Source organism: Medicago sativa, chromosome 4, assembly GCF_051527215.1.
Source record: "Medicago sativa cultivar Bolivia chromosome 4, Bolivia_mono, whole genome shotgun sequence".
Taxonomy (NCBI): Eukaryota; Viridiplantae; Streptophyta; class Magnoliopsida; order Fabales; family Fabaceae; genus Medicago; species Medicago sativa.
In genome coordinates this window covers 87,283,443-87,529,610 of record NC_140752.1, presented here as the reverse complement: position 1 = coordinate 87,529,610, position 246,168 = coordinate 87,283,443, and the positions used below count along the sequence as shown (strand labels likewise).

The window sequence follows — 246,168 nt, the reverse complement described above, 5'->3', positions numbered from 1 at the left end:
AGGACAACCTATTAATTAAGGAAGTTTTCTCAATGTGAAAATGGAGTATTAAACCACTTGGGTCAAAATGCTCCAACGAGTCACTATGCTCACACTATGCTCACCAATCAAGGTTGGCAACCAGTCCCATCTGACCTGTAGGACAACCTGTTAATCAAGGAAGTTATCTCAATGTGAATTTGATTGAATATATTTCACTATTATGTTACATCAATTTGGTACATATCACTATTTGTTTCTCGATAGTCTCTTTGTTTCTCGATAATCACTATTTACATTTACTTTCGTTTTCTTTTCTGAATCTAAGACTCTGTTTGGTAAAAATAGCGGATAGCTGATAAGCTAGCTGATATCTTTTAGCTGATAAGCTAACTGATAGCTTTTAGCTGATAAGCTAGCTGATGACTGATGACTGATAAGCTAGTTGAAGTGTTTGGTAAAATTAGCGGTTCAACTAGCTTATAAACGTAAAATGACATAAAAGGGTATTTTTAATGCATTATAAAATTTGTATCAATTGATATTTAAAATTTCATAGTTTAAACATATTAATCTAATGTCTTTCATATGTTATTTTTAAATTCATAAATTGGCTAGTGTTTATTTAAAATTGATTTTATTTCAGTTTTTAGACTTTATAAAAAAAATTAAACAAAACCTTTAAAAAAAAATAATTGTTACCCTCTAAAACAAAATTAATCGTATTGACCCAAAATCAAACAAAATTTTGTTTTCAAACTTAAAAACAAAATTAAACATAACGTAATATGATTTATTTAGGTAAACGTAACATATATTTTTTTTAAGGAAAAATGTAGTTTTTATTTTTGTAAACATGAGCATATATTTTGTAAAAAAAATAAAAGCGTGAGCATATATATTTAGTTAAAGTGAAATATGGGATTAAAAGTGTCATGTTTTTCTTCAACGTAGTTATTTATTAAAAAGGGTAAATATGGATTTTGTTAAATTGATAAGGGTAAAAATGAGACAAAAAATGAGAAGCTATAAGCTATAAGCTCAAACGCTACTTAGAATAGCTTCTGAAAAATAGCTTATAAGCTCGTGAAATAAGCTATAAGCTCATGGTCAAAAAATGTTTCCAAACAGAGTTTTTTTTGTCAAATGAGCTTATAAGCTATAAGCTAAGAGCTAAAAGCTCTTTTTTGTGGTTTACCAAACATACTCTAAGTTACAAAGGTTGTACATGGAGTTATTCTGTTTCAACCATTTGTTCATACTTGTTTGTTTCAACCATTTGTTCATACTTGTTATACGTGGTACGACAAAAATGATAAATAAAAACGGTGATACAATACAAGGAACAACCATCTGTTTCAAGCCAACAAAATTGATTTTGACCTTTATGTTTTTTTACCTTCAATATGTTGCTCTATCTCGTGGAGAGTAAACAAAATACTTTATTGAAGAGTTCTTATTATCGAAATTTAAACCATCATGAGAATTTATTTGCAAAGCACGTTTTACACCACATGACGTTTTTGTTATAGATTAAAATGAAAGTGATTTTGCATTTCTCTCTTCTATTAAAACTAATTTTCTTCAAATTCAAAAGTTAATCAAAATAGATTTTATTAATTTTTTTTTGATGGAAGATTTTATTAATTTTTAAAAGGTCTTTTGTAGATTTTATTTTAAACTTAGAATATATGGGTTGGCCTGCCTCCAAACATATTTAGATTGAATTTTTTAGTGATTCATAAATTTCTCAACATGCGCAGCAGCATTAGGTATACATTAATATCGCATATATTGTACTACTAATAGTAGAGTATCAAACTAAACATTTAACTTTGTAGGGTTCTTATTTCAAAAATAAAATAAAATTGTAAGGTTATGTATCTTTCCTTCATTTATACATACAAATGATTGATGAACTACATTGAATTTATTTGTAATTCATAAATGTCGCAGTACCCACCGGCACTTATATATAGTGTAAATTAGTAATAAACTCAGAGAATAAGTACTCTGTTAAATAAGCATCGAGGGAAAGAAAGAGGGAAGAAACTTTGAAAATAAGTTAATATCTTCTTCTTCTTTTTTATCTAACATTCATCTGCACGAAACTGTAGAAACTATTTCATCAAGTCAGGCATGATTACAATAGTGACAAAACTCTTTTTTAATAGATTTTTATTTTTGAAGAATTATCAATAGATTTAAGCGAAACGCTTGTCTTTACAAAAATTGGTTGCAAGAAAGACACGAAAAAAATCTTATCCGTTGATTTTAAATTTTCAACCACACATGACCATGTATTTGCCAAACATTTAAACTTTGTGAAAATTAATTGCTAGTTAACACTCTGTTAATAAGCACTAGTATATGTCATCGTGAGTTTAACTCAGTTAGTAAGAACAATGCATAATATATGCAAGGTCCGGGGTTCAAACCCTGACCACAAAAAAAAAAGCACTTCTATATAGGGTAAATTAATATACTTCGAAAATAAGTTACTCCCTCCGGTCCTAAATATAAGCAAATTTAACTTTTTAGATTCATTCAATTAATGATGTATGTGGTCCATATTATGAACCACATACATCATTAATTGAATGAACCTAAAAAGTCAAATTTGCTTGTACACCCTCCGGTCACTATTATAAGCAAAACTTTACATTTTAGATACATTCAATTAATGATGTATATAGTCTTTATTATAGACCACATACATCATTTAATGAATGAATGTAAAATGCAAAGTTTTGCTTATAATAGTGATCGGAAGGTGTAGTTTTCTTAATAAGTGTGATTTTTTTTTTATAATATGGGACGGAGGGAATACTTTTTAATAAAAACTTGTTTTATTTGGTGTTTAATCAATGCCTCGGGGAATTGGTTAACATTCTCCTTATTTATTTTATGGAGTTTGATACTATTTAGTAGTAGTACGATCTAACTGATAGTAATATAATACGATAGTAATTCCCTCAAAAAAAATATAATATGATAGTAATGTACAAATTACAATAACTTTTTTTTAATTAAGGTACAAATTAAAATATAACATAGTAGTTTGTAATATAGTTTTTTGTGTTATCTTTGAAATAAGTTTTATAGGAAGATGTAAAAACAATTTTGATTGGTAGTTGATTATAGAGAAAATGAAAAAGAGAGCAAATTGAATGCACTTTGCATTTAATTTTTCTTTGGAAAAGATAATTTTTTGAAAAAACATAATTAAATATGATAAAAGTTGATCTTTTTTGCTTATAATTTGGGACAAAGAAAATGAGTTTTTTTTTGCTTATAATTTAGGACGGAGGGAGTAATGTAATTATTACTTATAAAAGGTGACAGTTTATATTTTTAAGACAGAAAATTCTATTTATAGATTACTTAACTAGTGCCCTGGGGGCACCGGTTAACAAGACCCAATAAATAAATATTAGTACCAAACTATTTCTAAAAAGAAAAGTAACAGTATCAAACTGAACATTTAACTTTGTAGGGTTATGTATCCTTCCTTCGTTTGTACGTAACAATGAATGATGAACCATATTGAGTTTATTTGTACTCTTTCTGTGTCTTAAATATTAGTTAGATTAATATTTTTTTCTTTAAATCTTTACTTATATAGTTATATATGAGACGAGGGAGTACATTGTGATAAAGCTTAATGAATTGTGATCTCTCCGCCGTTCAAAAAAAAATTGTGATCTCTCCATTTTTCAAATGAAATAGAAGGATAACAATAAAAATGAGATACACGGAATCCAAATTTAAAATTATTTTTTATAATAAATCCTACCAATATCATATTTGTGTCTATCTCTTTTATAAATGAAGTTGTTGTGAATTCGAACCCTTATGCAAAATCAACAAGACAATATTTTTGGAACAAATAACAATGACAACCAACAATCAGACAACCTACGAACCTATGTGCATATTAAAACAATTAGGAATAAAATAATTAGGAACAAAGATAAAGAAAGTAGTAGAGCAAACATACCAAGATAATGTCTATCCAATTCGGTCTAAATTTACCTACGCTTGAAGGAGAGAGTAACTCTTCAATATACTATCAATAAATCATTACAAGAGATTTTAAAAAGTTACACAATATTGATTTCAAAAGTTCTCCATGAACATACCTCAATTTCTACCCTTTTATAACTCCGTTGGTGTTGAGAGATTGAGAAAAATACAATTTATATCTCCTTTTTCAAATACGTTATTCTCCTCGTTGTGGTATCACATGCCATAATCGTCGAAAGAAAGTGCTAACGATTAGCGGCAAAAATGAAAAATGAAACATTTGATTCACTCACTAGCAAACTTAGAATTTCCACCAAACATATAAGGGGTCCGTTTGACAAAAATTAAAATATTCGATAAAATTAGTCGTTGAAGTGACTTATATAAATATAAAATGACATAAAATACATGTATATATATTCTTTGTATACATTATATTTATAAACATTTTAATTTATTTTAAAGTACATTTTCACCGTTACAATGATATGTGATATATGAATTCAATTGATATTTTTTTGTTTAATAAAGCTTTTTAGGCTTCATTTTCATATATTTTAAACTTTTTTCTTTTAAGAAGTTAGACTAGTCTATCGAAATTGAAATAAAAGAGAATCAAACCAAAAATCTTGAGAAAAGCACACTCGCACAGTCCAAAGACCCGAGTCAACACCACAAGATCAACCCAAATGGTCTTGTTAAACTTAATAAATGCGATATATTAGTTCAATATAAAGAACAACATGCTTTATATCAATATGTAAAAAAAATGCTTTATATAATGTGTGTGTTTGTGTATAGGTGAACCCAACCCCCTAAAAAATAATGACCTATACCATAGAAATATAAATGGGGATAATATTGGTATGTAAAATGTAAATTTTGTATTAAAAAGAGCATTCTTAACATTTTTAAGAGGTTACTTAAATCCTTAAAAAAAAGGAACTGCCTATATTTTTCATTTCTCTATTATCTACACTTCATTTACACTTCTCAAACCCTAGCCGTCACCCCTTTCTTCTTCTTCTTTTTCTTGTCAGAGGGGTGATTTAGGGTCAATTTTGACCCAAAAATCACCCCTCCGAATTGTTTTTCCTTCTATCTTAATTGAATAAGTGATTTCACATATTTTCTGTTTTCCTTCGTTTGTTTTTGTGATTTCTTCGTCTTTGAACGACTCTGTTTGTTTTGATTTCCCGTCTTTGTGCAATGTTTTTTATTTCTCGTCTTAGTGCGGTGTTTATCTGATTCAGGTTGAAAGATTAGCTTTGAGCAAGTGCAGATCCGATCAATGACAATGACTTTGGCGTCGTCAACGTTGCAGATCCGGAGACAAGAGTATTCCGGAGTCTTGAATATAGTCATATTAGTCATATTTGTAGGCATAAATACTTTGCCGTTTTATGCTATTAACATGGATGCTGTGAGTTTGTTCAAAGATTCATCATTTTTGTTTTTAGCGAATTTGGATTTGTATTGTATCGATGTACTCTATCAATTTGAATGAATGAATATCGTTTATTTTTGTCCAAAAAAAAAATCCTTAAAAAAAAGTTTGCTTAAACAAAGTTTAAGACAATTTTACTATTTGGTTCCTTAATCAATAATGTTCCAGGGTACTTATTAACATTTTGCTTGAAAAATTGGGCATAAAACTTGGTAAATGGTTTAGATGTGAACATTGAGAAATCCTGAGAGAGAGAATGAAAAGGATCAATTTCTTTAAAAAAAAGATAGTCAAAATCTCTTGAATAACTGTCGTATAAAAGGAAACGGGGTCACTCTAGTTTGCTTATGTACTGTGGTGAAGTTGCCACTCAAGGTGAAAAATGAAAAAGATTCCTAAGTCCTGACCATCACAGTATCATATTCTCTTGTTTTGTTTGTATGAATTTGCTACACCAAGACTTTTTATGACAGTATATACACTTATATAAAAAGGATGTAAGTTTTGATGTATTTTTTTTTTCTTCTCCTAATTTTACAGCCTTTATTTGAATTTTTTATTGTTGACTTGACTTCTTTCGAAAAAAAAAATATATTCTTGTTTACCCAATCATATTTGTTCTAATCCAAATTTGAATCGTAAATGAATCATAATCCAAAATGATAGATTTTCATGTATATTTTAAAGTTTAACTTATCATGATAAAGACCAACTTCTTAAAAAAAAGATAAAGACCAACTATAATCTTCATCAAAGAGAAACAAACACGTCAATACTAATTTTAATAATTTTATCAAAATCTGATGCTACCAAATTTGATGTCTTTATCAATCCAACCAATCAGGTAGGTATATAACTACGTATAAAAATAGAGAGGTCCTATTTATCATCACGAAAATATTTATTTATAGCATACGACCTTGATTTCTAACTACGGGACCCTTTTATGGATCAATTAGTTGGAAAAATCAATAACACAGACAAGGAAAGGAAGGATGGACCCTAATTAAAGGAAACAGACAATATTACATCATTATCTTCTATAAAGTTCTAAAACTTGTAGAAAAAATAAAATAAAATTCACCGATATATAGCAATAATATATCCTCTTATTAAATGTTGACATTTTCTTAATCATAATTCAAACTACGAAGAAGTAGGAAACTAAAACAAATGGTAAAATGCCACAAAGCACCTCTACCAAGAGCCACCTCTTTCCACAACCGCCACCGTTCTTGTCTTGAGCAATTGTGCTTGTTTCATTTCCAGTGGTACCACTAGCTGCAATTAATGAATTTCTAGTTCCAATCACTTTTATCCAAAAATAAACAAGCAAGATCACATTGAGCAAAAAAAAAAAACCTAGAATGAAATCAAATGAGATTCTTAATAGAGATTAGAGTGAAGGTTCTCTTAACAAAACATGAAGACCTAAGGCTATTTAGAGTCGTTGACAAATAAAAAGTATCATTGGGGTCCCTCAATTTGTTTTTCGAGTCTTAGCACTCAAGTTTTTAATTGTTTCAATTAAGCCTCTACATCAATTTCTTTTTTTAAAGTTAGGGAAAGAAAAATCTTTCATCGACACCTTGAAGTTTCAATGCTAAGCTCTTCATCTATTTTCTATTTGTTTATAAAACCCACACATTTTCATAATCTATTTTAAAAATTTCACAATTTGTATTGATGAAATGACTTTTAACATTATTTCACTTAAAATTTACAAATTAAATATCAAATTTAACAGGAAAAAAAATCCTAATTTTTATTCTCTTCAAACCTAATATGAAATTATACAAAATTGATCAAATATTTTACTTTTTATTTATATCTCAAATTCATCATGAACCCTAAATATTTTAATAAAATATGATACTTTAAATGATTTAAGTGAAATACACTTGATAGTAGACCATACTTCATTTAATTTTTAAACAAGATCGACTAAATCACTCAAAAAAACTAGAGATCAAAGTCACACATTGCTCAAACTATAGAGACAAACAATGTAATTAAACATTTAAAATTTAAAATGTAGATAGAAATAGTTTATTTTTATTTATTTTTTTATAAATAAATCACTATTTTTATTGACATTTGGGATAATATAGTCTTAAGTTAATAATTTTATGTATTAATTATTAAAGATCATATAGTGTGGTCCAGTAAGTGCAGCTCGATTAACAATTTTTTATATATACATTATTATGTAATGGTTGAGATTCAAACATCAAATTCTCTACTTCTTTATATTTATTTTGCGTAAATTTAGCCACTTTATTATGTGATAGAAAAAAAAGTATCATATAGTGTATATTTATTGTGCGTAAATTTAGCCACTTTATTATGTGATAGAAAAAAAAGTATCATATAGTGTGTTCTTTCACATCAAAGACCCGTTGATATATACAAGCCTAGGTGTGGATGGAAATTCCACCCTTCTTGACTTCCTTGTATTTTACTGATTTGGGTCATGTGGGCCTTAGTCTTTTGTTTCTATATTATTTTATTTAAGATTAAAAAATAGTAAATAAAATTTACCTGGAGGAACTGCGGTGGAAGTATTTTTCTCCAAGGATTTTTGGAAGTCCTCAAATACCTTAGCCTCATGTGATTTAGGTTTCAAATGCAAAATATCTGAAACAAATATCAAACTTTTGGCTTGAAACACAAAAGCATAAACATAAGACTAATTAGAGTCATATATTGAAGATAAGATATTTACTTACCAATACATTGAGTTATATTGGTAGGTGAGTTACAATCCTTTGGTAACTTAAGGGCAAGGGTAACATTTATAGTTAAACCAAGGTTTGGGTCATCATGATCTTTGATAAGGATACATAAACATCTCTTACTCTTATCAACAACCTCTTTGACACCAGTGCAACAATCTATGGTTGGAGATTTGGCTTGATTAGTCACAAAGGGAAGACAACCAGCCAAAGTAAGGAGTTTGTCGGTGCATTCTGCTTTGTCTTGGTTAATATCTGAGGTTACAAGACCAAACATAAGGACTAGGAAAATCAAGGTAGAGAAGAGTGATAGATTTGTTGTGCTTTTGCAACCCATTTTGAAGATGATGAAATAGTGACACCAACACCTCTTGTTTTCTTTTTATTTATGTTATAAGGCTTAGCTTGATTTGTGAGTCACAACTTGTGACTTTATATTGCGTCAAAATATACTTGTGACTTTATTAAATTGAATGTTACCCATATTTATTTATTTCTACTACTGCATAAGGGATGGGGCAATGATATAAAACTTGCCCGGACCGGTTCTTTATTTCTTTACATTATTAGTATTTTTTTTAAAGGAACTTTAGTAGTATTGTGCAATAAATGAACAATAATTGTTCCCTTTTTCTTTTTTATTAAGGGAAATGCTAACCGGTGCCCCCGAGCCACTGATTAAGGATATAAAAAGGAAATTTTATAGTAGTTAATGTATTAAAATTGTGTAATTAATTTATAATAAAGTCAAAAGCAGTTTCCTTTTATGGTAATAATTCTCTTTTATGGTATGCTTAACCGGTGCCCCTGAGGCACCGGTTAGTAGGACCCTTTTATTAATTATCATTTTTTTAATTTAGTAAGAAGAGAGAGACTGCATGAAGGTAATAACTTATACTATACTCATAATCTTCTCCCTTATCCCTCAAAAAAAAAAAATCTTCTCCCTTATGTAGAATTCAAACCATATACATACCTAGAGTATAGTATAAGTAAACAAACATTTATGGAGCTAATCCTTCAATTTATGAGATCTCAAATGTTTTGTTATATGGCAGGTGGTTCAACCATACTCTTTATCTTGAAGTCTTTAAAAACACAAAAAATATCGTTTTAGAGTTATCTTCCAAATGGTTTACGCATTTGGGAGACCAAAAAACAACGCACAACGCTTATTATATGATAAAAAAGAGTAAATGAACAAAATAGGTTAAACCCTGTCCATACACATCCGCTAACAACAAAAATCAAGAAAACAAACTGAACTCAAAACAATGTTTTTTTTTATTAATTTGTGATTTTAATTGCAACTGAAAATTTCTAATTGTTAATTTGTAATTCTTCAAAATACCCTTAACTTTTTTTATTAGAGGTTCATTTCTAATATTATAGGAAAACTTCCAATTTGATCTGAACGGTCTTGTACCTAGAGGTTAAGGTCATTGATTTTTGAAATCCCACTATAAATTGAGCTACAAGAACAGAGTTTTTAAAAGCGTGTTTCGAATAAATTCTTTGAAATAGAAAGTATAAAAAGAAATTTTACGTGCATAACTTGAGAATTTTCACGATACAAAGGACTAAAGATAGCATAATTCTTTACTAGGACATCTTTGATAATAAAATTCACCATACACGATTACATCTAATCTTCAAGTAATTTTAAGCCAATACCATTAATCTAATCAAGTTTACAAATAAGACTCGACCAAACTACAAACGTGACTGTGATCTGGAACGCTAAAAATACTACGATATTGGATGACTGATGAACAACCAAAATACTATTCAATTTTCCCTTATTTCTTGCTAACGGTAAACATCACCTCAAGTCTCAAACATAGTGGTTAGTGGGTTATAAACCTCAATTAACATTAGATCGGTGTTTATAAAACCTTGTTTGGTTTCATTATAAAAACTTGGGTTAATTATGTTTTAGGTCCCTATAAATAGGCGCGTTTCCAACATTAGTCCCTACTTAAATTTTATTAAATTTTTGGTCCCCAACGTTTTTTTCCGTTAGCAAAATAGGTCTTCACTGTTAATTGTTGCTGATTGAGCAAACGGTGAAGCACACGTGGATGCCACATCTGACTTTTTTTTGTTGGGTTAAATATGTTTTTAGTCCCTGTAAAATCGAGGCATTTTAAGTTTAGTCCTTACTTAATTTTAATAGTTGTTTTAGTCCTTACAAAAATACTATGCATTCAATATTAGTCCATGCTCAATTCAAATTTGTTTAATTTATGCTTAAACTCTTAAGTTTTTTAACAATTTTTTGTAGACGTGGTAAGAACATTACTAAAAGTTCATCCGCAAAAAATTATCGCAAAATTTGATTTATATATCCAGATTTTATTACTTTTATCTTTAACTTTAATCGTTTTCAAAAATTCATATTTAATTCGTTTCATGTTAAAAAATTCTAAATTTTAGTAATTGAACCTTTCATAGTGTTCTAAACTTGTCTCAAAAAAATCGTTCAAAAATTTAAGAGTTTAAGGATAATTAAACAAACTTTGTTTTAGCAGGGACTAAAATTAGAATTTTTTTTTTTGTAGGGACTAAAAAACCTATTAAACAAAAAAAGTCTTTAAAATACAAATACAATATTTGTTATTATTGTTTTTCACCCTAAAAACTTTGCTTAAGATCTTTCATTTCTATATATACTCATACAAATTACAAAGTTGAGAAAAAATATATATTCATTCAAATAGAAATATTGCTTTTAGTCTACAAATCTTATTTCATCCAATAAAAATGTCAAAATTGTTAGTGCAGAAGCCGTGATAGGGTTAGATTAACGACAATTTCATTTGTATGTGTAAGTTTCTAATGAAAATTTGTCTATCTACCAAAAAAAAAGAAAGAAATGTTGCATTTAAACAAACGAGGTTTGGTCTAGCAAGCTAGATTTCTACAAGATGACGAAGTAAAGTGCGAATAATGTCTAAAAAATTACAGAAGAAAAAAATGGTACTTTTAATTAATGACCATAATCTTAATTAATATCTTTCATAGAAATCACCCTACAGAGTCGGTGAAAGTTTTCTGTACTTGAAGAAGTTCGTTTCCGATCATAAATAGAGTAAGCTACATCTATCGCTGAGTGGGGGATGGGGGAAGTTGCTATATGAGGTGTTAGTTCACTTTCACTTCAATAGTTTGGTTGCACTCTCCCCTCTCAATTTAATAGTCACATTTAGATTGTGAACTATTTTTAAAGAAATTACCAATTTTATATTATTTATCAGATAATCCTTATCAATTTTAGTTAATGAAATAATTAATATAAGGGGTAGAAAAGTCTTTTAAACAATGACTATACTTTCAAAGTTGTGACATTTTCTTACAAATAGGACTAACTTTATTTTTGAAAATTTTCTTATATTATAGATCAAAGTAATGAAAAACAATAATAACAAATATTGTAATTGTATTTTAAAGTGCCAATTATTTTAAGAGACAAAAAATACAAGTGTACAACTTACAATTAATGTGAGTTAGAGCGCATAGACTCTCAGGGAAGATCTTCAGCAATTTTTGCTTTGTTGGTTCATCCACACCAATAAAAATTGCAGAAGCTCTGCCAAGAGAGGAAGAATAGTCTGTTAAACATATCTTGCATACAATTAAGGGTTAAATATGTTTCTAGTTCCTATAAAATTGGAAACTTCTAAGTTTAGTCCTTACTTAATTTTAATAGGTTTTTTAGTCCCTACAAAAAAAACTACTTTTAATTTTAGTCCCTGTTACAACAAAGTTTATTTAATTATCCTTAAACTCTTAAATTTTTGAACGATTTTTTTGAGACAAGTTTAAAACACTATGAAAGGTTCATTTACTAAAATTTAGAATTTTTTTAACATGAAACGAATTAAATATGAATTTTTTAAAACGGCAAAAGTTAAAGATAAAATTAACAAAATCTAGACGTAAAAATCAAATTTTGCGACAATTTTTTGCAAAGGAACTTTTAGTAATGTTCTTAACACGTCTGCAGAAAATTGTTCAAGTTTAAGAATAAATTAAACAAATTTGAATTGAGGAGGGACCAATACTGAGTGCAGAAAAAAAATTAGGGACTAAAAGAACTATTAAAATTAAGTAAGCACTAAACTTAAAAGGTCTCAATTTTATAGGGACCAAAACATATTTAACCCTACAATTAATTCAAAAGAAAGATCAGTGCAAATATAGATGTATACAAAAAAGACCTTACCTTACCCACAGCTTCTTTTACCTTGGTACCAATTGTGACCTAAGCAGTACTAGGTGGACCAATTCATCAAGGGTGATGCAATATCCATCTTACACAAATAATTGATGATCATGAAAATAAAATAGAGATCCTTCCTTACTCGTACTTTTCAAATCAAAATTTTGTAGGAATTAATGCTATGCTAGACAAACAATTTCGTTGTTGTAAATAATATTCATTATAATTAACTGCAGAGAATATAGAAACATCATAATAAAATTTCCTGTTTCAATTCATTAAAACAAAATAAAAGCACACAGAGGGAATGGATCATTAGCTAGCGAACCTGAATGTACATAAATCTAAATGAACATAATGATGTAAAACGGAGTGAACTTAGGTTTTGTTTGGGAGTTTGGAGGGGAAGGGAAATATACTCTTTCAAAAATTCCAGAAGATTTTTCAATTTTCTCTTATATTTCATCATTATGAAGATTACTAATGGGAAAACCTATGTGACTGCAGAAGATTTTCTAGATGACATACATTCATCATGTTTAAAATATTCAGTTGGGGAACCAGATCAGTTTAGTGATATTAATATTCACCGCATGAGAATTAATGTTAGGATCTTAGCAAAACATGCATGGTGTCAATAAAGAGCATGGTACCATAAAAAAAACGAGAGCAAATTGAATAGTTTGTAAGTACTAGCTCAACATAAAAATGTTAGATATTGATAGGTTAAACAGCTTCACCCCTGGATTTGAACTCGAGACCTTCCTGTTGTGTTTGTGAGTTTAAGATGGTGATTACCATTTACCACTTCGTCCACGGACGCATAAAGAAAAAATAGCAAATTGAATAAACATTTTGGTTTTGTAGAAGTAGAGATGCTAACTTCATTTCACAGGCATATGAATTTCTTAACAGCAGTGCCTGAATCAACCGTTTGATGAATATTAACATCTCTAAACTTGATTCACTAGTTCACTTTGGTGGACAAGTGGGTACAAATTGATCTGGTTCCCCAACTGAATATTTTAATCAGATGAATGTACCTCATCTAAAAGTATAGTCATAGGTGAGAGTTAACGTTAGTGGTGGAAAAGAAATCGTTTTCAATGATAAGATGAGTTAGTAGAGTAGTGTAGAGATTTATTGACTAACATAGTAACATTTCATTACAGGATAACATATAAGATGCTTGGAAATGGAATTCTGATGACGTTTATTCCATCAAAGAAGCTTATTTCCAGATTACTAATGTTAATTCTGTTGGAAATTTGAGTTAAAAAAATAACATGAAAAAATAACAAGAACAAGAACTTTTCCATCCATATATATATGATATAGATGCACGCATATAACTTATTTTTAGTACAAATACACTTTTTTATACCTGATGCCAAGCTAAAGACCAATGCATAATTTTGCCCTAAAAAAGTTAATGCTCTATTTATTTTTAATCAACAAGAAAGTGCGATTGCAGAAAAATACAAACAAAAAAGAGCCAAAGAATAACTAGAATCAATGGCTCTCACCACAATACAGACGAAGCAGAAAACACGACACAGTCCTGCCACACCTTACAACAATAAACCCACAAAAACAAACACCATCAGAGACCCGATACACCTGAAACAATGAACAAGGGACTGCAATTAATGCATGCATATATTGTCCCTTCTCTACTCACATTATCTCTTGTCGACACAATGGACAAGAATACGGAGTCGAACGATTGATGCATCCATAGATCAACTGGGCAATACACTCAGTATGAAAAACATGAGAGCATTTTGTAAGAAAGAGTTTTGACTGCGATTCGTTGTGCAACTCCTCCAAACAAATTGAACATTCATCAGTGGAGTTTGAAATGGTTTCATCATCCGATTTCGATGACAAACCCACATTTTGTTGACAAATAGAACTTTGAGAGTATTGATCTAATCCATCTTCTTCTACCATGAGTGTAGTAACTCTACGGAGCAGCACATTCATCTCCAACGTTCCAGATTCTTCGATGTTGAGTGCAACCATATTTCTAGCACAACCTTTAATGTCGGACAGAAGTTTGTCTAGTATGCCTTCAGGCACATCACGAAAGGTGCTGAACATGAAGAGAGTGTTTAGAACAATAACATCCATGTGTGCATTATAATTGCATACGATATCAGAAGGAATCGAGAAGTAGTGGTAGACAAGTGTTCTAAAATTGAAGATAAGGTTTTTTGGGTCATTGGATGTGGATGAAATAGTTAAGTGGTTGTAATGAAAAAGAAAGGAGAAAAAACCATTCAAAGAAGGATCTTCTGTTGACAGGGGTTGGATTGGTTTGAGGATGGGAGTCACACTTACGTCAAAGGAGGAGGACTCCATGAATGAGTGATCAAGCTTTGTAGCAAGTATGAGGTAGAAGTAGAGAAGTAATTTGCCTTTTGTTCACGATTTTTTTTGGTTACATAAAGTTTAGGTGGATTCGGCTCCGGTCACCACCAGGGTCAGGGCAGGCCTCCGGTCCCAAAGGGCACTTACAGATTACCCACCAACACCGTCCTCACATCGGCAGCGGGAATCGAAATTATAGGCAAAATTTTGGAAGAGTTTAAGTAGGTTTATAACCCTTTGATTAAAAAAAAAAGTAGGTTTATAAATTATAACCCTAATAATGTTTTGTCCAAATTTATTTTTATCTGATGAGATTACATCCGGTCATCACACCTCTTCAATATTTTTAGATTTCCCTCTATCAGGAAAGTATTAATTTTTGAAATATATACACACATTTATAACCCTAATAATGTTTTGTCCAAATATATTTTTATTAGATGAGATTACACCCGGTCATCACACCTTTTCAATATTTTGAGATTTCCTTCTATCAGGAAAGCATTAATTTTTTAAATATATATACACGGAAAGATTGGAGAAAAATAATAATGAGACAGATACCAAAATTATACTTATACCTTTTTCTACAAATATCCTTGATGGAAGATTATTCTAGCTCTATAATTCGGCGCAAGATCTTGATAAAATGTATGGAAAAATTGAGGAAAATTAAAACTATTTCAAGATAGATCTATTTTGTTTCGAGGTTTCTCCACACAAAATTACCAATAAAAAATTATTTGTTTAAAAATAAATCAATTGTGACCCATTGTGTGTGTTTTTTCAGACAAAATAATTAGACAATTTCACCTCTCTTCATGGAATGTCAATGGTCAAAATAGCTTTGTTTTGGTTCTTATTTAAGTGTCGTTTTTAATTCACATGATTTTCGATACATATAATTTTAGAAGTGGTTGGAAAGAACTATTATTGATGTATGATCAGAAAATTTTATAGTCAACGTGTTGACCCTGTTTTATGAAATATGACGTGCTAAAAATAAAAAATGTTTTGAAAGGATTGATGTTGACGTCGCTACCATTGTTCAAAGACACAAAGGCATGTTGTTAATTTTAAGAGTGATGGGTGCGGTGTTGTTGGAGATACTAAGTAGAGGTTCAAATTTACCTATATCTGATATTCGTTGGACACCCCTTCTCATGGGTTGCTATATATAAGCTTAATATCGGCACGACAAGTCCACTAGGGGGGTAAGTGGAATATTGTCGTTGCCGTGAGATGTTGATGGTGTAGTAGTTGCTGGCAAGTGCTTTCATTATCATATTTAAAGGTAGCTAAAACTTGGCTAAGCAAAAGAGTTTGGAATTTACAAAAGATAAGGGGTTTCTTGGATCTTGGCACTGGATGCTCGTCAACAATTATCTTTCGATATATGTTGGTTGTATTTTTTGGGATTGTATTAGTTTCAATGTTCATTATCATAATTTAAATTTTTAACATGTTAGACGTGAAACCAATCAAGCTACCCATTATTTAGACTTTAGAGACTCCATCTTGTATTTATTTAGTCTTGACTTTTGATTTATTGTCGAACTTTAGTTAATGAAATTATCTTTGACTTAAATAGAGATTATTTTAACTAAATAATATAAGTTATTAACTAATACAATAATGTTGCTTATTTTATTCATAATTTATAATAAGTTATGCTGATATACTTTAGAATTATTTTTCTAAGGGTTAAATATGTTTGTATTTTAGAGTCAAATAATAGTGTGTTAATTTTTTTTGAAAGAAAATTATTGTATGTTAATTGTTATGTTAGTATTTTTCTTCTTGTGAAATTTCCTTGTGAAAACTCAAATTATGGACTTTAATTATTCAACTCCTTGAATCCTTTAGCCCTAAATAGTTGAGCTACTCGACCTCTCAGGGTTAAATATGATTCAAACCCGTCTAAATATATGAACTTTAATTTTTATTGTCTCTAAAAATTTCTTTCAATTTTTGGTACTCTCAATTTTCTGTTTTCAATTCTAGTCTTTTTATTTTATTTTACAAAAGTTAACTTTTCATGTTCCAAACAACTGTATTTTATTAAATATTATTGACAAGACCATAAAATATCATTAGTTAAATAATTTAACTATTCAATCTTAAATTTAATAATTTAATTTTTACTTTGAAGTTATAAATAAATTAATAAAGATTATAGTTAAATAGTTAAAATATCAAACTAATGATATTTTAAGGTCTTACTAAGTATATATCATAAAAAAAGTTGTTTGAAACATGAAATGTAAAATTTTGTAAAAAAGTAGGGACTAAACTTGAAAACTGTTAATTTATAGAACCAAAAATAGAACAAACTTTTTAGAGGGACTAAAACTGAAAGTTGATATATTTAGAGGTATTAAAAACATATTTAACACTTTTTGTGACAAAAGTTTAGGTGAGGGGCTCCTAGACTCACTAGAATTAGGGCACGCTCCAATGCTCAAAAGATACTTACAGATCACCTATTAAAGAGATCCCAACGTTGATAATAAGAGTTGAGCTCAAGTTTTTGGGGGATATGTGCACAACTTCCTATCAATTGAACCCGATCGTCATGAACAAAAAAACTTTTTATGTGAGCTTTAAAAATTCTCAAGGAATGAATATTTGAATCAATTTGAAGAAATATATATTTTTTAATATTTCTTTGTTCGTTTAAAATTTGCTAGTAATAAATGAAAATATCCTTAGTTGTGTAGGTTTACTTTTTGGAGCTTGTAATTCGCTCCTTTTTCTTTTATTTTTCCATGAGCTTTCATAGTGAGCTTGGACCAATTTGCCTTGACTTTTGAAAACTGTTGTTTTGGTATTTAAGGTTTGCTCTTGAGTAACTTGAATTAACGAAAATACTTCTAACGACAATTAACTACTGTTGAGAGAAATTTTTAAGTCAATTTAACCGATTTACAAAGTAATTTGATTGATTTAAAAAGTGTCGTATGATAATTAACTATCGTCTTATGACCAACGACACTTAACTGCCGCGTTTAGTCAACAGTAGTTGCAAAATTGAGCAATCTTATAAGAGCAACCTTCTTGAATTTTTGTCCTTCTTGGTTGAAGCCTATATATATATTTTTGTCTGTAATAAACTTTGATAGTTTTGCATAAATTTGGAAATCCAATCTTTGATTGAAGCGAAAGCTAGTGCTGTTTATCAAGATCCTGCTATAAACCACTTTTAGATCATTATCAATAATATTTCTTTTGTGTGTTTATGAGTTTGTTTTAATTTGTTTGATATACGATGTATGACAAAAGTTTGGGAGAGTTTAAGTATGTTTTTTTGTTGTTGTACTGTAGAGTTTAAGTAGGTTTATAACCCTAATAAAATTTACTTCAAAATAAAATCTAATGAGATGAGATTACACTCAATCATCACATCTCTTAAATCTTTTAAGATTTCTCCCAATCAAAAAACTATATATTCTTTTTCATACAGATATATCCATGAGAAAGATATTTTTCTCGGAAGAGTTTTTGCACTACATTCACAAATTAAAGGATTTTGGTATATTTGTTTACTAAATCAATAAATTAACAATAATCTTTATGAACAAAAGAGTTATTGGTACATTATACTAATTGTTTACATTTCATAAAAAAATTCAATGTTAAGTATTATAAGCAATACAAATTCAGGAAAAAATTAAATTTTATTTTGCTAATACTTTTAGTAAACAATATTTTGTTTTTTTGTCATCAATACTTCGTTTTAAATGATAGAAAATAGTTGTAATAAAAAAAAACTAAATTAGCTATTAATTTAAAGACCAAATGTGTCGAAACGTGCTTTGCAAGACTGATTTTTAGGATGCAGTAAATACTATTCGGGACATGGTTCACTATAGATTCCATTCATACACATATATGCTTCATCAAATCGCAAAATTGGTAGATCGAGATTGGACAATTTCTTTGTCTCATGTCATCCGCGAGGCTAATAAGTGTGCTGACTATACTTGGCCAAAAAAAGGGTTTGCATAAGATAGATTAATTTTGTCGTTGGTCCTCTCCTCCTTCGGGACTAGGATACTTTCTTCTTTCGGTTTCTCTAGGAGCTCCAACTTGAGTTTTTTTTATTTTTTTTCCTTTATTTTTGTTCTTTGATGGTATATGTAACCTGGTCGACGGGTGGTAATTACATCTGTTAGCCTTGTTGACATCGGTGAACAAGCTTTGCAATTTAGTGAAACTCATTTGTTTGGAAAGGAGATTCGCTCTTGTCAATAGGTAATTTGGATGACCTCTATTTGGATCTTGTGGAAAGAGCGTAATGTCAAAAGAAAAAAATCGTAGTAAAGTTATTTCGTAAGAGAAGTTATTTGAGCGTATAAAGCTTTATTCCTGACGGCTGAAAACACACAGTCCAATTAATTTTGTCAATTTTCACGCATGGTGGTTGAATCCCTTGCAATGTTTTGGTTTAGTAACTTGTTTTTAGCTTTTTGCTTTTTTCTTTGATTTCTTTTAATTTAACACTCTTTTGTCCCTTCTTGACACTTCTTGTGTGTTCAAAGGAGGTTTTTGAAATATATCTCAATTTTTCCATGTATTTCCCACCCTCCAAAACTCTTCCTTCCCCTACCCTCCAAACTCCCAAACAAAAAGCAGAATAATCTCTATGAGAATATCTTGATTAAACAGTAAATCATTAATCAAACATCAAATTAATCATATTTAGAGATTCTATGAATACCCATTGAAGCAGGCATAAAACAGAAAGTGAAGCTAGCCATTCCATGAAAGAACTGAATACAGCCATTATGAATACGTAAAACTTCGCGCCGCCACTGCTTGCAATCATGGCTTAGGGATTTTGTATATCCTTGCATTGTTGGCGCTGACAAGACTGAATATTTGATTCGGGAAGCACATACGGTGGCTTTATCCTCTGCAGTCTTCTCTTCTCTCGTTCTGAAATTCATCAAGGAGACATGTTCGTACTTTTATTAGTAGATTGGCATTCATCGAGTGTGATATTTTGATCATCATGGAAGCATTGCATGGAAAATTTTGCTAGTTTGATAGCTGAGGTGTATTTCTCTACATATTCTTTGGCTAATAACAATGATGATAAGTTTATGGTGTAAATTGCAAGTAACAAGGACCTTTTATTTTATAACCAAATGAATTTTATTCATAATTCATAATAAAGAGAGTACAGTAGATACTCTAACCCTTACAACCTAAGAGGCCCAGAAAAAAAAAGAAAAAACAACCAACAGAACAACCTTACACATATGTTTGCTTACCCCAAAAAATGGCTATCAAATTATAGAAAATACTCCGTTGACATTTAGTTTTACTGACATTGGTGACGTAATTGCTAAATGAATGTTTAAATTAAATTATTTTGATGAGAGAAAATAATTGGTTAGGAGAGAAATAGAGACAAAGTCACGATCACCTAATTGGAATTCGCAAGAAAACACAGAATGGGATTGCAGGCAGGATACCAGACTGCTTCAACAATTGAACCACCTCCATGACAGAATTTTTATGTGACAGAACAGCAGCAAACGAATTATGTGCAGAATCTTTTTAACCCTCCTTCCTCTAAGTGAAGATCCGAACTGCAGTAAGTTCTGCGCGAATTCTGCAAGTAATAAGGACTTACAGCAAATAACCAAATCTAAAAGCAGTGGAGAGGTCTAACTCAAATGGTTAAGTTATAGGACACTACATGAAGGAGTTTGAGAAAAAGGGAGAAAAGGGACTTATAAGTTCAAATTTTAACTAACAATCAACATTTGCTTATAAAAAAACAGTGGACCTGCAAAAACTATACAAAAAACTTTATTTTCACCAAAAATTAATATGCCTCTGGAATAAATTACATCGATATTCTGGTAAAAGAACTAGTAACAAGATTAAAACCTCCTTTTTTTTATTCCAAACTGGCAAATCCATATGCAACATGTTTCAGCTCAAAAGTTTTTAATATGAAAGTTTTTACAAACAAATCTTGGTTATCTCTACAGAAAGAAAAAAAAAAAGTAACATCAGTCAACTGTTTTAATAACATGGAAATATATTTTGTCTCGTAAATACAATAGTAAGAACTTTTCCATCCATAGACCTGCGCATATAATTTTCTTTTAGCACCAATACAATTTTCATATGTGATGTACTGATACAATAATGTACTGATACTATAATTAAAAAAAATCATATATTGTCCATTCTCTATTCATATTATCTCCCGTCGACACAATGGGTAAGAACAAGAAGACGAGCAATCGATGCATCGATCAATCCACTTGCTAATACACTTTTTATGAAAAACATGAGAGCATTTTGTACGAAAGAGCTCTTTCTCCGATCCACTGCAAAACTCCTTCAAACAAATTGAACATTGATGTATAGAATATGAAGAAATTGAATCATCTTCTAACTCCTCTAGCAAATCATCATTTTGTTGATCATTATAATTATGAGGATATTGCTCAAAATTACCTTCTTCCAATTCCTCTAGCAAATCATCATCTTCCAATTCCGCTACCGAATCCATATTTTGTTGATAATTATAATTATGAGGAGACAATCCAAAATGATATTCTTCCAATTCCCGTAGAAAATCATCATCTTCCATTAGATCATTGTGTTGATCATTATAATTATGCTCAAAATGATCTTCTTCCAATTCCTCTAGCAAATCATCATCTTCCAATTGATCTGGCAAATCCACACTTTGTTGATCATTATAATTAGGCTAAACTGCAACTTTGGCCCCTTATCTTTCAAAAAGTTGCGATTTTGGCCCCTTAAGTTTGAAAACTACAATTTTGGTCCCCTATATTTTAGCCCCTTTGCATATTTGGTCCTTTTTTTCAATTTTGACTTGTCAAAGCCCATGTGGCATGCCACATGGGTAATTATTAAATTAAAAATAAATAAAAAATCATTTTTTAATTAAATAAATGAAAAATATAATTAAAATCATTTGAAAAATCAGGAAAATTAAAAAATTAATAAAAAAATTGAAAAAAATTCTGAAAATATTAAAAAAATCTGGAAAAATGAAAAATTAATTAAAAAATTGAAAAAAATATAAAAAATTCTGGAAAATTGAAAAATTAATAAAAATGAAAAAATACGGGAAAAATTTAAAAATTCTGGAAAAATTAATAAAAAAAATGATTAAAAAAATAAAATAATATAATAAAATGAAAAATAATGAAAAATTCTAAAAAAATAAAAAAGATTAAAAAATTCTGAAAAATAAAAATTATGAAAAAATAAAATTTTGAAATTTTAATTAAAATTTTCGAAAAATTCTAATTAAAATTTTAATGAAAAAATAAAAATTCTGGAAAATATTTAAAAAAAATTGAAATTTTCATTAGTATTTTTCGAAATTTTCATTAGTACATATGTCGACCTTAGGTTTTTTCAGTGTATAAATATACAAAAATTCCCGGTTTATAAATACACAAAAGTTCCCGGAAAAAATACTAATGAAAATTTCGAAATTTCGAAAAATAAACCAAAAACCTAAGCTCGGTTTATAAATACACATATTTTTTCCCTTATTCTCAGTTTATAAATACACAAAAATACACTGAAATTTTTTTGGAAATAAATACACAAAAAACCTAAGCTCGGTTTATAAATACACATATTTTTTCCCTTATTCTCGGTTTATAAATACACAAAAATACACTGAAATTTTTTTGGAAATAAATACACTGAAAAAACCTAAGCTCGGTTTACAAATACACATGATTAATCTTTTTAATTTTTTCAAAAATTTTGAAATTTTTTAATATTTTTTTCAATTTTTTATTAATTTTTCATTTTTCCAGAATTTTTTAATCTTTTTTATTTTTTTAAGAATTTTTCATTATTTTTCATTTTATTAGATTATTTTATTTTTTAATCATTTTTTATTTTTATTAATTTTTCGAGAATTTTTAAATTTTTTCAGATTTTTTTTATTTTTCTAGAATTTTTAAATTTTTTCCGTATTTTTTCATTTTTATTAATTTTTCAATTTTTCAGAATTTTTTAATATTTTTTTTCAATTTTTTAATTAATTTTTCCAGATTTTTTTAATATTTTCAGAATTTTTTTCAATTTTTTTATTAATTTTTCAATTTTCCTAATTTTTTAAATGATTTTAATTATATTTTTCATTTATTTAATTAAAAAATGATTTTTTATTTATTTTTAATTTAATAATTACCCATGTGGCATGCCACATGGGCGTTGACCAGTCAAAATTGAAAAAAAGGACCAAATATGCAAAGGGGCTAAAACATAGGGGACCAAAATTGTAGTTTTCAAACTTAAGGGGCCAAAATCGCAACTTTTTGAAAAATAGGGGGCCAAAGTTGCAGTTTAGCCTTATAATTATGAAGATACTGCTCAAATCGTTCTTCTTCCGATTCCTGTAGCAAATCATCTTCTTCCAATTCTTCTAGCAAATCATCATCTTCCAATTGATCTAGCAAATCCACACTTTGTTGATCATTATAATTATGAGGGTACTGCTCAAAATGATCTTCTTCCAATTCCAGTTGCAAATCATCTTCTTCCAATTCCTGTAGCAACTCATCATCTTCCAATTCCTCTAGCAAATCTTCATTTTGTTGATCATTAAAATTGCGATGACGTTGCTCAAAAGGATATTCTTCTACAATGTCTGAGTTAACATGAAGCGACACTTTCATCTCCAATATGTCACGTCCTTCAACGTTGGAAGCAACCATTTCTTTAGCACAATCTCTCATGCGATATAAAACAGTGTCCAAATGCGAGTCGGCACATTACGGAAAATGTCGTACAAGTTGAAATAGGGATCCATGGTTGCGTGTGCATTAAAATTGCATAAGATAGCAGATGGAAACATGAAGTAGTTATCAATGATAGGGTTTCGGTTGATGTTGAAGAAAAAGTTGAGTTAGTGTAAATGAAACGAATGGATATGATATCTTTAAAATGTGGAATGTTTGATGAAATAGGTCCGGTTGATTCTATAGGAGTCACAATTAGGTTGAAGGAGGAATCCATGCCTGGGCCGTAAATCTAGACAGTTGCGGCTGCGATGATTTTTTCAAAAAACCTAAATATTACGACAAATAATTCCGCAAATTGGAACACAAACACGAGAAATCAAACAACGCCAAACTATAAAGTCCTGAAATACCACCGAACTGAAAAGCACAAATTATAAGAACGGTGATTATACGAAAAGTATAAGGGTAGAAGTAGGTTTAGTGTTTGAGAGATTGGATTTTATTTTGTTGGGAATATAAGGCTTTTATAGGCAAAAAAACTTGGAAGAGTTAGGTAGCTTTATATATAGTTCTAACAAGATCTCGTCCAAAAAAACCTAATAAGATCTCAACCGAGATTATTATAATATATATTTTTTTAAAGAATCTTTTTTCTTAGGTGTGAGATAATAATCTTTTAAGATTTTCCAAAATCTGAAAAAATTTAGTTCAGAAATATATGTAACCGATTTTCCAAAATCTTAAAAAATTTAGTTCAGAAATATATGTAACCGTAATTAAGTCAAAAAATACAAATTCTTGTAACATAATTAGTCAAAAAAAAAATTCTTATATCATAAATTTTTTGTAGATGGAAATTAAGTCAAAAAAATTGTAACTTAGGTCAAAAAATAGAAATTGTAATTATTTTTTACTTTGATAACATTTTTTTTAATTATTTACTTTTATAACATGATTAGTAGAAAATTATTATTATTGTTATTATTATTATTATTATTGATAACTCACACACACAATAGAAACTCCATATTTGAACCAAAATAAACGCAGAAAATATTCGGCCTAACAATTTTGACGATGCTATCACTTGAGTTATGTATTAATGTTAAAACTCATTAAATAGATAATTATGATTTTTTTATGAATATCGATATTATGTTTCATTTTTATGAAACTCTAATGTTAGTAGTTACATTGCATAATATATGCAAGGATTTAGGTTCGAACCTCGCACACCCCCCACGTATTCACCTTAAAGGTGAATTTATAGCCACAAGACTGCTTAGCAAAAAAAAGCCACTAAACAATTATGCAATCAATTTTTGCAAACGATGAATTGTTTAGGAGAACTTGAGTTTGTTTCCAAAGTAGAACAATTATTGTTCAGACTTTACTTACCTTTTGGACAAACTTCGGATTACCAGGGCTCATAGCCCCCTTCCTGGGAAGTCGTAGGGTTAACAAAAAAAAACACCAAACAATTATTGTACTATACTAAAATAAAAATTATATAATCAAGTGAATGAACTCAAGTGGTTAATGAGATTGGACGAATCATTCGAAAGAACCTGAATTTGATTTATGGTGCCGACATTTCTACCAAATTATTTTTTTAATTATTTTTTTTTTACAAATTCTACCAAATGATTATGATTAGCTTCATTTACATATTATTAATCAAGTTGTAGAACATTTTTTTTATCAAAACTAAATTCTCATTATTTTCAATTGTAATTGCTTTTTATACACTAAAATTGCATTTATTCACACCTCTCAATATTTTGAGATTTCCTTCGATCAGAAAAGTATTAATTTTTGAAATATATATACACGGAAAGATTTTAGAAAAATAATAATTAGAAAGATACGAAAATTATACTTATACCTTTTTCTACAAATATCCTTGATGGAAGATTATTTTTGCTCTATTATTCAGCGCAAGATCTTGATAAAAAACGTGTGGAAAATGAAAAGTATTCCAAGACACATTTATATTGCTTGGAGGATTTGCATGCAAAATTACCAATATAGTCCACGTGCTGGTTTTATAGGTTTTGCAGAAGCAAAGTTTGATAACCACATGGCGGATAAGTGGGAGTGTAAAGTCTTGAATGTAGAAAGCCAAATTTAGTACCGGTTAGGGACTAACATTGGATATTTCTGCAAAATTTTCTTTAAACCATGATTTAAATATAGTGCTGCTTTAAGGTTTACTGCAGGCATCAAGTGTGATATTTTGATCATCATGGAAGCAATGCATGGAATTTTGCTAGTTTTGCAACTGCGTATTTTCTCTTCATATTCTTTGGCACAATAACAAAGTGGACCAGGACAATCTTAAACCACAATAACAAAGTGGCACAGGAAAAAATTGCACAGGACTTGCATTTACACAATAACAAACACTTACCACTAATTTACCCTTAAAACTAACAATTCAAAACAATAATATACAATATTAAGATTCAAAAGTAACAGCGAAAAATCAAGGTCTAGCTCAAATGGGTGAATTATTGGACACTACATGAAGGAATTTGAGGAAAAGAGAAATTTTAACTACATACTAACAATCAACATTTGCTTATAAAATACCAATGGACCCGCAAAACCATACATACTAATTTTTTACCACAAATTAGTATGACTCTAGAATATATCACATTAATATTCTGGTAAACAAACTAGTAACAAGATTAAAACCTCCTTTTTTAAATTCCAAACTGGAAAATCTATATATAACATGTTTCAGCTCAAAAATTTGAATATGAAAGTTTTTACAAACAAATCTTGGTTATATTGGTTATCTCTATAGGAAGGAAAAAAATAACATAAGTCAACAATTTTAATAACATGAAAATATATTGTTTAGTAAATACAATAGTAAGAACTTTTCCATCCATAAACCTACGCATATAATTTTTTTTTTAGCACAAATACAATTTTCATATGTGATGTCTAGCTAAAGGCCATTGAACAATAATGTACTGATACTATAATAAAAAAAAATCATATATTGTTCATTCTCTATTCATTTTATCTCCCGTCGACACAATGGGCAAGAATAAGAAGATGAGCAATCAATCCACTTGCTAATACACTTTTTATGAAAAACATGAGAGCATTTTGTATGAAAGAGCTCTTTCTCTGATCCATACTTCTTCAAACAAATTGAACATCGATCTATAGAATCTGAAGAAATAGAATCATCTTCCAATTCCTCCAGCAAATCATCATCTGACCATTCCTCTAGCAAATCATCATTTTGTTGATCATTATCATCATGGAGATATTGCTCAAAATGATCTTCCAATTCCTCTAGCAAATCATCATCTTCCAATTGATCTAGCAAATCCATATTTTGTAGATCAATATAATTATAAGGATACTCTCCAAAATGATAACCTTCCAATTCCTGTAGAAAATCATCATCTTCCATTTGATCTAGCAAATCCACATTTTGTTGATCATTATAATTATGCTCAAAATGATCTTCTTCCAATTCCTGGAGTGAGTCATCTTCTTCCAATTCCTCTAGCAAATCATCATCTTCCAATTGATCTAGCAAATCCACATTTTGTTGATCATTAGAAATATGAGGATACTGCTCATGTAGAAAATCATCATCTTCCAATTCCTCTAGCAAATCCACACTTTGTTGATCATTATAATTACGAAGATACTGCTCAAATCGATCTTCTTCTTCCAATTCCTCTAACAAATCATTATTATCTTCCAATTGATCTGGCAAATCCAAACTTTGTTGATCATTATAATTATGAGGATTCTGCTCAAAATGATCTTCCTGCAATTCCAGTAGCAATTCATTTTCTTCCAATTCATGTAGCAAATCATCATCTTCCAATTCATCTAGCAAATCCTCATTTTGTTGATCATGAAAATTACGATGAGATTGCTCAAAAGGATAATCTTCTTCAATGTCTGAGTTAACATGAAGTGACACTTTCATCTCCAATATGTCACGTCCTTCAACGTTCAAAGCAACCATTTCTTTAGCACAATCTCTTATGCGATATAGAACTGTGTCTAGTATGTGAGTCGGTATGCGAGTCGACACCCTTTGGAAAATGTCATACAAGTTGAAATAGGGATCCATGGTTGCGTGTGCATTATAATTGCATAAGATCTCGGATGGAAACATGAAGTAGTCATCGATGATAGGGTTTGGGTTGATATTGGATGTAGAACAAAAAGTTGATTTAGTGTAAATGAAACGAATGGAGATGATATCTTTAAAACAAGGAATGTTTGATGAGATAGGTCCGGTTGATTCTATAGGAGTCACACTTAGGCTGAAGGTGGAATCCATGAATGAGTGATGATAGGGAAAGTATAAGGGTGGAAGTAGGTTTAGCGTTTGAGAGATTGGTTTTATTTGTTGGGTATAAAACGCTTTTATAGGCAAAAACTTCGAAGAGTTAAGTAGGTTTATAACCTTAATAAGATTTCGTCCAAAACAAAACCAAATAAGATCTCAACCGAGATTATAATCTTTTAAGATTTTTCAAAATCTAAACAAAATTTAGTTTTGAAATATATGTTTGGACCCTTTATGCCTTAGATGTCAAGGAGAGGTTGAGATTATTAACCATGTGTTTAGAGATTTTCCAAGTGTGGTTTAGATCCAGCTTGGGGTGCGTTTTTCTCAGGATAACCTGGATGATTTTGTGGATTGGTTATGCAGGGTAATTAAGGACATGCAAGAAGAGACTTTTATTCAAATTGCATCCCTTAGATCTATGGGATTTGGCATGCTCGGGATCGAATTGTTTTTTAGAATAAATTCATACCTGAATCGAGAATCATCAGTGTAGCTGCTCAAAGTATTATGGATTTCCAGATTGCATCTTCTTGGTTGGAGAATCACCAAGTCACGTGCCCAGAGGTCCTACTCACTGGTGGGTGACAGGGGTTGGTCCTGGCCAGATCTGAATTGGATTAAGGTTAATTGTGATGCTAATCTCGAAGAGGTGGATTTTAGGGCTTGGGGGCTTTTTTCTAGAGATGTTGATGGAAAACTTGTCGCAATTGATATGTGGAAGATGGAAGGGTTTAATAATCCAATGGTGGTTGAGGTCATGGAGATCTACAAAGCTATGGAAGTGGATGTAGGCTGAGGGCGATTATTGAAAGTGATTGCAATGTTTTGATTGAGTATTGTAAAGATGCTAGTTTTTCACCTAGGAACTATTCGGGAGATCTGATTGTTGGGATTAGGTCACTTTATGGTAGATTTTGGGACTATCGTTTCGATTACATCAGGAGCGAGGGTAATGTGAAGACCCATAAGATGGCCAGCTGTCACTTATGGGACCAAATTGGGTTTGGTTAGAAAAGTGTCCAGATTTTAAGTTGTTTAGCAATATATGAGGTTTATTATAAAAAAAAATGTAGGATAGAAGAAGAAAAGTCATAAGAAAGATATCAAAACTATTTTTTTTTCTTTTGATAAATTTCCTTGGTGATAAATTGTTTTACCCAAATAATATCAATTAATAACAGTATAAAAAAATATATCAATTAATAACTAAATTAGAAAAATAAAATAAAATAAAGGGCAATGTATTTTTTTATAAAGTGTGAAAACATTATTATCAAAACCAAATTTCCAATTTTTAAATTAAGTCTAAAAATTTATGTTTAGTCAAAAACTAAAAACTGTAATTGTATTTATTTTAACTTTTATAACATAATTAGTCAAAAATAACTCTTACCACATATTTATACTTTAATTATCAATTTGACTTCATTTTCCTCTAGATGGAAATTAAGTCAAAAAAATTGTAACTTCGGTCAAAAAACAATAATTGTATTTATTTTTTTACTTTTATATCATAATTTGTCAAAAAAAATTATAAAATTATTATTATTATTATTATTATTATTATTATTATTATTATTATTATTATTATTATTATTATTATTATTATTATTATTATTGATAACTCACACAAAAAGGAAATTTCATATTCAGACCAAGATAAGTGTGGAAATATTCATTCTGATAATTTTGACGATATTGTCATTTGAATTATGTATTTATTAACCCAATTTGAAAACTCATTAAATAGATAAATATGATTTTTTTTTTTATGAATATGATCAAGTTTCATTTGTTATATTTGGTTTGCTTTGAATTTGCTGCAAAAAATATATAAATAAAAGACAAACAAAAACCGGTGGCGGAGCCAAAAAAACTCAGCAGGCCACCAAAATAAACTATAATTTATAAACACAAAATTAAAGTTTAAAAAAAATTAAATTACATATTTTACTACTGCCATAAATTATGAAATTGTATTTTATAGTACAACTGTTAATTGGAGGAATTTTAACTCGACATGACAATATAAGGGAGGTTTGAAACCCCCTTGCAAATTAGAAGAACAGTAAACCTCCGCTAACAGGCCAAGTATAAACATCGCAAAAATCACGTATGTCACTCTTGAAATTGCCGAAAACTAAAATCGTTAAAAAATTATTTAATATCTCTCAAAAATAGAACTATAATTATTAATTTTTTAATTTTTTTGAGTGGGCCATGAAGCGCTTCGCCATTAACTAAAACCAGTCTATTTCTGGAAAACAATATGGTTAAATATATTATTCGTCTCTAGAAAATTACCAAAGTTTTGGTTTACGTACCCATAAAAATGGCTCTTCCTAGAACATTGTCATCCTTGTTGAAACCTATCGAATTATATAATGTTTAATTTTATTCTTTAACTTTTAAATTTTAGAATGATTTTATGCTGTCCTGTTTAGAACATTTGAAATACTTCCTCTAGAAAAATTTAGAATTTTTTAATGTTTTAAATTTGTCTTAAAGAAATACGTAGTTCAAAAAATCGATTACTATATATAAAGGAAATACATGACTTTAATATTGTTTTTTTTTTTAACCTAAACGCTCCAAATCTAACCCACCGCGTTTAGACTTTACAACTTTCGTTCTTCTCCTCCAAAATCCAAACCAAGCTTGTCACAATTTAGACTCTTTGTTGTTGGTGGTGGTTCGTGCGTGGTTTTGACGGCAGCGCCACCCCAAACTCCTTTTGGGGTATTTAGGATTTTGGTGCCACCGTCCTCGTAATTTGGTGGCTGCTATGGTTTCATGTATATACGATTCGAGTTTTTCTCGTTAGCAGTCTGCTTATCACTTGCTGATCAGAGACCACCGTGAAGCTTGATCTGGGTTTTGTGGTGGTCGTCTGGGTCGTTAATCACCAGTAACACCTCCTTGTTGTTCCCGTGTTTGTGGTTTTCTCTAAAACCCATGAGGGTATGTCTGTTTTCTTGAACAGACTCACTGATTTGTAGGTGGGTTCGTTGGGTATTGTTTGTTCTATGGTTCTGCTGCAAAACCTTGTTGTCGTCCTGTTGGTGTTGTTTTCTCATACCTGGTTTGCTTCGCGTGTGGTTCGAAGGGCTTGAAAGGGTTGTTAATGCCTGTATGATTTGTTGTAGGGGCTTGGTTCGTGAATCTATTCGTGTTGACGGTTGGTTTATACATCATACATCAAAAGATAGTTTGATTTTACTCAGGCATGTCTTGTCTTTTAGGGATAGTCTAATATTTGTTTCAATCCTCCTCGATTGAATTCAGACTTATTGGTTGCTGGTACAAATGTCCAAGTTCCCGTGTGTTGACTCGGTTTGGGGTCTCGACGCTGCGTTCAAATGGATGGTTTTGGCCCGAGATGGCGTTGAAGGCTTGGTATTTTTGACTGGGAGCAGATGGATCTTGGATCGCCTCTATGTTGGAAGATGATTCATACGCCAGGAGAAACCCTCATCAGTCTATTTGATGTTGGACTGTTTAGCTTGAAAGAGACGATATGCTTGTTATTGTTGCAAGGAGTTGTTGGTTCTTGGATTCGTTCCATGTTGACGGTTAGTCCATACGCCACACTTTAGACATCCACTGGTGTTGTTTTCATTTTTTAAATCACCTGATTGGGTAGACTTGCACTTTGTGTGGACTATTGGGTTAGGTTTATGTCCCCCTAGGTTTTTTGTATTTCTTTTTCCTTTTTTTAATAATATATATGAGCACCTGGCAATGACTAGAATCTGCAAGACATCCCAACTTCGTTTGACTATCTTCCATTCATTTTTTATGTCATTGTGCTTTTGCCTTATAAAAAAAATATGGTTTTCTACTACTTCAAAAAAAATTAAACTAGTATATCCTTCTTGTAATATTATATTAAATTCTTAATTAATAATATAGTTAATTCAATTAAAATAAGAACAATCCCACTATAATAGAAATATTATTGAACACTATAAATAGAGTTTATTTTAATTTTATTTGCAAAAAATATTCGATCATAGTATATTTTAATCTTCTTTGGTTGTCTTTCTGCTAATATAATAAAATAGATTTTAAGAAGAAATCAATCTTTCACATAATATTCTCTTAAATACAGTTTATCATTTACCAATGCATTATATTTTTTTTGGTGGCCGGGGTTTGAACCCCGACATTACATATATTATCAATTATTCATGCTAACTGAGCTAAGCTCGCTCACGAGGACACCAATGCATTATATTAATTACGTGGGTTGTTTCCCCATATTTCTCTCTTATTTATAAATTACCGTTTAGTAACACCTTTAATTTCTAACTGTTGGAAGTGTCCAACCATAAACCCTAGCTTTACATCTAATTTTCCGGTCCTTTGCATTTGTTTGGCAAATCAAAATCTAACTATATCTTGTTTTCCTATACAGTTTATCATGAATTATTTAGGAAATTCATAAGTATGATAATTAATTCATCTCTCGTTTAAAAACCTAAAATTTTATGGCGGTGGTTCGTATGATGTTATAAGCCAGCTATCAAAATTATAGAACAAAATTTGACCCATCAGTGTATGCTTGCTCGGAACAAAATTCAAATTTTGCATGTTTAGTTCAAAAAAAAAATAAAATCAATGAAACTATGCATATCATTTCTATATATTTTTATAGATGTCTTGCAAAAACAAAAACAAAAAAACAACTCACAATTAATTTTTAAGTCGATGTTTCCGTTGTTTTGTATTTTGAGTTTTTTACGCTTTAAAAAATAATTATTAAATTGTCACTTTTCAAAAAAATTAATTAATTCTATGTGGAAAACCATATTTTAACGTCATAAACATGTTTAAAAAAAAATGAGAAAATTCAACCTTTAGGTTGTTTTTCTGAACTTTATGTCTACATGGAAGAATTATGAAGAATTTCAAATTACAAGTTAGAATCCGTGGTTTTTTTTTTCTTCACAAGATCATTTTTCAAACTTCATATGTACTACACGGTCAATTTGAATAATTAAATCTTTCTTTTATTAGACTTACATTTACACAATATACAACACTTACCCCAATTTTCCATTCAAATTAAAGAATTTAAAACTATAAGACGTAATTAAAATTCAAAAACTACAGGAAATAACAGAACTAAAAACACTTGCTCAAAAAAATAAAAAAATAAATAACAGAACTAAAAACACCGGAGTCGTGTAGCTCAAGTGGTTGAGTTAGTGTACTTGAAAGAGTTTGAGAACAAGGTTCAGAGTTCAAATTTGTACTACAAAACATAATAAAATTAAAATTAAAATTAATAACCAACATTTGTCCATAATAAAAAGTGGAGCCTGAAGAACTATTCAGCAAGAATAAAACCGCCTTTTATGTATTCCAAACAAGAGAATGGCAAGTCCATAACATGTTCCAGTTCAAGGGATTTGGATATGAGTGTGTTTACAACCAAATCCCGGTTAAAACATTGATTATCTCTACCAAAACCTCTGCACACAACTAGGGATGTATTACAGGTCCAAGGAACTGCAACAGTAAAAGCAATGCCAGAACCTCTTTTCTCTTCAGAAGAGCTTCTAGTTCCTAAAAGTACGTCCTTGTATGCTCTGCAAACTTGAGACACATACTTTCCCATTGGCAAAACTTGCTCAAATTCAGATGGAACCGATCCATCATGGTTCAATACATCAGAGTCAGAATGCAGGTTCACCACAACAGTGCCATGTTTGGGATGAAGCCGAGTTTTAAGAGATTTTAGGAATGGCGAATCTGGGTTCCATAACTTGTGTGGAAATACATCATCACCATCATAAGCATCAACAAATATCATATCATAGAGATTGGTATTGTTAGTTATAAATTCCTCAGCATCTGCTTCGTGAAGGCAAATCCTCTCGTGGGTGCCTTTCCACATAACTTCATTAATGATATCAGGTTTCGCAACCTCCCTGTGACCTGATTTTGTCATGAGTGAAAAAGCCGGGAACCCCATAGCACGAATCGAGGCTGAGATAACAAGGGGATCAATTTCAACTATGTGGACGATGGCACCTTGAATTTTACTTGCCAAAAACAATGGTAAGCTTCCCCCGCCGTGTCCTATGCATAAAATGCGCATATTTTTCTTTCCTTGCAATGCACTAATAATATCAAAATTAGATGAGGCAATAGCACTCAACCCAGCAGATACCATACTTTTCACATATGGAACAGCCAAGCAATGTGGTTGCTGCATAAGATAGACAAGTTCTGGCTTGTTTTCATGGTATGTAAGCATTACTTTTGCCGTGCTCTGGCGAGTAACATCGTTGAAACGCAGCCCCCGCCATTGATATCCAAGCACCCTCAGATTCCCTTCATCCCCATATCCAGGATGCACCTCCTCACACCTCTGCTGCAACCATCTTTCCATTTTTGACCAATGCATTCTGTTGGGTTTGGAGGAGGGATGTGCAATGACTGAAACAATGCCATTTCCCTTGCCGGAAGTCGACCGGAGAACAATTTGGCCATCGTCAGAGCCAGAACCCCACCACTCTGAGGCGTAGAACCAATCACCTTCATCTTCCGAGCACCGTCGCACTGCCGTTGAAAATCGGCGGAGACGGCTGAAACCTTCTCTACCTCTGCGCCACATCCAGATTAAACCTTGTAACATTTAGCATAATTTAGGTTAGTTTATACAGAATTTAACTATTCCTCAAAAAACTCTAAACATTTAGCCAAGTTTTTACCCGTTCATTCCCATAGATTTACAACTCGTCAACATTGAAACTCTAAATTTCCATAATCAACAAACAGCAAGAATTTCAAAAAATACAGCAGCACCTACAAAGAATTCATCCCATTCACTACATCAAATCATCACCTTATATCTTAACTTTCTAAAGGGATAAATATTTTATTAAATGGATACGTATCTTGAATGAGTGAATGTTGTCCATACTGAAAATATGCAGGATAAACTTTGACATGGCATATTTCCTAATTTCAACTAAACTTTGACATAACCTCCCACATTTTAACACAACAAGCACATAAGTTCATTGTCTGCTGTGCTAAGAATTTTAATAACTCATGAAAGCACAGTTTACAATGACATTAGGTTGAACACTTTGTAAGCACAACAAAGAAATGGACACTTGATTGTTCTTACTAATTAGATTAGTAACAGAGACATTACGTCGAACAGTTTGTAAGCAATATTTGAAACATAAAATGATATATAGTTACACAACGTAGTCGCTCTCCTTGAACATGGGTCACTGCTCCAACATACAGAAAAAAGAAAAAACACAAACCTTATCTGAGATGATATTAACTTGCTGTGAGAATAGAAGGACGATGAAGATCACTGCTACTCCCTTCTCGTACAGGTAGTGCTCGATCGAGAGAGAGAGAGAGAGAGAGAGAGAGAGTCTAATGTTTAGTTAGGTTATGCGCAACTAGGTAACAAAAGTAGGAACTGGAATTCATATTATTTATTCTGGGATAAAAGTCGTGTTGGTAATAATCTGTCTATATCAAATTTTAAAATAATTTTACCGTGGATAGGGATGAGAATATGCTAGGCCGACATACAGGCGTTTACGGCCTAGCTTACTATAGATCAGGTCAGACTACATTTTTTTTCTTAAATAGAGAAGGCCTATGCTTTTTTTAAAGCCTATTTAGTTTAAAAGGCCAGACTACAGGCCTCTCAAAAAGTCTCTTAAGCCTATTAGGCCGACCTATTTAAGTAATATGAATATTATTATTATTATATTATATTTTGTACTTTGAATTAAAATATAAATACAGTTAAAACTCTATAAATTAATAATGTCAGGACCGGAGAAATTTATTAATTTAGAGAGTTATTAATTTATCGATAAATTAATAATTATTAATTTAAAGAGTTTTTAAGTAATTATACTGTACATACCAAACAAAAAGGCAAATTAGTCTATGCATCTTAGAATTACGTTGCAGCGAACCTTAGGACTCAACGTAAATTAGTAACTACTGTGTTCAAATGCATTGGAAATCAATAATGACTTTTGAAGTGCAATAAATGTAAACAAGAGGAACAAATGTGTTCAATGTATTCTTAATATATTTTTTTTTCAGTTTCTATGAATTATTAATTTATGATTTTCTTGGGACCGAAAATTATAAAGGGATCTCCCAAAAAATTATTATCTTATTATTTTATCGAGTTTTTCAATTTTTTACATTGGCCCAAGTCGGGACCAGACAAATTTATTATTTTAGAGAGTTTATTAATTTACCGAGTATTAATTCAAAGAGTTTCTACTGTATGTAAACTTTTTCAATAATTTAAGCTTTATTAGTATACATTAATTTTTTTCATATATAAATATATTATTATAAATTAGAATAGAAATATGATACAATATATAGTCGAATTCCCTAAAACCTCGTGTTGATTATTAAAAGAGAGTTTAATCTAATTGAACTATTTGTTCGCTAGTCCATTTAAACTTAGATCACATTGCTTATTTAAAGATGTTGATAAGATATATTCTTTTAAACAGACTAGCAGGTCGTATCAGACTTTCAGAAGGCCATGCTCAGGTATAAAAAGTAGGCTTATGACAGGCCGCAGGCCAGACTTAGGCTTTAAAAAAATATGGCAGGCCAGACTTAAGTCTTGCAAAACCTAACTCGACCTAGAATATTCCCATCCCTAACTGTGCACTTCGTTATTTAAAATATTTTGACATTAAAATAATTTGTTAATATTGTTTTATTGGTCTTTCAATATACTTATTTATCATCATATCGGTCCTTATATGTAGTTACTTATTGTCATTTCAGCCTCTATATTGAAAAAGTTATTGTGAGTATTGAGAGATTATTTTAGCTTCAAAGACTATTTTGACCAACAAAGCGCACAATCAATGACTATTTTAGAATTTTGATACATTGAAAGACTATTGAGACTACTCCTTACACATTCAAGGGCCAAAATGACTATTACCCCACTAATTTTGTATTCACCCATTTGTCTAATCCAATGATCTAACGGTCTAAAATTAGATATTTAAATTTTATAATTCAAAATACTAAACTTAAGTATAGATCATCGATCTTCATCAAATATATCAATGGCTCAAATGTGTGAATGCACACAATGTTGACCGTAAAAACACTTGTCTTTGTACAAGATGTGAACTCGTCAATAAGCTCGAACCAATATTGACTTTAATTAGGTGTGGATTCAAGTTTGGATTTTCAATGATACTTAGTCGGATAGGTAGAGATAAGAGATCTTGATACCCACCATAAGCTAGTCTGACTTATTAATAAATGAAAATGCTGAGAAGTGTTACAATAGTTTTACATTTTGTAAAATGTCACTGATTTTTTCCCATTCTTAATGTTTAATGAGTTTACTAAAAAAATTATATTCAAACTTATATAATTTTGTCATTCTATATATTGATAGAAAAACAAACACAAAATAAAAAACATATTATGCATAAGAAACAAATTATGTTTTAGTTACTATTACACCGTAGCATGTTGCATTACATCAAAATATTAATGCATGTCATATAATTGTTAGTTTTACCATTAACATGTTGCATTACATCAAAATAAAAAACCTATCATGCATAAATAAGAAACATATGATATTATGTTGCGGTTAAGTTTAGTTTGATTTAATTGTTAAAATAAAAATTGCAAATCAAACCAAACCGCACGGTTGGATAAAAAATTGGTCTGAATTCATCACAATCAAACGCGTTGTTTTGCAAGTTTGGGTTAGTATAGTTATGCGGTTTTCTATTGAACACCCTTGTCAGGTATTCCACCCTTCTTGAGGTCCCTCGTGTTTAATCGTGTGTACAAGAACTCTTACTATCAATTGGCAGGGTGCTGCTTTTTACCATTTCTCTTCTGTTAGAAGGCTTCGAAGTGGTGATCCAATTTCTCCTTATTTATTTATTTATTTATTTATTGTTTTGAATGGTTTGAACATAGTATTCAGGATGTGGTGGCGATGGGGAATTGGAATTTGGAACCCTTTAAAGTGGAAAGATGGACATGTCCTTTTATTTCTCACATGTGCTTTGTTATTGATGATCTTATTTTAGTTGTTGAGGCCTCTACGGTTTTAACCCGTCCAATGTTAAAAGAATTTTGTGATGTTTCATGACAAAAACCGAATCTTCAGAAATCAAGTCTTCTCCTCTAACAATGTCTTAGAGGATATTGCTAGTAATCAACTTGGGCATCCATGGTTGACATTGTTATTTTTTTATTTTTTGAAAGAGTGGTTGACATTGTTATTATTTCTTTGATAAAGATGGCTAACATTATTCATTGTCTTTTTACATCAAAAGTTGCATAGATAACTTGTGATAAAGCTAGAAAAATTGCAACAAATTCAATAGCTTGATCAAGAGTACACTAATATTTCGTGAAACAAAAAATGAAGTAACTTCAATTAGAGGTACTTTGGATTCGCTTCATTAGTTTTCCGTACTTTAGTTTTTTGAATACCAAAAAACATTGTTAATAATAATGAATCAAGCTGAACAAAGGAGATACAACGAGCACAAGCAATACTCGAGTCCAAACCAGAGGAGTAAACACGAAAAAAAACGAAAGAGGCAACCCCTCACGGCTCACAAATGAGCCGCTTGGGAGCAAAAACATCATGAATTAGGGGCACTTTGGTTTTCCTTCCTTAGTTGTCCAATTGTTATAGCACGGACATTCTTGTTTGTTGCCATAAGTTCCAGATGGAACACACAAACATTTTGCACAACACTTATTGCAGAAGAACAAACACGGCTTCTTGTGAGAAGTCTTTGAACATCGATGATCACATGCATGACCACATTCTGCAAAATGTAATTAAATCCAATATTAACAACTACGTTTCCTTTAATTATAAGATGCAAAGAGTTTCGAATTTTATAAAAATATAAAATAATAATAGTAGTAATACTTTAACTATTACCGTTTGGACGAAGTGATCCCTCACCACCAGCCTGTGTATTTTTATTTCAACAATAAAATAATCATAAAACAGAATTAATTCAAGCATCAAAAGAAATCAAAACTCAAAAGGGTGACCGTATGTAAATGCAATCTAGTATCAATAGTTTTAGGTATTAGAAGTTTTTTTTTTTTTTTTAACTGATTTCTTATCTCTAATCAGGCCCGAGGCCTAATGCAAATGAGGCAATAGCTTTAGTCCTAAGAACAATTACTTAATATTAGAGTTTATATTCGTTTTGAAAAAGCAATTTTTAACATGTTTGTAAAGTGATTCAGCCTACAGCTCTTTTATTAGTTAAAAAACCTCAAAATCATTTTTATAATTGTTTTTTAAGTGATCTTTATCACTGTAGCAAACAAAAAAACAAAATCTAACTGAAAATTCTACTTCAAAAAAAAAAAAAATTGAAACAAAGAAAAAACTCACAGAAACAAGATCGATCACAAAAGCCAAAGCGAGGACAAAAATAATGGTATCCTTGAGATATAAAATTTTAGCCATTGAAGATATATCCTTCAGCCTTTACAAATGAAGATGAAGATGACTAGTATTCTATGATACAACATTTGTGAGCAAGATCGATATTTATAACGTACAAAGAAAGACATTAAAAAGCATTTATAATCACATCCACGCCAATTTTAGTATAAATGCTTTGAGAAAAAAGAATAATGCTAATAGTTTTCCAACAAAAAAAAATATGCTAATAATTTTAGTATAAAATCGTCAATTTGTTAGAAATGTACAATCGTCAAATCTGCCAAATTGCATCCTATTGCATGCTTTGAGAAAAAATAATAATGGTAATAGTATTCCAAAAAAAAAACTAATAAAACTCTTATTAGTAAATTATAAGGAAAATAAAATCAAATTTGATTCCTTCAAAAAATATCAAATTTGATTATAATGCTAATAGTTTTCCAACAAAAAAAAATATGCTAATAATTTTAGTATAAAATCGTCAATTTGTTAGAAATGTACAATCGTCAAATCTGCCAAATTGCATCCTATTGCATGCTTTGAGAAAAAATAATAATGGTAATAGTATTCCAAAAAAAAAACTAATAAAACTCTTATTAGTAAATTATAAGGAAAATAAAATCAAATTTGATTCCTTCAAAAAATATCAAATTTGATTTTATACGCATCAATATTTGTTAATACTTTCTATCAAAAGTATTAATTCCTCTAAAAAACAAACGTATTAATTATATTCAACCCCAATTCTGATATAAATCGTTAATTTACTCAAAATGTAACCGTCCTATCCTATCAACCAAGATGCATAATGCAAACTGCAAAGCATGCAAGAGTACGTAGTAATTCTTATTGAGGAAAATGCAACCGTTCTATGTGATTTTATAACACATCAATGTGCATCCACAGATATTAATAATTATTAAATGAAATTCCATGAACATAATATCTAATTTAATACGGGCACTTTTTTGAAGGATCATTGTAGAGGGATGTATTTCCCTTGTGGTGTTCCTTAGTTTTTCGTTGTATTTTTCCTTTATTTGGAGCAGCTTCAAGAGGGTATTGTGTACATTATATTTTATTTGATATTGTTGAAAGAAAATCAAACATGCCCTTAGTATTAAATGACTTTAAGTTGTGGTTGCAATGAAGGTTACTTTAGAAATCGCAAGACAATTAGGATTGATGGGGATGTAATGTAAAACCATGGTTAACACGTACACATGCTGACCTAAACAAAGATTTTTCATTATTATTCCTAATTAGTGAGAATATAAAGCTTCTCCGATGAATGTTGGACCTGTTCAACCCACAATGTAACTTTGTCATCTCTGCATCACTACCTTGTCATGTAGTAAATGAATAAAATGTTACCATTTTTGCTTTGAACTAACAAACACCAGCAGCAGCTAGCAACTAACGGAAATAACTAATCCATAACATATTAATCATCGAGGATAGTGTAGTGAGACGATGCATGCCATGACTTGGAAGACTCAACACTTGAGGACAGCCAATAATATAGAGCCTCTTAAAGAGACATTGTTGTTTGACACTCTGAAAACATCTTAGGATTGGGGAAATTATTAATTTCCAAGGTCACTAAAGTGGCTGAAGCACCTACAATCCATTCAGGCAATGCCAGAAGCCCTGGGAAAATCCCCATTATATATGCAGATGTTTCATCCTTAATCTTCAGATTGGACTTTCGTGTTTCAAATTATTAGTCTATTTAGGGAAAATATAAAGAGGTAAGAAAAGGTTCAAATTGTCACAATAATGAAAACCCAATTTTCGAAGATGCATGCTTCAAGTTTGTAAGTTTATTCAGCGACAGAACTGATTGTTTTGTGGTTATACATATTTCTCGAATGCTGATCAGCTTGCCTAACCCTTTAGGCAGTGTTTCAAGCTCCATGTATCCATATTGAGTAACAAAACTTGCACATAAAGTATTCTAATTTAGCAGTTGAAGTATATATGTAGAGTCTCGAATAGTGAATTTCTTAAATCTAAAACTCGCATGCATTTAAAAGAGTTTCACTATCAAGATTCACTCCTTTAACGGGGAAACAATATAGTTCTCACACTCCTTGACTTGGGGAACAAAGAATGGCAAATTGAAATTTTTTCAACAATTGATAAATGCTGATTTACTTGCTCAAGTAATCTAAGAAAATGGGACTTAACCGCTACAAACTCCTCTTTCACAACATAGAGAGCAAGATCATGCACCAAATCATGTACTTTGAACTTTCAAAAGTATACTAATTAATATTCTCACCTGCACTTTTTTTCACAATTTCTTTTCCGCCCTATCTCAACTAGATTTGGAGGTTAATTTGTCCTCTTCGCCTTCCTTGAATGCCCATTTCACAAACAGAGATAAACCATTTTCTATCGAAAGGCCTTTTAAAACATATTAGGAGGGAACAGTGCCCATCAATTCATCAATGCAATTGAATTGCTGCGTTTTGTTGCCATGATCATGCTTAAAATCTTCGTAATAGGAGTTGTTGAAGATGAAACATGGGACAAGGAGGGTTGATGACAACATCAGGGGATATGCTACCCTCTCTACTCGAGGTTCTCAAAATCAAGACTATTAAACTTTTGAAGAATACGACACTTTTAGAAATCATAAAAACGTGAGGAAAAAAACCCAGGTTATAAGTTGCCCCTTGAAGAATTATTGTTCGTTCACAATTACCTTGCCTTGGGATAACAATATTCCTAAATGATCACTAACAAGACCTCTAAAGAATTGGTGTATAACCAAATCTATAAATTTAATTCCAACGGGTGGGATAAACATTTTGTTTGCAATAAATTTACTTAAGGAAATCGAAAACTATGTATTTGCATAATAAATTTTAAATTCAACTTAGGAAATAATAAAATTGGCCAAAATATTCAAATTCATTGAAGAAAGCTCATACATCAAAGTAATTAATTAGGGCACGAATAAGATATACATGTGACATAGAATCTCGCAATTCTTAAGCGTGCACAATTTTCAGACACGTTTTTTAAGTGAAAAGTCCTTTATTTTGTACAAAATAAAACTGACTCAAGTGTAAAGGAAGTCAATTAATTTCTAAACTAAATGAGAGAAATGTACTTTCAAAGATATAACTTATTAAAATTCAACATTTACAAAACAAGGTCACAAAATTACTTATCAACCAAACATATCTAGAATAACTCTCGCACTCGTAAGGAACTAATTGAGGATTTACTACCTTTGTTGGGTTGGTTGGACCATGGACGTGTATTAGTCTCATGTCATTTTGGTTTATTTACTGGATTTCCATTCATTTAGAGTGTGTTTAGATGGGGAATATTTTGATGTAATGTAATGTTTTGAGGAAATTCAAATACGAATTCCATTGTTTGGATAATAATTTGAAATTTTTTCAAAATGATGGAAATTTATGAAGTATTTTGTTCAAGTTAAATTTAAAGAATTTCAAATGAAACTTAAAAGTTAAGAATTTCAAATGGGGCCTTAGCACAGAAGAAAGAAAACTTAACGCTTAATTAAATGAGATGTTGCAACACCAACATAATCAGCTAAAAAACATAATCTCATCTGAACAGGACATTGTTCATAAATAATCAAAGAAGAGACACCATCACACGTCAAGTTAATTAGCTAGAGCATCTGCACAAGAATTAGCTTCTCTAAATGTATGGCAAATACGAACCTCCCAATTTAATTCCAACAAGCTTCTAATATTTGTTAATAAACTCAACCCCGTAGCTGATCCACCTTTACCATTGAGTATTAATTAAACTCTAGATTATTGAATCAGATTAATAATATATAAACTTTAGAATTTGAAAATTTTGAGCTAAATTCATTCATTTTTATTAATAAATTTTAAATTAGTTGATAATTTTTTCAAAAATAGTGTTTTTCAACAAAAAAATTAAACGGAAATATTGATAATGGGCCGGCCCGAAGCCTAATGGGCCAGCCTGGCCCAACCCCCTTTTTTATAAGGGCCAGATAGGCTTGGGCCAAAAAAAAACCAAGTGCATTTTGGGCTAACTTTTTTAGACACGTCCCGGCCTAAAATATGCGATAATGGACCGGCCCATTAACCCAACCCATTTTTAATAGCTCTAGGTGAGGTCCATATCCCTCAGCTTTGTACTTTCTTTATTTAATATATTTTCCTTTGTTTAGTAAAAAATCAACACATCTTTTTTAAGTTAGAAGAAAATAAAAAATTGTCAAACAATTTTAACTTTATTTTTAAAGATCTTATATATTACTTTAATTATAAATTAGCTTTAAACCAAAAGAAAAATGTTGGGTCAACTATTCCTAAAGAAAATTAGTCTTATATATGACTATCATTAATAGAAAGAATCTAGAAAAACAAAAAAGTTAATATTTAAAATCCCAATAAAAAGACAATATTCAAAACTATATACTTTTCCACCATACAATTTGACTCTCTTCAAAACTATGTACTTTATTGGCATTTCCCACCAGAAAATTTGACTCCCATCAATGCTAAGGATCGATCTAAATGATATAAAAATATTTTTCATTCAATAAAAAGTAATATCAGTGTGAAAATATTAAACTATATTAATGATTTTATTTTTTAATATATTGTTTTGGATTTTATAATTTAATACCAAATCCAAGTGCTCACCCAGGTTCTATTTATACATATGTATGAGAAAGAGTGCAAAACAGAATTCAAATAGAGATAGCAAAATTACCTCATAATAATTTAACAAACCTTTGATTTCTTCAATGGCCTCACCAAAGTTGCATTCTGTTATGATAATGTTAACTATTTTCACAGCCATGGTTTTGATGATTGTAGAATCAAAAACATGGTGCCAGGTTAGGAGTAGTGCTACTGGCCCAGCACTGCAAAATGCTTTAAATTATGCATGTTCAAATGGAGCTGATTGCGGACCTATTCAGCCTGGTGGAAGCTGCTTTAATCCAAACACACTTCAAAGTCATGCTTCATATGCTTTTGATAGCTTCTATCAAAACAAAGGCCAAAACCCTAGTGCCTGTAATTTTGGTGGCCTTGCAACCATTGCCGTAACTGATCCCAGTATGAACAAATGCCCTATTTAATTTTTATTTTTTTTTATCTTTTTACCGAAGATTAACTTTTTATTTCCTATAAAATCATAAAATATTGTTTTGGTCTGATAATTTTCCTATAAAATCATAGAATATAGTAGACATTGTATTGTTGATTAATTATATTATGGATCAATAATTGATTTCACCTTCTCTTTTTTATGTGCGTATAGGTTATGGAAGCTGCAGATACCCTTGAAGGTACAACCTTAAATTGTTTTCACTATTTGATTGATTTGCTTTCTAATACAAACATTTTATAAAGTTAACTTCTTTTTTTTTTTTTTTTTTGACAAGATAAAGTTAACTTATTTGGTAACACTTTTTTTATTTTTGCTTATGTTTAATCATTAGGGCTGCAAAGGGAGCATATCACCGATCGCAAAGCCTCGACGAACAAGTTTCATACAATACACCACCAAATCACAACATAAATAAATATTAGTAGAGGCTCTTCATTCCTCTGCAATTATATATTTTCAAATTATGTAATATTAATTATGAGAATTATATAATAAAACATGTTATGAACAATTCATAAACATGCATGACATTTTTTGTGGTGGATGTTATATATTATGATATTTTAAACTTGCTAGAAAAATTAGGGAGTAAAATTTTACCCATGAGTATATGCCCACAGCGAAGCAAAGTTGAAATTATGTACGTTTTAGTAGAAAATTTAAAATAAATTAAGTCATCGTTAAAAAATGGTACGGGACTTTGCAGATTATCTCTGTACTTTTGTAGAAGTCTCTGCAAAAGCCAAAAACCAAACTTAAAATTTAATTTGTAGGTCGAAATTTCCTGTGTTTTATTTTTTGATTTTCTTGGACATTAATAATTCATAATTAATCTGTCGCTTATCGAAATATTATAATTTTATGTTAAAAGTCATATTTTAACGTTCTAAACATGCATTCAAAAAATCATGAAAAAATTCAATTTCTAGATCACTTTTCTGGACTCTATATCTACAAAAAAAATAAAAAAATAGAAGGTCAAAAATATGAATAATCTCAAATTACAAAGCTAGAATCTGTAGAGTTGTCAAAACGGACTACCCGGGCCATTTAGGGCCGGCCCTAGCGTAATATAATATTTTTTAATAGATCTAAATAATGCCTCGCACAAAAAAAATGTAAACATTTTAGTGCAAACATCGCAAACTAAAACGGTGAGGAAAACAATTTTAAATAAATTATGTATGATATGTTTATAAACATTTATATGTTCGATATTTAAAATTAAAAGTAACGAAACGAGTAAATATAATTTTTTATTACTTTTATATTTTTGTGTTGATGCATTGAATTTTCACTTTTATTTTTTACTCAATAAACAACTAAGTAACGTTGTTGACCTGTCAAAAACACATGTAACATGCATAACACCATGCAGACTTGCTGACCAAGCCATCGTCCAGATTTTGGATTGATTCAAGTTAAATAATCTGAAACCATTCTAAATTATTTCGAATTATATAAATTGAATCAATCAAATACAAGATTTTTCTATGGTCCACACTACACTAACAGTTTAAGTTCACGACGTGCATAAACTTTTATAAATTGGTGTCTTTGGTTCAATTGTAAACCAAACCATAGAACCCTGAACACTTATCTTGTAGATGTATACACCAAACTTGTTGTAATGTACTACAACGGGGGAAAACCTAATATGTTTAGGATTCATGTTGACGTCACAATGTCTGATTTAAAGGACCAGCTAGACCAAGTTAATGGTCGTCCCAACCACTGAGACACAAGAAGGGTGGACAATGTTGAGTATCTTTGTCCATCGATGGAATATGATGGGAGTGTTTGGTTCAACCAAATAATGCTCCAAAATGATGACAACGTGAGAACCATGTTCTCTATATTTGATCAACATAGTTTGAAGGAACCATCAAGTTAAACACTTCCTTTGTCAGTTCTTTCCAAGATATTCGAGAAAGGTTGATTCACCCCAGGACCAACGAAAAAATTCGGGCTTACATGGATAGAACATGTGAAGATTTAAAGTTTGGTTGATCCATAATCTTTTGTGTGTTTTATTATGGAGTAGTGTTGACAACACTCTCTTTTGAACACTCTCTCTAATACTCACTCTCTTATTGGTTTAAATCATTGTGAGTCTACACATTGTAAATAAAATCCGCAAAAAGTGGTGGGACATACATTGAGTTCATCCAACAAAAGGAAGTATCTTCGTCCATCGATGGAATATGATGGGAGTGTTTGGTTCAACCAAATAAAGCTCCAAAATGATGACAACGTGAGAACCATGTTCTCTATATTTGGTCAACATAGTTTGAAGGAACCATCAAGTTAGACACTTCCTCGGTCAGTTCTTTCCAAGATATTCGAGAAAGGTTGATTCGCCCAGGACCAACGAAAAAATTCGGGCTTACATGGATAGAACATGTGATGATTTAATTTTGGTTGATCCATAATCTTTTGTGTGTTTTATTATGGAGTATTGCTGACAACACTCTCTTTTGAACACTCTCTGATACTCACTCTCTTATTTGTTTAAATCATTGTGAGTCTACACATTGTAAATAAAAGCCACACAAATGGTGGGATATACATTAATTTCATCTAATAAAAAAGTGAGTGCTAGAGAGGGTATTCAAAAATGAGCGTTATGAGCATTTTTTTTTTATTATGTTGTTTTCGGTTGTTGAATTTATAGCACCCACACTGGATATAGTAATTTCCGCACCCCACCCCCCATTGAGTTAGAAGATGTGGAGCTTACTTTGTCCTTACCCAGCCCACAAGATTCAAAAATTGAATCCTTTAATTCTGGACTGCCCCCTCGAGGCTTTGACCAAGCTTCCCATTAGAAAATTGCTTTTCTGACATCAAATACTTCCTAATGACACATGTAAATGACCTTTTTGCCCCCAACGGCAATTAACTACCGCTGGTTTTGTCCTGCGGTAGTTAACTACCGTTCACATGTTAAGCTTAAAAAAAACAAAAATAAAGCTCCAGCGGTAGTTAACTACCGTGGAGCATAAAAACTGACTTGTTTTTACTTTTGTTGCATCAGGCTCCAATGGGTAAGGGATGAAAAAGAGGGAAGTATTGAAAATGCTATGAAATTTTGAAAGTGAGACAAATTATGATTGGTTGATGAAAATGGGTCAAGAGTAATCATGACTAGTCATGTGAAATGAAATGAAATCTCACTGCAACACGTTTTCTGAGATTCTATCTTTACCTTTTTTTAGTAATACCATATCTCCTTGCTTATTTTTGGTGCTATAAAAAATTGCAAGATTATCATGAAATCTATTGTTGTTGCCACAACACAAAAAATGCATTGTAGCCATGTGCACTAATATTCAGTATTCATGTTTCACTTCAAACACAACAAATACCCAAGGACATAAGTAACCATTGGAGTCTGATGCAATAAAAGTAAAAACAAGTCAGTTTTTATGCTCGACAGTAGTTAACTACCGCAGGAGCTTTATTTTTGTTTTTTTTAAGCTTAACATGTGAACGGTAGTTAACTACCGCCGGACAAAACCAGCGGTAGTTAACTACCGTTGGGGGCAAAAACGTCATTTACATGTGTGGTTATGAAGTATTTGATGTCAGAAAAGCAACTTTCTTCCCATTATGCCTCCTTAATTCACCATAAATTTTGGTTAAATCATTTCCTTTTCCGCAGGAGCCTCTTCAATCTTCACCGTCAAAACTGGTCTGATTCATTTCCTTATTATCCGCATGATCATCCTCAATTCTTCAAATATTTTTATTCAATAAAAAGTATATAAATTGGATCAAAAAAGTTAAATTATATTAATAATATTATTCTTTAATATATTTTTTGTTTTTTATAATTTAATACCAAGTCCAAGTGCTCATCAGCCCATTCTATTTATACCTATGCATGAGGAAGAGAGCAAAATAGAATTAAAATAGAGAAAGCAAAATCACCTCATATATAATAATTTAACAAACCGTTGATTTCTTCAATGGCCTCACCAAAGTTGCATTCTGTTATGATAATGTTAACTATTTTCACAGCCATGATTTTGATGAATGTGATGATTGTAGAATCAAAAACATGGTGCATGGTTAGGAGTAGTGCTGCTGGCCCTCGACTGCAGAATGCTCTAAATTATGCATGTTCAAATGGAGCTAATTGCGGACCTATTCAGCCTGGTGGAAGCTGCTTTAATCCAAACACACTTCAAAGTCATGCTTCATATGCTTTTGATAGCTTCTATAGAAACAAGGGCCAAAACCCTAGTGCCTGTAATTTTGGTGACCTTGCAACCATTGCCGTAACTGACCCAAGTATGATCAAATGCTCTATCAAATTATTATTTTAATTAATTTACTTTTATCTTTTTACCAAAGATTAATTTTATTTTCTATAAAATCGTAAAATCGTAAAGTGGTAGGGACAAAAGGAGGATGAAAAATCTGAATTGTTTTTATGAGGACCGTAGTTCAAAATTTACTTTTTTATAGAGGAAAAAAAAAACGTGTTTGAGTTTAATTTTTTTGTACCCACTTTATACATTTGCGAGACATTTTTTTTTATGTATTTTGCGTTGTTGATTAATTAAATTGTGGATCAATAATTGATATCATCTTCTCTATTTTTACGTGGGTATAGGTTATGGACAATGCAGATACCCTTGAAGGGGCAAAAGTTATTATGCATAAGGATTTCCTTATGCATGGTGCATAAGCAAATCAGAACCGTTAGATCAAGGACAGGTGTTATAATCTGGTGCTTCAGCTCAAACATATCACAACCGTCCGATATTGCACACGTGTTCTAATCTTGAGCTTCAGATGCCACAGTGTTTCGTCCCTAACAAGATCGCTTTTCTCACCGTTTCCGTCGCCGGCGCCGGTTCACGATCACGATTCTCACCGTTTCTTGCCGTTCCGACGTGATTCTTAGCCTTGCTCGCTTCTCCGACGTTATTTTCAGCCTTCTCTCCGACGTGATTCACCCTTGATTCGTGCGATTCAGAAATTCATCTTGATTCATCTTGATTCGTGTGATTCAGAAATTCATCGCCGGCACCTCGATTCTCACCGTTTCTCGCTGCTGCAACTTGATTCTTCTCCGACGTGATTCTCACATTTCTCTCCGACGTGTTTCTCACCTTCCTTCGACGTTATTCACTCCGACGTATTTCTCCGGCGAGTTATTCATTTATATGATTCAGTCTGTTAATTCGATGCAATCTGTGATATGAATCGTTGAAAATTATTGTTGATTATATAAAATTACTGTTGAATCATTGAATTGAAAATTGATGCTTTAAAATTGAAGTTAAGGATCATTGAATTGAAAACTGATGATATAAAAGTGATGCTATAAAACTGAAGTAAACTGAATCATTGCAAATTATTGTTGTAGTAAGAATTTTACTTGATTGAATCATTGCAATGATTGAATCATTGCAATATGTGATATTTTAGTTCAGTTGATTACATCAGTTGATTACATCAGTTAATTTGATTCAATCTGTGATGTTTTTAACTCAATGTGAATATTCAACTGTGATTTTTTAACTCAATGCTATAAAACTGATGATTGAATCATTTAAAATAACTGTTGGAGTATGAGTGTTAGGGATAATTTGATAGCAATTTAGCTTATTACTCACCAAAACCATTTCCACAGGCCAATGGTTTTGGATTACAACTCACCAAAACCATATCCACAGGCCAATGGTTTTAGCATAGTTTTTTAGAGTTTTTCAGTAGTTTCAATTTATCATATCTAATGGTTTTTTTGTTCTTAATAGTGTTTGTTGCTGTTTTCAATGGATTTGATATTAACTTCATCTGAGAGTGGACAATTGACGGTTGAAAATTCAGTTATTGATGCGGATAGTTCTCAATGTTACTCATTTAGTGATAAAGAATCATGGAAGTCTTTGGTCTTTAAATCTATAAAAGAGATTGAAGATTTTTATTTTAATTATGCATATAACACTGGATTCTCTGTTAGGAGTATGTTGAAGTCCAAGAACAATTCACAAAATAAGAAATCGGATAAGGTACATTATGTGCGTTATGTTTGTAACAAAGAAGGTTTCAAGAAGGGAAGTCTGCTTAATCCTAAAAACAGGCCAACATGTGACAGTCCAGTTCTTGTTGAGTATGAGAAAGCTAAAGAAAAACCAGAGGAAAGGGTTGGTTGTAAAGCTGGAATATATTTGAAGTTGGATGAAGCGTTGAATGTCTATAAGATATATAAGTGGGAAGTTGATCACTGTCATCCATTACATAAACCAGAGCATTTGTGCTACTTGAGATCATTTCGAGAAGTAAATGAAGTTCAAGGACAACTTGCTTTAATAAATTCTAAAGCTGGAATGTCGATGAGAACATCTTATGAAGTGATGGGTCAAGGAGTTGGAGGCACGGAGAATCTTCCTTTTCGATTTTCGGACTTAAAGAACTATCTAATGACAACTCGTCAAAAGGAGATGGTGGCTGGTGAAGCAACTGTTATTCAAGAATTCTTTAGAAATGAAGCTCTCTCGAAACCAGGTTTTTACTATGATATCCAAGTTGATGCTGCAGAAGACATAGCCAGTATTTTTTGGGCAGATGGAATTATGCAACAAGATTATGCTCTATTTGGTGATGTTGTCAGTTTTGATACAACTTACCGAACAAACAATAAATATCGGCCATTAGGTTAGTATTTTGTACTTCTCACAGTTTTTAATTCTTATATTCTTGAAATTTGAATGAATGTTCTGGTTTAGAATTGAAGGTTCTGGTATATGTGTGTTAATTTGGCTCTTGTGTGTGTTTAGAATTGAATGTTTATATTGATTGAAGGTTTAGAATTTAATGTTCTGGTTTATGGGTGATCCTATCTTGCCTTGGAATTTATGCTCTGTACAGCCATGGAAAGATCATATGTGTTTTTTTATCGATGATAAATAGCTCTGTCTGTGTTTGCGAGTTTAGACATCTCGCTTGAGAAGTTGTGCTATGTCCAGCTATGCAAAGATCATAGGTGTTTTTTTACAGTTGTTAAATAAATAGCTTTTTCTATTTACACAGCACAATGGTTTTATATTTTTTAAATATGTTGTATTTTGTTCTGATTTGGTTCATTTCAGCTGCCTTTCTTGGTTTTGACAATCATCGTAAGAGTGTGTTATTTGGTGCTGCGCTACTGTATGATGAGACATCGGCTACTTTTGATTGGTTGTTTACAACTTTTTTGAAGTGTATGTCCAATAAGAAACCTCAAACCATATACACAGACCAGGCTGGTGCGTTGTTGAAGTCAATTCCGAATGTTTTTCAAGGTGTTTTTCATGGTCTTTGCTCATGGCACATGGGAGAGAATGCAAAGAAAAATCTCGGCTCTCGTGCAAACAGTGCATTTTTCGATGAGTTAACTAATTTGGTTTCAAATGTCGAAGATGAATCAGATTTCGACTACAATTGGGATCAGATGATGAAAAACTGTTTTAATGGAAGGCCTACTTCGGACTTTAAGTGGCTTGTTCAAACTCATTCAAATCGTATGCATTGGTCTTCAGTTTGGGTGAGGTCACATTTTACAGCTGGTTTGAAAACGACACAGTTAAGTGAGTCTTTCAATGCTTTTCTTCGTGGATTTTTGCAGCCAGACCATTCACTTGTTCGATTCTTTAGTCATTTCAACATTATGGTTCAGAGAATGAGGGATAATCATGCTGAGTTGGACTTTAAGGCTGCAAACACTAGAACAAAAAATAATTATCCCAACAGTCAGCTTATGCGGTCCGTAGTAAACAAGTATACACCATCTTGCTTTTCATTTATTCACAGTCAGTATGACCTTTCCTTCAAATACTATTATGAGGAGGACACAACAAAAGGGTCAGAATTGAACAAGTTCTTCAAAGTTTTCACAATTGAGAAGGTTGATTATAATTACGATGATGTTGATAATGATAATGAGAGGGTTTCGAATGTTGATGTTTTGGATGCAGAATTTGAAGAAAACCTTTCCCCAAGGTTTGAAGATCATAATCGACTTGATGAAAGGGTTGTCACAGTCGACATTGGGAGCAAAAGTTTTACTTGTTCATGTCGTATGTTTGAGAACCGGGGTTTCTTATGTCGACATGTTTTCAAGATTTTGGAGGTCTTAGGTGGTCATGTGCAATATCATTTTTTGAAGACTATACCTGCACAATATGTTTTAAAGCGGTGGACTAGAGATGTGCGTCCGTCTGTCGATAAGCTGAAATCCACCATGAATGTTGGCACTAAAGACACCACTGAAGCGCAACGATATCAACAAATTTGTGCTGTTACAGTTCAGCTTTCTACACGTGTTTGCGCAGATGCGGAGGCATCTGAAATATTTCTCAACGGTGTTCTTGAGGCAGGGAAAAAGGCAGAGGAGTTTCTTATTTCTAAAGGTATTCATACAGATCGATCATCCGTTACGCCTTCTAAGTCTTCAAAAGCAGTTGCTGTCTGTGAACCATCTGTTGGGACTGCACCAAAGTTCAAAGAAAGACCAAATCCAATTAGGTCAAAGAAGCGACTTAAAAGTGATTATGAAAAAGCTAGAGCAAGACAGAAATTCCTTATAGCTCGGAAGAAGCAAAAGAAAGATGATGAGGCTTTAACAAATTAAGCGGGCACTGATTGTTTTTTATGTTATAAGTTAGGAAAGATGATGATGCTTTAACTAAAAAAGCGGTCACTTATGTTATATGTGATAAGTTTGTACTAGATTTCATATCAAATTCTTGATTGTTATGCATTGGTTTGAATATTATCTTCTGGAAACTATACATTTTCACATTTTTTGGTTTTAACGCATTTATTACTATGTTTTGGTACAAAACCATTAGACTGTTAATTTGGTTTCATATAGTACACTTTCAAAACCATTAAACTATAATTATGGTTTAGTTAAGATTTTCAATTACTGAGTTAAGTGGATAAATTACTGAGTTTTGCAATTTGCTTCAATCTATTCAAGTGATAAAATTAATATTAAATGATGTCAATTCTGATGTAATGCGCGGTGACAATATTACTATGTTTTTGAAATTGAAACCACTCATTGAATTGAAAACTGATGCTATAAAACTGAAGTAAACTGAATCATTGCAAATTATTGTTGTAGTAAGAATTTTACTTGATTGAATCATTGCAATGATTGAATCATTGCAATATGTGATATTTTAGTTCAGTTGTTTACATCAGTTGATTACATCGGTTAATTTGATTCAATCTGTGATGTTTTTAACTCAATGTGAATATTCAACTGTGATTTTTTAACCTAATGATTGAATCATTTAAAATAACTGTTGGAGTATGAGTGTTAGGGATAATTTGATAGCAATTTAGCTTATTACTCACCAAAACCATTTCCACAGGCCAATGGTTTTGGAGTACAACTCACCAAAACCATATGCACAAGCCAATGGTTTTAGCATAGTTTTTCAGAGTTTTTCAGTAGTTTCAATTTATCATATCTAATGGTTTTTTTGTTCTTAATAGTGTTTGTTGCTGTTTTCAATGGATTTGATATCAAAGTCATAATAAAACAAGGCATTTTTAAACAATGTAGGCATTATTGGAAAAACATACTAATATTATAGTTCCAAACATTACAAACCATACTAACATTATAAATCCAAACATAACAAAATTAAAAATACTTATACAGAAATATTATGAAAACATAAATATGATTACTAATAAATACTAAGATTACTTTTTTCTTCATCCATAGAACGCCCTGATTTTTGTCCAGCAATCCAACACTTTCTCTCTCCATACCACAAGTTGATTGTACTTCTGCTCCCATTGCTCAACCGCATTCTGCAACGTTGTGTGTAATTCAGTTCCAGCCATAATCCTCCCTGCCAGCTGCGAGTGATGAACCCTTGATGCCTCAAATTCTGTCCCGATCAATATCCCTTTTTCTTTTTCTTCTGCAAGTGCCTTCTCCAATACTTCGATTCGAGTATCAGAGGCATGCTTTTGCAATGATAGTTCTGTCATTGCTTTTTCAGCAGCGACAAAATCATCATTGAGCACCTTCCATTGTCGTTCGAACACAGCAAGTTCCTGTCTTGCGATGTTTGCATTTAGGGTATCAGTTTCAATGATTGGTAAACCTGCAGCGAACATGTTTTGCAACTGAAGACATGAACAGACTAATCCTGAATGAACAGGATTGAGGAGGTGTCTTAGTGGACGGATTTGGCTTAAAAGTTGGGATAATTGGTTTCTAATATTGGCATCGGAATAGATTGCTTCAAATGTGTTGTTTACGATGATTTCTCTTACTTCATTTGCAAGATTTGTTGCCGTTGCGATGTCTCCGTTTACAGCAACTGGAGCGGAATTTGCAGTAGTGACGTCTGACATTTTTTGTTTTGGAAATGTAAGTGACACAAGACCTTATTATGGTACTAATTCTGAAACATTCTCTAAAGCAACCTCATTATATATAGTAATATGTTAATCCTTATGTTTCAACTTCCCATCCTAAGCAGTTTAATAACCATACTAGGCAGTTTCATTTAGTTTCAACTTCCCTACAAAACCATAGTTAACTCCTTTATTTAAATTAATTGCATTTTTCAACTGTCCATGACTCTGACTCTTCCATTCTAACCGTTATTATACCTTTTCCCGTATTTATCTTGGTGGGGCGTGGAAATTTATGTGTCTCTAATTAGGCAGTTACAAAACCATTAGGCAGATATATTGGTTTCACATAGAATACTTTCAAAACCATTAAACTGTACTATTGGTTTCAGTAAAGGTCATTATTTAAAATTGTTTGTCAATAATAATTTTTATTATTCTTTTATTTTATAAACCATTAAACCACAATTTTACTTAGACAAATGCAGAAATTTGTTTTACAACGGAAGAAACAAAAGAGAGATGATGAAGCTTAATAAATAAAAAAGTGGTTACTGATTGATTAATTCGTATTAAGTAATTCTTTTCTATGTTATAAGTTTGCACTATAACACCAAAAATAATTAAACCAAACTTATTGTTTCAGTAATAATTCCATCATTTAAAACCTTTTGACAATGATTTTGGTTTCACAATTAAAGCTATCAAAACCATTAAAACAGACATATGGTTTCAGTAATAGTCTCATCATTTAAAACTCCATAAACTTGACAGAAATATATAAATTCATCAACATCTGTGTACAAACTCCTTAAAAAACATTAAAACTCCAAAAAAAAACATTAAAACTAATTCATTATTTAATCGGAGATGCTAGCTTTTCAAGCACTTGTTTGTAGTTTGAAGTTGCTGCCTTCTCCACATGTTGTCTTTTGCTATTGCTGGAGTCAGTTAATATTGTTGAACAGATTTCAATTCTCATATCCATAATTCTTGTAACCTTTCCATTCTCCCCACGCTTTTTCAGTTTGGTCCAACCTTTGAAAGATTCCATTTCTGGATTGCCATCCTCCCATTCAGCAAGAAACTTCATGCAAAACACTCCACAACTGTCTTTATCAGTTTGAATAGGCACCTTTGGTGTTTCCCATTTAAATTTGCTAAACTGGAAAGGCATTGTGATGTTGCTTTTCTTATACAATTCTTTCACGAATGCTTCCACCTCCTTCAGCCATACATCAAACATTCTTTTGTACACAGTTGGGTCTCCATTCTTCATGTGCAGTGGATCTCCTGCCAAGCTGTTCAGGAATTGTAACTTTTGGCTCTTGAGATTCACTACGAAGGATACATAATGACTACCCGGATTTCCAATTATTGCTGGTGTCATTATCTATTTCATCAGTAAAAAAACAATCAACATCATATAATTCAAACAATTAATGTGTAGAAATCTTTCAAAAATAAAATGAACGTAGTCTCACATATTCTAGACATGAAGGGTCAATAGTTTTCCAATCCATGTATTTGAACTTTTTCAGCTTTTCGATGAATCGTTCAAATGCAACCTTTTCTGTTATATTCAGGGCATCAGGTCTTTCCAAGTCAACCTGTTTATATAAAATGAGTCAAAATCAATTTCAAAAAGAACTAAACATTATGTATTTAAAATTTTAACATTCATGAAATGTAATGCATACAAAATTCATGAATGGTGTGACCAGTCTTGTCATTTTGTCAGCTGGTTGTTGATTCCAGTTCAAGCAATTGACCCAGGCATTTATAACGAAGCAATTGACCCATTCATCTTTTTTAAGTGTGCACAAGTCTCTTCTTTGTAGAGCGTAAGCATGAGCGCCGTTTTCCGAGCAGTACAAAAACTCCTCCCTACATTATTATAAATCATTTAGCGTTTGTACTAATACGATATTATATGATATTAGAAACTCTAGTATAGCCAAATAAGCATTAACAGTTTGACTCATCATCATCATTATCACCTGGATGATCAAATAAAACCATTAAATACAGTCAATGGTTTTGGAGGACAACTAACCAAAACCATTTACACAGCACAATGGTTTTAGCATAGTTTTCAGAGTTTACCAAAGTGCTAACAAAGTACTAATTCATATAATATTCCAATAAATATTTAAAATGGTTTTCCTTACTCATCAAGTGAATTGCTCCATGCAAATGTTGATATGTCCTTTTGCATCTTATTGCATTTTGACTCGTAGACAGCTTCATCATAAGGGCTTTCAAGGTATTTCGATTTCTTTACAGCTCTTCTTTCACGCTCAGGGGCTTTTCCAGATATGTCATGCTTGGTCTTTCTTTTCCTTGCCTTCACACTTTTGTCATTGTCCAAGTCAATTACCTCATCTGCTAACACTGACCTTAACGGAGTTGCCCTGTCAAATAAATTACGTAATTGTTACTTTCCAGAATTTATATTTTGCAGAATTTAATGAAGCAATGTCACATTGGTCGATACTTACTTTACAATAATGTCATTACAAAATTCCAAATTCTTATCCTCCTCTGCATTCTCCTGCTTCGTGTCCTTCTCTGGGTTATCCTCCTCCATCACCCTTTCTTGATTCACATTGCTTGCTTCAGATTTTGTCTCAGATTTTGTCTTAACTGATTTACTATTGACAAACACATCATATATAGAAAAGCATTAGTTAGTTCATATAGTTGTACATATCACAAATTAAGAACCATTGAAACACATCATTTGTATTCATTTCTTACCCTGCATTTGAAGCTTCTCCCCCATCAAAAAACTCTGGAAACCTCAAGATTGTTTCCTGTGTAACGGAAATATTGCATGCGTTCCTCACTGAATCATCAAGGATTTTGGCATCAATCTCATTTTCTCCATCATCATCATCATCAATCTCATCTGATACATCTTTGTCATGATTTTCTTCACTGAATTATACATTTGCTTATATGTGTCAATCTTATGCAGATATCAAACATTAAATCGTCTTAAGACTTAAAATTAGATGCAGTACCTTTTTTCCCTTCCAGTGCTTCCATCCCCTCTATTTTCTTCACTATCAGGTGCTTCCATACTTTTTTCATGACTTGAACTGTTATTCTTGTCGTGTTCAGGTTGACCTTCAGTTGGACTGTCGTTGGTTGTATCTTTTGGAACATCATCATTTTCCCCAGAAGTTTCAACTTTTGCCTCAGCTATTCTTCTTTCCAAGGTTTCAGCAGTTTTAGTGTAGATTTGTATGCAAGACCTACAATGATTAAGATGCATCTGTGCCTGCAAAATTTTTATGTATATGTACTATTACTATTTTGAAAAACATATGTCTGTTTCAATGGTTCTGAGCTTTAATTGTGAAACCAAAATCATTTTCAAATGGTTTTAAATGATGGAATTATTACTGAAACAATAAGTTTGGTTTAATTATTTTTAGTTTTATATGTACTATTATTATTTTGAAAACCATAAAAACACAATATTATGCCATTCATGTAATACATCTTTTGACAGTTTTATCTCACCTTAGAGAGTGGGCAAGTATCTGCATCAAAACACAATACAAGGGGACCTTCAATTGTGTTGTGCAGTCTGGTTACGCCGGCTGTCAGTCCATGCTCGAGTCCCATAATGTCATAGACCTTCTGAAGTTCTTGGTTTGCCGCCATGACATCCCAATCACGAAGTGATGGCCGCTTGTATTGTCCTGTCAGAAAAGGACTTCTCTTCCCCATTTTGTCCATGTAATTAATCTGCACAATAAAATCATGCATATACATAATTTAAAAATCTAACACTTATTTGTTTAAAAAATACAAATATACAGAATATATAATATGATCACCATTAGGAAGTGGAAGTCCGCTAATGGATTTGCAACTTCCGGATTTTGCAGGCCTTCTTTCATATATTCAAGAACATGGGAGCACCAGTTATAAGAAGATACCCCAGCTGGATCTTCAAATATGTGTGCATATTGGAGAGATACAAAGCTACTATTAGTGGGGCACAAAATATTGTGAATGATATAACAGATTGCACCTTTCACCCACGCATTTGGTTTCTCGAGTGTCTTCAGTATTCTCTCCAATTCTGTCACCCTCACAGAAGCCGAATAAGTTCCAGTCAGACCTAATTCTTTCCTTAATTTCTTTATTGCTTCCTCAGAACATAGATCCACGTTAATCTTCTTCCCTGCCACTGGAAGCTCATACACCCTATGTACATCTTCCTCTTTCAATGGAAGTACCTCATTCTTGCCTAATACAATCCACATGTTATCTTTGTCAAAGTTTTTAACAACCCAATCCACAAAGAAAGTGTGGATTCTTTTCCAGTTGCAGATATGCAACATTCCACCAAAGCCAGACTTATTCAAAACCTCAATGATCTCTGTTTTGTTTCTCTTTCGATATATTGAATTCATAATTTCATATACCTTAGGTATACTCAGCTTGTGCCTCAGTCTGTGCTTTGCATTTTCCTCATTCAAACTTCCTTCATCAGAATCTTCACCATCATTTTGTTGTTTCCTTTTCTTATTCCTCTTTTCCTTACTTCTAGCATCTTCTTTCTGCTCCTTATGTTTATCACCACCAGATGATGAACCAGTGACCTTTTTCTTTGCCCTTAGCCTCTCTTGTTCATCCTCCAATTGTTCTTCATTCTCTTGTTTCCTTTTTTTACTCCTGGTTATGTGCTCCTTATTTTCTTTGCCCTTAGCCTCTCTTTTTTTATGCTCCTTAGCCTCTATTGGTTTATGCTTCTTCTTTTTGCCCTTAGCCTCTCTTTTTTTATGATCCTTATTTGTATCACCAGCAGATGACGAGTCATTGATATTCTTTTCATCCTCCTCCTCCATTTGTGTAAGTCCTAAACTGAATGATGGCAATGTACCTTGCTCTGTAGTTTTTTCCACCTGGATGATCAAATAAAACCATTAAATACAGCTAATGGTTTTGGAGTACAACTCACCAAAACCATTTGCTCAGCACAATGGTTTTAGCATATTTTTCAGAGTTTACCAAAACCATTTGCTCAGCACAAGTGCTTACAAAGTACAACAACAATACTATAATTGAACCAACTTATATCATGAACAAGATGTACATGATCAATTTACATCATGAACAAACAAACAACAACAACACTATAATTGAACCAACTTAACACTTTGAAACCATTTCCACAGCAAAATGGTTTCATAATGAAACTCGCAGAAACCATTTACACAGGCAAATGGTTTTGGCATAATTTTTAAACAAAACATTCTGTAATAAGCACATTTAATCACTCTGAAACCATTAATTTGACTTCATTTTCCCCAATTCAAAATTAGAATGTCAATTTAGGGTTACACAGATGCAGTTACTTTCCAACTAAACAAAAATGGTTACACAGATGCAGTTACATAATTGTAATTATTTCAAAGCACAAGATAAGTTCAAACCTGTTTAAACCTCATTTTTGATGAGTTTTGTTGAGTTTTGTTGAGTTTTAAAGTTCAGTTTCAAACAACCGTAATGATGAAGATGATGCTTGCGTGAAGTTGAGAATGCTTGCACGAAGGTGATGTTGACGATGATGAAATGCGGTGGTGATGATTATCGTGAAAGACGGTTACGGTGGCGGTTATGGTGAAGAAAGTTGGAAATGCGAACGATGATGACGAAATCGGCAGAAAACGACGACGGTGATGATTATTGTGAACTACGACGGTGATTTTGACGGTGGAAAAGGACGACGGTGATGAAGTTGGTGAACGCCAGTGCCGGAAACTGTTACAGGCGACGGCGAGGTTGTTACAGGCGAGAATGTTATAAACGTTTCCGTTGCAATTTGGTTTTGTTTTGCTCTTAGGTGAAGAAAGCAATTTCAGTGGTGTAGAAAGCAATTTTCGCTTGGGCTTGGTTTAGTGGGCCGGATCCGGTTTAGGCTTATGCATGGTGCATAAGTTTTGCTTATGCACCATAACCACTCCCCCTTGAAGGTACGACCTTAAATCGTTTTTAATATTTGATCGATTAGCTTTCTAATTAATGCAAACATTTTTATAAAGTCTTTTTTTTTTTAGGAAATTTTATAAAGTCAACTTATTAGTAACACTTTGTTATTTTTGTTTAAATGTTTAATTATTTGTGCAGCTAAAGTAGCATATACACCGATTGCAAAGCCTCAAAGGAACAAATTTCATACAGTACAGTACACCACCAAATTGCAGTATAAATAAATAAATGAATAAATAAATATTAGTAGAGGCTCTTCACTTCTTTGCAATTATATATTTTCATCATGTAATGCTAATTATCATAATTATAATATAAAACTTGATAACCAGTCTTGAGCTATTATGTTACAGCAATAATTTGTGAAAGTGGGCTGATATTTCCAACTCGTAAGGATTAAAAAGATACACTAAAAGCTTTGGGCATGTATTTTGGCATAGTTTTAATTATAAGATCAAGAGTGTTTTTTTTAATATAAAGAAAGCTCAAGAGTGTTGTTGTGTGCAAATGTGAGTTATATATGTCTCATATCGGATAGAAAATTGAGAAAACCGACAAACTCATTACTTGTAGGGTTGCTTTGGCCCATCAAGTGTAACATTCATAGTTTTTTTTTTCTTCCCTTTAAACATGTTTAATGACATATGCAAACCAAATACATCAACTTTTGTTAATCTATTTTCCTTATATTTTGGGATGAATGGAATAGTTTTGAAGAGATCTAACATCCTAAAGGTTGGTATCAAATCCCATAATTTATTAATAATTTAACTTATAATTTTCAAAGTCGAGATCTATTAAAAAGAGAAATGTTGAACAACACACGAAATCAAATTCACTAAGGCCATGTTTGGATGACCGAAGAAAGTATAAGGAAAGATAGTGAAAGGAAAGAATGGTAAATGATTGAAAGTGAGTAGAAAGTGAATGAAAAGTGAGTAGAAAGTGAATGAAAAGTAAGATGATTATTTAGTTGTTTGGAATGAATGAAAGTCATAGGAAAGTGAAAGGAAAGAAAGTTATAAATTTGACAAATGACATAAACACCCCATATTAAAATGAAATAATATATTTTAACTAAATAGTATTTTTTTTCTCAACATCAACTAAAATTGAAAAAATTAACAATAGCACAAAATAAAATTAATGAATATTTAAAATAGAAAGGTAAGCATGTAACAGTTAAAAAGTTGTAATATTAATATTATTATATTAATTAATTCATTAGTCCCTTGATACGTAAAAAAAAATAGCTGAACCCATCATTCAAAGCAAGGGTATAATGGACCTTTCACTGAATGATGCTCTTTCCATGCACTTTCTTCGCATATCAGCGTAGAAACAAATTTGGCTATGGACCCCACCAAAAACAATCTTTATTTCCTTCATCATTGGTGATCCAAACAATGGAAAGTGTTTCTTTCCTTAATGTAACACCCCGTTTTCCCAACGTAAAAATTTCATAAATAAATCAGAGTTTTTCAACACAAACGGAATGTCACATTTCTTAAAAATCGTAAATGGAATAAATAATAATTTATCCTTCAAAAATATAAGAACATAATCTTTTAAATCTCGCAGCGGAAATATTTCAACATCATAAATAGTCTTTGGCACGAATGCCTCATCATAAAAGTCTCATAAATAGTCTAAAACATAATAATTAGTTCAAATCCAACAACTTCATTATAAATCTCTTAAAACAAAACGTAAGGAATAGAAACAATGTCAAAACTCCCATCCCGTTACGTATCAGAGCACCTAAAGACACACTGTGAGGAGTCCACTCACGACCACGCCTAATCTTGATTACCTGCAAGTTACACATACGAAGAGCAACATTTTCAAGCAGAAGGGGTGAGATTTCTCAAACAATAATATTAAGCTCATAAATCATAAATTACATTTAACAATATAAACATCTTATAATTTAACAACTATAATCAAATACATAGACATCATCATTTCATCTTAGCAATATATCATCATATAAATATCATCACATATCTACAAAATATTAGTCATAAGCATCATCATATATCATCTTAATACTAATCATAAACATCTTCATATATCATCAATTATCAATTATGAACACCTTCATATATCACCGATTACTAGTCGCAAACAATCATCACATAACATCAAATATTAATCATAACATCGTCATTGCTCATCATAAATATACTCATAAACATCGTCATGTATCATCATAATAATTCATCATTAAATACTTCTTTTAACTTCATAACTTAACGACTTGACTTGACAATGCAACTCTTCATCTTAAACCATCTTGACTCGACTATGCAACTCTTAACGTCTTAAACCATCTTTGATCATCATGAAAATGCAAATGCATGTGGTACCATTTTAGGGCATAAGCCCTCATCGTCGTGGTTGAGCAAAAGCTCCATCGTCGTGGTTGAGCAAAAGCTCCATCGTCGTGGTTGAGCAAAAGCTCCAGGGCATGAGCCCTCATCTATAAATGAGTATGCATGGACTCAACATCTTACGTCTTAGAAACTTCATGAACATCTATGACATCTTAACACCTTGACAACATAACATCTTAACAACTTGATGACTTCATAACGACTCGACGACTTAACAAACTCTTTGACTTAGACAGACATTTACATCTTAAATAAGACTTAGCAGTATATGCAACATATAAATAATTCATCTCATATCAGCATCATAGTACAACATCATCAAATGATAATCAACAACATCTTAAACATCGCATCATCATAAACATCATAATTAACACATATAGTGCATAAATAACAATATCACATCTTTACATAACCCATCTTTAAATCACACATCTTCAAATAACACATCCTTAACATCTTCAAAAATCACATCTTTATATCAAGGCATCAATTACATCATTAAATAACACATCGATTACATCATTAAAGAACACATCAAAAGACATTGCCAAATATTTCATACTTTGCAAAGTTCTACTATTCTTATTTATTTTTCTTTCCAAGATAAAAACATGTTTTTCTAATTGAGAGAAACCTACGAGCAACATACGGCCTTTCTCTTAAATAATTTCTAGGCTATATGTCAATCTCTACTCCACAAATACCTTTTTAAAAGAAAAGTATTACTAGAAAACAAGCTATAGTGTTATACTCGGTTGGTGATATTTTTTTACAAGCATTATTTCCTTTTAAAATTAATATTCATAAGCATTATTTCATATGGTTTGAATAGCTCTAAAACTAGACACCCACTCTTAATCATCATAACTTTACAATAAGGACATGAGCACAGTACGATTACACACAACCTAACATACTCTAAACTAAAGAATAAGATCACCTCTAATAATAATAGCCTAACAAAAGTATTGCAGAAAGAGATTATGACTGAGAAACCTAGATAATCACAAGGCACTTTTATGGATAAATTTCATTAGAAAAGAACTCTGATTTGCACTCTTTCTGTTGCTGAAATCTAAGATCTATTTGGTCACATGAGATTCGGTCAACCAAATTGGAAATATGATCTATCTACTAAACTCAAAAAAACACAACAGCCTGTAATCAAATTTATAATTATAAGAACACTTGAGAACTTAATATAACAAAGATTTATTATAAGAATAAATAAAAATACTGAAAGTTAAGAACTCCTTGCTACCCACATGAGTACACAACCCTTAAAATTAAGAACCCTTAAATTAATACCTAATCAATTCAAAAGCTTATTATTTCAGACACGTTAAAATAATAATAAAAATAATTTGAGTATTACTATCATCTTTATAAACATCACAATGAAATTGCAGTGTATTATTTTAATTAATATAATTGCAATTCTTCATATAAACGGTGTAATAGTCAATTAGCATCATGCTACAAATATTTATCTTCATAGTCCAGGAGATATATACAAAATCGTTTAATAATCCATTGATTTTTAAATCATGAATCTCAGGATAGCTACTTGTAAATATGCAAGGTATATAACCCCTAATTAATAAAGGAACAGTGCATGGTCATCGATTAATATTAACTCATAGGATAGTAAAATCGGATTACTTATACACAGACACGAAGAACAGAAAAGGACACCTATATAATCATAGAGTCAAATAAGAAAACATTGAAAATTATAAACCCTTTACTACCCACAAGTCATACCACCGTTAGATGAACAGAAATTCCCCTTACAAACTCATCCTAAAGGTTAGATGCAATCTAATGATTCACAGACCTAATATTAGTGAAAGATAGTCTCACCCTTACCTTAGATTGTTTTTCTGAAATCAAAAGCAGCGTTCTTCATTCCTAGGGTTCTCTCTCTCTCTGAGTTCTCCTCTTTCTTCTCTTTCTCCAAAAAGCGGTCTAACGTAAAAACTCTTTCTAACCTAAGCTTCCTTATTTATAATACTAATCACTCTTCCTAAATCTATTTAGGCCCAATAACTTATTCTTCCTTCTATTCTAACCTCCAATTCTACTTACACTAATAATTCTCATATTCTAATAATTAATAGAATAATGCCACAAAATAAAATACTGACACCTCATATATATAAATAAATCACATAAATAGATTCTAACTTAATAAAAATAATTAAATAAAAGGAGGGCGTTACAACTCTCCCCAACTTAAAAGAATTTCGTCCTCGAAATTCAAAGCACAAGAGAAAATAAATTTAGTTATTGCTTCTTCAAACAAAACACAAAAAAAAAAAACCACATCAAGATAGTCAATTAAACATGATCACATAAAAACATAACTACTAACTAGAAAACACGACGACACGACACAACGACTCATCTACTTGGCCGGACGGACCGACCTGCTCTGATACCAATTGTAACACCCCGTTTTCCCAACGTAAAAATTTCATAAATAAATCAGAGTTTTTCAACACAAACGGAATGTCACATTTCTTAAAAATCGTAAATGGAATAAATAATAATTTATCCTTCAAAAGTATAAGAACATAATCTTTTAAATCTCGCAGCGGAAATATTTCAACATCATAAATAGTCTTTGGCACGAATGCCTCATCATAAAAGTCTCATAAATAGTCTAAAACATAATAATTAGTTCAAATCCAACAACTTCATTATAAATCTCTTAAAACAATACGTAAGGAATAGAAACAATGTCAAAACTCTCATCCCGTTACGTATCAGAGCACCTAAAGACACACTGTGAGGAGTCCACTCACGACCACGCCTAATCTTGATTACCTGCAAGTTACCCATACGAAGAGCAACATTTTCAAGCAGAAGGGGTGAGATTTCTCAAACAATAATATTAAGCTCATAAATCATAAATTACATTTAACAATATAAACATCTTATAATTTAACAACTATAATCAAATACATAGACATCATCATTTCATCTTAGCAATATATCATCATATAAATATCATCACATATCTACAAAATATTAGTCATAAGCATCATCATATATCATCTTAATACTAATCATAAACATCTTCATATATCATCAATTATCAATTATGAACACCTTCATATATCACCGATTACTAGTCACAAACAATCATCACATAACATCAAATATTAATCATAACATCGTCATTGCTCATCATAAATATACTCATAAACATCGTCATGTATCATCATAATAATTCATCATTAAATACTTCTTTTAACTTCATAACTTAACGACTTGACTTGACAATGCAACTCTTCATCTTAAACCATCTTGACTCAACTATGCAACTCTTAACGTCTTAAACCATCTTTGATCATCATGAAAATGCAAATGCATGTGGTACCATTTTGGGGCATAAGCCCTCATCGTCGTGGTTGAGCATAAGCTCTCATCGTCGTGGTTGAGCAAAAGCTCCATCGTCGTGGTTGAGCAAAAGCTCCACCGTCGTGGTTGAGCAAAAGCTCCAGGGCATGAGCCCTCATCTATAAATGAGTATGCATGGACTCAACATCTTACATCTTAGAAACTTCATGAACATCTATGACATCTTAACACCTTGACAACATAACATCTTAACAACTTGGTGACTTCATAACGACTCGACGACTTAACAAACTCTTTGACTTAGACAGACATTTACATCTTAAATAAGACTTAGCAGTATATGCAACATATAAATAATTCATCTCATATCAGCATCATAGTACAACATCATCAAATGATAATCAACAACATCTTAAACATCGCATCATCATAAACATCATAATTAACACATATAGTGCATAAATAACAATATCACATCTTTACATAACCCATCTTTAAATCACACATCTTCAAATAACACATCTTTAACATCTTCAAAAATCACATCTTTATATCAAGGCATCAATTACATCATTAAATAACACATCGATTACATCATTAAAGAACACATCAAAAGACATTGCCAAATATTTCATACTTTGCAAAGTTCTACTATTCTTATTTATTTTTCTTTCCAAGATAAAAACATGTTTTTCTAATTGAGAGAAACCTACGAGCAACATACGGCCTTTCTCTTAAATAATTTCTAGGCTATATGTCAATCTCTACTCCACAAATACCTTTTTAAAAGAAAAGTATTACTAGAAAACAAGCTATAGTGTTATACTCGGTTGGTGATATTTTTTTACAAGCATTATTTCCTTTTAAAATTAATATTCATAAGCATTATTTCATATGGTTTGAATAGCTCAAAAACTAGACACCCACTCTTAATCATCATAACTTTACAATAAGGACATGAGCACAGTACGATTACACACAACCTAACATACTCTAAACTAAAGAATAAGATCACCTCTAATAATAATAGCCTAACAAAAGTATTGCAGAAAGAGATTATGACTGAGAAACCTAGATAATCACAAGGCACTTTTATGGATAAATTTCATTAGAAAAGAACTCTGATTTGCACTCTTTCTGTTGCTGAAATCTAAGATCTATTTAGTCACATGAGATTCGGTCAACCAAATTGGAAATATGATCTATCTACTAAACTCAAAAAAACACAACAGCCTATAATCAAATTTATAATTATAAGAACACTTGAGAACTTAATATAACAAAGATTTATTATAAGAATAAATAAAAATACTGAAAGTTAAGAACTCCTTGCTACCCACATGAGTACACAACCCTTAAAATTAAGAACCCTTAAATTAATACCTAATCAATTCAAAAGCTTATTATTTCAGACACGTTAAAATAATAATAAAAATAATTTGAGTATTACTATCATCTTTATAAACATCACAATGAAATTGCAGTGTATTATTTTAATTAATATAATTGCAATTCTTCATATAAACCGTGTAATAGTCAATTAGCATCATGTTACAAATATTTATCTTCATAGTCCAGGAGATATATACAAAATCGTTTAATAATCCATTGATTTTTAAATCATGAATCTCAGGATAGCTACTTGTAAATATGCAAGGTATATAACCCCTAATTAATAAAGGAACAGTGCATGGTCATCGATTAATATTAACTCATAGGATAGTAAAATCGGATTACTTATACACAGACACGAAGAACAGAAAAGGACACCTATATAATCATAGAGTCAAATAAGAAAACATTGAAAATTATAAACCCTTTATTACCCACAAGTCATACCACCGTTAGATGAACAGAAATTCCCCTTACAAACTCATCCTAAAGGTTAGATGCAATCTAATGATTCACAGACCTAATATTAGTGAAAGATAGTCTCACCCTTACCTTAGATTGTTTTTCTGAAATCAAAAGCAGCGTTCTTCATTCCTAGGGTTCTCTCTCTCTGAGTTCTCCTCTTTCTCCTCTTTCTCCTCTTTCTCCAAAAAGCGGTCTAACGTAAAAACTCTTTCTAACCTAAGCTTCCTTATTTATAATACTAATCACTCTTCCTAAATCTATTTAGGCCCAATAACTTATTCTTCCTTCTATTCTAACCTCCAATTCTACTTACACTAATAATTCTCATATTCTAATAATTAATAGAATAATGCCACAAAATAAAATACTGACACCTCATATATAAATAAATCACATAAATAGATTCTAACTTAATAAAAATAATTAAATAAAAGGAGGGCGTTACAACTCTCCCCAACTTAAAAGAATTTCGTCCTCGAAATTCAAAGCACAAGAGAAAATAAATTTAGTTATTGCTTCTTCAAACAAAACACAAAAAAAAAAAAAAAAAACCACATCAAGATAGTCAATTAAACATGATCACATAAAAACATAACTACTAACTAGAAAACACGACGACACGACACAACGACTCATCTACTTGGCCGGACGGACCGACCTGCTCTGATACCAATTGTAACACCCCATTTTCCCTACGTAAAAATTTCATAAATAAATCAGAGTTTTTCAACACAAACGGAATGTCACATTTCTTAAAAATCGTAAATGGAATAAATAATAATTTATCCTTCAAAAATATAAGAACATAATCTTTTAAATCTCGCAGCGGAAATATTTCAACATCATAAATAGTCTTTGGCACGAATGCCTCATCATAAAAGTCTCATAAATAGTCTAAAACATTAATAATTAGTTCAAATCCAACAACTTCATTATAAATCTCTTAAAACAATACGTAAGGAATAGAAACAATGTCAAAACTCTCATCCCGTTACGTATCAGAGCACCTAAAGACACACTGTGAGGAGTCCACTCACGACCACGCCTAATCTTGATTACCTGCAAGTTACCCATACGAAGAGCAACATTTTCAAGCAGAAGGGGTGAGATTTCTCAAACAATAATATTAAGCTCATAAATCATAAATTACATTTAACAATATAAACATCTTATAATTTAACAACTATAATCAAATACATAGACATCATCATTTCATCTTAGCAATATATCATCATATAAATATCATCACATATCTACAAAATATTAGTCATAAGCATCATCATATATCATCTTAATACTAATCATAAACATCTTCATATATCATCAATTATCAATTATGAACACCTTCATATATCACCGATTACTAGTCGCAAACAATCATCACATAACATCAAATATTAATCATAACATCGTCATTGCTCATCATAAATATACTCATAAACATCGTCATGTATCATCATAATAATTCATCATTAAATACTTCTTTTAACTTCATAACTTAACAACTTGACTTGACAATGCAACTCTTCATCTTAAACCATCTTGACTCGACTATGCAACTCTTAACGTCTTAAACCATCTTTGATCATCATGAAAATGCAAATGCATGTGGTACCATTTTAGGGCATAAGCCCTCATCGTCGTGGTTGAGCATAAGCTCTCATCGTCGTGGTTGAGCAAAAGCTCCATCGTCGTGGTTGAGCAAAAGCTCCACCGTCGTGGTTGAGCAAAAGCTCCAGGGCATGAGCCCTCATCTATAAATGAGTATGCATGGACTCAACATCTTACGTCTTAGAAACTTCATGAACATCTATGACATCTTAACACCTTGACAACATAACATCTTAACAACTTGATGACTTCATAACGACTCGACGACTTAACAAACTCTTTGACTTAGACAGACATTTACATCTTAAATAAGACTCAGCAGTATATGCAACATATAAATAATTCATCTCATATCAGCATCATAGTACAACATCATCAAATGATAATCAACAACATCTTAAACATCGCATCATCAAAAACATCATAATTAACACATATAGTGCATAAATAACAATATCACATCTTTACATAACCCATCTTTAAATCACACATCTTCAAATAACACATCTTTAACATCTTCAAAAATCACATCTTTATATCAAGGCATCAATTACATCATTAAATAACACATCGATTACATCATTAAAGAACACATCAAAAGACATTGCCAAATATTTCATACTTTGCAAAGTTCTACTATTCTTATTTTTATTTTTATTTTTCTTTCCAAGATAAAAACATGTTTTTCTAATTGAGAGAAACCTACGAGCAACATACGGCCTTTCTCTTAAATAATTTCTAGGCTATATGTCAATCTCTACTCCACAAATACCTTTTTAAAAGAAAAGTATTACTAGAAAACAAGCTATAGTGTTATACTCGGTTGGTGATATTTTTTTTCCAAGCATTATTTCCTTTTAAAATTAATATTCATAAGCATTATTTCATATGGTTTGAATAGCTCTAAAACTAGACACCCACTCTTAATCATCATAACTTTACAATAAGGACATGAGCACAGTACGATTACACACAACCTAACATACTCTAAACTAAAGAATAAGATCACCTCTAATAATAATAGCCTAACAAAAGTATTGCAGAAAGAGATTATGACTGAGAAACCTAGATAATCACAAGGCACTTTTATGGATAAATTTCATTAGAAAAGAACTCTGATTTGCACTCTTTCTGTTGCTGAAATCTAAGATCTATTTAGTCACATGAGATTCGGTCAACCAAATTGGAAATATGATCTATCTACTAAACTCAAAAAAACACAACAGCCTATAATCAAATTTATAATTATAAGAACACTTGAGAACTTAATATAACAAAGATTTATTATAAGAATAAATAAAAATACTGAAAGTTAAGAACTCCTTGCTACCCACATGAGTACACAACCCTTAAAATTAAAAACCCTTAAATTAATACCTAATCAATTCAAAAGCTTATTATTTCAGACACGTTAAAATAATAATAAAAATAATTTGAGTATTACTATCATCTTTATAAACATCACAATGAAATTGCAGTGTATTATTTTAATTAATATAATTGCAATTCTTCATAGAAACCGTGTAATAGTCAATTAGCATCATGTTACAAATATTTATCTTCATAGTCCAGGAGATATATACAAAATCGTTTAATAATCCATTGATTTTTAAATCATGAATCTCAGGATAGCTACTTGTAAATATGCAAGGTATATAACCCCTAATTAATAAAGGAACAGTGCATGGTCATCGATTAATATTAACTCATAGGATAGTAAAATCGGATCACTTATACACAGACACGAAGAACAGAAAAGGACACCTATATAATCATAGAGTCAAATAAGAAAACATTGAAAATTATAAACCCTTTACTACCCACAAGTCATACCACCGTTAGATGAACAGAAATTCCCCTTACAAACTCATCCTAAAGGTTAGATGCAATCTAATGATTCACAGACCTAATATTAGTGAAAGATAGTCTCACCCTTACCTTAGATTGTTTTTCTGAAATCAAAAGCAGCGTTCTTCATTCCTAGGGTTCTCTCTCTCTCTCTGAGTTCTCCTCTTTCTCCTCTTTCTCCAAAAAGCGGTCTAACGTAAAAACTCTTTCTAACCTAAGCTTCCTTATTTATAATACTAATCACTCTTCCTAAATCTATTTAGGCCCAATAACTTATTCTTCCTTCTATTCTAACCTCCAATTCTACTTACACTAATAATTTTCATATTCTATTAATTAATAGAATAATGCCACAAAATAAAATACTGACACCTCATATATATAAATAAATCACATAAATAGATTCTAACTTAATAAAAATAATTAAATAAAAGGAGGGCGTTACACTTAACCTTTCTTTCCTCATCACTTTCTTTCCTTTGAACCAAACATATCATAAGGATTGCACCAAGAGTTGATAAAAAAAAAAACACTCATGTAAGTTACTAACCTTTCTCTCTGTTTTTTTTCATATTCACAATACGCTTTAGCATATTCACAGATTCATATTTTGGTTGAAGTTGATCAACCCACTTAACCCATTTGTGTTGGTAGCACCAGCCATTGAAACATATTTTGAAAGAACGTTCCTTTGAATCAAAAACAGAAAACAGAAGAAGTAGAAGAAGATATTGGTGGTGGTGGTGGGTTAAGAATAAAGCTTTCAATGGATTTGAGAAAATAAGCAGTTCTGATAGTTGATTGAGTACTGTGAGAAGAAGGTGAAACAATGAAATCTTGTTTCGCCTCTATAATGGTATCTTCTTCTTCCAATGTTGGTTTCTTCATCATATTCTTTGTCTTCACCATTGCTTTGAGATTGTGATGATTCAGATTCGATGGAAAATGAGAATTAGATAGCAAAATGGGTTTCTAAGTTGAAAACATAATGATGTTGTAGTAAACTTTACTTTACAAAAACCATTCTTCAACCAAAATATGAATCTGTGAATATGCTAAAGCATATTGTGAATATGAAAAAAATACCTACGTGAGTTAACTCACGTAAGTGTTAATTTCTGCGTGAGTTAACTCACGCAGCGTGACTTAAGTCACGCAAGTGTAAAATTTAAGTCCCCTTTTTTTACACTTGCGCTAGTTAACTAGCGCAGGGGTATTTTCGGAATGGCTGCAGGGCGCGAGTGAAAAGTGCTGGGCGGAGAGCAGAAATCGAGATTGTGTATATACATACATATACATCGTCCATTCCAAGGTTTACGTAACAACTGTTAACAATGGGCCTTTGGTTGTAATTGGACTAAACTACCCTTAGCCCAATTACAACCAAAGGCCCATTACATATTGTCTAACATCTCCCCTCAAACTCACAATGCATTAACATGGAACATTGAGAGTTTGACAAACAAGAAATGCAAACTTATTCAATAATACATAAAATAAAATTCTAACATAGTAACCAACATAAAGAGAAGCACCGCCTTAATAGATGAACCAACAAAGAGATGAGCCAAATCAAACCAAGCCAATTTAAACCAAACAATTTTGATCCAAACCAAATTGAAGAACCGACAGTGAAGCAACCAAAACAGAAGAAACCGACACACAAAGAGGCAATCAGACAAAAGAAACCAAATAGGGAGAAAGAAGCAATCAAACAATCCAATAGAGATAGACAATCAAAGAGAAGAAACAAATAGAGAGAGAGAGAGAAAGGAACAATCAAACAAAAGAAGCCAATGAGGGAGAATACCAATCAAACAAAGAAGAATCAAAAGGGGGAAGAAACCAATCAGAAGAATCAAAAGGGGGAAGAAACCAATTAGAAGAATCAAAAGGGAGAGGAGCAACCAAACAGAAGAACCAAAAGGGAGAAAAGCAACCAAATAGAAGAAGCAAAAGGGAGAGGAGCAACCAAACAGAAGAACCAAAAGGGAGAAAGACAATCAATCAAAGAAGCAATAAGGGGAAACAATTAATCATTAATCAGAAGAAGAAAGAAACAAAGAGAGGAAGACAATCAAAAAAGAGACAATTAAAGAGAAGAATCATTAAACCTCTTCCAATACATAAAGTCCTCAGGTCTACGGCATGTCCCAATCAGCCTCCTGAATTATGGATCCAAAGGAGGCAGACATAGCATGTGACTGAGTAGAGAGAAACTTTTGAAATTGCGCAACAAGATCAGCTGCTTGTGAAGTACCAACCATATAGGAGCAATAGGAGAAACAACATTGGATGATGGAGCCATAAAATTCGTTTTATTTGCCTTCAATAACTTTGGACATTGTGCTTTCCAATGACCTTTCTCCTTGCAAAATGCACATTCATCACTACCAATACCAGCCCTCCCCTGAGGTTTTCCTTTGTGAAAAGGAGCTGCAAAAACAGATGGAGGATTCGGGATAATTCCTTTTCCTTGATGCAAATCAGACTGAGACTTAAGCCTAGTTTCTTCTGCCAACAATTCACTAACCACTGAATCAACACTAGGAAGAGGATTACGATGCAAAATAGCTCCAAGGAGTCCCTCATAATCATCACGAAGAGCCATCAGAAGTTGTACCAGACGTTGTTCTTCTCTTTGGTCAGTGTACGCTTTGACACCTTTCAATTCAGATGATTCCATAAGAGCCAACCGATCCCACAAATTAGTCATGGTCGAATAGAATTCATGAACAGTCATATTATTCTGTTTAAGATCCCTAATATCACTCTCCAACTAATACCGTTTTGCAAAATTGGAATGCTCATACAAACGTTTCAAATGACCCCAAACCTCTTGAGCCGTATCAAATTTTGCCAGTTGTATACCAATTGACTGAGAAACAGAATTATTGATCCAAGTAATAATTTTTGAATTACTTTTATTCCATGTATTCAAAGCTTCTGCATACTTATCAACATCCTTTTTATCTGTAGGCTTAACATTAGTTCCATCAATATAATTCCACATATCTTTTCCTATCAGAAAATTTTTCATTACATAACTCCAATAAGAATAATTTTCACCATTGAGTTGGACACTAATAGATTGGAGAGAATCATCTTTATCACTAGCCATTGCAAACAAGGTTTGATAAAAACAAAATACTACTACTGAAGCACACTACAAAAGCACTTTGTAACTATGGCAAAAACAATTCCAATACGGCAACCTTAAATCGAACAAGATATTTTCTTCTCACCAATGCAATCCGAAAGCAAAAACAATAGAAGCAAACCTTAAAATACTAGAATAGAAGCAAACAAGATACTTTTCTTCTCACCTTAAAGACAAAACATTAACGTACCTTCACAATTCAAGATTTGATCCATAGAAACAAACCTTAAAGAAACAAACAGCATCTTTTGCGTTTCCCTATTTTTTTTCTTAACAACGGAAGCACAGCAACATCATTCAGAGGGAATCAACCATGCTCTTTGATACCATGTTAACAATGGAGAAATACGGCTAGGGTTTTCATAAGAATAGCAATTGATTCAATGAAGAAAGAGTAACAATAGAGTATAAAGACTAGACATTAAAAAAGGACTAAACTACCCTTAGCCCAATTACAACCAAAGGCCCATTACATATTGTCTAACAATACAATTCAAAATGAGCATAAGACTCTAACAAACTAAAATTTGTCGTTATCTAATATACAAGGGATGAGACTAAACTTAAGTACTCGTAAGTTGGAGAAAGCTTCAATGACTCAAATCTTGGACTTCACAAAATTGTTACGCACGAAAGAGATAGGCTTTTCATTAGATTGATTTTGGGTACTCTCTCTTTCTTACATTGAGATGCACTAATTTATGTAATAATTTAGGCATCATGGTGAGTGGTATATATCATGAATGATAAAACATTAGTTGCATCTCTATGTAAATTGCATCTGACAACCGTTGAAGGAAGAGAATGCATGGCTTATTGTTCCTACAACGTGGAAGTGTTAGTGGATCCTATTATCATTTTGTTTAAGTTGTTTATTTGTAGTAGAAAAGTATTATACGGTTTTTTCTTTTTTGTCTTGGATAGATTCTTTTTTAACAGCAAACAAGAAAATTTAACATGAAGTAGTGTTACCTCTCCGATGTTTATCTATTGACTATTCCCGTTTTAGGTTTAGGGTTAGTGGGATTGGGTGAAATCGCAAGGTAATGCAAACAAATCAAAAACAATGTATGATTAATGGTAGGTGTTTATGGGGATAGAGAGAGGGCAGAAGGAGGTGAAATCGATAGAAGGGGGAGGAGGAAGAGAAATATGGGTTTTATCCCGAAATTTTCTTATTTTCATTTTTTTTTATATATAAAATGTGAGATGGATTTGAAAAAATGAAAAAATAAATTAAGTTATAAAGCATGCCACAAGTTGCCTAGTCAGATGAGACCAGATTATTTTTTATGGAATCTTGGAATGACAAAGAGGAATTTAATAAAAACAAATTATGGGGTTTTTTCCGAAACTCGTCCAAATGACGGGAAAGCATTATTTAATCCATGTTTTTAAAACTAAGATGGACCGACCGAACATACTTGCAGAATCTTTAGTCAACAGAACCGGTAGAAAAATCGTGAAAACCGTTAAACCGGTCCTGGTTCTACCCGACCACCGGTCGGTCTACCTTGTTATTTTTTAACCACCAAAGTTACATTTTTTTCTTTTTTCTTTTTTTCTTTTTGGTCAAGATTATTTTTTTCTAGTTTGCAGCATTAAAATCTGTGACCCTCACATTAATTTTCTATTCAATGGCTATGATTCACGTTTACTTCATTTATGTATATGGATATAAACCGCAAATGTAATGTAATAATTCATAATAATTAATTGCTAAACTTGTGGATAGCTTACTATTTTAGTGCATACAACCATTGTTAATTTTCTCCTATTAACTATGGGATGTAATTTGCTATAAATTGAATCACCAAAAAGAAAATATTTGCTTTTAATTGAGACTACAACAGTTACGTTTAAATTGATCTGGTCAATGATGTTAAATACAGCTGAATTAATTTGGTCATTTATATCAATATTCCTATAATTATTAGACATGAATCATAATTTTTTTTCGCAAGCGGCATATTTGAGACGGAGCAAGGGTGGATGTAGACATTTGGTACATGTGATGCTAAAATTTTAAAGAAACAATAATGTAAACTATATTAAAATAAGAAATAACACTATTTGATACAATACATTACAATGAAAATCGTCTCCTATCCATTTGTTGAAAATGAGCTAAAATGACATCATTGCTAATTGTTAAAAGAACATCTCTTTCTATATAAGTTACAAGACGGTTATTTAACCACTGATCATCCATTTTGTCACATTCACAACTTTCATGGCTGAAAAAACACGTTCAACACTTGCAGTTGTTGCTGACAAGAGCAAAGCCAACTTCAAAAGTTTATAAATCATAGCATATGTGTTGCACTTATTTGTTTCCATAAGTTTTGCAAAAGGTTGTTGACTTGTTGTTCTTATTCTTAACATATTGTATTTTATTTATAAGCTGTAATAGTCATTTTGGTCCCTGAATATGTAAGGAGTGGCCAAAATAGTCCCTTAATGTGTCAAAATTTCAAAATAGTCCGTGATTGTGCACTTCGTTAGTCAAAATGGTCCCTGACATTAAAATACTTCGTTAATATTGTCATATTAGTACTTCAATATACTTACTTATTGTCACTTCATGGATTATTTTGACTAACAAATGCAAAATCAGATATTATTGTGACTACTCGTTACACATTTAGAGACCAAAATGATTATTACCCTTATTTATAATTAAAAAAAAAATAGGCAAGTTGGATGTGTGGCATTAGCCACACATAGCCTCTAAATAGATTCGTCCCTGAGACGGAGGGAGTATTATTTATTTAGTATCTAGTTCGAACGGTTCTACAACGGTTGGACGAGTTGAACCATGACCTGGATGTCACATCGGTTTAACCTTCGGTCCGATTTTAAAAACATTAGTTGTATATCTATATTTTTTTTTTTTTGGTGTTGTACATCTATATATACACACATACTTATGATATATAGAGCAAAATAGAAGAAGAAAAATAACCTCATCATAATTAAGAAGCAACATTCCATCACTCCCTTTGATATTCCTTCAATGGCCACATCAAAGCTGATTTCAGTTATGTTAATGTTAACCTTTGCTAACAACCATTGTTTTGATAAATGTGTTGATTGTAGGAGGGAAAAAAAACATGGTGTGTTGCTAGGAGTGGAGCAGGTACCCAACAACTGCTTGATGCTTTAAATTATGCATGTGGAGATGGAGGCGGCCTCTTGAAGTTTTGGATATGTCAAACTTTTTGGCAATGATGGTTTCCTCTTGAAGTTTGTTGGTCTATGTCAAGCTCTCAATAATGTTTTGGATAGCATGGGCAAGAAGGGCATTCCTGTTTCTGTTTGACTTGGATTATTGTCAAGTTTTGCATATGATATCCATTATTATATTTTTAATAGCAAAAATGCTATTTATCACGAGAAAGAAACTCAAGAATTTATCCCGACTGTGTATTTAACTCACCGCTTTATTTGTTGCTTTCCAAGTATGTTACAACCCTTCCTTGATTTGTGCCCATCCCTGATTTTTCATTGGTCAATTTATATTCTTGAACTGCTCGTGATAAAAAATGTCGCTATGTATAGCATAGCTGTTTTAATAGTTATGATGATTTGACATTATGTTTAATAACTCATGAATTGTAATAATTGTTCTTATTTGACTTGGATTATTGCCAAGTTTTGCATATGATATCCATTATTATATTTTTAATAGTTATGAAGATGGGAGCCCCTAATATGGACCTCTTTTATTAGGGTCCATCCATGGTCCTTACAAATTAACCTGCTATAGCAGGTAGTTTTTGTTCCTTCCCATTTTTAATTTTTTTTACGATCTCTTCCTTCTCACTTTACACAGTAAATTGAGAAAAAAAATGTAAAGGTTGTTGGGTTTGGTATTGTGTTGGAAACCACCGCCACTACCACTTAATTCCACAATTCACAACAACAAATTTACATGGCTGAATGTAAAATGAAAGAATAATCCAATTTCCAACAAATCTAACTCACTATTTTTTTCTACACCTTCAATTTCATCCTTCAAAGGCTGACGAAACACAACAACAACAACAAACAATGAATCACAGTTGACACAGCAACATCAACAAAAGTGTTCGTTGGATACTTCCAAAAGACGGTAACATCCTTGAAGCCGTTATCATTTTCGACAAGCTTATCAACAGATTCAAATGTCAAGACATCCTTGTTTGATCAATCATTACATTAACACCTAGTAAATTCATTCCCGATTCTTAATTTGATTTAATAGTGATAAGAAATGTAGCATTCAAGGAAGTATAGGCATGGAAGAAGACTTGCGAGGAACCAAGTGTGAACATCATTGGACACCAAAGCAGCCTTCTCTTCTGGGTGCTGGCCCACGAAGGTCTTCTACCATGGAAGAAGGATATGAAATGTGAAATGGAGTAAAGAAATAGAGGGGAAATGTAAAAGTGATTTGTGCAGCTTAAACCAGAAAGCAACAAAAGCTACCTATTATTGTAAGTAAGGACCAATGGGTGGACCATAATAAAAGAGGTCCATATTAGGGGCTCCCTATGAAGATTTGACATTATGTTTAATAACTCATGAAGAAGGGCATTCATCATTTACTATGTTTAGATTTATATGCTCCGGCTTCTAAATTGTAATTATGTTTACTTGGTGTGTGGACCAAAGATTTCAATGGGAAAAAAATCAAGTAAAAAAAACCGGTTCAGGCAAAAAAAAACCGGTTCGGGCAAAAAAACGGTTCATATGGAAAACCGGTTCAATCAAAAACGGTTCGGGTATCAAAAACCGGTTCATAACAAAATTCGGTTCAGGTACCATGAACCAGTACTGAACCGGACTGAATTGTATCAAACCATTTTTAAAAAAATCCAAATTGTTTGTGAAAGTAGATTTTTGATCCAAACTGTATCCATAAATCTAGTACGGATCAGTTTGGATTACCCATTTGCACACCCCTAGATGGAGCTGATTGCGGTCCTATTCAACCTGGTGGAAGTTGTTATAATCCAAACACACTTCAAAATCATGCTTCCTATGCTTTCAATAGCTTCCATCAAAAAGCCCGTGGCTCTTGTGATTTAGTTGGCAGTGCACATATTGTCTTCAATGATCCCAGTATGAATATCGATTCCCCATTTAATTATTTTTTTTGCTTACGTTGAATTATTGATTAAGGGTAATTTTAATTTGGACCACTTGAAGTATTGGTCCAACTTAGACCACTTTTATTTCACCATTAGATTTGTCTATGCACATAATACTATGATACATCCCCTGCACTTGATTTTTTCCTTTCTCTCTTCCAGTTTTCTCCACAGGAACCCATACACCAACCATGACCTCTCTCACTTCACAGTACAAGCAAGCGACTCTCACCGATAATATTTTGCAACTAAAATCACAAAGAGAACCCTATAGTAATACAACTAAAATCAATATTTATGCAAACAAATTTCGCTTAATTAACACAAACCTTCCACAAACAAAACACATAAATTGAAGGAACATTTTCTTAAAGAAATTATAACTGTGAGGTAAAATTGTAGCAATAAACTATCTTGGAAATCATGTTGATGATTGTTGTTAATTAAGTGAAGCAATATGATTTCTTTTTGACAGAAAGTGAAGCAATATGGTAAATATCGAGTATTGGGGATTTGGAAAGAGAAGGTGGATGAACCTAAGATCGAGTGGATAAAAATTATTTTACCAAAGATAAGTTAAATATAATATCAAAAAACATATGTTTTGATTTATATGGTTTAATATAGAAATGATGATTGACCCTTTATAAATTCACTCTTTTTCTTATTCTGTATCATCATTCATCAATTTCTCGCAAGCAACAGTGCGATGGTCGGAACTCGAAACACGACAGAGGAGGGTTGAGGGTCGCTAGCTTGTATTGCGTGAAGTGAGAGAGATGGTGGTTGGTGTATGGGTTCCTGGAGAAAACTGGAAGAGAAAAGGGGGGAAAATCAAGTGCAGGTGGTGGATCGTGCATAGATAAATCTAATGGTGGGAAATTGTGGTCCAAATTGGACCTATACTTCTATGGGTGCAAACTAAACGGACTCATTGATTAATTATGTTGTGGATCAATATTTGATCTCACCTTTCTCTTTTTTCAATTTTTGTATATATAGGCTATGGAAATTGTGTATACCCATCTTCTTGAAGGTATGGCCTTAAATCATCTTCAATATGTTGATAATTTTCTTGTCCTAGACATTTTATTAAGGTAACTATTTGGTAACGCTCTTTGATTTTTGTTTTGATGTTTAATCAGTATTGATGGAGGAGCATATACATAGGTCACAACTGCTTAAATAAATGAACAAGTCTTCCAACATGAATGATAGATCGAAGGCATGCATGACATAACCACAATAAAGAAAAATATGAGTTATTGATTTTCACTCTCTCACAATGTATACATTTGGTTATATGTATGTTAATCATCGGCATTATAAAATAAAAATTATAATTATTTGGCATGGCTAGTCGTGGGAAGAAGTGCATGTTAAAATGTGAAGGGTGTATATGCAATTACACAATTTAACGTACCAAATAAAAATAGTACTTTTTTTTTTATGAAAAATATAAAAAAAAAATATAAGAGGGAATAAATTGAATTAAATAAAATCTTGTATAAGCTAATGGTATTGCAACATTTATGAAACATAGTACATTTTGCAAAGGGGACAAATAAATTGAGCTATTTGAATTAAATTTGAGCCCTATAGATCAAGAATCTCATCATCATGATCATTAAAGGCCTTTGCTAATACCCTAGCTGTGCACTTACCTAGATAACCTTATCCACCAATGCTTAACTTGTTCATAACCTTACTCATACATTGGAGGGTATAAGAGTTATAAACAACAAAAAGCTCCCTTTAACTTGTGACAAAACTGCAATTAGTCTCCCTCAAGATCATACACATGCTAAGAGATAATGGAGAGAATGAGAAGAGAGGAAAAGTAAAGTAAAAACCATGTGGCTAGTTCCTTTGAAGGTGCTCTAGAATTGTCATTGAATGGAGAGCTCAATCCTGGAGATAAGCCACCAAAGATTGGTGCTGAAGTGGCAGGTGATGACATGTTTGTGTTGGTCATTGGAACTGATGTGGTTGGTGTATTTGGTCCTCCAGCACCACTAAAAACATTACAATAAATCAAATAGTTAGTTACCCTTGATCCTTTACTCCTTGCTATTTAAGGATCAATATAAAATGGTAAGGTAAAACTGAGAATGAAGAAAATGATGCTAGTAAAGTATTGAACTTTTATTGTAGTGCAATAACCATGTAGGTATGTGACCCCATGACACATGATTTTGCCAGGGCATAATATATCAAAGGCATCAAACACATTACAAGCAATGATTCAATCACAACCAAAATCTTTTATATGATCCCTTGTTGCGCTACAACAAGCATGCTTGTCTTATGGCTTTGTCTTTCAAAGGATGCAAGAATTCACATGTATTTTACATTCCAACATGAGACAATTAATGTTCTAAACTGAAAAGGCAACAAGATAGGACCTCTTTACAAAGATTTTATTTTTCATAAGCTTTTGAACACCTTCCACTAAGAAATGTTCATTATAGACCTGATAGCTAATGGACCCAAAATGTACATGGAGGGTGTGGGTGCGGAAACCTTTTCAAGCACATTAATCTAATCTAATTAAACATAAAAATCATATAAACATTAATTAAATTTTATATTGCTTTATAAAAAAATAAGAAAAATAAAAGTGAATGTTTGATTTCTCTTTTGAGGGGGGAAAAATTGATTCTAAAAACATAAATAAATTTTCAGTTTTTGCCACATTAATCTAATTTACGGTTTTTGCCTCTACAATTAGTTTATAAAATCAATTCTTGTCACCCCATAACCTAATAAACACTATGGTCGTTTATTTTTTTGGGTTATCAGCATCGCTCAATTTAGTACACTCTCTAGTCTCTACTTATCCGTCCAAAAAGTAAAGTTCCTTTGGGTAATGAGTAATAACTCTTCAAAACGAAGTTTGTATTTCTACAGTAAACAATTACCAAGATTGAAGCTTCCTGCAGTAGTAATTTTCTCTATTTATATACCAAAATAGTGAAAGATTTATAGACTAGCTGCTCTTGCTCATATACAAAAGTGTACGTAGGAAAGGATGGGTCAATGTTGAGAGAGATGACAACTGAACAAAAGGTTGGCATGACATTTTCACATAAATTATTACCCATTGCTCAGTCACTTTAGCACTGTAAAAGTAAATGTCGTACGATCAAGGTGAACCTAAGCCGTTAGATGGAGTGAGACTCATCCCAACGGTCTAATTACAAAGGTACAGGAAAGTAAGGCATGAGCCACAGGGTGTCAGTCAAATAGTACGACCAAATTGTGCAACCCAAGATTAATTTTGAAAATTTGAACAACAACGAGACATAAGGAATACTATGACCTAAACAAATAAGTGCACAAATAATGGTAATGGATTTTCTCCATTTAATTATTTTCTCTTAATTGTGACCTCAAATGCTTGACATGTCACGTTAATCGTATTTGGTAAGCCATTAAGATCAGACAGAGGAAAAGTCACCAAAGTGAAAAGGAAAACAAATAAATAAAAAAATTGAGTTGCTTCAGAGAATAAAATCCATTTACTTCAATATCAAGGAACGTAGTTTCACTTTCGCCCACTCAAATGAAATCTAATTGTGCTATAAAAAAAACATAAGAAACTACTTATAGTTTACACTATCCTATACTATACTATAATATAATATTTACATAATATATGTTAATTTAAGAAAAATTACATACCTTGTAGAAGAAGGGTACATGCAAGATCCATAACCTGCACACACCCACATAAAATGAGTAAGACCAATAGACAAATAAATAAATAAAATGCATAAGGAATGAAAGGAAAGAATGGTTGATTACTTGGATCGGATTGAGCAATGGTGGCAGTGCCAGAAAATTCACAAGAACCAGGGGCTCTAGCTCTTTTTTGATAGTAACTATTGAATGCATAAGAAGCATGTGCTTGAATGGTATTAGGAAGAAAACAAAGTCCATCTGGTTGAAGAGGAAGACAATCAGCACCTGCTCCACATGCATAATCCAATGCTGTTTGTAATGCATTAAAGCTTGCATCACTCCTCACCACACACCAACTTGCACTACCACCTTGACCATTCACATTCATCATTTTCATTGTAATGGTTAACAATGATAACAAGAGTACAGAAACTGGCTTTGATGATGATGCCATTGAAGAATGTTGTTATATTAAGGTATTGTTTTGCTTTGGTAAAGGAAGAGAGAGAGTGTGAAAGAAAGAAGAAGAGAAGTGTTCAGAAGAAAAGAGAGAAAATATTATATAGTCAGTGTGGTGTAGAGGTGAAAATGAAATGAGATGAGAATAGAAGCAGCTTTCGCTTTCTTTTTGGCTTCTCTTTTTCTTTTTCAGTATAAATAGCAAAAATGAATCTAAATAAATCAATCAAGAAGAAAATAGAGAGAGCCAAACCTAATAGCTCAAATTATAGCTGCTGATTGGGACTCAAATCAAAAAATACCGTGAATATATATCGAGATAACAAAAATTTGATACATGGATGTGTCAAATCCACATGTTAAATTTCCAATATGTAACCAACAAAATGAAATATAAAATTGAGGAAAATCAATTTCTTTTTTTTTTTTTTTTTTCATGTTTCCTCCACTTGTGTTGTATTACAAAATCAAGGGGTATTTTCATTTGAGGTTTAAGTTTGGTTTGTCATATTGTAAGAGTTTAATCTATTAGACTAGATCCATCAAATAAAATACACATTTATTGTGACACACACACACCCCACGCACAAAAGTTTGTATAGTGTATGGTTGAATTGAACGTAAATTTAACAAAATAACCTTAAACCAGGTGATTTTGGTGAAATACGGCTAGTGTGATTTCACATAAAATAAAGAGAACAAAGAGACGTATTGCCATTGCTTCAAGAGAACCACATTCACCAAACCAACATGTAAAACCCAAAACAGGTGGCTTGGCTACTCTTTTGGTGACTTACAAACAAATTACGTTACGCAGTATCCATCATGGATATGATACTTGCTTTTCTGCTTCTAGTTTAAGTTACTAATAAAATTAACGTTTAATAACTCTTACTATCATTATAAATAAGTTGAAACACGAATGTTAACAATTGATGTGCCCAAAAATTTATGGATTGTTACGAATGACGTGAAAAATTAGATTAGATTGGAAAATCAATCCTTGTTCTTTATTGACGGACGACCAAGACTTGTATTGATTCTCGTGTGTCAATGACAAACAGGTGGCTGACAAATGGGGAAAAAGATAGCCATCACAAATTCAGGTTCCTTTCTCCATGTTCAGCCGTTATTTTCTGAAAGATTTTTCCCACCAGAACAAAAAACAAGTTGGAAAAATATTAGAAATGAGGGAAGAGCTTCCCAAAGTACTCTTTGGTAATAATTTATTCCCTGAAATATTTTAGATATACACCTCTCAATATTTTGCTTAAACTGCTTCAAGTATCCAAAGCTTAAAAACAGCTTAAACCGCAAAAAGTAACGACACAAGGACAAATATCTCAGAATCCCTTCAAGCTATGAAAAATAACAGTTTCATGAACAAATAAAGCACTTGATCTTGAAACACCAAACTAAAATTGTCAAGCCTTTAAATTACAACTGAATCAACTAAAGAACTCCAAAAAAAGGATTCTTTATTGCAGAGTCTAGTTCAGATCCAGCTGAATTTAGGACTGCAATATCAACCTTCTCCCTAGGCAAAAACAAAACTTCACCGCCATCGATCTTCTCAAACCCGCAAATTTCAAGGAATTCAATGCCTCCTTTCAAAGCACCAACTCTTTCCTGTTAAACACATCATATGCACGAGCTTATTGACATGCTTTCTTTAAATGATTTAGATGCATGTAAATATGCAAACATACAATTAACATATTTCCCTGATGTAGCTTTAGACGAGAAATATTACACACAATTGAGCATTACAATGACAAGCTGTCAAACTATGTCAACAAAAATCCCTGAAACTGATACACCCGATGGTATAATATTTGGGTCTATGTGGTGGGTGTAGGATTCTACCTATGCTCCACAATAATTTAATGACTCAAAGGGGTCCCAAACTTGGTTATAATGCTCATCCCGAATTTCAGAGTTTTGATCGGACTGGGTATGTAGGGCGTGTATTGGACACATACATGAGTTTATAGAAGCAACTAAGTGGTAGCTTTCACGTTAGATGCAAAAAGATTTACAAAAGTGCCACTCTAGACGTGAGTTTGAGACGATAGACGTTGAACCAAACAGCCTATAGATCTCTTCTTCTTTTTATATGGTTGAATAAACTACTTTTTATCTTCCCTAGGTATTAGTAGCTACACTGAACTACCTGAAAATGCCAAAGTACAAAGCGCGCCATCTTAACGGATTTTCTTACCTGAAAAGCTGCGTTACTAAGACGGATTTTCCTGAATTTTTCTTCAGCAGGATTTCTGGCAACATTCCCCACATAAGTTAGAAGAGTTTGGAATGCTCTCTTCACTCTGGCATCATCTTCCTGCTCCAAGAATAAAGCAGACATGTAAATATGCAAAGGTGAAAAATATTTAGGCTGAAAGAGCTGTTTCACTACTAACATTATTTGAGAAGTTTCATTATTCAGTAAGAAATCAAATTCCTTAAGAACTGAAATTATGATTTATTTCAAGAAATAAGAAAAAGAAATTGCATTTTGGCAAATTGCATAATCTATTGATCTCATATTGGTCCTTCAAGCACCTATGTGACGTCAAATCATTCCATAAATGTCACATTCGCTGCCACCAAATCGGTACTTCAAATGTATTAAGTTCTCATATTGAGTCTAACTCATCCTCACAAAACCGGCTTGCAAAATGGAGGTGTCACTCTTTGTAAACTCATTTCAGGCATTATCTTTATTCTATGCAAGACTTGGGTTTTTTTCCAATACTCACGCCCAACTAATCTTTACAAAACCGGTTGGTAAAGTGAGGGTCTTATCTTCATTATATGTGGGACTTGGATTTTTCCCAATAAAATGACATCAAATTGGTTCGTAAATGAGGAAACTGATGACATGACTAATTATTGAAGGAATAATTTCATGTTCCTATCCAAATGGAGGACCGATATGGATGTTATTGTCATTTCGTGATCTCAAGTATCTGTGAAAATATAAAAAATAAAATAAAAAAATTACATTTCAACGCACTAGCTGTAAATTGGAAATTTGTTTATTTCAGCTTATAAAATGGATGAAACTGTAATATTTTTGTAACAATGTGTGATAACAAAACCACGACAATCCATAAATTAATTTCTTCAATCTTCCAACGCCAAGACCATCCACAATGGTGGGTGCTTCACCTATTTAGCACCACATTAAATAGGCACCCCCATTGTGGAGTATAATACATGGGTGGTTATGGAGAAGGGTGGCTATGGAAGCACACCCTCTCTCTCTTCATTTTTCATGGGTCCCATTTAATAAATCTTAATAAAATAAATAAATTTTGTTGAAATGTAATGATATAAAATTATTTGTGGGACCTATTTAATAATTTCTTTTAAGGTGCTGGGTTGGAGAAAATGGGTGCTTATTAAGTATTACGGTAAAATGAGTGATGTGGACATATGAATTCAATTTAAGCACCCAATTTAGGGTGCTCTGTTGTGGATGGTCTTAGCTAACTAGGAACATGATTACATGAAAATAATATTTTTAAATATACCCCCCTCAGTGACTCCATCTCCAGAAGAAAACCACATGCTTTGGATAGATAAATCAATCTATGGATTTTTATTCCTCTTTCGAGAAGAATAAAAGTAATACATGAAGTTGTGGAAATGTGAATTCATTAATCATATATTTATGAAGTGCCGTCGTTATTACTCAGGCCTATATCGCCGTCTCCCTCTTCTCATATTTCTAATGTTTCCCATAAAAATCTTAAAAAAACATGAAACGAAGTAAAAACAAGGTGACACTTTTAATATATTGGTAAAAATAATATAGAAACTATTCTCTAAACAAGACAGACCATTAATAGAAAGGTTTTTAGAAGCAGAGTCAGTTTAGATGTCAAGTTCACTAAATAACATAATTTGCAGGGGTAATGTATTCCTTTTTAGCATTATGTAATCAAGCTTCTATGGTACCTCCTACATTATTCACCGTTATAATTTGAGTTGATATTAATAAAACTTGTATCCAACAGTCACTTGCCTACACTGAACTAGGCAGATGAACCACAGAATCCCACCCAGTGAAAATGTAAATGTACCTTGTGGTTCTGCTTGAGAGAACGCAAGCACTCCCTCATCTGCTCGGTTTTGGTGGCAGGCCTAATTGGCAGGAAACTCTGCATGCAGAAATTTCAAAATTTCAAAAAAATAGGTATGGCATAAAAAACACCACCATTTCTGGACAAGATAATACCTTTTTCTCCTCTACAACAGCTGCAGGCTTGGCTGTTGAAGGCTCCTCTGGAGCCAATCCAAGTTTTCGTCTTCTTTCCGCCTGTCATAATTGAGAAATAAAGTCACTTAAGTCTGATCCCCCAATGACAGTCGTCAATTTGTTATGCCATCTTGTTAAAGAAATTGCTCAACATACTCAAGCATTCATAAAAAATTGGACCGAAGTCCTGTAAATTAACGATTAAAAGAAGTCTAAACCTTGTCTTCTTCCAACTTTTGCTTGATTCTCTCTCTAGCCCTTCGCTCTTCCTCTTTCTCTGCTTTCCTCAAAGCTAACAACCTGCAAAAGGAAGCATAATTCTATTGTAGCATGGTGCAGTCAAATTTAAAACATAGGATGTAAGAAAACAAGGGAGTCAGACCGTTTTCTCTCGTTGTCTTCTTCAATCCTCTTTGCTTCAAGCAACTCCTTACCGACTCGAATTCTCTCCTGAATAAGAAAACAATGATGAAGAGAATGACTTCTCAGATATTGAGGTAAAAACATGTATATGGAAAGCTTGAAATTCATATGATGATACTATGAACTTTACATATTTTTATAAAGCTATGATGGTCTTATATTCGGGGGAATCATGATGTGGGGAGATTTCTCTATGTAGGTGCAAAAAGATGTTAGATAGCATTTTGACACCAATTCATAGCTTCCATTTGAACTTATCCACCTGATTAATCTACCTATATCTTATTCATGAGAATCACGACGTGGGCGATATCGTTGTGTAGGTGCATAAAGATCAGTAAGCAAAAAGATGCTAGATAGCATTTTGACACCAATTTATAGCGCTTCCATTTGAACTTATCTACCTGACTACCTATTAAGCAATACTAAATCAAGTGTGCCCAAAGCCAATTTTCGTAAAAGTGTAAGCTATTGGGAGAAATCTGCGAGAGTATTGTTGAATAGGTATTGAGAGTATTTTTATCTGAATTCTGGTTTTGATTTTTTAATGGAGAGAGATTTTTGGTTTTCTCCATTTTTCATGATGGTGTTAATGATCAAAAAGGTTGGAACAAAAAAAAAGTGTGGAAATCAGTATAAAAAAATGAAGAAAAAACAAAAGTCAGTCTCCAATCAAAAAAATCAAAACCAGAATTCAGATAACAATTCTCAATACCTAGTAAGCGATACTCGCATATGCTTTATATCTTCAACACAACTTTTCAAACAAAGAATCGTGTGGGCTTTTCATACAAACAATACACAGCCTCAATATACCGTGCCAAAACTCAACTTCTTTTACTAGAAGAAGGAAGTAACAAGTACCAAGCTCTTAACTGGCTGAGCATAGAGTCTTAGGCTTTGTTTGCGAGTTCAAAGGGTAAGGGAAGGGAGGGTTTTGGGAAAAAGGAAGAAGCAAGTGGACGAAATAAAGGACATTGAAGGGGAGAACTTTGGGGAGGTTCATTTTTCTTCATGATACAAAATCTTCCTCATTTGGGGGAACTAAAAAATTGTATTAGAGCAAAAAAAAAAAAAAAAAATTGTATTAGAGGATAGTTTTGGAGGGTTTATATGAAATCTTCAAATTAAGTCTATGTTGGTATAATGTTCTTAAAATTAAAATATATTAATCATAAGCATTAATTTATTATTCTCTAAAAAATACTCTTTCAAAAAATGTGAAAGATTTCCATTTTCCCCTATATTTTTCACCCCCAAAGCCCTCACTTCCCCTCCCCTCCGAACTCTCAAACAAAGCCTTAAGATCAACTATCCCCAAAGCATAAACTCATAGACGCAGGTTTAATGTCTCTAACAAAGTGTACGCACATGCTGGCCCCCAATATTGTAAATATAAAATCGTAAGATGCTAGGCAATATCAGTACTGAAACTCAATGAGATGAGTGGGAAACAAAGGGTTGAGTTTACAAAATACCTTTTCTCTTTCTCTCTCCATTCTCTTCTCTTCTTCTTCTTTCTTCTTGCGAGCCTTCTCCCTTAAGATTATAGCTCAAAAAAATAAATGACCGCAAACTAGTAACAATAACTTGGCTTAAGAAATGTATATATACTATAGATCTAGACACAAAATACGCAAGCATGTGTTATTGTAGGAGAATAATACACAACATGTACTGCGAATGACTGAGGTTTTAAAAAAACTAAACATTAAAGAAAAAGAAATCCATTCTACCTACAACAAAATATATGGTCATAGATTTAGCCATCATTGATCCTGTTGTATATTAAGGGCATGTATATAACCCGCATGCAATGATAAAGAACACTGAAAATTGTAGACACATTACAAAGACCATCCATAAAACAAGGTGTGATACATATACATCGATATCAAGTGTTTACTGTGTTACCCTAAGCTACATTAGAAATAATTACCAGAATGCCTCAACAATAATTGCTTGTTTATGAGATTTTGTAAGGGACTACCATTAGCCATAATACATTACATCAACCAATAAATGGTTAAAATTATTCCCCAATCCTTTGCTACAACAAAATTCAATCAAACTTTGAAACAACTTGATAATTTGGCCCCACAACGTGAAACTTATTTTACATTCAGCTTCATACCTTAGTTCCTTTAGAATGGCATTTGTTTCTTCTGGGGTAAGGGAGGGTTTAGAAGCTTTAGCTTTACTGACGGCAGATACCTGAGTGAATGATAAGGTCAGAAGGTAGAGGTTGCAACTTAATTACAGTCTATGTATTCATAATGTGAACCACTCTTATATATACAACTTGTGAAACAGTGCATGCGTAATAAATAATAATAATAATAATAATAATAGTAATAATAATAAGCCGTATGAATAAACAGAATTGCTGTACCAAGGGCATTTCATCTATGTCAGGCGTATTCTCGTGGTTTTCTATCCAAGTTACAGCAGCCTCGAGGCTAGTGTTACCTATAAAAGAGAGAAGCCTAAGTTCAGTATCTAGAGAACATGTAATTATCAATATGCAGATATAGATAACATAAAAAATGCATTGAAATGCCTTGTGAATAAATAAACTGCTTAATACATGTATCCTAGATCCACATACTTTAACTTTAACATGAAAAATAGGATTTGCATCTAAAAATTTACTAAATTTTATTTATCATGTGCATATACTAACTATGTCTCCTTGATACTTTGTTCTTCGCAAACCCAACCCAAACCAATAGAATCCAACAATGTTATTTTTAAATTTTCCTTCAAGCGGTATAAACTGATGCCCGGTCACACGTTAATTATCAATAATCAAAAGTATATAATCTTAAATTTCATGGAAATATGACTGTATAATTTCATAAATGTGCTGTGGCGCAATAATGACCGGTAATGCAAACCCATAAAGAATACTTGTTTTGACTTAACCCTCAAAGCGAATCTAATAATCCGGAATTCGGTAGGGAGGTAAGTAAATTCTGCCCAAAGATAGTTTCAACTGGGATTCGAACTCATTACTAGTCTACTACCATACAAGTATTTTTTTTAAATTACATGTGCATGTCAACTTACCAGAAAAATGAAGTGCCCTTATTGCCCGGGCTGTTGAAAAGCCCATTGATTCAAGTTCCTCAAGCAGCTTTTTATCAACATCAGGAACAACCATTTCTGTATTTTATAAGATTAAAACCAATTGAATAATGAATGAATTAGATACACAGACTAAGGCCTGGTTTGGATAAACAACTTATTTTCACTTTATAGCATAAAATAAGCGCTTATATATAAGCTATTTCTATAGTGAAAGATAAAATAAAGTTAAATTGTCTTCATATAAGCTATAATCTGATTTAATAAGTTCAGCTTCACAAACTTATGTCAGTAGATAAGCTCAAATAACTCAATCCAAACAGGCCCTAAATAAGTATCACCACTAAGCTAATTGGAAGAAGAAAAAAAACATCACCTTCATTCTGATCACTAGTTCCACCCTCTTGGGATTCTGAATTCCCTTTAGGAGCCTCTAAACTTATTGGCTTTGCTGCTTCGGCAGTCTTATCAGCAAATTCAGTGTGTCCAGTTCTCTTGGTGTGTAAATCACTCTCCTGAATTCAGATTTTGAAACAAAATAATCAAATTAAACCCTAAAATTATCAATCGATTTGAAAATAAAGAAAAAACTTAATGAATGATTGGAAGGTTTAGGGTTTGGATAAAAAAAATTACGGTTTTGGATCGGCAAGGTTTGGAGCAAGTGGAGCAGACGAGGTTGAGAACGGGTTCAGTGGATTCAGAGAAATTGGAGTGTGAGGTGAGTTCAGCATGTTCTTGAGCTTCTTCAACCGATTTCAAGAGAGTACCGCAATCACCGCACTGGAGCGAAACCCCTGCCATATTCCGGTGATTCGTTTCGTCGGTGGATCCAATTGGTATATTGGTAAAATAGAAGAAATCTAAGTTTTTCTATGGCTTTATAGGTGTAGGTAAGGGTGAGAAGGGTACGACCAATCCCACGTAGATCCGGTTCTAATGCTGGTTTTTAAGGGTTAAGTAACTTTTTTTTTTGATTGCTTAAATATTTCAAATTTAGTTTCTAAAGAAATCTGTCGTGACTTTTGATTTTGTTTTTAAGTAAATTTATATTTATCTTCCATATTTTTTAATGAATCTATTACAAGGAAGCTTTATTTCTAAAAAAACAATATATTTTTTGTGGTGGCCGGAGTTTGAATCCCGGACCTTGCATATTTTATGCAAGGACTAAAAAAAAACAATATATAAAAGAAATACATTATTTTTTATTTTAAAAACAATATATAAAAGAAATATATTATTTGTTAATGCGTATACGTTACTCTATCTTGTTTTTTAGTTTCGATTAAAATCATTTTGATTTTGTTTAAAATTATAGCAGTAAATATTTTGCACTTTCATATGGTAATAAATTAAACTTTTTTTTTTTTAAGTAACAAATTATACTTATTTTTTTTCTAAATTACACTAACAATATAATGTAATTCAGAATCCCAAGAGGGTGGAGTGGTATTTTATTGGTGTTTTTCAGCCCTATAACATATGTGTGACCAGCAGTTTTCTTTTGTTATTAATTTAAAGTGGTAAATTTATTTTACTGCCGCAGATCCACTAAAAAAAACACATTAAAGCAAAGTATATGATGCGCGCGTTCAACGTGTACACTCCAATGTCATACGGTTTGTTTGTTTGTTCCATCCAACTGAATCTCCAGATAGACACATTTTCCCCTTTTTCTTTTCTCTTTTTTCCTTTTCCCTGAGAGAGAATCACCAACACAACACAAGAACAACAAGAATCAATCGATGATCTTCTTACCGTGATTCCACTCGAGGACGAAGACGATGATGAGGTCGACCCCTCATGGAACAAAATCTAAATCTCACATTGCTCACAACTTCCACTGATCCAGATGATGTTCGACTGATTGACTGGGAAGATTTTGACCATGATCTTGTTAGGTTATCGAGTCTCTCTTCTGCTCTTAACCAAGCCAAGGAGAAGAAACGAAACCTTCAGCACAAACTCGAGTCTCTCATCCAGGTAGGGTTTTAGCAATCAGAATTAGGTTTTTCATATAGGGTTAACTAAAATAAACTATTTAGGGTTTTTAGTTGGTTGTTAGTTATACCTGTCCCTAATTAATGAGCCCGCGTATTAGCGGGCGATGATTTTGTCTGTGAGCAGTTTAATGGTGAATCATTGGGTCGATTGAATGAACTTGAAGAGATGCGTCAAAAATTGGAATCAAAGAAATTGATCATGGAGAATATGTCTATACGTTCTAGGCTGGCTAAGGAGGATGCTGGTAAGCAGGAGGAGCAACTTAGTGGTGCTTTGCAGTCACTTTTGGTGGCGGGTGGTACTCTCTCTGTAACTAGCAGAAACCTTCAGGTCAGTTTATGGTATATAATAATTATGAATTTAATTAGTACACTCAACTTATAATTATTTTACATGCGTATCTAATGATGTTTGCCACACCAATTATGAAAACACATGAGTTGTCATGTTATTTTTGCTTACAAAATGTTTTTTTTTTCTTTCATCCCGGGTTTAGTGTCGTGTGATGTTTTATTTTTGGGAAATAATTAAATTTTTAAAAATCGGTGGGCTTTACCATTTTGTCTTTCCTTTCTTAGCAACGAGAGTTATGAATCTTGTCTTTTTTGTACCATTTTAGTTGACATTTTGAGTAGGATATATATACAAGCGTATAAGGAATTATAAACGGTTGTAGAGGTAAACGGGTTCCAAGATTATCTATGTTTATAGTTTGCAATTTCCTAAATCGGATGTCTACAAATTTAGTTTATCTTACGACGTATAAAGCTTTTCAAATTGTATATATCATTTGACATCGTTAAAAAAGTTTTGAAGTTGAAGACACTAGCAAGCAACAAGTCAGCCAACACAAATTCGGATGGTTATACGATCCTTTCTATTTCATTTGTATAGTTGGTACTTGGTTGACATTATGAATAATAGGCATTTAAACTGTTTAGGTGTTTCTTAAAGGTCCTTATGTTTAAAAATTACCCAGACTTTTCTATATTGATGGGAAAGACCTATAAATTTTGTAGCAAGGGGAGTAGATCAGATGGAGGACAGTCAAATCACCTAGAAAAACTACCAGAGAGACTATTAGGAAAGATTTGGAAATTAATGAGTTGGGCCGAAATATGGTGTATGATATAACATTATGGCGTAATTTGATCCATGTAGCTGACCCCACTTAGTGGGAAAAGGCTTGGTTGTTGTTGATGGAAAATTACTTTCTTTTTAGGAAGTCCTGTTGTTCTCTTTCTTGCATGTTTTGTCAGCTGTGACTTTTTGTTAGTTAAATCCATATTAGGTGGGCTATGAGATAATCGGATGTTTTTATTTAGACTGAATGGTAAAATTTGAATACTTTCAGTTCCTTTTCCAATAAATTTTTTCCATGTCTCCCCTCCTACACACACAAATCTTATGGAGTAAGCACTGCTATAATGTCTACCTTCTTTGAGAAATTTATTGCTCTGTTGCTTAATAGTGTTCATTCACTGCTGGTGTGAGAACTCAATAAGACCATCCATACTTTATAGTATGTGTGTTTTTGAGAACTTTCACAAGTTGTGCATCCATTTCACATCTGTGTTATTTGAGGTCAGAGGGGGTCATTGACATGTAACTAGGAAGTTTTAGGAGGTGTGCTAATGATGGCTCTCCAAATAAGATTTTGAGGTTGGGTAATGTACAATGACCTCAGCCTTTGTGAACGTGAGGCTTTGGGATAACTTCTTTTCTTGTTCCTGTCCTCCTTCCTTTTCATAAGGATGAAGCCATAATATTATCACAAGAAAACTAAATAGATGTTGCATATATTAATAGCTTGGATGTAACTATTATGTTCTTTGGTCGTATTCTACCTTGTAACCAATAAGTTCATATTTTTTATAACATTGAGTGAAGCCTTAAATCTCATACTATAACTACTCTCAATTCTCAGGGGAATTTATGTCAAAAAAAAAAAAAAAAACTCAAGGGAAGTCCATAATATTCACTGGTTTTATTGGGTCTAAGAGTTTTGTGAGTTACAAACTGTAAAAGGCAATGCTGCTTCCGTACAACTTTTTGTATTTGCAGTGGCGAGGTGATGCCTCCTTGACTACTGCAGACATGTTGCTATCTATTAAGTAGCATACTGATAGCACTTTTGGGGATTTTATTTTTAAAATTTTAAAATTAAAAATAGTAGTGTCATATGTTACTCCTATTATTGTAGTTTGAAAGCTGATGATGCTGTTATTATAGGAAACAAGTAGATTACTGTCTGAAGAAAATGGCTATGTTCGTCTGAGAAAATTGCAAAAGATGCTAAGGATGAGGCAACAATACATGGCATCTCAAATTTCAATGCTGTATCCTGTAAAGTTTTTGGTTGAACCAGCACAAGAGCAAGAGCTTGAAGCATATCCTTTAGGTAGTTCAGCAGGTAATGGTTAGTTCAATGATGATATTTATTCTGTGTGAATTTTACCCCTAAAGTAAGACATGACTGAGCTCGTATAAAAGAAGAAATTTGAGGTGCTAAGATGGTTCTGCCACTCTCTCTTGGTTTTCTATTCCTTAAATTGGGCTGTTGTGTTCTCTCGTTCTGCATCTCATGATTTAAATTATATCTTCTCAGAATCGTTATTAAAAATTGTGTTTATATCCTTGCCCAGGCACTCCTCCCGAACATAAACCAGTTAATCAGGGATCTTTGACGATTCAGGGTCTGCATTTAAGTATGCTATCATTTAGAAAGATGAGTTTTTTCACAGATAAAAAGGAAATTCAGAAATCTGCTACAGCCTTAGGATATGTTGCACATGTAAGTTTTAGTACCTCCCTTGCCTTCTTTACCTCAGATCTTATATGTTTATGCATTAATTTATGTCTTGTGTTTTTTATGATCCACACCAAAAATCATGTGATACGATTTCTAAATTGTCATATGCATATTGCATCACGTCTTATATACAGAAAACTTGATTGGTTGTCCTTTGTTCTCTTTTCAGATATTAAATTTTGTATTCTCAACTGTGGTAGTTTTTGTATGGCTCATGTGGGACTGTGGACCTAATAATTGTTGAAATATGCTTTTAATAGACTTTCTTCTTCTTCTCAGGCTGTTTCACTTATAGCCTCATACTTGCAAGTTCCTCTACGCTATCCCGTACGGTTGGGTGCCTCTCATTCATATATTATTGACAATGCACCCTCGATAGAGCTAACTTCTTCTGAGGCTTCAACAAGCACAAAACCTTTCACAAATGCCAAGCATATTGAATTCCCCCTATTTTTAGAAGGCCAAGACACAACAAGAGCAGCTTATGCCGTATTCTTACTAAGCAAGGTATATTATACCCACATATATATTAATATCTTCCTTGTAGCAATGCTGAAGCTTTGAATTTAATATGCAAAACATAACATGATAGTCTCCCTCTTGTTCATTGTTTCCTTCAGAGATCTTTTCACCGACAGTCGGCCCCCTTTATCATTTGCTTAATTTGTTTGTTTGGGTTGTGAACTTTTTTTAATCGCTTCTGACTTTTATTATATGATGATGATCTGTCTGTTTCTGTTGTTAAGCAGTTTTTTTCATATCTGTTTCACTGAAACAGCGCTTTAAAGAAGTTTGGATGCATTTTCTAGACTTTCCTAAAGCATCATATTGGATTGCTTTGGCTCTGCTCATATGTTTCTCTGCATTAATATACTGAATTAACAGACCTTCATGTTGACTGTAAGAAGAAAGCCTACCCTATCTTAGCTAAGGGTGTGTTTATTTCAAGGTTTGAAATTACATTCCCTGGAATCATATTCTTAGGAATAAGATCTCTGGGAATAAGATTCCCACTCATGTGTTAGGTAAAACTTTTGATTTCCTTGTAATGTTTTTAAAAGTTGTTTGATTTAAAAAATAAAAATAAATGTGAGCGACATTGGAATGTTGGATTCCAAATCTCACATTCCCTGGAATAACATTAGAATCCTTGAAACAAACACACCCTAACTGGTTCCTTCACCGTAATGAACTTATTGTGTTTTATTCTCCTAACCATTTGAAAAAGTCTGTTGAATTTGCATTGACTTTGTCTGGTAGATTGGCTGCATATGTGTACTCTCAAATTCAAATACGAGTCTTTGCAGTTTCCCACTCTTTGTTCGTTTAATTTTTCCTTGAAGTGCCACTGTCTTAGCGAGTGGGATATATCATTACACTGCTGTGTAAATGTCCATTCTGATTAATCTTGACTTATTGCTCATTTCACTCATTTTTTCTGATTGTAGGATTTAGAGCAGCTTTTGAATTTCATTGGTGCCAAGAGTTTGGGACCACGCCATGTATTGGCCAATTTGAGGGAACTTTTTAGAACTATCCAGTCTTCAGCTTTTATAGATAACTTAATTTAGTACTTCTATCTGAACTTTAACTTTCTTGTAAATTGATTTTTGTTAATTCTTACACGAGTGCAATTTTTTTTTGGTGCACCGTTCAATGTAGCATTGTTATCAAAATTGAGTCCAACTTTCTATAATGGATTTGATATTCTTTTCGAAAGTATACACAGCTGTTGATTAGTATATTGTTCTTCTGAGTGAAATATTTCAGATGAAATTTTTGCGGGGCTATCATGTTGTATATAAGACATTTTCTGGACAGATTCTTACGTTTCTGCGGAGGTTTTGTTGCTCCAGGAGGATCTCAACCCTTTCTTGATCAAAAAAGAAAAAATTAAACATCAATGAAATCAATAAATTGATGGATAAAATGAAGACTCTAAAAATATAGGGACCAGAACAAATATAAACCGAAAATGGGACTATACTTGATCCTTCTTTTTTTTTGAAGGAGAAACTATAATTACTTACTAGTATTTGGACCCGTGCGATGCACGGGAAGTTAATTATCTCATTGACTAATAAATGTGGTAGTTGATCATGAAATGAAATAATAGTTGTTGTTGAGCATGAGTTTATACTTCCAAAAGACGACGACAACAACAACCAAACATTATCCCACTAAATGGGGTTGACTACATGGATCGAAATATGTCATATTGTTTTATCATAAATCGTATTTAGATCCAACTCATTAATCTATAAACCTTTCCAAATAGTTTCTCTCAGGGGGCGTTTGTTTTGGGGAAACACAAATTATTCCCAAGAATAACATACCCGGGAATGAAAATATGAAAATTTGATTCCTAGGTATTTGTTAAAAAAAGTGTTTGCCAAATAACTTGACATTCCTGGAAAAATTGGAAGTTACAATTTTTTTTTCTTTCAAATTTATGCAGAATATCATGGGAATGCACATTCCCTTCTCTTTACATGGTAGTAAATTCATGGGAATAATGGAAGTTATGAGAAGTTACTACATTCCCAGGAACCTTTATACCCAGGAATATTTTTTTATCAACCTCATAACAAACATGGGTATAATCATTCCCTAACCATGTTTTCCAGGGAATATTATCTTTAGCCTTGAAACAAACACCCCCTTATGGTTCTTCTAGGTCTTCCTATTCCTCTTGTAATATGACTATCCTCTATTTCATCTACTCTTCTTACTATAGAATTTACATGTTTTCTCTCTACTTATCCAAACAACCTAAACCTATTTTCCACAATATTTATACTATAGGTGCTACCCCAACTATCTCTATAATGTTGCCATTTCTAATCTTATCTCATTTAGTCTTACAACACATCCAAGACAACATTCGCATCTCCGCACACTTGCTTTATTCTCATGCTGGTTCTTAACCGCCAATACTCTGTTCCATAAAACATCGTCGTTATAACAACTTTATGGTATTTTTGCACTTCAACTTAAACGACACATTTGTATCACAAAAAACACATGAGGCTCTTCTCCATTTCAACCACCCAACTTGAATGCAATAATTTACAGTTGCTTTTATTTCTCCGTCATTTCGTACTATGAACCCAATATTTTTTTGTTGAAAGAATGAACCCAAGATATTTAAACTGTGTAACTTGAATGATATGATCTCTAAATCTCACCTCTAAGGTCAGACTACTTCGTCTTTTGCTAAAATTACATTACATATATTATGTCTTGCTTCTACTCAAATGAAATTCTTACGCTTCTAAAGCTTGTCTCCAAGTCTCCAACATCCCATTCAATCCCTCCCTCGACTCTCCAATTAAGATTACATCATGTACAAAATCCATGCATCTTGGTGCTAGCTATTGAATATGTTTTGTAAGTACATCATAAACTAATGTAAAAAAATATAGGATTAGGGTTGACCCTTGATCCAATCCTTGTTATGACAAAATCATTCATATGGATTAGGGTTGACCCTTGGTCCAATCCATGTTATGAAAAAACCATTGACAATGCTTCCAAAAGACAAATAATTAATCCCCCGAAGTAATTTAGACTTCAACAACATTTTTTGCTACAAAAATTTGTCTAAGAGACTTAAAAGCTTTTACAAATAAGATATAAGATACGCGATCATTTTCTAAAAAATATAGAAATGGCAAAAAAATAGAAAGGAAATGTTCAACAACTTTTTTGCCTCCAAAAAGATATCTAAGAGCCTTAAGAACTTTTATAAATAAGATACGCTATCATTTTCTTATAAAAAAAAAAAAGAACAAACAATTAGGAAGGAAATTTGCAAAACGTTTTTTGGCTCTAAAAATTACGTAGGAGACTTAAGAACCTTTATAAATAACATAACATAGCGATCATTTTATAAAAAAAAATAAAGAAACAACACAAAATTAGGAAGGAAATGCGAAACAACTTTTTTGGCTCCAAAAAAGTTGTCTAATAGACTTAAGACCTTTTTATAAATAAGATAAGATAAGCGGTCATTTTCTAAACATATAGAAAAACAGAAAAAAAAAAAATAGGAAGGAAATGTGGAACAACTTTTTTGGCTACAAAAAAGTTGTCTATGAGACTTGAGAACTTTTAAAAAAGAAGATACGCTGTCATTTTCTAAAAATATAGAAAAACTGCAAAAAATTACGAAGGAAATGTAGAACAACTTTTTTTTCTCCCAAAAGTTGTCCAAGAGACTTAGGAACTTTTGTAAATTAGATACGCGATCATTTTCTAAGAAAATAGATAAACGGCAAAAAAATTAGAAAGGAAACATGGAACAACATTTTTTGCTCCAAAAAGTTGTCCAAAAGACTTAAGAACTTTTATAAATAAGATGTTGTCTAACTCAGGCGCAGATATGAAAATAATTGAACTCGGTGCTATTTTTCATGAAAAAGAGTTATTTTTCGCTTTCATTTTACAAGCTGTATAGAACTGAAAGACTCAAATATTTGAGGGGTTGAACCAGAGATAATGAGGTAGAATACTTGGTCGCTTTTACATTAATAACACCTTTACACATGATTTTTGGTAGATTCAAGGTATTGAATTATTTTATGTTATTAATAAGTTGTCAAATATAAGACTTATGTTTGATCAGCTACAAGGTAAGTAGTAGATAAAATGCTATAAGGAATATTTTAGTACTCTTCGTCCAATATCAAGTGATATTGTCACACATATCAATGCATATTCTTTATTTTTAATATCTTTAATTATTTATTAGAAAAAATTATAAAAATTTAATATTTTGAAAATATTCATCGAGAGACGAATACAACAACATTTTATATGATATTATTTATATTTGTATATTACTATAAAAATATGGTTAAAGTATGTCAGGTCAACCGTGCACATTGTCAATTAAGTCATCTATCATGGAACGGAATGAGTATTTTAGACAACTTGAATTTGGAACAAAAAGTTGTGATGTGATTTAACGAGGAACAATTTTTTTTTCTTCAGTTTTGGTCATTTCTTTTAACACATCGTTTGTTCTGTCTCTGAAATAGTTTTATAATCAAGCTTTACAACTGAAATTGTATGTCTTGTTGCTTAGTTTTTAGCCCTATCAAACATGCCCTAAAAATTTGTATTTCTTAATAATGGTGAGTTTGAAGACAAAATGTGATTAAAAATCATAGACAACAAACGTGGTGTAAAACAATTGAAACGTATGGATCAGGATTTGCTGCAATAAAAATATAACCGCTATTACCTTCAACCGTTTATCTGAGATCTAGCAATTCAAATTACTCAATAATAAGAGATTAGTTTAAAACAATCTAGAGTGTTATGTTGAGATCACACCATTTACTATTATTTCCCTTTAAAATTTTATATTTTATATATGTATGTCTAAATAAAATTTACTTGAGGCTGTGGTTATGCAAAAGTTCGTCATCTCTGTCAAATCCAAATCCAATTCACCAAACCAAACTTTTGAAATGTAACGAAAAAACTTGTGGCTGTCTGGATAAAGTAACGAAATAATAAGTGTACTAACACCTTAACTTTGGTGTTGCTCCATTCGGATCTGATCAGAGCTAAGGCCTAAGGCTATTATATTCAGTATGAACATAGGGTTATACTATTACAGGAAATTCAATTCTTTGTTCCTATAGCAGTGTCTTGTCACTTCAAGAAAATATAGTAAATTTTTCATTACTCCACAATGAAAATTCAGAGAATCTTGTTGCGTGTTATTTAAGCTTCTGATTGAATATATGTTATTGATGTCAACATGCTTAAAACTGAAAACTGAAATCAGCTAGTCATAAAAACTATAACCCTTACCTAATGGATAATACCGTAGTCATTTTAATATTTAAATGTGAAATAAATAGTCATAATAATATTGTAATGTATTAAAATTCTAAAATAATTTTTTATCGTGATTTTTTTAATTAAAATAATCTATCTTGTTGAAAAGTTTTGTTAATATTTTTATATAAGTCATTTAATATACATAGTTACCTTCTTTTCAATCCATATAAATATCTTTTCAATCCATATAAATATTTATTTATTGCTATATCAATCTTTATAGAAAAAAAACGAGTTATTCTTAACATTGAACTATTTTTTTTTGTAGTGGCCGGGGATTGAACCCTAGACCTTGCATATTTTATGCATTGTCCCAACCAACTGAGCTAAGTTCACAAGGACTAACATTGAACTATTTTTATTTTAATGTCAAAGAATATTTTGACTTACAAATCATATAATGAAAATGATTAATTTGAAATTTCATACATTCACTTTGTTTGGTATGCGAGAAATAAGGACGAGAGAGTGATCGAAGAGAGAAAGTGGGAAGAGAAGTCCAACTTCTCCCGTTTGGAAGATCGATGAAATAGAGAATAGATGCCAATTTCATGTGGGTCCCATGCTTTTCGTTTTCTTCGCAGAACTGAGGAGAAAGATGAGAGAAAGCTTTACTCTTTTGTTTTTTCCTTTTATACCCTTCTTTGCTTCGTAACCAGCCACCATGTTACACTATGAAAAGAAGGCAACAATGGCTAAAAAACAAATTCATTGGTTGAGGACTGTTTTGTGCCATGTATCACAGTATCAGTGAGTGAATTGAGGGAGGGTCGATGATATTGGGTGGGTTGATTTTATTGTGTTAACTGATATGGAGGCTCTCTTAAAAAAAACACTAATATGAAGGTTGAGTAAAAAAAAAGAAGCTGATATGGATATGGAGGTGGGGAGGTGATATCAGAATGGATAAAGAGGTAGTGTTTTGTGAATTTATCTAATTAATTATTTTAATACTACAAATTAAATTAAATAATTTCATTATAATATTAATTTTTTATAAGCATTCATTATAATATTAATTGTTGTTAGTTTTAATTTATAATTGTTAAAATTAATCTAATCATCCTGACAAAAAAAATAAAAATCTAATCATTAAACTACTAGAAATATGAATTAATTTTTTTTTGGTCCAAAAAATAATAAATTAATTCTTATTGAAGGATTTTTTACTTAAGGGTATTTTGGTACTTTTCAAAATAGTCAACACTCTCTCTTCTCTATTTCTTTTATCTCTCTCTTATACCAAACAACCTATCAAATCTACTCTATTTCTCATATATTTCTCTCTTCTTAAACTCTCTCTTACTTATTTCTCTCTTCACAACTTCTCTTCCCAACCAAACACACCCTAAGGGTATTGTGGTTAATGAAAATGATTATTCCCTCCGACTTATTAATTACTCCCTCCGTCCCGGTATAATTGACCTACTTTGGTTTTTCACACAGATTAAGAAAAGTGTATAAATGAAGGGGAAAGTGGAATATATTGTATTGGGAATGATAAAAGTAGTATTATTTAGTGTTATATTGTATTGAGAATGATGAAAGTTGTATTGAAAATTGAAATGGGTCAGTTATTTTAGGACACTTTTTTTTAGAAAATGGGTCAGTTATTCCGGGACGGAGGAGTAATGGTTTCTTTATACTTTTACACAAGTTACCTTCACTCTGACGAGACACTATAAAAACCTCAGTACTTTACTGTTGCTCTAATCTTCTCCAATTGTTCTTGTTTTCTTGTATGTACTCTATCTTTTTCTTCTTTTCTGCTTGAAGTCAATAATTTGTTTAACATAGTCTGTATATGTCTTTGTGGAGATTTTTGTTTCACTTTGTAACAACAAAAGAGTATTATAATATTTTCTTATATTTTTTATTTGTTTAATATTATGGTCAATCTCATTGTATAATAATAGTACTAGAAATAATAAATGAATAAGAGTTATTTTATGCTGCTTTCTTTGTAGTGAAAAAATTTGTTTTTGCTTTTGATTTGTGAAAAGGATCTTATTGCTGTCTCTTCTGGTGTTTGTGTGCACACATGTAGGTTAATAAGAGCATTATGGATTCCAATGGTATATTGGGTAATAAGAGAAAAGCTTCAGAAATAGATGAAGATGGTATTGTTCATATCGAATTTGGAATCAGGGGTCAGGTATCTATATAAGCATCACTCTTTTTCATTGCTTCTATTATTTCTAGCAAGAAAATATTCAACTATTCATGTTATAGAAAATATATTATTTTTTCTATAAATTTGTGTAATCATCAGTGTCCAAGTTCAGTAACATTAGTGAGTAACCAAGACATGTGTGCAAAATCCAAATCTATTCAAAGCAACTTAAATCAAAAAGAATTTTTTGCATGAACCAAGCACACAATAGGTAGATGTATAATATATATTGTCTAATTTTCTTTTCTTCATTCAAATATATATAGGATGGGAATGAGCTGCACTTCAAAGTAAACCAGGACAAGTTGTTGATAACAGCATTCCAACAGTACTGTAAAAAGTTGAAATTGCAATATGCGACCATCAACTTTCTGCTTGATGAGAAATCTATTCAAGGAAATCGTCAAACACCAAAGATGGTTAGTTTCTTCTGACTTTCTCACATTTTCTTTCATTTCGTTTCTATAAAAAAAAAAAACGAATGTTGGAAATAGCTAAAATGTTTATTTAGTCTCACAAATTGTAAGGATTAGTATTAGTCAAATAGTCTATCAAATTTTCTTTTTAAATTTAACCCCACAATTTTGAAGGTTTTATAAATAATTTCTTATAAATATTATAACAAAATAGATTAAATTTAAAGAATTCATATAAACCTCTTTCAATACAATTTTTGAGTTTTCCAAAATAAAAAGGATTTTATATTATATTATGAAGAAGAAATAAATCCTAACTTCTCCCATTTTCCTATGTTTCTTCCACTTGTTCGTTGATTTCTTTCAAAACCATCCCTTCCGTTTCCTTTCAAACTTACAAACAAAAGCTAAATGTTATTGCTTGTATAATCTAGAAGTAATTTTTATGTCGTAATTCTAAGTACTATTTACTTTAAGTTTCTTATCCTGATTCAGCTAACCTTTTTTCTGTTTTTCATATCAATGTATCTTCAGCTGAATTTGAAAAATGGTGACACGATTGATGCCATGATACACCAATCAGGAGGTGGTGTTGTAGCTATGTAAGTTGGAGGAAATTAAATGGCCTAGTAAATAAGTTTGTTAGTATGAATCGTTAATTTGTTTGTTTGACTATTGTATAATGTCTTTGAGGTGCATGATGATAACAAAAGTAGAAAATTCACATGTCCATGACTATAAGTTCGGGAACACCAGAAACAAGCATCGATATTGTGAGAATATGAACTCAAATCTTTTATGTTCTCACATTTATTGGCAGTCAAATTCGAACCTAAGTTTTGTAATTGTATTGATTATGATTTTTTTTTTTTGGTAGTTATTGTAGTATTGATTATGATTGATCAATTGTGTTAAAAACCTTTTCGATTTTTTTTTAGGGAACCTTTTCGAAAAAATATAATGATAAGAAAAAGTAATGGTTAATTTTATCATTATATTTTTTTTTTGCTAGTTACAAGACAATATACAATTATCATAGATATATTATAAAACACACTACCGAAATAAAAGGTATATTTTTTTAAAAAATTATCATAGATATTTCATATCAAATAACTATTACATGAAAAAATTTGATAGTAATTCGAGAAGACTTTTTTGACAAATGTTGGTACTTACTATCACTAATAATATTTTTTTCCATTCATAAGTGATATTTTGACATAAATTTGACAAAGAAAACTAACAAGAAATACCAATTGTAACTAACATCGATTGTTGAATCCTTTGGCATGTGATGTGTCTTAGGCTCATGTTTGAAATTTTACAATCTGTATAAATTCTATTATTTGTTGTTAATGGAGTTGGTGTTTCTCTTTGACTTTGCATGAGTGTGTGCTAATTGCACCTCCGATATTTAGACTAAAGACTTTAATTTTTTTCCTTTCAATTAGATGTTTTAAGTTTAACTTTTACAAAGTTGTCATTTTTATAGCTCGATTGTATTGCTGACGTTTGTGCTACAATGTCGAGGTGGCAAATCTTAATCAATAAATTGTATATTTATTAACGCATCATCTTTAAACTTAGAAAACCCATCTTCTTTCTAATCTTCAATATCAACTTTGTTTGATCAATGGTCATTAACAACAATAAAAGATAATTTGGTGATTTCAGTTTTAGAATCAATTTTGATTGAAAATTTTCAAACAACAACTTAACAATCACTTTTTTATGGAACGAAACTTAAGAATCAGTTATATGTCGGTATTTCCAAACCTAAACCAATTTTCATACAACTCACATTTAACTAAAATCAATTTTCTCAAAAGCAATTTACACTATTATATTTTTAAAATCCAATATCACTCAAAACATCCATATTAAAAGATAAATAATATGCGTACAACTCTTTCGTAATAATTTTTGGAACAACTCAGTCTCTTTCATAAATTTTTATTGTGATTTTCCTATCTCTTTCATCCTCTCTCTAGTTTATTTATTCCAAACCAAAAAATGAGAAAAATTTGTTTCAAAATTGTCATAAGATAAGATGATAATACAAATATTAGTACTCATTAAAATAAAATGGAACGAGTGATAAATAGATACATAGATAGGCGTAACTGATATATATTGCATGTTTGGATGGATGTGAACTAAAGCAACAATCACGTGAGGTCATACATACTACTACAGGGAAATGGATTCCCTAAACCTAACTCAGTACCTTGTCACTTTTCAGGAATATATTCCACAATCAGAAAATATAATTTCACATTTACGTCGCTTTACTTTGAAAAGTGTAGAGAACTGACCTGACCGGTCATAAAAACTCTCGTTCATACGGGAAGCACTTGGGTGACATAATGTCACCGTGACATTAAATCTGGGTCACACAACACATATTGCCACATAACATCTGGGCCACACAACACATACAACACATCTAGGCCACACAACACAACACCTTTGTGTAGCTCAAATTTAATGTCACGGTGACATTATGTCACCCAAGTATTTTCCCATTCATACCTTAACACACACTTGTGAAACTGACAACTTTTCACTACCAAATAATCATAATGCTTTCACCTAAAAAAATTACTCCTTATTAAAGATTTATCCATTTTTTGTACACATCTCTGCCTTTTTCACACTAGTTTACTTATTCTAGATCCAAAATCTTTGAGTATAGCTGCAATTGTAGCACCTTGTGACCAATGTCATGTATGTTGTTTTTCTTGCCTTTGAGTCCATATGCTGTTAATGAAAATCTGAAATTCTTTTCTTGTGTTTGTATGTACATGTAGATATGAGCAACATGGCTTCCAACGGTAAGAGAAAGGCCTCAGAAAGAGATGAAATCTCTAGTGATGATACTGTTCGTAGCAAATTTTCGATTAGGGCTCAGGTATGTACCACTCCTTTCCCTTCTATTTTCCTAGATCATTTTTTTATGTGGAGAAGTGGGGTGTCAGGGTTCGAACTCCGGGGTTCGAACCCCGGCCCCTGTATATAATATGCAATATCCCTACGAACTGAGTTAAGCTCACGGGGATATTTTACCTGCCAATGTTATATGTAAAATTATTAACCACAATTTACCATGAATCTAGTGAGTAAAATGTAATTTAATTTCTGTTCACGAAAGCTTAACTGCATAACTAAGTAAGTAGGGTTTTCTTTTCTTTCTTTCATTTTCAATTTTTTTTGAGATATTGCTCAAAGAAGAGTAGGACAAGATTAATATTCGATGTCATTAATTAATAATTATACAAAAATTTGTCAAAAACTCCAAATACAGAAGAGAGTTAATTTATTTATATATAATACACACCATATGTTATTTATAACTCTATCTTTTTCAATTCTTTTGTAAAAAAATTATAATTTCTCTTTCTCCTGCAAAATACAAAATTAACTATATTTTCTAGGCAAAAAGTACACTCGTGGTCCTATAACTTAATTTCAGATAACAATTTAGTCTTTTATCTTTTTTTCATTACTTTTTTTGTCGTTTTGGTTAATTTGCTATGGATTTTCAAGTTTCGAATTCATGAAATTTAATAATCCATATGCGAATGGACCAAAAGAGCAAAATTGCAATGAGAAGAAGACAAATGATTAGATTGTCATATGAAATTATGTTAATGGATTATAAGTGTAATTTTCTCTACTTTTAATTAGTATGTAATATACAAAAGTGACATGTTTTGGCACAGTGGCTCTTTTGATTCCTCGAAGTATGTCATAATATTTGTTAGCATTTTTCTTTGGCTAAATCACAACGTTGTCCATTATTTTTACTCTGCTCCTATTTTCTCTCCAAAGCTAGTTTTTCAGCCTTAGGTTCGAGCAATTTATGAGACCATGAATTTGTCTAGTAGTTATCCATGTGCTATCTTTTAATTTATGTCAAGTGTGTCTGTACAGCTCTAACCTTTTTCTTTTTGTTGTGTACCATTGTGGTTTTTCTCTTCATTCAAATAAAGGATGGGAGTAGGGTATTCTTCAAAGTGAACCCGGACAAATACTTGAAGATACCGTTCAAGAAATACTGTCAACAGACTAACTTAGAATATGAGACTGTCACCTTTTTGCTTAATGGCAAACGTATTAACGGGAATCGTCAGACACCAAGAACGGTTAGTCTCTTCCATATCTTCTGCTTTTCTACTTTTCTTTCATAGTTTCCTTCATTTCTATAAATAAAACAATGTTGTCCCTTAAACAATAAGCAATGTTGTAAATAACTATTAAATTAATTACTTCCCTATGTGTTGTTTCGTTCACTTCTATACTAGCATGGACACATGTGCTAAAGATGGAACAGAAATTTATATACAGAACATATACATTTAATTTCCTGAAATTGTAAGGATTTGTAAAATTAGTCTATCAAATTTGTGAAATATATTTAGTCCTTTAACCTCGACAATATCATTTGATTTAGTCCATTATTTAAATTTAACACCATAATTTAAAGGTTTTATGATGATATTGATGCATAAAGAAAAAAAGACTATTCGAGTCAATGTACAAGTCTTTCGTTGTTTTGATGGATGGACTAATAGTTCATATTATAGATTAAAACGAAAGTGATTTTGATGCACGTAAGTAATTTTGATATTAAGAAAAACATAAGTTAGTTGAAAAAGTATTCAATTTGAAAAACTATATATGTCAAAATAGTTTTTCTTAACACGGTTGAAAGATCATTTACACCATAAATTATGTTTATTTCTATTTTCCATTAAAAATGATTTTCTTTAAAAGATAAAAAAAAAACTTTATTTTTGAAACAAACATAATTAAAACATCAAAAATGATTTTTTTTTTTAAATCTTAAACAAACATGCCCTACTTGATTAATGCTATCTAATGTAAAGGGGCTAATTTTACTATTTCGTAGATTTGAGAGACTAATTCATACCCCTACAATATCGACGATGTAAATTCTCTTGTACGCAATAGTTTGTACTTAATAGTGATAATGATTACTAGAACTAGACCAATTAACCAGGCCCATTAAGGGTTTGTTTGGTTGGGGGAAGTGGAGGGGAGGAGATATTTAAATTAGATTTGTTTAGTTCAATCTCTAAGAACGGTAAAGCATCTTATACACCATTTTTTTGCTTCCTTCCAATTTGGGGTGATTCGTAGGGCAAGGGGGAAAAGATGCACTATTATAATTATAATTATAATTATGTTGACATGATCCCCCTTATTTATCTATAAATAAATCTTAATGCGGAAATACTACTTGTCCCGACAAACTTTTTCACAAGAACATCCCGACCAATACAAACATAATATCTTTCTCCATCACTTTTATTTCCAGCCACCCATTTATTGTTGTAATGAAGGTCATCCAACGGTTCCAAACCGTTCGTGATACATTCGGCATGTTTTTTTCGCTATCAATAGCACCACTCATCTTAATATTATCCCTTAATTTCTAATTTTGTCCTCCTCCCACATTTCCTTTATTTTATATATCTTCACCCTTTGTTGTTCATTGAATGTTTTTAGGTTTTGATTTTTGTAAATTTTTACCTTTACATGTTTATATACCCTTGCCTTTACGTTTTTTTAATTTTTTTTTTTTATAATCCTTTACGTCCTCCTCTCAAATGGTACTTGGGAGTTCCCTAGTTAGGGTTTATCTAATGATGGAGCTTTCTCTGCTAAATCCGCTTATGAGTTCCTTTCCAAAAATCATACTACCACTATGCACATTAACCCTCTCTTTGATCTGGTGTGGACTTGGCATGACCATTAGAGCCCACCTTTGGAAGTTATGTCATGCTCGTCTTCTTAATAATTTTGAAAGACGTAGGAGAAACATGACTAATGGTGTCTCTTGCATTCATTATAGAGATTAAGATGAAACAACCATGCATCTTCTTTGTGACTGAGACGATTAGGGAGTTCAAGGATTCTTTTATTGATCAAAAGTGTTCGGCAAAGTTCTTCAGTTTTGGTCTTTGATTGGCAATTGGAATCTTACTACCCTGGATATTGGTTGTACCAATCTGCATTGGCCAACCTTTTTTGTGATGAATGATGATGGTTTAGGCTCTTTGGAAAGACGGAAATCTGCCTACTTTTGATGGCAAATAAGATCTTGATACAAATCTTCGCAATATAGTGGACAGTTTTGTACATGTCATTGATACAACTCATACTATTAGCTCCAATTCTTACTTTGTTAACCTAAAGAAAGGATTACACATTGTTTGGCAGCGTCATAATAATTTTTTGAAACTTAATACTGACGGTTCCCATAGAGCCTATGACAGATCAACTGCTTGTGGTGGTATAATTAGAGACTCAGCATGCTGTTTCATTAAAGAATTCCATTGCAACCTAGGAACCTCTACTAGGGCGGATCCAAGACTTGTTTTTTGGTCCAATGAAATTTAAGACAGTGTACTATTTCATCCAAAATAACAGTTTTAAACTTTTAATAATAGTTTTATTTGGACCAGTTTTATTAACCAAATTTTATTTGTAACGCTAATTAGAACAAAATGGGATGTCAACTTCCTCTAACATTTCATTTTAATAGGCATCCTTTGTATGTAAATTTATTTTTGGGAAAAATCTAGTGTGGCTTTAGCCACTCCAAGGTTTATGAAATTATGGTAGATCACCCATGCCTCTAATGTCATCTATGCTGAGCTCTAGGGTCTCAACCTTTGCTTGAAACTCGCCAGAAGCTTACCTATACATTTCCTTCTTGTTGAAGTAGATTGTTCGTTTGTTGTTAGCCTAGTAAAAAAGGGTATCACTCACGCCCAATGAGATTTTGTCATATCTCTTTTGTTACTTTACATCCTTGTAAATGTTGCTGCATGTATAGAAGTAATTTTTATGTAATATTTCTCATTTTGATTCTCTGTTTTTCATGAACTTCAGCTCAAATTGAAAAATGGTGCAGAGATTGATGTCATGAAACAGCAAACAGGAGGTGGTGATGAAGCTCTGTAAGCGGGAGGAAATTAAATGGTTTAGCAGTGAGCTTAATATAAATTGTGAATTTGTTTGTTTGACTATTATTGTGGTACATGATCACAAAAGAAGGTACCTATAACTTACATGTCCGTGACTATAACCTTATCTTACAAGAACATCTAACGCAAACATTGGCTTGGTGCAAATTTAAAACTACTGCATTTATTGGGTTCAGTGGAAAGTAATGTTTATTTTTTCTGTGTGATGAACTACAATTAAACATTTTCACGAGAGAGATTGCTGCCAAAATGATTATCAGATGAGAGGAGCTACGCCAAAAATACAGTAAAGTTATATTATGTCTAACTCTAACGAAATGGTGTGGGTAATTGATATGGCTGCACTGCACAGGCATGTGTTGCACTCTGCATCTGATGGAATTAGTTTGTTCCGTACACTATTATCACCTTAGATCAATTTAAAAATACCATATCCTCTATTTCTTGCAGTATTGTTGTCTTTCTACTCTCACATGAAATATGTTTCTCAGTAGAAACTCACACTTATATGCAAATCATCAATTGCACTAATACAACCCTATAATGCCCAACCCATATAAAAAGAAATTAAACAAAAAAATATGGATAAGTAAACACGACTCCAATAACTTACTGTTATTACAAAAATTAAGAAAATGTTTTTACTCTATGTTATTAAGAAAATGTTTTTTTTCTTCATTTGAAGTAAACGAAAACAATTTGTTCCAAATCCATTTAAGGTTTAAATGTGTCATTGGTTCCTGCACTTTCATCAGATTTTGGCATTGGTCCCTGCACTTTTTTTTTGTTTGGCATTGGTCCCTGCACTTTGTAAAAATATTGGTATTGGTCCCTTTGTTAACTTTCTGTTAAAAAAAAACACAAAACTAACGGAGTGCCGCGTGGCCCAATCATTTCATGCCACGTGGCACCAATACCAATATTTTTACAAAGTGCAGAGATCAATACCAATATTTTTACAAAGTGCAGGGACCAATATCAATAGTTTTGTGTTTTTTTTTTTAACAGAAAATTAACAGAGGGACCAATACCAATATTTTTACAAAGTGCAGAGACCAATTCCAAACAAAAAAAAGTGCAAGGACCAATGCCAAAATCTGATGAAAGTGCATAGACTAAATGCATATTTAAGCCTCCATTTAATAATTAACACCAAATTCACTACTTAGAAGTTAGAACCTTAGCTTTGTTAATGTGTTTCTAATGATAGTCATAAATCACATTATCAAAGAGATCAACATAATTTTGCAACTAGACTCTGTTGGAACACTAGTTAATTCTAGTGAAGAAAATTGGAAAGAAAAACACTATGAAAAAAACTAGTGTGTGGGTGTGACTTAAAAAATGTCCCACATTGAAGGGTCACCCCAACTAGTAAGTGTTTATATATGGGAAAAGTGACCTCCAAGGGTGTGCCCTTGGGGTACCCAATTTTGTGAACGGATGAACGCTTAAAAAAAAAAATTGATATATATTTTTTTTTGTCACTTGAAAATGTTAAATTAATTAATTAATTAATTTAATCATTATCCGTAAGCGCTACGCGTAACAAATAAATTTGTTACGATCCGACCCGATCCAAAAGCATATCCAGAAACTTCCGGATATATCCAATTAAGAAACAAAACACGTTTGCTTAAGGATTAAGCAGACTTAGTCCCCAAGTCACTCGTTTTTTGTTACAAACTCTCCCTATAAAAGGAGAGCTCGCCCCATTTGATTCTTCACACCGAAAATTCACAGTCGATGCTTCCTGTGTTTTTTCCTCTCTTCTCCCTCCGACTTGTTTTTAACAAGTTTCTTCTGCTTCTACTCCTTTCTGTCCCTTCGGTATTAAGAGTGTTCTTAAGACCATAGTCCCTTGGTCTTAAGTTCATAGTCCCTTCGATAATATATGATTCTTCGGAATATAGAGTACTATTAAGATCATATTAAAGAATGATCTTAACAGTATATATATATTATTTTAAAGAGAAATGGTGGTATCACCATATTTGAGTGGTCGTAGTGCCATATTCATGTTTTGGAGAAGTTAGAATGGTGGTAACACCATATTTGAGTGATCTCAGCACCATAATAGAATGGTAATAATACCATATTAATTTGAACGGTTTCGAATAGAGCGGTTACGTACCGTATCGAGTGACTTCGATCAAACGATTGAGCCATATTTTGAGGGTGTAATTCTCGAACGATTTTTCTACTGTGCAGTAGTTAATCGAACAGTTGTAGCTGGGCTTGTTTTATCCTGGAGGCGGCGTGGTTGATAGTCTACCTTGCACAAATTTGGGTAGTGCCACGAAACGTCTTAAAGAGAGCGACCTGGTCGTGACTCAACCTAGTAACAACTTCGGTAGATGATAGAATTTGGAAATTCAAATTTAACAGTTTGAAAATCCAAAAACAACAATTTTAAGACGTTTCAATCTGCTATGTCTACCGAAGAAGTTACATATTGAGGTTAAGTTGTCCCTAAATATATTAAGGATAAATCAAGCTATTGAATTACATATTTCGACTGAAACGATGAAGTGCTTGTTGGTTCAAACTACAACCCTAAAATTCAAACAGAGAGCAATGTGTATCTTACTTAACATTAAAAGTCATGCTCGCTACATTCGACATGGCTTGTTTCCCTTTGATATTAAGTAAGAAAGTGACTTCACGTTGTCAAAGAACTTTTATGCAATTTGATAAAAGTATAAACCCAATGTTAGTTATAACTTCATTCTTGCTATAGAAAAATCAATATTTGATGCGAACCTTTTATAGGTTAGTATTAAAGATTTGTTGGTAATGTACTAATGATTTTTTGGGATCCAATTCGTTGGGATGGATTCAGTTTTTACCGTGGTGAATTGCTCTCCGAATAGTCATATGAAAAAATGCACAAATTCTAAAATTTGAGCACAGGCTATTCGGTTAAAGGAAATAGCATGATTTTAGTTCGATAGGGAGTGCTAAAATTGAGAAGTTATCTACCCTAAAAATTAAGAAAGAATCTGAATTTCAGATTTCTATTGAATAAGACTGAGTTGACTCAGACTTAAAGAGAGACTTGTGTACCATGCACTCTTGTGGAAAAAGATTGCACTTTGATGGTATGTTAAAAATTAAATTCTCCTTCTATGTTATTAGTTGTGTGATTTTAATATTTGACATATCAAAATTGATCACGAACAAGTGTTTAATTTTAAACTTGAGTAACTTGGACTTAATTCCAAAGTTATATAAATAAACAATTTTATTTATTGCAGTCAAGATATATGAATCAAAAGTTCATATAAATTAGAATTTAGAGGATATGAATCTCTAAACATAATGATATGTGTTAATTTGATGACACATAAATTAGAAATGATAAAATGATATTTTTATCATATTTATTGATGACTGTGAACTTTGGAAAAATAAAATTGATATGCTTGAATGTTCAATTTTTTATAACGAAAATTGAAATTTATAGAGTACCCAAGTCTAAGAACAAAAATTCTAATTAAGAAATTTTTGAAGAAAAGACAATCCAACTTGTCTTATTTTTCGAACTTGGGATTGTCTGGACTATATTAAGATCATGGACCCCAAGAGAGTTGAACTCACTAGTAGAGCCTATGAATGTGTATTCATCGGGTATGCGATAAATAACGAAACATATAGGTTTTATGACCTAAATGTTAAAGTGATCATAGAATTTAAAAGATGTCGAATTCTATGTAAATATTTACCCCTTTAACTAAAGAATAGTGGGGGCACTAGTGGGGGCTCTAATGGGAGCACGACATTAGTGGGGGCAAAATACATTTCCCTTTAAAAATTAAGAACTAGTGGGGGCACTATATCTAATCACATTCATGTAATTAGAAATAGTTATGAAAACATCATACAAGATGTTATAGAACCTCAAGGAGGTAAGAAAGCTAAAATTGCTAAAGAGTATGAACTTGGTTTATACATTGAAAGAAGATTCATTAAGCCTTAAAGAAGTTATATCCTCATTGGATGCTGAATTATGGCAAAAGCAATAAACGATGAAATGAATTTTCTAGAGTCTAACAAAACATGACACTTGGTTGACTTGTCTCATAGTTGCAAAACCAATTGGTTGTATTTGGATTTTTGAAAGAAAAAAAAAGAACTAAAACCTGATGGTACGGTTGATGAATACAAGGCTTTCCTTGTAGTCAAAGGTTTTAAACAAAGAGAAAAAAGAAATAGACTTCTTCGACATTCATTCACCAGTCACGAAAATCATATCCATAAGAGTACTAGTCCCTTTAGCCGCCATTTATAACTCGATAGTACTCCAAATGGATGTGAAAGTTGCCTTTTTATGGTGAACTAGAAGAACAAGTCTATATGGAACAACCTGAAAATTTTTGCAATTCATGGACAAGAAAACAAGGTCTGTAAGTTAGATAATTATTTGAATGGTCTAAAAAAAAACTCCTGAGGAATGGCATGAAAAATTTGACATTCTAATGTTATCGAATGAGTATAAAGTGAATGAAAGTGACAAATAATATTTGCACGATCATATGTCTCTATGAAGACGACTTGCTCATATTTGATTTAAAGATTCATGTTATGAATTATGTGAAATCATTGTTTATCAACAACATTGATAAGAAAGACCTAAACAAAAAAAAAAAAAATTGAAGTAATTCTTGGTTTCAAGATTACTAGATCAGAAAAGATAACTTTTTTGATAAATCTCACAAAGTTGAGAAGATCTTAAAGAAATGTAATTATTTCACCGTAAACTTGCAATCATATATTATGATCCAAGTGTAAGAACACTTGAGATGGAATTAGAAAAACAGAATATACGAGCATCATTGGCAGCACTTAGGTATGCCACTGAATGTATTAGATCCGACATTGTCGAAGTCGTGAAACTCTTGTGCAAGTTTACTAGTAGACGGATGGGAAGCATTGCCATGCTATAGAAAGAGTCATGAGGTGTCTTAAGAAGACTATGACTCTAAGATTACTTCACTAGGAGTAACATATTGTACTTAAATGGTACAAGATATAAATTGAACATCTTTCAGATGAATATTTAGCGACTAGTGTTTGCACATTGAGCATCACTAGAGGAGTTATTTGTTAAAACAAATGATATTGACTCAGTCCACTATGGAATGAATCTGAGATGAGAACACTAGATAAAACTAGTGAAGAAGCAAGTTGGCTAAGATCCTTGCTAGCTGAGATCCCTCTATGGGAAAAACCGTTACCAGCTGTGTTAATTCATTGCGATAGTACCGCGGCTATTGCAAAGATTAAGAATCGTTATTACAATGGTAAGAGACGACAGATAAGGCGAAAACATAGCACGATTAGAGGGTGTATCTCTAAATGGAGCGGTTAGAGTTGATTTTGTACGTACGAATGAAAACTTAGCTAATCCTTTGACGAAAGGACTTAATAGAGAGAAAGTCCAAGAAACATCCAGTAGGATGGGACTAATGCCTACAGCCCACAAGTGATGGTAACCCGACCTACATGACTGGAGATCCCAAGAAATAGGTTCAATGGGTAAAAACAAGTCATGAAGTGGTAGAACATGCTATGAGAGAAAGAATTTAGAAAGCATGATCCTGCAGCGAAAGAAGGATGAGGTAATAGTAACTCTTAATGAGATCTATACTCTATGTTGAGTGGGGTACACAGCTACAGGAGTACCCTTGATAGACTCACCTATACGAATGTGGAACTTAGGCCAGTCCTATGGAATTTCGAGGCAGAATTCCTAGAGCATTCGTTAAAACCGGGATACACGTGCAGGGCCTTAAAACGCACGGGCTTTTAGAATACACCTATGAAAAGGTTTGTGTGTGGATTCTATGTCTGAGATAGAGTTCAATGCTGTAAGCAACTCTTGTTAAATCAGAATATCTTCCACTATGCTAAGGTTCAAGTTGTTGGCGACACCTTTGTATATTAACAAATCTTATGGAAACGTTTTACGTTATTTCTCGAAACCATTTTGAAGTCAAGTGGGGGATTGTTGGAACACTAGTTAATTCTAGTGAAGAAAATTGGAAAGAAAAACACTATGAAAAAAACTAGTGTGTGGGTGTGACTTAAAAAATGTCCCACATTGAAGGGTCACCCCAACTAGTAAGTGTTTATATATGGGAAAAGTGACCTCCAAGGGTGTGCCCTTGGGGTACCCAATTTTGTGAACGGATGAACGCTTAAAAAAAAAAATTGATATATATTTTTTTTTGTCACTTGAAAATGTTAAATTAATTAATTAATTAATTTAATCATTATCCGTAAGCGCTACGCGTAACAAATAAATTTGTTACGATCCGACCCGATCCAAAAGCATATCCAGAAACTTCCGGATATATCCAATTAAGAAACAAAACACGTTTGCTTAAGGATTAAGCAGACTTAGTCCCCAAGTCACTCGTTTTTTGTTACAAACTCTCCCTATAAAAGGAGAGCTCGCCCCATTTGATTCTTCACACCGAAAATTCACAGTCGATGCTTCCTGTGTTTTTTCCTCTCTTCTCCCTCCGACTTGTTTTTAACAAGTTTCTTCTGCTTCTACTCCTTTCTGTCCCTTCGGTATTAAGAGTGTTCTTAAGACCATAGTCCCTTGGTCTTAAGTTCATAGTCCCTTCGATAATATATGATTCTTCGGAATATAGAGTACTATTAAGATCATATTAAAGAATGATCTTAACAGTATATATATATTATTTTAAAGAGAAATGGTGGTATCACCATATTTGAGTGGTCGTAGTGCCATATTCATGTTTTGGAGAAGTTAGAATGGTGGTAACACCATATTTGAGTGATCTCAGCACCATAATAGAATGGTAATAATACCATATTAATTTGAACGGTTTCGAATAGAGCGGTTACGTACCGTATCGAGTGACTTCGATCAAACGATTGAGCCATATTTTGAGGGTGTAATTCTCGAACGATTTTTCTACTGTGCAGTAGTTAATCGAACAGTTGTAGCTGGGCTTGTTTTATCCTGGAGGCGGCGTGGTTGATAGTCTACCTTGCACAAATTTGGGTAGTGCCACGAAACGTCTTAAAGAGAGCGACCTGGTCGTGACTCAACCTAGTAACAACTTCGGTAGATGATAGAATTTGGAAATTCAAATTTAACAGTTTGAAAATCCAAAAACAACAGACTCTGATACCCAGAAATATAAGAGGGGGGACATATGAAAATTCACCATCACTTCACTTGCATCATAAGTGGAATCGCCACTTATATCAATATCAATACTAGTTATAACATATACGATCTCATAACAAAACTTTAAAAACAAGATATTCAATGAAAGTGAACTAAAATGATTAATAACATCACTATAAACAACAAATAAAAACACATACAATTGTTCACCAAATAGATTAAAGAAGAATATAACCATAAATATCCACACACAAAAAGTGTCTCATCACTATGCCCACATGTAAAAGTAAAGTTTTATCCTTAAAAGTCTAAATAGCCACCCACGTCTTCTATCAGTAGACATGGCGATAAACATTTCCCTCCAATCAAGATCCGTAAACTTTTCCAAGGCTTTCCCGTAGATGTCATCTGAAATGTCTCCTATCTCTTCAAGAGCAACCACACACTTAGTAAGAGAGCAATTTGTTGTTACATGTGAAGAACTAGCCTCCACAATCTTACCCCATGCCTGAGCCCATGTTGCAATTGCATCTCCCATCTGACGTGATGTAGACTCTTTCTTGGATGTACGATCTTTTACTTGAATTTTTTGCTTCCCTCTGCATGTGATGCACTCCACTTCTTGTGTACCATTGTCTGAACTATCATTATCAACACATACATAATTTGCACTCCTGGTGTTCAAGTATTGATTATCATGCTCATTTTCTTTATTGATATTTGGTTGGTCTTGGGCAATTGAATAATGAAGTACTTCAGTTTCATTATATTTGTTGAATATGATTTCCAACAACTTATAATGGTCACACCCTTTATTTTGAAACTGAGATGCTTTATCATGTGTCTAAAATAATATAAGCATATTGTCAATACATTAAGAATATTGACAAATAAAATTAATTTAAATCTACAAACAAAAACTACAAAAACTAAACCATACCTTAAGGTAATTTTTCCAGACCTCTTCACTTGCAGTAACAGTGTTGGTTTCTGAATTCCACACAAATCCAACATTTTGCAAAAGTGAATAGAACTCATGAAACATGGCTCGAAGATGATGCATTTTTGCCTTTAATTGTTCCTCTTCATAGGAGAAATTAGTTATGGAATTCAACCTATTAGTCATCGAAGTCCATGTTCTAGTATGAAACACACCATTTGACATATTTCCTTTTGTAACTTCATCAACCATAATGTCAATGAAAGTTTTAGTTACTATGTCAGGCCAAAACGTTGAGTCACTATTGTCAACATTAGTTGTCACCTATCATAAAACACAGCATTACAGTAAGAGGAGTGCAACAGATGCAATGAGACACAATTTGGAGGCCGCCCTGATAATAGCAAAATCATATTTTATATCAATTTAGTTTTATTTCTCATTAAGACATCAACGGTGTAATGTTTATTATAACCACGTCAAGAGCAGATCATATCCTATATCAATTTAATTCACTTCAAAAATGTTGCTGTTAATGTATAACGATGTAATTATTATAACAACGATTAACAATAGATTCCTATCAATATCAGCAGTGTACCAGAATGGGCATACACTCACCTCGTTCCTCTGCAATATGTAGTATTTAACAACAATGTTTTTAGATAGTTACTTACACTATAATCAATTCAATGCTACGTATCTTAACTTCTAGCTAAGAAATTACAATAGAAAGTATTTGTACTTGTATCTACTATCAATAAATAAATCTTTGTTTGCTTATAAAAAAACATCGTTATACTATTAGAAAGCAAGTGGAAAAAAGGGGCACCATGCAGTTGAAGGACACATGAAGATTTTATTACAGATGCCTCTGTCATCATTCTTGGAACAATTTCTACTTGAGTGTAGACAAGGGTTCTTACAATAATCTAATATGCCATCTCATTCTCAAATATCACAAAATGGAAAGCCATCTCATTCTCAAATATCACAAAATGGAAATCTCCACATGACAACAATTGGCACCCAAAAGTAATGTAATAGAAACTCGAGGGATCCATCAAAATGCATGTGAGGAATGAATGATACCTTTTCAGCGGAACAGAGATGATGACGGGGTGATGGAGCAGAGGCAGGCACGGCGGCAGATGCAGGAGTGGCAGCAAGTGCAGCAGGGCCAGGGGAAGAGGCAGAACCAAGAGAATCGGCAGAAGCAGACTCAGCAGCAGAGGCAGGTGCAGCACGAGCAGGGGAGGATGAAGAAGCAAGAGCATCGGCAAAAGTAGACTTAGCAGCAGAAGCAGGTGAAGGCGCAACGGCAGAAGCAAACTCAGTGGCATTAGCAGGGGCAGGTGGGGCATATTGCGAACGATAGCCGGTGATCTTGGCCCCCTTTATGGATTTTTCAACCTGTTTAGTAACAAGCAATCACAAACTCTTATGGTTGTTTCAGTTGAAGTTATCTAAGCTCGTATTCTCAAAGAAATTACCACACTCAACTCCCTTATGGTTTTTAAATAACTACCTGCTTGATATTAAAACAACCCGCGTACTTTGTTGTGATGTTAACTTTCGCTGACGGTGAGTTTTGTCGCAAGAAGTCAACTATTCCGTCAGGTATGGGAGGTGGTCTCAAACCTGCTTTAAATGTCTTTCTTAACTTTGCAGCTTCATTACGTGACTTGGCAGCCGCTTTCTTTAACATGGCATTTTCCATTATACGGAGTAATGGTCCATAATCAAATGGTATCAGTTCTATTTCCAATGACTTCAAGTTACACAAAGAATGGAACTTAACCTCCAATAAATCAGGAACTAAGGAGAGAACCTAAGCGATTATAAATGAGAGTGAATTAGTATCATTTTTATGCAAGTCAATTTAATATTGAGAAAGTTTAAAAAAATAAATATAAAATACATCTTGAGAAGAAAGTAGAAAACAAAGATTGGAAACATGGCATGGTACCTGAAGAGTAATTGAAGTGGTTGTCAATGATTCTACATTGGTAAGGTCTCGCAGCCAATTTAATAGAACCAAAGCAAGCTTCTCGGTAGCTGAATAATCTGGCACATCAATATTTACTTGTTTAACAGAAGACAGACCGCTCCCACATATTTTCTGATCAAGACTTTTGGGAAAAGTAAATGTACAAAGCTTTGGAGTTGAAAGCTCGATTTTGGCAAAGTTAGATGAATAATAATCGAAAGCTAAATTGACAAGTGTCTCACTTGAGATGATGAGGGTTTGAGCATCCTTTAACACCTTACAATGACAAATGACCAAACTATTCAACTTGGTAAAGGGGGAAAAGGGTTTAACACGACTGTTATCATCACCACAAAAGGCAAAATGAGTTAGATCCAAGTGGGTTAACAAAGGTAAATTCAAAAAATTTGGAAATAATGTTTCATAACTACCCCGTCTATCGTTAACTGAAAGCTTAAGAGACGTAAGAGCCTGACATTTAGAAATGCTGTTCATAATGAGATAACTCCCACCAGTGACAGAGATTCCTAAATGGTGGATGTGGATGTTATAGGAAGAAACATAGGTTAGAACCTTATGAAGGAGCGAAGACTCGATAATGCCTGCACGGTCAAGATCTAGAGAATGCAGTGCAGCTGAGGTATCACGAAGAGTGAAAATGTTAGACACGAATATGGCAAATTTCTTTACAGTGGAAAATCTTGAAGAATGCAATATAAGTGTTGGAATACGTTTCCAAAGATGTTTCCATCTTTTGGACAAAACGCAAGTTTGAACAGCGTTTTTGGAATTTAATAATGACAAAATGTGAAGTAGAACGCAATCAGGTAAGTCGCTTATCCTGTCTTGATTCTCGTCATTATCATGCCTTGCAATCTTCTTGGGTGGAATCATTACCTTGTCTGCTGAATTAGACATTATTATTATTCAGATAACGAGTACCTGAGGAAGTATGCAAACAAAAACAATATGGAATTATATTCTGCAATATAACGGAACAAGAAGTGAAGTGAAATTCACAAAAACCTCACGATTTAGAAGAAAATAATTTATGAAAACGATTCAGCAAGTGTTATTGAATCTCATCTCATGCAGAATAAAGATTTAGGGGGAAAAATATAGAAGGAAATACCTGGAGCGGTGATTATTTGAAAATTGGAATGAAAATCTGTTTGCAAGAGAAGAGGTGGATTCGAAACGGATCGCAACACATCTAGGGTTCGTTTTGTCTGATTTGGTGCGAATGTGCGATGTATGGGGGGAAAACAAAAGGATTTAATTTTCATTTCCCGCATCTTTGAAAAATGGTTTTCATTTTTTATTTTCTTTTTGACAATTATTAGATACGAGTATTAAATTAGATTAGAACAAGATAAAAAAAAAAAGTTAAATATGTTTTTGGTCCCTATAAATTTACCAACTTATCGTTTTAGTCCCTCTAAAATTTTCCTTCGACTTTTAGTCCCTATAAAATTTTCAATAGCTACTTTTGGTCCCTATTTTTAAGTTAACTTTAGTATTTTTTAATGAAATTATGCATCAATGTGTAGAATATTATAAAAATATTTCCTAAAAAAAATTAGAGTTTTTTAACAAAACCTAAATTTAATATAAATTTTTAACTGCAAAAATTATAAAAATTCATATTAAATTCATGTTTTGTTAAAAAATTCTAATTTTTTTTGGGAGAGACTCTTATAATATTATGAATTTTTCTGCAAAATTTTATTCAAAAATATGTATTCTACATATGAGTTTACTTTAAAATAGGGACCAAAAATGAATGGAAAATTTTTGGGGACTAAAAGTCGAAGGAAAATTTTAGAGGGACTAAAACGAAAAGTTTGTATATTTATAGGGACCAAAAACATATTTAACCCAAAAAAAAAATTAGATCAAGTTATGATTATATATGCTTTAAAAAAAATACCCCTTCAAAAGAAATACTTTAGAAAATATGTTTAACATTTCATTCCTTCAAAAAAAATGTTTAACATTTCATAAAATAAAATGTCTAGCTCGTCTATTTTTTGAGTATTCCAAAATAGGATAAGTCATGTTCGGATACATATTCTATATTTTTTTAAGAATATATTATTGAATTCGATTAAGATATTTCATAGATTCATTTACGATGTTTTTAAAAAATTCTATATTTTTTGTTATAACCATGGTTATATTGTTTTTGAGTAGAAACCACGACTGTCTTTTGTAAATTGTGATTATATATCAATGATGAATTATGAGTGTCCATTTAAAAGTATATTATACATCCATATAATTTTTATTATATAATTTACTGACGTCGTATCTTAAATTTCAAACATTCTTTGTATCCACTTAATTGTATCACATCGTATTCGTATCCACTTAACTACGTATCTAAGCTTCATAGCTTATATGGAAATTTGATAGTTCAGTTTTGGAGGTTGACAATTTGCTTCGAATATGCGATTAAGTTGTTTGGCTTCTAACATGTTCAATTGAATCCTCTTGAGTTTTTTTTGTTCCTTTAGTTCACCTTCACTTTCATTTACTCAAACTAGTCGTCTAATTACTAATATTGTGGCCTAGACCTCCAAGTCCCTTGTTCATCCAAATAGGTTTCTCAATTTTCAAGATGAATCTTGTTGATTTTTTTTTTGACCCTGTGTAAAAATAACAATGTTTTTAATAGTTTTATTTTTAAAAAAAAAACAGTGCTTTTCACTAATGAAAAAGATTAACCATTAAGATTAAAAAAATAATTAATTTAGGAATTAAAATTGACACACATTCCAAAAAAACCAATGAGATGTGTGTACTGTGATGTGTTGTTCATCTCTTCTCTCTCGAGAAATGAAAATCCAGAAACCCTAAACGTAAAATTCATCGATTACCGTTCAAAATGATGAAGAAGAAAGTTCCCGATTGGCTTAACAGCTCTCTCTGGTCAGCACCCACTGTTCCTCACTCCCCCGCCGCGGCTACCACCACCACCACCACCACCACCGAAGAATCCTCTCCCGTCCACAGCCCAATTTCACCTCCCCAACCTCCGTCTCCTCCCATCGTAGTTCAAGATCCTCCGCCTAAGCAGATAATTGAAGATTCGCGATCCGACGATCACCATGACCACGATGTGCCTCCTTCCGCTTACGACGTCTCTCACCATGCTCAATTATTGACTGAGGTAGTTCCACTTTAACAACTGATTCAACGTATTTGTTTATTATGGTGTTTGTGAGTTTTGATTTTTGGAATGGTTTGTTTTTGTTTTGGTTCAGTTGTCGAAGAAGGTGATGGATATGCGGGAATTGAGGAGGATCTCATGTCAAGGTGTGCCTGATTCTGCTGGGATACGTTCTACATTGTGGAAGGTGTTATTGCTATTTCTCTTTCAAACTGTTTTCTCATTGATATTAGTTATGATTATTGATGTCTTGTTTTTCGCGGCAAAGAATGGAAATGCAGTGATGGAAGTGTATTGATGATTCCCAAATAGTGGATTTAGTTAGTATAGACTATATGTTCTTTTTTGTTATGGAAAGAAGCAAGTGAAATTATAGAAAAGTATTATCGCAACTTACGCTTATTGATGTTTGCAGCTTTTGCTTGGATATCTTCCACCGGATCGAGCGCTTTGGTCATCTGAATTAGCTAAGAAGAGGTCACAGTACAAACAGTTCAAAGAGGAGATTCTAATGAATCCTGTAAGTCAACTGCTTAGGAACAAAGTTGTGTAATGTTATCATCTCAGATTATGGGGTGAAGGGGTGTTTTGAATGATTCTTTAATCGTGAGTTGTTGGTAGGTTGAACTAAAATCTGTAGAATCAAATTACATTTCTTTGCACATCATCTCCAATCTCTATTGGTTCTTACATCAAACTACTGGCTAGGGGAAGAGAGATAATTCTAAGGAGTATATTATCAAATTAATTTTTAAATATGATCTGATTTTACTGTTTTTTCTGTTACATTGGTAGATTACATGTTTGTCCAAGTGCAATCTTTGTTGACTTGGTGATTTTTAATGCATGTTGTTCTATTTGCTTTATCTTTTTGGCTCTGAATGTTTCTGTCGCTAGCTAGTCAGAAATCACAAGGAGGATGTACAACTCCACTATTGGTGATGCTGATGATGCCGCCAAACGTGACAGGGCCTTGCTCTCTAGATCAGAAATTCCTCATGATGAGCATCCTTTGAGTCTTGGGAAGACCAGTGTATGGAATCAGTTCTTCCAGGTACTATGCAAATGAATCTGTTTTCGTTAGACATTTGAATATTTCTATATGAAGTCACTGATCATGCATGGACTATCAACTTTGTTGTATATATAATCGATGAACGACACATCAATGCATGATACTTATCACACGTTACTTAAATTGATCCATTAATCTCTAGACTTTTTAATGCTTACTATATCACAAGTATATTAATTTGATCCTAATGTACTACTCCCTCCGTTTCAAAATGAGTGTCGTTTTAGGTGTTTACACACATATTAAGAAATGCAATGATTAAAAGAAAGAGAATGGTTATTTTACCAAATTATCCTTATTAACTATTGGTTAGTTTTAAAAGTAATACTTTGGAAGTAGTGTGCAGAGTATTAATTGGAGGGTACAATTGAAAAGAAAAAATTATTATTGCATTGGAAACTGAAAGTGACATTCATTTTGAAACAATTTTTTTTGGCTAAAGCGACACTCATTTTGAAACGGAGGGAGTATAATGCTTTGGTATGCAAAGGCTGTTGTGATGTAAACGATCCTCATTGCATTCTGTAGGATACGGAAATCATAGATCAGATTGACCGAGATGTAAAGCGCACTCATCCTGATATGCATTTTTTCTCTGGTGATTCTAAATTTGCAAAATCTAACCAGGTTATTCCTTTATTTTTGTGGAAATGGGTATAGTCTCTCTATAATTCAAGTCTTTTCCAGCATGAACTTATTGGTTTTTTATTTTTGCTGACATTTTCAGGAGGCTTTAAAGAACATATTAATTATTTTTGCGAAGTTAAATCCAGGAGTAAAGTATGTCCAAGGGATGAATGAGTTATTGGCACCTCTATTCTATGTGTTCAAAAATGACCCAGACGAAGAAAATGCAGTGAGTATATTATATATTTTTGACTTGTAATCTCTTAGTTCTCAGTTTATAATCCATCATTGAGAAGAATATTACATATAACCCTGATGTTTTGTTAACCCCTTTTTGTAATGTCTTGTTAACCTCTTTTTGTAATCCATGCTTTGCTAAGTCCACCTGTAGTCTCCTTTACATTTAATTAATTATATTTTTGTTGTGTAAAATCTTATTAATTTATTATATTACATATTTTCCTAGGAACCTTTAACAATAATTTGTGTAACATTGATTTTGAAAATTCTGTTTAAAAAGTGCTTACCCGTGATAATCAGAAGCACCATATGCATACCTGTAATTCTTTACCTTTTCCACGCATAGAATTTCATGTTTTCTGTTTCCTCATTCCACTGGTTTATATTTCCAAGTGTATGCATAAATTAAAGGGGAAGCCATAATGGGGGTAGAGATGACAAATCAAAATTTAGGTGTGATCAGTATAAAGATATCATTAATTCCAATCTATAAGAACAAAGGGGATATACAACATTGCGCGAATTATAGGGGAATTAAGCTAATGAGTCATACCATGAAGTTATGGGAAAGGGTGATTGAGCGAAGACTAAGAAAAGAGACTCACGTTACGTACGGATAACCAATTTGGTTTTGTGCCTGGGAGGTCGACTATGGAAGCGATCTACTTACTTTGACGCGTGATGGAGCGACGGATAAAAAAGACTTACACTTAGTTTTCATTGATTTGGAGAAGGCGTATGATAGAGTACCTAGAGAGATTTTGTGGAAAGCCCTGGAGAGGAAAAGGGTGAGGATTGCCTATATTAGAGCTATCCAGGATAGGTATGAGGGAGCTTCGACTAGTGTGAGGACGCAAGATGGGGATACCGTAGATTTTCCCATAACAATAGGACTGCACCAAGGGTCAACCCTAAGTCCTTATCTTTTTACTTTAGTTTTGGATGTACTGACGGAACACATTCAAGAGTTAGCACAAAGATGTATGCTTTTTGCAGATGATGTAGTCTTGCTTGGTGAGTCGAGGGAGGAGTTAAATGGGAGGCTAGAGACCTGGAGGCAAGCCTTAGAAGCGTATGGCTTCTGCCTGAGTAGAAGCAAGACGGAGTATATGGAATGTAACTTCAGCAAAAGGAGAAGTGGGTCTACCTTGGAGGTGAAAGTTGGAGACCATATCATCCCCCAAGTTACACGGTTTAAATATCTTGGGTCCATAGTACAAAATGACGGAGAAATAGAAGCTGATGTACATCATCGTATTCAAACTGTGGTTGAAATGGAGAAGAGCCTCAGGTGTTTTGTGCGATAAGAAAGTACCACTTAAGCTGAAAGGAAAGTTCTATCAGACAACAACAGTCAGACCGGACGGAGTGTTGGGCGGTTAAGAGCCAACACGAGAGTAAAGTAAGTGTAGCGGAGATGAGGATGTTGTGATGGATGAGTGGTAAGACTAGACAGGATAGGATTAGGAATGACACCATTAGAGAGAGAGTGGGGTAGCACCTATAGTAGAAAAGTTGGTAGAAAATAGGCTTAGATGGTTTGGACATGTAGAGAGAAGACCCGTAGATGCCGTTGTAAGAAGAGTAGATCAAATGGAGGAGAGTCAGGTTAAAAGAGGTAGAGGAAGACCTAAAAAAACCATTCGAGAAACCATTAGAAAAGATTTAGAGGTCAATGAGTTGGATCCAAATATGGTTTTTGATAGAACACTATGGCGTCATTTGATCCATGTAGCCGACCCCACTTAGTGGGATAAGGCTTGGTTGTTGTTGTTGTTGTTGTTGTATCAGTATAAAGGTAGCATTGCTCACGGGAATTTAGACAAGATATCTTGCTGTGATGTATGATCACGGGAAGGGAATGTGAAGAAAAAATTATTGTTAGTAATAAGGAGTCATGTATGATTATGGTGCATTTTATGTTCTCTTTTATTATTGGTTTATTGTGCTTAACAGCTCCCTATTACAATATGCAGGCCTTTGCTGAAGCTGATGCGTTCTTTTGTTTTGTTGAGCTATTGAGTGGGTTGCGAGATAACTTTGTTCAACAACTAGACAATAGTGTTGTGGGAATCCGTTCAACTATTACAAAATTGTCACAGCTTTTAAGAAAACATGATGAAGAGTTGTGGCGTCATCTTGAGATCACTTCCAAAGTAAGTGTTTTTAATATATTGTTACAGTTTTGCTTTTAGTTTACATCACTTCCAAAGTAAGAGTTTTTAATATATTGTTACAGTTTCGCTTTTAGTTTACATTTGGACATATATTGAGTAGGCTGTGCATCTATTTTAAATTATTATATATAGTATTTGATATTACAGTTAGCTAATTATTTTTTTGTTCGCACATTGTGGTATATACTGTTATGCAATTGATTGTGGTGTTTGTGCACTACTGTGTTCTATTAAATTTGTTAAATAAACTAACATGGAATATACAAAAATGCAGGCTCTTTCCTGCTTCATTGCTTTGATGATATTACTTCCTGTGTTAGAATTGTTATTTTGACTTTTAGTTTTTGTCTGTTAATACCTTTTTATGTTTATCCATCAATTAAGCAACAGGGAGGGGGTAATTAGTCTGTTTACAATTTTGTTTGCATACTTGCCAAATTATTCAACCATGTATTTGCTATTGGCTATTAAACAGTGTTTCAGTAATGGCTCACTTTTCTTCTTTTGAATGTCAGATCAATCCCCAATTCTATGCATTTAGGTGGATCACTCTCCTATTGACTCAGGAATTCAATTTTGCTGACAGCCTTCATATTTGGGACACTCTTTTAGGTGACCCAGAGGGTCCACAGGTACAATCTTGTTCCGATTTACTTTGTAAATAATTGATTGGCATGTAGCATTTCAGTAATGGCTCATGTTTCTTTGATGGAAATAATAAGTTAGATTGGATTTGAAGTTGCGAAGTTACTTTTAGTGTCAATTTGCTCATACTGGTGTTGATTTTTCATTAGTGTTTCACTTTGCATTGCTACTCTTATTCCACTTTAGAGGATCCCGATTGTGAAGAAAAGATGGAAGATATGGCCATATTATCGGGACATTAGAACACGTTTTTTTTTCCCCTCCTTATTTTCTTTTGTGCATGTGAGCGTGTTTCGTAAGTCTCCAGTTTTTAGTGACTATTGTTTGCTACTTGAAATTCCTGTTGCTTCTTAAACTGTATATAGAACTGGTGAGTGGTGATGGTAGATCGGGAAGTTAATGAGTTTGGGTAATGTATGTATCTTTTTTGTTCTTAAAAGAACTTAAATTGGGAAACTGACACAATGTTCTGCAGGAGACTCTTCTCCGGGTGTGTTGTGCAATGCTAATTCTCATTCGCAAGCGCCTCCTAGCGGGTGATTTCACTTCAAATCTCAAGCTGCTACAAAATTACCCGTCCACAAACATTAGCCATTTGCTCTATGTTGCCAATAAGTTTCGTGTACAGTCAGTCTAAGGGTTCTCGTTCCCCGCATTTTGCTTTTGTATCTCTAATTTAGTGTTTGAAATCCAATGTTTGTAAATGACTCTAAATTTGAGGCTGCAGCAACTATTTATTTTCTCGTGCCTGATGAAACATGCGTATAATATTCACATCTCCCCACTCTTCAAAGAATAATAGTTTGTTTAGACATTGGATCAAATTGTGATGTGAAATTATCAAGTAAGTTATATTGGAGTATAGCTATTACGTAGCACACTATTTTGAAGTTATGATACTAGTTAGAGACCCGGGGGTAAGTTCTCGTGAGCTTAGCTCAGTTGGTATGGACATTACATAATATATGGAAGGTCCGGGGTTCAAACTCCGGCCACCACCAAAAAAAAGAGACCCGGGGTAAATTTTACTGATTTTGTTTGTATATTTTATTTTAAATACATAAGTAAAAATTAGTCAATTTGAATAATATAAAAAGATAAATGATATTTGTACAACCATTTATTGAGAACTCTCTCATATTCATACTATGTTCTTATTTTTTTTTCTCTATTGTTTTTGCTAATGAAAAAAAAAGTTGTTACAAAAATTGTTTCAAATGGTTCTTTAAATATCATTAATCTATTCATAAATATACCAAACTCATCTGCTTGAAATTTCTTTATCTCTTTGATGAAATTATTCTTAATAGTTTACCGTGTTGCACCTTCTGGTTGCCGTCGAAAAAATAGTTGTTGATTGGCATACTAATTTTGTTGCATATGCATAAAATCCTTTGTGTATAATGCATTAGTTTTTTGGAAAATAAATTTTGTTTTTGAGTGAAAATAGTGTTCACTATTTTATACTACAATGAATAATTTGTATCTATGTAATTGTAACGTTTTTAGTTCTATAAGTTTCTTTTTATTTGGATTAATCACTGTAACACTTAAAAACTGTTGTTTTCAGGCTCTGATGTCATACATGACACACTATAATAATGCCATATTGGGAAATAAGACGACATTAGAGTTGAAAATTAAGAGTCCCAGTGAACATAGTTTAGTTGGCATGATCATGCATTATCATATTCATCTTGAAAAAGAGTCCCAGTGAACATAGTTTAGTTGGCATGATCATGCATTATCATATTCATCTTGAAAAAGGTAAATTCTAGCCACCGTTTTGCTTGGAATTATTTTTTTAAAATCAAGAAATAAGAAAACTTATATGAATTAGTCTAAAATGATATTTTAATCTACTTTTTATTTTACGGTCATGTTAACTTGAGCCCTAAGGACACATGTTAAGGAAGTCAAAATGAACAATTTTACATTGAAAAACATGATGATTTAACTTTTAAAAGTTGACTACACGATTTTTAATACGTATATTTTTATAATAAGTTCCTTAATATATGTCATTGAAGGCACAAGTTAACATTTGCCTTTATCTTAATATAAATTTTTGACTAGCTATTTTTTTTTAAAAAAAAATGTAAAAAATGATTTTTGTCATTGTGATGAATAATATATAAAGTGGGTAAGAATCCCGTGAGCTTAGCTCAGTTGGTATGGATATTGCATATTATATGCAGAAGTCGGGGTTCGAACCTCGAACACTCAACTTCTCCGCAATTAAATTGTACCAGCTGACAAAAAAAAATAAAAATAAAGCGGGCAAGACAAAGAAAAGTGTAGTAGCAGGTGAGATTCATTGATTGATTCGGATCCCTTTTTCCTTTCTATATTTGATTTGATTCATTCACTCGCTTAAACCGTACTTCAACTTGTAATTCGTCAGATTCAGACCCAAAGCAATGGTACGATACACACTGAATCTTCTTCTTCTTCTTCATCATCGCAATTTTCCATCTTCTCAATTCATTCTTTGATTTCAGGGTAGCACAACATTACGCTTATACTTAACCTGCATTCGCAACACACTCGATGCTGCTATGTGCCTCCAGGTTCACTAGCTCACACCATTTTCTATATTCATTCATTTTGTTTCCGATCGATCATCAATCATATTTTCGTAATTGCAGAATTTTCCTTGTCAAGAAGTTGAAAGACATAACAAACCCGAGGTTGAACTCAAGTAAGCATTTTCTCACTTACTCCGATTTATGTTAAGATTTTCACCTAACTAACTTAATTGAATTGACGTTCCTTTTTTCTTTTATTTGCAGGACCAGTCCTGAACTCCTTCTAAATCCTGTAAGACCCCCGTCTTATATCATATTTACATATAATCCTATCTAAATGATGTATGCTTTAAAGAAATTATTTATTGTTGCATCAATGCTTCATTGAAAATTGTGTGCTGCTGCTGTTATAGGTTTTGATATGCCGGAACGAGGCTGAAAAATGCTTAATAGAAACCTCTATCAATTCATTAAGGATAAGTCTTAAGGTAAACCTTTTTTCTTCTTTTTTGTCATATGAAATTATTTCTAATCTCAAATTCGTCTCTGCCCTTGTTCATATCATGTATTATTCATTATAGTCTCACTAAATTGGTCTCTGCAAGTGGCATGTGGCACTAGTCCAAAGATACCCTTAAGGGGTTTCAACATGGTACCTTTCCTTTTAGGATTAGGTAAGACCTATATACATGGGATGCGACTGTTGAAATGGGTTTTGTAATGTTTTGCCAGAAAAGTGCGTCTATATTCTATGTAACGGTTACATTCAGCCCCTTTTTTCTTCACTAGAATTGTTTTTTTTTAATAGCACCATCATTATTACTATGATATATTTGATAGGAACTGAGTCTGTTGGCAGATATATGTGTCTAGTACAATCAGTTTTCAGAGGTCTTCTTAGATGGCGTGTTGAAATCTATCAAGTTATATCCTTTAGTTAAATAAATTCAGATTTGTGAATTTAGATGATAACAGCGCTAATGGTTCATTGATCATACTGGGGTTGAATTATGGTAGAAGAGTTTTTAATATAAGTTTTAGTGATTTAGTAAATTATATAATATTTTGGATACATTCATCCTTTCTTGATGTTTGTTGCATTCTCTCCCAATACAAGAGCATCTTTAAGGCGCCAAAGTAGCAATAAATTGGCTACAAATCTTGTGCTTCAATTAACTTGTGGTGATAATTCATAATTTAATTCTATTAGCAGATAAGCAAGCTATATCAAAATTAGAATATGTTAGCAACCATCAGATTTACAGACGAATTGCTAATATTCATTGTTATTTGTCCCTAATTCCTTATTCTTATTTTATTTTTAATTCATATTGTGCAGGTGAAGCAGGCTGATGAACTTGAAAACATATTGACGAAAAAATTTCTTAGATTTTTGTCAATGAGAGCCGAGGCTTTCCAAGTACTGAGGAGAAAGCCTGTGCAGGTTTATAGCTCTTGTTTCCTTTTAAATTTAACTACGGTGTCTGGCGATAATTTTTCGATCAAATAAATTAATGTTTAGATATTGGTGATAGGTAAAATAACGGTGCAGGGCAGAGGGATAACTTTGTATGAAGTTTCATTGAATCTAGAGAGTAAAAATATTTGTCGAGTTTGCCTCAGATATTGCATGTTTCCGTGATTGTATATGGAATTAATACCTCCTTGTTATTGCCAAGCATAGGCCTACATACAACATACTCTATTACTATCAAGTCTCGTCTTGTTCATCCTCTAATTCCTAGTTAACCTTCGATTGAAAAGGTGATAGAAAATCATCTTCACACACAATACACTTAGACAGGTGAGGTGAAGAAGTGTCGACTTACAAATAATCCTCATATTTAATTTATTTTCCCCTTCTACTTTAGCACCATTATATATACATATGAGTGTCTTTAGAGTAATGGTTCAGGAATCACTCAATATAGAGTTTTTTATTGATCAATTTTCTGTGTAGTTGGTTGTGCTGTGTGTGGGAGTTCATTCTACAAAGCCTCAGTTTCCTTATAGTAACATTCAAAGAATTGTGGCATTGACATTAAATGCTACATTTTTTTTTATAAAATCATTCACTTTTGATTCCTTAACAAGTTCACTTAGTAGTAGTGGTTCATATTTGTTTTTCTAAATTCACTGTGGTGGATTATTTGCCTTGCTAACAATGTTACGATTCTTGCTGGACAATCGTTAATGCAGGACATAGCAAATCAGAAAGTCATATTTTTTGTTATTTCTCTTGGCAGGGATATGATATTAGCTTCCTTATTACAAATTACCATTGTGAGGAGATGCAGAAGCAAAAACTCATAGATTTTATAGTGCAATTCATGGAGGTAAGAATTTATTGACCCTATAACTTATTTTGCATTTCATTCTGTGGCTTGTACTGATATTGATTGAAATCTATGTGACATTTTCTGAAATGATATCGGAAGTCCAACCTTTAAAATGTCAATTACCTGAATGCTGCAAATAATTTAGTGATATCAAAACTTGTACCATTTAGAAAACATTACATACTACCATAAAACAAAACAAAAAGAACAACATTTTGATATTCTTTTATTAGGCTGTAACAATATGTTTCAATTCTCAAGGGGGGTAAGGTGCACTAGGGGCTTGCTTACTGCTTTTCCATTAACATACTTGTAGTTGGTACTTGGTACAGTACACACTAGAGGCATGTCTGCTATACTTGTGTTGAATCAAAATATTTACTGATTACTGATGTAAACTTCCCAAAAAATGATAATATGAATTAGAGCAAGATGATGTTTTCTGTTGCCTACTTTTGCTGTAGCCTTTCTGAGATGTAAAGTGTTTACTCTCATTGATCCATTGCATGTTTCCTTTGTGCAAAGACTTGTCAATACTTTTTCTTCTTTTTCTACCATTACTGCAATTCTTCTGCTTTGTTGGCATCTACTAGCATACTAACGACTTTTAAATTACAGGATATCGATAAGGAGATAAGCGAGCTCAAAATGTCAGTGAACACACGGGGGAGGCTTGTGGCTACAGAGTTTCTGAAGCAGTTTATCTGATGCTTTGGACTAGTTAGAATTAGAACTACCGAGTCTGTAAATTGTACTATTTCAAATCTAGTCCCACCTTCCTCCTGATTATTACAACTGCTTGTGTCTTTATTATGTCCAGTAGCAGAAGCAGTGCCGAATAGTTTATGTAGAGAGAAATATTAAGTCAAATTGGAATCTTGTGTCTTTATTATAATCGGTTATCACACCTAATGTTGATCACATCTATTATCTTGTGCACTGTACTGGTTCAAGTATCCTTTAGGGTTCAAATTGTTGGTCTCCCACCTAAAACATCAGTCCATCATTGGATAATCATATGATTCCTAGGGCAAGAGCCTCTAGTAATATGAAGTTTGGATGGGAAGTAAATAAAGTCTGACCGGAACTTCCCACTAAGAATCGATTTAAGACAACAACAGCAACCAGGTCTTATCCTACTAAGTAGGGTCGGATTTATGGATCAAATTACGCCATAGTGTTCTATTATATACCATATTTATCTATATCATAGAAATTCGACAAAGTTTTAAGTTGGCTGTCGAGGTCTAACACAACCCTCTTCTTCTACGCGGGCTTGGGACCGGCCTTGGTAGAATTTAAGAATTCAGGTTTGTCAAGAAAGAATCAAATTTAGGTTCTTCATAACAACACACTGATTTTTCGGATGTTAATTAGCGAAATTCTTCGTAAAAAGACGATTTTTTTCCTTTTAAATTAATAACATTAAATTAAAACTCATTGACTTTAAAATAAACAAATAATTAAGTCTCTCTTGAAATTTTCAAAATAGTAACCGAGTTGTCTTACATAAAAAATATAAAATTTCTAAGAGCAAGACACTTGGAGCATCTTCAATGCTAGAACAATGTTGATGTTCCAAAGTTAATTTTTGTGGGCCAATAATTTTCACGTAGGATTCAAGAACACTCCCTCATTTTCACTCCAATGCTTTTAAGTTCTTAATTTGTTTTACGGGTTCCACCACGAACTTCACATATATATTTTCTTTTCCTTTCCTCTTTTCTCTCTCCTTGTTGTTTGTTTTGTCTGACATAGCACCCGCAAGAACTTGTTCTCCTACAGGAATGGTTCTCCAACCTGTCTTCCAGGTCATTCTCCTCCAATGCCTAGAACAAAATTTTGTGTTCTTGTGTTTTAAGAATAGTCTGTAGAACCAGCGTTGCTGATGCTGTTAGACTTTTTTTCTATCCCAAGACAAAACCTGGTCGATCATAGTTTTGGATGCTCGTGAAAAGTTCTCTCAACAAGGCTAATATTGGTATCAAAATACATTAAAGCCTCCAAATGTGCACCATTTACTCGCGTCTTCTTCTACTAGTTCAATTTGCCTCCCTAAGTAACCGCCAACGAGGAAAGGCAGATTGAGGATCATTTATCAAAAGTAAGGGTCATCTCCAACTAACAAACATAGTACAAATGAGAATGCAAACATAAATTGAATTGCAATTTAAATAAATAAAACATGTATTCCAATTCAACAACCACCAACACAGCACTATAATACAATTCAAGTGAAGATGCATTTAGAATATTTTTATATGAGAGAGAAAATAACTATCAAAAGACTGAGGAACCATAATTATTTTTCACTTCCCCTACAAAAATTTCACGCTTTATCATCAAACTCAGCTTCGACAAAAGCCACATTATTATTTTTTGCCCCGTTTTTGTATGTTAAAAAAGAAATCTTTTTTTTTTGAAAAGGGTTAAAAGAGAAATCATGTTTGCTTCTACTTCACCATCCCAATTCAAAATTTCATGAACACCATTGTTCATAAAATAAATTAAGACATGACCTAAATAATTAGGAACCAAGATTTAACTATACAAATCATATCAATAAAATGTCTTATGTCAAATTATAATAAAATACTTTATTAGTATAAAAATATGATAAAATACTCAAGTTTTACCCTTTTTTTAGATAGACAAAATGACAATAATCATTAGAAGTTCACTTACATAAGTAAAGATGTACGATGTTTGAATTTCGATCATAGGTTCCAACCTAACAATTTCAATATTTTTGTTAGTTGAAATAATATTCGTAGACAATGAATCATTCTTTAATGAAACCAATTAATGTTTTTATTTGGATAATTTTAAGATATTATGTTTTTTTACACAAGTACTAATGTACTATGACATTTTTAGCCTGACATCGTTCTTTCTTACTATAAAACCTAGTCTTGCTTCTTATTTCCATTCACTTTCTACACTTCTTCTTCTCTTAATTAACACCACCAGTATGTACCCTCATCGTTTCCCCGGCGGCCACCGACCGCCAGGGCAACCTCCTCCAAACCCTAGCGCCTTCTTCCACGAATTTTACGGCCCTCCCCACAACTTCCATCGCCCTAACTCTCCCTGGCCTCGTCCCTTCCCTCCTCCGCAGCACAACCCTTATGCCTTCGCTCCTCCGCCACAAAACCCTCCCGGTGTTGTTCCACCACCGCAAAACCCTTACGCTCATCGCCCGCAAAACCCGCCCCCGTCCACCTCTACTGCTCCACCGAATAAATTATCCGCCTCCGCTCCTCGGCCTCAAAACCAGCCTGACTCCACTCCACGGCAGCAAAATCCCAAGCAAGCAATCGATAAGGCTGAAAACGCTTCCTCCAAAGCCTGCCGTGAACTTCTCGCTGCCGGAGACTCTGTCTCCGCATGGAAAGTTTCTCAGAAAGCTCTATTGACACTAAAAGTTGATTCTTTGAACTCTTTAGGCATCAAAATGCAGCAGGTTCCCACTCTTCACCGCCTTATGATCACTGAAGGAAAGGTATATAATATAAAAACAAAGTTTTTTTTAGTTTTTTGGTTTACTTCTATGATGAATTTTGACCTAGAAATACAATTATTAAGTAAGGTTTAGAGATTAATGAGTTTGACCGAAAATGGTTTATGATAGATAGAACATTATGGCTTAATTTGATTAATGTAACGGACCCCACTTAGTGGGATAAAACTTGGTTATTGTTGTTTTTGGTTTTGCTGTAGTTCAATGATAATTTGATCAAAAGGGGTTGATTGGTTTTCAATCTTATGTTTTGGTTGCTTTGTGAAGGTGAATGCTTTTGTTAATTGCTTTGTTGGTGTTCGGAGGATCACGTCTTTGTATGATTTGGAACTGGCTATATGCAAAAACGAAGGTGTTGATAGCTTTGAAGAGCTTGGATTGGGGCCTTTTTTGCGTCATCCTTTAGTTATTCATTATTTTTCGGTTCGTTCTGATGTGGCTGAAGTATGTAAGATAACCAGCGAGGAGATAATTCAGTTTTTGAGCGAGTTTTTAGACGTTTCTAAAGCTAAAGCAGTTGTTGGGGTTGAAGAGTTTCTTGAGTTTATTGCCAAGAAGCGGTCCGTTGAAAGCATGGAACTGCTTGGGATTCGAATTCAGAACTTGGGGTACGTTATGTTTTGTTTATCTTACATATAATGTTGGAGAGGGTGTGTAGTGGTTTATGAATTAGAAAGAGGCAGATAGATTGAAAATGTTTATGTGATAATGATTGAATGAATTCACTTTACGGACAGAAGATTTGACCTATTGCTAAAGCTCTCGATGAATTATATCCTTAGACAATGTTTTATTAGCTTCACAATAAAGACCTCCTTACCTCCAGGGTGTAAAATGGAAGAGGATGATCAGTTCAAGGGAATGATGAATAGAAAACTATATAGGTAGCACTTGGTGGCGCAACCTCCCTACCAACTGAATCACTCATTTTATACCTCCTTTCCTTATCCTTAATTCACCCATCAAAGATTCTTTTCTTCTCTCTCCGCTCTCTTACATTCCCCAATAATGCTCCATATTCTTAGTCGTCCAAACATTTTTTTATATCAATTTAACAATGATCCTATTCTCGCTTGTTGCTATTCTCACTTTCCCCGTCACAAGTTTTTTCTTCCTATTATATAATAGTCTAATGGGAGGTCTAGTAATAGTCTAATGGGAGGTCTAGTTCCATATCAAATGTAATTTTCACACATATTATAAGTTTTGGTTATGAAAAAAAATGCATATAGGCAGTTCATTATGACAATGTAGTTATAGTTTATTAGCACACACCATGACACCACCAATCTCCCCTGTCCTCCCAAACACACATGCAACACATGTAGGAGTAAAATAATTGCTTTTATTTTGTCAGGGTATTTGATACTCCTTACGTTTATTTTTACTTGTCGTTTTAGAATAGTACACTCAAACTAAAAAAGTGGAATTTTGGAGGTTTTTTCTTCTTCCTATTATGCCCTCATTTTAATCCACCAATAATTTCCCCTTTTTTGCATCTCTTTCCAATAAACTTGATGCCTCATCTTTTCTCCCATAACAAACAACTGTGATACACTCTCCCTCTTTCCGGTAAATTCTTATTTTTTTTTGCACACACTCTATCTCTCCAATAAAATCGTCGGGCCCTCTCTCGGGCCCTCTCTTCCCTCTTTCTTCTTTTTGAACATTCATGGAGTCTTTTGTTTTTCCATTAAAATTGTTCTTTTATTTTGCGGCTTGAAATTTTTAACAATGTTACTGATCTTATTTATAGAATTTTAACTCTCCATGGAACCATTATTACAGATAACAAAATTTTGTTTCATGTAAGTTTAAATTTGCACATAAGTAAAAAACAAACTAGAGTTTTCCAATTACATAGCATTAATTAGTTTCATTGAAAAGCAAGTAAGTATGAGTAATTGACATTTGGTTTGGACTTGAATAGGCATTGTTATCCTAATTACTGATTTTGTGTTCACAGAATGCACATAGCTGCCATAAAGGAAGCTAGAAAATCAGAGCAATCTACACTGGAGAAATGTTTGAAGACATTAAGATCGAAAAGTGGCAAGCTTGGGAAGCGTCCTATTTCTTCCTCTCAGAAAAAGCAGTTAGATGAACGCTTTAGCACCATTGCTCAGCGTGTTGAGTCATTTTCTTCTGTTGAAAAGTCTTTTAGTGGAAAGCATATTCGATTTACGTCGTCAAGCTCAGAAGATGAAGGTAGTGATTATTCTACAGATAATGATCAGAACGATAACATTATTATGAACAGTTGGTCAAACTCATCATCACAATTTGGCAGAAGTTCAGAGCGAATGAGTAGTTGTCCCTACCCATCTGCAACAGAAGAGATGGCACGCCTTGTGGTGAAGGGTGATAAGCAGGGCGGCTCCCTTTCTAATAGCAGTCTCAAAAATGAATTTACTGAGCCCCCTAGGAAAAAAAGAAAATCTGAAGTGGATTTACCGAACCCCCTACCTTTTAAGCACTTTAACTTTAAGTATAAAAAGGTTGATCCAACACCAATAAAAAATGTTAACACAACCGAGATAAATACTATGGACGAATGTCTTTCTATCACTGATTGTGCTTTGCAGATGTTTGTCACAACTTGGAAGGAAGCATGTCTGGAGCACAATGTTGGTGAGGTAGGTATTTAAATGAGATGATAATGATATACTCATAGCATTATTTTTTTTCGTTGCTCCTCTCTGGAGATAGGTTCATTTGGTTGGTCTGTTATGAAATTGCACTATGGAATTCTGACAATGCACATTTTGAAGATTTGATTTCATCATGTTGCCCCATTGCTTCACTCATTTATCTCATATTTCATTTTGGCTAATTATTAATTGTTGGTCTGGTTGTTTTTTCCTTAAAATCTTGATGTCTGAATTTAGAAGTACTTCCATGGCTTGAAGGTTGTGATCCTTCCATAACATTTAAGAGCGATCTAATATCTTAATGTGCTATGGATCAGAGGGTAAATTATCATATTTGCTGACTTTGCTAGTATATCCTATAGGAAGGATTACCCCATACTTGTTTATAATTTTGATTCTTGGGAATTGCAAGTCTTTTATGTTCTAACGTTCCCTCTTTCCTTCCTTTTTCTTTCTTATATATCATTTTGTTTTCTAGTCATCTGTGCCAAAAGGCACTTGCAAGGTATTCACCGAGCCAACACATCAGAAGGATAATCATATCCTCTTGCTGGTTGAGATGCTTTATGTTTTCATGACGTGTCATTCAGTCAGGAGCTAGGTGGCATGTTTCTCAGTTCCTTAATCGATAAATCTAGAAAACCCTTAACGCCCAGTTTTCTACTTGCTTTATGTGATGCTAAAGGGGATAAAATAGTCATCATGTTCAAAATAACTGCTCAGCGGTCTCTAGGACTCAGCAATAAGCAGCTTTGAATTTCTTATGGCCCATAGCTGGTGAATCAGTTAGTTAGTTTTCTGTTTCTGCTGTGTGCTCCTTTTGTATTTATTTTAAAAAATTCAATATCTTCTTGAGTTTATGAATCCTATTCAAAGACCTCCTAGCTTTGTAAAATTTTCCATTGAAAAAGGCTTCTATTCAATTTTTCGATGCTTTTGATTGAAAGAGATTACACATATCTTCATAGGTGTCTCTTTTCCCTTAAATTTGTGATAGGTTTGAAATGGAATAAGTGTTTTTGCTTCTATTTGGTGTTCTGCTCACCGGCATTTCAAATCCTCATGTTTTTTCTAGTAGCTTGGTTTATTTTATTATCCTTTAATCCACTCTCTCTTCCGTGCTATGACTTATTATTCATCTACATCTTCATAGTAGCCTTGACGCTCTTTCTGCATATTTTCTTTTGAATGAGAAGCATAGTTTTTTAAATCACAATGTATGTGTAGGTTTTCTTCAGGATGCTTCAATTCTATGGAGTAAAACCCAAGGGAAAGAGGAAAATCCGAATGTTGTTCGTAGAATATCCCTTCTTAATTGGGCTGCTAAATGCTGCTGTAAGCTTCTTTTTGTCGACTCTATTATTTTTTCTTCACACATAAATTTATAGTATATTAGTTAAATTTATATTGTAATTAACCACTTTATTTGAGACCTAACTTCCTTCGCATTTACGTTAAGTAGATGTTGCAAATAGTTGGCTTGTTTTTAGTTTGCTAAATGTTCATTTGGCTTGAACTTCCCTCAATCACGCAATGGACTAATATTATCATGTTTCATGCTAAGCTAATGCTACTTTTACCACCTCAATTCTTCCTTGTCTTTCTCTCTTTATTGTAAAACAGAAACCACTTAACTGCTATATAGAACAACACATAACTGCTATACAGAACTGACCCAAATAATAATAAAATCATAACTGCATAGTAACCAACACTGCACTTTCCTCTTACAATGTTATTTTTAAGAGGTCTAACAATAAGCTGATGTAATAACTACACTCAATAATGTAACTCAATTTACCATTGAATACAGACAGTTCAGATTCAGTTTATATCCCTTCTGCTTTGATGCTCTCTAATATGGGTAAGTAATAGTGAGGGTGGACTAAATGGAGGACAATCTAATAGTTAGAGGTAATCGGAGACCAATGAAAATTATAGTACCAACCATTGAGTGAGATTTAGAGGTGAACGGTCTATATATCTTCACACCAAATGTAGTGTCTATTGATTCATGTAGCTGACATCACTTGATGGAATACGTCTTGATGGTGGTTGTTGCTAGAACTATATGAGGTCAAATCTAGCACTAGACATTGCAGTGTTCTTGGGTGTAAGCTTTTGATGTTTTCAGGATTTTACAGGTTGCTTGAATTGACGATTTAAAAGCTCTTATATATTGGTGATTTTTTCTTCCTTATGGTTAGGGAGGACATATTATTACTCATAGCATATTTTAACTGCAGCTTTGCTAATAGTTATTGGGTCTTGCTAACATATAAATAGAAGCTTTTGTGTTGAAGGAGACAAATTTTTAACTTCGAAAAAATTGAACACATAATTTTCAACACAATATTTACATATATGTTCATTAAGAAGTGCCCTAAGGGCACATGTTAGCATTTGCCATGGTTACTTCCTGTATAAACATTTCAGGTTTCACTTTTCTGCTTGATTGTAACTTGTATGGTTTCCTATGGAATTGATCTGTTTACTATAGGCTTTTTTTTCCCGAGGTTGTATGATATCATCTAATGAAATTCTTTCATTCTAAAACACCGCAGGTTTCAGCTATCAAATCTGGAATGTGGAATAGCATCTATGATACCTTCCAAGTCTTCAACCATAGCGAATTAACCAACTCACCGACAAAGAGTTCTGAATTTGAGACCATAGATGTTGGACCCAGCCTGGAAAATGTACCATTGGTAACAAAGGATAGCACAGAGAATACAAAATGTGAGTCTATTTGCCTTTTGAATCAAGCATTGTCTAACATATTTATCTACTAATTTTGGCCGTGTCTATAGTTTTCTTTTTAAAGAGTTTTCTCTAGGCAAGATATGAAAATGGATTGCATTATAACGTAAGAGTTTTATGGGCCTACTCCTTATATTTTTATATAGGAGTGGTATATCCATGATTTAAGTCTGATGAGTACTCCAAGAATTTATTTTCTTCTGTTTTTAATTACCCAGGGTACATGCATTATTTGTTACTTTTTTCTTCTCTAAACTCCTTATCTTATGCAATTTTGTGTACTCATCCTGAAGTTGTGGAACTTATAACAGGTATTTCTGCTGAAGACGTCGTCGGAAAAATTGGAATGTATTTTGACCTTGATAACGAAGTATATAGAAATAGTGACTCGCAGGTGAAATATAAAATCATGTTTTTGAGAAAGTTTTGCAACTGTGAAAGTTGGTTGGCTGAGCAGTTTGGTGTGAAGAACTTCAATTCTCTTGGTCATGGGGACCTCTTATCGTTCCTTGAGAATAATGTTAACCAGTTGCCTCATGAGCTGCTCAAACTATTGGGTGGTGACATGTGTGAAAATTCCACTTTCAAGGCCTGCATGTCCACAAATGAGTTGGTTGCTCTACTATCTCAAGCTATTTGTAGTTTGTGGGAGAATGAAACAGTAACCAAACAGATTATTTCCATGCTGCTTACGAGGCAGTTTCCTTCAATTGGTTTTGAATTTGTGGAAAGTGGGTCTCTTGAGGATCTGCTGGATACTGTTCGAGAGCATAAATCTAATGTGACTTCAAAATGCGTTGTATTTTCTGCAGCCATGATTGAAGAGCACTGCGATGTAGACTCTTTAAGGGATGGAGATAACAATTTGTCCGGAATCACCACTGATACGTCTGAAATTGGCCATAAAACAAAAAGCTCTGAAACTATTACAGCAAAAAAGGCAATTGAAATGTTACTTAAGTCACCAATGTTGTCTGACTTGAGCAAGTGGTCTCATTGGGATCTTATGTTTGCACCCTCCCTTGGCTCGCTTATATCATGGTTGTTGAATGACGTAAATTCTGAAGAATTGTTGTGTTTGGTTACCAGAGATGGAAAAGTGATACGGATAGATCATTCTGCGACCTCAAAATCTTTCCTCGAGGCTGCAGTTCAAGGATCCTCCTTCCGAACTGCAGTGAGTTTATTATCTTTGATCTCACTAGTTGGGGGGAAAAGAAAAGTTCCATTGTCACTTCTGAAACGCGATGCTTGTAGTGCATTTGAAGTCATGTTTAGAAATTTTTTGGAAGACATTGAAGTTTGTGATGATAAAAATGCTCGCCAGTCCGAGGAAGCTTTACGTAAAACTAAAATATTAACTGAAGTTTCAACTGCTAAAATGAGTGATGAGTTTGGCATACACTTGCATAAAGTGAATAAGGTAGTGTCAATTCTGTCAAGGTTTGTCCTTGACTGTCTAGGTTATCTACCTGCTGAATTTCATAGTTTTGCTGCTGATGTGTTGCTCTCTGGGATGCGATCTGTTTTCAAGGATGCTGCTGCAGCTATTTTATGTGAATGCAGGAACATGGAGCAGCATCTCATGCTTCATGAAATAGGGTTATCTCTGGGGATTACTGAGTGGATTAATGATTACCATGCATTTATTTCAAACGATACTTCTGATCATGCTTCATGCTTAAAAGATGCCAAAACTGAAATAAACACAGGACTGAAGCATGGCCATGGTATCTTGGATAAGTCTGATGTTCCTGAAGTGAATATGGTTACATCACTTGTGCCATGTGGGCTCAATGAAATCTGTACTGAAATTAGTCAAACAGTTGATGGAGAAAAATCCATTGATGAATCTCTGACTAGCCACTTAGAAGATTCATTTCAAAGTAGCAAAGATGTTGATTCTACTCTGGTCATTGAATCTATTAGGCGAGATGAATTTGGTCTAGATCCTAGTCTTTCTGATATTGACAGTTGCATGTTGAAGAAGCAACATGCTAGGCTAGGGAGAGCATTGCATTGTCTTTCACAAGAGCTATATTCTCAAGATTCACATTTTATCCTTGAATTGGTGAGGATTTCCTTTCAACTTCATTTCTTGTCATAAGAATAAAGGAGTAATGGGGAATGCTTTTTGATTCTGTCATGCCTTTTTTATTATTGTTTTTAAAATACATGTACTGATCCACTACTTAGTAACTGTTGGAAATAGAATATAATAATGTTCCACTTTCCAAGTGCAATTTGACTTCATTATATCATAGGGTTCATTGCATTCTTAGGCTCAGTGTACCTTAGAAGTTAAAGCTGGTTATAATTTCTCTTCCTGTAAATTGTACTTATCATATATATAAGTAGATGCTTTTCCTTGCGTGGATTGGCTAAGCTGTGTTCTGGTGGTTAGGAGTAATTATAATGTAAGGCAGTGGTAATGTTCTGAAAATGTTCGTAAAATCTTATTGAATTGAAGTTTTTGAGATATTATTAACATCGTATCACCATTTTGGAGTTTTATTTACTCTTGGCCAGAACGTTATCAACTTATTTTATTGGAGTTTTGTACAAATCCTTGGCATTACTTTTCACTGTTTATGAAGGGGTGTTTTTGATAAATCTTTCAAATTTAAGATGCACTCTCAATATTGGAAATTCTGTATGCTGTTGGTAAGCTTTGAGAGTTATTGTTCAGCACATGTATCTTATGGTTTCTCCTTTTCATTCAGGTTCAAAATGCTGATGATAATAATTATCCAGAAAATGTGGAGCCAACTCTTGCTTTCATTCTTCAAGATTCTGGTATTGTTGTATTGAATAATGAGCGAGGATTCTCTGCTCAAAATATGAGAGCACTTTGTGATGTTGGAAATTCAACGAAGAAAGGGTCCAGTACTGGATACATCGGGAAGAAAGGCATTGGCTTCAAGTCTGTATTCCGAGTATGTTGAGGAAACAATTTCCTTTCATCTTTATACTTCTTCCTATGATATATTGCTTATGTTTATCTGTTTTATTTGATGGTACTCTTTTATCGGCATCCTTCCTATGATACACATGTCTGTTGTTTTTAATTCTGTGTTGTTTGGATATATGGAAAATATCTCATAATATTTGAGTTGTAAGGACTAATTCAAAATATCTTATATTATCTCACAGGAATGGTATTTGTATTTTCTGTATATTTCATGATTTAGTTTGTTGTATAATTAACATCAGGATTCTAGTAATTTTGTTGTATAATTGACATTAGGATTCTAGTAATCATGATAAATAGTCCCGTTATTTGATTAAGATTAGGAGTCTAGTTTTTGTTTGTATAATAGTTGGTTAATTTTTTAATCGAACTCATCAATTCTAACTCTTTATTTTTATTCTTCCATCATGTATCTAAAACCCTGAAATTTCAAGAATTAGATTGTTTGTAATGAAGTAATGCAGCATTCTAAACCCGATACACAAATGCAATCCGATTTGGGGCTTAATCTGTTACTACAACCTTTTAAAATTCGACATTCTATGTCCAAATAATTTCCTGGCTATGTTTTTACTGTTATGATTAATTGTGTCAAGTCTATTACATAAAATATCCAAGTTATTACTACACACACACACACACACACACACACACACCCGTAATACATATATCATCAGACTGTTGATCACCCAAAGATGACGTGTTTCAGTTGTATTTGTAAGAAAATGATATATTTACAAACAAATTTTAATTTATGTATTATCTAAATGAAAAAAGAACTCGTTTCTTTTCCTTAACGTCTTCTAATTGTACTTTTCGGTTATTAATATATTCTTCACATAATGAGTTTTATTGACTTTGGTTGGTTTCACTGCAGGTCACAGATGCTCCAGAGATTCACTCCAATGGTTTTCATGTTAAATTTGATATTAGTGAAGGCCAGATTGGTTTTGTTTTGCCCACATTAGTTCCTCCATGTGATATTGGGCTGCTCAGGAGGATGGCATTTACTGGTACTGATTCATATGGCGATAATCCCTGGAACACATGCATTATGCTTCCATTCAGATCTCATCTATCAGACGGAGCTGTCATGAATAATATTATGACTATGTTTTCAGATCTCCATCCTTCGTTGTTACTATTCCTTCACCGCCTTAAGTGTATCAAGTTAAGAAACTTGCTTAATGATACAATTATTGTTATGAAAAAAGAAATTTCAGAAGATGGTATCATCAAGGTTTCTCATGGGAAAGAGAAAATGGCATGGTTTGTAGTATCTCAGAAGTTGCAGACAAATTCCATTCGCTTTGACGTGCAAACAACTGAAATATCTATGGCGTTTACACTGCAGGAATCCGACGATGGTTACAGTCCATGTCTAGACCAGCAACCAGTTTTTGCTTTTCTTCCTTTAAGAACATATGGCCTGAAATTTATTCTTCAAGGCGATTTTGTTCTTCCCTCATCCAGAGAGGAAGTTGATGGAGATAGCCCATGGAACCAATGGTTGTTGTCAGAGTATCCTAATTTGTTTGTCAAGGCAGTGAGAGAATTTTGTGAGCTTCCCTGTTTTAGGAGTGAGCCTGGAAAGGGATTGTCTGCTTTCATGAGCTTCATTCCTTTAGTTGGGGAAGTGCATGGTTTTTTCTCCACTCTCCCTCGTTTGATTATTTCAAAATTACGCATGATGAATTGCTTACTTGTGGAGGGTGACAACAATGGATGGGCCTCTCCATGCAAGGTATTGAGAGGTTGGACTGAGCAGGTGCGCTGTCTTCTTCCTGATAAAATACTTCTTGAACATCTAGGGCTCAGATACTTGGATAAAAATGTACTTCTGTCTGATACGCTGGCAAGGGCACTTGGCATTGAGGAGTTCGGGCCTTCAGTGCTTGTTCGAGTAATGTCATCTTTGTGTTACACCAAGAATTGGTTGATATCAATGAATATGAGTTGGTTGGCATCTTTTCTAAATACACTCTATGTGTTGATGTTTGATTCATCGGGCACAATATCAATAAATTTTGAAATAAAAGATGATATTCTAAAACGGCTTAAAAAAACACCTTTCATTCCACTTTCGGATGGTACATACAGTTCAGTGGATGAAGGAACTATATGGTTGCAGTCCAATACTTTTAACACAGGATTTGATGGTGAGCATAAAATTGAAGCTTTCCCCAATTTATTTGCTAAACTACGGACTGTAAGTCCTTCCCTTCTTTCTGCTGCCTCTGATACTTCAAGCTTGAATGTGACTTCTTTGGACAATGTTACTCGATTACTTCAGACTATTGGTGTTCAACAGTTGTCTGCACATGATGTTGTGAAGTTGCATATTTTGCCTGTGTTGTGTGATGAAGCAATGGCAAACAAGAACAAAATGTTGATGATAGAATATATATGTTTTGTGATGCTGTACCTAAAATCTACTTGTTCTGATTGTGATAGGGAGGATATAATCTCAGAGTTGCGTTGTAAATCTTTATTGTTGACAGATTGTGGTTTTAAATGTCCTTCTAAGATACCAATTCATTTTTGCCCTGGATTTGGGAATCCTGTCACTCCAAAAAAATTGGCTGATGCTGTGAATATGAGGTGGCATGAAGTCGACATAAGCTATCTACAGCACCCGGTAAATGAGACAGTTTCATCTTCACTAATCAAGTGGAGGGAATTTTTTGAGGAAATTGGGATCACTGATTTCGCTCAAATAGTCCAGGTGGATAAGAGGGCTGTTGATATACGTGATGCCACTTTTAAGCAGGTGATGTGGGATAGAGGTCTGATTTCTGCTGAATCAATAGTCAAAGATTGGGAATCCCCAGAAATAGTGCAATTAGGATCATTATTATCTAAAAGTGGTAATCAAGGAAATTGTAAGTACTTCTTGGAGGTTCTTGATACATTATGGGATGCTTGCTATAGTGATAAAGCTAGAGGTTGCTTCTACTCTAAATCTGTTGGAGATGGACATCCCTTTAAGTCGACTTTTATATCCAACTTATGTGATATCCGATGGGTGGTATCGACCTTGGATGATGAGCTACACTATCCTAAAGATTTATTCTATGATTGTGAAGCAGTCAGGCAGATCCTTGGAACTTTTGCGCCATATGCTGTTCCAAAGGTTAGTTGTTTTGTACATTTGTGTGATACAGTGTAAGTGAGTACTTTTAATGATTGATTTTTTAGTTTAAGAATATGGTCTGCTTGCTTGGGTCTTGGGGCTATTATCTGTAGTTCATTCTAGAATTTTATTTCCTGTTTTTATTTCTGATTTTGTGTCATATGCTTGGGTTGATTGTCCTGCTATATATAGGGTTGGTAATATATATGGTTTGCTTACTTGGGTCTTGGGCCTATTATCTGTAGCTCATTCTAGAATTTTATTTCCTGTTTTTATTTCTGATTTTGTGTCGTATACTTAGGTTGATTGTCCTGCTATATTTAGGGTTCGTAATATAAGGCACATTATTTGTCTTAAGGATTTCAGCTTAATATAGAATTTGATTGATATTTTGATGATTTGAGAAAATTTATTTATGGTTTTTTCCTTGCGGCTCTTGTTTTACATTAGTGTTTGTGCTTGTATGTGGATTTTTTAGTAGTGCAACATTGCTGTCTGTCAAAAAAGGAAATAACGGCTGTGGATCTTTGATATAGGTGAAAAGTGAAAGATTGGTAAACGATATTGGGTTAAAGACTAGAGTTACTCTTGATGACATTTTGGATATTCTTAAAGCCTGGAGAAAATCATCAAAGACTTCATTCAAGACCAGGTGTGTACGTTTTAGGCTTTTATGTACAGACAAAATGGCTTTGATTGTTCGAGTAACCACACTTTTCATGAATAAAACACGAATATGACATGGAAAATGGATATGATATGACTAATTTTAAAGTTGTAAAATGTTTCGGTAAAACATAATAGATTAATACCGCACCAAGTTATAACAGAGAGTCATTGTTTTCAAAAATCAACTACAGGCATTTTAGATCCAATAAAAAACTTTGGTTCGTCTATTTTTTCTGGGTTTCATCTGCATTGGTATAAAAAATTAAAAGCAAAATTTTGTAGAATGCATAACGCTTTGAGGGAGGAGTATTACATGGTGTCCAATGATTGTTTATCATAACTATATGTATGACGGAGACACTGTCATTGCTTTGAAGTGTCCTCTTTGCTTGCTCTAAATATCCAATGTTCAATGCTTATTATTCACTTTTTTCTAAAATTTCTCAAAGATTAACTCTTGTCAAATCTTAAGATGTTAGATGGAAGCTATTAGTGGGTTTATATTGGCTACACACACACACACTCTGATTATATGGGCTTTCTAAAAAAGTGCAACACATTTGTAGCTATGTATGAATTGGGTACACAATGATTATCTGCTTTTTCTTTCTCCTTTTAAAATTACACAAATTCACTGACTAATAAATTTTCATTTTTCCCAGCATAAGCCAAATGTCCAAATTTTACACCTTCATTTGGAAGGAAATGATAGATTCAAAACAGAAAACCCTGGAAGATTTGATGTCTGGACCTTTTATATTTGTTCCTGACTCATCTGTCTATAGTCATGATGATGATGTTTGTGGGATGTTGGTGCATTCCAATGAAGTGTATTGGCATGATCCAACTGGCTCTGCTCGGACGATGCAGGAGTTTGATCCTCAATGCAGCTCGATTCATTCTCCAATTAACAAGTCACTGTGCAATATTTACCCTGGCCTTCGTGGTTTCTTTGTTAATGAATGTGGGGTTCAAGAGGCACCTCCTCTACACAGCTATATTCAAATTTTGCTGCAGTTATCAACCGTCACTCTGCCTTTACAAGCAGCAGATAAAGTAAGTCTATGGTGAGCAATAAATTATGATTTAATTTCTTTTGCCTGAAACATTCTTACCTTGCTCTTTTCTCTTTCCAGATTTTCCAAGTTTTCCTCATGTGGGCAGATGGACTAGAATCTGGTTTGTTGAGTGCTGATGATGTTGTATATTTGAAAGATTGTCTTTCCAAACTAGAATTTCCAGTGCTTCCCACTGTGCAAGATAAGTGGGTTTCATTGCATCCTTCGTTTGGTCTTGTCTGCTGGTGTGATGATAAAAAGTTGAAAGAAGAATTTAAGCATTCAAATAACCTTGACTTTATTTATTTTGGTGAAGAAACTGAGGTTAATAAAGATATAGTGCTAAAAAAAGTTTCCTTCCTTATGAAAAATTTAGGTATTCCAGCTATCTCAGAGGTATGATCGCTCTTTCTTGTGCACTTCTTTATCTTGGTCATATTATTCATTGTAGTCTAGACACTTCTCAAACTATGGTGTTACACTAACACATACATTTACGCACATGCGAATGTGATTATTTTCTATTTCATTCAATATTTTGCATTTTATTTTTGTGCTCAACTGTATGATGGTCTACATACACTTTTTGTTTAAAAATGGGAATCAACTTGGAGTGACATTGCCCGTGCATGTGTGTATGTTCTCCAAAAATGCCCAACATTGACATTGGTGGTTAATTACAAATTAACAACCACTTACAAGCCTCCTCAATTGCTCAAGCTTTTAATGTGATTATGAAATGAAATTAGTGACTTTTTTTGGCCATGTTGCAAAGCAATTCATTGGTAACAAAATACTTCGTTTTATTATGTTAGCTACCAAACTTGGGAATATAGTCCACAGTGATGTTATTGTTATATGTCTAGCGTGATTTAATGTAACTCGCATTTAAGCATTATCTGAATTTTTTGGGATCAACTTTTTGCTTTGATAAAACATTTAAAAAAAAAACTAGAGTGCTTGATCCTTTTTGGTTTCCCTTTGACCTAATTAGGTGATTTTTCTAGCAGTTTCTTATTCATCTCTCAAACCTTTCCAAACTGATTAGACCTCTTAATAAACTTTAAGACACGCCTCTGTAAAGTAAATGGAAGAAATTCCCACAAAACTAAATTGAAAATTTGGACATAAGTAAGAGACTGTGTTGTTTAAGATTCAAAAAGCGATTTATGTGATACAAAGGAATAGGTTTCAAAAATTGTTTACTTGTGGATTCAAAATTTACATCCAGTTGTCTTTCCGAAATTGCATGGGTATAAAGTTGTTTCGTTGAGAAAAGAGAAATTTGATGTATAAAGTTGTTCACTTGAGAAAGAGAATTTTGATATTCATATAATTACCTTAGTCCTATATGACAACATGCAGGTGGTGACTCGTGAGGCAATATATTATGGTCTATCTAATTGTAGCTTGAAAGAATCATTGATCAACAAGACTCTTCCATATGCTCAGCGCTACATTTATAAACGTCATAATGATAAATATGTTCAACTCAAGCAGTCTGGTTTCAGTATTTTGAATAATCTCAAAGTCATTGTTGTTGAGAAGCTGTTCTACAGGAATGTTATAAAGGACTGTGACAGTGTATCAAAGGAACGGGTTGAATGTAGTTGTCTTCTACAGGTATGTTTAAATTCGTGAATTTTTCATCAAAAAGCTGCATTCATTAATTGAATGAATATCCATGACAGAAACTGAAAACCACTGGCTATTATTTAGTTTGAAATGCCATTTATTTGTTCACCTAGACTATCGATTTCGATTAGGGGCTTGAATTGAAGTTCTGGTTAAATGAAAACTTGAATGCGAAACATATTTTCCTCGAACTCTTGACTAACTTTGGTTCTCAGTTTTATTCTCAATTCATCGTTGGTTATTCAGGAGATTTTCAAGATTTCACACTGCATCATTAAAATATTTAGATCATTGATTATTTTATTATTTGTATGTATCAAACATGTATTGCATATCACAACTTTTCCTTGCGTAAGTTTTTTCTATTCAGAACTGATATCTATATCCCCCGTTTGTCTGTGTCTTTATCACAGGGAAACTTTTTGTACATCATTCGAGAAGCAGATCATCATTCTTTGTTTATGGAGCTTTCGACTTTGTTACTTGATGGGATTGATGGGGATTGTGAAATTGACTTGGTAAATTTCCTTCATAGGATAACAAACATGGCAGAATCTGAGTCCCTTGAGAAAATGTTGAACAGCCAAAAAGTGCCGAAGCTTCCTGATGAAGAACCTGTTTGGGCACTATCTACTGTATCTTCGCTGGTAGAGGATGAAATACCACTCCCTTCAGATAATTTTCAATCATCAAATGAACAGCTATTGCCATTGCCAAAAAGGAAGGCTGGAATATGCTCAAACTGGCCACCTGCTGGTTGGAAAAATGCACCAGATTTCAATTATGCCCGTGACAATGGTTTCAAGACCCAACCTGCCCCTTTTCGTAGCTTTTCTGAGGTGAAAGTTGATGATAATTCCGAAGGCATTAGAGCTCCACCAGTTTGTTATGAACAAGGATCAGTTTCTGTTGACTGGAATGTCATAGATGATCCACAAGCAAGTTCGGTGTCATTAGTGTTGAATGAAGAAGGAAACTTTAAAAATCAATCCTACCGTGATTTTGAGCCGACTAGTTTTGATCATTTTGAATTTGATCCTGTTAGTTTAGGTGACTATATGGATGAATCTCGAGTTGGAGCTCACTCGAGTTCGCCAGCATGCTTCAACTCAAGTTTGCCAGCTTTTAGTATGAGAGACCAACTTCAAACTGGTACATATGACTCAGCACAAGCAAATGCAACTGGCAGATTAGGCGAGTTTCTTGCATATAAATACTTTGCTGGTAAAGATGGCAATGCTACTGTTAGGTGGGTTAATGAAGTTAATGAAACAGGACTTCCATATGATTTAATCGTTGGAGAGGATGCCAATAAAGAGTTTATAGAAGTTAAAGCAACTAGATCTCCAAGAAAAGACTGGTTCCACATCTCAATTAGAGAGTGGCAGTATGCAATTGAGAAAGGCAAATCTTTTAGCATTGCATTTGTTGCAATAACAGGAGATAACAATGCGCGGGTTGCTGTATTCAAAGATCCAGTGAAGTTATGTCAGCAAGGTGGGCTGCAACTGGTTGTTATGATGCCGAAGCAACAGAGGCAGCTACCTGTTGTCTCATAGCTTCAACACTTGTAATATCGTAGTTTGTGGATGGACTTGATAAGCCCTCTAATGTTTCTGACTTTTAAGGCCGCCTTTTGCATCTAACCTGTGTTGGCAATTTACTTTAATGGCCATGAAGATTAATGGACTGGATATCACTTAATGCAAGATTCAAGATTTGTTTGTTGATCACATGAGTGGTTCCTAATAATATTATATTGATGTTGTGTGGGGTATATTTTTGCATGTACCAATCATCTAGAAATAAACCTAACCCCATGGAAAAGGAGCAAATGTTGTGGGAATAATAAGGAATACTCACAGGTCTCCAATATTTTGGTAGAGGTTCCTGTCTGTCACCATGTTAATTTGTATACAGGAATAATTTGTATTTGATATTTTGTCTCAAGGTCAGTGTCATTTTTTGCAAATACAAATTTGTAACATTTTTGAAGGTAGCAGAGTAAGGATCCAATTTGATATAGAAAACGCTAGGAGAGATGCAAAGCTGCATGTTTTCCATAACAAATGTAATTATTCATTGTCCTACTTTGGAATTTTGGTATTTATTTATTTATCAGCACCGTAAATTAATTATCGAAGGCTTTATAAATTGGGTATTCCAACTTAGGATCACACTGACGATAACACTCTGTCAAGAGTTTTTAATGTTAATGTATAAAGATGTTTGATTTGTCTTGATGAATATTTTTAAAATATCAATCTTTTATATTTTTTATTATAGTTAATTAAAAACTTTTATGGTCAAAGTTGTTCATCGAAATGTGTAAAGTGATTGACATTGACTCCCTAATATATGTTGTGATGTGAGCCATTTACCTTTTCAACAATAGATCTTTAATTTATATTTTATTGCCGAAAATCTTTCTAAAAAGTTTTTTTTTTTTTTTTAAGATTCACTGTAATCCAATTAGTTTCTAAATTCTCATCGTGTCTAGTTAATTTGAAATTACAGATCATTTGTTCAACGTCGGGGTTCAAATCAATTTTAGGCTTAATTGCACTTTTGCCCCCTATATTTTGCAAATTGTGCGATTTTGCACCCCATTGTTTCAAACGAGCGATTTTGCACCCTATATTTTGCCAATTGTGCGATTTTGCACCCCATTGTTTCCCCCTTTCTGATTTTGCACCCCAAAAAATCATAAAAATATTCAGTTTTTTTCCAAAAAATTTAAAAAATCGAAAAAAATTAAAAAAAATTAGAAAAAAATCAGAAAATATAATCAGATTTTTTTTTAAATTCTGGAATTTAATTTTCAAAATACAAAAAAAGTAAATTTTCAAAATTTTAAAAAAATCTGACCTTTTTTTAAATTGGTATCCAGATTTTTAAAAATTAAATTTTTTCCAGGATTTTTTTAAAAAATCTGACCTTTTTTTAAATTGGTATCCAGATTTTTAAAAATTAAATTTTTTTCCAGAATTTTTTAAAAAAATCTGACCTTTTTTTAAATTGGTATCCAGATTTTTAAAAATTAAATTTTTTTCCAGAATTTTTTAAAAAAAATCTGACCTTTTTTTAAAATTATGAAAATTTACTTTTTTTGTATTTTGATAATTAAATTCCAGAATTTTAAAAAAAATCTGATTATATTTTCTGATTTTTTTTTCTATTTTTTAAATTTTTTTTCGATTTTTAAAATTTTTTGGAAAAAAACTGAATATTTTTTTGATTTTTTGGGGTGCAAAATCGCTCGTTTGAAACAATGGGGTGCAAAATCGCACAATTGGCAAAATATAGGGGGCAAAAGTGCAATTAAGCCTCAATTTTATTGGGGAGTAAGGCTAACAATGCACATTTTAATTTTGTAAAAAAAAACACACATTTTAACAAACGTTTTATTAACACATTATCTTTGATTGTTTAAAATTTACACGGGTCTAATCAAATTTATATGGGACTCATGATTTCATGGAACTCATGTGAATTTTAACTAATCAAAGATAGTGTGTTAAAATAAGTCTTGCGAGCATTACTTTTGAGTTGAGATGCTCTTAATTTCTTAAATGTCCATTGATATAGTTTTAGTGTATAAATGTTCAATTCATATTACCAAATTTAAAAATATGTGCATTTATTTTCTTTATTTATTTCACATTTAAACGGTAATGAAAACTTCTATTTACTCTCTTTGTCCCATTTTAAAGAAACACCTAACGAAAACATAGCCGACCCCAGTTACTTTTAGTGATAGAAACTTTGCCTTCCCTCTAAACTATCTTTTTCCTTCCTTCCTCGAGGAGGGTAGTTTTAGTTTCTTTGTGTATAAATGCATTCAATGTTACTTATAGTATTAATAAGAGGTATAAGTATTTAGGAAAAAAGTAGTAAATGCATCTAAAAATTTGTAGAAGGTCTTATATTTAGGGACAAACAAATTTTTGTAAACGGTCTTGTTGTGAATTCGATGGAAAAACACACCAATAATAAACTTGATGTGTGGAGCAAGTGATAGTCAAGCAACCAAAAAACAAAGTGTATGGAAGTTATAAACACAAGCCAAAAGTAGAAAACAGCGAGAGAAAGAAAGAGAGAACACAAAAGATTTTGTTTATCCAGTTCGGTCCAAAACTGACCTAGTCTGGGGGAGAGAGCAGCTTTCCGCTTCAAAAGAGTAACTTTACAAAAGAGATATCAATGGGTTACAAGAATAAGTATCCCGCCTAATTCTACCCAAAGTCCCAATCTCTTCTCGTGACCAAAAGACTCAATCCTAATAGTGTTTCTCATGGTGAATCAACCACAACCCTAGTTTGTTGCCGAGAGCAAAACTCTATACAAACCCTAGTTTTCTTGTGGACTTCTAAACCCTTGTTTCAGCCCCCTCTATCTCTCGGTTTCATTTGATACAATGTCTATATTTATAGGAAAAGCAATCCCTCAAAAATTGGAACAAATCTCACGCTGAAAAATACGTTTTATTTTTATGCATCAGCGTAAAATTGTACTACGATTTTCCAGATTGTACTACGATTTTTCCAGAATGAGAAGTCCAAAACTGGTCCAAAAATCATACTACGATTTTCCAAATCGTGCTACGATTTTAACAGATTCCAAACTTCAATTATGAGTCACTTTCACAACAGGTCTCGTAATCAGAGACAAACAAATTTATGTTAATAACATAACATATATAATGTATTTGAAATTCTAGCACACTAGTTTTAAGATGTTCTATGTGGTGTTCCAACACCAGATACACAGAAAACGGATGTTGCGTTTAATGTTCCAACATTATGCTGACAAATATAAATTACACAAGAAAATAAATGATAAGAAAGTAAAAAGGCACAGAGAGTTGTTGACCCAGTTTGGTGACAAACACACCTACTTTGGGGGCTACCAAGCCAGGAAGGAAATCCACTAGTGTAGTCCTTATTTTAAAGTTCTCAGCAAACCACGTTTACAACTTAAGACCTAGGACCTACCCGTTTAGATTTCAACCTAGGAACTCCTAGATCTGAGATCCCATCTCACTATCCTACAATCAATCGCAACCCTGTGATTATCAGATTAAAACACAATATGGTGAAGTTACCTCCAAACACAAACTACAACCTTGGTTCAAAGCTTTGGTGTAGCACACGAGTTACAACTCAATAAACAGTCCTAAGCTTGCATCAAGGTGATATTAGAAAGGCTCACAAATAACAAACAGTCCTAGACTTGCATCAAAACGACACAAGAGAAGAACACACAAAGAACACGACTCAAAACCATAAAAAATAAAAAAAAAACCATTCTTTTTAATGACGGCTTGAATACTGAATTAGGTCTTGAAGTCTTCCTTATATACTGAAGCGATATGGGCTAATAAGTCTTGTTGGGCTTCAGAACAATGTAGATCCTTCAGCTGATCTACTAAACAAGAATCAGTAACAAATATAGAAAGTCCTAAAAGGTAGGAACATCTTTAGGAACCGCCAAACATATCCAAAGATTCCCTAATATATTGTTACTCCTTTAGGAATAAAACCACAACTGATTCTGAACAAATATGCGCGTTGCTTGGTCAGCAAGATATGAGGACGGGGATTCCTTAATAAGATAAAGCGCGCGTACAACAAGGCACACTGAACCGTGCCAGGATGTTGGAGCATCATATCCAACATCTCGTAGTAATGCCAATATATGTTGGAACATTGTATCCAACATCACAATCATGGATCTTTGTTTTAGCAATAATGCAGCCTATACAAATACCCAACATTATCAAAACTGAAAATTATCAAGTAATAAAAGTTAATCATAATCATAAAAAAAGACTAGTTAAAAAGAAATATGGAATCGGTCTGATCTAAATAATTTTTCTAAAAAATAGAAATGCAAAATAATATAAATAAAATTAGTTTCCGGTAAAATATTAAAATAAATTTAAATATCCAATTCAACTCTAATAAAAAAATAAAATGAAAAACTCTTTTTTCTTTCTTGTTTTGGCCTTTTATCCTTGTAACCAAAAAAAAAATAAAATCAAAAGAAAAACAATTTGTGGAATTTTGTCTCGGTAGCATGCATGAATAGCTATTTCTGAAATCTCTAATTTTAGTAGACAAGCGAAAAGACACTTCATAATATGTCTTTTTTTTTTTTCTTTCTCAAATCATAACACTATGACTGTAATATAATAAGACATCTAATTATAGTATGTAGTTGAAATTTGAATACAACTGTGTATTTATATAAATATATACCGTTATGGTCTCAACTTTTGATAAAAATGTTCCGTCTCAAGAAGGAAACTATAAAAGTCTAAACATAGTTTATATATATGATTGAATGTTGTTGTAACTTCTCTGGCCAAACTAAAAATATAATTGTTTAGTTGTTTTTGTATTTGACTCATAACAACATTTAAGTATATAAGATAAGAAACTCAAATCATTATTATACTTGAATCATTTTCCTTCCTATATCTTTGAACTTGAATTCTCATATATAAATCTCTTTGAGAACTTATTGTTGTGAAGGAAAATGAATAGTAGTATAACAAGAGAACCAGGCTTATATGTCTCAGTTACACAGATAGATAATACAACCTTCAACGTTTGTTCTGTTGCTCCACCAAATATTGTTTCAGATGGAATATGGGGTGGTAGTAGAAGGAATCCAATGAAGTCTGCACTTCCTGTGTTTGAGATGCAACTTCTTGTGATTTTTACCATCACACAAATCTGCAATTTCTTCCTAAAACGTTTGCATTTCCCTGCATTTATTGCACCAATGATAGTAAGTGCTATTCTTTTACATGTTTTTTTGTATACATGTGTTGTTTCTCTTGTTAATTACGACTTTTTCTTAAGCTACACCAATGGCATGTCTTTAATAGATTCATATAGGTTGTAATATGCCAGACAAAATTGTATTCATCTGTAGGCTGGCCTAATTCTAGGCCCTTCAATTCAACATGCGGAATTTGACAAATACAAGAAGTTGTTGTTTCCATATGGAAGTCAAGACATACTTGCAACAATATCATTAGTTGGTTATGTACTTTACATCTTTACCACTGCTGTGCAAATGGATTTGAGCATGGTAACCAGAACAGGACACAAGGTTTGGACCATTGCATTCATGGGATTTGTCGTGCCTATATTGTTTAGTATTGTGCCTCAATTCTTGGTGTTAGAAGTATATGATGATTTACTAATCGGAGATATGACTAAAGACCAGTTGGCTGCAGATATGTTCAAGGTGGCGATAATACATAGCTCAGTTGCATTCGCAGTCACTGCTACACTCCTCAACGAACTTAAAATCCTTAACTCCGAACTCGGAAGATTGGCATTATCATCATCAATGGTGACTTCCGTCCTAGGACTGTCTCTTCAATGTATTTGGAATGTCGGAGAACAACAAGACAGACACACGATGATAATCCGTGTGATGTCATTGGTTGCTTTAGTTATCTTTGCTCCATTGATTTTTCGGCCATTAATGTTTTGGATCATCAGACATACTAAAGAAGGAAGACCTGTGGATGATGGTTATATCTATGGTATCATTGTAATGGTATTAGGTTTAGGTTGGATTGCAGGTTACATAAACCAAGAATTTGCAGTAGGTGCATATGTTTTGGGGTTAGCTGTGCCAGAAGGACCTCCATTAGGATCTGCATTGGTTAGGAAGCTTGAATTCTTTGGGACAAGTTTGTTTCTGCCAATATTTATGACTTGTTGTGTGATGAAGGCAGATTTGACTTTGCCATATACATTAAAGGCAGTTATTGGTTTTGGTGGCTTCATTTGGTTTACACACATTGTCAAAGTAATAGCAATCCTTATACCTTCTCTCATTTGCAAAATCCCCTTCAAAGATGCCTTGACTCTAGCCCTCATTTTGAATGCCAAAGGAGAAGTGGATCTTGCCAAACTTTCATTTGGATATGATGACCAGGTACTACTATAATTACTTACCCTTTAATTTCCTTTCAATAAGGTTCGGTAAACAAATTAACTAAGCATTTATAGCATAATCATTTATCATATAAGTGCTTATGTATAAGCTATTTCAGTAACAAAAGATAAAATAAAGCCAAACAGTTTTCATATAAACTATAAGTTGTTTTCATAAGCTATCATGGTGAGCCTACGAAGTAAGCTGAAAATAGTTTAAGAACATGTCGTAAACCGTTTTAATAACCTATCTCAAGCATTCTCATAAGTGTTTATGCAAGTACATAAACTCAAATAAGTTAATCCAACAAACTATAAAACCATAATCTTTTGTGTGTGCTTAAACTACTAGTCTATAATAACTATGATCATATTTAAAAATTTCATTTGTGTATATGCATGGGATGCAGGTTTTTCCTGGCCAAGTTTATTCAGTGAATGTAATCAGCATAATGGTCATAGCTTGCATAATAAAATGGTCAGTGAAGATATTGTATGATCCATCAAGAAAATATGCTGGCTATCAGAAAAGGAACATCATGAGTTTAAAACCCGACGCAGAACTGAGACTACTTGCTTGCATTCACAAACAATACAACATATCAGCTATAACAGACGCCCTTGACATTTTTTCTCCAACAACAGAAAAACCTATCATTGTGGATGCATTGCATCTTATTGAGCTAGTTGGAATGTCATCCCCAATTTTCATTTCCCATCGTCTTCAAAAAACGGTTTCAAGTTCTCATAGGTCTTACTCAGATGATGTCATTCTTGCTTTGGATCTCTATGAACATGACAACTATGGTGGAGTAACGGCACACGCTTACACCGCCATATCTCCACCGACCCTTATGTATGAAGATGTTTGCCAACTTGCATTGGACAAAGTTGCATCAATCATAATTCTTCCATTCCATAGAAGATGGACCATCGATGGTGGCATTGAATCTGATGACAAGAACATAAGGTCATTAAACTGCAAGGTACTAGAAATAGCTCCATGCTCAATAGGAATCCTCGTGAATCGATCTTCCTTAAAAACCAATTCATCCATTAAGCTAGCCATGATTTATCTTGGTGGAAGAGACGACAGAGAAGCTTTGTGCTTAGCTAAAAGAGTGATAAGGAACCCAAGGATCAACTTGGTTGTGTATCACCTTACATCAGAGGATCACATGCCAAACTTGGAGTATATACTTGATAATGAGGCAATCGAAGAAGTAAAGAAACTACCACATTATGGCTCGAAAAATGTTTGTTATCAAAAATTGATTGTAAATGATAGTCCAGGGACATCAACTATTCTTCGCGATATAGCGAATGAACATGACTTTTTTATTGTTGGGAGAACACACGACTCAGACTTGCCTCAGATAGAAGGACTAGCAAAATGGACTGAATTTTCAGAGTTAGGAGTCATTGGTGATTTGCTTGCTTCACCAGATCTTGGGAGCAGAGCTGGTGTTTTGGTAGTGCAACAACAAGCCAAAGACAATAAATAGCTGGTGGGTGGAAGCCAATATAAACAACAAAAAACCAAAGAAATGTAATGTACTCTTTTTTCTAGGAAATCTGGTTGTATCAAGTGATGGAAAAAGACTAGAGAAATAGAAAGAAAGAACATCATTGTTTCAGTACATGTTATTCACATTTATTTATTTATTTTTTAATACAAGTTATCTACACATTTTTTTCAGCAGGATCAGCTACATATTTTTATTATTGTTCTTGCAGTTGTATCAAAGTGACTTGATTTGAGAATGGATCACACAAATTTTCTTTGCAATACAATCAACTTTTACTCAAAAAGTAATCCATCATGTACGTGAATTTTGATTGATAACCACCCTTTTAAAGATCTACGTACGATTTTTTTTATTTTTTTTGCTTTTCCTTGTATATTTTTAAAGAAGAATGGCCTAAAGCACAAGGAACAGATCCAAAAATGTTGATTTATTATTATAAATCTTTACTTATAAAATATATCAGTACATAAGTGATAAAATAATAATACAAATATCACTAAAAAATCAGACACTGTAAAAAATTCAGATAATGCATAAATGTGAGTTACACTTAAATATCTATGAAATATATTTCTTGACAGACTTTATATTTTGACATTATTGTTTAATTCTTCATTTTAAACAGTATTAAATATATCTTTCTATTTACGTGAACAAATAATTATTCAACAATTTATCTTTTTACACATTTTGTGGAGGCAAGACTTATTTTTAATGGTAGAAAATAAAATTACTTAACAACTTGAAATAAAACAACCTTTCAAGAAAAAACATTAAATAATACAAGAAAGTAAATGGGGGCAAGTGCCTCAAATTACATGAACTTGGATACGTCCGATAATTATGACTGGAACATTTTCTCACTAAGATCAACTACAAAAATCAAATTATCTTATCTCACAATAATTGACCCTTTTGTTTTTTTTTTCTTTTTCATTTTCTACATCTAAAATATCAAACTAATATATATCTAATTTAGGTGTTCTAAGTTAATGTTCAAGTAACATTTAATTTATTGTTTACACATGAAAAGAAAAAGAAACATTACCTATAACACCCCGTTTTCCCAGCAGAAAAATTTCATATAAAATCAGAGTATTTAAATCATAAACGGAATGTCACATTACTTATTGAAAATCATAAAATAAATAATAATAATTATCCTTCAAAATTCAACATCATAAAAGCTGAAACTTCGCAGCGGAAAATAGTTCAACATAATAAAAGTTTTGGCACGCAGGCCTCATCAGAAATCTCATAGTTTTAGTTCAACATTTATTCATAAAAAGTTCATAAAGACACGTAAGGAATAGAAGTAAAAGCAAGCCCCCATCCCGTTACGTATCAGAGCACCTAGACACAATGTGAGGAGTCCACTCACGTACGCCTCTAGTCTTTGTTACCTGCAAGTTACCCATACGAAGGGCTACATTTTCAAGCAGAAGGGGTGAGATTTCACAGTCAATAAATTAAACATATAATTCATCAAATTGCATTTAACAACATAAACATCACTAACATATCAACATTTATTACTTAGCATCATATCAATCATAATCAAATATCATCATCAAAGATCATCATTAAATATCATCGTTAAAATCATAATCAAACATCATATTCAACTTAACTCTTGACTTGACAACGCGACTCAACTCGACAATGCAACCCTTAACAACTTAAATCATCGTGAAACTTCTTGATATGCAAATGCATGTGGTACCATTCGGGGCATCAAGCCCCCAATATAAATGAGCGTAATTAGGCTCCTCAACATGTGAGCATAAAGCTGCCGGGCCTCAAGCCCCCAACGTCGTTTGAGCATTAAGCTGCTGGGCCTCAAGGCCCCATGTTTAATGAGTATGCAATGGACTCAATCTTCCTACAACTTAGACAACATCGTGAACAATCTTTTACAATTCCATAAACATGGACAACTTCTTTAATCTTTACAACTTAGACCGACTCATGCAACTTCAAAACATTACTGCCAACAACATCGAATAACAGCAAGATTACAACATATAACAGTGCTTGAATGTATTAACATCATTGGAGGAATGAATTACATCAAAATATACATAATAAAACATCATAATATTACTCATGCTTCATCATTAATAATTTCAGTCACCTAAACAGACTTCTGGAACTTCTGAAAACAACAACCCTCATTCTCACTCCTAAGATCAACTCATGACTACACGTGCGAAAGGATCGCATGGGGATCAAATTGGGCAACTAACAGCTTAACTCGCAACGGCGAGTAATCTTGCTCGCAATGGCGAAGGGTTTGGGTAGAGCTCGCAATGGCGAGTGATCCTGCTCGCAGTTGCGAGCGTCTGGGGTAGCTCGCAGTTGCGAGTGTTACTGCTCGCAGTTGCGAGCGATGAATGTCAGTACGGCCAGAAACCTATAAATCACAACTTTTCATCTATCCTCATGGTTCTTTCATCCAAATAGCATCTAATTATCACCCTAGGTAATATCTAAGGTCTGTACACAGGTTTTGCATCATTCTAACATCTTTTCATGGTTCAATCATCAAAATTGATCATAAACCTAAATTCCCAATTCTCACAAAATCTCAACCTAATCATGTTAAATTCATTCTATAGAATTATACCCTTAATAATATTGAAAGTTAGTCTCACCCTTACCTGGTTATTGCAGAAATCGCAGCTCTCTCTCTCTTGTTCTCCTCTTTCTGACTTTTCTCCCTTTTTCTCCAAAAACGTACGTTCTGTCTAAAACTATTTCTCAACCTAACTTCTTATTTATAACACTCCTCTATTCTTTTCTCACTACTAAAATTACTCATCTCACATCACAGCCCCACTTCTTAATATTTTTATTTTATTTTCATATCTTATTTTATTTAATAATAAAATAAGTCACACCAACATAATAACTTCACAAAATCGTATACTTCACATCAATCTTGAAAATCACATAATTTATCTATAAATCATGTAAACTACTTAAATTCTTAAATCATATAAATCACACATATAAATCACATAATATATATATATATATATATATATATATATATATATATATATATATATATATATATATGCTAAACTCATCAAATAATTAAATAATTACGACGGACGTTACATTACCTATAACTCAAATTCCCCAATGATACCTACAAAGTTGCTTCAAATCATGAGATGACTCTCATTCAGAGGATGCATTTTCGTAGTAACTTCTTCGGTCTCCGAGGAGTACATAGTAAATTAAATAGGGAAATTTGTCCAATAAATGGCGTATATGTCTAAAAGAAACTCCATTTAAAGTTTAATTTCATATTTTTAAGTGAATAAGTTATACTGTTTGATTTATTTCAAAAACATTACCATGAAAAAGCAGTCCATGACAAGACATTAATTTTTGAATTTGATTTGTATTTACCATGTAAAAAGGTTTTACACAAGCACCCATGTTCAATCATTAGGTCACTTTGCTTTAATTTCAAAAGTAACTCCTTAAATATCTATTTAGTGAAATGATGTGATTGAATGCGTGTAAAAAGATTTTACATTGATAATACATATTGCATACCAAATAAACTCTTATTTTGTTAGCAAAAGAAATTATATCCATACGTAGTAACATAAATTGAATGGATAGTAGTCGTAACAGTGCAAACTTAACTTATAGATAGATGCTCAAATCGTTGATATTTTTATACAAAAAATTTCATACAACTATTAATAAGAATTAAAGATCTTGTGAATCTAAACTCAAGACGTTATCAATATTCTAAGTCCCTATTTACTAAAGAAAATCCGATTGACAACGTCTACGGGTAAAGCATAAGCCGGGTCTATCGGTTTCACTCCAGGATATTCAAGAAGTGAAAGTCCTGCAACAACAAATAAAACAACTTCATATGAAACACATTAACATAAGTAATTGTATTGTCAGGAAAGGATAGACAGGGATGCATTACTGAGTTAAATCCTGTTATATGTAAAATTGAATTTGGGACATAATGTATGTTATATGACCAGCAGCGTAAAAGTGAGAGAGAAATAATACAGCAATATATCATGATTCATGAACATGTCTAATGACAAATCATTTATATTCAAATATCTTTTAATGGTCAGGCCTATTGTTTTTCTTTGTTTCTCTCTACCTTTAACGTTTGAACTATTCCACCCCGATCAACGCTTCTTATCAGTGCTTCTACAAGTCTACTCCACACAAACCCAAACCACATAAGACGAGCACCAACTTTCTCGCTAACATTTCTATTTTTAATCCTATCTTGTTTTATGTGACTACTCATCCATCATAGCATTGTCATTTCCGCAACAGTGTGATTACTTTCTCATTAGCTCTAAAGCCCGACATTCATTATCATATAACTGCAGGATTTGTAGTTGTGGTAAAATTTTCTTTTAAACTTCAATGTTACTTTTCATCACAAACTACAATAGAAATGTTTCCCCATTTCCACCACCATGCTTGAACCTATGGTTGATATCCAGCCAGTTCAGGTAGATTTTTCAACAAGCACTAACGGGAAAATAAGTTTGAAATTATACTACGATGAGTATGAGTATATAGCTAATAAACTTCTACATTTCGACAATTTCAGAAACTTATCTTACTAATCCAGAACCACCTATAAACTCATAAGGGACTGTTTTATAGATACGAATCCAATACAGCTCTCTATTGAGAAGCTCATATAAGCTAGAAGTTTATCCAAACTTAGTCACCATGCGCTCTATCTCCATGGCATTTGTATGATTGGCCCCATGTAGCACTTTCTGTGTAAATTATAACGTGGTATGTTCTCCAATTTTCAACCTTACGCTAGAATTTCAGTGTCGTTTACTTAAGTGACAATCCATATTATACTATTTTTACAACAAACTCTCCAAACAATTAAAAACTAAATAGAACGACATGCATCTGGTTCTAAATTCTAATGTACAATTATATAAGCTTGATGAACTAATACAATTTTTCAAGTGATTTTACCTAATAGTTTAACCTTTTGAGATACTTGGTTCACGACAAGATACCAAAGCCTCTATGACCAAATGATCTAAAATTAAATGCTTGTTGCCCCAATTCTTCTAATAAAAAAATAACATTCAATATGAAATTAGGAGTTCCTATGCATTGTCCACACTTTAGGCCCACAAGCTTAGAATTATGGCATATGATTTTATGACACAAACCAAAACATGAAGCAGGCAACAAAAAACCACTAGGTTTCATGAAGAATGCCTTTTTGTCTATCTCTTGAAATTATGGCCAAAGGAAGTCACTGGTCAGTGAGCACTATCATTCCGACATCAATATAATCTAAATGCATGAGAAAGAGAGAGGTGTTGGGGTACATGACAAGATGTTAGCACAAATAAATTAAGAATAGATGAAATACAAAAAGGGAAAAACGTTACCAGCCACCCCAAAGTATGTATGATAGACATCCACAGCATCATCCGGTCTGTCTGAAATTCCACCATTTTCTGTGTCCTAACAGTTTCAACATAGATAATATTTTTCAGAAATACTGATCTCACAAAAGTTAACACCACAAAAGACGAAAAAAACATGCTGATTGCATACAAAAATTCCACTAAATAACCTGGCAGTCCAAGATAAACTTTATAAGCTTCTCCTTACTGATCCAGTGAACCCTATCAATCATGATCAGGCTAGAAAGAACCCACCATGAGTAGCATACCTGGCAAGATCTAAAAACTGGTAAGAGAACCTGAGAAAAACAATAAGACCATCTCCAGCAATGAACCTAAACTTGAAAAGATTTTCTCACATCAGGGAGTTTCTCTGGACGTCCATTCAGACCTCCAGATTTAACTTGTCGCTCACATAACCACCAACCAAGTAAGTCCTTGTCAACAAGATCTAGTGACCCCGTTATAGCAAGGGCCCCCACACAGCAGAAAACTGAAAATAGGAAAAGCAATGCTTCACAAGGATGATTCAAGTCTACAACTCATTGCATTCTTTTATTTGGAATTCAGAAAATGGAAAAATCAAAGCAGACATAGTGACATACTAAGCAGTGCGTTCAGCGACTAAAAATTTATTTTATTATATGCATTCCTTGAGTGAGCAGTCAATACAACACAACATGGCAAAAAATAAATTCGAAAAACCTAAACTAGACCACCCAAATTGGCACCGGAGAGAATCAAACATGAGACCTTGAGGAGGAGCACACTCCAAGACCTCAAGCCAACACCACCAGGCCAACCCAAATGGGTTACAACATGGCAAATATTAATATTGTCGGCTAGTCATTCCGGTAGGTTTAACCATCATCTCACCACTGCTTCATTCAATGTGTTCTGTCTAGAGCCGTGTGACCTTCCAACACTTGGATCTATAGCTCAACCATTAATTGTTGCCTTCAGAACCATCCAATCAGTTCATGTGCCGTCTGCAGCCCACCTACCAATTTCTCATAGTCTTCCCTCACCTCATCTTCTTGAAAAAGACACACAGCAGCACATAGCAGCGTGCGTATGCTTTGTTTGCTCCTTGTTAGTCATCACTTGGCTATATTAGCTTAACGCTGCTGTTTCAACAAAGGCAGGGAATTTTTCTTTCCCATTAGCAATGATTTCCTCTTTAATGATTTTTTTTGTTTGTGTTTCAGACATGTTACTCAATCTTTGAGTTCCCTTCAATCCAAATGGTTGTCTCGACCTAAGAGCCCATCAAAAAAGAGTTTTTTTCATTGTTGAGAAAGTCCACTCATTATTAATCTTATAAGTTATAGTGTGTCTCTGTTGAAACTTGAAAGGTGGGCTTGGGACAAGTTAATAGGGAACATCTATGAAGTTCAAGTGATGAGACAGATGCAATTGCAAGCTTATATGGACTAAACTACTACTTTGAGGTCAAAACTTATGAGATGCAAGATAGATGCAGCTCTTGTTTGATAATCAGGCAGCAATACACAAGACTCCAATCCAATTTACATAAAAAAGACTATGTTATAGAGGTCGAATGTCATATCAATAGAGAAAATATACTTTCTGGACATATTGTTGCTGGCATTGCATATTAAAATGACTAGGCAGAAGACGTCTTGGGTATGTTTGATTCGCAAAACAGTAAGTACTAGAGTAGCACAGTGCACAACTGTAGTAGAGAGAGATAATATTTTTTATGTTGGAAAATAAAAAAAATACTTTCTCTGAGTTGTGTCGGAGCTTAGATCTGGGAGTAGTTAGAGAAACCTCTACTGCTATTGTATGTTCTATTATTATAATCGATAAAATATTATTATTTATTCAGTGCTTTCTCTTATTTTCATTATTGTTCCTTATTTGATTTTGGGGTTCCTATCAAATTGGCCCCTAACCCGCACACAGCACTTCATATAGGAAAAAAGAAAACAAGAAATCTTCAAAAGGAATAGATGCACATGCATTGAGTAACATAGAGTACGTAGTATTTAAGCAAAAATGATGAATACTATATAACATACTTTGTCCAGCATGAGATTCCCCACCAGGTGTGCAACCAAATCCACCATCCATGTTTTTGCAGCTTATAATGTATTTCACAGCCTTCTCCACATTTATTCTATCCAAGCGACGTAATATTGATAGGCAGCAAATAGCAATGTACGAGAACCTAAGATAACAAGTTGATGGATTATATAGTCCAAAAATGCAGTAAGGTGGTAATCACTCAAAGATCAAAATAGAGCTTAAGAAAAATACCGGGTATCAACTTCACCCCATATATCCCCTGAAAAAGACCCATCTTCATTTTGCAGGCTAACAATATCTAACATAAGTATTAAGAAACACAAGATCCAGAATATTTAAAAAAAAAAAAAAAATAGCAAAACAACAAACTTTTGTCCGACCCACATAAAACTTGTTAATACATAAGGCCGGTAAAGATTGGCTTATTTTTTAGCTTATACAAATAAATAAGCTTTTACGTCAATTCATAAGTTCTCACTAACGAACATTCTATCTTCATAAGCTGTTTTTTTCGTAAACTGCCTTGAGAAGCTTATGAATAAAACATAAAAGCTTATCTATCTGCATAAGTTGTTTCGTGTAAGCTAAAAAATATGCCAATTCAAACAGGCTCGTAACACAGAACCTTCAAAGTGAACCAACACACGTGTCAAAGGATACAATTTGTAACCTTATCAACATCAATAAGATGAAGCTTATTAAAGAGAGCTAGCACTTGCACTGCACTGAGTGTATACAAAATGTGTGGATCATGTCCAACATTTCCAGCAAATCCCCCATCATCGTGGTGACAACTGATGATCCATGAAACAACCTCATCAACATCTACGGTGTCGAGTTTTCCGAGAAGATCAAGGGCAGTTAATCCCCAGTATGCTCCATTCATCCTGAGATGTTCCATTACCACAGATTCAAAACTATCTTTCTTCTGCAAAGGTTAAAAAAAAATAAAAAAAATAAACAACTATTAAAAATGAAACATAGTTGGGAAGTAGTAATTGATGAATGATAGATACCTTTTCAACTGATAGTATATATCGAACATGTTTCTCAGCAGCAAGCTCTCCCATCTCCGGCGACTTCACTGACGGTGGTGGTCCGGCGCGGGGTGGAAAGGGTTCCGGCGATACTTGAGAGATGTGAGAGATAAAAACGGCGGTGATTGACAATTAGATTTTATAAATTAACTTAAATTCAAACTGTTATGAAAACAGTTAGAATAAGAAGAACAAGATTAAATAGAAGAAGGGAGAATAGAGAGAAGAAAGATGATTATATTATTTTCTTTAATGTGGTATTTATTTATAAAGAAGTATAATAATATGAAAAATTAAGGAGTATTTAACGGATAAAGTGTGACTTATGAGTTAAGCAAAAGTGTCACTTAAGAGATAAGTATAAGAGCTGTAAACATTCACTTATAATATTCATAGCACAAACTAAAATTTAACAAAGTAGAAAATTGAGGAACAAATAAATAGTTTAAATTTAAATAAAGGATAATTTTTATTTAGTTCGATTGGTAAAAATATCGCACAATTCAACAAGTTTTTTCTTAAAAAAAAAAAACAAGTTTTTGATGTTCTGCTGTAGCGTTTGACACATAAGAAACTGAAACGATTGTTATATTAACATTGAGACGAACACAGATTTATGTTAACGTTTGGTTATAATTTTTATTTATTATACCTCGGTCAAATTAATTTTTATTTATTATACCTCGGTCAAATAAATATTAAACAAATATTATTCATATTTTAGTGAAATTTTTCATATTATAATAAGCTTTAACTGATTTTTTACTTAGAGATTTGATCCCTAAAAAAAAGAAAACTTAGAGATTTGAATAATATTATTAAAAAATAAAATTATAAATAGAATAGTTTAATTTAAAATGAATGATATAATTAGAAGATAAAAAATCAGTTCAAAGTCATGTACTTTACATGTTTGTGCGTGTAACCCAATCATTATCGGGGACGTCCAATATGAAAGCATGTTAACAATGTGACATTAAAGCCCAATAATACAATCAAATCCAAGACAATTTGAGGTGACCACCTCGTGTTACGACGTGGTGCGTTATGTGATCTTATATCATGCACCACCTCAGAAGACATCACGCCTCATAATGACATGTGATACAAGAGAAATCCTACATGCATCGCCTCAGGATTCCCCTTGCCCCCCACCCCCAATCAGAAATGAGAAGGGTGACGGTCACCCCCCACCCCCTAATCAGAAACGAGAAAAGTGTCAGTGCACTCCCCCGCCTTCAATATTAAGTTATTTTTGTATATACGTTGAGCAGTTCTACTTACGGGAGCTCGTGTTAATTAGACAAGCGCTCTCACGTGTCTCAAATTTGGTTAGCATTAAACAACTAGAGTAATCATGCAACAAACAGCACCAAATCGCAAAAGGAGGGAAAACGACATCCAAGGAGCGTATCTTTGTATGCACCATTGTAAATGTGAGCCTAGTCCTTGTGCATGACCATGTATTGTCCTACTCACATGGCTAGCTACTATTAGTTACTTGGACGTTAGAGTGTCTTTTGCACACACACCTTTTTCCGCTCCACGGAGGAGTCTGCAAGGAAGAAAAAAAGAGCATACGACCAATCACAATGAGTTCAATCACCAATGAAAGAAGTACACCCCCGCTTATAAGGTAAACTCTGTTTGTTCATACAAGAACATTCCCACTCACCATCCCACCATGTGACCTCGATAAAACTAATTCCCTCGTCCTTAAGCAACCTCGATATGGCTCGTATCATAAGTTAAATTTTGCATGCAAACTTTTGTAGTTAAGGTGATATGATAAATAAAAGAAGGGTCGAAAATAACAAAAACAATAGAAGGAACGAGGATTTCAAAGATTTCCCTTCACGTGAACCACATTCACAACTATGTTGTCGTAACGATTCGCCACACAAAAGATATGACAATTTTAGTCCCTGCACCATCACAACAACGCCATCATACCAGAAGCAAGACAACATGCTAAGTCTTTTGCAATCCTAAAGAGATAAGAGTCAGAGTCGCATGTCTTCTTATGCGAACTAGATGTATGCTTAAGTCAGAAGACTTAAGGCGAGAACAGTCAGCGATAAGAGCCATAAAAAGAAAGGACCTCATTCTCCCCTTAGACACAATGATCATGGCAATTATGACATCGCCACTTGCTTATAGGTCGGGAACATGTACTCATTATGAGGTAACGTGAGGAGAAAAAGACAAAAGAAGGATGTTACACAACTTCCCTTTTCCCGAAAAAATTAATGAAGATCTTATACCTAAGCGCTTGTGTCTTTAAACGATAGAAGAATATGATGGCAAGACCGACCCACTTAAACATCTAACCTCTTTTAATGTTAGTATGAAGATAGAACGAGTCTCAGATGCCCTTAAATGTACAGTTGTTCCTTGCACATTGATATAAGATGCCTTAATTTAGTCAAAACTTGGAAATAACTAGTGGAGACATGTTTGGCTCGTTTCACCATTGGTTGTATTACTTAAAAAGTTCAACATGTTTGATTAGACTCAGACAAAGACAAGATGAAACTTCATGGGTTTTCATGGACCATTTTAACAACAAGACGTCATAAATCAAAGGCTTGAATTTGGTGGTAGCACTCCACACCGGTGTTGAGCCTCGAAACAAGACATTTTGTTGATTCATTAGTAAGACGATCCTTTGAGACCCCGAACAAGTCACGCAAATGAACAACATACTACATCATCATGGAAGATATCACAACAACAAAGCGAGTCGAATGCAAAGAATCTTCCTACAAACAAAGACCGACATCGAAATTAAGAACACAATAATTATGACGAATCGTTCCTCCATTGTATTTGAGACTATCTAATGTCGGTGGCATTTAGCCTGCACAAGCAAAAGACTTGTGCATGTGCACAAGGGAAAATATTAAGGACAGCTGGCGGTAAAAAACCCACTTTTTACCTGCTAGAATATTTTAATGTAACATATTATATTATATATTATTCCATTTATTGTTTATGCTGCTCACACCCCCCTAAAAAACCACCAGTTATCAGCAATTACTTGTAAACCCCATCCTAAAATTGAAACATGTAGAGTAGTAATTCATATTTTCCTTAGCTTCACACGTGAAACACCATCCTAAAACTCATTTTGAGCTTCGTTTCCCTTCTCCTTCATGCTTAACATGCTTCTTCATCTCCATAGCCACCCATGCTCTTGATATTTCCAAATATGCTTTCTCCTTCATGCTTAACTTAAAGTTCTTCTCCATCAACAAAATTGTTCAACATTATTTCACTTTCCTTTATTGATCTGGAAACTGCAGCTTAGTTTTTATAGATCTAGATTCATTTTCAACATAAAGGTATGAATAAAACTTTGTTTATCATTTTAAATGTTTTTTTATGATATATGGTTGTTGTATAGTAGTAGTGTTGTTGGCGAATATAAGATTCTAAGATACCATAACTGAAAGAATAAATAATGTATTTTTGAGTTAGTTTTTGGTCAATGAAAGAGGGTAAGAAGCCAACAATGGCTGCAACACCAAGTTTGTGAGATGGTGTTGTGCATGGTCGTGCTTAATTTACACACGACCGTGCTTAAACTCACTGGAGATTGGATGCATTTTGTTTACTATCACCATGACGATCGTGCTTAATAATGACACGGTCGTGCTTGTCCTAATGGAAGTAAATATGGTTGGTTTGGGCTAGGTTTTTTGAGACAGATTTTGAACTGCAATCGAGCACGGTCGTGCGTTTTACTGACACGGTCGTGCCAAAATTCCATGCATGAAGTTAAAATTTTGAATGTTTTGGAGCACGGTCGTGCTAATTATAGACGCGGTCGTGCCTGACATCCTGGAAGTAATTGTTTTTGCTTTCTACTAGTATTGCTATGTAGTGTTGTATTTGTCTGGTTCCTGCAATTTTGTTCATGTAAAGGTAGTGTGTGTTTTGGTGAATTTGTGATTGTGATTATTTAAATCCATGTATGTATGATGAACAGGAAGATGGATATTCATGAAATTCTAGAAGTTTTCGGAATTCCCAATGTAAGCGACATAACTGGTGGATGCAACCTTAATGCGGAAGGTTCAGAGGTAGAGGTATGTTGATGTGATTACATTATTGTGTAAATTATTTTTGAAGTTGGCGAAAATCGTAGTGTAATTCTGATCAGAGGATTGTTAATTACTAAGTTATTTTGCAATTTTTAATGTACAGGACATGGACAATAGCTATTGTTCGGAGAGTGATGTATGTTCCTCGGATGAAGATGTCGAAGACATTTACAGTTCGTTGTATGGGTGCAACTTTGACGATGAAACGGCGGTTGATTGCATGGCTGACCTTGACAGAATTAATTTTAAGGAAATAGGGTCGGATGAAATCATGCGGTACCATTTTCAGGATCGTTTAGTTGCATTCAAGTTTTACAATTTGTACGGTTGTGTACGTGGATTTTCCGGTAGAAAAAGCCGTGTTGTTAAGAACAGGGATGGCGATGTTGTTCAACAAACCTTTGTTTGTCATAGAGAAGGTTACAGGGTTGGAAGTAATGCTGCCGATAGGAAAAGAGAGCAGAAGGCAACTAGTAGGTGTGGTTGCATGGCAAAAATTCAAGTACACGTTGACGCTGGTAGCGGTCGATGGTACATAAAATCTGTTGACGATATTCACAATCACACCTTTTTGGATGGGAAGTATGAGGGAATGCTACCTGCACATAGGAAGATGAGCGATTATGACAAATACCAAATGAAAATGATGAGGAAAGCTGGCATTCCTACGTCACGCATCTATGGTTTTTTTGCTTCACAGGCTGGTGGATTTAAAAATCTTGGATATACAAGAAGAGACATGTACAACGAGCAATTCAAGAACAGGGAGAGGAAGAGTACAGATGCAGAGGATGCAATTGATTTCCTTAAGGGTTTGTGTAGTACGGATGATATGATGTTTTGGAGGCACACAGTTAAAGAGGATGGAACACTTCGACATTTATTTTGGTGTGATGGGGTTAGCCGTATGGACTACTCGGTGTTTGGAGATGTTTTGGCATTTGATGCTACATATCGAAAAATTAAGTACAACACACCGTTAGTTATTTTTTCCGGTGTGAACCATCATAATCAAAGTGTCATATTTGGTAGTGCGATTGTTGGTGATGAAACTGAGGACACTTACGTGTGGCTGCTGCAACAATTTCTTGAGGCAATGGGCGGGAAGGCACCTGTGTCAGTTATAACTGACGGAGATCTATCAATGAGAAATGCAATTAGAAGAGTATTTCCACATGCTCATCACCGTTTGTGTGCCTGGCACTTGGCTAGAAATGCAACGAGCAATATAAAAAATCCAAAATTTGTCCCGAAGTTCAAACGGTGTATGTTCGGTGATTTTGATATTGAAGAGTTTGAAACTATGTGGGATTTGTTGGTTGCAGAGTTTGGGTTGGAAAATAATAAGTGGATTCGTGAGCTGTATGAGAAGCGGGAGCAATGGTCAACTGCCCATATCCGTGGTAGATTTTATGCTGGTTTCAGAACAACCTCAAGGTGTGAAGGTCTTCATTCTGAATTTGGAAAATATGTTACCGTCTTGTCGAATTTGGTGGATTTTTTACAGCATTTTTTGCGGTGGCTGAATTATGTTAGATACAGAGAAATTGAGGCGGATTATGCATCTTCTTTTGGTGACCCCGTTTTGCAAACTCAACATAGAAAATTAGAGAAGTCAGCTTCAAGAATATATACAAGGTCAGTGTTTAAGCAGTTTAGGCCCGTATTGGAGAGATCTAGTCGGTGCAAAGTCGAAGGTGATGTGCGCAGTGGTTCCATTTTTACCTACAATGTTTTCAAATACCCTAGGGATGATATTCATTGGATCGTGACATTTTGCCAAGAACGGTTGACATTTAAATGTTCATGCAAAAGATTCGAGACATTTGGTATTCCTTGTGAACATATCTTACATGTTCTAGTGCATTTGAACATTGTTGTACTGCCAGAATGTCTTGTGATGGAACGATGGACCAAACGTGCTAAAGATGGAATCAATGCTCAAAATGCTAATAGTTCAAGTCACCGTGATCCTGCATTTGTAACTACGTATGTGATGTTCGTTGAGCGATGTAAGAGGATGGCCAATGCCGTGTTGAAGTGTGGAGATCCTGAATATATACACAAAACCATGGAAATGGTTGAAAAACACACCGAAACATTGGAATCATTAAGCAGGGGTGAAGTTGATGAATTGCCCGTGGTCGGTTCAGTGACAGAAAAAAGTTTAGGTAATCCGCAACGGCTTAAGAAAAGAGGTGGAGCAGCAGCTGCGTCGTCATCTCGTAATGTAAGTGGAAATAAAAAGCGGAGTTCGCCGAAATGTGGTATATGTGGATGTAAGGGTCACAACCGGCAGTCTTGTCGTCTACGAGAAGACTTTAATGTACAGTCACAGAATCATTCATCACATATCAATGATGATCAAGGGTATGATGAAGACTCGGAAGATTGGAACACACCCATGGTAAGTGTGAAGCCGTTATTATCTAATGTTTGAAGTTTCTACTGTTTAAAAGTTAAACGGTGATATTAGCGTCAACATTGTAAGTAATTTATTATTGTTCGAACAACGTAGGATTTGAACTAAAATTGAAGATTGGAGGAGCACGATGAATTTTGAAGTTTGATGTTGCGTTGAAGATGTTCGCAACTGATGAACCGGAGAATGGTGTATGATGACCCTTCGACGAAGATGTTAGTGACCTGTTGTTTGTTTAAATTGATTGTTGTTTTGCGTGTATTTAGGAGTGAACTTATGCATTTTTATTAATCTGTGATATTATGATGTTGGAACCTTTCTAATTTGATGTGGATTGTTTAATATGTACACGATATCAAAGTATTTCGTGAATATTTGAAGGTTTGTGTAAAACGTTGTTCGTTGTGATGTGTCTAATTGCCTGCGCCACCTCTATTGTTAAGCAATTAGTAGTTAATATGTGTACTGGGTTATGAGCACGACCTTGGACACAAACAACACAGGCGTGCTGAAGGAAACATTTTACATTCGTACTTAGCACGGGCGTGTTTGAAAGTGACACGGTCGTGTCAATACACTATGTTCTAAGTTGATCCAGAATGGGAATAGAAGGCACGCCCGTGTGATATATTAGCACGGTCGTGCTTATGAGTACTGATGCTAATGAAATTTATAGCTGATAATCAAGCACGACCGTGTTTATATTTTGCACGGTCGTGTCATTACAATCTGGTCATTAGTTAGTAATGTGAATGGAATACACACGATCGTGTGTAAATTGGGCACGGTCGTGTCAACATACTATGTTCTAAGTTGAACCAGAATGGGAATAGAAGGCACGCCCGTGTGATAGTTTAGCACGGTCGTGCTTATGAGCACTGATGCTAATGAAATTTATAGCTGATAATCAAGCACGACCGTGTTAATTTTTGGCACGGTCGTGTCATTACAATCTGGTCATTAGTTAGTAATGTGAATGGAATACACACGATCGTGTGTAAATTGGGCACGGTCGTGCTACATATTTTTTACAAAGTTGTCACCACAGCATGCTCAAATTGTATTTCCTTACCACATACGTAAATAATACCACATACAATTTGGAATCATTTACAATACAACCTGAACAGAATTATAGATTATGACACCGACAAAGATTTACATATGAAGTTAAACAAACTTAAATTGAACACAATTAAGTTTTGAACAGAATTTTTGATAGTGCATGTTCAAAGAAACTTATACAAAATTCAAATAGAACCCAATATAACAGTACCAGTAGTTGATGAAAGATATGTAAACAAAAGTAGCGTTAGCAAGTTCAAAATAACCCAACATAACAGTTCCATAATAGAAGCAAGAAACTTAAATAAAAAACCAGTAGCAATCATCCAAGAAGCATAAGCAAGCAAAAAACCTATCCTCCCTACTCCGTAAGTCACGAACACAGATTCCCAACATTAGACTCCACCTGGAGGTTGGTATTCAATTTTTAGGTGCTGCATCATTAGGTTGAGCATATGTTGTTGCGTTTGGTTGTCCTGCCTCATCTGCTGCACCTCAGCCATCATCATTCCACGCCATTCCTGCTCCTCTTTATAATGCCTTTGATGCTCCATCCTCATCTGTTGAAGGTCGGCCCTTGTCCCTTGAACCTCAGCCTTTATCCTTGCACGCCAATCATGGTCATGTTGAACCTCCGGCAGCGGTTGGTCTTCCTCCTGGTCATCAGCATGTACGTCATCTCCATCATGCTGCTCTGCAGGAACTTCTGTACCTAAATCGGAATAAATCCAGTTTTCTACATTTGATGTGTCAGTCCTATCAGGATTTGGCAATAGAAATGAGTCATGGTTCGCAACCCTCAATTGAAATTGTTCTCTCTTCCCCCCACTCACATCCTTAATCATTTTCATTTGAATCAGTGTGTCAATATTGATTCCATTGCAACCATGAAGTGGATGTTCATCACGATACAATTTAATATTTAACGTCTTGGCCATGAACTCTATCGGTCCCCCCACCACAATCTTACCACTGTCCTGTGTCGCAACAGACGCCATATGGCTTAAAAGATAGTAACATGTGTTTACTTGTTGCTTGTTGACCATAGCCCATAATATGAATAGTTCATCGGTCCTAACCGTCCCCGTTTCCTTTCGACCGAAGATGGAGCAAGCCATAACCCTGTGAATGTAGCGGAAAACAGGGTTGTGGATGGAACTAGCCTTAGCAGATTTAGGCACAAATTTCCTCATTCCAGTTATTTGATGCCAAAACTCATCAGGATCATAATTCTCAGGCCTATTGTTCGGGTTATGAGAATCGTGGATGAGTCCCGTGCTTGCGAACCCCATCCGTTCACAAAATTCAGTTAGTGACATGCTAAATTCACGGTTATCCAGGCTAAATGACACATTGTTGTGTTGTGGGTCATCAACATTATCTTTATCTTTTCTAAAACACAATGTACTAAGGAATTCTAGGGTAATGTATACCTTTGTGGAGTATGAATGTCCTATAAATTTCCCCCATCCTATGTTACCAACCAGATCCCTAACATTTTCTCTCATACCTAAATCATCTAGAGTAGTTTTATCGGGATACCTGCTCATTAAGAGACCTCTTCCAGCAAGTATGTCGAACCTCTCCCTTTCCTCTGCTTTCTTTAGGATAATTCCAAGTGCATAAGGCTTACCCTTCTTTTCCTTGCCATCACCAGAGCCAGCATCAGCAGCAACTTCCTTTCCCTTGCCATCAGTAGCAACTTCCTTTCCCTTTTTCTTCTTGGCATGAGAAGTACCATCATCAGCAACCTTTTTCTTCTTGGCATGAGAAGAACCATCATCAGCAACCTTTTTCTTCTTTACTTTAGATGAACCATGATCATCATCATATGAAGCATCATCAACAGCATCATCAACAACATCATCCTTTCTCTTTTTTGTCATTTTTGAATTTCACAAAAGGAAGAAAAATTGGGTTTTGGGATACAAGTTTGGTTTTTAAGATTGATTTTGGTAGGGAAAGGTTGAATTGATGTTGGGTTTATAGATTGGGGATGAGGATTTGTCTTTGATTGATGTTTAAACTTTAATTTGGTTGGTTTTAATTTAGGTTTGGAGGGTACACGAATTTGGACATTTGTTTGAAGATTGGATGATTTTTGATTGTGGTTTGGATTGAATGTGTTATACTTGTTGCTTGTTGTTGTTTTTGTTAAGATTTGGTGAAGTTAGCAGTTGTTTATATGGAGGTTGGGTTGGAAGAGAAGTTGATGGAGGTTAATGGAGGTTTAGGTTTTGGATGGAAGTTGAATGAGTGTGGTGAGAATGAGGAACGGTTACCAAAGACAATATTGATATATAAGTCTGCGAAACGCACACGACCGTGTTGTAAAATGACACGGTCGTGCGTATAGAATCTGGTAAGAACTAAAAAACCAAATAGATTTTCGAGCACGACCGTGCTGTATATTGACACGGTCGTGCGTACTTGTTCTGGTAAAACATAAAACCAGCCATTTCCAAGCACGACCGTGTGTAAAAATGACACGGTCGTGTTTACACGTATAAAATGGAAAAAAAAATGTTCATAAAATGGAAAAAGTGGTGGCTGGGAGTCGAACCCATACCCACCACCTCGTTACTTAGGCAAGGCACACTTATAGACTCATTCATAACCATTAAGCCACATGGGCGCGCATTCGTTATGGTATCAACTTGGGATGTATATAAACATTCGTTTTTTTGTCAACATATGAATTGCACGGTCGTGCTGTATACTAACACGGCCGTGCTGCTTGAAAATGGATGCACACCCTTTAATCCTATGCCATTTCCAAGCACGACCGTGTGTAAAAATGACACGGTCGTGTTTACACGTATAAAATGGAAAAAAAAGGTTCATAAAATGGAAAAAGTGGTGGCTGGGAGTCGAACCCATACCCACCACCTCGTTACATAGGCAAGGCACACTTATAGACTCATTCATAACCATTAAGCCACATGGGCGCGCTTTCGTTATAGTATCAACTTGGGATGTATATAAACATTCATTTTTTTGTCAACATATGAATTGCACGGTCGTGCTGTATACTAACACGGCCGTGCTGCTTGAAAATGGATGCACACCCTTTAATTCTATGCCATTTCCAAGCACTATAATAGCTATATATATATTTATTTATTCTGGATTTGATTGCAATAGGTATAGATTACAGTCTATTAACGATTTGATGGCACATACCTTTGCTTTTGAATACTTTCCTACACCATGCATATGTCTTTCAACTGCCATGGCAGAGATTCCATAAAGTGGATGCTCCCTCACTCAATCTTTAATTGTTTTATACATGGTTTTGAACTAAATTTCAATTGCCTTACACTATAAATACATTCACATTGTTACACTTGAGTATACCACTACTCAACTCTTTCTTCCTTTCCTTAAAAAAAATACAACTCTTCCACTATGGCTCTCACCCATACACACAATCATATACATGTTATGATTCCAGATTCCCCAGAGGCATTTTTTGGTGCTGTCAAATTATCGTTTATGGTTTATTTCTCTACCCCTATTTTATCAACATTGAAACATTTATTTCGGCTTCATCTATTACATTCTTCCTTATATTTTAGTATGTAATATTTTTGTTATATTATAATTTTTTCAGGCACGTGTTGAAGTTGATCCGGGTTTTGTCGAGGCATACACTAATGATTTTGATGACGTGTGGAACGTTGTCACACCTTATGGAAATATCGTAACACTTGAGTTAACAAAAAACTTCTTTAATCCAACTATAACCAATGGTTGGAACACACTGCAACAATACCACAATTTCCCAACCAACGTGGTTGTAAAGTTTGCTTACTATGGAATGAATATATTCAAAGTCCACGAATTTCGTCAAGTCAATATCTTCAGCCAACTGCCTGCCTTTCACAGTAGAAGTTTGAAGCGAAATGAAATCAAGTTTTTTGATATTCAATTACGGGAGGGTCTAACAATGAGAAACAAGTTGGTAAAGTCAACTATACTTACTTTAAAATATTAATTATTGGTAATTATTATTACATATTCTTTTAATAATATATTAATGAGTTTATTTTTAATGTCCTTATGCAGAAGTTACCTTCGGACTTTAGTCAATACATCGAACATAATGTATGTCGAACTTTAATGTTATGTGGAGATAACGGAGATCATCAGCTTTTTAATATCGTTTCAAACAGTGACGGAAACTACACTCCAAACTGCATAGCAAAAATCGGACCAAAGTGGAATAGATTTTGCCGAAATAATAATTTTCAAAGTGGTACAACGATTAGATTTAAGTTTATCCAGAATAATTATGATGTATGCCATGTGTTTATTTTAGGCTAGTTTATAATTATCGTTTTATCATTTTCAATATGTAACAACCACCGTATAATTATGATGTATGAGACGTTTTTATTTTAAGGTAGTTTATAATAATCGTTTTATCATTTTCAATATGTAACAACCAATGAAACTAAAAAAATTAATGTTAATAAAAAAAAAGGTGGAGGCTGGGACAATCATAACCCTTGAGCCACATGGGGCGCTTTCGTTAAGTTAACAACTTCATATGTATATAATTATTAGTTCTTTAAAACACTTGGACCGGCACGGTCGTGTTGTAAACAAACACGGTCGTGCTTCTTTAAACTGGATGCACCTTATAATATATGCCATTTTTCGAGCACGGCCGTGTGTAAATATGACACGGTCGTGTTTAAACGTACTGGAACTAAACAACTGAATGTTAATAAAAAAGAATGCTGTGAATGGCACGGTCGTGTTGTATACTAACACGGTCGTGCTTAAACGTTCTGTTCAACATTTAACAACCTACATATTCTTTAACACGGCCATGCGTTACAATTGCACGATCGTGCTAATGGTTCTGTATAGAATCAACTTTTCATACATAATTGCATGGACATTATAGCATAGCTAAAAGCGAAATAACATAATTAAGGTCTACCAAATTCATGATAAACCAAGGATAAAATGTGTTCATCAACAATCATTACAAGTAGATAGTCAAAAGTCAGCGGTACGTACCAACAAAATATATGGGCTCCATAATCAAAACATATTAATAATATTCAAAGTTCGGATAAAACCATAAGTGATAATGATATTTCAGCTTCCGATCAAACCACTACTTCACTGCAATAATGGTTTGTTAGGAACCTAACGACAACACTAATCGTCGTCTATATGGATGGGTTTATTAGCCGGGCTATCTATGGTCTTCAATTATGCATCAGTCTTTTCCAAAACCTCAAGGCGTAAAATGTTGTGGTCCCCAATGAGCAAGTCAGCTGCAATCTTCATCCTTACCGCCTTCTCATTCAGCTACATATGATAAAATGGAGTAATTAATCAACAGTAAAAATGGAAAACGAACATTGACTTTACTGTAAACTAAAGGATGCCGTCAATGTATCAACCTATAATGTATTAGTACTTACCGGGTGAATCAAACAGTTCGGGTGGAATAGGTGTTCCATGTTCATCCAGTGAATCACCCATACCCCTGAATTGTCCCTGTATGGACAACAACTTAAGTTATCTCTACAATCATATGGCGACCCTATCCAAGATGATTCATAAATATATAACAATTATAGTTCATTACCAGCTGGGAGGATTGGGCATTCCTAGAGTAGCCTCAACAATTTTGTTGTACTGAAAACCAATGGACTTATTGCGAAAGACATTGCTATGTCCACCCGCACGTACAATGTGATACAGCAACACCCCCTATAATGAAGTTTGCATCAGCTTTTAAAGTATAAAACTCGCGGGAAGTATATATCTAAATACTTTAATAACACACTCACAATTTGTTTCACTTTCATTTGTCTGGTTGAAGAACTTATAAGTGGACAATTTGAGTCAAGCCGGTAGGTGATCATGGCTTCAACATCTACAACCATCAGGTACCATTGAAAATCTGGGGCAACCCTCAATGGAATGTAAATCTGTACAAAAATATGGTGCAATTAAAATTAGAATTATAATCGACTCCGGTTTAAAATGTATAACATTGCCTACACAACATATGCATATAATCCAATAGTGTGTTGCAGACTTACAAACTTCAAATTTGGGAAAGGAGTCATCCAATCTTTGTACTTTTCTCTTATTTGTGTGACGCTGACTCTATCCTCCAAGTCCAACTAATTGTAAACAAAATAAAATCAAATCTATTGCATCACTACGTTTTTGATTACATAACTTGTACAAAATCTGAAAAGTTAACTATAGATTTGTAAGTTCACCGCAAACGAAGGGGGTAATGTCCACACAGATTGCCTATCAACTTGGTTACGTGTGATCCTTGCAGCAGCTAATGCAATTGCCTTCGATATAAATTTAATAACAGTAGTTAATGTCAATATAATCAAATAATGTAAATTTTAAGTTGAATTGGGTTCATACCACTTCATTAATTGATTCACCAGGCGTCAGGCATTTAAGCTCAGCTCTTGTTGCCGTCAACCCCATTGTCCACACTAGTCTCTCATTTCTCAAATTACTATCAGATGCATGATGAAAAAGATAGGTGCACACTTGTGCATCTCTAACAACAAGTCTTTTCATTTCTAATGAAGTTGGGTCAGCTGTCTCCTTTCCCTGAAATGTTACAAAAAAATAAAAATTAAAATTAAAAAAAATGGTATATGCATGTAACCCATGTACATCGTTATCATATTACATGTTTAAGATAAACATAAGTTTAATAATAATAGTATTTGTTTACCTTTGACGTTTCCCCATCCGACTTCCTTGCCCTTTTTGGTGTAGCTTCCTCCAGTTTTACCGTGACCTTCTTCTCGGATTGAGACAGTTTGGTACTTGTTTTCAACGAACCACGCATTGTTGGATTTGGTGAAGGGGTTTCTTTAAACAATTTCTTGTTTACACCATCTCCAGAGAATGTTGGAGGTGTCTTACTATTTCGTGCGTGTCTTTTGAAGTCGCTACGACTTACCAGCAAAGTTTGTTTCTCAGACTTATAGCTCTTGGCTGGTGTATCTTCCTTCAACCAGTAATCAGGAACGAATGGTCTCTCAACAGATTTTGAAACATTCCTCTGCATTACACTTAGATCAACACTACGATCATCCATACTTTCCACTCCAGCGAACACGCTGCTGCTACACCCAAACCTCCCTCCACCGAAGTAATCTTCGTCATTTCCAGATTTAGAACTCCAATCCATGTCAGCAAGTTCCTTATCGAAACGTTCTTGTTCAGTAAGCAAGTCCGGGTCATTAGTTGGTTGCTTTTCAAAGTTAGTTGAATCATCTTTCCCTTGTGAAACTGCAATCACTTCCAGAGCTTCAACAGTGGCTTGAATGGCAAATAGAGAACCCCGTAATCCTACCACCTGATCCGTAATTCCCTGTTATACAACATAAAAATTTAGTTTCAACCAACATTGTCGAAATAATACCATACATGAAGATAAAAGAGGTGTACCTTTTCAACTGTGTTTTGTTTATTAGCCACTTCATACACAATTAGTTTCAAGCCTTTGATCTCTTCCATCACATCTTCTAGAGTTAATCCTTTTGGGGTAGGTGCTGGCGAATCCTTATTCGCGGCCGATTCATCAAAGTCATCTATGCTATCCATTGTATGTTGTCTACAAAAACATATGTTTTCAGATGTGTTGTTATGATGTTCAAAACACAATATGATTATCATGAACTTCGTACACCACATAACCAAAAACACATGTACAACACAGTCTATGGCCAACACGACCGTGTCCATATCTTGCACGACCGTGTCATTTAAAAGGCAGACTAGCACACTACAAGTCCAGTAGCTACTGACACGGCCGTGTCGACCACACGCACGACCGTGTACATTATGCAGAACCAAATTATAGCTCATTTGTACATTTTTTTATTAATAACATCATGGTATACATCATTCACTACTATGAAAAAAACACATTATGATCACACAAAAGGAATAAACCCTTTATGTTAGGTGTTTGCTATTTTCATAAAGAACTTTTGTTTTTTTCCTTTCAAGTTTTAAGAACATCAAATAGAACATCAACAAAAAGGACACTAAAAAAGGATAATGTTAAGAACATCAAGTTTTTTCCTTTCATAAAAAGTGATTTTAAGGAAACTTTGTAAGAGCTTTATCAACACACAAAATAACTTAACAAAAAGTTTATTACTGTACACCCACCGTAATGAAGGAGGATGTTGAAGTTCTTCAAGTTGGAAATCATTTTCTTCAGCCATTGTGTTCAGATATTTTGTTTCTCTAAGATTTTCTGATATGTTAGTGTTACAATGGATAGAGAATAAAGAGAAACTTTGCTTAAACATAGACATAACTCTGTGCAAAAAGCCTACCATATGATGTGTCTCACTATCATTGGTCCATTGGTTATTAAAATACCAATATATGTCTTATGTTGATGTGTAAAGAAAAGTGTCATTTTGGCATTTCATTTACACTCTCACGTGCAACCTAATGGCCAAAGTATGGTACTAGGTTATCAATCTAATTAGTGGGCCCATGTAGTTACATGGAGTCACCATCAACTACTTTTATATAAAAAAAAAATATTAACTTAAATTGTATTGAATATTATATTTTCTTCCCTATAAATACACACCCTCAGTTCTCAATTTCTTACACAATTACTCTCTTCCTAACATACTAAATTTTCATTCTCAACATGTCAACTCAACCATCGGCGCCTGGACCAGTAAAGTGCACCGTCAAGTTGGAAAATGATGGTTCTGTCCACGACGCTTGGTACTTGATACCAGTCGAGACGCTATCCGAACTATTTCGCTACTTCAACGAATATTTCATGAGGTACTATGAACCAACTCGTAGGGTGAAAAAAATTTACTGCATAACACCATACTACTCGTTGGAAACTGTCCATAACGACTGGAAATTAAGCTACGATGTCAAGCATCTTGAAACCGACCGTGAGGTTGAAAACATGTTTCGATGGAGGACAAACGTAGGGGACCCTTTGTATTTGTATGTTACAAGTCAATTATCCAACTAATAGATCCCACCAATTATTGCTATTCTACTCAATGTATCATATTTTTTTTATGTTTTTTGGCATTTGTGATGTGAACCTCATGTAATCGTTTAATTATTGTTATATTATCATGTTGTCTTTGCAAGAAGTTTTACAGAATTCAATGTTGTTTTGTTAAGCTCCATCAACAAAAATAATATTGTTTTGTTAGGTACATTTAAATCAGTTGAGGTGCAGAAATTGATATACATAATTTGTGGTCAAACATTGATGTAAATCATCATAAATAATAAAAAACCAACAACAGTTTTTGTAAAAAAAACAAAAAAACCAACAGAAGTCTAAATGACATAAGTAAAAAAGTACACTTAGTTTTCATACCTTTTCTTCATGTCCATGGCCACATCCTGTTAGAATTGTTACATTCCTATTTTCCTTCTTTATAACCATTATCTTAATGAAACCTTTGCCCCAATAGATGATAAGAACGTTGATTTTTTCCACTACAAATGAATAAAAAAAAATATTATGCAATATACTATGTTATGTAAATTCATTTTATCAGAACTAGACTAACAAAATTATGAGATTGTGCATCTAAATATAGACTTTTGTATAAAATTATTGGTCTGTAAATTAAATGTTAGTATTTAATATCCAACCAACAAATGATAAATGTTAATGGTATGGTTACACCAACCAAAGTCTGTCAAAAATATTTGATTACTATAAACCAGAAAATAAAAGAATCTCCTTCTTATCTACAATTGACCTTTTTCCTTGTACTACTACACATGGGAGACAGCTTTTTCTATGTCCAAATCACAATCCAAAACAGCTTTTTCACTATAAGGTACCCATCAAAGCTGACTTTCTGTCAACACTGTTTTGTCCATTGGATAAACCAGTGTCTCATGTACTTACTCAATTCAAATCAAAATAATTTTGGTTCCCACTTAGATTTTGGCCAATTTTTCCCTCTTTGCTTTTGGCCAAATTTCGAAATGCTTAATTAGGGTTTAGGTGGCAATATTTTGAAGGTGAGAAAAACACAAGAAGGGGGGTTGAATTGTGTTTTAGAAAAATTCTTCGTTTCTCCTAAAAACTGAACACACTGATCAGAAGCTAAGCGAGACAGCTTCTGAAGTGATAATCAGAATCTAAATGCAGCGGAATAAAACAGAGAGAGAGAGAAGAAGAACGACACAAAGCAATTATACTGGTTCCTTCCACAATTCGGAAGTAGTCCAGTCCCCCTTGCACTTCCAAGGAGATTTCACTATGAGTAATATCTGATTACAAATGCTCAAGCACACAAGCAAGAGACTTCCAATGCTCAAGCACACAAGCAAGAGACTTCCTTTGCTCAAGAACACAATCAAGAGACTTCCTGCTCAAGCACAACTGCAAGAGACTTCCTAACTAAACAAAATTACACAGAAAATTGTTTAAGGTTGAACACTTGATATACAATCAGAGGTGCTCACAATACAAATCAGATACAGACTCAATGGACTTAAGAATTTCTAAGATATGACTTTGAGACACAGAAATTCTAAGTGAATGCAGAACAATTTCAGCAGAGGTTTGGTACTTGTGAAAATCTTGTGAGTCTTTCGTTCAGCGTTCTTGCATTACCAATTCTCTAGGTCTTCACTCCTTTATATAGAGGTGTGAGAGAGACGTTGTGAAATTGCCAGCACACCAAAGAGTCGTTGTTGAAGCTTGATCTTTCACCAATAATCTTTTGCCTGATTTGGCTGTTGTCCTATGAAGAACAAATTTGAAATCCATTCCTTATCCAAAGGAACATCTATGCAGGCGAAACCGTATTCTGGAGCTGTTTTCTTGTCCTGTAGCGCGGACACAAAACAGAGTAGTGGAGAACGTGGTTGTACAATTCGTACAAAGTACAGTGTCAACGCTTTCGTCCAAATTGCAAACACACGCCTTCAAACACCTTTGAAATGACCGTTGCAAACTCCACTAATCCTTTGTTTGTGTTTTCGAATCCAATAGACAGCTTTTGCATTGATAATTCTTCAATTCTTGATTCTTTGCAAATCCAGTTGATATTCAGCTTCTGGTGAAATGGCTTCTGATGAGGCAGCTTCTGATGATGCAGCTTCTGATGATATGACTTCTGCAGCTTCTGATGACGCAGCTTCTGATGCTGTGGCTTCTGGACCTCTTGTCTTCAGAAGCACTATTCTTCAGGAGCAGCTTACTTCAGGAGCGCTATTTCTTCAGGAGCAGCTTGACTTCAGGAGCGCTTTTTCTCTTCAGTAGCAAGTTGCCTTCAGGAGCGTCCAAGCTTCAAATTTTTGTTGTTTCCATAGCTCTTTATTTGCTCATTCAGAACCAATGATGATGTAACTTTATAATTATGGTCCTGTACACTTGAACAAATATTAGCTAGTCCAATTTACAATTTTTAATACCTTGTTATCATCAAAACCCTTTAAGGTTCATTGTTAAACACATTTTGTTCCAACAATCTCCCCCTTTTTGATGATGACAAACAAAAGTATTTAAAATTGATCAATTGTTGTTAATCTAATTAACAAGTTGACTTTGGGGTTCTGAGGTTTGTAAGCTCAGAATCTGAGGTTTGTAAGCTCAAACTCCCCCTGAGTCTGATAGTCTTTAAGGTGAGGTTTGTAAGCTCCCCCTAAGTTCTATCCAGGTTAATTAAATTCATTTTTCGCGCAATAATATTATCAGAGCTTAAAAACAAAATTGAATCATTGAAAGAATTAACTTATAGATAAGAAGAATGGTTCAATTAATTTTACTTGAATTTTGATACTCCTTCGTTCGTTCATAGCTTATACCAATAAGGTAAAAAAAAAATGATAGAAGGTTTTCAAAAATTTCAAATGCCATTAATGGGGCTCAGAGCCTTTAAATACTTGTCACATATACTCCCCCTTTTGTCATTATCAAAAAAAATTAAAATAAATTTAAGCATAAAAGACAAAAAGATATGAGAAAAACTCAAACAGGAGAGAGTATAAAAGAAAGTGAACTAAATAAGTCAGAGCAAAATATATGAACATGTATATCAATTGTCAGAAGCAGCTAAACAGTCAGAATCAGTAAGCATTCAGAAGCAAGAGAAATAAGACAAGATGGTTTCAGAAGCAAGGACTAAGAAATTTTAAAACAGACAACAAACAAAGAAAAACACAAGGGTGTGCAACTAAGGGTTGGTTTGTTGTTGTTTCTTCATCTCTTCCATTTCTTCAATCTTCTTCTTCAACAGTTCTTCAAGTTGTTGTTGCCTCTGAAGAAGAGCTTGTTCCCTTTCTCTAGCTTCTTGCTGCTGCTGTGCCATCTGTTTCTTCAGAAGCTTACACAACCTGGCTTCTCTGGTCAAGTAGTCCGTTTCTGAGAAGAAAGGCTGGTTTGCCAGGAGCAGTGTAGAACTTCTTACTCTGAGACTCTGATTCAGATGCTCCATTAACTTCCTGACAGAAGCTTCCTTGCTTCTGATGCACTTAGCCCTTAAGCTTTCAATTAGCTCAGTTGCCCGGTTCTGAAGTGATGCCCAGGAGTCTTCATATGCACTTGTGAAATCAATTGTCCTTCGTTGATCCACAAGATTATGCAATTGACTAAGGATTGTCAGTAGCTCAGAAGTAATATATCCAGATTCCAGGATGTTTGTGGGTGGTTGTTCAAGGATTTCAAGATCAGAATCACTGATTTCCAAATCTTGAAAAGGGTTAGGAATTGGAATGGTAAAGTGTGTTTGAGTGTTTGAAGATGAAGGCTGGTCAGAGGCAATGTGAGTGGTAGTGGTTGAGGCTTGAACATTGACTAGAGAGATGTCAACATCCATGGGAGTTGGTTCTGGGGAGTGTTCAGGTAAAGGTTGAAATTCAGTTTCAGTTGGTGGTTGTTGTGGTGAAGTTGATGTATGAGTGTTGAGTTGGGGGTCAATGGTAGCTGTTGGTGATTGTGGGGGTGTTGTGGGTTTATGTGGTTCAGGTGTTTGTTGATGGGGGTTTTCTGAAACAACATTTTCAGAAGCAGCTGCTTCTGGAGTTGCTTCAGAGGCCTTTTCTGAGGTAAACTCAACATTTTCTGGAGGAATCATGTTGAGAGGTTGAATGTTAAGGGGTTGAGGGTTAAGGCGAAAGATAGTCTCAATGACTCTTTCTCTCTGCACAGCCATTTCAGCCAACTTCTCATTAATTATGTGACCAACTGGTTCATAAGTAGTTGACTGAGAGGGCTTTTTGTTGGTTTTGGTTGATGTTGGCTGGCTTTTTACTGGTTTTTGAAAGAGTTGGGCTAAGGGTATATCATCATCAGAATCATCAGAATCTGATAATGGTGAGGATGCGGAATCTGATGATATATTAATTACCTTCTCTGGTTCAGGATCAGAATCCTCTTTAACAGACTCACTGGTCATCAGCAACAGTTGCTTGGCTTCTGAAACTACAGACTCTTGTAGCTCAGCAGCAATCTCCATAGCTTTTCCAATAGCTTCTGACACAATAGTAGCAACTTCAGTCTTCTTAGAAACATGAGGGAAGTTCTTGGTCCTCCTTACTGCTTGCTTCCTTTTCTTCTTTGGTATTGCAGGTTGATCAAGAGTAATGCCAACATCCATGATCATCCTGGAATCCATGTCTTTAATGGCTTCTTCAATAGAAGGTACTGATGAACTACCAATTTTGAGCTTGTCAGTAGCAACTTTTGCCTTTTTAGCAGATTGTTCAACCTCTAGATATTGCTCTGCAGTCATCTTTCTTTTTGACTTTCTGCCTCTGGCTCGTGGCAGAGCACCACCATACATTTCCTCTGGAATATCTTCCAATCTGATTCTCTGATTGGTTGCCTCAAAATGTTCCTTGATATAGTACATCTGCACTTCAATGGGATCCTTCTTGCAGATGGGTGGAAAGTCCTTCATAAGATCAGACTTAACAAGTGATTCACTCAAATCTGTATGAAGCTTGGTGACAGCAGGGATCAACTTCATATTCTTGAGGGTTTGTGCATTAATGAACTTTCCAGTTTTAGTATCAAGCAGCTCATCTGTGAAGGCTTCAGCACTGCTCAGCTTGTCCAAGACTCCTCCTTGATAGAATATTTCTGACAAGAGTCTTCCATAAGGTACCCAGGTTCTATTCTGCAGCTGACTCTGTTTCAGACACTCTATCAAGTATTTGAACATATATTTTGGCACGTTCACTTTCTCCTTCTTAATGAAGTGCTGAAGAAAGACCTTCTGTGCCAAATTGGGTTTCTCACTTCCACCACATGGGAGTAAGTCCTCATTCTGAATCTTCAGAAGCAGCTTCTTATCCATGCTTAGATCAGCATACTTTCCTGCTTGCGTTGAGTTGTACAGTGCCAAGTTTACTTTTTCCTTCCAGAGGCGTTCTTCAGCTGTATTTGAGAGATCAATTCCAGAGTATTTTCCAGAGGCCTCTCTACAGAGTACAGCTTCTATCTGCCATTCCGCAATTCTTACTGGAATACCACAAATACTCACTACTACAAAAATGGGCTTATATAGCGCTTTTTTTTGGCTTTAGGTAGCGCTTTTGAAGCGCTATTGTAAATGGCGCTGGTAAAGGTAATATAGCGCTTTTTTTTCTGTATAAAGCGCTAGCTATAGCAGGGTTTATATAGCGCTTTATGTCAAAAAGTGCTAGCAAAGGTTATCCTTAGACAGCGCTTTCAAAAATAAACGTCATCTAAGACAAGTTTAAAAACAGCGTTTTTGTTTTAAAAGCGCTATGTAACAATAGGTTTAGATACACTTTATAAAGGAAAAAAAGCGCTAGGAAAAGCATTTATTTTATTTTATTTTTGTCAAAAAAAATTCCTTTCCAGATAGCCTTTTTTTTATTAATTTAAAGTAATATATATATATATATATATATATATATATATATATATATATATAAGTCTGAAATTTAAAGGGAAATGTATATAATTTAGGCACATTATAATTGAGACTATTATTTATCGAATAAAACATAACCATATCATAAAAAATGTATGTATATATAGCATAAAAGTCAGAAATGTATAGCCTCTAATATGGTAACATGGATATCTCTAAGAGTTACAACTAATTAGTTGACATAAAGATCAATATCTTCTATGGTATCATGCAGTCTTCATCTATCTTCTTGGTCTTCTCAACATTTTTATCCAAAACAAGCACGCAAATCATCATTCATTTCCAAATTTCGTTCACTCTCCTCCACCTGAATATATACCAGAAAAAACCATTAAGCAATAACGCTATATTATATTAGAGATAAATTCAAAGTACTACTGATCATGAGTAGAAATTAAAGCAAGATTATAAATTAAAACAACTACGTACCACTTTTAGCAAATATATTTAGAAACATTAAACTCACCTTATTATAAAAAAAAAAATCATATAACTTTTAGGCTGATCATGAACCGACACCATTCTTCTTAGATTTCTATTAGTTTATCTTTTGAGTATGTCACACACTTGAAATCATCAATGTACTGTATATATTATAACATTAAAAATAACCATGTTACTTAATAAACTTAATTATACATAGATATTATACTTTAATATAAAAAAACATACCAACTTTGGAATCTCATTTAGTTTTGAAATGAGAATATCTTTCATAAACCTCATCACAAAGTACCCGCAATCTATACCATTTTCTTGGCAAGGACACTACAAAAAATAAAATAATAATTAATTGTATAAGTTAGTTTATTTGGTATGCCATGTAGAAGTCACGATGGATGATTATGGAATTGATTAGTAGGTTATACAAAAGGCATATGCATAGTGTATATCATATTATCACATCATTCAATTAGTTTATTAGAAAATAATTCTAGTCACAAACAAAAAGTGTTATTGTTTATATATATAAAAAAAAAATTGAACCAAAAGAAAAATTATTCATCTTACTAGTTGTGTAGAGTTTAATTAAACCCAAAATCTTTAATAAACAATTGTCAAATTTCAGTAATTATTCATCAAACAAAAATTTTGAATTTTCGATTGTCAAATTCATCCTAATCACTAACAGTGAAGTCTTAAATTTAGTTTGAACCTTGAAAACCTAAAATATCCAAATGAAAATATGAAAAAATTAAAGAATATTTGAGTTAAATTGAGGTAAGGAAAGAATGAAGATGGTACCTGAGATGAAGAATTGAGTATTGAAAAAGCTGTAACCGGTCGACGGCAGCGACGATATGATGCACCGCAATTAAGAGTGAGATAGAGGTGGTTGTTCTGGAATGAATCGAAAGAGACGGTTATGGTTTTGGAATAGATCGAAGGAAGCGAGTGATGGTGATGAATGAATTGATAGATATAGGTGGTTGGTGATGAATGAATCAATAGAGGTGGTGGTTCTGGACTGAATTTCCTACACACGATCTAATGAAAGTTTTGAGTAAAGTAGTTTTGGGTTATGTTATTAATTGCTTTAAAAAATACGTTTAATGAAAATTATGTTATAGTTTTTATTTTATCTTTAGGATGCATTAAAATAGGAATTTCCATTAAAATTGGGATTCTTTGTTACTTTTGAGTATATAACAAAAAGAAGTTACGCTTTGTTGTTAGTGTATAAAGCGTTTTTTTTTGTGTAACAAAAAAAAGCATTTTTTTTTTCAAATATAAATAAAAAAACAAAAAACACAAACTTCACGAAAATTATGTTATAGTTTTTATTTTATCTTTAGGATGCATTAAAATAGGGATTTCCATTGAAATTGGGATTCTTTGTTACTTTTGAGTATATAACACCATTAAAATTGGGATTCTTTGTTACTTTTGAGTATATAACAAAAAGAAGTTACGCTTTGTTGTTAGTGTATAAAGCGTTTTTTTTTTCAAATATAAATAAAAAAACAAAAAACGCAACGTGCAAAGTAGGATTTATGGAAAAGTAGGATTTAGTGGGACCAGGACATTTGATTTGTTTTTTTAGTTTGGATTTGTTTTTTGGGAAAAAGTTTAGATTTTTTTTTTTTTTAAAAGTTTAGGTTTAGTTTGTTATATATAATATACATAACAAAGGTTTGTTATATATATGATAAAAGAATTAAAAAAGGTTTGTACCAAATTTTTTTTTAAAAAAAAAGGTGTGCTTTGTTACTGCAATCCATTTTTCATTTTTTTTTTGAAAGATGCAATCCATTTTTCATAAAAATTCAAAAAATATTTGAAATATGCTATGCAGGGGATCGAACAGGGGACCTGTTAGTTAATGTACATTAAATCAGTTAATAAAATGGCGCTTTTTTTAACCTATACGCGCTATCTTTCTCAAGCATACAATAGCGCTTTTTTTAACCTATAAGCGCTATTTAAGGTTGATTTATATATAGCGCTTTTCATAAAAAGTGCCATATACGATTAATCTTGTTTTTTATTTAAATAACTATTATTTTTATTTAGCCTATATTGACGCTTTCAATACAAAGCGCTATATATACTTAAAATGATAGATAGCGCTTTTTCAAAAAAGCGCTAGCTAAGACCTCCGTGTTTTAATTTATAGCGCTTTAGTGTTAAAAGCGCTATTTATGAGGCGCTATATTTTCCCAATTTTGTAGTAGTGACTTGACCTGATTTCAATGCCTGTAAATGGCTCAAGTCCCATTTCTTCTCTGGTCTTCCCTTCCAGTTCGGGATAAATCAACACCATTTGACTTTCTTCAGTTATAGACGCAGCTTTGTCATAAACCTTGGCCCTCACCCAGAAGTGTCTTACCAATGCTTCGTATGTTGGTCCATTCAACATCTTGAAGTAATGCATAAGTTCCTGCTCTTCATAGTAGCTTCTGATCCAACACTCATGGAAGGCGAGTGATTCAAAATCCACCGGATTTTCTATTTGAACTTGTAGTTCCCATTCTTCCAATTTCATGCTTCTTCCTTTGTAGTCAAATTCAGGGACCATCCATGAAGTAGATTCTGAAACTTTTCGTTGCGAGCTTGATGATGCCATTTGATGATTGACGAAGATTTGAAGAAGATGAAGATTTTAGGGTTCTAAGGTTGAGAAGAATGCGCTTACTTCGCAAGAGGTTTGAGAGCAAATGTGTTTGTTGTGAGTGAGTAGTGTGTGAATTGACAAAGTGTTAAAAGTAAAACGATTGCAATTCAAAAGAGACAAACAAACATAACATTAATGACAAAAATTGGGGGCGCGTGAAAAGTACTTTCAAAGCTATTAAATCATCATTGCCCTTTTAGTTATACACCAACACATACAGGCCACGTAAGAAGTTCACAGAGTAACTACCAAGTTAGTGGGCCAAAAGTTACTTTTTAAAAGGTAACTTCCAACGTTTCCACTAATTCAACTATTCAGAAGCAATAAATCCAGCTTCTGGACTTCAGATGCTGACGTCATCATCAGAAGCGAGTTTTCCTCAGAACCTCAATAAAGAGCTTCTGATGGACTACTGCTTCTGAACTAACTTCAGAACCTAAAATCCTATTCAGGAGCAAGCAAGCATTTAATCAGATACAAAGTGCATGTTCAAATTTTTCTTTATAAAATCAAATCTTTCAACAGTTAAAGGCTTAGTAAATATATCAGCCCATTGATTTTCAGTATCAATGAATTGTATATCTAAAATTCCTTTTTGAACATAATCTCTGATAAAATGGTGTTTGATTTCAATGTGCTTCGCTCTTGAATGCAAAATTGGATTTTTAGACAAACAAATAGCAGCAGTATTATCACAATAAATGGGAATACTGTTAGCAGTTATCTGATAATCTTCCAACTGATGTTTCATCCAAAGTAGTTGTGTACAACAACTTGCAGCTGAAATGTATTCTGCTTCTGCTGTAGACATAGCAATAGTTGTTTGTCTTTTGCTAGCCCAGGATATAAGATTATCACCCAGAAATTGACAATTGCCACTGGTTGACTTTCTTTCAATCCTATCACCAGCATAATCAGCATCACAGAATCCAATTAGCTTATAATCTAAGGATTTCCTATAAAGGAGTCCAAGATTGGTTGTTCCTTTCAAATACCTGAAGATTCTCTTGACAGCAGTCATATGAGATTCTCTAGGATCTGATTGGAATCTTGCACACAAGCATACACTGAATAAAATATCTGGCCTAGATGCAGTGAGGTATAACAAAGAACCAATCATACCTCTATACAGCTTCTGATCTACTTTAGTTCCTTCATCTTCTTTGCTCAGGTTGCACGTAGGATGCATTGGAGTGTTCATCACTTTACAATCTTCAAGTTTGAACTTCTTCAGAAGCTCCTTTGTGTACTTTGATTGATGAACATAGACTCCATCTTTGCATTGATTGATTTGAATGCCAAGGAAGAACTTCAGTTCTCCCATCATGCTCATTTCAAATTCATCCTGCATTAACTCAGAAAATTCCTTGCAAAGAGATGCATTAGTAGAACCAAATATTATATCATCAACATATATTTGCACAACAAGAATATCTTTCCCAAGGGTCCTTCTGAAGAGTGTAGTGTCAACCTGTCCTCTCTTAAAATCATTTTTGATTAAGAAATTACTTAGTCTATCATACCAAGCTCTGGGAGCTTGTTTCAAGCCATATAGTGATTTCTTCAATTTAAAAACATGGTCAGGATATTTAATATCCTCAAATCCAGGAAGTTGCTTAACATACACTTCTTCTTCTATGACACCATTGAGAAATGCACTCTTGACATCCATCTGATATAATATTATGCCATGATTAACTGCATAGGAAAGAAGTAACCTGATTGCTTCCAATCTTGCAACTGGAGCAAACGTTTCAGTGTAATCAATGCCTTCTTGTTGACTATACCCTTGTGCAACAAGTCTGGCTTTGTTTCTTGTTACTTCACCTTGCTCATTCAGCTTGTTTCTGAATACCCATTTTGTTCCAATAATGTTCTTGTGCTGAGGTTTGGGTACCAGATCCCACACATCATTTCTTTGAAATTGATTCAACTCTTCTTGCATAGCTAGGATCCATCCATCATCTGAAAGTGCTTCATCAACTGTTGTAGGTTCAATCATTGAGATTAGTCCAATCATTGACTCTTCTTGTCTGAAATGTGATCTTGTTCTTCTTGGACTATCTTTGTTTCCAATGATTAGCTCTTCAGGATGTGAAGACTTGTGTTTGAATGTGTTTCTGGGAGGATCTTCTTGATGTGAGTCATCTTGTGCTTCATCAGAAGCAGCTTCATCTTGTGCTTCTGATGTGGGTTCAGCTTCTGGACTATCTTCAGACTCAGCTATCTGATCAGGTTCTGGAGTAGCTTCAGGAACCTGTATCTCTGCAAAACTTTCACCTTGCTTTGAAGTTTTATCTTCAAGCTCTTTGTCATCAAATTTAACGTGCATAGATTCTTCAACACAGAGTGTTTCTGAATTATACACCCTGTATGCCTTTGACCTTTCAGAGTAACCTAAAAAGATTCCTCTTTGGGCCTTGGCATCAAATTTCTTTAGGTAGAGCTTGTTGTTCAGAATGTAACATGTACATCCAAATTGATGAAAGTAAGAGATATTGGGTTTTCTTCCTTTAAAGAGTTCATATGCTGTTTTCTCCAAAATAGGTCTAATATAGATCCTGTTTTGAACATAGCATGCTGTATTCACTGCTTCTGCCCAAAAATGTTTTGGTAAATTGTTTTCATGAATCATGGTTCTGGCCATTTCTTGTAAAGTTCTATTCTTTCTCTCTACAACCCCATTTTGTTGTGGTGTTCTAGGAGAAGAGAATTCATGGAAAATTCCATGTTTTTCACAAAAAGCTTCAAATGGCTCATTTTCAAATTCTCCACCATGATCACTTCTGACTTTCAAAATTTTTGATTCTTTTTCAGATTGAATTTGAGTGCAGAAGCTACTGAATACATCACACGCAACATCTTTACTCTTTATGAATTTCACCCAAGTCCATCTGCTGTAATCATCAACAATGACTAATCCATATCTACTTCCATATAAGGATGCAGTACTTACTGGTCCAAATAAATCAATATGGAGTAATTCTAAAGGTCTTGAGGTTGAAACAATATCTTTTGTTTTAAAAGATGATTTTACAATTTTCCCTCTCTGACATGCACCACAGAGTGCATCTGAATAATAGTCAATGTCTGGTAGCCCTTTCACAAGTTGTAACTTACTAAGCTTAGAGATTAACCTCCAGTTAGCATGTCCCAACCTTCTGTGCCACATCCATTTCTTATCATTCGCTGATAGTAGGCACATCACCTTCTGATCAGCCAGTTCAGAAAAATTGATTTTATAGACATTGTCAACTCTCTTTCCTTTGAACACAATGGATTTGTCTTCCTTGTTGATTACTGTACAGTTGGGTTTTTCAAAAAGCACATCATAACCATTATCACAAAATTGACTAATGCTCAAAAGGTTATGTTCAAGACCATCTACCAACCATACATTATTAATTGAGGTAGAGGAATTACCAATAGTTCCTGTACCTATGATCTTGCCTGACTGGTTGCCTCCAAATTTCACATTTCCTCCCTCTTTCATTGTTAGGCTGAGGAACATGGACTTGTCTCCTGTCATGTGTCTTGAGCAACCACTGTCTAGGTACCATGATCTTTGCTTTGGCACTGCTCTTAGACATACCTCGTTTTCATCTTCTGAGTCTGAATCTGATCCAGCTTCTGAAGTTGCTGTTGCTACCAACCCAACAACTACCTTTGCATCTTCATCAGCTTCCTCTTTATCAGATCCAGATTCACTACCCAAATCATCCCAGGTTGCCATTAAACTCTGCTTAATCTGCTTCTTGAATTTGCTTGGTTTGAATGTAGACCTCTTTGACTTGTCCTTTGACTTTTCTCTTTGAAGATCAGGGCATTCAGCAATGAAGTGACCTGGCTTCTTACAGTTGAAGCATCCCTTCTGATCTTCTTTCCTTGAGCTTCTGGAGTTACCCCTTCTGGAGAGAAACTTTCTGTTCTTCTTGGCCAGATATTGAAGTCTGTTTGAGAGCATGGCCATTTCTGCAGCATCTGGTTCAGAGTCTGAACTTGACTGTTCTTCCTCTTCAAATTCAACCACTTTGAGAGCTTTTGATGACTTGCCTTTGGATGGAAGAGCTATTGATTTACTCTTCTTAGTAGACTCATGTTCATTAAGACTTAACTCATGAACTTTGAGAGAACTAACAAGATCTTCGACACTTAAAGTGTTTAAATCTTTAGCTTCCTCAATGGCAGTCACTTTTGGTCTCCATCTGGCAGGTAAGCTTCTGAGTATCTTGCTTACATGATCAGAAGCAACATAGCTCTTCTTTAGAATCTGTAGACCAGAAACTAAGGTTTGAAACCTTGAGTACATCTCCTCAATAGTTTCATCATCCTTCATTTTGAATAACTCATACTGATGTACAAGCAGGAGAGCCTTTGCTTCTTTGACCTTCTTGCTCCCTTCATAATTTGAACAGAGAGAAGCAAACATAGCTTTAGCAGTGGATTTGTCACTCATCTTCATGTATTCTGCTTTGGGTATGGCAGTGACAAGAGCTCCTCTGATAATATGATGCTTCTTGTAAAGTTTCCTCAGTTCTGGAGTATGTTTCTTTCTATCCACAACAGCTCCTTCTTCATCAAGGACTAAATCACCAACACCATCTTCCAGAATATCCCATAATTCTTCATCTAGGCTCATGATGTAACTGTAAAAGTTGGTCTTCCACCAAGAGAACTCTTCAGCATCTCCATTGAACTTTGGAACTTTTCCAACACTGGTTTTCTTACTATCACTATAATCATGTGAGACATGTTTATAGCTAGTATCACTAGAACCAGTAGGAGGAGGAGTAGACATGTTTTTCTCAGATCTTTGATTGTTGCACGGTTAAGTGTTACACAACAGACCAAGGCTCTAGATACCAATTGAAGGTGAGAAAAACACAAGAAGGGGGGTTGAATTGTGTTTTAGAAAAATTCTTCGTTTCTCCTAAAAACTGAACACACTGATCAGAAGCTAAGCGAGACAGCTTCTGAAGTGATAATCAGAATCTAAATGCAGCGGAATAAAACAGAGAGAGAGAGAGAAGAAGAACGACACAAAGCAATTATACTGGTTCCTTCCACAATCCGGAAGTAGTCCAGTCCCCCTTGCACTTCCAAGGAGATTTCACTATGAGTAATATCTGATTACAAATGCTCAAGCACACAAGCAAGAGACTTCCAATGCTCAAGCACACAAGCAAGAGACTTCCTTTGCTCAAGAACACAATCAAGAGACTTCCTGCTCAAGCACAACTGCAAGAGACTTCCTAACTAAACAAAATTACACAGAAAATTGTTTAAGGTTGAACACTTGATATACAATCAGAGGTGCTCACAATACAAATCAGATACAGACTCAATGGACTTAAGAATTTCTAAGATATGACTTTGAGACACAGAAATTCTAAGTGAATGCAGAACAATTTCAGCAGAGGTTTGGTACTTGTGAAAATCTTGTGAGTCTTTCGTTCAGCGTTCTTGCATTACCAATTCTCTAGGTCTTCACTCCTTTATATAGAGGTGTGAGAGAGACGTTGTGAAATTGCCAGCACACCAAAGAGTCGTTGTTGAAGCTTGATCTTTCACCAATAATCTTTTGCCTGATTTGGCTGTTGTCCTATGAAGAACAAATTTGAAATCCATTCCTTATCCAAAGGAACATCTATGCAGGCGAAACCGTATTCTGGAGCTGTTTTCTTGTCCTGTAGCGCGGACACAAAACAGAGTAGTGGAGAACGTGGTTGTACAATTCGTACAAAGTACAGTGTCAACGCTTTCGTCCAAATTGCAAACACACGCCTTCAAACACCTTTGAAATGACCGTTGCAAACTCCACTAATCCTTTGTTTGTGTTTTCGAATCCAATAGACAGCTTTTGCATTGATAATTCTTCAATTCTTGATTCTTTGCAAATCCAGTTGATATTCAGCTTCTGGTGAAATGGCTTCTGATGAGGCAGCTTCTGATGATGCAGCTTCTGATGATATGACTTCTGCAGCTTCTGATGACGCAGCTTCTGATGATGTGGCTTCTGGACCTCTTGTCTTCAGAAGCACTATTCTTCAGGAGCAGCTTACTTCAGGAGCGCTATTTCTTCAGGAGCAGCTTGACTTCAGGAGCGCTTTTTCTCTTCAGTAGCAAGTTGCCTTCAGGAGCGTCCAAGCTTCAAATTTTTGTTGTTTCCATAGCTCTTTATTTGCTCATTCAGAACCAATGATGATGTAACTTTATAATTATGGTCCTGTACACTTGAACAAATATTAGCTAGTCCAATTTACAATTTTTAATACCTTGTTATCATCAAAACCCTTTAAGGTTCATTGTTAAACACATTTTGTTCCAACAATCTCCCCCTTTTTGATGATGACAAACAAAAGTATTTAAAATTGATCAATTGTTGTTAATCTAATTAACAAGTTGACTTTGGGGTTCTGAGGTTTGTAAGCTCAGAATCTGAGGTTTGTAAGCTCAAACTCCCCCTGAGTCTGATAGTCTTTAAGGTGAGGTTTGTAAGCTCCCCCTAAGTTCTATCCAGGTTAATTAAATTCATTTTTCGCGCAATAATATTATCAGAGCTTAAAAACAAAATTGAATCATTGAAAGAATTAACTTATAGATAAGAAGAATGGTTCAATTAATTTTACTTGAATTTTGATACTCCTTCGTTCGTTCATAGCTTATACCAATAAGGTAAAAAAAAAATGATAGAAGGTTTTCAAAAATTTCAAATGCCATTAATGGGGCTCAGAGCCTTTAAATACTTGTCACATATACTCCCCCTTTTGTCATTATCAAAAAAAATTAAAATAAATTTAAGCATAAAAGACAAAAAGATATGAGAAAAACTCAAACAGGAGAGAGTATAAAAGAAAGTGAACTAAATAAGTCAGAGCAAAATATATGAACATGTATATCAATTGTCAGAAGCAGCTAAACAGTCAGAATCAGTAAGCATTCAGAAGCAAGAGAAATAAGACAAGATGGTTTCAGAAGCAAGGACTAAGAAATTTTAAAACAGACAACAAACAAAGAAAAACACAAGGGTGTGCAACTAAGGGTTGGTTTGTTGTTGTTTCTTCATCTCTTCCATTTCTTCAATCTTCTTCTTCAACAGTTCTTCAAGTTGTTGTTGCCTCTGAAGAAGAGCTTGTTCCCTTTCTCTAGCTTCTTGCTGCTGCTGTGCCATCTGTTTCTTCAGAAGCTTACACAACCTGGCTTCTCTGGTCAAGTAGTCCGTTTCTGAGAAGAAAGGCTGGTTTGCCAGGAGCAGTGTAGAACTTCTTACTCTGAGACTCTGATTCAGATGCTCCATTAACTTCCTGACAGAAGCTTCCTTGCTTCTGATGCACTTAGCCCTTAAGCTTTCAATTAGCTCAGTTGCCCGGTTCTGAAGTGATGCCCAGGAGTCTTCATATGCACTTGTGAAATCAATTGTCCTTCGTTGATCCACAAGATTATGCAATTGACTAAGGATTGTCAGTAGCTCAGAAGTAATATATCCAGATTCCAGGATGTTTGTGGGTGGTTGTTCAAGGATTTCAAGATCAGAATCACTGATTTCCAAATCTTGAAAAGGGTTAGGAATTGGAATGGTAAAGTGTGTTTGAGTGTTTGAAGATGAAGGCTGGTCAGAGGCAATGTGAGTGGTAGTGGTTGAGGCTTGAACATTGACTAGAGAGATGTCAACATCCATGGGAGTTGGTTCTGGGGAGTGTTCAGGTAAAGGTTGAAATTCAGTTTCAGTTGGTGGTTGTTGTGGTGAAGTTGATGTATGAGTGTTGAGTTGGGGGTCAATGGTAGCTGTTGGTGATTGTGGGGGTGTTGTGGGTTTATGTGGTTCAGGTGTTTGTTGATGGGGGTTTTCTGAAACAACATTTTCAGAAGCAGCTGCTTCTGGAGTTGCTTCAGAGGCCTTTTCTGAGGTAAACTCAACATTTTCTGGAGGAATCATGTTGAGAGGTTGAATGTTAAGGGGTTGAGGGTTAAGGCGAAAGATAGTCTCAATGACTCTTTCTCTCTGCACAGCCATTTCAGCCAACTTCTCATTAATTATGTGACCAACTGGTTCATAAGTAGTTGACTGAGAGGGCTTTTTGTTGGTTTTGGTTGATGTTGGCTGGCTTTTTACTGGTTTTTGAAAGAGTTGGGCTAAGGGTATATCATCATCAGAATCATCAGAATCTGATAATGGTGAGGATGCGGAATCTGATGATATATTAATTACCTTCTCTGGTTCAGGATCAGAATCCTCTTTAACAGACTCACTGGTCATCAGCAACAGTTGCTTGGCTTCTGAAACTACAGACTCTTGTAGCTCAGCAGCAATCTCCATAGCTTTTCCAATAGCTTCTGACACAATAGTAGCAACTTCAGTCTTCTTAGAAACATGAGGGAAGTTCTTGGTCCTCCTTACTGCTTGCTTCCTTTTCTTCTTTGGTATTGCAGGTTGATCAAGAGTAATGCCAACATCCATGATCATCCTGGAATCCATGTCTTTAATGGCTTCTTCAATAGAAGGTACTGATGAACTACCAATTTTGAGCTTGTCAGTAGCAACTTTTGCCTTTTTAGCAGATTGTTCAACCTCTAGATATTGCTCTGCAGTCATCTTTCTTTTTGACTTTCTGCCTCTGGCTCGTGGCAGAGCACCACCATACATTTCCTCTGGAATATCTTCCAATCTGATTCTCTGATTGGTTGCCTCAAAATGTTCCTTGATATAGTACATCTGCACTTCAATGGGATCCTTCTTGCAGATGGGTGGAAAGTCCTTCATAAGATCAGACTTAACAAGTGATTCACTCAAATCTGTATGAAGCTTGGTGACAGCAGGGATCAACTTCATATTCTTGAGGGTTTGTGCATTAATGAACTTTCCAGTTTTAGTATCAAGCAGCTCATCTGTGAAGGCTTCAGCACTGCTCAGCTTGTCCAAGACTCCTCCTTGATAGAATATTTCTGACAAGAGTCTTCCATAAGGTACCCAGGTTCTATTCTGCAGCTGACTCTGTTTCAGACACTCTATCAAGTATTTGAACATATATTTTGGCACGTTCACTTTCTCCTTCTTAATGAAGTGCTGAAGAAAGACCTTCTGTGCCAAATTGGGTTTCTCACTTCCACCACATGGGAGTAAGTCCTCATTCTGAATCTTCAGAAGCAGCTTCTTATCCATGCTTAGATCAGCATACTTTCCTGCTTGCGTTGAGTTGTACAGTGCCAAGTTTACTTTTTCCTTCCAGAGGCGTTCTTCAGCTGTATTTGAGAGATCAATTCCAGAGTATTTTCCAGAGGCCTCTCTACAGAGTACAGCTTCTATCTGCCATTCCGCAATTCTTACTGGAATACCACAAGACCTGATTTCAATGCCTGTAAATGGCTCAAGTCCCATTTCTTCTCTGGTCTTCCCTTCCAGTTCGGGATAAATCAACACCATTTGACTTTCTTCAGTTATAGACGCAGCTTTGTCATAAACCTTGGCCCTCACCCAGAAGTGTCTTACCAATGCTTCGTATGTTGGTCCATTCAACATCTTGAAGTAATGCATAAGTTCCTGCTCTTCATAGTAGCTTCTGATCCAACACTCATGGAAGGCGAGTGATTCAAAATCCACCGGATTTTCTATTTGAACTTGTAGTTCCCATTCTTCCAATTTCATGCTTCTTCCTTTGTAGTCAAATTCAGGGACCATCCATGAAGTAGATTCTGAAACTTTTCGTTGCGAGCTTGATGATGCCATTTGATGATTGACGAAGATTTGAAGAAGATGAAGATTTTAGGGTTCTAAGGTTGAGAAGAATGCGCTTACTTCGCAAGAGGTTTGAGAGCAAATGTGTTTGTTGTGAGTGAGTAGTGTGTGAATTGACAAAGTGTTAAAAGTAAAACGATTGCAATTCAAAAGAGACAAACAAACATAACATTAATGACAAAAATTGGGGGCGCGTGAAAAGTACTTTCAAAGCTATTAAATCATCATTGCCCTTTTAGTTATACACCAACACATACAGGCCACGTAAGAAGTTCACAGAGTAACTACCAAGTTAGTGGGCCAAAAGTTACTTTTTAAAAGGTAACTTCCAACGTTTCCACTAATTCAACTATTCAGAAGCAATAAATCCAGCTTCTGGACTTCAGATGCTGACGTCATCATCAGAAGCGAGTTTTCCTCAGAACCTCAATAAAGAGCTTCTGATGGACTACTGCTTCTGAACTAACTTCAGAACCTAAAATCCTATTCAGGAGCAAGCAAGCATTTAATCAGATACAAAGTGCATGTTCAAATTTTTCTTTATAAAATCAAATCTTTCAACAGTTAAAGGCTTAGTAAATATATCAGCCCATTGATTTTCAGTATCAATGAATTGTATATCTAAAATTCCTTTTTGAACATAATCTCTGATAAAATGGTGTTTGATTTCAATGTGCTTCGCTCTTGAATGCAAAATTGGATTTTTAGACAAACAAATAGCAGCAGTATTATCACAATAAATGGGAATACTGTTAGCAGTTATCTGATAATCTTCCAACTGATGTTTCATCCAAAGTAGTTGTGTACAACAACTTGCAGCTGAAATGTATTCTGCTTCTGCTGTAGACATAGCAATAGTTGTTTGTCTTTTGCTAGCCCAGGATATAAGATTATCACCCAGAAATTGACAATTGCCACTGGTTGACTTTCTTTCAATCCTATCACCAGCATAATCAGCATCACAGAATCCAATTAGCTTATAATCTAAGGATTTCCTATAAAGGAGTCCAAGATTGGTTGTTCCTTTCAAATACCTGAAGATTCTCTTGACAGCAGTCATATGAGATTCTCTAGGATCTGATTGGAATCTTGCACACAAGCATACACTGAATAAAATATCTGGCCTAGATGCAGTGAGGTATAACAAAGAACCAATCATACCTCTATACAGCTTCTGATCTACTTTAGTTCCTTCATCTTCTTTGCTCAGGTTGCACGTAGGATGCATTGGAGTGTTCATCACTTTACAATCTTCAAGTTTGAACTTCTTCAGAAGCTCCTTTGTGTACTTTGATTGATGAACATAGACTCCATCTTTGCATTGATTGATTTGAATGCCAAGGAAGAACTTCAGTTCTCCCATCATGCTCATTTCAAATTCATCCTGCATTAACTCAGAAAATTCCTTGCAAAGAGATGCATTAGTAGAACCAAATATTATATCATCAACATATATTTGCACAACAAGAATATCTTTCCCAAGGGTCCTTCTGAAGAGTGTAGTGTCAACCTGTCCTCTCTTAAAATCATTTTTGATTAAGAAATTACTTAGTCTATCATACCAAGCTCTGGGAGCTTGTTTCAAGCCATATAGTGATTTCTTCAATTTAAAAACATGGTCAGGATATTTAATATCCTCAAATCCAGGAAGTTGCTTAACATACACTTCTTCTTCTATGACACCATTGAGAAATGCACTCTTGACATCCATCTGATATAATATTATGCCATGATTAACTGCATAGGAAAGAAGTAACCTGATTGCTTCCAATCTTGCAACTGGAGCAAACGTTTCAGTGTAATCAATGCCTTCTTGTTGACTATACCCTTGTGCAACAAGTCTGGCTTTGTTTCTTGTTACTTCACCTTGCTCATTCAGCTTGTTTCTGAATACCCATTTTGTTCCAATAATGTTCTTGTGCTGAGGTTTGGGTACCAGATCCCACACATCATTTCTTTGAAATTGATTCAACTCTTCTTGCATAGCTAGGATCCATCCATCATCTGAAAGTGCTTCATCAACTGTTGTAGGTTCAATCATTGAGATTAGTCCAATCATTGACTCTTCTTGTCTGAAATGTGATCTTGTTCTTCTTGGACTATCTTTGTTTCCAATGATTAGCTCTTCAGGATGTGAAGACTTGTGTTTGAATGTGTTTCTGGGAGGATCTTCTTGATGTGAGTCATCTTGTGCTTCATCAGAAGCAGCTTCATCTTGTGCTTCTGATGTGGGTTCAGCTTCTGGACTATCTTCAGACTCAGCTATCTGATCAGGTTCTGGAGTAGCTTCAGGAACCTGTATCTCTGCAAAACTTTCACCTTGCTTTGAAGTTTTATCTTCAAGCTCTTTGTCATCAAATTTAACGTGCATAGATTCTTCAACACAGAGTGTTTCTGAATTATACACCCTGTATGCCTTTGACCTTTCAGAGTAACCTAAAAAGATTCCTCTTTGGGCCTTGGCATCAAATTTCTTTAGGTAGAGCTTGTTGTTCAGAATGTAACATGTACATCCAAATTGATGAAAGTAAGAGATATTGGGTTTTCTTCCTTTAAAGAGTTCATATGCTGTTTTCTCCAAAATAGGTCTAATATAGATCCTGTTTTGAACATAGCATGCTGTATTCACTGCTTCTGCCCAAAAATGTTTTGGTAAATTGTTTTCATGAATCATGGTTCTGGCCATTTCTTGTAAAGTTCTATTCTTTCTCTCTACAACCCCATTTTGTTGTGGTGTTCTAGGAGAAGAGAATTCATGGAAAATTCCATGTTTTTCACAAAAAGCTTCAAATGGCTCATTTTCAAATTCTCCACCATGATCACTTCTGACTTTCAAAATTTTTGATTCTTTTTCAGATTGAATTTGAGTGCAGAAGCTACTGAATACATCACACGCAACATCTTTACTCTTTATGAATTTCACCCAAGTCCATCTGCTGTAATCATCAACAATGACTAATCCATATCTACTTCCATATAAGGATGCAGTACTTACTGGTCCAAATAAATCAATATGGAGTAATTCTAAAGGTCTTGAGGTTGAAACAATATCTTTTGTTTTAAAAGATGATTTTACAATTTTCCCTCTCTGACATGCACCACAGAGTGCATCTGAATAATAGTCAATGTCTGGTAGCCCTTTCACAAGTTGTAACTTACTAAGCTTAGAGATTAACCTCCAGTTAGCATGTCCCAACCTTCTGTGCCACATCCATTTCTTATCATTCGCTGATAGTAGGCACATCACCTTCTGATCAGCCAGTTCAGAAAAATTGATTTTATAGACATTGTCAACTCTCTTTCCTTTGAACACAATGGATTTGTCTTCCTTGTTGATTACTGTACAGTTGGGTTTTTCAAAAAGCACATCATAACCATTATCACAAAATTGACTAATGCTCAAAAGGTTATGTTCAAGACCATCTACCAACCATACATTATTAATTGAGGTAGAGGAATTACCAATAGTTCCTGTACCTATGATCTTGCCTGACTGGTTGCCTCCAAATTTCACATTTCCTCCCTCTTTCATTGTTAGGCTGAGGAACATGGACTTGTCTCCTGTCATGTGTCTTGAGCAACCACTGTCTAGGTACCATGATCTTTGCTTTGGCACTGCTCTTAGACATACCTCGTTTTCATCTTCTGAGTCTGAATCTGATCCAGCTTCTGAAGTTGCTGTTGCTACCAACCCAACAACTACCTTTGCATCTTCATCAGCTTCCTCTTTATCAGATCCAGATTCACTACCCAAATCATCCCAGGTTGCCATTAAACTCTGCTTAATCTGCTTCTTGAATTTGCTTGGTTTGAATGTAGACCTCTTTGACTTGTCCTTTGACTTTTCTCTTTGAAGATCAGGGCATTCAGCAATGAAGTGACCTGGCTTCTTACAGTTGAAGCATCCCTTCTGATCTTCTTTCCTTGAGCTTCTGGAGTTACCCCTTCTGGAGAGAAACTTTCTGTTCTTCTTGGCCAGATATTGAAGTCTGTTTGAGAGCATGGCCATTTCTGCAGCATCTGGTTCAGAGTCTGAACTTGACTGTTCTTCCTCTTCAAATTCAACCACTTTGAGAGCTTTTGATGACTTGCCTTTGGATGGAAGAGCTATTGATTTACTCTTCTTAGTAGACTCATGTTCATTAAGACTTAACTCATGAACTTTGAGAGAACTAACAAGATCTTCGACACTTAAAGTGTTTAAATCTTTAGCTTCCTCAATGGCAGTCACTTTTGGTCTCCATCTGGCAGGTAAGCTTCTGAGTATCTTGCTTACATGATCAGAAGCAACATAGCTCTTCTTTAGAATCTGTAGACCAGAAACTAAGGTTTGAAACCTTGAGTACATCTCCTCAATAGTTTCATCATCCTTCATTTTGAATAACTCATACTGATGTACAAGCAGGAGAGCCTTTGCTTCTTTGACCTTCTTGCTCCCTTCATAATTTGAACAGAGAGAAGCAAACATAGCTTTAGCAGTGGATTTGTCACTCATCTTCATGTATTCTGCTTTGGGTATGGCAGTGACAAGAGCTCCTCTGATAATATGATGCTTCTTGTAAAGTTTCCTCAGTTCTGGAGTATGTTTCTTTCTATCCACAACAGCTCCTTCTTCATCAAGGACTAAATCACCAACACCATCTTCCAGAATATCCCATAATTCTTCATCTAGGCTCATGATGTAACTGTAAAAGTTGGTCTTCCACCAAGAGAACTCTTCAGCATCTCCATTGAACTTTGGAACTTTTCCAACACTGGTTTTCTTACTATCACTATAATCATGTGAGACATGTTTATAGCTAGTATCACTAGAACCAGTAGGAGGAGGAGTAGACATGTTTTTCTCAGATCTTTGACTGTTGCACGGTTAAGTGTTACACAACAGACCAAGGCTCTAGATACCAATTGAAGGTGAGAAAAACACAAGAAGGGGGGTTGAATTGTGTTTTAGAAAAATTCTTCGTTTCTCCTAAAAACTGAACACACTGATCAGAAGCTAAGCGAGACAGCTTCTGAAGTGATAATCAGAATCTAAATGCAGCGGAATAAAACAGAGAGAGAGAGAGAAGAAGAACGACACAAAGCAATTATACTGGTTCCTTCCACAATCCGGAAGTAGTCCAGTCCCCCTTGCACTTCCAAGGAGATTTCACTATGAGTAATATCTGATTACAAATGCTCAAGCACACAAGCAAGAGACTTCCAATGCTCAAGCACACAAGCAAGAGACTTCCTTTGCTCAAGAACACAATCAAGAGACTTCCTGCTCAAGCACAACTGCAAGAGACTTCCTAACTAAACAAAATTACACAGAAAATTGTTTAAGGTTGAACACTTGATATACAATCAGAGGTGCTCACAATACAAATCAGATACAGACTCAATGGACTTAAGAATTTCTAAGATATGACTTTGAGACACAGAAATTCTAAGTGAATGCAGAACAATTTCAGCAGAGGTTTGGTACTTGTGAAAATCTTGTGAGTCTTTCGTTCAGCGTTCTTGCATTACCAATTCTCTAGGTCTTCACTCCTTTATATAGAGGTGTGAGAGAGACGTTGTGAAATTGCCAGCACACCAAAGAGTCGTTGTTGAAGCTTGATCTTTCACCAATAATCTTTTGCCTGATTTGGCTGTTGTCCTATGAAGAACAAATTTGAAATCCATTCCTTATCCAAAGGAACATCTATGCAGGCGAAACCGTATTCTGGAGCTGTTTTCTTGTCCTGTAGCGCGGACACAAAACAGAGTAGTGGAGAACGTGGTTGTACAATTCGTACAAAGTACAGTGTCAACGCTTTCGTCCAAATTGCAAACACACGCCTTCAAACACCTTTGAAATGACCGTTGCAAACTCCACTAATCCTTTGTTTGTGTTTTCGAATCCAATAGACAGCTTTTGCATTGATAATTCTTCAATTCTTGATTCTTTGCAAATCCAGTTGATATTCAGCTTCTGGTGAAATGGCTTCTGATGAGGCAGCTTCTGATGATGCAGCTTCTGATGATATGACTTCTGCAGCTTCTGATGACGCAGCTTCTGATGATGTGGCTTCTGGACCTCTTGTCTTCAGAAGCACTATTCTTCAGGAGCAGCTTACTTCAGGAGCGCTATTTCTTCAGGAGCAGCTTGACTTCAGGAGCGCTTTTTCTCTTCAGTAGCAAGTTGCCTTCAGGAGCGTCCAAGCTTCAAATTTTTGTTGTTTCCATAGCTCTTTATTTGCTCATTCAGAACCAATGATGATGTAACTTTATAATTATGGTCCTGTACACTTGAACAAATATTAGCTAGTCCAATTTACAATTTTTAATACCTTGTTATCATCAAAACCCTTTAAGGTTCATTGTTAAACACATTTTGTTCCAACATATTTTGTAATTAATAACATAGTTAAATAGGTCACTAAATAAATAAGTCACTTAATTAACAACAACAATAATATAAAATTACATCTTAATGTAGGGTCTAGGTTTCTTTGCGCACGGTCGTGCTTAAATACAGCACGGTCGTGCACTAACTGACTGAGTTATACTACTACATATGAGCACGGTCGTGCATAATTATGACACGGGCGTGTTACCAAACACTGGTAACAACCTTCTTTTCAAATAAAACATACACACGACCGTGCACGACTATTGCACGACCGTGCATGAGATAATTAACTTATAAACCTAAATGGAAAACTAGCCTAAATACAAATACCATAGTAAATTTGACCTGGAGATTAAGCACGACCGTGCGTAACATGGACACGATCGTGCATCACTTCACTGGTTATTAGACACGAGCGTACTTCACAACGACACGACCGTGCTTAACATCATTGTTAGCAATATAGCTGCTTGTTGATCTTTATTCTCAGTGAAGATGATATTCAGTTTGTGATGAATGCTAGAGAACCCAGAACCAACACCAGTACAACAATTAAACATTTGATCTTACACGTTGAATATTTTGCCTTTCTCAAATCTTCCTTCAATATAGACAACTCATAACAATGGTTTTTTTTGACAAAAACAATATCATCCATTAATCTCTTGTGAACATGTAGTGATTCATTCTTAACTTCTCTTTTAATTTCCAACAGTTGCTGGTTACATTCTTCAAACTGTTTTTGGAGGAATAATAATTCAATCTCAGATTGAATCTTCACATGCTGAATATCCTCCTCAATTAAATGTTTCATATCCACCAATTTAGCATCCAATTCTTTATTCAAAGCATCAAACTTCATAGCTTGATCAACTAGTACACACTCCAATTCATGTTCTAAGGTAGAATTTGTAGAGCCAAAATCCGTCAACTTACTTTCCAGAACTTGGGTTGAATCCTTTTCACATCCAATTGGTTCACACCACTTGAAAAATTCACACCTTTGTTTGCTTTTGTTTTTTTTGTTGTTGTTCTTGCAAACGTAAAACAGCCGGTTTGGATTTTCATTAGTCATTGAAACCTTTATCGCTGCTATTTTGTTACAATGGCATACCTTGTTGGCATATTTAATCCAGCTCTGTCTCTCTCCCATGTTGCTTGCTGAGGCCTTTGAGACATTCATGGTTGCACTGTTACAATCAAATAATATTAATAATGGGTCAATCAATAAACATAAAAATCAAACAATCAATTATAATAATATTTACATTTCATCAACTTCCAAAACAAAGTGGCAGAATTTCTGCAACTTCTTCAACTACCTTTAAACTACAATTTAACAATATTATAAAATTGAAGCAACAAATTACAACACACGAAATTGAAGCAAATGATAAAGTTTGAGAACCATCATCAGCAAAGTTAAATTCAACAACACAACAACTTATCTGACATATTCAACATTGAAGCAACAAATTACAAAATCAAACTAGATATCTAATTCAAAAGTAAGTCCAGAAGGAATTGAATAACAAGAGGATGGGAAAAAGTTATTACAATGGAAAACTTACAATTGTGTGGAGTTAATGTTGTCAGGAGAAGAATTCGGCTCTGAATGATGAGAAGAAGATGGCTTCAGTTGCTCTTGCTCACTTCAAGAAATTGAGAACAAATTTAATTTGGTTTAAGTGTTTTTATGGATCTTGGTAGCTCAAGGTAATGAATGCAACATATGAAAGTAATTGGATCCCCAATTATTATTTCAACCATATACCCTAAATGTTTGTTTGGTTGGTGCTTAAAGGTAGATGGAAAAAGACTTATATGATATGTTTGTTTATGAAGAGTGTTTGGTTATATATAAATAGGATAGATGTGAATTTATTTAATAGCTAACATAATTAAAATAATTAAAATAAAGCCTAACTAAACAATTTATCTTGCAACCCTAAACCTATCTTTTAAATGTGTTTCTCAGCCAAGCCAAATGTGTCAAGAGCAATTTTCAAAACACAAATCATAAATAAATAGTTACTCTCTTGTTCTTTACTCAGCTACTCAAATAGGTATGAGTAGCTAGACTTTACTATGACTGAATAGGTATGAGTAGCTAAACTTTACTATGACATAATAGGTATGAGTCAATGCTGATCAACCATTCAAAGCACACCCTAGGGATCATCGACAACATCATCAGATCTTCAAAACTTTTGATTAAGATCTAATAACGGAAAAGAAGTTAGTAAATACCCAAGCTAAAGAAGTGTGTTGTGTGATCAAATCTAATAAAAAAGCAATAAAAAATAATGTATGATGCAGTGATATTCAAATACCTCATACAATTAAATTAGTTGTTTTGTTGTGACTTGTGACCATTTAGAAGAAAATGTAAAGAGTCAAAGGATCCCTATTGAATTCATCTAAACAAAGATGTCAAAATCAGTTACTAAAAAACTTGAACTCACAAATTCACTAGGCCCCAAGATCTAAGTGATAGCACTGTCTTGGGTTAGATGAAGAGGACTCGAACACAGGTTTTTTCGTGAAGAAAATTAAATAAATTATTCACATGTGCAAGAAAGCTCACGAAGTAATCTAGGAATCAAAATTAACCACACCAGAATTCTTCACACTTTAGAGTTATTTCAAAGTAAATGTCATGTTTTTGTGCGACCAAACAATTACATACAGTTAAGGACCTGCATGGTTTCAAAAGCTTCAAATGATAAAAGGAATTGAGGTGTCTAACCTGCTAGGATAGTAGGATAATCAACATAAAAATCAAAATGATATACAATGAACTGTCTTGAGGCAAGCCTATAAGAGAAGTCAAGTTCAAAACATGTTTAAGCAGACCAATTTGACAAAATATCTGCTAAAACCAGCCAATTTAGGGTTTTGAGGACTTGTATAAGCTTTATATAAGTTATGAGGTTAACTTCATTGGAACATAAGTCCATAAATAAAACACGAAAAACTATCTTGCTCCCTTGGTAGTATGTTATGACATGCAATTGAAACTGTTATTAGAGCTTCTGACATAAGTTATAAACACAGTATGACAGAAAATTAAATTTTCGTTAACGTGTATAAGTGTCTCAAAGCATCGTTTTCCATACTATTACTAGCATGTTTCTGGAACATTACACAGATAGACTGACTTGACATGTCTAATAAACGAATCTCACATATAACTTACTATGATGAATTTTAAAAAGAAGATCAAATAAAGTCAAACCCAAATAGAAGAAAAATAATTGTGAAAATTAGAAAAATGATGAATTTGAAAATGAATATCAAATAAAGTCAAACCCAAATAGAAGAAAAATAATTGTGAAAATTAGAAAAATGATGAATTTGAAAATGAATATCAAATAAAGTCAAACCCAAATAGAAGAAAAATAATTGTGAAAATTAGAAAAATGATGAATTTGAAAATGAATATCAAATAAAGTCCAACCCAAATAGAAGAAAAATAATTGTGAAAATTAGAAAAATGATGAATTTGAAAATGAATATCAAATAAAGTCCAACCCAAATAGAAGAAAAATAATTGTGAAAATTAGAAAAATGATGAATTTGAAAATGAATATCAAATAAAGTCCAACCCTAATAGAAGAAACAAAATTGTGGAAATTTTAAAAAAATGATGAATTTGAAAAGGAAGATAAAATAAAGTCCAACCTTAGTAAAAGGAACAAAATTGTGAAAATTAGAAAAATTATGATTTTGAAAAGGAAGAACAAATAAATTCCAACCCTAGTAGAAAGACCACAAAACGAGTGATGAAACTCACAACTCTTATCATAATGACAACATTCATTTACCTAAACTACTAAAAAGACCTCAAAACGAGTGATGAAACTCAAGATTCTTACTCTAACTGAAAGAATCTTGGAGTCAAAGTAGTTGGATGAACGTTCAGGGACTAATCGAACTTCTTATCGACTAACCAATCTTACAACTCAAACCCTAATGACAATATTCTTTGACCTAAACTACTACAAAGACCTCAAAACGGGTGATGAATCTTGTAGTCAAAGTAGTTGGATGAATGTTCAACGACTAATCAAACTATTTATCGACTAATCAAGCTTACAACTCTAACCCTAATGACAATTCTAACCCTAATGACAATATTCTTTGACCTAAACTACTACAAAGACTTCTTAACGAATAATCAAACTCAAAATTCTTACCCTAACTAAAATAATCTTGGAGTCAAAGTACTTGGATCAAAGTTCAATGACTAATCAAACACTTTATCGACTAATCAAGCTTGTAACTCTCACCCTAAACTACTTCATCGATGTCTGAACGACTGATCAAACTCACAACTCTTACCCAGACAAGTAGAATAATATACGATAAGTATTTCGATGAATGTTTAATGCCTAATCAAACTATTCACCAACCTATCTTGCCGACAACTCTAACCCTAACGACCATAGTGTTCGAATTAAACTCACGCCTTAACTGCATGATTCCTCTACATAAACTAGTTCAAAGATGTCACCAAGACCGATCAAACTAGAAACTCTTACCCTAACTGGAAGAATCTTCGAGTCAAAGTACTTGGATGAACATTCGTTGACTACTCAAACTCTTGTTATCGATTACCCTAGCTTGCATTTGTAACACTGTTGACATATGGTAATTAATCAATCAAGATATTCACTACGTGGATTGCACTAAAACTTTTTTATCGTTTTAATTGTAATTAACGTTTATTACATCATAAATCTAATTTAATAATAATATTTTCTAATGCCAAAACTAACTTATAAATTCAATCTACATAAAAATCACAACTATTTTTTATACACATTAAAATTTAAATAACATAATACTACATTATTTAATCATTAATAAGAAGATAGTTCACCGGCTAATGAAGCAACTTACAACTCTAACCGCAATGACATTATTTTTTGACCTAAAGTACTTCAGAGAATACTAGACTATATTTATATGGACCAAAAACTTATTAAACCCTCATATAATCATTAATAGGAAAATTATTTAATCAGTTAATATAATGATTTAATCATTTATGTTTTAATCATTTTATTTGTAATTAGGCTTTATTTTTGGTACATGTAATTAGGCTTTAATCTATAGATATTACAATAAAATCCATTAAAAAACAAAAATTATATAGCTATTGTGTACTTTGAACACTGTAAGTCTCTTAAACTTACTATCGTTGGAAGGGAACATGCTTGTATGAGACATTGTTGTTTTGCATTTTTAAAATATGGTATTAAAAACTTTGATTAAAACAGAACAATATACTCTTGCACGGTCGTGTCACGTATACAACACGACCGTGCCTTTCAGTTTACATGTCAGCACGACCATGTCAATATAGAACACGACCATGCCTTTAAAATAATTAAAAAAATCTCAATTATATACATGTGAACTTGTTTACTTGACGAACGCGCCCCATGTGGCTAAATGGTTACAGATTTGTCCTTGCAAGTTTGAGGGTTTGGGTTCGAGTCCCCACAACCACTTTTTTGGTCCATTCATTACCTTTTTTTTAGTCCAGTACAAATACACACGACCGTGTCATACTTACACACGGTCGTGTTCGAAACGTTTCATACAACCACTTTTTTGGTCCATTCATTACCTTTTTTTTAGTCCAGTACAAATACACACGACCGTGTCATACTTACACACGGTCGTGTTCGAAATGTTTCATAATTAAATGTATGTGCATCCCTTATTTTTAATCATTTATCAATTATGTTTTAATGATTTTCATACTAATGATTTGTTTTCATTTATGATAATCATTTTCATATTAATGATTATTAATGATTTGTCAACAACCCACAATTCCACCAACTCACCAAAACATTTAAACGTGTCTCCTACCTCAATCTTCTTCTTTTACTTCCTTCTTATTATAATTCCTTCTTCTTCTTCCTCCTGCAGCGCCAGAAATCATCACCATCATCAACCTTAGGTTTTCCCCTTTTGAAATCTACACTCACTATTAGGTAATTAACCTCCATTTCTTTCTTTCCTTTTACTTAATTTCATGCAGTTGGTTGCTTTTTATTGAATGTTGAAACACTACATTGATAGAGATTGTTAGGTTCTTTTTGCTTTCATTATTCTTATTAGGAATGAGTTTCTGATTGGTGGGTATTGTTACTCCTGTTTGTTTCTTATATGGAAATGGGGCTTCTGATTAATTGTTATCAGGAAATGTTAAATACTACTATTTCATTTTTTTTTGCTGCTTATGAATCTTGTGTTTCTATGTAAATGTAAGTGTAAATGTACCCATAACCTTAACCCTAGTCAAAAGAAAAGGGGCTTTTTTGATTGTTGTTACTAGTACTGCCATATGTGTGTGTACAATTAATGTATGTAAATTGTTACTACTTTTTGTTTTGCGACAGGAACAGAAATTTCGAAAAAATGGCTTCTAAAGGAAAGGGTGTTCATGTTGGCAGCACTTCTTCCGGAACGCAGAAACAGGGTAGACTCAATGAGAGGGGACTTATTCTTCACAAATCTGAAAAGGTAAGGTACAGTATGCTTGTGAACAGAGACGTTGTACCCAATAGGTACCCCGATTCAGCCGCTCTACAGGCATTGGGTATAGAGGACAATGTCACGACATTGATTAGTAATGTAGGCTGGAAAGATTTCGTAGGCGAGACGCACTTCGCCTTCGAAACTAGTACACTTGAATTTTTAAGTACCATCTCTTTTGTTCATGATACAGACAATGACAAAAACCCAAACCACACGGTTTCATTTAGTTTGGGCAACGTGGAATATAACATGTCCCTCACTCAATTTAATGACATAATGGGCTTCGATAGCACGGGGATCATTCATGATAAAAAGCATCGACATTTTGACAAACAGGAGTTTTGGTTTAAAATAACTGGCCGGAACCGTTTTAAAAGCAAAACTGCCAAGGCCAGCATGATACAAAACCCTGTTTTCAAATACTTGCATAGAGTTATGGCATGCACCATTTTCGGTAGGCCGGAAACTGCAACTGTGAGGTCTGATGAGCTATTCCTTTTATGGGCCATGATTAACAAATGTCCCGTAAACACTGGCTACTACCTATTAGACCATTTGGCATATGTGGCGGCACAACCAAAAGGTAAGATAGTGGCGGGGGGATTGGTAAGTTTCATTGCATGGAAGCTGGGAGCGAGAACTGCAACACAAGAAATTGGCATTGACGGGAACTATGCCATTGATATCGATTTCTGTAAAAATATTCATATGGTAAGGGATCTAGATGGGGAAAACAAGACATTTATATTGATGGTATTCGACAAAGATTCAATCTTGTTGCCAGATCCATCTAGAACTGACGTAACAAATCCAGCAAATTGGCTTTATATGGATTTAGATTCACAGGTACCTAGAGAGCAGGCTGGCAGAGATGAAGAAATGGGTGATTACCGGGAGGAGCAACAACCTGCGACTGGAATGAAAGATGACGATGATAATTGGCGTCGAAGAATGGAGGCGAAGGCTGACAGGACGTATGATGAGGTTGCATGCATCAAACGAATGCTTGCAGAAACGATGCAGCGACTCAACTTCCATTATCCTCCACCCGGTCCAGAATCATAAACTTTAATGCTTTGTGTGAACAATGATCCAAATATAATTATGTTGTAAATTATATTAGCTCTGAACTTGCTGAACTTGTTTGCATGTTAACAAAACACATGGCTCGTGCTAGTAATTGGCATGCTCTGGTATGTTGTGCACATTTTTATTTCACTAATGATTGTTGGTTCTACTGGATATGGCACCTGATACACACACGACCGTGTCTAACTCAAGCACGGTCGTGCAGCTATTGCAGACAAAACACCAGTCACTTTCTGTCTTTCTTACACGACCGTGTTATTACACGCACGGTCGTGCGTCTGTCCCAAAACAATTTCAAGGCAACAGCCAGTGGTTTAAGGCACGACCGTGTCTAATTCAAGCACGGTCGTGCAGCTATTGCAGACAAAACACCAGTCACTTTCTGTCTTTCTTACACGACCGTGTTATTACACGCACGGTCGTGCGTCTGTCCCAAAACAATTTCAAGGCAACAGCCAGTGGTTTAAGGCACGACCGTGCCTATTTAAAGCACGGCCGTGCGAACCTTCCACTACTTTTTCAAATCCAACTCCAGTCACTTTAAGCACGACCGTGTCATTATAAAGCACGGTCGTGCTCACCTGTCATTGCTTTTTTTTTTTTTCGGGACATTTTAGCTTTCTATTAACTCTTATAGTTTACTTTTTTTAGTATAAAAATTGTCAACTAATTTCCAAATAAAATAACATACAAAAATATTAATTTCTAAATAAAATAATATCTAATTATTTGTTAATTCAATGTTACATCTTAATATTATTAATATAGTTTACTTTCTACATAATTTCCTTCTATTAACTGTACAATAAATAATACTCCAATGTTTAATTTCTGATACCATAATTTCTCATAATTCAATCATTCATCATTGACTTACAATTTTTTTTTGGTAGTGATTGACTCACAATATAAATAAACATTATTAATATTATGTTATACCAACAAAACATCTTATAATTTCTCCAATTTATTTTTCCAAAACATCATAATTCTTCATCTTGTAATTTTTCCAAAACAATTTTACTACCCAAATATAACACCCAATTTATTCATCTTATAATTTCTCCCATTTATTTTTCCCAAAAAATTCAAATCCAATTACAACCGTCCAATTTAATAAAACAACTTCTACTAATTTTCAGATTTTTCAATATTCAATTCAATTGAATTTGAATTGTCAACAAATAAATAAAATTATGCATGGAAAAAATATTTCCTATTTTCGGGCCAAGAATATTAAATTTGGCAGCCCATATATAAAATTTTACTCACAAATGTCAAGCCCAAGTCCAATACAAACCCCACCAAAAAAATTGCAATATAAAATTCAGATTTAATCAAAGGAGTGGGTCCCGCGTGGGACCCACATGCCCTCTCTCCCTTTGTGGCAGCAGGTCACCCATTTCTCAATCCAAACAAATCTCAACCGTTGGCATTAAAATAATAATATATGAACGGTCCAGATTTGATTTGGGCCCACAAAATGCACAAGTTTGTGTTGTGCACAAGTCTTTTGCTTGTGCATTGTAAATCCCACCGTACTGGGTTATTAAAAGTTTTTGTTTTGTTTTTTTTTTTTTTTTGTTGATAAAAAGTGATTAAGAGTTAAAACTACACAATTATCAGAAGGAAAGAACCATACACACTATCTATTTGTTGAATCTGAGAGGACTTCTAAAACCCCACCAGCCACCACCACTCCTCACTCACCATACTGCTGAGCTATGGCATCGAAGAGCAAAACTGAGAAGAAGGACCTTCTAGATACCCTAGGAGACTTCACCAGCAAAGAAAACTGGGACAATTTCTTCACTATTCGCCCCGATTCTTTCGAATGGTACGCCGAATGGCCCCACCTGAGGGACCCACTCATCTCCCTTCTCCAAACCCTAACTCCTCCAGCTCCGGCGTCTCTTCCCGTCCTCGTCCCCGGTTGCGGCAACTCCCGTCTCTCCGAACACCTTTACGATGCCGGCTTCACTTCCATCACCAACATTGATTTCTCTAAAGTCGTTATTGGAGACATGCTACGCCGTAATATTCGTTCTCGTCCGCTTATGCGGTGGCGTGTTATGGATATGACCGCCATGCAGTTTGAAGATGAGTTTTTTGGTGCTGTTGTTGATAAAGGTGGATTGGATGCTTTAATGGAGCCTAAGCTTGGTCCTACTTTGGGAAATCAATATCTCTCTGAGGTTTCTATCTTTTTTTTTTTTTTATCTATTTATATCTATGAAGCACTGACACAAACACGAACACTGGATACGGCATTGACATGTGGACACCCGTAGTTATTTCAGAAAATGACATAATTGTAATCACATGTGTCGGTGTTACATATGTTTACATGAATAATTTTATAGAATAGATTGATCTGTGGTAGAATTTGAATTTGAGTGTTTGGTGTTTGTGAAATTGGTTTGGTTGATTTTGCAGGTGAAGAGAGTTTTAAAGCCTGGGGGAAAGTTTGTATGTCTTACCTTGGCTGAATCTCATGTACTAGGTTAGTTTCTTCAGTTATGAATATCATGTTTTTTTTATCTGTTTGATTATGAATATATGAGTAATATATGTTGTATGGACAATGTAATTGAAAACTCTAGCCGGTTGGGGTGGTGTTCTGTCTAATTGTAGAAGCTATTTTCTGTTAATTTCGTTTTATATCGATTGTAGTGAACTTGGAAAGGGAACTTTATTAGTTGGAACTTGGAAATGAATGGTTGCAGGAACTTTTTTTTTTCTTTCTTCCGTTCTGTTTGATTTTGATTGGATAGATTAGAGGATGATGCTAAACTAATTCATACTTTTCAGATATACTTTTCTCAAAGTTTCGACTTGGGTGGAAAATGAGTGTTGATGCCATACCTATGAAGTCTTCTGGTAAACCTAGCCTTCAAACATTTATGGTGGTTGTGGAGAAGGAGCTGTCTACTGCAGTACATCAGATTACATCATTACTTCAGAATGCTTCACTTCATTGTAATTCGGAACAGGTACTATATCTGGGCCAATTATGCTTTTTTATTCAGTTGTGTGTGGGCATGAGTTCTTTCTTGAAAGACGATTGCTTTTCTGACATTTGATATGTCTTTGCAACACAAGTAAAAGACCAAAAAACCCAACGGCAGTTAACTGCCGCTGGGTTTCTAGTTATAACCCAACGGTAGTTAACTACCGCTGGGGGGTATTTTAGTAATTTACTTGTGTTATTAGGAACTTCTGAATGTCAAAAAAGCAATTGTCTTCTTGAAATAAGTTTTCATGGATGATTATTGTAACATTTGTTAGCTGCATAGATAATTTTTTGAAACAGAAAAGAGAGTGGTGTATGTGTAGGAATATGAGAGGTATTCCAACCCATAAACAAGGAAAATCATTGTTATGGGCCCGTTTGTTTTAGATTTAAAAAAAATGGATTTTTCTTTGTATTTCTAAAAATGGATTTTTTTGAAATTTACTCAAAAATAGTAAAAGTTATTTCAAACTCATTTGATATGAGTTAAAAAAGAGATTTTGACATTCACTAACTTAAATATTCATTGTTCGAGATTGTACATAGTAAAAATCACATATTTTCTTAAAATGACATCTTTGAAAAATGATTTTTATGAAAAGCTATTTGAAATAGCTTTTTTTTGAGATATTTTCAAAATGTTAGTATCCAAAAAAAATTATAACCAAATGATGAAATACTTAGAATGACATTTTAAGTTAAGCTATTCAAACAAATTTTTCATTTGAAGCTTTCCTTGAAAATTTCTTTCTTAAAAAATTATAACAAAAACATTTTACACTACAAAAATCTATTTTAAAAAAAGCTATAACAATTAATTATTTTGTTTTATGTTTGTAGAGAACAATTAATTATTTTGTTTTATGTTGTAGGGTTTAGATAGGGTGGGAGGAACATAGAGAGATACTCTGAATACTTTTGAGATTGGAACGATTTGATGTATGTAAAATATTAAGCACCAATATTGTAATACTTTATACTACTTTACACATAAAACTGGGTTATGTAATGGGTAGTAATAGTATAGTACTACTGCTAATACAATCCCAAGCCCACTGATACAATAGGACTCCTAATCATAATCAAATTAGGAAACATAATAAAATTGAAGAATGCTGTTCACACATAGTGTTTGGCTGAAAAACACCAGTAATTTACCAATATAACCCCATCGGCAGTTAACTGCCGATAGATTTTAACCGGCGGCAGTTAACTGCCGATGAGCATTTACGTCTTTTTCTGGTGTGTTTCAGCCTTGTTAGAAGTGTATACAACAATTTTCAATAAAATTAGGGTTAACTCCTTAGGTTGCCTCTGAATTAGAGGTCCGACTCATCCTATAGTATATGCGTAAAATTCTAAAAATATTCTGTGGATTTTATAAGATGTTTTGTGGATATATTCTATTTATAATATATTCTTTTATTATTTTCTGTTAATGATTTTTTTTTTCTGTGTCCTAGGCTTCTGGACTCCGCGAGGCTCTTCAAAATGAGAATCAAGTTCGTGAAAAACTATCAAGTAGCTCTGATCGATTATACTCCATGGAAAATCTGCAAGTGGAACTGACAAAAATTTCCCAAGGTCGGCGGGTGCAGCTGACTTTAGGTGGCCAAGGGTGCTCTGTTTTCTCTTATAGAGCAGCAGTTTTTGATGCCGAGGAACAGTCTGACCCATTTACATATCATTGTGGGGTTTTCATTGTGCCTAAGGTGTGTCTTTGCATCATAACAAGCCCCACTTGATGGAAGGCTTCGTTGTTGTTTGTACTTATGCTTGCATCTAGGATCACATTAATACTATTGTATACAACATAGGCCGCAAGGATATTAATTTAGTGATCAGCAATAGCAGATGGAAGGACTTTCTAGCATTTCTTATGTTCTTCCTTTATTTGTTTCTCGTCTTATTTTATGTTTTTAGATTAAGATAGCAACGATACCCATTGTTCTGTTTGAATTTCACGTCTGAATGTTACATCCCAGATTCGTGCTCGCGAATGGCTCTTCTTTTCTGAAGAAGGACAATGGATGGTGGTCAGAAGCTCCAAAGCAGCTCGTCTCATAATGGTACTATGTTATTAACTTAATGAAATAACACTTTCTGGTATTTTTATGTTACTTTTATAATTCAACTTTTTGAACACATCTCACATTTAGGTTTTCTTGGACACCAGCCATACGAATGCCAGCATGGATGAGATTCAGGTAGAAACATCATCTTAAGTTATGCCATTCAAACAGATTAACTATCACTGAATTGTGTGTTGTTATCCTTTTTCAGAAGGATTTGTCTCCGCTAGTTAAACAGTTGGAACCTAAAGAAAACGAGAATGGAGCTCAAATACCGTTCGTATCTTGTACCAGCTGCTTTTTATGTGATTTTTCCCTCCATTTTTAACAATTTTAATCGGATTGATGATAAAATATTCAAATGAGTTCTGTTATGCATTACAGCTATCACTATATTCCAAGCCATTTTTCCAGGTGTTGTTGTCATGCTTACACTTCATGAATTGTGGCTTTTCTCATAAAAAAATTCTTTGATATATGCACAGTTTCTTGATGGCAAGTGATGGGATCAAAAAGCGAAACATTGTTGACCAGGTTAATAATGATATAATGATATTTCTCTTTTGTTGTTATTTTGATGAAGTGAACTCCCTCCTCCCCCCTCTATTTGGGCTTTGTGCAACTACTTAGTTGGATTAAACTTGATGATTGTAATTTAAAAGTAACCTACTTCTAGAGTACTTGGTTTCTACAGAGTTATTGTTGTGTGTGTGTTCTTTCTTTTCTTAGGTTTTATAAGAGCAACTTTAACATGAATATGAAGAGAAAAGGTTAGAAAGAGAAGTTAGGAGAAAAAATCCTCCTAAACAAAAGAATAAAACAGAAAGCAACAAGAAAGATAATTTCGATGTCAACATGTTTGTTAGGGAGATAGATGACATGCGATTAGTGCTCTTCACTAAATAGGCACTCTACACGATGTCTATTTTGTGCCAGTATGTCTAAAATGTATGAGAGTAATGTTGAACAGTAGACTAACAGTAAACAACACATGCTATGCTCTATCAATTACCATTTTTGTAGTGTTCAGCCCCTGGTTTACATACTGCCTTTTTCACAGTTTTCATTATTGATAGTGGAAGGGAAGGGTTGCTTTACAGAAGTTCTGTAAAGCCATGTTCATAATTTGTTTTTCATCTTTTTATCCCCTGGTTTGTTGATATAAGAGTGTATCTTATCACGTTACTAATTTTCATCAAAATCTGCTTATTATCAATACGAAAGAAGAAAGAAAAAAAAATTATTCATCGCTTTTTTTGCTTTTGTGATTTCCACTTTTAGATTCTCATTCAAGTGATGGCCTATTTTATTTTAAACAATCCTCATATTTCTCATCATATCATCAATAATTATCTGTGTTTTGCAGATCACTTCTTCATTAACTGGATCAATTATTGTTGAAGATGTAGTTTATGAAAATATTGATAGTGAAGTCGGTTGTATCTTTCCTTCTAGAGAGTTGATATTTCGACGCCTTGTATTCGAAAGAGCTGCAAATTTGGTTCAGTCTGAAGCTTTGCTAACAGTTGAACATTTACCTACAAAATTGGTTGGTGAGACAGAAAGGAAGAAAACCAACTCATCGTCTAAATCTAAGAAAAGTGTGTCTCAGAGACGGAATGATGGTATGAGTTGAATTCACTGTTTAATGTTCATTGCTCAACTCGTCAAATCCTAATAGTTAATATATTGTTATAAGATTAAGAGGAACAAGGATCTTTCCTTCCCCTCTATATCTCAAATAATTTTTTTCCTCTCTCAAATAACTAGATAAGTGTCATTTGAAATGTTCTATGTTCGTAAATATAGCTGTGCATACGATGTAGTGCCCAGTTTCAAAATGATATACATGGCTCTTTGAAAATTATATTAAACCATCAATTAATGTGCATCTCAGCATTGCAATCATCATTATTTTCTAGTCTGTGATTACTATCGGGTTCAATTAGACACTGCTCACAATGATCCGAAGAATGTCATGTGAAATTTAAAATGGGATTATTGTTTCATAAACATGGGTTCAATTAGACACTGCTCACACTGCTCCCCATTCGCCCCTTTGTAGTGTCAAAATTGATTTTGATGAAAATGACGTCTTTTTAGCATTTGTTGAATTTTCAGTTAACTCAATTATTACAGGGTATACTTCTTTAAAACTAAAATTATTCACTATTTTTTAGTTTAGGACATTTACTTACTGCCTTTAACTTCATTCTCTTGCTATTTTAATATTTTCTATTGATGTTGCAGGAGCATCTAACCAGTTGACTGTCTATCATGGCTATGTAGCTAGTTCTTATCACACAGGGATTATTTCAGGATTCACATTAATATCCTCATACATGGAAAATGTGGCATCAAGTGGGAAAATGGCAAGTATTTTTAACTTTTATTTGGGAAAATCATAGACTATGCCACCCCAATATACTCAACAAGTCTTACGTTTACAATTTCAATTAAAGCAATTTAATGAGGATTTTTTTCTTTTTAAGTTTTAACATAATTCCTTTTTCTATAAAAAAAGTTAAATATTAAGAAATTTTTAGTTGGTTTTTTAATAGAAAATAGCATGTACAGGCATAATTAATCTGTTTCTGACTTTCTTCCCATGCTTTAAAACATACTTGTGCTACTATTTGTTGCTGATCCATACCAGTGGTTTATCTCAGGTAAAAGCTGTAGTCATAGGTCTCGGAGCAGGTTTACTTCCTATGTTTCTTCACAGGTGTATCCCTGTTTTGGAGATTGAGGTAATATATATTTTTCCAGTAATAGATTCATTGTCCAGATCCAATTCTAAATTGTTTGTTTTTAGAATGATTTTATATGATATCACATGTCTTGATGTTAATTTATTTCTACAGGCAGTGGAGTTAGACCCTGTAATTGTTGATATTGCAAGGAAGCACTTCAGTTTCGTTGAGGATAAACGCTTAAAGGTACTTAACTTAAGATACTTATGAGACCTTCTCTTCTCAAGGTTTACCAAAACTTAGTGTATGTTTGGGCAAGTATGATTTTGATTGAAATTGTTTTTGTGAAATTAGTTTGAATTAAATTGACTTTGAAGCGAATTTATTTATATTTGAGCTTTTTACTTTAAGCAAATTTGATGTAAAACTTTTGTAAATTTTTCAACGTGACTCAATGGCAACTTTTTATCGCCTTAAATCAAAATGAGATTTAGAGGAAATCAATTCTGATATAAAGTAAACAATGTTGACAGTTGCAAGCAGATATTTTAATTTAGCGATATTGTATTGCATGTATGGAGAATTGTAAAACGTGGTAACAGCATATAAAGCTGGTTCTTTTTTTATTTGGAACTGGATTACCAGACCAGTGTCCGGAATATTAAGAAAACTACAATAAATTATATCATTTTGATGAATCAGTTTTGGGATGGAGGTTAACATTATTTACTAAATCCCATTATGTTGGGGATCCAGGTGCATATAGCTGATGGAATCCAGTTTGTTCGAGAGAGTGCTAGTTTTGGAGCAGCTCAGTCTCATAGTAAAAGTAATAATTCTAGCTATACCGAGTCTACTTCAAATAGTAGTTCAACTACTTCTCATGCAGAAGATGTAGAAGCTACAAAAGTTGATATAATTATTATTGATGTTGACTCTTCGGATTCAAGGTGAATTGAACTTTGCATTTAGTTATTATTACATTAAAGCTATTATGGACTGGCCAAGAAAAAGGGTGCTATGATATAAAGGGTTATAATTAGTGTATTATATGATTTAAAGAATGGTATTTAACCATCATGTATTTTGGACAGCTCTGGACTGGCATGCCCTGCCCCGGACTTTTTAGAGGAATCTTTTCTCGAAACTGTAAAGGACAAACTTTCAGAGCAAGGTCTCTTTGTTGTCAATTTGGTGTCGCGGTCCCAAGCCATCAAGGACAAGGTTCTCTTGAGAATGAAAAAGGTATAAACAAAATATTAGTGGGATAATATTCATTTGGGTGATTCCATATTCTACACCATTTTAGGAAGCCTCTTGTTTCTTTCCAGTCAATTTTCTTTTATAAAAATAATTGGTGATTCATTCTTTGATTATTTCTAGTAGACATTTCATTTTCTTACTATGAGGAATCATTTTATTATGTATCGAGAATGTTAGACCCTGGATGTAACTAGCTACTTAGTATTGAATTACGATCTGCTGATAATGTAAAGGTTTTTTACACCATGGCTTATCCACTAACAGGCATGGTCATGGTTTTGTTTACTGTATGTAGAGACTGGTTATTATTCTGTAATATTATTGTTTAATTTCTGTTGTCTTGACTTGTAGGTCTTCAGCCACATGTTTTGCCTCCAGTTTGATGAGGATGTAAATGAGATCCATTTTGCCCTAAAATCGGAGTCATCTATTCAGGATCACTGCTTTTCTGAAGCTTCTCTTAAGCTTGACAAACTGTTGAAGTTCAATCACCCTGAGATTGGTCAGAAGATTATTAATGCTACAAAGCAGATCAGACGTTTGAACTGAAGCACAACTACCTGTCTTTATGGGCAGGAAACTCTTGTAATATTTGGAACTGCGTATCAAATGTAATTCTCACGTTCCAAAAGGGCATTCGGCCGTGATTTTATACAAGCTACAATTTATTATAGCTTAAAGTTAAACATTGTTTGAACCCAGAAAACAAACACCGAGCCAAATATTTATCATTGAATTATTTTCCAGATGTACGTTTATAAATTGACTTACCCCGTGTATAAATTGTTTAGAATTAATTTCTCACAAAGGTTTATGAGAAATAGCCGTTTCTTAGCTACTATATGAGAATATTGTTTAGTTCATACGGAGACAAGTTTAGTAGATATTAATGTAGGTCTCAAATTTCTGTCGGAAAAAAAAATGTAGGTCTCAAATTGAGTTTGGAGGCTTTTTTTTTTTAATTATTTAATTTTTTTAAAAAAAAGCCTCCATGCTCAATTTGAGACTTATGATTTAAATTTAAAACATCAACATTTTATGGTATACTTTTTTCCAATGAAATTTATTTTTAGTTCCGATAACTTACCATTCTTTCATTTTTTTTTTGAAAGAACTGTTGTAGTTCTTATTTTATGTAATCCTAAATACTGTCAAGTAGACATTGTAATTGATGTGACATTTACGTGACTTATCATTATTTTTGTTGTTGAAACAATCACAAATGAAATTAAACGATAAATAAATTATTCACATCATTAAACTATTCTCTTTTTTTTTTTTTTAAATATTTGTGTGAGTCCCCAAATTTTTTTAATTTGGGATTGTTCATGGACAAGTATTTCTGAAAATATTAACATTTTTGTTATTAAACACATTACTCATCTTTTTATGGTGGTGGTCGGGGTTCGAACTCCAACCTTATATATATTATGCATTGTCCCTACCAACTGAGCTAAACACATTACTCATTTAAAGCAATTAATAAACCCCTTCAAGAAAAGGAAAAGGGCAATTAAGTAAAACTACAATAGAGAAACGCAAATGCAATACACACGAAAATATAGGAAATATGCACACAATAATAGCAAGCATCACCGCAATCCCTATCAAAGCCAAATACATTCTGGTGAGTGAAACACCTCGTACACTCCCATGTCACCACCCGCAAAAGCAAAAAAGAAGATATAACAGAACAAAGACTATAGACAAAAGAGTGGAAGAGTGAGAAATACAAGAAAATGATAAATAGATTGAAATAACAAAATTGTCATTCAGAGACAAAAAACGGTTACTTGTGTGGAAAACTGTGAAGGGATTTCCAAGTGAATGCTGGCAGGAAATAGTTTCATTTCTAGAGAGAAAAAAAAAAGATATTTAATCGTTACAAAATGTAAAGTTCATTCACACCAATAAATATACATAAATATACGTTTACTAGACCGGGGAGAAACTTCTCTTTCTCTGGGAGGTACAACCAAAAATCAGGAAAAGCTAATAATCAATATGCACATACTATAGTAAAAAAAATAAAAAAATATAAGAAGTCATGATTTGAATACCACCAGATTTTAAAACATGTTTAACATATTCTGATTGTCCAAATTAAATGCCACAATACTTATTTATATTATTTAAAAGGCTTGATTGAATATCAAGATGCTTTTTATTTATTAAATCATTTGAAATACACTCAACCAAGGATCTTTTTTATACAATCAACCAGTGAACATATACAAGGGATAAAAATCTTTTTAGTACATTGCTACGTTTGTTTGTGTATGTACATGGCTCATACCAAACTTGGAGCCAAAAACAAAAGACATACCGAACTCATTTTAGAGGATGTTTACAGCCTCAAAGTTGAAAGGAACCATTAGTGATGGTGATGTGCACCTTGCTTCCACAGACAATGTTTTCACAACATCCTGGCAGGGGTCACCTCCGAATACATCACTTGAGATTTTAATGGAGCAGCTCCTTTTCCCCAGGCAAGCCTTCAAAACGTAAAAAATATATTTAGAGGGTCTAAAACCAAAACTAGCTGATAAATATACTAAAACCTCGGGGAGCTTTTGCTTTCTTGCAGAGCCATATGTCAACTATTTTTAGCAAAAAAAAATTGTGTAAAAAAGGAGTGTGGTGTGGAGTTTTACCTTGGAAACTATAGATTTTGAACTAGGAGCATAACAGTTCCCTCTAGAAAAACTCTGACAACTACCTCCAGGAGTTCCAAAGCTAGCAAATGTTATGGAGGAAATTATTTTTCCATCTCGACAGCGCAAGTTCATTTCAGGTATCATATCATTTGAAGAACCTTCTTGTTGACCAAGGAGACTTGCATTCAACAACTTCTGCATAGGTGGATAGTAGGATTGTGACACTTGAGCACAAACTGTACTGGCTGAATGTAACTTGACAGAAATTCCTAAGGGATTTCCTCCAGTTTCCTCCAAGATAACAAGGAAATTGTTGGATGCTTTCAACCATGATCGTGGCACATGGTACCTGAAGATTGACCAATGACTCAAATTTAAGAAAAGTAGCCTTGAGAATTGACTTCGGTACGCAAGTACAAAGAGTAATGTTATATCCTCATAAAAAATCATCCTGATAAATAATCATTCTAATACTTAATAATGGATGCACTGAAGTTGATATATTCAATATCATGGCAACATAAACAATGCTCCAACAACATTAGATACTTCAAAGACTACTTACAAAGTTTGAGTTGGTTTTCCACAATTGGTTGTGCACTTGTCAGAATCGTAAGCCCCGCGATAATCACAGACTTCTTGGCATCCACTTTTTGGGGAAACCCTAGTCCAATATCTTCCGATATGGTGACCATTCACCCAAGCTTGACCTTTCCCCATGCTTTCCAAGTCAAGAGCAACTGGATCATTACCATCAGGGACATCAAAGTATGTCTGCTTGAATAAGTAGAGAACTTATTTATTATTAGACAATTTTGAAGGGGAAAAAAATGCGCTTTAGGGAAAAATAACCATTAGGCTAAATTTCACCTTCATACAATCTCAATGGTGATACCATGATTTTAAGGAAGACAAATCATAAGAAGATTTGACCAAATGTATTATGGTAGGTAGAGGGAGACAAAAAAAAAAAAGAGTAAGCCGTTAAGAAAGATTTAGGCAAAAACGTTCTATTTTTAAAATTTAATACAACTTGGTTATTGTAACTATTGTTTAGCATGCCACGGGTTTGATAGATATACACCCCTTCAACTGCTTAAAATTACCTTGTACCATGTAAACGTGGAAGGAATGGCATCAGGAGTCAATTCTACCCATCCTGCATTTTCACTTTCTTCATTGTAAAATTTTAAAAACTCACCTTGAAGCCCAACCTAGGATAAACATGAATATACTGGAGTTAGTATTTTAAAATTACTATGACCTAAGAAAGGTGTAAAATGAAAGATCGCACGAGTACAAAATTTTATAGCATTAGGATGAAAATTATAGAACAAGGAAATTAACTTGGAACGAAGATAATGAAACCAAGATATAACAAGCAAACACACCACTAAAGCAGCATTTTAAGCTTAACAGAAATATAGTGACGAACTCAAAGTTGAAATTAGTATTTTAAAATTACTATGACCTAAGAAAGGTGTAAAATGAAAGATCGCACGAGTACAAAATTTTATAGCATTGGGATGAAAATTATAGAACAAGGAAATTAACTTGGAACGAAGATAATGAAACCAAGATATAACAAGCAAACACACCACTAAAGCAGCATTTTAAGCTTAACAGAAATATAGTGACGAACTCAAAGTTGAACGAAGATTTCTCCAAAAACAGAACAATTGAGAAATTCAAATGTGTGCCCGAATATTACCATGACAATGGAAATTCTTGAAGACATACTAAACCTCAAACAGACAACTTGACCTAATAGTACAATGATACATAACCAGAGACAGAGATTCAAAAGCCATTTCTATGCTAGAAAATATTCTCTTAATCCCACTTATATTAAGAGATGCAAAGACCAGTGGACCTAAACTATGACTTCCTAATGGCTCAAAATTTAACAGTTATTACCAATATTTCCCTCATTCTCCCTTCTTTTGCAATTCTTGTTTACATCAATAGAAGTTCTTTTTTTATCAAATAATATGTTATCTATCACCAAACTTTATAATGCATCAGAAAACCAGAAGCGAAAACATTCACAGACATATGCAAATACACACAAAAATAAAAATACATACAATACTCATGTATTTGCCGGACGAATCTATGATATTTATACTAACTATACAAGTCTATTTACGGATAGAGTACAAGTAAAACCAATAGCATGTACACAAAGTACCTACATTATGGATGAACCAATCTGGATGCATATATAACTGATTGAAGGACTTTAAAAAAAATTGAGAAAATGTTTGTTTGTCATTCATTTGGATTCAGAAATCCGACAGTAATATGTCATTTGGATTCAGAAATCCGACAGTAATATGTCCCGAAGGCACTATGTACTAAATGAGAGGAAGAGATAACACATATATGGGATTGCATGCTTAGGGTAATATAAAAACTGTGCACATATACTGACGGAGACTACAGATGCAGTGTACTACTTGTAATAGTATTTTCCTCTAGAAAGCAGTTAATAGTTCACATAATTCTTTTTGATCATTATGGATCTCAAAGACTATATACAAACCTGGTAGGTCCATAATAATTTCGAAAGATCTATGTGCCCATTTTCAAATCCAGTGATCTTGATTGTACCTCTTATTCCAGCTCCATCTTTCTCAATGAAGGCACCGTAATTCTGTAACATTGTTTAAAATAGTGCGGAGTATAGTAAAGTGAATAAACATTCTCCCTCAGTTGTTTGATACAAGAGTAAGTTGAAGAAAATAGAAAAAGAAGGCATAAAAAAAAAATACAGGTGGAAATGAATATGATATGCATATTTTTGTGTACACATTGGACAATGCATACCCACTCTTTCATTATTGGATAACCTTCTAATAGACAACTATGCTAACGTGTAAATCTCTACCACTAATTTACATTGGTGACAACAAAATCATTCTCACATCATTAAACACATTTTTATAGGGAAAACTTTTTTATAAAAAAATCCAGTGTCAAATTAAAAGCTCCCAATATATATATAACATGTTCATAATTTTCTATTGTTTACTAATCACGGATTACTTGGCACTCCATAAATCTAAGTAAATATGAAAATTCAATGGTTGAATTGAAAAAAGTATTTCATGTGAAGTTATACAAATGCTAGTGTATAAATTATGAAATCTTACACCAAAATCAGTTATTACCTACTCTGCAAACTTACACACACAGGTCAAAGAAGAACGGTATATATTTTCACCTGCAAGCCTACTGTTTCAGTTAACAGTGTTAAATCATTGTAGCCTGGCCAAAATTGAAGAGTCTGGACCGCCTTGACCCAATGGCCAACAACATTACCTTAACTTGGAAAGAAATAGAATTACATGAATATATAGAGAAAAATAAATAAAGATTATACTTCTAAAGCATAACAGTTATGATATAATTGATGCTTGCATTCGGGGAAAAGAAGTACCCATTGTGCGTCACAACATTAACCTTAATATTCATTGTTTACAAAATGTCAACTAGAATCACTTAAATGAATGAATATTAAAAAAAAAAATCTTTCAAAACTAAAATTTATAATCAAATCTTATTCAGGATATTAGAAATGTATATAAAAATTTAATTGAAAATGAGAAATGCATATAAAAATGTACGTTGAAGTTATCTAAAACACAAGCCAAGAGGCGAGGACAAAATGAAAAGCATACAATTTAAGCAGTAGTTATCTCAAATCCCATTGGTGAGAGGAAGAAAAGAAATACATTTAAAATGTATGTCGACGATGCTAACCAGATCCTTTTCCGAACAGACGGGGATTGGTTGCATAGATGAAAGAACTGTCGAGGTATGATGTAGATTATGGAGATATGGTAGGATATTTCATTTGGAGATTTGATTTATATTTATGACGATAACTTATTTTTAGGATTTTTTCTGTATATTTTGCAATTAGATAATTAGGATCATATCTTTAGATTTAGCTTAATCATTTCCTTAATTTTAGCCTATCCTTGGATCGACATATTTGAGTACATTTTTACCTAATCAATTTATCAAAAAATACAGTTTTATCTATTATCCTCTCTTATTTCAAGTTGGTATCAGAACTCACAAGTCACGACCATTGGGCCTGACAAATATGTGCAAAAACCCTAATCGTTTCCCCGATCCTGTGGTCCTAGAACTAGAAATCCCAACAACTGTCCCAATGGATTCATAGATGTCAGATCGGCATGACCCCGCCACCATCCACTCGCCCATACACCACCGCACTATTCTTTCTGTCCAGAAGCTTGATACTCACACGTCTCAACCATATTAGGTTTTTTGAGAGGATGATAGTGTAAGATTATGAAAACCTAGAAGTGTTCCAGGACTTTCTAGTCAACCAGTTATTAGCAGATATAACTGACAATCAGTTATTAGCAGACTAGTTGGTTAGTAGTTGTTAGTTATAGTTCTGTTACTTTGAGCATGTTGTCTCAGTATCAATAATATATATCTTATTTATTCAGTATATGAATCGATTAATATCAGATTCAATCTAATATTTTTACCAGAAGAAAATTCTCTCTTATTTCCTTTCCTCTCTTCAATAAAGAGTCTTGCAAGTGAAACTACACAATAAAATGCATATTTTCAGTACCAAAAAAATTAATTACCTATAAGTTGGCCATTTACAAATACACGCAGTATATCACGGACACTGTCTATAGCAAGTTTTGGATGAGCAGCATTTTCTTTCCAAAACAAGATATCACCATCTGAAACATATATTCTGCATTTTGTACACAAATAAATGGAAATGGAATCAGAAAATTATTGAATTAATATTTGACTAAACTCTCGAGGAAAAAAATCAATAGCATCTTTATGAAATTCAGAACATGGTTTTTTCGAGGAAACCCCTTTGGAAGATATACAATGGGAATAAATGAGAGCTCTTCAGTTTTGGCGTCATTTTATGCACCCAATATCTTTTATTCTTAATTTTGCAATGATGGATCATCGATATCTTGTTCTATGTATTATTTCTTGTATTCCTTTCCTCTTTTTAGGTATAAAATCATTCACAAGCCTTCACCAAGCGTAAGCTCTTCCGAAATTTGGTTGTTGACAAAGTAAGAAAGTTTCTATGACCAAGTTGTTAACTTAAGAGTCTAATCTTTGTTTCCCCCATCCTATTATAAAAGTTGAATTTAAGCAGCAGTGGTGTGGGCTTGTGTATTGTCAGCACTTCAAGTCTGCGTTACTTTTTACCTAAAAGCTTAAGCTTTAAAAAATTTATCCTTGAAACTAGAGCTACCAATAACAAGAAAAGCAAGAATTTTGTCTTTTTTTTTTTTTACAGTAAAGTGTGTACACACGCATATGTTAGAAACAAAATGTATAATATGCTTTGCAAATAAAATGATACCCACAGCAGAGTATTCAGGAGTGCAGCATTACCTGGTTGAATACCAAAGATAGTCAGATTGATCTTTTGTTACATTTAAGTGCTCCCATATACCTTTTGCAGTGAAACTGCTGTTACTCCATATATTGATTGGCTCTTTTGTAGTCATCCAAGACTTTGAGATATGGGAGATGCTATTGTGGTGTACCAATTGCTGGGCTTGCAAAAGATTAGATGTGAGTGGCAAATCGGACCCTACCAGATTGACTGAAGTCTGTGCTCCAACCTGTGGAAATTTAACTAAAGTTTTATACAATCACAATATAAAATTGGTGGAGATCCCAATTGACTAGTAATATGGCCAATTATTAGTTATAAGGAGGGAGAAACCCTCACTCATGAGCTAACTTTTGCTTTTTAATTAGGCTTGGTATCAGTGCTTATCTTAGATATGTTACTGGCCGCACCCACACACAGAGTCCGTTTATATAGCCTTAATGCAATAAATACATGCCATTCTACTTCTATTTACATGATACAATGTCTAAAAAATAAACTGTACAAATACAATAACTACAAAGATCCTAATCATACTTCCAACAAGGTAAAACTGTAATTCATGACATCAAGGGTACCGCCGAACCACTCTAAAATTCATCAAGATGGTGCCCACGGAAAGGGAGAGAGACAGAGACACTGATAGATTACTAGGTTTATATATATGTGAGACATAAAATGATGTCATGCAAAACTTCTTGAAGCACCAAAAATACACCCTGCATAAACTAACCTTAGCAGTATTGAAAATCGCACTCCTGCAATCTGGCAATATGCTCACAGACCATGGTGGTAAAGTGTATGTCTGACCACGAAAGGTCACAGTTGCTGCTTTACGTTCATCAATGTTGGCAAGGAACGCTGAGCATTTGTTAGAGATTTGAGATAGAGACAAGTTCAATCCTTCACGGTGGACATTTTCCTGGTATACATGTGCCTGAAATTATGCCACCCATTTATCTCGTACGATTAGCTTCTTAGTTCTTATCTTAGAGTATCCTACACTACCTTATTATCTCTTAAGATTGGTTTCCATGTTTCTTTGTAAACATCATGATTTGTTTTCCTACTTAATTAGGGTTTGAAGTATTGTATTAGTACGAATGTGGATTAGTACTTAGCCTTGTCTCAAACTATACTCATCAATCATATTAAGTTATATTCACAATTCAAAGTCTTCATTTTTTTTCTTCCCTCTTTATCTAAAACCTTATAACTTCAACATGGTATCACAACTAATAATAGGTTAATAACTATTTCAGGCTTGGCTCAAACCTTATAACTTCCTCCATGACATTTGCAATCACTAAAATAAAATAAAATAAAATAATAGGTTAATAACTATTTCAGGCTTGGCTCAAACCTCCTGCTTTGAACCCAGTTTTATATATGTTGGTGAATCAGCAGCCACTAGAGCAGGCTCACAAAGCTTTAAAGCTGCATGCAAATCTTTCAAGTGACCCCATTTTGGCTCATTCAGCAGACCTAAAAAAAAGAGGTTAATCAACTGATTGTCATCAACCATGTCAACAGTCATATGAATCCCAAAATTAGCTACCATCTCAATAACACAGTCCTTTGTTATACTTCTACGTACCATACTCATCAATTGGAGCATCATAATCATAACTTGTAATTTGCAAGGGTCCCCCTGAAGTGCGGCCAAAATTTGTTCCACCAAAATACTGTAACATAAAAAGACCTGTTAAGATGCAGGCCACAGATAACTCATATACCCACAAGAAACAAATTATTAAGTGGATATAGATAAACCCAGTATAACAAATATATGTTTAAATCTCAAACTGACACACAGTGGTTCAAAGATATCACTACACTGAGCATATATTTATCAGTCATTTAAATTAAATTACTATTACTATAGATGTTAGATGAAAGTCAAAACAGAGGATACAACAACCTCTATAATGGAAAAAACAAAATAAGACAGTTAAAGCATCAATGAAATAAACACCAATAGTAATGTTTGACATACATTCCTTTACATGTCGCTTTAAAATGGGTAGTGGTTATTTTTTAGCTCCACATTGGATAATGATATGGCCTGAACAGTGTGGTTAAAAGTGATGGGAAAATCTCACTTTACAAGCCGTTTTTGTGGGGGGTTTAATTAGGTCCCAAAATAGCCTCCAACTTTTTTGCTTATGCCTCTATTCCCGTAATGGCCTTTCGCATTTTCGAATTTTTTTTATTTTTTAATTAAAAAATAAAATAAAAAATTAATTTTTTTAATAATTAAAAAAAAATACAAAAATTAAAAAAAAATTACACACGTAGCGTCACGTCAGCTTTGACTTGGTCAAAATTGGCCTGGTGGACCAAACTGCAAAAGGGGCAATACTTAGGGGGCGGTTTTGTATTTTATTTTGTTAGGGGGCCAAAATCGCAACTTCTTGAAACATAGGGAGACAAAACTGTTATTAAGCCTTTATTTTTAGTCCTTAAAGAAACAAAAAAGGTGTATTTTTAGTCCCCGGTGATAGAATAGAAACACTATTTCTATTAATAGAGACTAAAAACAAATAAAATTTAAACAGAAATCAAAATCCCAAAAAAATTGTCAATTTTATGCAAACGGAAAACTGTAATTCCTAATAAGGAACAAAAAATGATAAAAAAAAAAACTGCAATGTAGCAAATCCCCTCTAATACAAATATTGGAAAAGAATCCTTCACAAGATAACTATTGGCTTAGCAAGGTAAAGAACAATGTTGTGAAGCCTGTCATGGTGGCACCATGGTGATATGGCATGGCAGATCTGTGCCGGCTACCACAGGCCACAACGCCAATTTTTTTTAAGAAACCACAGCGCCATCGCAAACCATATTTATATGGCGGATTTTGACTGGCCACGAGAATCTGCCAGTCATAACACTAGTAAAGCAAAAAACGAACTTCTAATCCAGATAAAAAAAATTAATCAACTATCATACCATATAATAATTTTGAAGACTTCCTCCACGCTGGAAAAAACGCGCAACAGCAAATGCAAGGTCTTCAACAGGTCTATGAGGCAATCTTTCACCCCACTGTGTGTACCTTCAAAAATCAATAGGAAGCAAAGAAAATATTTATCACCACACAGCCAAATACCAAATAACTTGTGAGCATGCACATCCACACACACACACACACACGAAGAAGCACGAAACAAAAAATATATAGAAGCACGAAACAAAAAAAACATTAATTCTTCACCTTGTATACTACTTCCACTCACTATATAATCATGAGTAAATACTTCCTGATATAATAATATTTTTTAAACTACATAATAATTCTCTAAATTACTGACATCTGCATAACATAAGAGCAAAGTAGGCAATGGCAGAACATGGCACAGAGCCACTAGCCCCTTAAAATGCTACAGTGGCAGATCAGGAAGCAGCGACTTTGGTAAAGGAAGCAGAGTAAAAGTTCAATTTTGTAAAGAAATATACATAGTTAAAATAGGGTGTCAAGAAAGAGGTAATAGTTATCATGACAATTGGTAGCCACTATTGACAAACATCCCTCATATTAAAAGATAATTCCCTTGAAGGATGTGTTTGTTCATACCATCCATCCCAGTTCTCTGTCCAAAAAATTGGTTTGTTACGAGAGTTTGGTTTAAATCCATCACAGTAGTATGCATTGCATGTATCAATCTGTGGACAACAATACAATCTATGATTAATAATAATATCGATTTAACTAACAATTTTAATCATTAGTTATTCTATATAGGAAATATTTTAACTGTTTCCTTTTTTGTTTTTTTAATAATAAAAGAGAAAGACCTGAACATATTTATTTTTATTTTGATAAGTAGAGCTAAATCACAGTTCTTTTCAATGTGGAAGAGAATATAGTTTACAATATCATATGGAGCATCAGGTTGCTTGCACATGACCCATGGAACACCAGCACCAAGACTTAGAGCCATGCTAGCTGCCCATTTAACGTACTCTTTGCCTTCATTGCCATAGGAGCTCTCAAGGTTCCCATATTCATTCTCAATCTGATAAAATTCAGTCACACACCTTGTCAAACACTGCATTCTACCAAGGGACGCATCAAGTTCAACATTGCATTGCTAATTACATGACAACAAAAATAAAGCATGATCAACAATACCTAACATAAACAGTTAGGTCCACCTAAATGCTTCGAAATTTGGATTTATGATCAGAATATAGAATCAAGCATATAACAAGAATCAACAATTAAAGCCTACCATACAATATCTATTAATATATCAAATATGAAGGAACATACCCACCTTAGCTATTCAGAATGTCAAACATATTATATAACATAATAGCTACTAAGGTGGTCATCAGAAACGAAGTAACAAATTAGAAGAGAAAGGTTTGTAGAGTGTGATAAATCCCAATCTGGTAAAAGGTCATTCCAATTAAAAACAAGACACAGGTGCAATAAGGTAAACAAGATTCTAAAGAGAGTTTTAATTTTTCCTGGGATACCCCAATAGGACTATTAATATCCTTCAAATTATGAATAAAAAAAATCAAATAATCCACATAAAATCCAAACTCCATACTCTCTTCTAACCTGTAACAAAATTATTGGTCCACCTTGCCAAGAAAACAGCATTTCCTCTCTCATAAGATTCACCACCTTGGAAACAAACCGCTTCATTTCCTCCTAGGTTTTGAAAAAACAGAAGTGGATCAAAACCATGTTAAGGCAATCCTTCAAAGTCCAATTAAAAAAACAATATCCACTGAAAATATTTAATACTACGGACAAATTACATACAGCTATTCAATGTACTGTGTCGTGTTCAAACAAAAAAAAACACTTCCCCAGTTAATCGTAATCTAAAACTTGCAAGACCGAATGAAAAATTCATCACAAATACAAAAGGAGAAAAAATAAAATAAATGTTATGTCTGTTAAAATAAATAAAAGAAACAAATGTCAACCAACAAAGAATTTCTACCTTGAAAGGTGCATTATTGGTTCGAAATTCAATACCCGGGATATCACGCAACCACACCGGGAAACCACTGCAAACATAGCTCGCAAATCAATGAATACATTTTAAAATATTTATCTATCTTTTATAGAAAAATAAGCATTACTAGAGAGAAATAACGAAGCCACATGTGAGGACAAGATAACCTAAGAGCTGAACAACTAAAACATAACAAACAGAACGGATGAAACTAGGAGTGCAGCTGCCAAAATAGAGAAATAAGATAGATCTAAAACTACAAATATTTGTCACATAAACTAGTTCATAGTTTATGGTTCCATCAAAGTAGGAATTACTTCGATTTCATTTTTTTTTTTTTAAAAGCCTTCTTTCAAAATACGACCACTTAATCCTTTTCCAATGGAGAATAAACTTAAAATTGATTTTGACAATTAAAAAAGAGTATGGCAGACCATTAGCAAGCTGCAGTCGAAATCACAACTATAAAACTAAAACAAGGCGAGAGGACTCCATAGGAATTAATGTACAACTTGCACAACTCATTGTGCTGATGCAATGATATGTAGTAATCCACATCCATTTTATTTTATTTTCCACTAAGTTGGAATTATCGCTGTATTTTAACACTTACTTGCATCAATAATTTATAGCCTAAAACCAACAATTTGACTACCATTCAATTGGACATACAAAAAAAAGGCTTATGAGATCCCAAATTAGTCCTTATGAGGCTTGGAACACAAGTAAGGCTTTTTCTCTCTTAGAAGTATGATTAATTAATAATCCTATATAATGAGCGCAATCAGATAGTCACCAAAGAATACAAGGGATGTTCTTAAAGTTGTTTATCTAAATGGAAATGTTAAACTTAAGCAACGAGAAATTGTAAGATAATAATGAGTAAAGATAGAGAGAGACCCGAAGTTCCACTCGGCACATGCATAAGGGCCTATACGGAGAAAGAAATAGAGTCCATTGGATGCAACTAACTTTGCAAACTTCACGAGATCGTACCTCCCTTCAAAATTATACTGCACATGTTCAAGCATATTTATTAAATAAAGAAAATAAATAAATATCAAAGATTCGGTTGAAGTGAAAAGATAAGGCTGCCTGCCAAGATAGTAAGGAGAAATATAAATGTTGACCTGTCCTTTAACAGGCTGGTGCCCATTCCAAAACACATAAGTTTCGATTACATCTACACCACCTTCCTTGGCCTTTGCTATGAGATCAGGCCACATCTAAAATTACATGAAAAACATAAGAAAGTAAATTAAATTGTAGAAAGTTTACATAACAAATTTGATAATATTGATGATATAAACACACAATTTGAAAAGCTTAAATTGCCACTTGGCAGCTAAAGACAGCAAATGGTTGTTCAAACAGTTGGTTATATTAGATGATGAACCAATCACAATTAATTATACCCAAAAGTTATGGTTTTAGAAGAAAACAGTTGACAATATATGTCTATTATTGGACGAAATCCACGGTTGTTCATGTTGGACAGAGCAAGAACAAGGATAATATCAAATTAAATTAAATTAAATTGCTTTCATATCAGCTATAAGTTGTTTTCATAAGCTATTATACTGAACAGCTTATGGAAAGAAGTCTTTGAGAAATGGTTGTGTTGTGTGAGTAGATAAAGTCAAATTAATGATCGAAACAAACAAGTATGTCCCTGTTTTATCAGTTACTATTTAAGTGAGAGATTTTATTTTATTCCTGCTTGCATGTTGTTTTAGGAATGAAGAAAATTAGAATATTAATTAATTGTAGTAATTTGATGATATAATTAAGAAAAAGACCTCGGGAGTGGCGCGGGGATAGTGAATGCCGGCGGAGATGAGCATGCGACGGTGACCGTCGATGATGAGAGCACGATGATCGTAGGTGACGTTGAACGGTTTGAACCACGCTGCTTCTGCTTCTGCTTCTGCTTCTATAATTGAAGCTACGAAAACACACACACAAAGCCATGTGAATACCACCACCGTTCTTGTTCTTCTTGTTCCTGCTTTGGAATTGGAACAATTCTGCAACGATATCTTCATTTTTTGTGAATTGAAGCTTGCAATAATAGTGTGTGTGATCATCTTCTTCTTCTTGTACTGAATTGCTTCAATTTACATTTCCAACTACCTACCTCTCAACTCTACTTCAACGTCACTCCACCGTTATTTTGTTCTTACTGTAAATAAAGACACAGCACTATGCTTCTCTTACTTATCCAACGGACTATTTTTTAGTATTTTTTTATTTTTAGTTTAGTTTACTTCCTTAAATTAATCACAGTTTCAATTTCAACAATATATAACTCGACTATTCCGGTATATTCCTCGTTTTGCTATACTGTATCATAAAGAGTTGGATTCATTCTTAGTTAAAAAATAAAAATAAAAGTTGGAAAGTAATATGCATTTTCAATTCAATGAAATGAAAATCAAATTTACATGCTAACCCTCTATATATTTTATACTTATACTTATCATACACAATTCAAGGTTTGAGGGAGCTTTCAATGGTCCAAAGCTTTTGATATAAACAAAAGTAATTTTGAAGTCAATAGATGAATAATTTAATAAAAAAATAAATGAAATTATGAGAGTGAAATTGGGTGTTAAATTAATAGCAAAGTGATAAAATTGTCAATGTACAATTTTGTAAATGAACAGAATTTATAGGTAAAAATATTTTCAATAATGAGAAAATGGTAAAATAAATTAACACATGCTGCAATATATACTTAGTCAATAATAAAAAGAATAGTAACGTTCATTATATGTCATGTAATAAACCCTTAAAAATCTTCTTATATATAAAAGTTAACCCGGGTGAATATTTTAGCCCTAATT

General features: G+C 33.5%; 23 protein-coding genes and 1 long non-coding RNA gene across 29 annotated transcripts; 11 read left to right on the top strand and 13 right to left on the bottom strand.

Annotated features, from left to right (window-relative positions):
* Window positions 1–6,437: 6,437 nt before the first annotated feature.
* On the bottom strand, window positions 6,438–8,594 carry LOC146933269 (non-specific lipid transfer protein GPI-anchored 6-like). Its single transcript, XM_085705015.1, has 3 exons — window positions 8,182–8,594; window positions 7,994–8,089; window positions 6,438–6,733 (listed from the first exon to the last, which is right to left on the bottom strand). Exons 1-3 carry the CDS (start codon window positions 8,522–8,524, stop codon window positions 6,594–6,596), a joined length of 579 nt encoding a protein of 192 aa, XP_085561141.1. The 5' UTR covers window positions 8,525–8,594; the 3' UTR covers window positions 6,438–6,593.
* A 5,492-nt stretch (window positions 8,595–14,086) lies between these two features.
* On the bottom strand, window positions 14,087–14,542 carry LOC146933268 (uncharacterized). The gene has a single exon (XM_085707825.1). It carries the CDS (start codon window positions 14,540–14,542, stop codon window positions 14,087–14,089), a length of 456 nt encoding a protein of 151 aa, XP_085563951.1.
* An 18,529-nt stretch (window positions 14,543–33,071) lies between these two features.
* On the bottom strand, window positions 33,072–35,440 carry LOC146933267 (S-adenosyl-L-methionine-dependent methyltransferases superfamily protein). Of its 2 annotated transcripts, XM_085705008.1 has the most exons (3): window positions 35,173–35,325; window positions 34,606–34,699; window positions 33,072–34,519 (listed from the first exon to the last, which is right to left on the bottom strand). In XM_085705008.1, exon 3 carries the CDS (start codon window positions 34,506–34,508, stop codon window positions 33,216–33,218), a length of 1,293 nt encoding a protein of 430 aa, XP_085561134.1. In that variant the 5' UTR covers window positions 34,509–34,519; window positions 34,606–34,699; window positions 35,173–35,325; the 3' UTR covers window positions 33,072–33,215. The 2 variants fall into 2 exon arrangements, with proteins under 2 accessions (XP_085561134.1, XP_085561133.1); XM_085705007.1 differs by lacking the exon at window positions 34,606–34,699 and having other exon boundaries at window positions 35,173–35,440.
* Window positions 35,441–38,271: 2,831 nt separating this feature from the next.
* On the bottom strand, window positions 38,272–39,677 carry LOC146933266 (gibberellin-regulated protein 12-like). The gene is made up of 3 exons (XM_085708388.1): window positions 39,315–39,677; window positions 38,847–38,877; window positions 38,272–38,727 (listed from the first exon to the last, which is right to left on the bottom strand). The coding sequence occupies exons 1-3, from the start codon at window positions 39,387–39,389 to the stop codon at window positions 38,546–38,548; spliced, it is 288 nt and encodes a 95-aa protein (XP_085564514.1). The 5' UTR covers window positions 39,390–39,677; the 3' UTR covers window positions 38,272–38,545.
* A 4,385-nt stretch (window positions 39,678–44,062) lies between these two features.
* On the top strand, window positions 44,063–61,230 carry LOC146933263 (uncharacterized). Its single transcript, XM_085707824.1, has 5 exons — window positions 44,063–44,458; window positions 44,664–44,686; window positions 48,470–48,809; window positions 49,135–49,162; window positions 61,044–61,230. The coding sequence occupies exons 1-4, from the start codon at window positions 44,143–44,145 to the stop codon at window positions 49,158–49,160; spliced, it is 705 nt and encodes a 234-aa protein (XP_085563950.1). The 5' UTR covers window positions 44,063–44,142; the 3' UTR covers window positions 49,161–49,162; window positions 61,044–61,230.
* LOC146933265 (protein FAR1-RELATED SEQUENCE 5-like) lies at window positions 49,727–53,199 on the top strand. The gene is made up of 2 exons (XM_085705013.1): window positions 49,727–51,185; window positions 51,620–53,199. Exons 1-2 carry the CDS (start codon window positions 50,303–50,305, stop codon window positions 53,137–53,139), a joined length of 2,403 nt encoding a protein of 800 aa, XP_085561139.1. The 5' UTR covers window positions 49,727–50,302; the 3' UTR covers window positions 53,140–53,199.
* Window positions 55,624–59,830, bottom strand: LOC146933264 (uncharacterized). The gene is made up of 8 exons (XM_085707823.1): window positions 58,745–59,830; window positions 58,425–58,652; window positions 57,920–58,179; window positions 57,395–57,547; window positions 57,065–57,307; window positions 56,594–56,780; window positions 56,378–56,503; window positions 55,624–56,286 (listed from the first exon to the last, which is right to left on the bottom strand). The coding sequence occupies exons 1-8, from the start codon at window positions 59,759–59,761 to the stop codon at window positions 55,750–55,752; spliced, it is 2,751 nt and encodes a 916-aa protein (XP_085563949.1). The 5' UTR covers window positions 59,762–59,830; the 3' UTR covers window positions 55,624–55,749.
* Window positions 61,231–81,767: 20,537 nt separating the features above from the next.
* On the bottom strand, window positions 81,768–84,917 carry LOC146933262 (PLASMODESMATA CALLOSE-BINDING PROTEIN 1-like). The gene is made up of 3 exons (XM_085705012.1): window positions 84,089–84,917; window positions 83,966–83,999; window positions 81,768–82,296 (listed from the first exon to the last, which is right to left on the bottom strand). Exons 1-3 carry the CDS (start codon window positions 84,417–84,419, stop codon window positions 82,086–82,088), a joined length of 576 nt encoding a protein of 191 aa, XP_085561138.1. The 5' UTR covers window positions 84,420–84,917; the 3' UTR covers window positions 81,768–82,085.
* A 688-nt stretch (window positions 84,918–85,605) lies between these two features.
* On the bottom strand, window positions 85,606–93,052 carry LOC146933261 (ubiquitin-associated (UBA)/TS-N domain-containing protein). The gene is made up of 12 exons (XM_085705011.1): window positions 92,835–93,052; window positions 92,575–92,713; window positions 92,181–92,276; window positions 91,504–91,580; window positions 91,246–91,325; window positions 90,590–90,650; window positions 89,071–89,138; window positions 88,907–88,988; window positions 88,668–88,748; window positions 88,513–88,590; window positions 86,646–86,765; window positions 85,606–86,053 (listed from the first exon to the last, which is right to left on the bottom strand). The coding sequence occupies exons 1-12, from the start codon at window positions 93,000–93,002 to the stop codon at window positions 85,877–85,879; spliced, it is 1,227 nt and encodes a 408-aa protein (XP_085561137.1). The 5' UTR covers window positions 93,003–93,052; the 3' UTR covers window positions 85,606–85,876.
* Window positions 93,053–93,841: 789 nt separating this feature from the next.
* Window positions 93,842–98,759, top strand: LOC146933260 (UV radiation resistance-associated protein). Its single transcript, XM_085705010.1, has 6 exons — window positions 93,842–94,184; window positions 94,329–94,535; window positions 96,438–96,618; window positions 96,851–96,999; window positions 97,297–97,524; window positions 98,466–98,759. The coding sequence occupies exons 1-6, from the start codon at window positions 94,005–94,007 to the stop codon at window positions 98,586–98,588; spliced, it is 1,068 nt and encodes a 355-aa protein (XP_085561136.1). The 5' UTR covers window positions 93,842–94,004; the 3' UTR covers window positions 98,589–98,759.
* A 5,769-nt stretch (window positions 98,760–104,528) lies between these two features.
* Window positions 104,529–106,319, top strand: LOC146933259 (small ubiquitin-related modifier 1-like). 2 transcript variants are annotated; one of them, XM_085708386.1, is made up of 4 exons: window positions 104,529–104,612; window positions 104,921–105,028; window positions 105,313–105,465; window positions 105,997–106,319. In XM_085708386.1, the coding sequence occupies exons 2-4, from the start codon at window positions 104,936–104,938 to the stop codon at window positions 106,066–106,068; spliced, it is 318 nt and encodes a 105-aa protein (XP_085564512.1). In that variant the 5' UTR covers window positions 104,529–104,612; window positions 104,921–104,935; the 3' UTR covers window positions 106,069–106,319. The 2 variants fall into 2 exon arrangements, with proteins under 2 accessions (XP_085564512.1, XP_085564513.1); XM_085708387.1 differs by lacking the exon at window positions 104,529–104,612 and having other exon boundaries at window positions 104,718–105,028.
* A 1,658-nt stretch (window positions 106,320–107,977) lies between these two features.
* Window positions 107,978–112,656, top strand: LOC146933258 (small ubiquitin-related modifier 2-like). Of its 2 annotated transcripts, none has more exons than XM_085705006.1 (4): window positions 107,978–108,192; window positions 108,276–108,376; window positions 109,458–109,610; window positions 112,409–112,656. In XM_085705006.1, the coding sequence occupies exons 1-4, from the start codon at window positions 108,186–108,188 to the stop codon at window positions 112,421–112,423; spliced, it is 276 nt and encodes a 91-aa protein (XP_085561132.1). In that variant the 5' UTR covers window positions 107,978–108,185; the 3' UTR covers window positions 112,424–112,656. The 2 variants fall into 2 exon arrangements, with proteins under 2 accessions (XP_085561132.1, XP_085561131.1); XM_085705005.1 differs by having other exon boundaries at window positions 107,989–108,192; window positions 112,387–112,656.
* A 7,135-nt stretch (window positions 112,657–119,791) lies between these two features.
* Window positions 119,792–121,996, bottom strand: LOC146933257 (L10-interacting MYB domain-containing protein-like). The gene is made up of 3 exons (XM_085705004.1): window positions 121,682–121,996; window positions 120,590–120,913; window positions 119,792–120,493 (listed from the first exon to the last, which is right to left on the bottom strand). Exons 2-3 carry the CDS (start codon window positions 120,839–120,841, stop codon window positions 119,918–119,920), a joined length of 828 nt encoding a protein of 275 aa, XP_085561130.1. The 5' UTR covers window positions 120,842–120,913; window positions 121,682–121,996; the 3' UTR covers window positions 119,792–119,917.
* Window positions 121,997–122,105: 109 nt separating this feature from the next.
* On the bottom strand, window positions 122,106–123,891 carry LOC146933256 (putative F-box/FBD/LRR-repeat protein At1g66290). The gene is made up of 3 exons (XM_085705003.1): window positions 123,712–123,891; window positions 122,559–123,481; window positions 122,106–122,420 (listed from the first exon to the last, which is right to left on the bottom strand). Exons 1-3 carry the CDS (start codon window positions 123,872–123,874, stop codon window positions 122,106–122,108), a joined length of 1,401 nt encoding a protein of 466 aa, XP_085561129.1. The 5' UTR covers window positions 123,875–123,891.
* Window positions 123,892–125,367: 1,476 nt separating this feature from the next.
* Window positions 125,368–131,339, top strand: LOC146933255 (uncharacterized). Its single transcript, XM_085705001.1, has 9 exons — window positions 125,368–125,751; window positions 125,846–125,938; window positions 126,167–126,271; window positions 126,653–126,805; window positions 127,355–127,453; window positions 127,554–127,682; window positions 129,670–129,849; window positions 130,386–130,502; window positions 130,991–131,339. Exons 1-9 carry the CDS (start codon window positions 125,467–125,469, stop codon window positions 131,150–131,152), a joined length of 1,323 nt encoding a protein of 440 aa, XP_085561127.1. The 5' UTR covers window positions 125,368–125,466; the 3' UTR covers window positions 131,153–131,339.
* Window positions 131,340–132,779: 1,440 nt separating this feature from the next.
* ARPC4 (binding protein) lies at window positions 132,780–136,305 on the top strand. Its single transcript, XM_085705002.1, has 8 exons — window positions 132,780–132,938; window positions 133,017–133,085; window positions 133,164–133,216; window positions 133,308–133,335; window positions 133,457–133,531; window positions 134,383–134,487; window positions 135,290–135,379; window positions 136,001–136,305. Exons 1-8 carry the CDS (start codon window positions 132,936–132,938, stop codon window positions 136,088–136,090), a joined length of 513 nt encoding a protein of 170 aa, XP_085561128.1. The 5' UTR covers window positions 132,780–132,935; the 3' UTR covers window positions 136,091–136,305.
* A 2,008-nt stretch (window positions 136,306–138,313) lies between these two features.
* Window positions 138,314–155,877, top strand: NOV (Histidine kinase-, DNA gyrase B-, and HSP90-like ATPase family protein). 2 transcript variants are annotated; one of them, XM_085705000.1, is made up of 14 exons: window positions 138,314–138,884; window positions 139,170–139,510; window positions 140,869–141,110; window positions 141,488–141,538; window positions 142,781–142,888; window positions 144,118–144,292; window positions 144,625–146,384; window positions 147,037–147,249; window positions 148,162–150,417; window positions 150,954–151,069; window positions 151,749–152,142; window positions 152,223–152,540; window positions 153,510–153,767; window positions 154,193–155,877. In XM_085705000.1, the coding sequence occupies exons 3-14, from the start codon at window positions 141,003–141,005 to the stop codon at window positions 155,336–155,338; spliced, it is 6,903 nt and encodes a 2,300-aa protein (XP_085561126.1). In that variant the 5' UTR covers window positions 138,314–138,884; window positions 139,170–139,510; window positions 140,869–141,002; the 3' UTR covers window positions 155,339–155,877. The 2 variants fall into 2 exon arrangements, with proteins under 2 accessions (XP_085561126.1, XP_085561125.1); XM_085704999.1 differs by having other exon boundaries at window positions 140,869–141,538.
* A 4,442-nt stretch (window positions 155,878–160,319) lies between these two features.
* On the top strand, window positions 160,320–163,380 carry LOC146933252 (cation/H(+) antiporter 4-like). The gene is made up of 3 exons (XM_085704998.1): window positions 160,320–160,574; window positions 160,722–161,741; window positions 162,151–163,380. The coding sequence occupies exons 1-3, from the start codon at window positions 160,320–160,322 to the stop codon at window positions 163,243–163,245; spliced, it is 2,370 nt and encodes a 789-aa protein (XP_085561124.1). The 3' UTR covers window positions 163,246–163,380.
* Window positions 163,381–166,914: 3,534 nt separating this feature from the next.
* On the bottom strand, window positions 166,915–172,077 carry LOC146933251 (geranylgeranyl transferase type-2 subunit beta 1-like). The gene is made up of 8 exons (XM_085704996.1): window positions 171,788–172,077; window positions 171,432–171,699; window positions 171,003–171,069; window positions 170,765–170,913; window positions 169,079–169,212; window positions 168,890–168,988; window positions 168,702–168,777; window positions 166,915–167,143 (listed from the first exon to the last, which is right to left on the bottom strand). Exons 1-8 carry the CDS (start codon window positions 171,839–171,841, stop codon window positions 167,049–167,051), a joined length of 942 nt encoding a protein of 313 aa, XP_085561122.1. The 5' UTR covers window positions 171,842–172,077; the 3' UTR covers window positions 166,915–167,048.
* A 2,582-nt stretch (window positions 172,078–174,659) lies between these two features.
* LOC146933250 (protein FAR1-RELATED SEQUENCE 5-like) lies at window positions 174,660–178,744 on the top strand. The gene is made up of 2 exons (XM_085704995.1): window positions 174,660–178,321; window positions 178,433–178,744. The coding sequence occupies exons 1-2, from the start codon at window positions 176,021–176,023 to the stop codon at window positions 178,442–178,444; spliced, it is 2,313 nt and encodes a 770-aa protein (XP_085561121.1). The 5' UTR covers window positions 174,660–176,020; the 3' UTR covers window positions 178,445–178,744.
* Window positions 178,745–184,442: 5,698 nt separating this feature from the next.
* LOC146933249 (uncharacterized) lies at window positions 184,443–188,933 on the bottom strand. Of its 2 annotated transcripts, XM_085704993.1 has the most exons (11): window positions 188,796–188,933; window positions 187,592–187,669; window positions 186,863–187,028; window positions 186,141–186,785; window positions 185,819–186,013; window positions 185,659–185,739; window positions 185,473–185,556; window positions 185,218–185,358; window positions 185,013–185,137; window positions 184,846–184,921; window positions 184,603–184,729 (listed from the first exon to the last, which is right to left on the bottom strand). In XM_085704993.1, exons 1-11 carry the CDS (start codon window positions 188,810–188,812, stop codon window positions 184,631–184,633), a joined length of 1,707 nt encoding a protein of 568 aa, XP_085561119.1. In that variant the 5' UTR covers window positions 188,813–188,933; the 3' UTR covers window positions 184,603–184,630. The 2 variants fall into 2 exon arrangements, with proteins under 2 accessions (XP_085561120.1, XP_085561119.1); XM_085704994.1 differs by lacking the exon at window positions 187,592–187,669 and having other exon boundaries at window positions 184,443–184,729.
* A 5,492-nt stretch (window positions 188,934–194,425) lies between these two features.
* On the bottom strand, window positions 194,426–196,040 carry LOC146933248 (uncharacterized). The gene is made up of 3 exons (XR_015008420.1): window positions 195,589–196,040; window positions 195,016–195,111; window positions 194,426–194,650 (listed from the first exon to the last, which is right to left on the bottom strand). It is a non-coding gene; the product is annotated as an uncharacterized LOC146933248 (long non-coding RNA).
* Window positions 196,041–222,852: 26,812 nt separating this feature from the next.
* On the top strand, window positions 222,853–231,096 carry LOC146933247 (S-adenosyl-L-methionine-dependent methyltransferases superfamily protein). Its single transcript, XM_085704990.1, has 15 exons — window positions 222,853–223,409; window positions 223,651–223,717; window positions 224,026–224,207; window positions 225,691–225,939; window positions 226,213–226,296; window positions 226,387–226,434; window positions 226,511–226,575; window positions 226,785–226,833; window positions 227,666–227,924; window positions 228,550–228,671; window positions 228,969–229,049; window positions 229,164–229,238; window positions 229,749–229,942; window positions 230,087–230,237; window positions 230,607–231,096. The coding sequence occupies exons 1-15, from the start codon at window positions 222,939–222,941 to the stop codon at window positions 230,802–230,804; spliced, it is 2,295 nt and encodes a 764-aa protein (XP_085561116.1). The 5' UTR covers window positions 222,853–222,938; the 3' UTR covers window positions 230,805–231,096.
* A 1,304-nt stretch (window positions 231,097–232,400) lies between these two features.
* On the bottom strand, window positions 232,401–245,512 carry LOC146933246 (beta-galactosidase 9-like). Its single transcript, XM_085704989.1, is given in 20 exon segments — window positions 232,401–232,643; window positions 232,646–232,750; window positions 232,910–233,261; window positions 233,478–233,686; window positions 234,019–234,126; window positions 235,458–235,568; window positions 236,139–236,236; window positions 237,550–237,665; window positions 238,337–238,569; window positions 239,074–239,277; window positions 239,704–239,825; window positions 239,938–240,025; window positions 241,296–241,401; window positions 241,921–242,009; window positions 242,219–242,362; window positions 242,917–243,009; window positions 243,308–243,374; window positions 244,223–244,335; window positions 244,453–244,548; window positions 245,122–245,512. Coding segments are annotated over 20 exon segments (2,775 nt in total). The 5' UTR covers window positions 245,410–245,512; the 3' UTR covers window positions 232,401–232,610.
* Window positions 245,513–246,168: the final 656 nt, after the last annotated feature.

Excerpts from the sequence above, each read along its gene's own strand:
- LOC146933269 (XM_085705015.1), bottom strand. The coding sequence starts at position 8,524 with ATGGGTTGCAAAAGCACAACAAATCTATCACTCTTCTCTACCTTGATT. Across the intron at positions 8,090-8,181 it reads CAATATAACTCAATGTATTG|ATATTTTGCATTTGAAACCT; the intron begins GTAAGTAAATAT and ends TATTTGTTTCAG. Across the intron at positions 6,734-7,993 it reads TTCCACCGCAGTTCCTCCAG|CTAGTGGTACCACTGGAAAT; the intron begins GTAAATTTTATT and ends CATTAATTGCAG.
- LOC146933268 (XM_085707825.1), bottom strand. The coding sequence starts at position 14,542 with ATGGATGTTATTGTTCTAAACACTCTCTTCATGTTCAGCACCTTTCGT.
- LOC146933267 (XM_085705007.1), bottom strand. The coding sequence starts at position 34,508 with ATGTGGCGCAGAGGTAGAGAAGGTTTCAGCCGTCTCCGCCGATTTTCA.
- LOC146933266 (XM_085708388.1), bottom strand. The coding sequence starts at position 39,389 with ATGGCTAAAATTTTATATCTCAAGGATACCATTATTTTTGTCCTCGCT. Across the intron at positions 38,878-39,314 it reads TTGTGATCGATCTTGTTTCT|GCTGGTGGTGAGGGATCACT; the intron begins GTGAGTTTTTTC and ends AAAAATACACAG. Across the intron at positions 38,728-38,846 it reads GGGATCACTTCGTCCAAACG|AATGTGGTCATGCATGTGAT; the intron begins GTAATAGTTAAA and ends TACATTTTGCAG.
- LOC146933263 (XM_085707824.1), top strand. The coding sequence starts at position 44,143 with ATGGCCTCACCAAAGTTGCATTCTGTTATGATAATGTTAACTATTTTC. Across the intron at positions 44,459-44,663 it reads CATTGCCGTAACTGATCCCA|GTTATGGAAGCTGCAGATAC; the intron begins GTATGAACAAAT and ends ATGTGCGTATAG. Across the intron at positions 48,810-49,134 it reads CATTGCCGTAACTGACCCAA|GTTATGGACAATGCAGATAC; the intron begins GTATGATCAAAT and ends ACGTGGGTATAG.
- LOC146933265 (XM_085705013.1), top strand. The coding sequence starts at position 50,303 with ATGGATTTGATATTAACTTCATCTGAGAGTGGACAATTGACGGTTGAA. Across the intron at positions 51,186-51,619 it reads CAATAAATATCGGCCATTAG|CTGCCTTTCTTGGTTTTGAC; the intron begins GTTAGTATTTTG and ends GGTTCATTTCAG.
- LOC146933264 (XM_085707823.1), bottom strand. The coding sequence starts at position 59,761 with ATGGAGGAGGAGGATGAAAAGAATATCAATGACTCGTCATCTGCTGGT. Across the intron at positions 56,504-56,593 it reads TCACACCATTCATGAATTTT|GTTGACTTGGAAAGACCTGA; the intron begins GTATGCATTACA and ends TTATATAAACAG. Across the intron at positions 56,287-56,377 it reads ACCCTTCATGTCTAGAATAT|ATAATGACACCAGCAATAAT; the intron begins GTGAGACTACGT and ends CTGATGAAATAG.
- LOC146933262 (XM_085705012.1), bottom strand. The coding sequence starts at position 84,419 with ATGGCATCATCATCAAAGCCAGTTTCTGTACTCTTGTTATCATTGTTA. Across the intron at positions 84,000-84,088 it reads CATTGCTCAATCCGATCCAA|GTTATGGATCTTGCATGTAC; the intron begins GTAATCAACCAT and ends GGGTGTGTGCAG. Across the intron at positions 82,297-83,965 it reads ATGTACCCTTCTTCTACAAG|TGGTGCTGGAGGACCAAATA; the intron begins GTATGTAATTTT and ends TAATGTTTTTAG.
- LOC146933261 (XM_085705011.1), bottom strand. The coding sequence starts at position 93,002 with ATGGCAGGGGTTTCGCTCCAGTGCGGTGATTGCGGTACTCTCTTGAAA. Across the intron at positions 88,591-88,667 it reads CTGTTGTAGAGGAGAAAAAG|AGTTTCCTGCCAATTAGGCC; the intron begins GTATTATCTTGT and ends TTCTGCATGCAG. Across the intron at positions 86,766-88,512 it reads CTCTCAAGCAGAACCACAAG|GAAGATGATGCCAGAGTGAA; the intron begins GTACATTTACAT and ends TTCTTGGAGCAG.
- LOC146933260 (XM_085705010.1), top strand. The coding sequence starts at position 94,005 with ATGGAACAAAATCTAAATCTCACATTGCTCACAACTTCCACTGATCCA. Across the intron at positions 94,185-94,328 it reads AACTCGAGTCTCTCATCCAG|TTTAATGGTGAATCATTGGG; the intron begins GTAGGGTTTTAG and ends GTCTGTGAGCAG. Across the intron at positions 94,536-96,437 it reads TAACTAGCAGAAACCTTCAG|GAAACAAGTAGATTACTGTC; the intron begins GTCAGTTTATGG and ends CTGTTATTATAG.
- LOC146933259 (XM_085708386.1), top strand. The coding sequence starts at position 104,936 with ATGGATTCCAATGGTATATTGGGTAATAAGAGAAAAGCTTCAGAAATA. Across the intron at positions 105,029-105,312 it reads AATTTGGAATCAGGGGTCAG|GATGGGAATGAGCTGCACTT; the intron begins GTATCTATATAA and ends AAATATATATAG. Across the intron at positions 105,466-105,996 it reads ATCGTCAAACACCAAAGATG|CTGAATTTGAAAAATGGTGA; the intron begins GTTAGTTTCTTC and ends ATGTATCTTCAG.
- LOC146933258 (XM_085705005.1), top strand. Across the intron at positions 108,377-109,457 it reads AATTTTCGATTAGGGCTCAG|GATGGGAGTAGGGTATTCTT; the intron begins GTATGTACCACT and ends ATTCAAATAAAG. Across the intron at positions 109,611-112,386 it reads ATCGTCAGACACCAAGAACG|CTCAAATTGAAAAATGGTGC; the intron begins GTTAGTCTCTTC and ends CATGAACTTCAG.
- LOC146933257 (XM_085705004.1), bottom strand. The coding sequence starts at position 120,841 with ATGGTTGATGAAGTTACAAAAGGAAATATGTCAAATGGTGTGTTTCAT. Across the intron at positions 120,494-120,589 it reads TCTGGAAAAATTACCTTAAG|ACACATGATAAAGCATCTCA; the intron begins GTATGGTTTAGT and ends ATATTATTTTAG.
- LOC146933256 (XM_085705003.1), bottom strand. The coding sequence starts at position 123,874 with ATGCGGGAAATGAAAATTAAATCCTTTTGTTTTCCCCCCATACATCGC. Across the intron at positions 123,482-123,711 it reads TCAAATAATCACCGCTCCAG|ACAAGGTAATGATTCCACCC; the intron begins GTATTTCCTTCT and ends CTAATTCAGCAG. Across the intron at positions 122,421-122,558 it reads CCACTTCAATTACTCTTCAG|GTTCTCTCCTTAGTTCCTGA; the intron begins GTACCATGCCAT and ends ATAATCGCTTAG.
- LOC146933255 (XM_085705001.1), top strand. The coding sequence starts at position 125,467 with ATGATGAAGAAGAAAGTTCCCGATTGGCTTAACAGCTCTCTCTGGTCA. Across the intron at positions 126,272-126,652 it reads AGGAGATTCTAATGAATCCT|TCAGAAATCACAAGGAGGAT; the intron begins GTAAGTCAACTG and ends GTCGCTAGCTAG. Across the intron at positions 127,454-127,553 it reads AATTTGCAAAATCTAACCAG|GAGGCTTTAAAGAACATATT; the intron begins GTTATTCCTTTA and ends TGACATTTTCAG.
- ARPC4 (XM_085705002.1), top strand. Across the intron at positions 133,086-133,163 it reads ATGCTGCTATGTGCCTCCAG|AATTTTCCTTGTCAAGAAGT; the intron begins GTTCACTAGCTC and ends TCGTAATTGCAG. Across the intron at positions 134,488-135,289 it reads TGAGGAGAAAGCCTGTGCAG|GGATATGATATTAGCTTCCT; the intron begins GTTTATAGCTCT and ends TTCTCTTGGCAG.
- NOV (XM_085704999.1), top strand. The coding sequence starts at position 138,354 with ATGTACCCTCATCGTTTCCCCGGCGGCCACCGACCGCCAGGGCAACCT. Across the intron at positions 139,511-140,868 it reads ATTCGAATTCAGAACTTGGG|AATGCACATAGCTGCCATAA; the intron begins GTACGTTATGTT and ends TTGTGTTCACAG. Across the intron at positions 141,539-142,780 it reads TGGAGCACAATGTTGGTGAG|GTTTTCTTCAGGATGCTTCA; the intron begins GTAGGTATTTAA and ends ATGTATGTGTAG.
- LOC146933252 (XM_085704998.1), top strand. The coding sequence starts at position 160,320 with ATGAATAGTAGTATAACAAGAGAACCAGGCTTATATGTCTCAGTTACA. Across the intron at positions 160,575-160,721 it reads CATTTATTGCACCAATGATA|GCTGGCCTAATTCTAGGCCC; the intron begins GTAAGTGCTATT and ends ATTCATCTGTAG. Across the intron at positions 161,742-162,150 it reads CATTTGGATATGATGACCAG|GTTTTTCCTGGCCAAGTTTA; the intron begins GTACTACTATAA and ends CATGGGATGCAG.
- LOC146933251 (XM_085704996.1), bottom strand. The coding sequence starts at position 171,841 with ATGGGAGAGCTTGCTGCTGAGAAACATGTTCGATATATACTATCAGTT. Across the intron at positions 171,070-171,431 it reads TGTTGATAAGGTTACAAATT|ATATTGTTAGCCTGCAAAAT; the intron begins GTATCCTTTGAC and ends TACTTATGTTAG. Across the intron at positions 167,144-168,701 it reads TACATACTTTGGGGTGGCTG|GACTTTCACTTCTTGAATAT; the intron begins GTAACGTTTTTC and ends TTGTTGTTGCAG.
- LOC146933250 (XM_085704995.1), top strand. The coding sequence starts at position 176,021 with ATGGACAATAGCTATTGTTCGGAGAGTGATGTATGTTCCTCGGATGAA.
- LOC146933249 (XM_085704993.1), bottom strand. Across the intron at positions 186,786-186,862 it reads AACAAAACACAGTTGAAAAG|GGAATTACGGATCAGGTGGT; the intron begins GTACACCTCTTT and ends GTTGTATAACAG. Across the intron at positions 185,740-185,818 it reads GTGAATCAATTAATGAAGTG|GCAATTGCATTAGCTGCTGC; the intron begins GTATGAACCCAA and ends TTTATATCGAAG.
- LOC146933247 (XM_085704990.1), top strand. The coding sequence starts at position 222,939 with ATGGCATCGAAGAGCAAAACTGAGAAGAAGGACCTTCTAGATACCCTA. Across the intron at positions 226,297-226,386 it reads AAGCAGCTCGTCTCATAATG|GTTTTCTTGGACACCAGCCA; the intron begins GTACTATGTTAT and ends TCTCACATTTAG. Across the intron at positions 226,576-226,784 it reads GAGAATGGAGCTCAAATACC|TTTCTTGATGGCAAGTGATG; the intron begins GTTCGTATCTTG and ends ATATATGCACAG.